This window comes from Balaenoptera acutorostrata, chromosome 15 (assembly GCF_949987535.1).
Source record: "Balaenoptera acutorostrata chromosome 15, mBalAcu1.1, whole genome shotgun sequence".
NCBI lineage: Eukaryota > Metazoa > Chordata > Mammalia > Artiodactyla > Balaenopteridae > Balaenoptera > Balaenoptera acutorostrata.
In genome coordinates, this window is record NC_080078.1 from 7,673,796 (window position 1) to 7,958,005 (window position 284,210).

Here is a 284,210-nt window from a genome sequence, read left to right on the forward strand (position 1 = left end):
AAACAAACTCACTTGTACAATAAGCTATAAACTCACCATATTTGCTTATCCTGAGCATTAAATCTTTTGACTAGTTTTACAAATGGTTGTTATGACAACAAAACATTGTTTTTCCCTGTATTACATGAAATAATATTTAAGAATTAAATTCCCCTGAGATAATAAAAAACGTTTTTAGGAGATGTATATGTATTCCATCTTCCAGTGTGATATGGTGTCCAGATATCAAGGACATCTAAATAAAAATAAAATCTTGGAGAGGTTAAATGCTAATATTTTTCAAAAATATCCTAGGCAAATTGTACAGATTAAGGAATGAAAATCACATTTAAACCAATCTATGTGGATTAAACTACTGTTGGTATCACTGGGCTATGACAGTTACAATTCCACAACTTTTATAGTATGACATAATGTGAAGGGGAAAAAAAACCACCTCAGTTTTCCAGCTCTCTGGAGAGATCTGGGGCAAAGGAATCAGAATTCAGTAACAGGAGTTTCTCAGCTGAACTGAGGACAGAGAATAGATGGTATGAGTCAACTCCCTGGTGGACTGTTACCTTTGGCCAAATAAGGAAAATGTCTTCTACAGCCAAAGGGAGATGAGAACCTTAGTAGGTGGATGGATTTCAGATCTGCACTGAAATTGACTTCATTTGGGATGCGGAAGCGTCTAGGTGAAGGCCGGTTAGGTGATAATTGACATCTCCTCCCGGTCTCTGCTCTCAGACACTGAGTTGATTATGCTTCTTAAATACTTTATGAACTCCATTCTGATCTCTTCTGGGTCATCCTCAAGATTTGAGTGCACCAGCTTCAGCTTGTTCAAGGGTGGCGCTTAAAAAGGAAAATAATGTAATTAGGCATGAACTTTTAGTGAGGGGCTATTTCTAGCTCCAAAGAACCTGAGTCTTTTATATTTTATTAAAAAAAAAATTTATTTATTTATTTGGCTGAGCCGGATCTTAGTTGTGGCACGCAGGATCTAGCTCCCTGACCAGGGATCGAATGCGGGCCCCCTGCATTGGGAGCGAGGAGTCTTAACCACTGGACCACCAGGGAAGTCCCAGGACCTGAGTCTTACAGGAGCCAATTTGTTTAACTTTCCCAAGTCCAAAAATAAAGTTGTGCCTTGCTTGACACAATTTAACAGAGAAAGGTTTCATCACACTGCCACCTGGCAACAGGATCACAGCTCTCCAAGCCACTTCCAGGCCTTCTTTGTTCTTACACCAGAAGAAGGCATTTCTGAATTTTGAGTTGTTTTTTATGATCACTTTGACACCTCTGTAATGGTGTGTGTCACATGCAAATTGGAGCTTAAAGGCAAGTCAGGAAAGAGTGTCCCTAATAGTACCGATGAGTGGCTAAAACCAGGTTTTTTTCCCCTCTTAGTGTCTGCCTACTTTTAAAGTGTCTGCATGCTGGCCTGGATGGTACAGCAGATCTTCCAACCCAGCAGTTCTGATTTACGTGGTAAGAAAAACAAATGTCTAGGACACAGCAGATGCTCTTTAACTGCACAGGGCTGCTGGTTTCCAAGACACAGGGCAATATACAAATGCTCAGAGCATTTCAGACTACAGCAGAAAGGAGAAGTCCAGGCTCCTTACCCAAAGCCAGGTTTCCTTTGTCACTTCCAGAGCCTGGTTTGTGGTGTGCAATTAACAGACATTGAGTATCCTGTAAAAACTGCTGCTGGACGAAGCAGGAATACCACATCTCAATTTCCTTCAGGTGGCTTGGGATGTCAGCATTGAAGACGATCACCACCCCGTGAGAGTCCTTCATCAGGGCTGGCCAGCAAGACTCGAACCTGCATGGCAGAAAAGGATGCAGCGTGAAGGGTAGGTGGCTCTGGTTTCTGCATTTGTTTTGTTTTTAATTTTTATTGGAGTATAGTTGATTTACACTGTTGTGTTAGTTTCCGCTATACAGCAAAGTGATTCAGTTATACATATACACATATCCACTCTCTTTTAGATTCTTTCCCCATAGAAGTCATTATAGACTATTGAGTCCCCTGTGCTAATATAGTAGGTCCTTATTAGTTATCTATTTTATACATAGTAGTGTGTATATGTCAATCCCAATCTCCCAATTTATCAGCTGCCCGCCACTTTCCCCCCTGGTAACCGTAAGTTTGTTTTTTACATCTGTGACTCTATTTCTGTTTTGTAAATAAGTTCACTCGTACCATTTTTTTTAGATTCCATGTATAAGCAATGGTTCTGGTTTCTAACTGTGGACTCTGAAAATAATGTCTAAGTATTAATCATGAATGGATGACCTCTCACTATATCATAACCCAGTCACTAAAGTTTCAAGAGCAATGCATGTCACCAGTAATTGATGGAGCCCCTAACACATGCTAGGAAGGGCGCTCGCTAGGCCCAAGTCCAAGGTGCCTGGCAGGCAGCTGATTTTTGAATCATTTGATGGAACAAATGCTGTAAAGGAAACGTACTTTGGATCGCCACCACAGTCCCAGAGCTCAAATTCACACCCCGTGCTTTTGTCGTTGCTGGTAACGTGTGGGTTCTCAAATTCCAGGATCCTAAACATAAAAACAAGAGCAGCACCTCTCCTTAGGAAACGTTATACTTTGCGGATGCCACCAGCACCAAAGTCAGGGGCGGGTGATGGTCAGGGACTCTGTGGGAGGTGGATTGGTCAGGGCTCACCTCACTCCTTGGGTTGGGTTGTATTCGGTGATGTCAGAAGATTCTGTCAGGAAGTTGGCCAAAACGGTTTTTCCACTCTGTGAAAATGAAGACAGTGAAAGATCGTTGCTGAAGAGCAGAAAAGTAAACCATAAGCAGGCCCTCCAATAGCCAGCTTGGACCCAGGTGGGATGCAGTAGAGGCCACGGCCACCCTGAGATCACCAGGGCAGAGGGCTCTCTCTGGTTGGGTGGGCACAGCCTGCTCTGGGTTGCAGGGAGCACAGATTTCAGTGCTGGCTCTGCCGCTGGGTGACTTTACCTGCTTCCAAGCAGAGGGAATAACTAGTTCAAAGGCACCAGGCAGGAATGGACGTGGCACATTTAAGGACTAGAAAGGCTGGTAAATTAGAAGAGTAGTAAGGGAGAGGGAGATGTGTATGTGCAGAAATCATTTTGTTGTCGAAGCTAGGTAATGGATACTAGGGTTCATTGTTCTCTCTCCCCTTGTACGTGTTTGAGAATTTCCATTTTAAAAAGATATCTATGTTTGTTTTGCTTTTCATAATTCTGAGCATATTGTTGTTACTTGCCTATTTAACAGTTTACGTCTTGGAGAGTTCTCTGTGTCAGTTTACATGGATTTGCCTTATTTTGTTTCACTGCTGCACAAACTAAGAATGTACCTTAGTTTGTTCAGACATTTGCTCATTGATGGGCACCGAGGGTGTTTCCATCTGTTCAATATTGTATAGGACTCATGGGGAATGTGGAGGAGTCTTTAGCTACAGTAGCTTTTGAGAAACGTAATTGCCACGCTAAAAGCTGTGCACGTTTAAAATTGCAATCCCAGAATACTCCTTTCCCTGAAAGCATTCTAACACTGCATGTTATCAATATTCTAAACTTTTCTCATCCAAACTGATGAGCAAATAAGTGCCATCTGTTTGTTCTGTGTTCTGTGACTGTGCGACTGAGCATCTTTTCATACTTATTGGTCAGTTGTATTTCTTGTACACAGACTTTGCTACATTATCTTGAGTTGCTTCTCTTTTCTTTATTGATTCTTAAACTTTCCTGTATGTTCTACCTATGAATCCTTTCTTTGTCATGCATTTTGCTAATACTTTTCCCTGGCTTTAACTTTGCTGTCATTTCTTTTAAGGCTTCTTCATTTTTGTGTTGTGTTGAAGACCTTCCCTGTCACAAGATTAAAAACATAGCTTTCCATATATTCATCTACTACAGTGGGTCCCAGCAAGTGGTCCCTGGACGACCAGCATCAGCAAAATGCAAATTCTCAGGTCCCTCCCAGACCAACTGAATCAAAACCCTGGGATAGGACCAGCGAGTTGTGCAACTGCCCACCAGGCAATTCTGATGGGTGTTTAAGTTGGAGAGTTATTCATTTACTACTTCCACAGTTGTTCTTTTACACATTTAGCTTTTTGGTCCATCTGAATTTTATTCTTGTGTACGGTGTGAAGTACACAGGTAGATTTAATCCCCCGCCACCACCACCCACATGAAAAGCTAATAGTTCCAAGACCAGGTAATAGTTCAGTCTTTCCTCCTGGTTTTCTTGTTCCACAGACATATCTCATTAGGGACAGCCACAGGCGCAAAGGAGAGTCATGAGATCTAGGCTCTGATTCCATAACGCCACTCACTACCTTGGGCCTTCGGGCCTTAGTACAGCCGGGTCGAGGTCTGGGAACACCGAGTTCACGGTGAAGCCAGCGGCGCACACCAGGATGGGCGCGGTGGGACTGGGCTCCCGGCTCCTGGGCCCCACCCCCGCCCGGGCCCCGCTTGCCGCCCCGCCGGCCCAGGCCTCACCTCGCAGGGCCCCACGAAGAGGATCTTGGCCTTCAGCATCGCGGCCCGCAGCCCGCAGACCCGCCGGAGCCCCAGGCGCTGCCAGAGTCCTCGCCGCCGTCAGGAGCGGAAGCCGCCGCGCCAGCCGCCGCGCCGGTTGGCTGCCTTCGTTCCCATGGAGACGGGAGCGGTCGCGGGGGCCGACGGGAGTGGGCGGGTTTCTGCCGGGGGTTGGGGACCGGCCGGGCTCCCGAGGGGCTCTGGGGTGGTCTGCCGGCTGCCTGGTGGGCGGCGTGGGTTTCGGGTTGGAGGTGGGCTGCAAGGCAAAGCAGGAGAGTAGGAGGGAAATAAAAAACCCGGATCCAGATTCGCTTGTGAGCGGGGGAGCCCGCAGAGCTCGCGGGGTCCCAAATCTCCTTTATTCCTCCCCGTAACCCCGAGAGCTCAAACGGGCCAAGTAGCTGGTGAGGTGGGGTTAGAACCAGGCAACTGACGCCTATATGACTCTGGCATGATACTGTCCACATTGAGAACGGATTTATCATATCCCTGGCCCAGTCTAGAAAAGGTCAGGGAGAAAATGAGTCTCTATGGTTCACCACTCACCGTCATTTGGATAATCTGGGAGAAACCAAAAGGATGGTAATGCCCCGGCCTTGTTCACGGGCGATGCAGGTGTCTGAACGCACTGCTGCTGAATTCAGTCACTAGGTCAGTTTTAAATTACGGAGGCGGAGCCGGTCCAGAAATTTGGGTGAGGCCATGAAATTGTATGCTGAAGGTGCCAATACAAAATTACGCTAGTCCCCCCAAAGTGCTAGTATAACAACTACAACAAGAACAACAACAAAACCAAAATAAATCCAATACCAAACTGCTTTTTTTGCAATACAAGGTGAACTGGGACTTCCCTGGTGGCTCAGTGGTTAAGAATCCGCCTGCCAGTGCAGGGGACACAGGTTCGTTCCCTGGCCTGGGAAGATCCCACATGCCGCGGAGCAACTAAGCCCGTGCGCCACAACTACTGAGCGTGCGCTGTAGAGCCCGCGAGACACAACTACTGAAGCCGGCTCGCCTAGAGCCCGTGCTCCGCAACAAGAGAAGCCACTGCAATGAGAATCCCGTGCAGCGCAACGAAGAGTAGCCCCCGCTCGCCGCAACTAGAGAAAGCCCGCGCACAGAAACGAAGACCCAACACAGGCAAAACAAAAAACAAAAAAAACCAAGGTGAACTGTAAGGAAGAGTCTGCCTTAAGTTCAAGATGTCCTTAACTGATTGATTGAATAAATATCTTTTGAATGCCTGCTGTGTGTTCGTCTAGGTACTGGGGATGTGCCCGTACCTCTTGAAGCTTTCATTCCAGTGGAGTAGATGGATATTAAGTAAACAAGTTAATAAAAAAAGTACTCTCAGGTAGAGACAATTTTAGATATTGGTAAACGCTATGAATAAAAATAAATCACTAAAGAGTTAAAGAGTGTGAAGGAGCCAATTTTGGATGGAGTAGTCAAGGCAACACCTTGGTGCAGAGGTGACATTAAAGCAGAAAACTGAGTAAAGAGAGGGCGCAAATAAAGCGTGTGAAAGATCTAGGGTACGAGCAATCCAGCAGAACAGCAAGGGCAAAGACACTGAGGTGGAAATAAACGTGGCATGTTCCAAAAATGGCCCAGAGGGCCTGTGACGCCGGTGCAGGAAGAGTAAGGAAGAGAGTGGTAGGAGATGCTTTTGGAGAGGTTGTATAAGACTTCGGGGATTCATTCTAAGGGTGATTAGAAGCCTGTGCCAGGACTGTATTTGGCTATGTGTCATAGAAACTCCACCACAGCAACTTAACCAAATAAGGGATTTATTATTTTCTCACCTAACAAGGAATCCAAGGATGGGCATACAAGGGCTGATGCAGCTGCCTTCTCCTTACTTTCCTGACGTCTTTTGGCTGCTCCACCTTTGTGTATTTGCTTTCTAGGCAGGAACAAAGGAGAAGAGCAAAGGTCAAAAGATATAGAGTACTACAGACTCCCTTTTCTCAGGAAAACAATGGCTTCCTTAGAATCCCTATCCAGTGATTTCTCCTTCTGTCTCATTGGTTAGAACTGTGTCACGTAGCCTCCATAACTGCAAAGGAATCTGGGAAATATAGATTGTAGCTTTGCACATTTCTTTTCCCAAGAAGTGGGGCCCAGAGTGGGAGTGGGGGTGGGGATGGGGAGTTGATATTGGCTAGGAAACTGGCCAGCCAAAAAAGTCATCATGGAAGATTCTGAGCAGTGGATTGACATGATCTGATTTATGTTTAAAAGTGGTCACTGGCTGCCATGTGGAACAAAGGGGACAAGCGTGGATGCATACATGGCAATTAGGAGGGTATTCAGGTAGCTTAAGAGAGGGATGATGGTGGTTTGGCTAGGGCAGCAGTGGAGGTTGGATCTGGGACACATTTTGAAGGTAGAGGTAGCAGGAGTTGCTGATGGATTAGATGTCAGGGAAAGAGGAGTTAAGGATGAGTCCCAGGACATTGACTTATGAATGTCATTATTCACTGACATGAATAATGTTTGCCATTTCCAGACTTGGGAAGACTGGGGCAGGGTTTGTGGTAGGAGATTAAGAGTTCTATTTTGGTTATGTTAGTTTTGAGATGCCTGCTAGTTGTTGAGGGAGAAATGGGATATAAGATTCTGTACCTGATGGGTGAGGTGAGGACTAGAGCTATAAATCTGGACGAGATATCAGTCAGCATGTGGAATGCCATTAAAGCCATGGACTAGATGAGAACACGTAGCGGGTAAGTGTTGGCAGAGAAGATAAGTGTAGACAGATAGTGCCCTGGGACACTCTGCTCTTTAGAGGAGAATCTAGCAAAGAAAGCTGAAAAGGAACGTCCAGAGAGGCAGGAAGGAAACTAGGAGAGTATGGCATCATGCAAGCCAAGTCAGGATGGTGTTGCAAGACAGGGAGTGATCCATTTTGTCAGATGCTTCCAAGAGATCCAGAGAAGTCAAGGAAGGTGAAGAATCAACCATCAGATGTGGTGGAGGTCATTGATCATTTTTTAAAAATACTTTTCACTTACTATCTTTAAACACGTGACCACACATACATATAGCTTTGTAAAAATGGCTAAATATGATCATGCGTTTAGTTTCTTTTGGTGCAATCTCCTTTTTCTTTTTTGTTTGGCTCCCTTACCTCACCCTTGACCTTTCCCTTTCCCTCTTTACCGCTTGAAGTTTTCATTCTAGTGAAGAGATAGACAGTGAGTAAACTCCCAATGGAGAGGCTATGATTACAACCTGGGGTGCATTGTTCAATATTTTTCTCCATCTTATAAATCCCCATTCTACAAGGCTCTAAATAAATAGAGATCTGTAACAGGTTGCTAAAAGGTGACTCTATCCAATTTTGGCTGAGGCTTTAAAGGCTGACAATAGGTGTTGAGTGTCTCCCAGAGTCTAGTCCCTTTCTGTAGAACTTAAGCACATCACCTGGAAGTTATCAAAGAGTCATGAAGTTGAAGAGGGAGAGAGGGAGAGTTTCTTTGAAGAGTGTGCTGTTTGCTCATCTCAGGTCAAGTGAGACATGAGTCTTCAGAGAACTTGTATCCCCTGGCATTTGGGTAGGCCCCCGTTTTCACAATGCACCTTTGAAGATTATGTGCTTGAATCCTTAGATTGGGGTTCTGGAGGAAGAGGAGTGATGCATTCTCAGTTGATGAAAAATGAAGATGGAGTGGAAATAATCTGGATGGAGGGGCTTTGTATTTTGGGTGTGAATTAATTTGACTGAAATAACAAAACTGTATTCCGGTGTGAAGATTGACAGTCTAGAGATGGTACGGCAACGCAAAAATGGCTTCATGCACCAGGTTCTTTACACCTTTTTTTCTCTGCTGTCCTAAGGTTTAGTCTTTGTCCTCATGCTTGTTACCTCATAGTCACAAGATGGCTGCTGTGCCTCCAGGCATCATGCTTGCAATTAAGGAAAGAAGAAGAGGGAAGAGCATATGCTTTTCTGGTTGAGTCTGTCCTTTTTAAAAAAATTAACATTATTTAGTTATAATTTACATATAATAGAGTATACCTATTTTAAGTCTTCTTTGAGTTTTGAAAAATGTGTAGACTCCTATACATTTACTATCTTACCATCTTGCTCAAGACATGGAGCTCGAGTCTAGATGGGGAGACCAACCTGTATTGTGCTTTTCACCTTGTGCTTTTCCAAATATAATCTCATTTTAATTCACGACTGGAGCTATTACTAAAAGGCACGTGATGAGTCCATACCCTAAATTGATGTCAGGGAGGAGGCAGGAACCATGAGGCTTTGCAGTGGTTCTCCTTTCTGTGTGAAAAGATGCTGTGTCTCCTCTGTGCACAGAAATGGCTTTGCCTCTCAGTCTGCACCAGCTGTGTCGGGTCCAGAGTCAGGGCTTCCTCAGCGCCTGTGTTTCCTGAGCCTCACTGGGAGATGCTACATCCCTTAACAACCCGTGACTTCTTTGAAGAGTCTTATTCATGTTTGGGTCCACTGGACCCAGTTCAAAGCCTGGTACACAGTAGGTGCTCAATAAATTTCAGTTCCATCTCCCTCTCTCCCCACACACGCATGCAGACACACATACACGTGCACATTCATTTATTCTATAAATATGTAAGTTAATGAAAGTTCCCTTATACTTGCCTTGGGGGCTTTAGTTTTTGTTTCCAGGTGAGAGAAATAAAAATTGTGAATTGCTTTACATTTCTTGGATATAGGTACTATATAAATTTGGGATTATTATTATAGTAGATTACTGAAATACTTTGCTTTATGACTTTCATTTTAATTAGAAGAGGTTGACTTCAGATGGCTTAATACCCAGCCTTTGGTCCTGAAGGGAGCAATATGACATTGGCAGGGACCAGACCTGGATGACCTAAGAGTAATTTTTCTCCTGATTCTGTGACTTGATGCAATAAAACCTCTCACTTGAAAAAACTTAAAGAAATACATTTGACATATTTCAAATCCTTTCTATAAATTGTTGAAAAGATTTAGTATAACCTCCCTGTCATAAAATCTTTAATTTGAGTTGACCTTCCATGGTCCCAATTCTTACACATGCAGTTTTTATTACTAAAGAGTAAATGATGGATTTCCTGTTATTCAAGGGAATAAAAATGCCCTTCAATCACCTCCTCCTACAACATAGAGATTTGAACATATTCGGATGAACTCTCAAAGATAGGAATGATCACAAAATGGATTGTAACCTGGAAGTATTTTGTCTTCTATTAATGCAGGCATCCCTTATTTTTATTATTGTCTTTTAAAAAGCTCTAGCCAAGGATAAGGTTCAGCAAGTTTGGTTTAGGGAAAAGTCAATAAGATAAAATTATTTTTCATCAATTCCCATTAGAAAGCCTGAGCTATGCTTTCAATATATATAAAAAAAAAATTCCCAGGGGGTTGAAGATAAAACTTTTGGCAAAAACAATGAAACAGGGATGTGGCATAACTAGGACCTTTTGTCTTCATTTGGCAGTGTCCTGCATGCAGGCTTTGGGGAGGCAGTTGTGTGGTGGAAAGAGCGCTGATTTCGGAGTAAGCCAGGATTTGAAAGTAGCTGAGTGATCCATAGAAGATTACTCATACTCTTGGGCTCAGTGGGAGCCAGCATTCAAGATGGCCCCATGACTCTCCCTTCTTGGTTTTCATGCTCTTGCGTAGTCCCTCTTGCACTGAATAGGGCTGAACTGTGTAACCAACAGGGTAGTGAGGGATATGTGACTTCTGAGGCTGGGTCATAAAAAGACACTGTAACTTCTGTCTTCCACTCTCTTTGATCAGTCGTTCTGGGACAGGCCAGCTGCCGTGTCTTAAGGACACAAGCTACCCTGTGGAGAGCCCCATGGGGTGAGAAACTGAAGCCTCCTGCCTACCAACTGGCATCGACCTGCTGGCCATGTGAGTGAGCCATCCTGGGTGGATCCTCCTGGTCCAGTCAAGCCTTCAGATGACTTGCAGCTCTGCCAACATCTTACCTACAACCTTGTGAGAGATTCTGAGCCTGAACCACCCAGCTAAGCTACTCCCAAACTCTTGACCCACAGAAACTGAGATAATAAATGTTTATTGTTGCTTTAAGGTGCTAAGTTTTGGGGTAATTTGTCATGTAGCAATAGATAACACAGAACCTTAGTGTCTCACCCAGTGAAATGGCGTTCCTAGACCAATCCTATAGGGTCTTTTGGAGGATTGAATGAGATAAGACGTACAAGCAATCTAGCCCAGTTCCTGGTACATTAGGTGGTTGATATCTGGCAATTACCATCACTTGTAACACTCTCAGATCTTTATAACACTTGTGATGTTTTTGATGCACTCTTTCCATGCCCTTGATCACAAGAGTTTTCCCACTATATTGATCGTACCTTTTGAGCACTAATCTACCTTTGCTGTACCCCTCCCCCCTCCTTTTAGAGGAGGGAGCATTTATATGTTTAACTTATTGCAAATAAGTTAATGCCTTGACTAACACATGATATATTCCTGTTGAAATTTCTTCATAGAGAGTTTTTTCACTCTTGCTGAACTTAGCTAATTTCCTGCTTTCTCGACTTAGTTTGCTCCAGATTCTGTTTGCTTGAAATGAAGGCTACTGTCCAGTCAACGGGTAGCTGCAAATTCCAGCCACATTCATTACCTAAAGAAGTCTTCATTAACTCACCTCTCACGCTGAGATTTTGTTTAGGAGCAAATTAGATCATGTAGGCATGTGAAACTGTAGCTGACAATGCCTGGGAAACACTGTGATACACCTGTGGATTGCTTAGAAGGTTTGTGTTATGGAGTGTGCAACATTTATGTATTCATGGAAAGATTTACTTTCCTAATGCAGTTTCAGATTTGATGCATTGTCTCTTCCGGGGCCAGACTTTAATCTGAAATATAACCAAGATGATTCTAGAGCCTTCTTCTCTGAAAGAATGCCACCCTCATATAAAGCTGTTTTGAAATGTCGTCTTTATTATTCAGGTCTGGTGAGGCCAACAGATCAGGAGATGGTTGCAATTGGAAAGATAGTTTGTTCTCACAGTTCCTAAGAGGAGGGTGCACAGGACCCCATGGGGGACCACATGGGGAAGCACCAGTGTCAGTGGAAGGACAGAGGGAGCAAGAGAAAATTGTGGGCAGGAGCCTTTATTGTGGTTTCTGTAGGAAGGAGAGGGTAAGGCAGGGTCAGCAGGATTAGGATTGGCTGGTTTGAATAATTTCAGGGGGCTCTGGGATGTAGGCGCTGTCCCTAGTTGCCTGGCACCTGGCCCTCAGGTGATTAGGGCAGGGGGATAGTGGTCCAGAGTTTGAGAGAAAGGAGGTGGTTGGGATGTGGGCTCCGGATTGGTTGGTTTGCATATGAAAAGCATGCTCAGAGGCAGGCCTGTGGTTTACAGTCTCTAGGAATTAGCTAGTCCGGGGAGGGGTAGTCTCTCCAGAGTCAGCAATGCCCTGGATGTTGAAGCATCAGAAGCACATGGTTCATTCAAAAGCCCATCACTTAATAGTAGTTAACATATTATAAAATGTACCTTTTGACTTTCAATAAAGGTCATTATTTTTATAGACTGTTTTTCCCGCTTGGTATGGATGGATTGAAGGATTTACTTGTTCCTTTAATACTGTATATTTAAACCTTTTTTTCTCTTTTATTTACATTTAATTTTTAAGCTAAAACAATGTATGAAAGGAATATCCATATGTGTTTTTTAAAATCTGTAATGAAAAATAGTGAGAATTCACCTCTCAGCGCGTTCCCCACACTGTCCCCCTACCCGTCACCCAGACAACCACTTCCACCCACTTCTTTTGGTAGTTATCTCTATAATACAAAATTTTTATGCTTACACTGCTTTTTTCCTCAATATATCAGTTTTAGACATAGTGTATTGATTGACTTTTCTGTTATGATAATATGTGAAGTATTAGCTTTCTTTTTTTTAATATATATATTTTTTATTTGGCCACACCATGTGACACGTGGGATCTCAGTTGCCTGACCGAGGATTGAACCCGTGGCCCCTGCAGTGGAAGCGCGGAGTCTTAACCACTGGACCGCCAGGGAAGTCCCAGTATTAGCTCTCTTGTTACCACCTCCACCTGTTGTCTCCGCATCCTCTCAATACAGTTGAATCACTATTTTTTATTTTATATCAGTAATCAGGTAAACCTTGTGTTAATAGGTTGTATTTGGAGATGTAATTATTGTGTGATAGAGTGCAGAAAAACTCTTTCAGTCCCTGTTTTAGAGGTGGGAGAGCTGGGGTCAGGAAGACCCTCGTTGGGGGGTACTGCGTGGCACCCTACACGGGGAAGAGGAGCCGGGAACAGCTGTTTCCTCGTGGCAGCACCTGCCCTCCAGGCCAGGCTGGAGAAGCATCCAAGGTGCCCTAGCAGGATAATGCCAGGTCATCATTTCCCAAGAGACAGGAGGAACATTTTTTCCTCCTATGAGACTAGATCACGTTGTCTCCTGAAACAATTGCTATTTGACTTGGAGAGATGTGCTTGCTTCTTAAATAATTAGGAAGGAAATTAGCTGCAATGCTGGTTGATAGAGAAACTGAAGTAGGAAACCCCCTGCCCACAATAGCCTTCCTCAGCCTGGGAACCAGCGCGCAGTCCTCCCCTTAGCCTTGGCAGTGCTTCAGTAGCCTGTGCACAAAGTCTGAGGCCCTGGAGATGCAAAACCCAGGAAGGGAGAGAAAAGCAAGGTCTCCTCTCCCTGTGGGGAGGGAATGGAGCGTTCTAAAGCAGGGGTGGATCCCTGAGCTGGAAGGCTGAATTCCGGAGGGGGATGGAGAAGAGAAACCTCAGGAGACCTTGGCTTAAATGGGACTCTCTACCATCTGCTCACCAACTTTCTCCCAGAAAACTTAAGGCTAAATTTTGTTTTATTTATGTTTATTTGTGTGTTTAAATAGGTAACAAATTCACATGGTTAAAAATAAAAATGTTAGGAAAAGAAAAATCCGGAGGAAGTCTCTCTCCCACCTGTTCCCATCCCCCCCACTCTGCAACCCCTTTCCCAAATATAGAACCACTTTTCTTGATTTCTCACACACCTTGCATTGTTTCCCCATATAAGCAAATATTAGTATATGGCCTTATTTCTCCCTTTATTGCGCAAAAGCCATCATGCTCTATATATCCTCCTCCACGCTTTTCTATTCTTCACTTAACAGTATAGCCTGGAGATCTTTCCATATCAGTGTAGTGAGAGCTTTTGTCTTCTTTTCTACAGCTGCACAGTGTTCTGCCATGTAGATGTACCATACTTTAATTAACCAGATCTGTTTTGATGTACACTTGGTGGTTTCCATCATGATACCATTGCAAACTGTGCTGCAATGAATAACAAACACTATGTGTATCTCATTTCTGACATGCGCTGGTATATATGTAGGATAAATTCCCAGAAGTGGGTCAAAGGGTATACGCACTGTTTTTTTTTTTTTTGCCACACCCCATGGCATGTGGGATCTTAGTTCCCCGACCGGGATCGAACCTGTGACCCCTGCAGTGGAAGCATAGAGTCTTAACCACTGGATTACCAGGGATATGTGCACTTTTTGATTTGAATAAATAGAGCTAATTTGACCTCTACCTAGATTGTGCCATTTCCACCAGCAAAGTATGACAGCCCCTGTTTTCCTTCAGTGTCGTCCACAGAGCATATTATAAAATCAGCTTTCAAAGTTCCCAAACTAACGATACCTATGGCTTGGGATAGGAAAGTTTATTTATTTATTTAAAAAATTTTTATTTATTTATTTATTTATGGCTGTTTTGGGTCTTCGTTTCTGTGCGAGGGCTTTTCTCTAGTTGCGGCAGGCGGGGGCCACTCTTCATCGCGCTGCGCGGGCCTCTCACTATCGTGGCCTCTCTTGTTGCGGAGCACAGGCTCCAGACCCGCAGGCTCAGTAATTGTAGCTCAAGGGCCTAGTTGCTCCGCGGCATGTGGGATCTTCCCAGACCAGGGCTCAAACCCGTGTCCCCTGCATTGGCAGGCAGATTCTCAACCACTGCGCCACCAGGGAAGCCCAGGAAAATTTATGTTGAAAACATTGGCTAACTTCTATGATGTGTTTCTTCTCTTACTTATCATCAGCTAGTAATTCATATACCACCTGCCCAGTGGGTAAGGTATTCAGATACAAGCTGTTGACTCCTTGGCTGGGAGAGGAGGAATAGACCATGGATGTGGTTGGACTAAGTGTCCTGAGATGCTCCTTCCATCCTGATTCTGTGGTTTGATACTGTGTCTCATCCACTGATCTCATCTTCTTCTTCCCTCCCAATAAAATTTACATATTGGAGTCATGTTCTAAAACATTTGGTAATTGTTTTCTCCAAAAGCACACTTTGATGTCTTAGTACGTGTCAACACTTCATGGACCAGCCCGTGGTGGAACTGACTGTGTGAGTTTCCTTTTCCTCGCGTGATGGCCAGGCTGAAGGAAGACTTGCCTGGGTGTGGAGCAGAGCCTGGTGACTTTGGCAGCCCTTCCAGGAGACATGTTTTGGGAAACAATTCCTTTCTCACACAAAGCAGCCCAACCACCAGAGCAGATCCATTCAATGGCCTTAAGCGCTGTCTGAAGTCCCTTGGGAATCAAGCCAAACACAAACACAGGGTGTTTCCTCCATCACCGCCCTTCAAAGCACTTTGCCTCTGGTATCTAATCAATCTTCATAGCAAGTTTTGGAAGGGAAGATGGTTTTCCTCATGTCATGGTGACTGCAAGTCAGGAAGCATGAGGAGAAGAAGACAGGTTTCCTGTAGCTGTCCTCCCATTGGTGCCTTGGGAGAGTCCTGCTGTTTCGCCTCCAGCTTTTCTCTTTGAATCTCTTGCTGGAAGTTTGGAGGTCAGGATCATGTGGTCTAGTCTATGAGCCGAAGGCCCTCTCCCATAGCCACTGGCAGCTCAGCTTTGTGCACTCTGTCTAAACACTAGTAATATGACTTTGGGTAAGCATAAGTCTTTGTCTGAGCCTCTGTAAGATAGGAATAGTAATCTGCATGTCATGGGATAATTGGGAAGATAAAATGAGATAATGTACATGAAGATGCTTGACACATCAGAGCCAGAATTAATTCAGTCAGGGAAAACAACCAACCAACCAACCAAACAAACAAACCAAACAGCATCATTACCATCATCAACAACAAAATGGTTTGATCCAATCAGTTCAGTAGCCATCAGAAAAACATCCCAACAAATCAGACAGGAACTTTATAGTCCCTGGCTGTCCCTGTTGGGTGAGTTGCTGTGCAAAGCAGTGCTGCAAGGAGTTTGGGCTCTGCAGCTGGACGGTCTGAGTTCAAAGCTGGGCTCCATAACTTCCCAGATGGGTGACCTTGGACCAGTTACTTAACTGCTTTGTGCCTCGGTATCCTTGCCTGTAAAAATGGCCATAATAATAGCACCTGCTTTGTAGGACTGTTTTGAGGACAAATGTGCTAACCCACCCCAGGCACTCAGCTCAGTTCCTGGTACTTGGGAAGGGCTCCATCACCATCAGATTTTTAGAACTGTGCAAACCTGGGCCAACTCCAGGGTAACGCTTTTTCGTGGAATGGTCTTTCTCCATAGGCATGAAAAATTGCTAAGAAAGGCACTTAAGAGTACTACAAATTAGAACGACAAGAGGAACCAGAAAGAGGCTTGATTGTGTTGTGTAATGCCGTCACGTGTAAACTGACTTAGTTACACACCTGCCCTGCAAAGAGCAAGTGTGCTCGGATGAGGATGGGTCAGCAAAGGATTCCTTTCAATGTCTTGCAGCTCACGGCACAGCTGTCTTGCAAAGGCTGGACAGGACGCTGGGCTGCAGGACAGCAGAGCAGATAAATCAAAGGCGTGCTCACTCCTACGCAGACGGCGGGAGAGCCTGGTGCCACAGGACACGAGGTCCCCTCTCCCCCAGGCAAATGAATCATCAAGGATCACCGTCACATCGCTTCTGTCATCAGCTAGTTATAAGGAAAGGCCAGAGAGTTTGGCAAATTCTTACTTGAAAAGAGATGTCTTTGACCCATCTGAAGACTCTCAAAATGGTGAAGGGCATTAATCAAATTGTTTCTGATTAGAAGCATGTGAAAACTAAAAGGCACAGTTCTAGCCAAACAACTTGAGGCAATTCTTAGCATTCATGTGGGATATGTTACCAAGTCCAGGAGAGGCTGGGGAGCGGGAGACAGGAACACGATGGTCACCGGGTTATAGTGGCTGGGGAACGTGTATTAATGGTAATGAAATCAGCTAACATGTGCTGAGTCCTTACTGGGCGCCACACCCAACTTGAAGCACTTTGCACCTATCCACTCCTTTAAAATTCTCAACAACCTCATAGGTAGGTACTATTATTACCTTCATTACTATTTTATAGAAGGTAGAACCAAGGTACAGGGACTGTTTGAGGCCATCCAGGATTTGAATGAAGGCTGTGTGAAGCCAGGACCCAACTCCCTGATGCTACCCTGTCCTGCTACCTTGCTGGTACCATCATTAGGGTAGGATGTGTGTCACTTGGTGGCTTGGCAATGAGTCTTTCTTTTTTTAAGAGCAGACTTAAAAACAAATATTTATTTGTTTATTTGGTTGCATCGGGTCTTAGTTGCGGCAGGCAGGCTCCTTAGTTGCGGCTTACCTGCTCCTTAGTTGTGGCATGCGAACTCTTAGTTGTGGCATGCATGTGGGATCTAATTCCCTGACCAGGGATTGAACTCGGGCCCCCTGCATTGGGAGTGGCAGTGAGTCTTGATCAGGGAAACAAAGCAAGCTGATGACCAGACTGTTCCATCTCAGAGGGACGCCTCTAAACCCATTAACAGACCTCCTCCTCCTCCTCCTCCTCCTCCTCCTCCTCCTCCTCCTCTTCCTTCCCCTCCCCCTCCACCCCCCTCCTCCCGGCTTCCTTCCTCTTCTTAACTTGTCAATATGGACAACTTAAATATATACACATCATTTGCTTTAACAAATATCAACCATATTCGCCCCCATTTTATCTACCATCACCACTTTTCTTTTCCGGAGTATTTTAGAGTAAATCCCAGACATCATGTCATTTCACCGGTACATACATGTGTTTAACAGATAGGGGCTTTTTAAAAAACATAACCACCATGTCATTATCACACCTAATAAAATGAACAACGACTCCTGAGAAATATCATCTAACATCCAGTCCATATTCAAATTTTCCCGATTGTCGTAAAGACGTTTTTACAATGGATTTGTTCAAACCAGGATCCAAACCAGGGCCATCCACTGTATTTGGCTCTTCTACTTTTAAAGCCCGTCTCTCTTTAAAAAAAAAAACCTTTTTATTTTGGAATAATTTTAGATTTATAAAGAAGTTACAAAGCTGGTACAAGAGTTCCTGTATACCTTTCACACAGTTTTCCTTAATGTTAATGCCTTAGGCAATCATGGTGCATTTGTCAAAAGTAAGAAATTAACATGAATACATTACTATTAACTAAATTTCAGAGTTAATTCAGATTTCATCAGGTTTTTTTCCCATTAATATCTTTTTTTTCTGTCCCAGGATCCAATCCAGGATACCATAGCATTTGGTTAAGTCTCTTTCATCTAAATTTTGATCTAATTTAATCACCTTATTTTTTTTTCCTTCATGCCCTTTGTGTTTGGGAGAAACCAGGTCAACTGGCCTGGTGAACATCCTGCATTTGGACTTGGCTGAGTGCTTCCCTCTGGTATTGTTTAACATGTTCCTCTGTCTCCCGTATTTCCAATAAATTCACGGTTATACGTAGAGGCTTCATGAGATTGAGGTTCCATGTCTTTCTGAGACAGGGATTCTCCGTGGATGATGCTGTTATCGCATCATCTTGTGAAGCACATAATGACTGGAGGTCCCACTTAAGGGCCTGGCATGTCCTAGGCACTCAATAAATATTTGTCAAATGAATCAGCAAATCGATGATCCTGTATACGTCGGAGGTGGGCCATTAGGGGGTGAGGGCGGAAGGAAGGGGCTCAGGACAGGCTGTGTGGAGAGTTATCCTGCTGTTTCTCTCGTCATGATCTGCGCAGTGATTTGTAGTTTCCATCCCCAGCATGGACTTACCCCCTGAGTTCCAGGCCTGTCCTTCCAGTGAAATATCCCTCTTGGATATCCTAGAGGCATATCCACATTCAACGCATCCCCAGATGAATTCCTTTTCTCTCTCACCCTGCCAGCCTGCCGCCCCGTTCCCAGCCTCCGTTCATGGGACTTCTAGAAGTGCAGTATCGGTTGTGACTAAGAGCCTGGACCCTGGAGTCAGACTGCCTGGCTCCACATCCCTGCTCTGCCTGTGACCTCTCTCTGTCTTAGTTTTCCCATCTGTAAAATGGAGATAACATTGGCATCTGCCTCATTAGATTGTTGGGAGGAATGAAAAGAGCACGTGGCTTAAGGTGCTTGGGACCATACCTGCATCCAGGAAGCGGGGGCTGCGTGTGGTACCCGCTATCACCCTAATCATCACTCAGTCTCCTGAGCAGACACCCAGAGTCATTGTAGGCACCCCCTCCCCCTCCATGGTCCCGCTAATCCAGCACCACCCAAAAGAAATAGAATGTAAGATTTAGACGTGATTTTGAGTTTTTAATAGCCACATTAAAAACATTTAAGAGAGAAAAGAGAAAAAAGAAAAAAAAACATTTAAGAGAAATACGAAGAGTTAATTTTAACACTTTTATTTAGCCCAGTATCTCAAAAATATAATCTCAACATAGAATCAATATAGAAGTTATTAGTGATATATTTTACATTCTTTTTTTAAAATTAATTTATTTTATTTATTTATTTTTGGCTGCATTGGGTCTTCGTTGCTGCACATGGTTTTTCCCACGGCGAGCGGGGGCTACTCTTCGTTGCAGTGTGTGGGCTTCTCATTGCGGTGGCTTCTCTTGGTGCAGAGCACGGGCTCTAGGTGTGTGGGCTTCAGTAGTTGTAGCACGTGGGCTCAGTAGTTGTGGCGCACAGGCTTAGTTGCTCCGCGGCATGTGGGATCTTCCTGAACCAGGGCTCGAACCCGTGTCCCCTGCATTGGCAGGTGGATTCTTAACCACTGCGCCACCAGGGAAGCCCCTATTTTACATTCTTTTTAAAATTTTGAACTAGGGACTTCCCTGGTGGTCCAGTGGTAAAGAATCCGCCTTCCAATGCAGGGGAGGTGGGTTCAATCCCTGGTCGGGGACTAAGATCCCACAGGCTGCGGGGCAACTAAGCCCGCGCGCCACAACTACTGAGCCTGCGTGCCTCAACTAGAGAGCCCGCGTGCTGCAAACTACAGAGCCTATGAGCTCTGGAGCCCACGTGCTCTGGAGCCCATGTGCCACAACTAGAGAGAGAAAACCTGCACGCCACAACTAGAGAGAAGCCCACGCGCCACAACGAACAGATCCCGTGTGCCGCAACGAAGATCCCGCGTGCCACAATGAAGAAGTGACGCAGGCAAAAAAAAATAAAAATAAATAAATAAATAAACAAAATAAATATTAAACACATTTTTTTTGAACTAACTCTTCAAAATCTGTTGTGTATGCCAGATGTGTAGGCCATCTCACTTTGGACCAGATGTATCACCAGAGCTCAACAGCCACAAGCGGCTGGTGGCTACTGCGTTGGGCAATGCAGCTCTAACTGGGCAGAAAGTTTGGGGTATTCTCTCTACTCTGCTCCCTCGTCACCATCTCCACTTCTAGTCAGGCTTCTGCAAGAGCCTCTGAACTGGTTTCCCAGCCTCTCACCTTCCCTGCGCCTGTTTGCTCTACATCCTGCAGCCAGAGAAATGTTCCTAAAATGCAAACCTGATTATTTCTTGTCCCTTGTTTCTTGAAACTCCTCCGGGGGGCTCCATCCTCTGCAATGGGACAGCTTTGGCCCACTAAGCCCCTAATGATGTGTCTGTGCCGGTCCAGCTGTACTGGCCTTATCTCTTGCCCTCGCCCACATCTTCTCTGCCCCTGCTCCTCCTTTCCCCTTCGGTACACTGTCCCCACTTTCTCTCGGGTGAACTCCTACGCATCCCTAGGTCTTAGCTCCTCTTCTGAGACACCTTTAACTGCCGCAGGCTGGTCCAGCAGCCAGCCCCTCTCCTGGGGCTCCCTACACACTCCATGCAGGTGTCACACTGCTTGTATCTGTGGGTTCACTTATCTGTCTCCCCAAGTCCTCTGGGTCCTGGGCACTGAGCCATGCACTGTTGCATCTTAGCTCATGCAATTTCCCAACCCTGTGTATATGGCTTGCTCTGGGATACGTGCTGGTAAAGAAGGAAGCAGTGAGAGATGATTCCAGAAGGGTAGTTTGAGGCCAGTTCATGAAGGGCTTCGAAAAATGAGAGTTCAGACTTTATTCTGTAGGCAGTCGGGAGCCATGGCAGGTGTTTGAGGGAGAGCAGGCAGGGCAAGTGGTGAGGCCAAGAGGGCCTTTTGGTCTGAGCATCAGGCTCAAAGTGAGGTCAAATCTAAATCCTTGGCACCCTCTGCAAAGTCCTGGAGGGCAATGATATGATCTGCATTCTAGAACCATCTTTTCTGAAGGTCACTTAGGGAAAGGTTGGAGAGAGGAAGTGAGGAAGAGAACCAATACACATGGAGCTTCCATAGGCCCGGTTCTTTTCAGATATTGTTGGTATGAATGTGTAGAGGTATGGATTTTCCTAGTGACCCTGGGTGAGAATATTCTTTCCACCTCACAGAGAGAGAAGGAAACTGAAGTTCAGGGAGGTTAAGAAAGTTGCCCAAAGCACCCTGTAGTAAGTGTCTGAGCTGGGGTTCTGTTGGGCCTGGATGCTTGCTGGAGGGCCAGGAGATGGCAGTGGGGACACCAGGGAGAGATTCGGGCGGGACCAGGCTGGTGCTGCACCCTGAGCCCCACCCTCACACCAGGTGGGTAGCAGCGTCTGGATAGCACCGAGAGGTGCACGCTGGACTTGGGGGCTGCTTCCCCCCGCCAAGACCCCATGGCGGGGTCCCTCTGGGCGGCTCTGTGAGGGTGTCCAGGCCAGCCTAAAAAATGCCTGTGAGTGGAATCAGACAGTTGTACAGGGCTTTGAAACAAAACGGATCACTTACTTTGTCCCCCTCCTCCCCATAAGATTTTGATTAAATTGACAGGGTCTTCTGGTCACAACCAACGCCTTAGCTTTAATAGTGCCTTAATTTTAAAATCCTTGAAGTAAGTTTTGGCTCTCCTTAGGCATGAAAAGATTTCCCCCAAAGCCTTTAATTCTGCAGTCATCTATTTTTCCAATCAAAGGCAATTCCATGGACTGTCATGGTCTTAATTAATGACTCTATAATCAGAGTTCCACTCTGGCTGCTTTCTCACCCCCCTCCCCTTTTTTCCTGGTTTCTCAATGAAGGGCTTATCTAGAACTTGTCTTGACTTCAAACAGATACTTCATGATAGTAAATTGAAGTGAGATCTTTAAAAAATAAATTTATTTATTTATTTATTTGTTTAGTTGCTTTTGGGTGTGTTGGGGCTTTGTTGCTGCGCACGGGCTTTCTCTAGTTGTGGCGAGCGGAGGCTACTCTTGGTTGTGGTGCACGGGCTTCTCATTGCGGTGTCTTCTCTTGTTGCAAAGCACGGGCTCTTGGTGCGCAGACTTCAGTAGCTGTGGCACGTGGGCTCAGTAGCTGTAGCGCAGGAGCTTAGTTGCTCTGTGGCATGTGGGATCTTCCTGGACCAGGGATCGAACCCGTGTCCCCTGCATTGGCAGGCGGATTCTTAACCACTGCACCACCAGGGAAGTCCCTGCAGTGAGGCTTTATCAAATGGAACAACATTTTCATTCTCTTTGTTTTGGGTCTTGGTATCAGTGCAAAACCACCCTTAGGGAACATGGTCTGCCTTCCTCTCTGCTTTTCAGCAAAAGATGCCTTCCGAGAAGCACTGGAAAGGTGTTTTAGATTATGTACAACAAAGACCAACATGGTAAATCCTTATAAGATGTTGGTAGGCTGATATTTACAGGGCTATCTGGAGACTTCTGGTTTGAAGATTGCACCTGACAATCCTTTCTTAAGTTAGGATAAACTCAATTTTGGATAGAGATGTGAGTGGGGTAGATACCAGTCTCTCTTGAAATGAATGGCAAGTTCCTTCTTTGGTCTGGTCATCTGTAGGACCCACCTGACATTTTCATTTGTGCTTCTCTCTTTTTCTTTGTCACATGCAAAGAAGGAAGAATACAGAGTAAACAATTGTGTTGCTCAGGTTCCCAACTTTAACGAATGTCCTCCAGTCGCCACCCCTCGGAGGGCACCTTTGCACACCGGCCCTCCTCTTCCTGGGAGCTTGGGAAAATGAACCAAGTGGTTCATTGATTTACTCAGATATCCAGCTGATATTTATTTAGCTTGGACTGAGTGTGTTGCTGTTAGGCCCAGGGAGACAGAGATGGGTGGGAAACTACCCTTGTTCTTAGAGTGTGTGGTGTGTGGTAGGGGAGACGGCAAACATGTTAAGAAGTAACCATGGCAAGTGGAAGTGGGTGTGGACTAAGAAGGTTGTGGAAAGACCTCTGGGAGCACAGGATGGGTATCAATCCTAGTTGGGGGGATTTGGTGAAGAGCTGCATCCTGAAGAATGCTCACCAGGAGGAGACTGAGTGAGGATGGAAGTGTCTTAGTTCATTCGGGCTGCTATAATACCATGAACTGGGGGGATGATAATTCTCATGGTTCTGGAGGTTGGCAAGTCCAAGATCAAGGTGCCAGCAGACGTGGTGTCTGGTGAGGGCCTGATTCCTGGTTTATAGAGGGTCATCTCCTTGCTGTGTCCTCACATGGCCAAAGAGGGGAGGGAGCTCTGTGGGGTCTTTTATGAGGGCACTAATCCCATTCATTAGGGCTCCACCCTCATGACCTAATCACCTCCCAAAGGCCCCATCACATTAAGGGTTAGGATTTCAACATATGAATTTGGAGGGGACACAAACATTCAGTTTATGCCGAAAACATGCCAGATAGAGAGAGCAATCTGTGCAAAGCCATGGCAGTGGGAAAGATGTTGGCCTGTTGAGGGAATGCAAGTGTTGCTCTGTGGCTGGAGCATGGGGGGGGGGCGGGGTAGGTGGAAGTGGAGGTGGTGTGGTGGCAGGACAGACAAGGAAGGCAGGACGGGAACAGGTGGGAGAGGATGTGAGTGCCCAGTCAAGGAAGTGAGGATTTTCCCTGTGATGATGGGGTGGCAGCAGATGTCTCTTTCAGCAAGAGCGAGGGGATCACAGAGTGTTTTGGAAAGAGCTTTCTGGCAGCCAGGCAGAAGAAAGGGCAGAGGGAGGGGAGACAGGAGGCCAGGGGACTTCTTAGGAAGTTATTCTAAAAGCTCATAGAGGACCTGACAAAGGCCAGGCAGAACAAGGGCAATGGTGGTGGCCGTGAGAGCTGGCAGAGGTGGGAGTGTGCAGGGAATGAATTTAAGAGTTATCTAGAATAGATGGGACTTGGAGACCCCATCAGCTATTGGGGCAGGGGGACGGGATTTCAGTTTGGGTGGTGGGTGGTGCAGTAACACTGTGATACGGATTCCAGGTGGAAGAGACACGGGGGGGCCGGCCCACAGGGCTGGTGAGTAGGTGTCCTGCTGCTTCTCCAAATGGACAAGTGGGAGCTGACATCCAGCCTGGGCTCTGAGGGCTGAGCCTGACAGGGGCTATGTCCACCCAGAAAACAGGGGGCACCTTTCCCTAATTCACACAAGCGTGGGCTGGCAGTGGCCCTAGCGAGGCGAGTTGAGTTTTAACGTGCTGAGTTTGGGGGCCTCCAGGAGATGAGGATGCAGTGGTCCAAGGGGCAGTAGGTGGCAGCAGCCTGTGGCGCTCAGAGGATTCGGGCATTCAGAGCAGTAGGACTGAGCAGCAGAAGCACCGCCCTGTCGGCGATTTCCAGGGTCCAGCTTTCGCACGCACCTTTGATTTTTGCTCTCGGATCTGCAATCCTCACCACATTCAGCCCTCTGACTCTAGACCTGCTTATAAGAAGACCTTGGTCCCCTATTGCCACCCTTAGCCTGGGGGCTCCCCAAAGTCCCACAAACGACTCCTTCTCATGGGTTTTCTCATGAGCCCTGGGCTTCCAGCGGGGAGCTGAGTTGAAGATGATTCCTAGATTCAGGGATGGGGAGAGAAAGGTGTTGGGGACCAGAGCCCTCGCTCACCTGGACAGCTGCCTTTGGGCAATGGCCTCTCTCCAGCTCTAGGAGGGGTCTGTGCCTGCACACACATGCGTGTACCTGGTGTGTGCACAGGTGTGTAGAGCTGAGCAGGGCCCTGCCCCTCCATCCCAGCCCCTCCACTCCTCAGCCCTTCCACCACAGCACATGATCCACCTTCACTCCTTTGCCAGGCTACCGCTCACAGCGCCATCCCTGCCTCTCAGCTTGGTCTAAATCCTTCCTCTTGTTTCAAGGCCTCTCTCGACTCTGCATGGATGTCCCTGAACCAGACCTTCAGCCCCAACTTGTTCCTCAGAGCTGCTAACTTTGGATCATACGGCATCGGGGCAATTCCTCTTTATTTACATCCTTCTTAAGGATCCTGTAAGTCCAACTAAGGGTGAAAGTGATGCCTAACCTGGCTGGCCACCACCAGGGCCAGCATCGACCCTCACCTATGAAGTTTGGTTGTCATGGATTAGGACTTAGTGAGAATAAAGGACACAGCTGGGAAAGTGCGACCTAGGTCCTGCAAAAGTGCAGATGGACAGGCATCAGAAGGTCCAACCTTGCCCTCATGCGGTCATTTTGTAACAGCTCCTGCAGGGCAAAAGGCCCCTTTGCACCAAGGCACCAAACCACACATACGTCCTCAGTGTATTAGTCAGGAAAGCCTGGGTGATGCTGTAACAACTTGACCCTAACATCCCAATGGCTGAACAAAACAAAGGATGTCCAGTGCTAGTTAGAGGCTTGGTGGTGGGGAGTGTCTTCTGCACTCAGGGATCCAGGCTGACAAAGGCCCAGCCTGGAGAACATCTGCTGTGGCAGGGACAGAGAGGGCTTGGAGAGAACTCATACTCTTTCTTTCCTCTTTGTCCTGGACGTGCCACAGCTCCTTTCTGCTCAGAGCTCACTGGCCAGAGCTAGTCACATGACCTTGCCTAACTGCAAGAGAGGCTGGTAAGGGAGGTCTTCTTTGTGCCCAGAGGGGACAGGAGATCCAGATGTTGGTGAGCACTGGTAACGTCTACCATACTTATTCATGCCTGTTCAGGGAAAATTCTTCAGTTAATTAAATCCCTTTCTTGCCTCTGAGGTTCAAGAATCATGGTCTCAGGGCCATAGGTAGTGCTTTCTGCTTAATTATAATGTTTCTACTAGGTGCTACCCCACTCTCTGGCTGGATCCCGCTAGTGATGGGGAACTCACCCCTCGACCCACCATGCAGCTAAATCCAACTGTGGACAACCTATTTCAAAGTTCTTCCTTATATTCAGCTGACATCTTCCATCCATTGGCCCCCAATTCATCCCTGTGGCTCAGAGAACAAGTTTAATTCTTTTTTCCTGCATGTTTTTTTTTTTCCCTTTCCTTTTCTAAGCCCAACGTCTCTCTTGTTACCTACCTGCCCTGATGGCTCTCCTTTTCACTCACAGTTGGTTTGTTTTACCGACAAGCTCTCATGTAGGAGCCCCAAGTGCTGAACTGCAGAACTGGGCAGTGGAGGGGGTATGGCGAACCAGGGTGGGGAGCTCTAAGCAGAGCCCCCACCACAGACCCCCAGCTAGGGGCAGCTAGGGAGGGCTATCATTGACATGGGTTCATTGTGTCTAAACCCCCTACATCTTCATGCCTGTGCGAGGATAAAGCTTGTTAAGCCAACACTCCCCAGGTGTTGCCTCTTCTTTATTTTATAGCTGTAATGGACTGAATGTTTGTGTTCCCCCCAGATGCATATGTTGAGATCCTAACCTCCAAGGTTTTGGTATTAGGAGGTGGGGTTATTGGGAGGTGATTAGGTCATGAGGGTGGAGCCCTCCTGAGTGAGATTAGTGCCCTTATAAAAGAGACCCCAGAGAGCTCCCTTGCGCCTTCCACCATGTGAGGACACAGTGAGAAAACAGCTCTCTGTGAATGAGGAAGCAAGTCCTCACCTGGCTACGAATCTGCTGGCGCCTTGATCTTGGACTTCCAGTCTCCTGAAGTGTGAGAAATAAATTTCTGTTGTTTTTAAGCCCCCTCATCTATGGGATTCTGTTATAGCAGCCAGCCAGACAAAGACATCCCCTTTCTTCATTTTTCCCAGTAATCTCATTAAGTTCTTAGGGAAGCATTTGTTTAGCTGTGGCTGCATTAGTCAGCAGTCAAACTTCTTATCACCACGTTTGAGTTGGGCTTTTGGCATTGGCAGTTGGGCAGACTCCATGTTTTTAGCGTTTTTTAGGTTTTGCTTTTAATACTTCATTTTCCCTTCCAAATTTGTGTTTGGCTATGTGTGTGTGTGATGGCTATGGTGGTAGCCATCTAATTTGCTGTCTACTTTTTTTGTGTGTGTCTATGTCATCATTTCTTTATTTTTTACAAGAGAAGACAGAGACAGTCGACTTGCTAAAGCCATACGTGAACGTTAATGCAAAAAAGACCCAGATGCATGAAGTATTTGTCTTAATTTGCTGTCTTCTGAACGTCTATTTCACTGCCAAAGTTTAGGGAAACAGGTATGCTGAGCAAGGAAGTGTTCCCTTTTATAGGGCTGGGTGGAATTTTGCGGGTGTCCAGGTAAAGAAGAAAATTCAGAGTCGGCATCTTCCATTATATCCACATTCTGCTCATATTTTGCCCCTGGCCAAGTACAGAAATCTTGGAGCAAAACAAAGAAGGCCCTTTGTTGCAACTGTCCTGCTATGTTGAGTCAATCCAGCCCATTCCTGTGCTGGCCTGGGATCTGGAACAGCTGGGAGGATGGGCTGTTAGAGAGATCAGTATGAAAACCAGGCTGTCCCTACTATTGCTTCCCTGAACTTCTGGGAGAATTGCAGGATCCATGTCCTATAAGGGTACTCACGGGGGAGGGGGAGATTTCTGTTTTAGATTAACAGGAGGGTTTATCATGCCAGAAGGTCAATATTTACCTTGGCTTCAGCTTGATGAGTATTTACTTCTCCGTTCAGTTGGTCTCTCTGCTGACTTCAGCAGAAGCGAAGATCTGCTTTTTGTCTGCCCAAGAGGATGCTGACTGATATTTTCTTATCAGAAAGGCCTGGAAACATAGTTGCGGAGGAGCCCACTTCTCTAGTGTGTGTGTGTTGGGGGGTTTGTCTACCTCCACCAAGAAATCTGATCCCTCTTTGTACAAACAACCCTGTTTCTAAGGCGCTTTTGAACTTACAGACGGGGGAGAGAGCACAAGATCGCAGACAGATCACTTCTCTCATCTCCTTATATGAAAAATGGGGAGATTCTGAGAACCCTGATTGTCTGTGTCAGACTTGTGGCGAGAGGTCGAGGAGCTAAGGGCTCAGTGGCGCCCTGCTGACCCTCATTTGTCCAGTTTCCATTTTATCGAGGTTTGGGGGTGGGGGCACGCTGTATGATGCCTGAAGATCACCAAGGAAGAGAGGAGGAGGGAGCCAGAACTATGACCCCGGTCCCAACTCCAAGGCTTCAGTGCTTGATTTCTTGGGCTCTTGGGAACAGTGGCTTCTGTCTCTCCTGGGGCTTTAGCATGTATGTGGTGAGTGCCGCGGGCACAGTATAGAAATACAGAGACCAGTACTCATGTGGAGTTTGGATCAGAGGCCAGCCGGGGTGGCTGACGTTTGAGGAGGCACTGGACCTTCTGAGGGCACCAGTATGCCCTTTAGTTCGGGGCTGTTCAAACTTTCCCGCTTTTGCCGCCACTCACAAGTATGTTTTATCTTGAAAACTAATGCAAATGGCGCATTCTATTCAATACTGTTCCCTTATTTGTTTTAAAATAAAGTTTCATTTTAAATTGTCGACCACAGAGAAAGATGTACCAGGTTTATCCCGGGGCTCCAGAGTCTCCTGAGAAAGCTCCAAGCACTCCTGGGTATGAGCCCGCTTGGGGCTTTGAAAAGGGAGCCATTCTTCAGTTTTATCCTTCACCAAAGCTCTGCAAATAATAATCATTAACATTTATGGAGCATTACAATGTGTCAGGCACATGATTCCAAGCACTTTGTGTGAATAATTCATTGAATTCTTTTAGCAAACCCATACATTAGGTACAGCTATTATTCTGATTTTATGGATGAAGAAGCTCAGAGAGGTTAGGTAACTTGTCCAAGGTCACACAGCTGGTACCGGTTGGAGTTGGACTCTACTACCTGATGTCCTCTGGGGGCGAGGGAGGGGTTAGAATGTGATACCACAGAATCCTTCTGCATTCTTCTCGGCTCCCATGGCCCCCCTTACGAGGCTGCTGCCGCTGGAAATCTTGCCTACAAGAGTGATGGCTTGCTAGGGTTGGGTTTATCCACAGCTGCCTTGGTGATAGAAGTGGAGGATGAAGGGAAAGTGAATTATAGAAGGCCAGAACTGGAAAGGTCTTCAGAGACAAGCCAGTCCACTCTTCATTTTACAAATGAAGATGTTGGGGAGGAGCGGAGAGGGAAGGGGTTTACTCCAGGTCGCCCAGCAAGTCAACAGGGGCACCAGGAGCAGACCTGGGGCTTCTGCGTCTGGGTGGTTTGTGTGATATCACATTTCTTGATTTTCTGCATCTTTGTCTTTTTAATCCCTTGCCCTCTAAATGGAACCTCCTCTTGTTTGCAGAGTGTTTCTCCAGACTGCCTGCTGGCTTTTAAAAATTTTTATTTATTTTTGGCTGCTTCGGGTCTTGGTTATGGCATGCAGGATCTTTCGTTGCGGCACGCAGGCTTCTCTCTAGTTGTGGCAGGGGCTCCAGAGCACAAGGGCTCAGTAGTTGCGGCGCGTGGGCTCTCTAGTTGTGGCGTTCAGGCTTAGTTGCCCTGCAGCATGTGGGATCTTAGTTCCCCGGCCAGGGATTGAACCCGCGTCCCCTGCACTGGAAGGCGGATTCTTAACCGCTGGATCACCAGGGAAGTCCCCCTGCTGGCTTTTGAAGGAAAAAAAAAAAGCCCATTTTAACGCTTCCTAAAGAATAGTGTAAGCATCCTGAGGGTGAGAACCATGTTATTTGCTTCTCTAAGAGCGTTCACTGCACCAGGACAGTGCTGGACACGCAGAAGTTTCTCAATACATGTTCACAGGGCCAGAATGAACTTTTTGTCCTAGAAGTGAAACAGAGGACCAGACTAGACCTGCCTTAGTCCTGAAGTTTCTGGGATGTATTAATTCTTTTCCTAAAGCTTTTCATCCTAAAAGAATCCTGCAGTTACGGAATAGTGGTATCCTTTCCTGTCCTTGGTCCCTCTAGCTTGGGTGCAGCCCATGGCACTGGAAAAATGAATTTAAGATAAAAACTAAATTCTTGTTCCCTTATTGCAATGTCTACAGCATAAAGCCGATTTACAGCAACATGGAATTCCTCTGGTCTTTAAGATCTCACTATGCAAGTAAAGGAGGGAAAGGAGGAAGACAGATGCTTACAAATTCCTGGCGGGGGGCGGGGGGGGGGAGGATGACCTCATCATTTATTGGGTGTTGGAAAACAGCCCAAGGAACACAGTTCAGATTCCTTTTGGGGGAGGCACTGAAAATCCCCTGATAACCCAAATTCTCCAAATCGTTTAGGCCTTGAGAAAAGGATGGAGGGCAAGATGAAGGAAGTGGTCCTAGGTGCAAGTGACGTTTCCCATTAGGGGGCTGTCCACTCTGAGATGGGCTCTGTTCATCCCGATTCCTAGATGGAAATTCTGGACTTGGGAAGTGTGGAAGTTCCATTTAAAAGGCCCAGGCAGGGGACCGCAGTCCAGTGGTTAAGACTCCACCCTTCCACTGCAGGGGGCGGGGGTTCAATCCCTGGTGGGGGAACTAAGATCCCACTAAGATTCTGCATGCCTAGTGGCCAAAAAAAAAAAAAAAAAAAAGAAAGAAAAGGCCCAGGTAGGATTTGAGGGAATTGAATGGCTGGTTTGGGGAGAGGATAAAGGGGGTTGGAGATGATATCTTGGTATTTATACTCAAGAGGGTACATAGGGGAAATGTACATATGGATACATATTGGGATATGTAAACAAGAGGACAAAAGCCCTGGGAGCGGCCCTTTCCCTCCACATTTTCAACAGCATCTTCCGGTTCTTCCTTTAACAACAATCCCACAGTTCTTTTACAAAATGGGTTGCAGTCGATGGAGCACTTCCATACTTGATGGCTTCTCTCCAGTCCTACTGGCATTTTACGGACTAGGAGCTCCCCACTGTTAGCAGGGACAGAGCTGGCCTCAGGACCTCTGCCAACCCTTGGTTGCTCTGGGGAGAATTAGAAAAAGACTTTCTCCCTGGGGGAGTGGGTCACAGGGTGGATTTCAGGTTCCCCCTGCTTTGTGCTGGGTACAAGCCCTATGGGGATCCTGCGGTCCAGAAAAGACCAACTTGGGGCCAGGCTGGCCTTGGGCTCAGTGTGCGATCTGAGACCCAGCCTTCCCATCTGTAAAAGGTGGGATTGTATTACATCTTCCCCCAGGTCCTTCCCAGATACGATGCCTCATGAATCTGTGAGTCTAGGGACAACTTCTCACCCCACATCAAATGCTTCCTTCCTTCCCAGCTGCTTCTCAGCTTAGAGAGACAGCTGGCAAGGTAGAGGCTGGAGGTGAAAGGGGGATAGGATTCTGGGGAAGTCTGGGTGGGCAATGGTTTGGTCAAAAGAGCCTTGGACAAGGAGTGTGTATTTTTTCTGCTTAACTTTTTTGAGCCTCAGTTTGTACCTCTGAAAAATGGGAACGGCACCACCTTATATAGAGAGCAGTGCTGTAGGGATTAAACAACATTGCCCAGGTGAACTTGCCAGGCAGAGTGGGTGCTCCGTACGCACTTGCGACCCGAAGAGGGTTTGGTTGGGAAGGTTCTAAAGAGTGTGTGTGTTTGGGGACCCAGGCACAAGATCTGGCTTTCGGGGCGCGCGGCTCCCCGGACCCCCAGCGGAGGAGGAACCCCAGCTCTGCAGCCACTGCCGCCTCCTCGGCCCCGGACCGCCGAGGGTTAATGAGAAAGCCCCACGCCCCCTTTGACGGCGCAGAGCCCACCTCGCCGAATTTGAAAAGGCGGCCCTGAGAGGCGTGGGCGCCCCCCAGACATTTCCAGCTCGGACCTGGGCTCCGCTCGCTCACCGGCGCGCTCGCTCGGCTCCCGGCGGGGGCCGCGGGTTCGGTCCGGCCGTCGGTGCGCTCCCGACTGTCCTCCCGCCCGGGACTCCGGGTCCCCGCGGGCGGCCGCGCAAGATGAAGCTGGCTCTGCTGCTGCCCTGGGCGTGCTGCTGCCTCTGCGGGTCGGCGCTGGCCGCCGGCTTCCTCTACCCCTTCCCGGCCGCAGCCCTGCAGCGGCACGGCTACCCTGAGCAGGGCTCCGGCTCTCCCGGCAGCGGCTACGGCAGCCGCCGGTGAGTAGCTGGGGGCGGCAGGACCTGGGGGCGCGCGGCAGCCCGGGGCTGGGGGCGCGGGGAGGTGGGGTTTGGGGCTTGGGATCTTGGGATTGGGGGTTGGGGGCGCGGGCTGCCGGGTCTCGGGGCGGTCTGGGGCTGGGGGCGCGGGGGCGGGGTTTGGGGCTTGGGAAGGTGGGATTGGGGGCTGGGGGCGTGGGGCGGTCGAGGACTGGGGGGCTGGGGTCGCGGGGTGATCGGGGCACAGACAGTGGGGGCAGGGGGCTCGGGGCGGAGAGACTGAAGGTGCGGGGCTGGGACTGCGGTGGTCTCTGGCCGCGCCCACCCCCCCTTCCTTTCCTTGCTCTCCCAACCTTCGCCCCTTCGGCTCCCGAATCCGGGTGGAGGTGGCTCAGACCTGCGGCGGGGGCGCGCGAAGGGGTGACCGTGGCTGGCTGGGGCTCGGTGGCTCAGTTCCTGGACGTTTACCGGCTCACGTGGCTCCGCCGAGCTCACCTGCGCGGCCGAGGCTTTGTGTTGGGGAGCAGGTTCCTGCGATGCCAAGGCCTTGCATCCGGGCCCCCTAGTCTCACGCCGGCCACCAGGGACACCGGAGGGGCGATTCCGTCCGGTCTTCGGGGCTGGGCCCGCGGAGGAGCCTCGGCTGCGTCTCCCCAGCCACCTGGGAACTTGGAGCCGGCCCGATCGCATGAGTCCGTGGTGGGGTCGCAGAGGGAGCAGGGTCACGGAGCCCGCGGTGCCCGGACCCACCCGCGGCCTCCTCCTCCGCCGGCAGGTGGCGCCCTGGCCACCCCAGGACGGTTAGGGCAGCAACTTCTCAATCCGTGGTTGAATTCCCCCAGAAAACGCGTTAAGTACTCAAGTAAAAGTTGCCAAATCCCTCGTCTGCGTAACTCATTCGAATTTAGCTTTTCCCATTTAATAGTAACTACGACTCACACGGCTGTAATAGCCTTCTAGAACACACAACCTGCATTGGTAGCATCCACCTCTTTTGATCCTAAAACCACCCCAGGGTTAGCTATTATCTTTCCTTTAACGGAGGAAACTGAGGCTCAGAGAGAGGTCCCCAAATTCGGTGGCAACTCAGGACTCACCTCTTGTCTTCTTTCTCCAAATCCTGTGCTTTCCGTGGCACCGCGCTGCTTATCGTTTATGGAGCAAGGCAAGAGACAGGTCCCGGTTCTTCTGTCCTCCACGGTGTTTACCAAGCCAGGGAGGGCTACCAAGATGAATTCTGGCAGCGTCTTGCATCAAGGAGACAGGGGTGTTTTGTGTTGAGAAGAGCGGTACACTTAATGGCTGGATAAGGCGGTTCTCAGAAGAGCATTTAAAGCGCTTCAGGAAAATTTTGCATGCAATTTTATTTCCTTCATTTTGTTTGGAAGTACTTCTCCAAGGCTCCTATTAGTATTACTCTCCAAACACCCACAGTAGTGTGGACTCTGCACACTTCCATAGGAACATATTTTAAAAACTAAGCTTCTCAAATCGCAGAATGATATGTCTAGCATGATCTCACTTATGAAAAAAATTGATCTATGTCTATATATATATATATATATATATATATATATATATATATATCTCTCTTCAGAAAAAAAGTTGGTGGGAAACCACTTTTGGCAGTTACCTATAGGGAGAGACCTGGGGCTGGACTAGGGGAGAGAGTGAAAGAGGTCTCCCAGTTTTTCCCTGTCTACTTGTGTCTTTTTTTTTTCTTATAAATTTATTTATTTATTTTTTGGCTGCGTTGGGTCTTCGTTGCTGTGCACGAGCTTTCTCTAGTTGCATTGAGCGGGGGCTACTCTTTGTTGCGGTGCGCTGGCTTCTCATTGCAGTGGCTTGTCTTGTGGAGCACAGGCTCTAGGTGTGTGGGCTTCAGTAGTTGTGGCATGTGGGCTCAGTAGTTGTGGCTCGCAGGCTCTAGAACGCAGGCTCAGTAGTTGTGGCACACGGGCTTAGTTGCTCCGCGGCATGTGGGATCTTCCCGGACCAGGGCTCGAACCCGTGTCCCCTGCATTGGCAGGCGGATTCTTAACCACTGCGCCACCAGGGAAGTCCCTCTGCTTGTGTCTTGTTTGCATGTTTTACAAGTAGGGTACATTCATATATTACTTTTGTAATTCAAAAGTGTGTATGTGTTGGGGGCTGGGAGTGGGGGTGGGGTGGGGGTGGGGAGACTCCGGCAGCCTGGACTCTGCATGCAGAGAGGGGCCAGAGGGGAAGTCCGTGAAGGGAGCCAGTGAATGGGGATGCGGGTTCTGGCATTTGGTGGGCTGGAACTTGGGGACCTCCAGAGACACTTGGAAAGGACAGTTTTAGCACAAATAAAAAGATGCCCAAACAAATGTAATCTTCCAGAACTCTTTCTACCAGGATGGGAGCAGGGAGAAGGTATAATTAGGTTCAGGGAGGATCTGGATGAATTTGTGGAAAATGGATTTCTGAATAGGATATTGGGGGGTGTTAAGACCTTGGGGTGGGTTCCAGATGCTTGAGATGGGTGTTCCGGACCGTAACTGAGCCCTTCCATGCAAAGCCCTGCGTGGGCACTGCAGGCACCTGATTCGGGTCTGGGCGAGTTATGGGCTGGAGCTGGCCTGGTGTCACATGTTCCTGTGTCTTATTCGCTCCAGAAGCAGAAGCCTTGGGGACGGCGTTTGGCACAGGGCTCTTCACAGCTTTGGCCTCTGCTTGGCTCCATGCATGTGTTTACAGTGGCTTGGTTTCAGCTGGTGGGCAGGGCTACAGGGCTGTTTCTCGACAAATAGTCTTATTTCATGGTTGTTGCTCCTGTTGGCAGTTTGTGTTCTCCTTTCTGTGTGTGTGTGTGTGTGTGTGTGTGTATGTGTGTGTACCTGTACCTACCTTCCTGGGCTGGGTGTCTGTGTCTAACACGTGCTGGGGGCATCTTGCTTTGCCCAGGGATGCTCTGCTCTGGTCACCTCCATCACAAGCCCAGGGTGGGCCCCTCTGATGAAGCTATTTTGGCAAAAAGAAGAGGACCCCAATTCCTTAGAGGCCTGTTTCCAGTAGAATCTTGCAGCCCTGTGTTTGGGCCACTCATGACTTTTGTCATCCACAGTGCTGTTCGGATGCCAAATAAAAGCTAAAGGGAAATGTAACATTAATTGACCGGCAGGGTTGCACAAGGATGGGGCCTCTCAGCTGCCCAGCCCTGTTCTTCCCAGAAGAACTTGCCAGTATAAGGATAACACATTGGTGAAACTCTTTAATGGATGTATATCTCACTCTTCTCCCCGCCTCCCTCCCCTGATCATTCCCTCCCTCCCTTTCACAGGTGGTGACTAGAAGTCTTGTCTGTTGTCTGCTCCTCATCTCTGTATCCAACTCTAAAGGGTCCAACATAGCAGCGAGTCATCCGGGCACAAGGAGTGAGAACCAGAAAGGGGGCCCCGCACCCCATCTGGGGTGCACATCTCCCAGCTGTTGATGGAGAGGTTTTAATTTGGATAAAAGTTAATATTAATTCTTGGAGTGGGAATGTTCTTCTAAGAGAAACCAGAAGAGTGGTGGGACCTGCCTGGATTTTAAGCAGGGGAAGGAATGAATACACCCAGAGGGCGTGTTCGTGGGGCAGGGGATGAGGGACAGAGTTGCTTTTTGCTTCTCCCCTGAAGAGTGGCATGCATTCCATAAACCTATTCCTTCTGTACAGGACCTGAGGCATGAGAACAAAGAGAGACCACATACTATAGGGCTGAATATCTATCTACAGGTTATGAATCAAGCTAACGGATGGTTAAATAAGTAGGTCCTATCCTCTAACCTTGATGAGTAATACCTTCACAGTGACCTGGAAAGCCAAGTTCAAATGAGGAATTCTTAGACGCTTTAGAATTCTCTGCTCTGGCAAGTGGTGGCAGGGGGAAGGCTTCCCACGGCCCAGCCATCTTCACTGCTTTTTGACCTTCAACTTCCTGTGTCTCTTTAGTCTTTTTCATTGTGTCTCTTGTTGTGTCTCTTTAGTCTTTTTCATTGTGGGAGAATCCTCTCCTTTAAAAGAAAGCATTTCCAGGGACCTCCCTGGTAGTCCAGTGGTTAAGACTCTGCACTCCCAATGCAGGGGGCCTGGGTTCGATCCCTGGTCAGGGAACTAGATATCACATGCTGCAACTAAAGATCCCGTGTGCCGCAACTAAGACCCGGCGCAGCCAAACAAATACTTTTAAAAAACTAATAAAAGAAGGTTTTTCCCCCTGCCATTGACTTGGTGAAGAAGGCCAGTTGTCCTGTAGAATCCCAGGTTCTAGATTTGGCTGACTGCTTCCCAGTGGTGTAAATAATTAGATTCTCTATGCCCTGTATCTCTTCTATGTTAGAGATTAGGTGTAAATGTTTGATTAGATTTAGGATCTTTTTTTTTTTTTGATGGTGGTGGGGGAGGACAAGAACGCTTTATAGTTGGTCCAGTGGATCGTGTTATATCATATCAGGAGGTGTTATGGATTGAATGCTTATGTTCCCTCCATTCCGCAATTCATATGTTGAAGCCCTGACTCTCAATGTGATGGTATTTAGAGGTGGGGCCTTTGGGAGGTAATTATGAAGATGAAGGTTTAGATGAAATCATGAAGGTGGGGTCCCCATGATGGGATTTGTGTCCTTATAAGAAGAGGAAGAGAGACCAGAGTGCCTTCTCTCTCTTTCTCTCTCTCTCCTTCCCATGTGAATACACAGAGAGAACTCTGCTGTGTGCAAGCCAAAAAGATGGTCCTCACCAGGAACTAAATCAGCCTTGATCTTGGACTTCCCAACCTCCAGATCTGAGAAGTAAATGTCTGGTGCCTAAGTCACCCAGTCTCTGGCGTTTTGTTATGAAAGCCTGAGCTGACTAATATGGGAGGGCATGACTTTTTTTTCCTGGAGAGCTGGGTGTCAAACCTTCACCAGAATACCACTGCCTATAGGTTCCCTCCTTCTTTGCTCTCTTTACTTTGCAATTTATTTCGAAGAAACTAGGCTTTGATAGCGTTTTCCTTGTTCAGGATTTGTTTGATTATATCCTCCTGGTGCCTGTTAACGTGTTCCCCTGTCCTCAGTGTGTCCAGAAAATTGGAATTGGATAGGGAGGCTCGATTAGATTTTGGTTCCTTCTCCTTCTCCTTATTATTATTATTTGTTTGGGCAAAATTACCTCTATGGTTGTGTAGCATTCTTCCATTAAGAATCATATCAGGAATCACACAACATCTTGTCATCTCTCCTCTTGTGATGTTAACAGGTGTTGATGATCACTGCCTAGGTCATTATTTCATTAAGGGTTACAAATGGTCCTATTCTAATTCTGACATTTCTTTTTCATTTAATTACTGGAATACTTGCATAAATAATTTCCTGCTTATCTGATATTTGTAGGGAATCATGTTTTGAATTCATTTTTAATTTATCTTTCCATTGCTTCATTTTGCAAATGTAAGTGGGTGTGTCTTCCTTCTTTTTTAAAAAAAATTTATTGAAGTTTAGTTGATTTACAATGTGTTAATTTCTGCTGTACAGCAAAGTGATTCATATATATGTATACATATACATAATTCTTTTTTATAATCTTTTCCATGGTGGTTTATCACAGGATACTGAATATAGTTCCTTCTGCTATACAGTAGAACCTTGTTGTTTATCCCTTCCTTTTTTTCTTATGCAGAGGTGGTGTACTAGTTACCCTGTTCTGCACTTGGCTTTTTTTGTTTCACATTGTACTGTGGAGATTGCTCTAGATCAGGGCATAGATAGCTTCTGCATTCATTTTGTTTTTCACTATTTAAAAATTTGTGGTTAAAATACACATAAAGCTTACCATCTTAACCATCTTTAAGTGTACAGTTTGGTGGTATTAAATACATTCAGAGGGTTGTCCAGCCATCACCAGAATGTTCATCTCCTGCATTCATTTTTTTTTTTTTCTTGGCCACGCCCTGCGGCTTGCGAGATCTTAGTTCCCCGACCAGGGATCTAACCCAGGCCCCTGAAGGGAAAGAGCTGAGTCCTAACAACTGGACCTCCAGGGAATTCCCTCCTGTATTCATTTTTGTAGCTATGTAGTTCTCGGTGGTGCCAATGACTGTAGTTTTTTCAGCAAGTCCGCTACTGATAGACATCGTGTTGTTCTAACCTTTTGTGTCACGTGTAATGCCATATTAAATAGCCTTGTGAGTTATTCATTTCATATTTTTGCAAATGAATCTTTAGGATGCATTTTTTTTAAAGCGGATTTTCTGAGTGAAAAGGTAAATGCATGCGTAATTCTGCTAGATAGTGTCAAATTTCCCGCCATAGAAGTTACACCATTTTGTATTCCCATCAGCAGGTTTTTCTTGGGATACATTTGAAGATGACACTTCAATGATGCTGGGTCAAAATAGCCTTGTGGGGATGAGAGTGGCCTTCCCTGGCCTATACCACCTGCCAGCCCGACCCACTCCTCACATTTGAGGGGTCTGGGGCAAGGGTACAGAGGGAAGCCCACACATTGTATGTCTAAATATTTAAAAGATATAATTCAAGCTTACGGACTGTTAAATAAAATAAATTCTGTCATTGACCTTGACAAACACACCCTCCTCATGACCTGGGGGTGGGGGTCGGGGCTCAGGTTTAGAAGTCTTGCCTCCATGAATTTTGTGTGGGAGTTTGGCGGTGCAGGAAGAGCCACCTTCTCCTTCCCTCCTTGTCCCGCAAGATACCCCGCCGTGGTCAGGCCTCACCCACACCCCGTGGACACTCTAGTCCAGCCCAGAAGCCCCTCTCCTTACCCTGACAACTGCCACTTGGCCATACCTCCTGCTTGAGTGTGCCCAGCTGTTTGGGAGGGAGTTCCAGGCCCCTGGGTACCCACCTTTGCTCCACGAGGGGGGCTGTGGTCTCTGGAGGGTCACGTCCCCTCGGCCCCATGGTCTCCTCGCCCTGTGGGGTGGGGTGTGGCTGGAGAGGGGCCAGATTGGGGTCCTTGAAACCTCAGCGCCCAGGATGGGGCTCCTCTCGCCCAGGTTTAAGGCAGTTCTGGGGGGATGTGGAGTGAGTCTTGGGGATGGAGCAAGGACACGTGTACCCTGAATCCTCAAAAGTTGGACAGCCTTTCCCCAGATGTCCACGGTCAAAAAAGGCTGCATCGTGGTGACAGAGCTACACTGTGCCCAGATGTTCCCTTCCCGTGTCCTCCCTGCCATGTCCCCCGTGAGACAGTGAGCGCCAGGTGGGACATCGCCCGCCTGTTTGCGACCCAGCCCAGGGCCCAGAATGGAGTCGGGCTCTGCCGGTGGTGTGGAGTGAACCGGATCGCATCCACCAAGGACCCACCAAAGCCCTGAATCCAGAGCGGATGTGGGTCCTACGGCGGGTCACTTTGCAGCCCCAGTGGCACGGGTCACATACTCTCCGTGGATGTGAAGACCCCTTTCGGAGATGATGGGGAGCTTTGGGAAAGGAGGCTTCAGGGTGGCTCCCAGGGACTTGCTCCTGTTCTTTTAGAAACACAGCTGTATTCTGGCCTGACGTTAGGGTATTTACCCATTTTCAGACTATTCTAAGAAATGGTGGGATGGGTTTCAGAACGTGCGACTGCTTATGGTTTTCCGTTGAGAAATTCTCTGGGAGTCAGTTTTGGAAAGGGTCTGACCCCTGCTATCATGACAGTGCTGGACCGCACTATTTCCTCCCCGTTCTTCCTGGTCCAGCCTCCCCATCCCCACCCCCGGCTTCCCAGGCAGGGCCATTTGACCAGTGCAGAGGCCAGGGCGCAATGCTCAGCAGGGTCCATGCTTGGAGTTTAATGCTTTGCGCTCACCATCTCCAAATTCTCGATACTCTTATTCTTAAATGTGTCCTTTGTAAGTGAAGTCTGATGGGACCATGGGGCACCAGGAACTTGATCCTCAGCTTTGACCATGACCCACCTCTCACCACCTCCTACCATCTCCCTGGGGTGAGTTCTCCGCTACTCACTCCCCACCCCTCTGGCACCCCAGGTCCACCTGGCCTCCCCCCTCTCCACCCCTGCCCAGTGCCCGCTGCCACCCTCTGCCTCTGGCTGGAGCCTGGGTGTGGGCTCAGAGAGGGTTGGGATTGGGTGCCCGCACCCTGTGCCACCCTGGAGTGGGACGTGGCGGCTGCAGTCCCCGCCCTGGGCTGGCAGTGCTACCGTGTGCTCAAAGGGTGACTCAGCAGGGGAGAGCCTCTGGCCACACCGATCCTAGTGTGTCCTGGGGAGAGATTGCAATACCCTGAAGCGTTGCCCATCCGTCGTGTGATGGTGGGCCCCTGGGAAGGGGATACGCCTGGCTTGACTTCCCTGCTCCGGACCGGGGCGCTGTGCTTCAGCCCGCTGGCTGGTGGGAAGGGTGGCACGCGCACTTACACACCATGGAGTTGCAGGGAGAGGTCTGCACTTGCCCCCCAAGGATCCCTGTGCACGAGGGAGCACACATGAAACACTAAACAAATGACAGATCAAGAGAGACAGAGAGACAGAGACCACAGAAGAGAGGAAAACACTTTGTATTTTACTATCTTTAATGACCCAGCTTTTTGAATGAGGGGTCCCTTAACTTCAGTTTGCCATGAGTCCCACAGATTATTTAGCTGGTCTTAGATACAGCAGGTTGCTGATTGGCTCATCACGATGAACTGGGGAGATTAAAGAATTGGGTATCCAGACCCACACATGACTCAGGAAGTCTAGGTCCTGGAGAGCTGTATTTAATGGCCTCCCCAAGTGGGTTTTTTTTTTTTTTTGGATGCCACCAGGTTTAGGAAGCACTGCGTGGAGAACAGAATTTTTTAAGATTCTTTCATCATGACCCGTAGTAGGAAATACCTTTTATATGGTGCCTGAGTCCATGCGCGCACAATTCATACACACACACACCCCCAAATGCACACGCACATACCCCTGAAATAAGTTTCGCAAAATCATGCTTACTATTACCATATGTGATACTTTCTTTTTTATGGTACTCTATCTAGTTCATAAAAAAGTGCTTGCCAAGACTCAGAAAATTGATTCCACAGCCCCTCTGGCTTAAGACCAGCAGTGGGAGACTCCGTGCCTTGGGGGAATTCAGGGGTCTTCTGGCCCCATCACCCCAGTTCCCCTGCCTGGTTCTCTAGACTCTGACTCCGAAACCTCTTTCTTGTCCTTTCTGCTGAGCTGAGGTGCTTGGCCTGTGCCCTCCCCACCCCATACCTCGGCTCCACCCTCTTCTGGGGGCAGTCACACACCCCCTCCTTCAGGAAGTCTTCCTGGACTGCTCTGCTCCCCTCTCTGTGGGCGGCTCCCTGCGCCTCCTGTATCTGTGATTGCTTGTGGTTTTTGTACCGAGAACTCACTTCCTGCTCTCCTTCCCCACAGATGGAATCATTTCTCCTACCTGTTTCCTCCCTAGCATGGCCCTCACGGGCCCACCTGGGACATGAGTGCATGAGCTGGGCCTGTGCCCTGAGCCTGGGCTGCCTGCCATCCACCCCTTCCTCTTGGACATGGGAGCTTATCCAGGCTGGGCATTTAACCACCCAACCTTTTCTGATCCCACAGTCGGTCGGTTGGAGGCTGAAGCTGGGGGCTGAACCATGGGGGAAGGGGTGTTCTGCCCTGAGCCCTGAATGGGAGGGGTTCTCTGTAAACTCCAGGGGGGTGAATGATCCCCTTTCCACCTCCCCCCCGCCCTCCACCTGTGGACCTTTTCCCTGCCACTGGATCCAGGTTCCCTGGAGCCTTACATTCAGGAAGTTACTACAAGCACCTACTGCATGCTTGGTGCTGGGGGTAGTGAGATGATTGCTGATTCAGACTCAGCCTCTGCCCTTGATGAGCTCAGAGGCTGGTTGGGGAAGACCCAGGAGCAAGTGTGGAATTTGCTGTGACACAAATGTGTGCAAAGTGGGCCAGGTAGGCAAGGGGCGTATGAACAAATACTTGTTTAGGGGAGTTAGGTGTGTGGGAGTTTGGAGTGTCTTTGTGCCTCAGTTTTCTCCTCTGTAAAATGGGGATGATCTACTTCATAAGGTTATTCTAGGCTTAGATGAGTTAAAATTAATAAATTGCTTTGAGAAATATGTACTAAACATTCTGTTCGTGCTTGTGGTGTATAGTGTGCTAACCTTGCAAAGATTGCCAAGAAGGGGGGGTTTTGCAAACATATGAGGCTGTGGAATCCTTTTGTTGGGATGGCGTTCCAGACTCCATACCTTGGGAAACGCTGGCCTGGTGGACCAAGGCTACATGCCAAGGCCTTTCTAGAGGAATCATGTTTGAAGTGGGTCTTGTAGGGTGAGGGGGGCTGTTCTCTGCAGTGACTGGGGGGGTGCATTTCAGGCGGACAGGACAGCTGTGTAAGGGCTGGGAGGCGTGACGGTGCCTGACATGTATGGTTTGTGCAGTTGGGTTCAGAGTGGCTGGACCAAGGGCTGCGAGTGTGGGGCAGGTGGGGCCTTCGGAGCCTGAGGGTGAAGCCCCCTTTCTGCCAGCCCGAAGGAGCTTGGGCTTTGGGTCGAGGCTTGGTCACAGTGGGTCCTGTGTCAGCGTTACTGGTGTGGAGGAGATGGGGCCGGAGGAGGGCGGCAGCTAACAGGCAGTGTCAGGAACCCTGAAACAGGGCTGGGGCAGTGGGGATGGAGCTGCCGAGTGACGAGAGCTCAGAGTCTGTGCAGTTGGCAGCGGCCGGCCACTTGCTGGACCGCGGACAGGCAGAACAGGTTGCAGCCTGGGGCTCCTGGACTTTCCCGGTGCCCGTGGGATGCCAGAAGCTGGCTGTTTTGCTTCCTGGAACCTTGCAAAGACTCCCCAGTGTTTTCTCAGCTTTGAAAAGGCAACAAAGCGTGGTGTTCACGCACCTTGTGTTTTTGTAAAATACTTGTATTTTTAACATCTAGCGCAGGCTAGCGCGTATCAGGTGTTCCGTGGTTGCGTTTTGAGCAAGTGAATGAACAAGTGCCTTGACCTCTGTCCTCTGGGAAGCCGAGGGGGTGGCCTCTGCCCCCGTGCAGTTCTGTCGTTCTAAGAGGTCCTGGAGTGAGGTCCTTCTCTGTGCTCTACCCCCCACCAGGCCAGCTCTGGAAGCCACATTTAGGGGAGCCACCGAGGCCACCCGCTTTAGGGGGTCCTGCTTCTTCCTTTGAAGTAGGATTGGGTGGAAAATCACATGGAATGACCTCGATGTAAATATCTGGTGAGGCCTTTTCTTAAGGCCCCAGGGTTTTCTGAATCTCCTCGCCCTTCCTCTGGCTGTCCTCTCCCCCCTCAGCTTCTCTGTTATTTTAAAATCCATTCCCAGAGAAACAATTCCTATGGCAATAAGAACACGGCTGCAGGCTTCTCTTGGCTTGAACTGGTCCGACACTTCACTGCCGCTTTGGGAGTGTGCAAGCTGGACCCAGACCAGCTCTGCCTGGAGCAGGGGAATAGAGTAACAATAACTAACTGTTAGAGGATTTTCAGGAATCCTGAAGCAGATCCTATGGAAGGAGACACACGGCACGCTGTTCTCCTCTCTGAAGAGTCAGGGGTTCCCCGCTTCCTTGCCTGGGCTTCCTTTCCCTGCCTCCCTGAAACCAGGGTCTAGATGTTTCTTTGGTGGCCTGGACAAGACCACCTTGAGAGAAGCTGGACCCAGTGCAGGTTAATTCTGTAACACTTGGGCAAGAGGCGGGGGCTCCCACCTTCTGGGCCTCTGTCTGCCCCACCCCCAGTCGCCTCCGGAGTGATGGGCGGGAAGGTCAGAGCTGGCCAGCTGACTGCTGACCTTTGCCAGCTCCCCTGCTGCCCGTAACGATGTTGCCAAGCTTGTTCCGTCAGGTGTTAATGGAAGTTACGAGAAGCAGCCTGGGAAATGCTGGTGAACCAAGCTCAAGAGTTTCCTTAAGAAAGAGGGAGGGTGTGAAGAACAGCCTGCGGAGCCAGGCAGCCTGGGTCTGCATCCCCGCTCTGGGTGGCCCTGACCGAATCATCTGACCTCTCTGTGCCTCAGTCTCCTCATATGTAAAGTGGGCATGGGTTTACTTCCTCAGGTTGTTCTGGGGCTTCAATGAGTTAATATTCATAAAGGGCTTAGAACAGTATCTAGTAGACACTCTGTGCAGCCCCGTGAAATGATAAAGGCTTTCCCAGAGTGGGCGGTGTGATGATGGACCTTGCAAAGCTTGGGGAAAAGAGGAGTTTCGCAGACATCTGGGACCACTGGATCCTTTTCTGGGAAGCGTGTTGTTTGGTTGGTGTTCCAGACGCGGTGCTCTGGGAAACGCTGGCCTAGTGGGTCAAGGTTAAATGCCTCAGCAGTTATGGTGCCCTCTGCCTTTTGCAGAGGACCTCTGGCTGGGGTCATTTGCAACCTCGCCCTGCAGTTGCCCACCCTCGTGCTGTGGAGGAGCCAGAGAAACACAGAAGGGACGGTCCTGTCAGGGTTTCGGAATCCCTGAGAGCCCGCTCAGGTTTTCAAGGCCAAGAGTGAGGGATGGGTCCGGTCCTCTCTCCCAGCAGAGCTTCCACCACTGGGTGGGGTGGGGCGGTGGATGAGCACAGAGGGTCGCCCTCAAAATATGACTGGGGAGCAGGTTGGAGGGTCTGGGGTCCTGAGATGCCCGTGGCGAGTCAGAGGCTGAGGCGTTCTGAGGAGCTTTGTGTCCCGGGAGTGTGACAGCTGAGGGGACCCTGTGTGGCCCCAGGATGGGGGAGAAGGGACCGGAGGACCCACAGTCAGGCCAGCGCTTCCCTTCATTGACTCAGCGCCTCACAAGTAACCTGAAACTAATAGGATTGGGCTGAGATCAAATGAGGAAATGTGTTTATTAAATATGCAGGCTCATTATTAGCGCAGTCTGCTCACTGGCCGAGGGCCCCACCTTTGCAGCTCCCTCCAGCCCGACACTTGCAGGAAGATGGACGTTTGCTCTGTGTGTGTGTGTGTGTGTGTGTGTGTGTGTGTGTGCCCATGCCTGGCTGCAGTTTGCAGCCGAAACATTTTATGTCTTTGAAAGGGTCTGGTCCCCTCCCCCTTCCACATTCTGGAAGGTCAGGGACTGTGTGACATTTGCTGAGAGGTCCCCCAGTTCCTGGCACTCAGGAGGCCCGGCAGAGGGGCTTCTCTGCTTGGAGCCATTGTGAAAGGCTCAGGCTTCCCTCTTCCCCAGAGAGTACCTTCTGGAATCTGGCCCTGCTGCAGGTTGCCCGCTGACCCTGCCGGCCCTGCTGGCCCCCGGAGGCGCCAGGGCCTTTGGGGAGAAGGTGGCAGTTTCCTTCTGATTTGGCTCCAGCTGTCTGCACCCCCGCCAGTTGCCTCTGGCATCTGACATTTTTGTCATTCCTGCAAGGGCTTATCTGGGGAATCAGCACTTACCTCTTCCTGCCCCTCCCTGATTGACTTGGCCAGACGGCTGATTCTCCCTTCTGAGAGGTCTCAACCTGCCCGGACACCCTCTATTTCTGGGGTCATGGGATCCTGGGCCTCTACAGGGTTTGCCAGGCTCTTTCTCTCTTTTGTCCCCTGGCTGACGATGACAATTAGCTCAGATCCTGAAAGTCTTCATGCAAGAGCTCTGAATACGTACCTTCCTGGAGAGGCAGCTGAACTGATGGGAGAGACCCCTATATCAGCCCAGTCCAACCCCGTCTAGCCTGCTTCTTGTCTCTCTGGGTGCTCTGCTCATCACTGGCTACCTTTTAATCTCAAGCTGCTTCCTGCCTCAGGGCCTCTGCACTGCCTTGATCAGTTTTTGCTTTTTCTTGGCCTAGCTAGTTCCTGCTCAAAGCTTAGAGATCCGCTTAAACATCACATCTTCAGGGAACCTTTTGCTGGCCCCCCCTCCACAAGGTAAGGTAAGGCCCTTTTGTTAAATGCCCTCAGAGCTTACTCTCCTACTTAGAAGTTCATGATAACTGTAAGTCAATCCTATAATTAATTGATTGATAATTAGTTAATAGTTGTCTGTGCTAAGACTGTAAATTCTCCGAGGGCAGGGATCTGGTTTGGTGCTGTATCTCTTGGTTCTTGCAGAGTGCCCGGATCACAGAGAGTATCCAGGAAAGGACTAACCACTTTGCAAGCTGTATTAGTTTCCTACTGCTGCTGTAACAAATGGCCATAAACTCTGTGGCTTAAAACAGCACAAATTTATTATCTTACAGTTCTCAAGGTTAGAGGTCTGAAGTGGGTCTCACTGGGATAAAAGGTATTCGCAGGATTGGTCCTTCCCTGGAGTGTCCAGGGAAGAATCCATTTCCTTCCTTTTTCCAGCTTCTAGAGGCTGCTGGCACTCCTTGACTTATAGCTCCTTCCTCCATCTTCAAAGGGCCTCCTCCAACCTCCCTCTCTGACTCTGATCCTCCTGCCTCCATTTTATAAGACCCTTGTGATTAGGTTGGGCCCACTGGATAATCCAGGATCAGCTCGCCACCTCAAGATCCTTAGTTTAATCACACCTGCAAAGTCCTTTTTACCATGTGAGATAACGTATTCACAGGTTCCTGGGATTAGGATGAGTACATCTTTTGGGATGGGCATTATTTAGCCTACAGCACAAATGGAAATGAAAAGGGAAAGATTTGGGTCCTTGAAGAGTTGGATTGATGTTAGATTTCAAACAGTATTAAGACTGAAAGTGGCTTTGAGCCTCAAAAACCTGTTAAGACTCAACCTTGTGTAAAGAGTCATGATGAGGGCATGGCCTTCCCACTGAAGTTTTTACAGAGGCTGTGAGGTAGGGATTTAACTTCTGTTTTTTTCCCCACAAACCTCCCCTCACGCTTCTACTGAATAATCCATCTATTCCCAATAATTTGAAATGCCACTTTTATCACATACTAAACTTCCCTATGTACACAGCCCTTTTTCTGAACTCTTAATCTGATCTGGAGCCAAAACTACACTATTTTAATTACTATATTCTTATTCTATGTTTTGTTAGTAGATAGAGCAATGCCTCTTTGCTGTTCATCTTTATCAAAATATTCTTAGCATTTGTACACTTTTTCTTTTGGATGAATTTTATTTTTTAAATTTTATTTATTTATTTATTTTAATAGTTTGATGTATTTTAGTAGCAAACTTACAAGAAGAGCACAGAAGACAGACAACATTAAAAACATGTACTTGCATATAGGACAACTCAGAAAAGTATAGTGAATGGATGGAATCTACTGTATGATAAAAGTGCTACAAACACCATTTAGTTGCAGTCAATAAGAAATTTACTTGTTTTAAAAAAATCCAAAAAAATCCAAATGCTGGCATAGTCCAGAAAACTTTAACAGGTTTATTTATAATTGTTATAAAGTTGAACTGCTGAAACTTGTTCACTGAAACATTTTGACCTGCATTAATGCTTTATGTCCCCGCATTTATATTAAAAATTTACACACAAATGAAAATGGAAAAACTGCCAATACCTGATTTCTGTTCCCTATTTTTCCACCTGCAATCATATACTTAGGTACCTTTTGACCCCATGGGGGAAAAAAAAAATCTAACGTTCAGAACTACCAATAACAGGAAGAGAAATTTTTTTTTCTTTTTCTTTTTTTTAAATAATTAAATGTTTCCTATCATAGTCGATTCTTAAGCACCTTCTCCACATACATGGCGCGCTATAGCTGGATGTCTTTTGGCATAATTGTTACACGTTTGGCATGGATAGCACATAGGCTGGGGTCTTCAAAAAGGCCAACCAGATAGGCCTCACTTGCCTCCTGCAAAGCACCAATAGCTGCACTCTGGAAGCGCAGATCTGTTTTGAAGTCCTGAGCAATTTCCCGCACCAGACGCTGGAAGGGAAGTTTGCAAATCAGAAGTTCAATGGACTTCTGATAACGTCTAATTTCACGGAGCGCCACGGTACCAGGCCTGTAACGATGAGGTTTCTTCACCCCTCCAGTAGAGGGCGCACTCTTGCGAGCGGCTTTTGCAGCCAGTTTCTTCCTCGGTGCTTTACCACCGGTCGCTTTGCGGGCAGTCTGCTTTGTACGAGCCATGGTAAAGAGACCTCCTGACTTACCCCCCTTCTTCCGCTGGAGCTCCGAGAGCTAGAGGCAGCGCTGGCATTGGAGAGTGACAGTGGCGCGGCGGCAGCAGCGAACACAATTGAAAGATCTTGGGTGAATTTTAGAATCATCTTTTCTTGTTCTATAAAACATGCTGTTGGGATTTTGATCTAGGGTTTGTTGACTTAATGGATTAATAGAATTCAATGTTTATAATACTGTGTGTTTTTCAGTCTTTCTGCTCCATTTATCCAGAGCTTGTTAGATTTATTCTTAGGCATTTTGTAGTTTTTATTGCTATCGTGAATGAGTTCTTTTTGTTCCCTGACACTTTTAAATGTTGATGTCTGGCAAATAGGAAAGCTGTTGATTTGGGGTACGTTGATCTTATGTCCTGCTACCATAAGGCATTAAAAAAAATATTTTAATGGTTTTTCAGGTGGTTCTCTAGGGCTTTTGAGGTAGAGAATCCTATAGTCTTCCAATGCGTCTGTGTGTGTGTGTGCGTGTGTATGTGTGTGTATATGCGTGTGTGTGTTGGTCACTGTGTAAGTCAACATCTTGGTTGAGTTGGAAGAATGAGGCTTCATCTTTCTTACAAAGGATGGTGAGGTAGAGGGCTCTGAGGAGAGAGAAAGGAAAGTGGGTTGTGGTTTGGTCTCCCCCAGAGTCATCTTCTCTGCTCCCTCTTTTCCTCCTTGTTTACTCTGAAGAGAGGCAGACAATGTGTGGGTCCTGGACGTGGTTAAAAGACGATGGTATATTTGCCTCACTTCTTGGTTTATAGATAGGATATTTTTGGAGTCCGAGGACCCAGTATTCACCCACCTTTCCCTCCCTTTCATCCCCCCTTTATTAAACAAATAGCCTAATAATAGACTGCGGTTTCTAGACTCCTTGTAGGGCCAGTCATTCTGATGAGGCTAAATTATTTCTGCCATTATCACGCATCTGCCCTCTCCTTCCCCATCAGTGACAACTTATTCTTCCTGAAAACAGCCCTGGTCCTAGACCATGAGCTGTCAGCTTCTGTTTGGTCTATCTCTTTTTCTCTAACAAAACCAGCATCTGTTTGAAGCGGGTGGGGAGGCAGATGCTGAGCTGGGAGTGGGGAGCATGTGAATTCCTCCCTCCCCCCACCCAGCTTGTCCTATGCCGGGAAATGCAGTTAAAATGAAAACCAAGGGCCATCTTGTTTAGCAGAGCCAAGAACATGAACCTATGTCCTTCCACACTGGTGCTCAGGTAGATGGTGTTCCCTGAAAACCACAGGTGGCCCAAAGCATTCCCAAGGCGAGAGAGCAGTGTTTCGGACTGGCATGACACTCTTTTATAGGCTGATGCCAGCTGTATTTTAGTCCATGCGTTGGCTGTCCAGTTGCTGCGTATGGACCGGGGCTGGCCGTGTGGGCCGACTCTGGTCCTCTGCACCCGTTGGTGGGGGAATCACAGGGACAGCTAAGACTGAGTCACAGCTGTGTCCCAGAGAATACAGAGGGCCGAAGTCATCAGTGCCTGGGATCTTGGCACATCCTAGCAGGGAAGCTTCGGGGCGCCTGGGATTGTCTGCCTTGGTTATCGCCATGTCCCTGGAATCTGCCCATATGGAGCCAGAAATAGGTGATAAAGCCAAGTAGGTTCATGCTGGGTGGGCATCTGCCATCTGTGAGTAGGTAGGCAGGTCAGTTTATAAAGGTTCAGCCAAGTTGGGCTGCGGTGGGTGGTCCCAAAAGCACAGACCTAATACTCAGAACTTTGGAATCAGGCAAATTGACATCAGAACCTTGGCCCCTTGTCTAGCTGTGGGCAAGTTCCTGTTACCTTGCATCAGTTTACACATCTGTGAGATGGGACTAATCCTAGCCAGTTCCTGTGGGAGCATTCAATGAGCTGTTTGAATCAGGGCTGTGTGTTCTACTTGGAATCTAGAGTGAACAGTGGCCCCTGGGGTGGGTTGTTCTGCCTTCTGGATGGCGGAGCACCTGGCCATGTGGCTGCCACGGGCAGCTTTCCCCAGGTCCTGTCCTGGCTTGCTTTATTCTTGTTTCATGTGCTTGTTCTGCAGCTGGGCTTTGAGCCCCTCGGGGTCAGGAGTCCCATCCTAGATGGCTTTGTCTGCCCCAGCAGGTAACCCGGGGCTGAGCATGGAGCGTGGGCTCAAACAATCCCTTATTGATTCAACCGCAGCCCAACTGGGACACCACAGTTGCTTTCTAGGCCAAGAAGTCCAAGTCACTCAGGATCCTGGAGTTGCATTCTAACCTGGAATGAACCAGGGAGTGAACAGGGGCCCGCTGGGCCATGACGCAGTGTGAGAGTCCAGGCATTGCACGAGCAAGGGGTTTGGAAGGAAAGTTCAATTCCCTGGCTGGCCGTTGGCAGGGAGGCGGGAGGGCTGGAAGTTGTCTGCCTGCTGGCCCGGGGCAGCTGCATGTGGGGACAGCTGTCTCAGCTTCGGACATAGGATCTGCCCCAAGATTAATAACAGAGCCTGGCCATGCCCGTGGGGAGCAGAGAGGGGCTTGGGTTACCGCGCACCAGGAAATTCGCCTGCCCCACTGACAGTGGGTGGGTAGCCGGCAGGATGGATGGGCTCTGGGGGCTGGGGGGGTGTCTGGGCAAGACAGCTCAGTGTGGGCCCAGCCAAATGCACCCCGACGGGATGCAAGCTGACCCTCCCAAGGGCCGCTTTCTTTCCGCTGGACCCGAAACCGGCAGGAGCTGATCTCCAAGAATTATGTGAAGCGTTGGGAATGGAAACCAAATGTTGGTGTCAGGTAGAGAAAGCTGATGGAAGCTCTCGGCCCAGCAGGCTGGGAGCAGCAGGGGTTGGGGCTCCGGTGGCCAGCACAGATGTTTAGGTGAAAGAGGCCTGACATCTTCTTTCAAAAAAGGTTTATTTTCCCCCTGATTATATTTATCATAGATCATTCGGAAAATATGAAAAAGTGGAAAGAAAGAAATCATTTATAATTCCATTTTTGTAGGTTTAAAATTTTTAATTCTTTTTATTGTGATAGAATACACACAACTTAAAATTTACCACCTTAATCACTTTTACATGAGCAGTTCACTAGCATCAAGTATATTCACATTGCTGTGCAACCATCACCACTATCATCTCCAGACCCTTTTTATCTTGCAAAACAGAAACTGTGCAACCATTAGACACTAACCCCCCATTTCCTCCTCCCTGCCAGCCCCTGGCAACTGCCATTCTACTTTCTCTCTCTATGGTTTTGACTACTCTAGGTACCTTGTATAAGTAGAATCATACAGTATTGGTCCTTTTGTAACTAGCGTATTTCACTTAGCATAATGTCCTCAAGGCTCATCCATGCTCTAGCATGTGTCAAAATTTCCTCCATTTTTAAGGCTGAATAATATTCCATCGTATGGGTGGACCACATTTTGTTTATCCATTCATCTGTTGATGGACACTTGGGTTTCTTCCACCTTCTGGCTATTGTAAATAATGCTGATAAGGATATGGGTGTACACATTTCTCTGAGTCTCTGCTTTCAGTTCTTTTGGCTAGATACCTAGAAGTGGAATTGCTGGGTCATATGGTAGTTCTATTTTTAACTTTTCTGAGGAACCATCATACTGTTTCCCATGGTGGCTGCACAATTTTATGTTCCCACTAACAGTGCAAATGGGTTCCGATTTCTCCACATCCTTACCAACACTTGTTATTTTGTAAATTTTTTTGGATAGTAGTCATCCTAATGTGTGTGAAGTGGTGGTTTTGATTTGTATTTCTCCAATGACTAGTGATGTTTAGCATCTTTTCATGTGCTTATTAGCCATTTGTTCATCATCTGTAGAGAAATGTCTATTTAAGTCCTTTGCCCAATTTTGAATCAGGTTTTTTTTGTTGTTGTTATTGTTGTTGAATTGTCAGTGTTCTTTATATATTCTGGATATTAACCCCTCATCAGATATGTGATTTGCAAATATTTTCTCCCATTGTGTGGGTTGCCTTTTCACTCTGTTGACTGTGTTCTTTGATGCATAAAAGTTTTAAATGTTGATGTAGTCCAATTTATCTATATTTTCTTTTGTTGCCTGTGCTTTTCATGTCATATCCAAGAAATCATTGCCAAATCCAGTGTCAAGAAGCTTTGGCCCTACATTTTCTTTTCTATTTTGCCCTAGGAGTTTTATTCTTTTAGGACTTACATTTAAGTCTTTGATCCATTTTGAGTAAATTTTTGTAAAAGGTGTGAGGTAAGGGTTCAATGTCATTCTATTACAACGTCATTCTATTACAACGTCATTCTATTACATGTGTACAATTTTCCCAACACATTTTGTTGAAAAGACTGTCCTTTCCCAATAATTCCATTTTTGAGAGGCATATTTCCTTTGGTCTTTGCTGTGTGCTTGCATATATATATATATATAATATATTATATATATATATATAATATATTATATATATATATGTATAGTTTTGCACAGTTGAGATCACACAGGATTTGTTAAGGAGGAAAGTCAATATATTTAGTCTTGGGTCCTGCCTTTTTTTTTTTTTTTTTTTTTTTTAATTGGGTTTTGCAGAATTTTTTTTTAAATTTTATTTATTTATTTATTTATTTACTTATTTATTTATTTATTTATTTTTGGCTGTGTTGGGTCTTCGTTTCTGTACGAGGGCTTTCTCTAGTTGCGGCGAGTGGGGGCCACTCTTCATCGCGGTGCGCGGGCCTCTCACTGTTGCGGCCTCTCTTGTTGCGGAACACAGGCTCCAAACGCGCAGGCTCAGTACTTGTGGCTCACGGGCCTAGTTGCTCCGCGGCATGTGGGACCTTCCCAGACCAGGGCTCGAACCCGTGTCCCCCGCGTTGGCAGGCAGATTCTCAACCACTGCGCCACCAGGGAAGCCCCGGGTCCTGCCTTTTAACACATTTGCCTGGAAGCCTCAATGAAGCGGTCTTCAGTCATTATGTAGATATTCCAGATGCCCAGGGTTTAGCAGGGACTGTTAAACGGTTGCTGAGTGTGCAGAAATGGTTCAGAGAAGGTCACTGTCTTCAAAGTCCAATAGAGGAGACTAAATGAACAATTAATACAGGAGGTCTGGATTCACAAAAGTCTGGACAAAGGGATACAAGGAAACAGAGGCAGGAGCAATGTGGTACCCAGGACATCTGGGGAGGCTTCCCAAAGGGGGTGACATTTGAGGTGGCTCTGGAGGAAGAAGAGGCAGAGATGGGGAAGACTGAGAACAAGGAGTGAGCAAAGGCCCAGCAAGAGGGTGGGAGGGGGCCTGGCATGGTGTGGCCCTGGGTTCTGAGAACGAGAGACAGAAGCAAGGATTGAGGTGAGCATGGTTCATCCTGGGGGCCATGAGGAGACTCTGGAGGTCTGGAAGGGTTGGAGTGGAGTGATATGGGCCACCAGGTATGACGCCCATCAGAGCCTTGCAGCCATATAAAGTCAGGGGCTCATGCTATGTCACCAGTTATTTATTTATTTTTTTAAAAAATTCATTTATTTATTTATTTTTGGCTGTGTTGGGTCTTCGTTTCTGCACAAGGGCTTTCTCCAGTTGTGGCAAGCGGGGGCCACTCTTCATCGCGGTACGCGGGCCTCCCACTATCGCGGCCTCTCCTGTTGAGGAGCACAGGCTCCAGTCGCGCAGGCTCAGCAATTGTGGCTCACGGGCCCAGTTGCTCCGCGGCATGTGGGATCCTCCCAGACCAGGGCTCGAACCCGCGTCGCCCGCATTAGCAGGCAGACTCCCAACCACTGCGCCACCAGGGAAGCCTTGTAAATTTTTATGAAAGTTGCATATGTACATAGTTTCAAGAACCAAATAGTTCTACAAGGCTTAAAATGAAAAACAACAGCCCTCCATCATCCACTTCCTTTCTCATGTTCTCCGGAGATAACCACTCCAACTCTTTTAACTTTTCAAATTTTTAGTATTTGCACCCACATCTCTAAGATACGTAGTTACATTGCTACAACTTGATTTTTCTGTTTCGGGCATTAGGTATCAATTTTCCACTATGAAAGATGAGAGTGGAGCATCTTCCACACGCTGCCCTCCCCTTCACACACATTTCCTGTGCCCCCATTTTCCCAAGACACTTTATGTCACAATTCTAGTTAGCACAATACTCAGGTCTTACATTCTATGCCAAGTGATAGCTGAGCCATGTAGTGTACTATGATGGCTTTTCCTGAACACATTTTTGACCCTTCTTGTTTTTGTTCACTTAGTTTTTCTGTGTTTTTATTAATTCATCTCCAAACTCTCTCCCAGTTGTGCAGATTTCCTCCTGACACTGCATGAGATATTCCATTACTTTCATCTTCTTCCAGCAGTTGCTCCTTGAACCTCTGATCTGCTGCGATCTGGGCAGGTGGAAACCTACAATATTGGGATTGCTTTTCACCAACAACATGGGGATTTCCTTTGCCCCAAGCTTCCTCCCTGTATTGGGCAGCCTCTTTCCTACAGTTCATACCCACTCCTTTTGGTTTGCTCCCTCATTGTGATGGAACACATCCTCCAGTAGCTTTCTGAGAAAAGGTGGCATGTTTACGAGGCTTAAGGTTAGGTGTTCTACCCAAGAGCCAAGGCTGAGGCATTTATATATTTCTCCTGCCTGCCTTGTCCACGGGGCTTTGCACCAGGGTCTCCCACTGACTTCCCATCATCCTCAGGCTAGACTGCCAGGGATCCATACACCCGGCAATGCGAGCTTATCCCTCTGAATTCATACCTTTTATTAGTTTCTGGCCTCTTACAAATTCCTTTCCTTTCCCTCCAACTTAGCCATGCACTCAATAATATGTATTTTTGATATTTTAACCAGCATCATTAGTTGTGCTGAACCAGGAAGGATTTTGTGCACAAGATAAGGGCCTTGGGTGGGGGAGGGGAAGAGGGACCATCTGGAGAAGATAAGAACAAGAGCCTTTCTCCAAAGGCCACAGAGAAAATAGCCTGTAGGGAATTCACACTCAAACACTCCAGGTGGGCCTATGAGTGCCAGGAACTATGCTGACTGAGGCAAAGTCAACTTTGCATGGTCCAGGGGCTCATATGGGTCAGACACCCACTGGGAGCAAAGACTCAAACCTCACCCCAGTCACAGGTACAAACAACCGGGGACAAAAGCAAGGGACAAATAAGTGAACACACAAGTGAACGCCTGACCCGCCATCTTCCGGGAAACTGAGGCACTGGCCTCACCTCTCCTCCGGGGCAGGTCTATAATTCCGAGGGGTCCTGGAGCAAAGTCCTCTTCTGTGCTTTGTTCCCACCAGACCCCCTTTCCAGAAGCCACTTTAAAGAAGCCACAGAGGCCACCAGCTTTAGGGGTCTTGCTTTTTTCCTTTGAAGTGGGAGTGGGCGGAGAAGGAGTTTTCCAGAAAATTCCTTGAGGCAGCCTCAATGTAAATATCTGGTGAGGTCTTAGGAATTGGGAACTCCTTCTCTGGGGCTGGGAAGCTGAGGGCCCGCTGCAGAGGGCTTGGGCGGAGGGGTGGGAAAGGGCCTGGCCAGCTGGGGCCTCCCACACACCCCCAGAGCTCCGCTCCCCTCTCTCCTCCCCCGTGGCTCCAGGATTCCCTCCGAAGAGCATCCCCCCCTCTGTAGGTCTCCTCTTTGGCCTGTGCCCTTTGCCCCCACCCTGCCTCCCCAGCCTGACCTGCTAACCAAAGCCTTCTGTGCGAGGTCAGCGCTGCCTGGCGGATGCCTGGGGGATGGGGAAGCGGAAGGAAAGGGGGATGGGGAGGGCCCCAGCCTTCAGAGCCGGAGCAGATGGCGAAGAAAAGAGGCTTGTTTGCCTCGCCGGGGGTCGGGTTCCAGTACAAGAGGGGAGTTTCTCCAGTCTCGGGAGTTTGCTTGCACACAAGCACACGTGGGAATGTGTGTGTGTATGTGGGGTCACCCCCTTTTTGCTGGAAGTGCTGGGGCCTGCTGTGGATTCTGGTTGTTGTTTACCTTCCTGAAGGCCTGACTTTGTCTGGGCTGTGAATTCATCCCGGGCAGGGGCCGTGACCCACCCCCCAGTTCCTGTGTACCCTGGGTGTGTGTCGGCACAGATCTGGTTGAGTGACAGCTGGACCCAGGAGACCTCAAGAGGAAAAGAGAGTCTTCGTCTTTGCCAAGGCTCTCTGGGGGAGGGAGCGATCTCTGCATTTGGACCCAGTTCTAGAGGCCTTGGAGCTTAGAGACAGGGTCTGTCCTGCTCACTGAAGTCCCTGGAACATCCTCGATGCCTAATTACAATGGCAAACACTTCATTCGTGCTTATTCTGTGCTAGGCGGTCTTCTTCCTGTGTTACGTATATTGACTCATTCCTCACAATGACCCCACAGGTTAGGTGCTGGTATTATCCCCATTTTCTAGGTAGGGAAACTGAGGCCCAGGGAGGGAGAAGTCACTCTGGGCTTCACAGCAGAGCTGGGATGTGGGAGGTGGGTGCCAAGGCGGGAGGGTTCTCCAGATTGGTGGAAACAGCAGGAGCAGAGGCGCCCCGAGGGCAGCGGGTTTGGCCTTTTGAGCCATCCGCACCCAGCCCCTGCGTCCTGTCTGTAGGCACCTTCCAACAATTCCTTTCTTTTCGTATCCGTTGTTTTGTACTGCACGCCTTCAGTATTAACTAGGGACCAAGTTTCCCAAAACCAGGCTTATGGTCACATCTGGGAACCCCGAAAATGTGGCAAAGGTCTGTGACCCAGTTCCCACTGGTCTGAACTGCACCTCCCTCCACAGGCCTGGTGTGGCCACCGCTCAGCTGTGTGGCCTGGGGCCAACCCTGTGTAGGAGGTGGAATAAAAGCCCCCAAAGATGTCCACATTCTACTCCCCAGAGCCTGTGAATATGTTACCTTACGTGATACAAGCGACTTTGCAGATGTGACTAAATGAACGCTGTTGAGGTGGAAGATGTTCCTAGATTCCAGGTGAGCACAAGCTAATCAGCGCCCTTCTAAGAGGGAGGCAGGAGGGCAGATGTGACGACGGAATTAAGAGGTCAGAGTGATGTGAGGAAGGGGCCTTGAGCCAAGAACTGCCGGCAGCCTCCAGAAGCTGGAAAAGACTCGGGACAGATTCTCCCCTAGAGCCTCCAGAGGGAACCAGCCCCACGGATGTCAGCCCTGCCGACACCTTGACTCTAGCTCAGTGAGACTGATTTTGGACTTCTGGCCTCCAGAGCTGTAAGATAATAAATATATATCATTTTACATTGCTAAGTTGATGGTAATTTGTCACAGCAGCCCTAGCACACCAACACACCATGTCCCCACTCTGAACCACAGTCTTTTCATCTGGAGAATGGTCACAGCACCCACGTCCTGACTCCAAGGCTCTGGGGATCAGAAAGCAGGAGACCTTCCGCTCTTCTGGGCTGTTGCTGGAACTTTCTGTCACCTAAAGCAGGTTTCTGCCCATCAACGGATGAATGGATAAAGAACATGTGGTATTGATGTGCAGTGGAATATTATTCAGCCTTTAAAAAGAAGAAAATCCTGCCATTTGTGACAACATGGATGGAACTGGAAGACAGAATACTAAATGGAATAGGCCAGATGCCGATGGACAAATACTGCATGAGACCACTTATAGGAGGGACCTAAAATATTATAGAAGCAAATTTATAGAAGCAGAGAGTGGAATGGTGGGAGGAGGGGCAATGGGGAGGTACTAGTCAAAGGCTACAAAGATGAGTAAGTTCTAGAAATGCTGTGTAGTTAACAATGCTGTAGTGTGTGTTTAAAAATTTGCCAAGAGGGTAGATCTTGTGTTAAGTGTTCTTACCACAAAATAATAGTAATAATAATAATGATAATAAATAGGGCAAGAGGGAACTTTTGGAGGTAATGGATATGTTTGTGGCATAGATTGTAGTGATCATTTCCCTAGCGTATACTTACCTCTGAATTCATCAAGTTGTATCCATTAAATATGTACAGCTTTTTGTACGTCAATCATACCTCAATAAAATGGTTTAGAAAACTAAAAAAAGCAGGTTTCCAGGCCTCACTGTTGTGAGGTCTCTTCTGGAGGGGAGAAACCCTTATCCAGAGGAATTCTAACCAAAAGTTCGGCAATCCCACCACAGGCCTGATTAAAAGAAACCTTTCTAGCAGGAAAACTGCAAGTCATTAGTTTTCAGCTTTTTCTTGTGTGAACGACCGTTGGGAGGCCTGGTTCGCAGCATCCTGCAGCTTGTGATGGATTTAATTTTCTGTCTTGATCCCATGGCAAAACCCACAAATAGGAGCGCATTAGCCGGTCTGGTCCTGGCGGCTGCGCTCCTGGGATGGATGAGGTGCAGATGGAAGGGCCCTCCTGAGTTGCTCTGTGGGAATCACCTGTCCGCGGGCGTTCCTGGGAGGAAAGCCCTTTCATCAGCGGGACTGGAGAGACAATGGCACTGCAGAAACAAACCAAGAACTTGAAAGTGCGTCTCTCTGCCGGATGCCAGGGGAGAGGGGCAATTCTTCTCCGGTGATTTTGTGTCTTTCTTGTGGCCGGCCCTGTGGTGCCTGGAGGACTTGGGCAAAGCCGCCAGATGAGAGGGGAAAGGTGAGGGGAAGGTGGGCTGCCCGACCAGGGGGACATCTGCCTTCAATCACAGCGGAGAACAAGGTGGGGCTGAGGAATTACACTGGACGAGGCTTCTCTGGAGGCTGCAGCCTTCGGGTGGGGTCTCAGCCCTGGGGTCGTGCACACAGGGGCTCAGGAGAAAACCTTCTGGAACTTAGCTGTGTTCACGTCCTGCCCTTGCTTACAAACTGTTCTGAGGCCTCCCCCGGCCTCAGGCCAAGGCTGGAACCTTCTCTGGCAATTCTAGCACTTTCAAGCTTTTGCAAATGACCGTCCTCCTCATGAACGTTCCTCAGCCCCGGCTCGGAGTCAGGCTGATGCTGGTGCTGGGGGTCCTTCCCCTCCGCCCGGGATTGTGTGCATCCTGGGAGGGGCCTGGGAGGCCTGGACCAGTGGCAGCAGGAGCGAGAGGGTGATGCAGCAGCCCAGTGGGTGCTGAGGAGACGGCATAAAGCCCTGGTGCAGGCGAGGGGGCCGAGATGCTGGGGAATGGCGCTGTTTGCTGGACGAAGGGCCGGGGTGTGGGGAAGGGAAGTCGGTTTGGTGTGATGCTGGGTTTGCATCTGAGCCCGGGGAGGATGCAGTGCCCGGACGTCCTGGAGAAGATGACCGGGGGCCTTCCCGGTAGAGGTCTGAAGTGGACGAGCTCCCTCCAGGCGGGCACAGAGGGAGACGGGGGAGGGTTCATGGGATCTGCTGTACCCCGACATCTAGATGAGGCTCAGAGAGGGAGGAGGAAGGGGAGGAGCTGACAGGGTTCAGAGAGCCAGGAGCGGAGATTTGGGAGACGGGGACTGAGACGTGGGCGTGTGGACTCCTCTTTTGAGAACCGCGACCCCGAAGAAGAGGAGGAGAGAGAAGGACGAACTCTGGGCGTGGGGACCAGGATCTGGTGCGAGAGCCTGGAACATGCAGGTCACTGGAGTAAGATCCAGTGGAGAATGGACGTGAAAGCAGGGAATATATAGGGGTTGGGAGGCGGGGGGACACCTGGCATGGCCTCCTGATCCCAGGTGAGCTGAGAGGCAGAGAGGCCACCTGCTTCCAGGTGAGTGGGAGGGGGAGGACTCAGCCCTGGTAAGCCTGGAGGAGGCTGGGGAAGAAGCCAAGGGAGTGTGCGCCTGAGGGCTCAGCGTTCTCAGTGGATTGGGAGATGGGCGGCCTGCAGGTGGGGCGAAAGGAGAGGAGGGGAGGGGAGGACAGCAGAGCATCTTGGTGGGGGACCAGGGAAGACTGAGCTGCCACCGGCATGGAGGGCCCTGCCCAGGCAGGACGTGGCTCTGGGGGATCAGAGTCCCTGGGCAGTGGGGCAGGGCCGGAGTGGTTTGACCTTACCATCCCTCCCCGGCAGAGCCAGGCATCTCCTCCTCAGGGCTCCCCCAGCATCCCAGGTCCTGGCCTGTTCTCATCACCTGCCTCCTATTTCTGTGGTCCTTCGCATCGTCTGTGTCCTTCCCCCAGATCGCAGGTCTCCTTCCTGCTCTGTCAGCCAATGACCATGTCAGGGGCTGGTGCCTAGAGAGGGCTTAATAAAAGTTAATGGACGGGGACTTCCCTGGTGGCGCAGTGGTTAAGAATCTGCCCGCCAATGCAGGGGACACGGTTTGAGCCCTGGTCCTGGAAGATCCCACATGCCGCGGAGCAACTAAGCCCGTGCGCCACAACTACTGAGCCTGCGTGCTAGAGCCCGCGAGCCACAACTACTGAGCGTGAGTGCCACAACTACTGAAGCCTGCACGCCTAGGGCCCGTGCTCCGCAACAAGAGAAGCCACCGCAATGAGAAGCCTGTGCACCGCAACAAAAGAGTAGCCCCCGCTCACCGCAACCAGAGAAAACCCATGCGTGGCAATGGAGACCCAATGCAGCCAAAAATAAATAAATAAATTTATATATTAAAAAAAAAAGTTAATGGACCGAATGGCTTAGAACCACCATGAGGAGCTCGAGTGTCTTTGCTGTGGAAGCCGCAGTTAGACGGGGGAGGTGGACAACCGCTCACATCTGTGCCTGACGAGCCCCACACGGGTGGCTCTGCTTTGCTGGAAATTCTCTCCGAGCCCCTGGCTGGGGGATGATTTTGGAGACCCAGGTGTTTGCAGAACTACCTGCCTGGAAAGGATGTAGGGCTAAGGCTTTCCCTGACACCGCCAGTCCTGTGGGTGGTAGAAGCCTGGCCCTGGCCGGCTGGAGGACGTGGTACCTTGCTCGGCCAGTCCGGTTCCCCAACTGTTCTGGCTTCTGGGCGAGAGGCAGTGTTGCTCGGGCCCTTCTGCCGAGGTGGGGGTGATGGCCTCTGTAATAGTCCCCCAGCTCTGATGCTGCCTTGTGGGTTCCATCTGCTGCCTGAGGAGGAGGCAGAGGCCCAGAGAGGGATGGGGCCTGTACAAAGTCACACAGCAATTCCTGCAGCTGGACCCCCCCCCCCCCAATCCACAGCTCTGGAAGCTTTTGTGAGGAAGACCCCTGGAACCCACTGGCTGATCTCAGATGGAAAGGGCAGGATCCACTGGTGTTTACCCATGTTTGCCGGCTACCTGCTGGAGGGGTTAATGAGCCATCAATGATTAGTGCTGATAGCAAGATACCTCTAAGAGGTAAGAAGCAAAGGCAGATTCGAGAAGTGGTGAACCCAAAGAAAAGGCAGACTTCACAAACAGCAGGGTGTAATTCGGAACACTGCAGTCATTCTCCTGGATTTTGCCCTTTGCAGGGGAATTGAGGCATTCCTTAGAGACTCCGACAGCTGTGGGTTTCTTGGGTGTCATGGGCCACCCAGCTGGGCCTGGTGTTTAGAGCCGGAACCCCTTTCCTTTGGAAACGGATGCAGGTCCAGAAGGTGTTCTGCTCACAGGAGACTCGCTTGGTCGTAATTGTGTGTGATCCTCGGCGGGTATCAAATGCCAAATTCCACAGTCAGTCCCTTTCAGCCGTCACATTCCTCAGATTCTTATCAGTTTTTTTTTCCTCAAGTGAACACTGGGAACCACTCTCCCCGCTGATTGCAGAAGGAGGGGAGAAAATTAAAAACAGGAGTCCTGGCTTTCGTCCCCGACTCTGCCACCAGCTTGCCATCCACCTTGGGTCCTTCCCTTCTTTTCTCACCTGTAAAGAGAGGGGGTTGGGACAAGATGATCTTTGCAAAACCTCTTGTGGTACAAAGCTTTTGTAATCCTCCATCCAAGTCCATAGTGAGATGCTGTCTGGAAAATACACCTAAACAACATTCCGACTGCTTCATCAAGCAAGAGAATTTTCTAGCACATCTGCAGTGGTGGGAGCTTAGGAGTGGTGACCTTTCCATGTGTCCCCTCCCTCACGGGGCACCGTTCCTTTCCCTGAATGTTGCAGCAGAGATTCTCAGAGATGGGCATTCTGAGTTCCAAGGGGCTGGGCCCTCAGGGAAATGTTCCAGTAGTTTGCATCTCCCTGCCCAGCAGTCTGCTGTATGGCCTTTGGCCGTAACTGTTGGCAGCAGTAACCATGGCGGTCACTACCACTGATGTTCCTTTACAAGTGACAAACTGCTTACACATTCATTTATTTTTGTGGATCCCAGGCTGCATGTTATTATTCCCATTTTATAGAGGAGGCCACAGAGGCTCAGGTGCCATGAAGCCCGTTCAGCTAGGCAGAGCAGAGCCAGGACTGGAGCCCGGCTCTCCTGAGCTACCCACATCCTGGGCACTTTCCACATCCCATAGTGTGTGGGGTCACGCAGCTAGTCAGCGGCCTTGCATGAGGCAGGGGCTCCATGGACATTTGTGCAAATCGGCGAGTGATGCCCCCTTGGCCCCGCCATGCAGAGCCAGCGCCTTGGTTGGCAGTCAACAGTAGGAGTCTTGGGGCACATGCTATGCTGATGTTTATGGAAGTGAAACATTTACATCCCAAGGATCCTAAAACGCCAAACCAAGGAGCTGGTCAAGCCAGAGCAGTCTGACCCTCACAGACCCAGATATAGTCTCTGAAACTGTCCATCATCTAGTGGAGAAAAAGAATGCAGATACCATTGGGTAAAGAGCAAAGTCTTCCTTTGTCCCAGAAAAGGTAGAGCTAGTTCAGGATCATGATTATATTTCCATTATGAAGTACAATCAACGTAAGCGCTCAGTAAACTTTACTCATCCCCACAATGAGTCAGCAAGGTGCTGTGCCTTTGTTCTGGACCTGCCAACGGTCCTCGGTGTCCACTGGGGCACCAGGATGCATTTGGTCAGTGAGTGACCTCTGTGGAAAGCAGAGCTTTCTTGTGTCCAAGATCAGGACAGGATCTAGCAGTGTCTTTCTCAAAGACACGGTCCTTCATGGTCTTTCTCAAGTGCACCATCTCTCAAAACCACCTAATGACTCAGATTCTGTGAGGATGGGCCCCAGGAATATGCATGTGTAACAGGTTTCCGGGTGATGCTGAGTAAGGAAGGTGACCCTATCCACTTGAAGGAAGTTGGAAGCTAAAGCAGGAATAAGAGTAACGTTTACTGAGCACTTACGCTGTGCCAGGTTCAGGGGTTCTCGTGAAAAGTGCTGGTCATGGGGTCTGCTTAGCCAGAGAGCATCTCAGCACGTGGTCCCCCTAAACGTGGGCAGGAACGCTGACCCCGTGCAATGCATTTGGCCCCATCTTCTCACAACTTGTGGCAGAATGCTCAAAACCACATGGTCTGTTCGGCCAAATCATATACTCCCTTAGCTGCCCTCCTCTGAATGGGAAATCCAACCCCTAAGTAGCTGATGTTCTGTGCTGGGTTCTTTCCAGCCTCCTCTCAGGTGGGGGAGGCCTCAGGAATTCTCCGCTGTGGAAGGTGCTAGAGGATGAATGCAGACAATAATGAAGTGGGAGGAAGCCCAGAGGCTGCCTATAGCACAGCCGTGCTCCCCGGGGCCTGCCGGCTCTCCAGCCCCCCAGACACGCGAATCTGCATTCGCCCTCCAAGCCTCCGTGCGTGCGGGACCCTGGGGTCTGTGCCATCGCCCTCCTTTTTTACAGAAACGTTTGGTCAGTTGCCGCGGGGCTTTCGGATCAACATCCTGTACCTCTAATACTCAGTGACCTTAAATGTGCTTAAATTCCTCCCCAGTGTTGCCTTGAAACGTACCGTTCCAGTCAAAACGACTGTCAGGAGATACAGGCAAATTGATCTGCTTATCCAAACACTCCTACTGGTTTTTGTGCCCTGAAAACCCATCAGGCCTTAGTGTAACATACACCCAGTTATCCTTACATAAACAAAACCCTAACTCCGGACAGTGGTTTAGGTGGATGAGAGATGAGAGATGGAGAGCAACGTCAGCCGTAGAGACGCTTACTTTGTTGGGAGACACCGCGTAGCGGTCCATGCGTTGGCCCCGTTTGGATCCAGGTGGTAAAGACCATTTCAGGGGGCTTCCGCAGGGACTCGGCTGGTCCCTTCATGGTCTGTGCCCGTTTATCCCAAATGGGCTCAGCCTCTGCCCTCCCCCCTGCCATCAGAGGGTCCTCCTGGAACCCCACTGACTGGGTTCCCCTCTCATTTAAAAATCTTCCGAGTCTTGGGAATTCCCTAGCGGTCCGGTGGTTAGGACTCGGCGCTTTCACTGCGGCGGCCTGGGTTTGATCCCTAGTCGGGGAACTAAGATCCCGCAAGCCGCACAGCGCAGCCAAAAGAACCCAAAAATCTTCCATGTCTTACCTCCTCTTTTCCAATAGGGTGAGTCTCCATGCTCTTTGAGGGTCAACTGTGTATCTTCACCCTCCATCCAGCGAGTGGGTGTCCTGCCTCTGCTCCCCATTCCCTTCCCAGGACGGGGCGCCCACTACAAACGTGCGGGCAGCTCATTGCACCCACGGCCCACCCTCCGGAAGCAGGTACTTCCCCAGCCTGAGTGGAAGTCTGCCTTCTGGTGGATGTCGTGTTCTGACCCGACTCCGGGCCCTCTGTGGCCCCACAAGCAAGTGTTGTCTAGCTCCCCTGCACTTATCTTGGCGGGGGAGAGAGCTGGCCTCCCAGAGCTGCCTCCCGCCACCATGGCCCTCAGCTTATTTCTACTCAGTATATCTGAATGCTGCATTGTCTACAGGCCTCCGCTGCTGGAGAGGGCAGATGTGGACCTGAGGGGCATGGGGCCTTCCCCTCCACGTCACCAAATCTTGGGCTTCTGACCTGTCCTCCTCCCATGGACACTCACTGCTCTGCAAGCCAACCTTCCCCTCCTCCCAGCCCTGGTGTCTCCTGCTCAGAGGACAGCGGTCGCAGCCCTCTCCTCCCAGCGCGCTGGCTCTCAGTTTGTTCCTTTTCCTGTTGGGGCTCATGGCAGACACCAGGTGGAGTCTCCAGGAAGCAGATTCCGAGATGCGGTCCAAGAGGGAGGACGTGTATGGGGGGCGCCTCTTAAGATTGATGCCCGTGGAAGGGAGGGGCAGAAGCAGGAGTTAAAAGGAGAAGTTGAGCTTTGATGTGGACCCAGTGACAACTACCATTGACCTCCCGGGGGCCCTGCACCTACAATGGCCCTTCGAGTTGTCCTGAGGTCCATATGACTGAGCCTTTCATCTTGTGCAGGGACCGGACACTGGACGGGGCCCCAGGAAGAGCCGAGCCTTGGGCGAGGTGGTTCTGGGCAGCTGAGGTCTAAAGACCCTTCATTGAGGGGGATCTGGGTGGCACAGCCCAGGGTCCACCATCTGTGGGCCAGTGCAGAGGCGAGCAGGGATGTTCTCGACGTTATTCTGCTATTAAGACGGCCTGAGATTGCCTTTGCTTTCTGGAGGCTGCACACACCTCTGAGTCACAGTGAACTTATTGTTGGCGAGAACCACTGCGCCCCATCTGGGGCTTGTCCGCTGGGTTTTGGGGCTGCAGTGCAGGACTCCACATTTGCCTGGTCATGTTTCATCTTGTTAGATTTGGCTCCTTGCTCTGGGCTGGGGAGATCTAGCTTGGATCCTGACCCCCTCCCAAGACCCAGGCCCTGCATCTGCCAGCTCCTGGTCTTCCGCAGTTTCTCTCAGCAGCCCCGCTGCCTTCATCATGGTCTGTGGCACGGCCCTCTCCTGGCAGCACGGCCCCAGGTGGACAGACCGCCGTATACCAAGACCCACGCACTCAGGGTGAGCTCTAAGTCAATTCGGCAGGGTAGCCAGGTGGCTAAGGGCTCGGCTCGAATCTGGGTTGTCTGTTGACTTGGGTGGCCTTGGACGTGCCTCGGTTTCCTTACCTGGAAAACTGGCATAACAGCCGTTCTGACCACCCAGGATTGTGTGAGGCTGAATGGAGGTCTGACTTAGGTAACCGCAGGGAGGAGGGGGCAGGGGACAGGACCGGCTCGGAGCCCACCCTGTGAGCCCTGCTGTGGCCTGAACTGCCCTCAACAGTTGTCCCAGTGGTTTCACGCATGAGGTGGGGACTGTCCCCTCTGCTTGCTGTTTTGCATGTGAGGTGGTCCCCTGAGGGACACGGCTCGTAAGTGCCTGCCAGGGGATGCTGTATTTGCTGTCTAACTCTCTGCTGTCCTCACTGGCAAGGTGGATACAGCCTGGGGTTTGGAATTAGAAGGCTGATCTTCAAGACCTAAGATAAAAGGTATAAACTTCCAGGTACAAGATAAACGAATCTCAGGGATAAAATGTACAGTATGGGGAATATAGTCAATGATATCGTAAAAACTTTGTATGGTGACAGATGGTAACTAGACTTATCGTGGTGATCATTTTGTGATGTATAGAAATATTGAACCACTATGTTGTACACCTGGAACTAACATAGTGTTGTAGGTCAGTTATACTTAAATTCAAAAAAAAAAAAAGAAAAGAACCTAAACTGATCACTTATCACTGTGTGACCTCGAGTCTCCCCTGCAGTCTGGGGTTCCTTCTTTGTAGAATTCCTACCTGAGACTTTTTGAGAAGATTAAACAAGGTCACGTATGTGTGTGAGTTGACTAGGGCAGCCATAACAAAGTACCACACAGGGGGCAGCTGAAACAAGAGAAGTTAATTTCCTTAAAGTTCTGGAGGCTGGAAGTCCAAGATCAAGGTGCTGACAGGGGTGCTTTCTCCTGAGGCCTCTCAGATGGCCACCTTCTCCCTGTGTTCACATTCGAATCCAAACTTCCTCTTCTTATGACACCAGTCCTATTGGATTAGAACCCACCCTAAGGGCCTCACTTTAATGTAATTATCTCTTTAAAGACCCTATCTCCAAATACAGTCAGATTTTTAGGTAATTGGGGTTAGGGCTTCAACGTATGAATTTGTGTGTGAGGGGGACACAATTCAGCCTATAACAGTATGTGAAACTGCTTTGCCAACCATAAAACGGGTCTTGGGGTACCGGGCCTGACTCTGCCCACAGAAGAGGGTCTCTGTATGGTAAGGGTCCTGGCAGGCTGATTCTATTTGCGCCAGAGCTGTTCTTCCCGTCCCTGGAAGGGGCTGGGGGCTGGCTCCTCTGCCTGCATCTCTCAGGGAACCAGCCCAGGCCCTGTGGGCTCTTTGTCATGGGTGTGGCCTCAGCGTCATCCGAATTGCCTATCCACTTGGCCATGGCCTTTAGGTTGCAAACCTCAGTTCTCACAGAGTTTCTTGAGCCAAGCTGGCAGGCAACCCCCCTGGAATTGGCCTCTGTAGGGGTCAGGCAGGTGTGGTCAGGTAATAGAACAGTGAGGGCCAGGTGGAGAGGGGCCTGACACAGGACACCCCCAACCTTGAGGTGGGTGGCTGCAGCCACAGGAGCAAACCCCATGGTGCTGAGCCCGAGAAGCAGTTTTTGGTAAGAGAGTGAGTGAATGTGGACGGGAAAAGGTCCCTCTGGGATGTGGGGCTTGGGATCAGATGAGCACACCTTTATGGGGCCTGCCCTGAGCCTGCTGTCCTCTGGAGCTTGTGGTCTTCGGGTGTGATGAGGGTTAAGATAGAGGCATACAGGGAGGGCAGGGGGTCAGGGAGGGCTTCCAGGAGGGGACAGAGCCTGAATGGAGACGGGTAGGGTAAGAGTTGGCTGAGTGAAAGAAGGGGGTATGGCATGCCAGGGAGGACAAAGTGACAGGGTAAATGGCAAGATGGAGCGTGGTGGGAGGTGTCAACAGAGAGGTGGGTGGGAACCCTGGAGGATGGGGAGCTAGGAAAGGGTTTCCAGAGGCCAGGTGACAGGGCTAGGTTTGTGGTTTAGGGAGCGCCCTCTGGTGGCACCTCGAGGAGACTGCAGGGAAACAGGGCAGATGCTGGCCGACCAGCAGGGGCCTGGCTGTGGGAATCAGGACTACGGGACCAGGGCTGGGATGCAGGCAGGACTTGCCTGACGTGGGGGCTGATCAGCTGTGGAGAGTAAGGGAGGGAAAATGTGGGTTCTGTGGCGATTTGCCCCTGGGGGTTCTGGGTCAGGGGACCGGGAACTTAGTGGTGCTGGTCACCAAGATGGAACGAGAAGGGGTTGGATAGCGATGGTCTCCGTAGTGGATGGATTGAAATGGTGTGTCCTGAGGTGTTCCATGGGCTATGAGGATGTGTGTCCATGCAAGTGGGGCACATATGTTGGGGTTCAAGAGGAAGCTTTGAGGTGATGCCACATTGGGGTGGAGCAGAGCATGGGACAGTGACATGGGGGCAGACTGGGTGGTCCTCGTGGGGAGGGAGATCACTGTCAAAGCCCTCAGGCTTGGTTCAGGCTCAGGGTCCTGGGGGTGGAGGGGAAGGTGAGATCAGGTCCCAAAGCAAAGCTCAGATAGAACTGGGGCTCATGGGCCGGTGCGGGAGGGGGTCCCAGGGTTAAGGGGAGAAGGGCTGATGTGGTGGCATCCCCCGGCTGAAACAGATGGGTTGCTTAGTTATGTTCAGAGGTGGGCATGGGCTGGCGGTGTCCTGAAGACCCCTCCATTCCATCATGACGTGATTTCCTGAAAGCACTTAGCACTTGTTTTCCCAAAGGACTCTAAATTAAGGATTTCACGGCTTGGCCAAGCCACAGAGCCAGACACGTAGCATGGCAAAAGCTGCTGTAGGAGCAGCCCCCAGGCCTGGTGGAGCAGGGCCAAGTCAGTTGCTCTTCCCCATCAGGGAGCGGGCCTCTCCTCATAAGGAAACGGACCTGGAGGGGAGCAGATCCATCCCCAAGGCTGGGAGTGAGTTTCCCATCCTGGACCCTCCACGAGAGCTCAGCTGAGGAGGGCGGGGGGGAGATGATGAAGGGATGTCGCTGAGATGATGCCCCCAAATAAAGCCAGTCCTGCCCCGTCCTGATGAAGGCTGCTGAGGCCACCCTTACTTCTTAGGCAGTTTGAAGACCAGCCCTGCCACTCCCAAAATCTCTGCCCCTGGGCCAGTCCTTCCAGCAGGGTCATGGAAGGGATGTACTTCTCCTGCCAAGCCTGTCTCTGGGCGGAGTCATCCTGTAGCCCTTACAGCCTTGTTCACCCATCACTGTGCACCACCATGGTCAGGGGTGGGGGTGGTGTGATGCCACCCACAAAACAGGAGACATAGATATGATACTCAGGAGATGGGGATCCTAAGGGGGACCCCATATGGGAGCAGAGTGCCTGACACCGAGATTCCCTGGAACTGCGGGTGCCTGGAGATGAATGGGGTTTAGAATTCCATCTGAAAAGGCCCGGAGCCCTCTTTCCTTGTCTCTGCCTGCCTTCTTCGTTGTTTTTGGCCAGGTTTTAATTTTGGGAAACCATTTACAGCCCATTAAAAGATCAAATGTCTGGAGATGATGAATCAAGGCATTTAAAAATGTTTTCCAATTCATAGCTCATTTCCCTATAGAAAGCTGTGACCCAGAAGTGGCTGGACTCTGTCTGTTCCAGATCGCCAGGGGCAGATCTCAGGGTGGAGCATTGACCTTGGATTCGACAGCAGTTCATCCCGAAGAGACTCATGCTGAATGCCCGAGGTGGTGCTGAAGCTCCCTGGTAGAGATGGAGGAGGGGTCCAGGCCCAGTTTCCCTGAGTAACTAGCAGAGGCAGTGGTTTGCGTTGTACAGGTGGGACCCTACTGGCCGCCTGGGCAGGAAGGCTGGATTCCCTTCCCAGCTCGGCCTCTGATTTGAGCCACGGTCAGTGAGGTTTCATCTCTCAGTACTTCTTTTCCCATCTGCAAATAGGAAGGACAGTCCTTACACTTGTATGAACATGGTGGGGTTTCAGTAGCCAGCTAATCAATCATGACACCTTGGGGCAGGTAGTGCCACGTGGATCTGCTCATTTAGTCCTCACAATAACCTTGAGAGGTAGAATTTTTTTATTTAACTGAGGCTCAGAGAGGGAACATCACTTTGCTCAAGTCACACAGCAGACTGGTGGCAGAACCAGGTCTCCTGATGCCTTTGGGGAGAGGGATCAACTTTTGATTACTTTTTCATGCTCTTTCATGGTATTTTTGACTGTGCCAATATATGTTCCTAGAAAATTGTCCAATTGTCAAGATTTTGAAAAATGTTGATGTAAGATCAGACATAACATTTATTTACAATTTCTAATCTCTATATGGATTTTTTTTCTTGTTCTTAATGTCTTCTTATGTCTTTTGTTTCTCATTAAAAATTCTCTAGGTTTTGTCTATTTGACTTTTTTAAACCTGTGTTTGATTTTGTTGATTCACTTTTGAAAGTAATCTATTTCATTAATTTCTTTTTTCTTTAAATTTTATTTATTTTTGGCTGCGTTGTGTCTTCATTGCTGCGCGCGGGCTTTCTCTAGTTGTGGCGAGTGCGGGCTACTCTTGGTTGCGGTGCGCGGGCTTCTCATTGCGGTGGCTTCTCTTGTTGCGGAGCACGGGCTCTAGGTGCGTGGGCTTCAGTAGTTGCAGCACGTGGGCTCAGTAGTTGTGGCTTGAGGGCTCTAGAGCACAGGCTCAGAAGTTGTGGTGCACGGGCTTAGTTGCTCCACGGCATGTGGGATCTTCCCCGACCAGGGAGTGAACCCGTGTCCCCTGCGTTGGGGGGTGGATTCTTAACCACTGCACCACCAGGGAAGCCCTATTTCATTAATTTCTGCTTCCATCTTTGTTAATTCCTTTCTTCTCCTTTCTAATTCCATTGTCTTCTAATTATTGTGTTTTCTGTTGCTACTTTCTTGCTTTTCTAGCATTCTGTTGGGTTAATCCAATTTTCTTTGTTTTACTTCTTTCTTTCATGGTTTGTCAGTTTTATGTCCTCTTCCTATGCTTCCTAGTATTTATCTTAAAATTTAAAAATTTTTAAAAATTTAATTGCATATTTATCTACTGCACTTAAAGTTGCACAGTTTCTATAGCCTTTCCTTAAACAAGACAAAAATCTCAGCAAATATTAGTTCCTTCTGCCCCCTCTTTGCCATTGTCCATATTGAGATCACCTTGGATTTTAGATCTAGGCTGTTTTTAAATCTTATTATTGTTTCTTTGTTTGTAACTGCTCCTCATATTTAATATATTCCTCCTACGCTCTCCTATGTCCGTTAGTTTGTTGGAATACATCCTCTAGTAATTCTTTCAGAAAAGGTGACTGGTAAACTTTCTGAGTTCTTGTGCATCTGAAAATGTCTTTATTTTGCCTTCACCTTTGAAGAAGAGTTTGTTCAGGTATAGAATTCTGGGTTCTAAATATTTCCCCTCAAAACTTTAAAGCAGTTGTGTCACTATATTCTTGATTCTGATATAGCTCATAAGAAATCTTATTTCAGTTTATTGTAGGTGATTTGTTTTTTCTTTTCTTTCTTCAGTGTTTAGTAGTTTCTCTTCATTCTGAGTGTTCTGAAGTTTCACCGAAATATGTCTGTCTTTGTTCATCTTGCTTAGCACTCAGTGGGCCCTTTTGAATTAAGAATTCATGTCTTTTACAAATATCATAGGATATCACTTATGTGTGGAATTGAAAAACATGATATAAATGAACTTATTTACAAAACAGAAATAGACTGACAGATGTAGAAGACAAACTTATGGTTGCCAAAGGGGAAAGGTGGGGGGAGGGATAAATTAGGAATCTGGGATTAATAGATACACACTACAATATATAAAATAGATAAACAACAAGGACCTACTGTATAGCACAGGGAACTATACTCAGTATCTTGTAATAACCTATAATGGAAGAGAATCTGAAAAAGAATATGTATATATAACTGAATCACTTTGCTATACACCTGAAACATTGTAAATCAACTATATCTCAATTAAAAACTAAAAAAAAAAAAAAAAAAAAAACTAAAAAATAAACATTATTCACACACACACAAAAGAATTCATGTCTTTCTTCAGCTCTGGGAAATATTCTTTATTATTGCTTCAAGTCTATACTTCCCTGTGCTCTCTCTGATCTCCCCTTCCAGGGCTACAAATTCCATGTATGCTGGAATTTGGTCTGTCCTCCAGGTACCTCACCTTTTCTCACATTTTCCATCTCTATGTCCCTTTGCAGTATATCCTTGGAAAGTTCACGGCTCAGATTTCCAGCTCATCAGCTCGTTCCTTAGCTTTGTCTGTTCTGTGTTTTCAGCCCATCTGTTGAGCCTTTTTATTTTCACAGTCATACATTTCATTTCTAACATATCTAATTTTTTGATTTCATAATATTTCTTATGAGTGAAAAATTCTATCTCTTTAAGGACTTTAATTGTGCTTGAAAAAACTGTCTCCATTATTTGCTTCATTAATTGTTTTTTCTTGAAGTGTGATTTATTATCTGTTGAGCCAGTGCCTTTCTTTCAGGGTATTGGCCTTTTTTCTTAAATAATTTGAAATTCTTGGCATTTGGGGTTTTCCATTAGCTTGTCTCTGTTTCTCTGTTCACTGCTGCTTTGCCTCTTGGAGGGTTGCCTCTTGGTGGTATAGGATAAAGAATGTGCAAGAATTCAGTTGTCTGACCTTGAGAGGGTCCCTGTTTCTTCTGGAGGTCATCAGCCTTTGAGGCACCCATTCTGACCACACCTGCCACAAAACAAGTGAGTTCAATGCCTGATTCTTGACATCAGCAGGGATAGGGATCCTGGTCTTACCTGTCTGGCTCCTTCTACCATGGTCCTTTGACAGTCACCTCTGCTGCTCCTATGTTGCACCCACCTTGAGCCCCAGTCTTCCCTGCGTGTTTTGGACTGTGCTTCCTCCTTCGATTTATTCCCACGTGCTTTTAGTCTCTCAAGGATTCCTCAAAATATCTGGCCCACTGCTTTTTGTTTTCCAATGCTGTTAGGGACTTATTTTTATTTATTTGTATTTTCTGCTTTATTGAGCTCCGATTGACAAATTTAAAAAGTGTTTATTCAGGTTGTACAACTTGATTTTTTTGGTTTAAAACATGATGATTTAATTGCATATACATCGTGAAATGATTACCATGGATTATTAACACATCTATCATCTCACATAGCTACCTTTTTTATGTGTGTGGTAAGAACACTTAAGATCTATTCTCTTAGCAAATTTCAAGTATACAATATGGTATTATGAACTATAATCACTATGTACAGATCTAATCTGTACATTAGATCCCCAGAACTTATTCATCTTATAACTGGAAGTTTGTATCCTTTGACCAACATCTCCCCATCTCTCCCATTCCCCCTCCCCTGGCAACCACTATTCTACTCTCTGGTTCTATGAGTTTGACATTTTCAGACTCTACTTATAAGTGAGATCATACAGATTTGTCTTTCTCTGTCTGACTTACTCACTGAGCATAATGTCCTCTAGGTTCATCCATGTTGTCACAAATGGTAGGGTTACCTTCTTTTTTATGGTTGAATAATTGTATTCCATTGTATATATACATTACATTTTCTTTATCCATTTATCTGTAGATGGACACTTAGTTTGTTTCCATCTTGGCTGTTGTGAATAATGCTGCAATGAACGTGGAGGTGCAGATATCTCTTCGGGATACTGAGTTTGTTTCCTTTGGATAGATACCCAGAAGTGAGATTCCTGGATCATATGCTGGTTCTATTTTTAATTTTTTGAGGAACCTACCATAATGACTGCACCAATTTACATTCCTACCAACACTGTACCAGGGTTCCCTTTTCTCCACACCTTCAGCAACTCTTGTTGTCTCATGTCTTTTTGATAATAGCCATCCTAACAAGTGTGAGGTGATATCTTATTTTGATTTGCATTTCCCTGATGATTAGTGATGTTGAGCACCTTTTCATATACCTGTCGGCCATCTAGATGTATTCTTTGGAAAAATGTCTATTCAGATTTTTTGGCCATTTTTATTGGATTATTATTATTATTTTTTTGCTATTGAGTTTTATGAGTTCCTTATATATTTTGGATATCAATCCTTATCAGATAAATAGTTTGCAAAAATACCAAAGCTCCCACAAAGGCATTTTTGTTCGAGAATGGCTGCCAAATTATTGCTACTGAAGGGTACTGAGTAAGGGACCTCCTCTCCCACCATCTTGCCGATGTCACAGTGGGGACTTATTTTTAGATTTTCAATATCTAGGATCTGGAGATGGGAGGGGGAGGTGTCTGCCATCTTGATCCAATCACCATATTGTTTGCACATGTCCCCTCTTCCCCGCTGCAGGCCCCAGCTCAGGCCTCCTCAGCTCTTACACACTGCACCAGAGGGGCTTTTCTAAAATCAGACCCATCTGAGTCATTCCCCACCGCGCCCACCCCCCAGTCCTTCAGTGGCTCCCCACCAATGTCATAAGACCCACCTCTGGCAGGTTCCCCGCCTCTTCCTTTCTCCTGGCTACTCCCCTTCCTCCAGCCTTCAGGCCGCGCCTAGTTGCACGCTGGTCCCTGGGCGGCTGCAGTCCGTCTCACCAACGTGCCCTTGCTCACCCTGCTCTCTCCTCTGTGAACTGTCCCCCCCTCATTGCCCCCACACTTTGGGTCTGCTGACTCTGACCTTTCAGTTCTCAGCTGATTGGCCTTTCTTAGGACCTGGGTTGGGGGCCCTGCTGGGTCCCCATAGCTCCCTGTGCTCATCCTGTGCTTGTTCCTGTGACCCAGTGTTCCCGTGTGTTCTCCTCATCTCGCCGAGCGTCTTCCCCTCCAGAGTGGGATTTCCTGGCAGGGGGACAGCCTTTATCACTGATTTCGCACGGAGTGTTTGAAGACTGAAATGATGCTGGGGCTTGATGGCTAGGGGATGTGGGTACTCTCCCTTCCCCTTAGACCGGTACGCAGGGTCTCAGTGGGCCCCTTACCCAGGAGCACCGTCCCTCAGGCTTGTGGAGGGGCCCCTCCTCAGCCCGCACGGCCTTTTGATCCACAGTCGGCACCTCAGGAACAGGCAGGACTGACCTGACTGTTGCTCTCCCCACAGGCACTGGTGCCGTCACACGGTGACACGGACGGTGTCCTGCCAGGTGCAGAACGGCTCAGAGACAGTGGTCCAGCGCGTGTACCAGAGCTGCCGGTGGCCCGGGCCCTGCGCCAACCTCGTGAGGTAAAGGCCGCGGGGCTGACCAGCTCTGCCTTGCCTTTCTGTTCCCTTGGATGAATCCAACCCTCGCACAGCTGCTGGGATAGGGGGGTTGACTCTCGGAAACAGAGTCGGACACGCATTTATGGAGCACCTTTTGTGTACGGGGCATGGGGGGTGTGCGTGCGCAAAGATGAAAGGGACATGCTCCCCACTCGGAAGAGTCCTCACAATCCAGTGGGTATTTGATGAGCAGAAGGGCCAGGTGAGGCCCCCTCACACACCACCCACAAGCCCCGCCTCTCAAGCCCCGCCCCCTCATAGGCCCGCCCCCACAGCCCCGCCCACCTCAAGCCCGGCCCCTTTCACAGTCTTGCTCCTCTCGCCAGTGCCTTCCTCTCCCAGCCCTCACCAGCTCCTGGACGTTCACAGGGAGAGCTCTGAATGAATGACCAGACCTTCTGGGTCTCTGAGACCCCACCTTGCAGTGCCTCGTTGTCCTCTCCCCCTCCAGGCCCTGCTCCAGCTCCAGGGACTGGCTTCCCTTACGCCCTCACCCCCAAACCTCTCCAGCCCTGCGTTTCTGCCTCAAAGACCCTTCCTAATCTCTGCCTGGGACCACCCTCCTCAAACTCCAAATCCCTTTCCCTTCTGTGTTAAGAGAGCACTTTGTGCCCTCCGCTGAAAGGACTTACTGCATGAGGTCTGTATTAGGCAAGGTTCTCCAGAGAAACAGAACCAATAGAATAAGTGTGTGTGTGTGTGTGTGTGTGTGTGCGTGTTGGATATATATATATATAGGAGATGGAGAGATTTTTAAGGAATTGGCTCATGTGGTGGTAGAGGTTGGCGCATCCAAAAGCTGCAGGATAGGCTAATGGGCCGGAGACCCAGAGAAGAACTGATGTTGCAGAAGGAATCAGAAGGCAATCAGCTGACAGAATATACTCTTCCTCAGGGAAAGTCAGTCTTTTTCTGAAAGCCTTCACCTGATTGGATGAGGCCCACCACATTATGGAGGGTAATCTGCTTTACTCAAAGTTTACCACCTCGATATTAATCTCATCTAAAGAAATACTTTCATGGCAACATCCATTTGCATTTGACCAAATATCTGGGTACTGTCGCTCAACCAAGTTGACACATAAAATTAACCATCAGAGGGTCATCATGAGTTGGATATGTTTTCATCACCAGAGATGGAGAATGAGCCCATGAGTCAGGGCCTGTGCCCACACAGTGCTGCCCCCTATAGGGCTCACCGTGGAGCTGACACCAGAATCAGCCTGCAGCATGAATTAGTGGGACCCACAAATGTGGCAGAGAGTCTGGTCCTGGGCCAGAATTATTATTGTTTTTTTTTATTATGAAGATAGTGATATATACTCACTGCAGAAAAAGTTCAAACATTCAGTAATAACTGAATAAGGTAAAAAATGAGCATTCTTCCTCTCCCAATGCCACCTCCATAATCCCATTATTAATATGTCATTCCAGACTTTTTTCTCCACTTATATGTATATATGTAAATATATTTTCTTTTTCTTTTTTTAATTTATGTTTTATTGAAGTATAGTTGAATTACAATGTTGTGTTAATTACTGCTGTACAGCAAAGTGACTCAGTTATACATATGTATACATTCTTTTCATATTCTTTTCCATTATGGTTTATCACAAGATATTGAATATAGTTCCCTGTGCTATACAGTAGGACCTTGTTGTTTATCCATGCTATATATACCAGTTTGCATCTGCTAATCCCAAGCTCCCAATCCCCTCCCCACCACCCTTGGCAACCACCAGTCTCTTCTCTATGTCCCTGATTATAAATGTATCTTAAACAAATATTAAATGATGTTATTTTGTTCTACAACTTGCTTTTCCCCCAGAAAAATATTTTGAAATATATTCCCATAGAGTCACCTCATTTTTAACAGCTGTGTAGTATTCCACTGTAGAAAAGTATCATCATTTATTTTGCATGTCCTCAATTGATGGATATTTAAGTGGTTTCCTAGTTTAGCCATTCCAGACCATGCTTCAATTGCATCATTATATACATTTTAATACTTTTACAAGTGTTTTTTAAAAAATATTTATTTATTTATTTGGTTGCACTGGTTCTTAGTTGCGGCAGACAGGCTCCTTAGTTGCAGCTTGTGGGCTCCTCAGTTGTGGCATGCATGTGGGATCTAGTTCCCTGACCAGGGATTGAACCCAGACCCCCTGCATTGGGAGCACAGAGTCTTAACCACTGGACCACCAAGGAAGTCCCTACAAGCGTTTTTTTTTTTTTTTTTTCAAACTTTTTTTGGGGAACAATTTTAGATTTACGTAAGTGTTGCAAAAAATAGTAAACAGAGTTTCTGCATAACTTTTCCGTTCACCCAGCTTCCCTGTCTTAGTCCGTTTGGGCTGCTATATCAAACCACCATAGACTGGGTGGCTTAAACAGCAAACATTTATTTCTCACAGTTCTGGAGGCTGAGAAGTCCAAGATCAGGTGCTGGCAGATTCAGTGTCTGGAGAGAGCTCTTTTCTTGGTTCACAGACAGCCGTCTTCTCAATGTATCTTCACATGGCAGAGGAGATGAGGGAGTTCCCTGGGGTCTCTTTTATAAGGGCACTAATCCCATTCATGAGAGCTCCACCCTCATGACTTAATCACCTCCCAAAGTCCCCACCTCCAAATATCATTACACTGGGGATTAGGTTTTACCATATGAATTTAGTGGGGTGACACAAATATTGAGTCTATAGCATACCCCTAAGATTAATATCTTCTGGGACTTCCCTGGCAGTCCAGTGGTTGGGACTTTGCCTTCCAATGCAGGTGGTGCAGGTTCGATCCCCAGTTGGGGAGCTAAGATCCCACATGCCTTGCGGCCAAAAAACCAAAACATAAAACAGAAGCAATATTGTAACAAATTCAATAAAGACTTTAAAAATGGTCCACATCAAAAAAAATCTTAAAAAAAGATTAATATCTTCTATAACCATAGTACAATTATCCAAGCCAAGAAATTAACAATGCAATACTATAAACTAAGACCTTATTCAAATTTTACCAACTGTCCCACTAATATCATTTTTCTGTTTTTTTTCCCCCATTTTTCATTTAAGTTGTCATATCTCCTTAGTCTCCTCTAATCTGGGGCCATTTCTTAGTCTTACTTTGTCTTTCACGACCTTAACACTTGTGAAAGTACTGGCCAGTTATTTGATGGAGATTATGCATTTTTGGCAAGGAGACTGTAAAAGGCATGTTGTACCTTTCTCAGGGCATCGTATTAGGAGGTACATCAATCAATACTGGTGATGTTAACTTTGATCACTTGATTAAGGTGGTGTCTGCCAGGTTGTTGTGTAATTATTTCTCCCTTTGTCATTTATAAGTATCTTGCGGGGAGATATCTGAGTCTAGGCAAATGTCCTGTTCCTCATCCTACTTTCACCCAGTAATTTTAGCATCCATTGGTGATTCTTGCTTGCCATAATTATTATTATGGTGTTAGCCAAATAGTGATTTTCTATTTTCATCATTTTTTAGTAGTAGAGGTTCTTAAGTTGGGGTCCACATGGTACACAAGTGTTTTTATATACTCATTCTGCAGGAGGAATGGCTAAGTAAATGGATACATCCATTAAAAATTGAAGGCAAAGGACTGCTTTTTTTTAACTTTATTTTATTTTAAATTTATTTATTTATTTATATTTTATTTTTGGCTGCGTTCGGTCTGTGTTGCTACGTGCGGGCTTTCTCTAGTTGTGGCGAGTGGGGGCTACTCTTCCTTGCAGTGTGCAGGCCTCTCATTGCCGTGGCTTCTCTTGTTGCGGAGCATGGGCTCTAGGCGCGCGGGCTCAGTAGTTGTGGCGCACAGAGTTAGTTGCTCCACGGCATGTGGGATCTTCCCGGACCAGGGATCGAACCTGTGTCCCCTGCACTGGCAGGCAGATTGTTAATCACTGTGCCATCAGGGAAGTCCCTAAAGGACTGCTTTTAAATGCTGTGCTAGAGGGATGGCCAATGGATCCATAATGAAGAAAAGATGCTGACCCCCTTTCCTTTTCAGCAGAGGGCACAGAGACCCGCCCCCCGCCTTTCCCTCCCTCCCTCATCTCCCAGGAGCCGAATTCCAAGAACCTCCTGCCTTTCTCATCATCAGGGAGCGTCAGATGCCGAGGTCACCACCCCCTGATCCTGGGAGCATCTTCTGAGAAGAGGGGTCTTTGGAGTCTGGTCTATAAGTGGACCTGGCAGTGTGGTTCCTGCTCAGTGTTGGAGTGGCCGCCCTGCCCTTCAGACAGCGAAGCTGCTGGTTGGTCCCAGAATTCAGGCCACCGAGAAGCAAGGCTATGCCTGTCTCACAATTCCGACCCCACCAGTCTCGCTTTTTGCAAGTGGGGAGCCAAGCTTGGAAGTGGCTCTTTACAAGACATGGGATTTGACTTCAGCAAACTCATATTGTCTTTGGAGTTGAGGTACACGAAGAGTTTATGCCTCGACTTTAGCCACAGTCCCATGTGTTGGGTGCACCCCACAGTCAGCTCCCAAGGTGGAAGCAAAAAAGAGCACGTACGCATGTGCGCGCACACGCACGTGCCATTGTATCGTATTTGGGTTTAGAGAATGAACTGTCAGGATTCCCTTTACTGAAAAACCTTGGAAGGCAGGGAACAGTGGGCTGGCTTTCTTAATGTCAAAATTACAGCTTGAGGTTTTTATATTTTCTAAATACAGTAAGGCACCTTTAAGAAAAGCCAAATGAGCTAAGTACTGAATTACTGACCTCAACTGAAAAAATGTTAAATGATCATTAATTTTCACAACTGCCCTTTACTTTATGGCTTAAGAAATTACAGGAATAATGTTTCAGAAGCATCAGGGTCTTGTCTTCGGGGTGGGTGTTTACAGGCCTTTCAGGGAGGCCTCTCTGTCTCCTTGGCATCAGGAGCTGAGAACAGAATGTTCAATCAGAGCAGACGTGCATTTGTCACGAGCCTTCCCTCTGCCTTCAAAACTTAGCCAGCAGGAACTTTGTTAAGGAAAACTTAATTCCCATTCTTTCAAGGAATTCTGTATTTCTGATGTAATTGTCATTTCTACTTCTGTTACTGTTATTTGTTAAGGAAGGAGGGGTTACCCCACTTTTCTTCCTCACCAGTAACTCATATCTGACTTAGAACTGGGGTGTACCCCCTTTGTGGTCTCCAGCTGCTGGCTGGGCAGGAGGGTGGCGGGTTGCTCCCTGGTGACCTGGGGTATCACGTGCATGCTGCTTTCAGGTCCCAGTTCTGCTGGTTTCACATCTGATGCATTGTTTTTGTAGCAGCCACCTCACTTGTGTCCCCACGTCCCTCCTGTCCCCCTCCAGTTCCTTCTGGCAGATCATGGCACGACCCCACTCCAAATCTTCCAGAAGCTTCCATCTCACCTAAAAGTCCACACCTCTCTCTGCGGCCAACCAAGGTCTCATGTGACATGGACCCTGTTCTCTTCCGGACCCCATGGCCTTTCATGGGCTGCCTCGCTCCCTGGGCTCCGGTCACACGGACCTTGATGGCCTGGAGGCTGCATCCCTCCTCGGAGCTTCACATGTGCTTGTCCTTTTGCCTCGACTGCTTTCACCCCGAGCAGCTGAAAAAGCTGGATCTCCTTACGTGATTCAGTTCTCTGCTCCAGTGTCTGTCTTACCTCAGCCCCCATAATTCTCTAGCCTTTACCCCACTTAATCTTTTTTTTAAAAATTTATTTATTTTATTTATTTTTAGCTGCGTTGAGTCTTTGTTGCTGCACATGGGCTTCCCCTAGTTGCGGCGAGTGGGGGCCACTCCTCGTTGCGGTGCGCGGGCCTCTCATTGCGGGAGCTTCTCCCGTGGCAGAGCCCGGGCTCCAGGCACACGGGCCTAGTAGTTGTGGCACGTGGGCTCAGCAGTTGTGGCACGCGGGCTCAGTAGTTGTGGCATGCGGGCTCTAGAGCACAGGCTCCATGGCATGTGGGATCTTCCAGGACCAGGGCTCGAACCCGTGTCCCCTGCATTGGCAGGCGGATTCTCAACCACCGCACCACCAGGGAAGCCCTATCCCACTTAATCTTATTCTTAGCATTTCTCACTCTCTGACCCACAGTGTTCGTCCTGTGGTCAGCCTGGTCATCGTCTGCCTGGCCCTCTAGCCTGGGGGCTGGGGGAGGGTGGGGGCTGTCTTACTCCCTTCTGTACCCCCAGTGCCTAGCGTTCAGGGGCTCAAGAAACCTTGAAGAAGCCTTACTGAATTGATGGTTCTATGTCCGGAGGATGAAATGAGATCAAAGTTGTCAGAACACTTTGAAATCGTGCACAGCGAGTGCGTGATGGTGAGCTGTGAGCACAGATCTTTACGGAGCAAAGTTCTTGTCTTCTAAACCGGTCTGCAAACTTGCGATGAGGAGATGGAGGCTCAGAGAGGCAAAATGACTTGCTCAAGGTCACAAGGAGAGTCACAGGGACCGGGTTGGGTTTGATGCTGGCCCATCAAGCAGGCCCCATTGGGGTGCTCCTGAGGTTTCAAGGCCCAGCTCCCTTTTCCCCCAAATGAACATTTGTAGACCTCCTCCTGTATACAGGCCCCGAGGCTCCCAGGAGAGTGCGGGTGAGAACACGGACCAGTTCCTGACTTGGAGAGATGACCATGGGGCTGGGGAGGGGAACACTAGTCAGAGCACCACAGTAACAAGTGCACAGTTATGTCTGTTTCCGGTGCTGTGTGGAGACCGAGTGGGGCCCAGACCCGCGGGGAGAGCTTTCCTGAGCTGGAGCAGCCTGTGAGGGGACTTTTCCGAGGTAAGAAAGAGCTCCAGGGACTGCCCTGGTGGTCCAGTGGTTAAGACTCCACACTTCCAACGCAGGGGCAGGGGGCATGGGTTTGATCCCTGGTCGGGGAACTAAGATCCCACATGCCGCGTGGTGCGGCCAAAAAATAAAGACAAAGCTCCAGACTGTATAGCCCTGTCTCAGTGAGATTATTGTTTCTTAGCCTAATATTTTAAAGCATACTTTTACAGTTTTCTTAAGAGTCTGCATGCTGCAAAAGTCTGTGTGCTGGGCTGATTACCCAGAGCAGAGCCTCAGGGTGGGAGGAGCTTGGGAGGTCCCTGGGAGCCCTTTGAGGCAGAGACTGTGTCTTATGCATGTTTTCCTGTGTCTCACAATACCTTGGGCTGAAAACAATAGCTGACATTGCTGAAAGAGGCTTCGATAACAGGAGCCTATTAATCTCACAACAATCTGGAAGAGGTGCTTCCGTTTGGGCCGATGATATGCTCAAGATCTCGGCCTCCTTTATCTTCCTCTCTGCCAGCCCCTGTGTGTCTGCCACATGGTTCCTCAAGATTACAGAAGGGCGGCAGCAGCTCCAGGCATCACGTCTCATATAACAGTGTCCCAAAAAAGGAGGAAAGGGGATTTGGCACCGTTTTTTTCTGTCAGAGAGGATTGTCTTTTCCAGAGCCTTCAGCTAATTCCCCTGATGTTTCATTGGCCCGGATTTGTCCTCTCAGCCTGGGTTTCCCCACCTCTAAAATGGGAGTGATAGAGCGCTCCTTAAGAGCTTGTTGGAGGATGGTTTGAAGTTCAGTGGGGGAAGTCCTGCACAGACCCTGGCTTGTAAGAAGTGCTCTGGGAATGCAACCTGAGGCCGGGCCATGGCTCAGCTAAGAACAAAAACAGACTCACAGATACAGAGAACAGACTTGTGGTTGCCAACGGGGAAGGGGAGTAGGGGAGGGCAGGAATGGGAGTTTGGGACTAGCAGAGGCAAACTATTATATATAGGATGGATAAACAACAAGGTCCTACTGTATAGCACAGGGAACTATATTCAATATCCTGTGACAAACCATAATGGAGAAGAATATGAAAAAGAATATATATATATATGTATAACTGATTCATTTTGCTATCCAGCAGAAATTAACACAACATTGTAAATCAACTATACTTCAATAAAATTTAAAAAATAAATAAAGAAGCAGATCCCAGGAAAAGCACCCCAAGGCAGCTCCCAGCAGGTAGTTCGGGCCTGGGCGTGCTCTGAGCTTGCATTTCTCACTCTGAGGTTAGGGTGGCAAACCCCAGCTGAACCCGCATAGCCACCTTGTGCTGTATTCTCTTGTTTATAATCCTGGCTACTCAGCTGTGTCTTGCCATATTTCAATCCATTGTTCCCTTCATTTCTGGAAACATTTTGGATGCTTTTATTTGTGTTCACACAGAATTTTGCACAGAAAACAAGATGGCGCATGACTGTGGCGTGATCGGTGGCAGATTGCCTCTCCCAATTCTCCATTTCATCCTTCATCTTACCATCCCTTTGATCTCTAGGACATGAACAAATCCTAGATTTCTTACCTTTTTTCTTTTTTAAAATTTTGAGACATAATTGACACACAACATTGTGTAAGTTTGAGTTGTACAAGTTGATACATTTATATATTACAATCTAATTGCTGCAGTAGCCTTAGCTAACACCTTATCACGTCACATCAGTATCTAGATTTCTGGTCATGACGACACAAGAAAGAGAAAGAGGGAGGGTGACTCATTCTCACGAGAGCTGGTGCAAATTTGTCAAGATCCCCGTGAATGTTTTGGTTGGGGCTGATATAGTTTAGCTTGTGTCATCCAAATGTGTCATCTAAGATGATGTGATCGTGTTTGAACAGATATTTGTCCACATTTCACTGGAAAAGGAAGAGGCTGTTCTCACCATCGCATACTAAAGACACCCAGGCTCCCCCCACTGCTTTTCTCCTCCCTTATTTCCTTCTTCATTTCTGACTCTTGGAGGAGTTTTCCTTTTGGTCCTGGGAATAATTCACCTGCACTCTCTTTCTCTCTGTGGCATTTTGTTTACTTTGTTCTATGCATCTCACGCCTCCTTGCCATCCTTATAGCCTGTTATGGGGGTTGGGGGGTATACAGTAAGGTGGGCTTCAGAGTCAGAAAGACCAGCTGTGTGACTTTGAGCAAGTTACTTGCCCTCTCTGAGCCTTATTTCTAAAACGGAGACAATGCCTGTCTTGTAGGGCGGTTGTTGGGATTCCAGGAGAGAAAGTGCTAGTTCGTGCTGTGTGCGTGATGTGTTTTGGGACATGCTAATGACAGTTATTTGTTAACTGTTGTTTTCCCTTGGCCAGTGAATTCTTTCTTTGCCTTGGAGGTCCAGCTGCACCCTCCCAGCAGAAGTGATAAGTCCTTCAGTTATATTCCCCCAGGATCTTATTTGTCCTCTCCTAGAGCCCAGCTGGACTTGTTTTAGTTAATTGTCTGCCTGGCCATCTCTCCTCTTGCTGGGGTCTGTCCCTTGAGGGCAGGCGGTGTCTGCTGTTCACTCCGAGATCCTCTGGGGGTTTTGTGTCTGCCTGGAGAAGGTTATCACGAACTTGGTAAAGTTTTGCCTACATCCCCCTCCTTTCTGCTACCTGCCCCCCACTCCCCCACTGGCTGGGGTGCTCCCACCCTATAAGGAAGGGTTTCCCTCAGCTGGATCCCTTCACCAGAGGTGTGACACACCTCAGGGGAATTCATCTTTAACTGAAGACTCCTGGACCAGGCTTCACCAGGTCCTGTGTAGAATTGTGGGCAGTCGGACCAGAAAAGAATAAACATGACAAGGAAGCTTGTAGAACCCTAAACGTCCTGTCTTCTTCTGGCCGTGTTTGGAAACGGGGCTCCATCCCAGTTCCCTCGTGTGGCTGTGACAGTGTGACCAGAAGGGAGGACATGGGGCCCCAGCCTAGTTGTCAGGAGAGCGTGCCTGAGCCCCTGTGGAGAAGGGTTGGAATGTCCGGGTTTAACCTGGCTGTTGTCTCGGGCAGTGAGCCTGCTGGTGGGAAGGGCTGGTCGGTGGGCGGGGCCAGGAAGTGCTCTGGGTGGCATGTGATTGGGCGCCGCCTGGGGAGGGGAGGGGCTGCTCTCTGACCCGTGTATCTGGAGCCTGTTGTCCAGTCAGGAGCACTGTCTTCATCGCTGGTTGTTTGCTGGCCTTCTCCTCCCTTCTCCCCAATTTGGGTGCGGAGTCTGGGTCCGTCCCTCTCCCCCGACTCCATTCACTCACCGTGAGCTCGATCTGGAGTCGAACTTAATAAATGGATGCTGGTGGGCCTGCCCAATCACCTGGACACGGCTGTCCACGGGCGTCCCCTCCTTGGAGTCCAGGAGATATTGGGACCTTCTCCTGGGGCACACAGGCTGTGCCGTGTTCCCACCCCTAGGATCAGCAATGGCCTCGTCACTCTCCTAGAGGTGCGCTTAGCTTTGCCTAGAAATAGGTAACATGATTTGGGCTGCTCGGAAAACCCCTGTCCCTGGATATCCCTTCCCAGGAGGCCTGGAATGTCTTGTTTGTTCACTCATTCATTCATTCATTCACTCATTCATTCATGTTTGCCTGGAGGCCGGCTGCATGCCAGGCCCTGGCCAAAAGAGAGCGCATGGCTATCTGTCTCTCTTCAAAGAGATGACTCTCCAGGAGCGAGGAAGGATGGTTTGAATGGTGGCTGGGGTCCAAGGTAAGCCAGGCACTTCATCCTGACTGGGGGCTTGGGAAGGCTCCTGGGACGAGGTGACATCTGAGCTGAGGCAGGGCCTCGCAGCAAAGAAACAGAACAGCTGGTGGCCACGATGAGAGGGACTCAAGGGCTCCAGACCCCTGCATGGGGCTGGGTGATGACAGATGAGGGGGGCACATGAAGCAGGGGTGGGGGGACCACAGGCCCAATGCACTCAGCTGAGGAGTTGGGCTTAGCTGGTCCTTCCCTTCGATTCTGCAGCATCTAGTCCAGGAGCTTTCAGTTAAATAGAATTATCTCCCCACCCCTCCTGCCAAGACAACTGGCTGAGGGACTGCTTTCTCCTTTGATGGGAGCACCTTGGGCAGCGAGAGCCCAAAGCAGGAGGGAGGAGGCAGAAAGGAGCGTGAGCTGGGTGAGGAGCCCTCTACCCATCACATCTGTGCCTGGGGAGTGTCCTGCTGGCTCAGAGCTCTGGGTTTTCTCGGAGGAGCAGACTGGCCACGCTCTACCACCTGAGGAGCTGTAGGAGATGGAGCCGGACCAGGCATGATGGGGGCCTACCTGCACCCCCTCCCCTACCCCGCAGAACAGAGTGCCTGGGTCCTAGGGCCCTTCTACCCAGGCAGAGGGGACCCTTTAGGGAGGCCACTCTGGCCCTCCTTCAGCCATGCCCATCCTCATGGGGCAAGGAGTCCATGAGGCCAGGGGGATGTGTCCATCTGCAGCCTATGCCCCGCTTCTAGACCATTCTCTGGGTACCTGGCTAAACAGCCCTGAGTGGCTTCCAGGCCTGCTCTGGCCTCTTCCTTGAATCTGGGGGACGATGCCTGTGGTGGGTGCACCCCAAGCCTTAAGAGGAGGGTGAGGGGTGGCTATTTGTGGGAGTGAGGAGCATGGATGGAGCTGGGACGTGCAGGCTGGGTCCACACACCAAGTGTGGGATGGAGCTGAGGGTAGGAAGAGAAAAGGGTGGTGATCGGGGTCTCACTTGTTTCATTTGTAAAAATGATGTGTTGTATGAAGTTATTGGGGGGATTCAGTACTGGGGCGATGGTATGTGTAGGCCAATGTCTTGCTGGTGATATGCTCTTGGTACGTTGGCTACGACTCCCAGAGAAGAGGTATAAATATCAAGTGACTCATGAGGGGACACAGAGCTGGTTTGCTGCCGAGTGGTTGGGGCACCTGCACCAGCGTCCTCCTGCTGCCCATCCTGCTCAGTGTGAAGTCTGGGCTGGGGCCACCACAGGGAGAAGGGGTTTCTGCAATTCTGCAGAATTAGATTTGGGGATCAGCGGGGCCATAATCCTTGGTGGCGCCTCTCTTTGCTGAGCGCTATGAAGTCAGCACATTATCTCATTACACCCCGATGACATTTTTATGACAAAACTGTGCAAGTGGGGGAAGGGAGGGTGTGGTTGTCAAAACATGAGTGTAACAGAATCTGGGCACACTGAAGCCGATTTGGAATGCACTAGAGGACTGGCATGTGTCCCCAGTCCCTCCCTGTGCTCCCACCCACTCCCCCGGGAGCTCCACGTAGGCCTCTTTGTGTTTGTTCATCCACTCAAGCGTCTCAACAAATATTTATTAAGGGCCTACTTTGTGCCCGGGGGGGGAATATGATGGTGAGTAAGACCAAATCCTCTCTCTGATGGAGTTTCTATTCACGTAAATATGAAAACAAGAAAAAAATATTCCCTCCTAACGAGTTCAGGAAATTAAAATAGGGTAATGACTGAGTATAAATCCGGGCTACTTTAGAGGACATGGGAGAGAGATTCTTTGAAGAGATGACGTTGATGCTCAGTCATGAATGGTGAGAAAGAGCCTCCGTGTGAAGATGGGGTGGAGATAGTTGGTGCAAAGGCCCTGAGGCAGCGAGGTCCCAGATGAAGGAACAGAGAGAAAGGTCCGTGTCCAGAAGCAGAGCAGGTGAGGAGGATACAGAGGCGGAGACTGATCTCAACAAGCCTCAGTTTGGAATTTATTGTAAGAGTAATGGGACGTCACTGAAGGTTTCAAGTACTGATGATAAATGTCTTGATTTAGGTTTTAAAAAAAAATTAAACTTTTTATTTCAAGGTCATTGTAAATTCATAAGCAGTTGTAAGACATAGTTTAATTGTGTTAAAATACACATAAATCAAAATTTGCTGCCTTAACCATTTTTTTTTCTTTCGGCCACGCTACATGGCATGCGGGATCTTAGTTCCCCAATCAGGGGTCGAACCCGCGCCCCCTGCAGTGGAAGCGTGGAGTCTTAACCCCTGGACTTCCAGGGAAGTCCCGCCATCTTAACCATTTTTAAGTGTACAGTTCAGCAGTATTAAGTACGTCTATACTGTTGTGCAGCCATCACCACCATCCATCTCCATAATTCTTTGCATCTTGTAAAACTGAAACTCTATACCCATTAAGCAATAACTCCCCATTCTCCCTTCCCTCCAGCCCCTGGAAACCACCATTACCACTAATCTGTTCTCCATTTCTATAATTTTGTCATTTCAAGAATGGAATCATACAGTATATAACTTTTCAGGAATGGGTCTTTTTATTCATAATTCTCTGGAAATTCATCCAGGCTGTTGGGTGTGTCAAGAATTCCTTCCTTTTCATAGCTGAGTAGTATTCTGTAGTCTGGGTGTGCCACAGTTAGTTTAACAATGTGTCTGTTAAAAGACATTTAAAAACAACTGGGTCGTTTCCAGTTTGGGGCTATATTGAATAAAGCTGCTATAAACATTCGTGTACATTCAAGTTTTTGTGTGAACATCAGTTTTTATTTCTTTGGGTAAATGCCCAGTAGTGTAATTGTTGGGTCATATGGTATTTGCATGTTTAGTTTTTAAAGAAACTGCCAAACTGTTTCCAGAGTGGCTGTACCATTTTACATTCCCACCAGCAAAGTCTGAGTGATCCAGTTTCATGCATCCCTGCCAGCATTTGGTGTTGTCACAATATTTTATTTTAGCCATTCTGTGTAGTCTGTTTAATTGTGGTTTTAATTTGCATTTCCCTAGGGGCTAATAATGTTGAACATCTTTTCATGTGCTTATTTGTCATCCAGATATCTTCTTTTGTGAAATGTCTCTTCATGTCTCTTGCCCATTTTCTAATTGGATTTTTTTTTTTTTTTTTACTGTGGAGGTTTGAGATGTCTTTATATATTCTAGATACTAGCCCATTGTCAGATACATGGTTTGCAAATATTTTCTCCCACTCTGTGGCTTGCCTTTTCATCTTCTTAACACTCTTTTGCAGAGTAAAAGTTTTTAATTTCAACGAAGTCCAGTGGATCAGTTTTTCATTTTATGGATCATGCTTTTGGTGTCAAGTCTAAGACCATTTTCTCCTATTTTTTTTTTCTAAAAGTTTAAAGTTTTATATTTGACACATAAGTCCGTGATCCACGTTGGGTTGGTTTTTGCATGAGGTGTGTGATTTAGGGAGAGGTTCATTTGATTGGTCTATGGATGTCCCAGCTACACCAGTACCATTTGTTGAAAACATCCTTCCTTCATTGAATTGCTTTTGCATGTTTGTCAAAAATCATTTGGGCACAATTGTGTTGGTCTCTTTCTAAGTTCTCTTTTCTGTTCCATTGATATGTGTGTCTATAGTTCTGCCAGTATCACATGGTCTCGATTGCTGTAGCTATGCAAGTCTTGGAATCGGGTAGACTGATTTTTCCCACTTTATTCATCTCTTTCAAAATTGTTTTAGCTACTAGAGTTCCTATGTCTTTTCATATAAACTTTAGACTAATTTTGTCTATATCTACCAAAAATCTTCATGAGATTTTAACAGGAATTGCATTAAACCTGTATATCCACTTGGGGAAAATTGATATCTTTATTACGTTGACTCTTCCAATCCAGAACTATGGATTTCATTTATTTAGATTTTTTTTTCATTTATTTAGATATTTTTTGATTTCTTTCATCTTTCTTCATTGATTTCTTGGATTTCTTATAGTTTTTGGCATACAAGTTCTATTCTTTTTTTTTTTTTGGAGTGATTGTAAATAGGTTTTTTTGGTACAGTTGGTAAAATTGTATTTTTCATTTTGATGTCCATGAGTTCATTGCTATTATATAGAAACACAGTTGATTTTTGTATGTTTATCTTGGATCCTATGACCTTGCTGAATCCATGTATTAGTTCTGGGAGTTTTGGGGTATATTCCTTGAGATTTTCTCCAAAGACAATCAAGTCATCTGTAAATAGAGAGAGTCTTGATTCCTCCTTTCCAACCTGTATGTCTGTTATTTCCTTTTCTCAACCTTTCACTGACTAGAACTTCCAGAACTTATAAATGAGTGGAGAGAATGCTTTGTTCCCAGTTATAGGGGGAAAGCATTTCACCATCAACTATAATGTTAACTGTAAAGTTTTTGTACATGTTCTTTATCAAGTTGAGTAAATTCTATTATTATTTTTCTCAGAGTTTTTATCATGGGCACTGAATTTGGTCCAAAATTTTTTTTTGCATTGATTAACATGGTCATGTGATTTCTTTAGCTTATAAATATGGTGATTACACTGACTAACTTTGCAATATTGAACCAACATTGCATCCCTGGAATAAACTCCACTTGGCCATGGTATATAATTTTTTTAATGTAATACTGAATTCTGTTTGCTAATATTTTGTTAAGGATTTTTGTGTCTATATTCATGACGGATATTGGTCTGTAGTTTTCTGGTTTTGTACTGTCTTTGTCTGACGTTGGTATCAAGGTCTCATAAAATAAGTTAGGAAGTGCTCCCTCCTCTTTTATATTCTGGAAGAGATTATATAGAATTGGTATTAATTCTTCCTAAACATTTGTTAGAATTCTCCAGTGAACATCTGGGTCTGGAGATTTCTTTAGGGGGAGTTTTTCAGCTACAAATTCAATTTCCTTAGTAGTTATAGGGCTATTCAAATGATCTATTTCATATTGAGTGAGTTGGGGTAATTTGTGTTTTTTGATGAATTGGTCCCTTTCCTCTAAGTTGTTAAATTTATGTGTATCATGATCTTCCCAATGTCATTCCTGATATTGATAATTTGTGTCTTCTCTCCTTTTTTCTTTGCCAGTCTTGCTAGAGGTTTATCATTTAAAAAAAAAAATCTTTTCAGGGAACCAGCTTTTGGTTTCATTGATTTTTCTCTATTGTTTTTCTCTTTTCAATTTCATTGACTCCTGCTCTTATGTATACTATGTCCTTCCTTGTGCTTGCTTTGGTTTTATTTTTTCTCTGCTTTTTGAAGGTTCCTGAGATGGGCTGATTTAGGTTTCAAAAAGATCACTGGCTGCCGAGGGAAAAATGGACACAGGCTCAAGATGATGGCGGGTGATAGCTGGGGAAGTGGAGAGAAGTGAGTGGATTCAGGAGGTGTTCTGGAAACTGAGATGACAGGAGTGTCTGATTACTTATGGGTGGGAGCAATTTGGGATAACCTTAAATTGTTGGTGTGAGTGGCTGGTTGGCTGGGCATGCCATTCATTGAGTTGGGGACACTGACAGGAGGTCACCCCTAGGAGGCAGAAAACAACAGCTCTGCTTTGGCCAAGTGAAGTGTGAGATGCCTAGGGGGCATCCACGGGGAGAGGGGTATCAAGCAAGAGGTTGATTTAAAAAGTTTGGAGTTCCAGGAAGACCCTGGGGCCATACTGAATTTCATGGATTCTCAGATGCCATTGGTTTGGAAGAAGTGCATTATCTTATGATCACTAAGAATGTTGCTAATTAAGCTATAGTGCACCATCAACTGTTACATGAATCCCAATGTCAGAGATGTTAAAGTGTAACAGTATGTGCATGTTAGAATTGGGGAAACTTGATGATTGAGAATCATAAGCATTTTGATGGTATTTAAAGCTATGGAACTGGAGGTGAACTTGGGGATGAATAGATGGAGAAGGGGTGCTGATCCCGGAACAGTCTGGGCCCCAGCCTCTGAGATAGGGCTAAGGAGATGAGAAGAAGCAGCCAGGTCAGAAGGAGCATCAAGAAAACCCAGTGTTCTGGGATGAGACTTTTGGGAGGGAGAGTGTGAGTCTTTCAATGCTTCTGGGTGGCCGACGGGATGAGGGCTGAGGAGTGACCATTGGATTTGGCAATGTGGAGTCACTGGGGACCTGGCAACTGCAGTTTTGGGGAGTGGTGAGGATGGAGGCTGAGATGGCGTGGGTGGAGGAGAAAAACGAGAGGTGAGGAAATGAAGATCCGAAGGATAGAAAACTCTTTCAAGAAGTTTTGCTGTGAAGGAAGCAAGAAATGGGGCTTGGGGGACTTCCCTGGTGGTCCAGTGGCTAGGACTCCGTGCTCCCAATGCAGGGGTCCTGGGTTCGATCCCTGGTCAGGGAACTGGAACCCATATGCCGCAACTGAAGACCCCACATGCCACAACTAAAAGATTCCTCATGCTGCAACTAAAAAAAAAAAAAAAAGATCCCGCATGCCGCAAGGAAGAGCCCACACGCGGCACCGAAGATCCTGTGTGCCACAAGTAAGATGCAGCGCAGCCAAATAAATAAATATTAAAAAAAGAAGAAATGGGAAAGAGGGGATATAGGTATACATATTGCTGATTCACTTTGCTATAGAGTAGAAACTAACACAGTATTGTAAAGCAACTATACTCCAATAAAAATTTTTTTTAAAATGGGGCTTGGTAGCTGGAGGGGAGTAAGAGGTCCAGGGAGGTGTTTTTTTTGTGTGCTTTTAAGGTAGGAGATACAGGAGCATGTTTGTAAACTGCCAGCAATGACCTGGGAGAGAGGGGAGGCGGCTGGTGAAGGCGAGCAGAGGATGGCTATAGGAGCAAAGCTGCCCGGGGGGTGGGGGTGGGTGGCGGTGGGGGGAGGTGGGGGAGTGAGGGGTTGGGGGGAGTTAAGGGGTGTGAGAGGAGTGGGGGGTGGACCCGGAAGGGAGGGGGAGGGCCTTGTCAGGGCAGCACTAGGAGAGAACGCCGGGGTGGGGGGCACCCATCACCCATGCGGGTCCAACCATGTGACACCCAGACGGTCTGATTTCGGGGCTGATTCTTTCCACCCATCCATGAACACCTCAAAGGCAGGACCACAGTGTCCTCATCCCAGAGCCTGGGCACATTAAGCTGCTTAACAAATGTTCATTAAAGAAACGTATCCATCCTCTTGTTGAATGAAAAAAAAAAATTGTAATACAACTGTGTCCCGTTTGGATTTTCCCATTCCATGATTTTTTTATATTGGGTTTTTGGTGTGTGTGTGTGTGTGTGTGTGTGTGTGTGTGTGTGTCTGTCTGTCTGTCTGTCTGTCTGTCTGTGTGTATGTAGGTGAGGGTGGCACCCAAACCTACTGTTCACATACAAACATGAGCCCCAGAGGATGGTGCCCGGCGCCCAGTCAGTCCAAGCTGGTGTGGAGCGGGGTCCTGCCGGGCCGGGTCTGGTCTCAGGACCTGCAGCTCTGACTCGAGTTTCTCAGATCATGCGTTTGGTCTGTTTAGCTGTTTGTTTGGTACTGAATGAGCACTTAAGCGCCAGGCACTAGTGTGCAAAAAGATCACGGCCCCTCCCTCTCAGAGTTGGGGGTGGCGAGTGGAGGGAGGGACATGTCAATCAAAGACTCACAGCTATGCGGGGGCGGAGGGTGTCCTGCTATAAGACCTGGTTCTGGGGTTTCCCTGGGGGGCATTTGAGCTGCGATCTGGGGGATTTCGCTAGGGGAGGGGGTGCAGGTCAGGTAAAGGGAACAGCCGGGGCAGGGGAGCGGGGTGGGGGGGGAGTCCCTTCCCTGCTGGCTTCTCCTCCTGGCTTGTAGTGAGGGGCTGGACCGGGACACTTCCCTGTGAGGGGCCTTCAGAACCAGTGGAGAGGACTAGGGGTGCTGCCCCTCCCTGTGCCTCAGTTTCCCTTTCTGGGAAATGGGGATAAACGCCCCCGTCTTGCTCTGGGGTGGAAATCACAGCCCTGGCTGTGCCTGGTTCACTGCAGCAGGATGTCGCACGTTTCGTCGCTGCCCTTCTGCCCTCTCGAGCCCCCGCTCAGCTGCTGGAGGGGGTGGGCCCCAGGGCCAGACAGATTTGGAAGGAGGAGCCCCAGGGCCTCGGGGGTTAAGTTTTCCTCGGCCTGGCTCTCCTGCCCTCGGCTCTCTCCCTGGCCCCTCCGAGCTCTTTGATGGCATTAGAGCCAACCTTTTCCAGATGTGCTGAGCCGAGGGGTTTGCCGGAACTTCATCTGCCTCCGCCAGACGGCCCCCTGCCAGGCCGCCTCCCCCCCTCTGGTTGGGTTGCCTGCCGCCCTCAAGGCCACATGAAGTCCTGGACTTAGTGCTTTCTTAAAACGTGGCCTGCTTTCCTGCCCCTCCTCGGCCAGCCTGTGTGGTTCGAGAAGCCCACGATGTGTCCACCTCCCCCCCGACTGGACCGTGGTCTTGGGCTTGAGTGGGAGCGGCGGCCTGGGCGGGGGACACTGCCCTCTGGGCCTTCTGTCCCTTCCGTCCGCACTTGGGAAGGACTAGCTTGGACTGTGGGGCGGCCAGAGCCTGGAGGACCCTGCCGGCTGCCGCAGAACTGCGGTGGGACAGCCCATCCCCCTCCCCGCCGGCCCGCTGCTATTAATCAAGAGATTAATAATCTCCTGCCTCCCTTTCTGAAACCCCCACTCCCGTTTCCTGTTGAGTCTCCAGTCTGTCTCGGTACCTCCCAGTCTGGTCCTCCTCGTGGTGGTCCCTGCTGAGGAAGTGGGGCCGGGGCAGGAGCCGGGCCCTGCAAGCTGCGGTGCCCAGTGAGGGAGGGAGGCCCCCCGCCTCCACCCGATGAGGTCTCTGCCCTGGCAGAGTCGTTCCCAGCAGGCAATGCCCAGACGATGGCCCTGTCCTGGCACCCACTGAAGGACCTCATGATGCTGTGGGGACATGGCCTTTGGATGCCAGAGAGCCATGGCCTGGGCTTACACACCTCCAGTGACGGGCATCTCACCCCTCCTGGAGCTCTTTCTTCATATTCCCTCTCACATGACCTTGTGCACCCAGGGCCACCTTTGAGGACACACAGGACTCATCTGCGCCCTATCTAGGGCAGTCACTGAGTGGCTGGAGGACTGCGGCCAGGACTCTCAGAGCACCTCATGACCGCTGTGCTCACTGGGAGGGTCCCGGGGGCGCTGCAGAGGGCAAGGCCCTCCTCTGACTCCTGGGAGGGGTCGGGGGGCAGCTTCGATGTGTTGTTGAGCGGGAGAGAACATGGGGCTCCCATCAGGAGGTCTGGTTCAGTCAAACCTCTGCTGCTTTATCACCTGGAATCTGACCCCCTCTTTGGCCTCAGTTTCCCCTCCATCAAGTGCGGCCATTCATCCCTGCTGGCCCCTCTTCCTCAGCCAGCAGCCTCCTGACTCACTTCCTCACCTCCCATCTCTCCTGTCCAATCCGGCTGCCATGCCAACACAGGTGGGCTCTTTCTTGAAAGCAGATCTGATCATGATGTTCCTCTGAGCCACGGTGCCTGGGTGGCTTCCCCATGGCCAGGAAAAGGGTGGTCTCCCCGTGGGTACACAAGGCTGTCTGTCGAGGGGTGGAAAGACTATATCAAGTCTTCTGTTTATTTTTTAATCTACAAAATAAAAGAGAAATTAAGCTCTACTGTTTTTTATACATGCAAAGATGGTAAATAATATGCGTATATATACATGTATAAATTAATAGACTCTCTTGCAGGCTCAGAAATATGTTACTGATCAGGAGCACCCCTGGATGCCTGGAGAGCATGGCCAGTCTCCACGGACGCAGTGCAGACTCCTTGCCTGCACTACAGGCTTTCACAGCCGCCCTGAATGCCCTGTCTGCCTGTCCAAGCACTCTGCCCCCCAGATGCACCAAACTTCACCCAAATTTCCTGGCTCTCCTGGTGCTGGTTGCCTCCTCACCTTTTTAGCTCAGCAGAGCTCCCTCAAGTGTCGCCTCGTGTGGGAAGTCTTTGCTGGGTCCTCCTGGTGGATGGAAGTGGCCATGCCCTGCTCCCTCTCCCTGCATCCATCAGTTTCCATGGATGTCATCCTGAGCTCCTCCAGAGAGCCACCCTGTCTTGGTTAGCATTACAGTTCCTGGCCTGGGACTCCATCTGGTACAAATTACTCAGCGATTGTTTTATTCATTCCACCAGTCTTTACTGAGCATGTATGACGTGCCAAACCCTGAACTAGGCCTGGGGTTAGTGGAGGAGACGGACATCAGACAAATGATCGCACAGGTGCGATCACCCTTATATACTTGGAAGGGTGATAAGTGTTTAGAAGTCAGGGTTCTATGACAGTGTAAATCGAAGGGACTCAGCCTGCAGTGGGGTGGGTGGAACTGAAGGGTGGGCTGATCAAGGAGGGCTTCTCAGAGGAGGCGACACTGGAGGCTGCATTGGAGTTAGTGGACATCTTGGGCAGAGGGAACAGTGGATGACAAGCCCTGATATAGGAAGGAGCTCTGGGGGTTCAGAAACTCAAAAGCCGATTGCTGCTGGAGTTCTGAGTAGCCTGGAGGGGGGGCGGCAAGCAGCGGGGCAGCCAAGGTGGACAGTAGTTAGAAGTCTACGTGGTCATACTAAGGATTTGGTTTTTGTCCTAAGATTGAAGAGAAGCCAGGAAGGGTGCATGGAGGAGATTTGTGCTTTGAAAACATCACTGGAGCCAGCTTCTGTGTATAGGCTGGAAGCTTGGGCACCAGTCAGGGGCCATTGCTGCTGTCTGGCAGGGTGATGAGGGAGGCTGGACTAGGGCGGGGTGGGGGAGAGCAGTGGGCAGGTAGGATCTACTTGGTGAGTGATCTCCCTGGACTCGTCGATGTGAGGCGCCAGAGAGGGGTAGGGTCAAGGTTTCCATGGATGTTTGTTGAGTGAATAACAACCCCCTGGAGAATATATGTCCCTGAATTTGCCGAGTGATAGTGAGGGAAGTCCCAGGATCTGCCCTACAGAGGGAACAAATACACAGAGATCAGAAGTCCCTAGAATTGGTCTGTCTTGGAAAAAAAAAAAAAAACAACCAGGGCTAGTGAGACACCAGACAGGAGACTCCACATTGTATCTGGAGAATTTCAGGGTAGCAAGGGATCTGTATGTTTTTGCATCTCAGCTCAGACTTCACAGGAGACTCAGAGAGGTAAGGACAGACTTTACAGGGGGTTCAGAGAGGCAGGACTTGCTCAACGGCTCACAGATGGGCAGAGATGTATTGGGATCAAGTGTTGGTGAGGATGTTTTAAACCATCCAGTCTACGATATTTTGATATGGCAGCCTGAGCAGACGAATACAAATACCCGGGGGTAAATTGAACAAAAGATAGCACACTGCTGAGAAAAAATTAAAGAAGACTTAAATAAATGGAAAATTATGCCATATGTATGGATAAGAAGACTCAAATTATTACGATGTCAATTCTCTACAAATTGATCTATAGATTCCATATCACCTTATCAAAATTATAGTGGGCTTTATTTTTGTAGAAATTGATAAGCCAATTAAAAAAGTCAATGGGAATGCAAAGGAACTAGGTGTCCAAGACAACCTTAAAGGAGAACAAGATTGGAGGACTTACATTACTGTATTTCAAGACTTACTATTAAGCTATATTAATTAAGACAGTATGGTTTTGGTGCAAGGATGGACAAACAGATCAATGGAACAGAACAGAGAGTCAAGAAATAGACTCATATTTAAACAATCATTTGATTTTCAACAAGGCACTAAATAATTTAATTTTAGTGGGAAAATTTAGGCCAAAAGAAGGTCTTTTCACTAAATTGTGCTGTAGCAAGTGGATATCCAAATGGAAAACAATGAACCTTGACTCCTACCCAGCAGATAGTAAAATTGTAAAAATGATAAATTGAACTTGATCAAAATTTACAACCTGATCATTAAAAATACACCTTTAAGGGACTTCCCTGGTGGCGCAGTGGATAAGACTCCACACTCCCAATTCAGGGGGCCCGGGTTCAATCCCTGGTCAGGGAACTAGATCCCACATGCATGCTGCAACTAAGAGTTTGCATGCCACAACTAAGAAACCCGCCTGCCACAACTAAGACCTGGTGAAAATAAATAAATATATACATACATACATAAATAAATTTTTTTTTAAAAACTGGTATCAAAAATACTTCCAAGTTAATAAAAAAAAATACACCTTTAAGAAAATGAAAAGGCAAGCCACATATTGGGAGAAAATATTCACAATACATATATCTGACAAAGGTCTCTCATGTATCTTACAAATCAATAAGAAAGACCCAAAACCCAATTTAAAAGTGGGCAAAAGACTTGAACAGGCACTTCACAAAAGGAGATATCTAACTGGCAAGCATGAAAAGGGGTTCAGCTTTAGTCAATAGGAATTGCAAGTTAAAACCATAATGAAAGAGTACTGCATACACCCTAGAATGACTAAAATGAAAATGATTGACAATATCAAATGTTGGCGAGGTTATAGAGCAACTGGAACTCATACACTGCTGCTGGGCGTGTGAACTTGGTTCATCCGGATAGGTTTGGGACAAGTGTTTGTAGCATCTGCTAAAGTTAAACATATAACCATCCTATGGCCCATCAATTTTATTTCTAGGTATATACCCTAGAGAAGTGAAAAAGTGTCCATGAAGACTTGTACGAAAACACTCATAGCGTCTTTATTCATCAAAGCTCAAAACTGGAAATAACCCAAATGTCCATGAACAGGAGAATAGACACATTGTGGTATATTTACATAATGGAATATTATTTAGCAATAAAAAGAAACAAAGGAGTGCTACACTTAACAGCATAGATGAATCTCACAGACATGATGGGTGAGTGAAAGAAGGCAGACACAAATGAGTGCATGCTGTAAGATTCCATTTATATAAAATTCTAGAATAGGCAAAGCTAGTATCTGGCGAGAAAAGTCAGAAGAATGGTTATGTCTGGGGGCTGGGTGATCAGTTTGGAAGGGGCACAAAAGGACTTTGGAGCAATGGGAATGTTGGTGTAAACATATTGAATAGATAAGAGTTCACTGAGCTAAACACTAGATTTATCTACAGATCTTCCTCGACTTAACGATGGGGTTACATTCGTGATAAACCCATTGCAAGTCGAAAATGCATTAAATACACCTACTGAACATTGTAGCTTAGCCTAGCCTGCCTTAAAGATGCTGAGAACACTTCCATTAACCTACAGTTGGGCAAACTCATCTAATACAAACCCTGTTTAATAGTAAAGTGTTGGCCATCTCATGTAATTTATTGAATACTGTACTAAAAGCGAAGAACAGAATGGAAGCGTACCCACTGTTATCGTACACAGCTGAAGGCACGTTGGGCCTGAAGAATGTTTGAAGCATTGAACTAAAATTAATTGCTGGATGATGGGGATGGTACAGCGACAAGATCATCAATTTCTCTCTCTTCAGATAAGGCTGGAGAATAGCTGGCAGAAGGCACTGCGGCATCGGCACTTGTTGATGGTTTAGCAGGCATAGTGTTCTTCGGGGAGATATCAAGTTTGGACTGTCCGGTTTGTTTCTTCTTTCCATTTTATATTTCTCTAGAGCAAGCAAGAACATCCTGTATCTGCCTGTCAGCTCTTGCGAATGTCTCATAATTGACGTCCATTTCTTCTAACATCCTTACACCACTGCTGATAGCAGCAAATGTCTCTGCCAGTTTCTTTGCTGTGAACTTTCCTGGTGCCTCAGGCATAACTTCTTCCTCTTTCCTTCCTTCTTTCTTCCTCCAGTTCGATCAGCTCCTCAGTGGAAAGTTCTTCAGCTTCAATACCAACAATCTCACGAGCATCCTCTTCGTCAATGTCCAATTCTAGCTGTTTCCCAAGCACTAATATCTTGGGACTATTTCATCCACAGCAGAATCTTAGTTAAAGCCTTTGAACGTGTTCACACATGTCTTTAAAACTTTCTTCTAAACGCTGTTCATGCATTGCCACGTGACTCCTTCCCATGAGGCGGCGATGGTCTGGGTAGCATTTAGAATGTTAAAAGCTTTCCAGAACTCTCAGAGTGTTCGGCCAGATCCCGTCTCTTCAACAGCCTGCACAGACCGTTGGTGTAAAGAGTGTGCTTTGAACGTAGCTGTGGCGCCTTGGTCCATGGGTTGAATGAGTGCAGTTGTGTTCGGTGGCAACTACACAACCTTGACATCAGGATGCGTGTCGCTGGTATGCTCTGGATGCCCTGGAGTGTTGTCCAAGGTCAGCAGACTCTTGAATGGGATGTTGTTTTGCCTTCAATATTCTCCTCTCTGAGGGATAAAACACTTCAAAAGCCAGGCTTCAAACAATGCTTACGTCATCCAGGCTTTCTTGTGATGGTGATAACAAACGGGAAGCGAATGCTTGCTCACATATCTGAATGCTCTAGGGCTCTCCGAGTGGTAGATTAGGAAAAACTTTAATTCGAACCCTGCAACATTTCTACCCCAAGGCAGCCTTACACGGTGTTCGAATGCCTTGAATCCTGGCATCGTCTTGGACTCTTGATGAATGTATGTACGCTCTGGCATATGCTTCCAGAACAAGCTCATTTCATCGACATTTAATATTTGTTCTGGCAAATATTTCTCATCCACAATTATCCTCTGAAGCTCTTCCTTAAAAACTTTGGCACCTTCAGTATTGGCACTTGCTGCCTCACCGCTGACTTTCACATTATGAAAATTATGCTGCCTTTTGAAGCATTGGAACCGGCCATAACTTGGGATAAACATTTGCATTATTTGTAGAATCATCAACACACTTTTTTAGTGTATGGAAAGACTTCTTGCCTTAGCCTGGATGGTCAGTAGGCTAAGTGGTATGAACTTCTGTACCTGGTCTTCCATCCACATGACAAGTTTTTTTTTTTTCTTTTTCTTTTCTTCTTATTTATTTATTTATTTGGCTGCACGGTGTGGCTTGCGGGATCTTAGTCCCCCCACAAGGGACTGAACCCGCACCCTCAGCAGTGAAAGCGCGGAGTCCTAACCACTGGACAACCAGGGAATTCCCAGACAACTTTTTTTTTTTTTCATGTCATCCGTCAGCCCAGCCCTTTTCTTCATGACGACAGTGAATTTAACCAATGCTGATGATTTCACTGCATCACTCATTTGCTTCTTATCCTTTAAGATGGTCAAGATCGTCAATTGCCAAAGTCCTAACTCACCTGCGACGGCTGCTACTGGCTTACCGCCTTCATGCTGGGCGGTTATCTTGAGTTTCATCTCAAGAGTAATTGCCCTCCTCTTCTTCTTCTCACCAGAAGCAGGAGACACAGATGGGCATTTTGTAGACACAGTGGGATGGGAAAACGCAAAACACAGTATCAAAAAAAATGCTGGCAACACAGTACCCTGTTGAGTATTGGTTGTTTACCCTTGTGATCGCAGGGCTGACTGGGAGCTTCCCATCATCACCAGAGAGTACCGTACCCCATATGGCTAGCCTGGGGAAAAGATCAAAATTCAAAATTCCAAGTATGGTCTGTATTGAATGCGTATCACTTTCGCACCATCGTGAAATCCAAAAAATTGTAAGTCAAACCATCATAAGTTGGGGACAATCTGTGTTTTACTGCATGTAAATTATATTTTAATTTAAAAAGAGAAAACAAATCCATTACAATGTGAGGAGTGAACTCAGCGCTTTCCTCCCTGGCACTGACCACCGCGCATGGCCACATTTTCACGAGTGTGATACAAGATTAGTGCCACCAGCTCTGGCAGAGTGGAGCTCGTGCTGCCTCCTTCATTCTTGTATCCCCAGTGCCCGGCACATGGCAGGCACCCCACACGTAAAACCAAGCTGTGTACAGGGTGTTGGGGGTACTGAGGAGGGAGCCTGTCAGCTCTGGCTGGGGGTGGGGGTGCTTCACAGAGAAGGGGATGTGGAGTCACACCCTGAAGCCTCTTGGGGATTTTTCTCAGCAGAGTAAAGAAGGAGAGGTGAGTAGGCAGAGGAGCCTGCATGTATGTGCAAAGGCCCAGAGGCAGGAAGAGCTGCTTGTTTGTACTGTGGTGGGAGGAGTGGCGGGGAGAAAGGTAGGCAGGGCCTTATTTGCTGACCTAAAGAGTGTGGTCTTAAGTCTATGGGAGCCATGGAAGGTTTTGAGAGAGGGCAGTCACAAAAGCAGATCTGCATTTTAGAAAGATCAGTGGGTTTGCAGACTGGAGCCCAGGGGAAGGGCTGGGAGTTCTTCATGGAGGGTGAAACGATGGGGACAGCCCATGAACACTTGCACCTGCCCTGGGCATTCAGGAGAGATCTGAGGGTCTGAGCCCTGGCCTGCTGGGCTGGGGAAGCAGCGCCACCTACTGGCTTGCCCTGCTCCTGGACTTCGCAGGCCACCAGGATGCTTCTGGTCCCGCAGTGGGACAGGCCAGCCCGTGGCCCTCAGAAGGAGGGGGCAGAAAGAGACCTTCTCTGGGGGATGAGCTCTCCCTCTGGTTCAGGGGCCTGAGATCAGTACCTTGTGCAGATGCAGGGAGGAACAATGTTCCCCTATACTGAACGAACACAAATTAGTATTACTAGGTTCTGCTAATTCTGCCTGGGTTTGGAACCAAGTTCTACCACCTTCTAGCAGTGTGACCTTGATAAAGTTACTGAAGCTCTCAGTGCCTCAGTTTCCTCATCTGTAAATTAGGAATAGTAATAGCATCCACCTGTCAGGGTTGTTATGAGTCAGCAAATGTAAAGCACTCAGAACGGTGCCTGATACGTGGTAAGTATGCAAAGCTCTTACTATAGCTATTATTATTTTATCACCATCATCACTCAGGGCACGAAGTGAGGAGTGCCTGGCGCCTCTGGAGGGCTCATGGGCTGCAGGCCGAGGGGCAGCCTATGGCACAGGGGGCCTGAGGGCAGCTGTGGCAGCTGGAGAAGGGCTGGCCCCCGTGGCTAAACAGCTCAGACTCTCTCCTGACCACAGTGGGGACAGGCGAAAGGTGCTGGCCAGGAAGAAAGGGGTCAGATCTGTGTTCCGCAAGTGCAGCAGCTACACGTCCCTTTCTGCGTCACACGTGCTCTCCCAGGGAGCCCCAGACCCAGCATCGCAGTCCTCAGCGGGCAGACCCGGAAACGGGCTCAGGGAGGTTAAGGAACGTGTGCAATTCACATCGTGAATCAGGGGCAGGGCCCTAAACTCTCAGCTTATGCCCCCACAGCCCGGGGCTCCATCTCCTCCATGGTGCAGTGGTTATGGGAGGGATTCCATAGCTTTTCTGGTCCCTCTCAGCCAGAGCAACAATCTTCTTTCAAGAATTAATTTTAAAACTGACTTTTTAAATTGAAATTAAAGCGTCTTCCCTTTCCCAGCTGGGCCAGTTCCTGGCTGGGAAATTTGCAGCAGGAAGAGGGTGTGAGCGTGTGTGCATGTGTGTGTGTGTGTGTGTGTGTGAGAGCATGTGTGTGAGCATGTGAGTGTACATGTGAGTGAGAAATCGTGTGTGTGTTTATCATACAGACAGTCTATTTGGACTCCTTGGACCCAGGCTCGCCTGCCCACTTATGTCCCCCCAGGCTCCTTCTATAAGGAGTGGTGACAATGACTGGTCCTCTGCCACCCCCCCACCCCCTCCCCAGTGGCCTATGCCAGCTGCTTCCTGCCGTGGATCTGAGAGTCCAAAGGCCTGCATTTGCTCTTGGGCACTTCTCCGTGCAGACTTCTGGCTCCTCACTCGAAAGTTCCAGCCCCTGGCTGCGCACTGCCAGCCCCTGCCCCCACCACCGCCCCCCCCCCGACCCCCCGCCGCTTCCCACTTAGAGCTCCAGAGGGAAGCTGGTTTGCCGGAATGTTTACGAAACATGAGTGAGAGGATTTTTTTTTTGAAAGAAAAATTAGTGTAGCAGGATTCTTCAGATTTAGTGCAGTATTTCTGAAATTCAAAACCTGACTTATGTATTTTCCTGTCAACAGTGCATCTCAAAACGTCACGCCTGCTGCCACCAATTAATTCATAATTTTCCCATTCACGATTAAGTTGCTTGGTGCCAGCAGATGCAAATTCTGTGAAGTCATGCAGTTTTGCTTTCAAAAGGAAGTTGTGCAGACTTTATCAAGCAGCCAAGTTATAATGATGCATGTAAATCGAATAATAAAGCCGAATTTTTGCCCCTCGTGAAAATCAGTCATATGTTTTTGTGTTTGTGTGTGTGTGTTCATTGAGGTATAAGTGATAGATAACATTGAATTAGTTTCAGGTGTGCAACATAGTGATTCGATATTTGTGTATGTTGTGAAATGATCACCACAAATAAGTCTAGTTAACATCTATCACCACAGGTAGTTACAAAAATTTTTTTTCTTGTAATGAGAACTTTCAAGATCTACTCTCAGCGATTTTCAAATATGCAATACAGTATTATTAACTATAGTTGCTGTGCTGTACGTTACATCCCATGACTTATTATAACTGGAAGTTTGTGCCTTTTGACCACCTTCACCCATTTTGCACTGCTCCGTATCCACCGTCCCCCCGCTTCTGGCAACCACCAGTCTGTTCTCTGTATCTATGAGCTTGGTTTGTTTTTAGATTCCACCTATAATGGAGATCATACAATATTTGTCCAAGGTCTTTCCATGTTGTCAAAAATGGCAAGATTTCATTCTTTTTTATGCTGAATAATATCCTAGTGTGTGTGTGTGCCACATTTTCTTTATCCACTCACCCATTGATGGATACTTTGGTTGCTTCCATATCTTGGCTATTGCAAATAATGCTGCAGTGCACATGGGGGTTCAGATATCTTTTTGAGTTAGTGTTTTCATTTCCTTTGGATAAACACCCAGAAGTGGATCTTATGGTAGTTTTATTTCTAACATTTTTTAGCAACTACCGTACTGTTTTCCGTGGTTTCCAATTTACATTCCCATCAACAGTGCATGAAGGTTCCCTTTTCTCCATATCCTCACCAACACTTATTTCTTGTCTTTTTGATAATAGCCATTCTAACAGGTGTGAGGTGATATCTGTTTGTGAGGTGTGGTTAGGTCATATATTTTATATTCACTATTCTTGGAGTTTCACAAAATAGTATCAAACTTATTTTCAAGAAAAATTTCAAAATTGTGTGAAAATTTACCATGGAATCCCACAGCAGTTTGCAGGAGCATTTTGTTGCTGCAAGGGCCCCACTACTGAATTGCAAGTTTTCACTGAAGTGTCTCTCTCTCATCTATCAGGCTGGGATTTTCTCAAGGATGGGACTCCGTTTTATTAATCTGTGACCACAGTATTGCATGTAGTTGATGCTCAATAAATATTCATGGGGGACTTCCCTGGCAGTCCAGTGGTTAAGACTCCATGCTTCTACCGCAGGGGGCATGGGTTCAGTCCCTGGTTGGGGAACTAAGATCCCACATGCCACGGGGCGCAGCCAAAAAAAATACGTATATATATTCATTGGATGAATCAACCAAAAGAAATAATGATTGGGAAAAAGGTTCGAGTTAAGTGACTTGTGGGTGGTTGGAAGTTGTACAGGTTCTAATGATATTTTTCTTTTCCTTATTCATTATCTTGGGCTGCCTTAACAAAATATCATGGACCAGATGGCTGCAATACAGAAATTTATTTTCTCAGCCAGCCACCTCTCTGTGTCCTCACATGGCCTTTGTTCAGTGTGTGCATGTACGCAGAGAGAGATCTCTGTCTGTCCTCCTCTTCTTAAAAGGCCACCAATCTTATTGGATTAGGGCCCCACCCCTCTGACCTCATTTAACCTAATTACCTCTTCAGAGCCTATGCTTAAGTACAGTCACATTGTGGGTGTTAGGGCTTCAACATATGATTTCTGGGAGACACAATTCAGTCTGTAGCAGTCATTTCCCCACCCTAGGGGGCCACCCTTGGAGACTTGTGGGAAGGCAGAGCTGGAAGGGACTTTACAATGCACCCGACACAGAGAGGGGTGGTCACTTGCCCAGGGCCGCATAGCCTGTGGGAACAGAGCTAGGATGATGGGCTCTACTGCCTGGGGGGCTCCCAGAGCCCTAGGCTGGGTGGTTTCAGCAGGAGTGGGATCTGGGGTGGGCGGGTAGGTGCTCACACTGTCCTGACTCTGCCCTTGTGTTAGTTACAGGACTCTGATCAGACCCACGTACAGAGTGTCCTACCGCACGGTGACGGCGCTGGAGTGGAGGTGCTGCCCTGGCTTTACCGGGAGCAACTGTGACGAGGGTGAGTCTGCCGGGGGCAGGGGGCAAGAGGAGGGGGTACTGGCCGGGCCGAGCTTCAGAGTCTACGGATGCTCCTCCCTCCCCTGCCCTCCTTCTGCGAGCAGCTCTCCTTTCTTCCACATTCCTTCCTTCTTTTTCCTAAGCATCTCTGAACCAAATGCTCGGGACTGGCCAAACGGGGGTGAGCCCGGCACCCTGCCTGTAGGCACAGAGGTGGGGTCCCGTGTGCACTGCTTGGGCCAGGCATGAAGGAGAATCGTAAGCCCTGGCCTGGGGAGGAGATTCAATGTACAGCCTATTTCTTCTGCTCTGGCTCTGACTTACCCCAGAGCTGGGGCAGGCAGAGCTGGATATCTGGGCTATGAGCAAATGCAGATGAGGAGCCAGGAGCCTTGAAGCCACGCTGGTTGTAGAATAAGGCAGATGGACCTGGTGGGCGGCAGCAGCAGGAAGGCCTCACCCTGCTGCCCTGGCCCTGTTGCTGGGCAGGTGCCCAGAGGGAGGAGGGGAGGTCGGGACCCAGAGCCGCAGCCTTCCTTCTGAGCCCCGGAGCCAGGCTCAGTCTGGCACTGGAGCTTGATGGGCCCAGAGAGCAGCGCTCAGGTGGGATTCAGAGACAGCGACAGAACCCATCCCCGCAGCACTCACATCCAGGGACAGTGGGTCCTGCCTGACAAACAGGTTTGCAGCCCACCTGGTTTTCCAGAAGAGCTGGGCAGTCCCAAGGCTCAGGGGTCAGTTTTGAATTTGGAAACAGTAGTTCTCCTCAACCTCGACTTTCTGACAAAATGATCCTCTCTTATCTTTTTTTATTACCTAACTTACTGATTTTAGTTATATGTATATTTAAAATATAAGTACTCTATATGTGTATGCTTTTATTGTAAACTGCCTAAAAGTCTTTGGATTACAAATAATAGCCTAAGAACAGGAAGAGCAGTAATAATAATGATGCTGATGGTTCAGTGAGCCTGTGGCCCAAAGCTGGGCTGAAGGAAGGGGTTGGGATGTGGAAGAGTCCAGTGGTACCTCCTTTACTGGTTTGTGAGCCTGATTCTGGGAAGGGAGGTGGACAGCCTCAGGGGCTGGCCCATACTTGGGGGGCACAGGACTGCCTGGGCCTTTCTTTGGGGAGAAACAGAAGGGACGACAGGTGTGAGGGGCTGAGGGGAGGCCTGGCTCCCCCAGGTGAAGGCGTGGGTGGCAGGACTTTGTGCTTTATGTGTTGAATGACCACTGCTCACACTGGGTCCGTTGTCGAGGCCAGAGGCCCTCAGAACCAGGATTTGGACCATGGTTGTGGGAGAGACCTCTGGTCCCTCCAACAGAGTAGAGCAGACCTGTCCTCTGGATTCTGCGAGGGGCTGGGGAGACAGGGCATTCAAGGGCAGTGACTGATTTACCCTGAAGTAACTGACTCAGCGGTTTTCAGTGACCAATAAAATGAATACCGTTGGCTCTACCCGATGAAGTACTGGCTTGCCATCAAGACCTCAACTTTAGAAGCCCTCCCTAAGCCTTAGGAAGGCTCCTGGGTCCTTCTTTCAGCTCCGGAGCCTCCGAGGGCCCCCCCACCCCCCGCCACCTCGTCATCGCCTCAGCCAACTGTAATCATGTGTCTTCACGTTGGCCTCCCCCCGCCCCTCGCCACCCCGCAGGGCTGTCCAGTTCCTCTAGGGGTAACTAAGCCGCACCCGAATGGGGCCCCTTCCTTCCTCTCTTGGAAACACTGCAGTGCTGGAGCGTATATGTTTTTCATCTCTCTTCATATTCTCTTCATTAGAGAAATGAATGAACCACAAGATGAAGTGTAAGTCTCAAAATGTGTGAGTCATAATTCTCACACAAGTGGCTTGTGAGCGTGCGTTGTATTGAACTCATGGATTGTGGAACCAGCAACATGGCAAAGCTGATTCAAAAGAGATTAGAGAAACTGATAAATATGCAGATTGGGGTCCCCAAGACCACGCTTAGGTTGCTGCCCTGAACCAGAGCTCTTAGTGGGACTCAGCTGTGTATACACGGTGGCTTCCTGCATGGCTGAGATGTTTCTAGCCCCTCTGGTGGTTGAGCTGGCACAAGGGATGCCCCCAGAAATCACAGTGTTGGCATAAACTATCTGGCCCAAGGCTCCCAGACCCTCTTACCAGATAGGACATTTCAAGAGCTTAGAGATACCTCCCAGGGGCCAAGTGCAAAGGCCAGACCTCTCTTTGGGTTAGGTTAATCCTTTACTGATATGTGTGTGTGTGTGTGTGTGTGTGTGTGTGTGTGTGTGTGTGTGTGGATACACATATATATGAATATACACATATATAATGCATATATTTCATACATATGAAAATATAGGAACTATGATATATTTTAAATATATATGAAATAAGAACCTGAAATAAAATCACTACGTTAGAGCCTACAGGACAATAAAAACAAAACCTTTGGGGTTATCCTCTCTACTGAGCAGAAATTGTTTACATATCCCCAGTTTTGTACAAGTTAACATCCAACTTTGCAGAACCTGGGTTGTAATCCACAGTGAATGGAAAGTAAACAAGGTGAGCTTCCCCCAGGATGTCCCATGGCCCTTGGGTGGGCTCCTTAGAGAATGCTGTAGCGTGACATTAAAAGGTTAGGCCATCACCTTTTTGCCCACGTCCATGTTTTGGGTAATTCTTGCAGACCGAATGGACGAAGCACAGCATTTGGCGAGCAGCAGACCTGGCATGTGTGGGGGGCAATCCTTGTCCTCAGGGAGGTTCTGCCCATCAGGACAGGAGTAGGTTCAAGCAGGGCTGGGGGCCCATCCTTCCTGGGAGAGGAGATGTAACTGTGAGCTGGTCAAATGCCCCCAAAGGTGCCCGCCCTTGAGAGCTTAGCACCTCACCTCCAGAAGAAAGCTCTGACCTGGTAGACCACAGGGATATGGATTATCAATGCACTCACCCGAAACGTCTGGGCGTCCTGAGCTAATTATTAAGGGGTGTCGGCACCACTCCAGACACTGTCAGCCTCAGAGTCTCTGCCAGCCCCTCCCTGGTGGAGGAACCTTCCAGATTCGCCCACTTCGATGAGGGATGCGTGTTCATCTTAGGGCATGGGATGAGGCTTGCCTCTTTCAGGGAGTGTCAGGGTTGAGCAGCCCCTTCCCAGCTCTGAGCACGAGGGTCCTGGGAACCCTGCGGGGTTGAGGAATTCCTGGGAGCGTGAGGCCCTGGGCTGAGGTCGGGACTGGCTCCTGTAAGCCCCGGTAAAGACTTTGCATTCCCAAACATGAAACAGTAATGACAGAAGACAAAATCAAGGCGGTGTCCGTGACTTCAGACACATTCCTGAGATGGTTGTGGAGGGGTCTGGACCATGAACTCCCACTCGGTTCCCAGTCCAGCCTCTCTGGAAAGCCAGCAGGTCAGAGGTGCCCTCCTCTGTGGTTTTGCTTTGGTTCAGATGAGATTCCCCAGGAGAAGCATCTTTCTCTGCTGTGTCTGGCTTTCCTTCCAAGCTGTCAGGTCTCTGGTCTTAGGACTTGGGGCTGGGACTGCCTGGAGGTAGGTGGCCCCTGCCTCCCAGGTGGCCTGTCTCTGGGCCTGCTTCCCCCCTGCTGGGTCTCCCCATCCCTTTCCTCCCTGGACACCCCAGGAGTGCTGGCCCGAGGCTTGGGGATACTTTCCTCCATAGATAAGTCTATATACAGTTGATCCTAATTATTTGAGGATTCTGTATTTGTGAATTTGGCCTACTTGCTAAAATTTATTTGTTACCCCCCCCCCCAAATCAATGACCACTTTTGTGGTCATTCACAGCTATGTGCAGAGTGACAGAAAATTTGAGTCGCCTAACACGTGTGTTACCAGCTGAGGTTGAACAAGGTGACCCTCTGCTTCCTCGTTCCAGTTCTCACGCAAACAAGTGTCCTTTTCATGGTCTGTTTAGTGCCGTGTTTTTCGCATTTTTGTGCCCCCCCCCTTTTTTTGTGACAATTCCCTTGTCTAAAATGTCCCCAAGCATAGTGCTGTCCAGTGTTCTTAAGTGCAAAAAGACTATGATGTGCCTTCCTGAGAAAATACGTGCGTTAAGTAAGCTTTGTTCGGCATGAGTTATAGTGCTGTTGGCTGTGAGTTCAATGTTAGTGAATCTACTATATATATTCAATAAGATGTCTTTAGATAAAAGCCCACATAGAACAAGGTTATGTATTGATTAGCTGACGAAAATGTTGTGACCCAGACGCTCACAGGAACCAAATCCTGTATTTCCCCCATGAGTGATGGTTGAGTATTCACTAATTCAGAGTTCTGGGGACTTTATGAAATGTAACTACCATGAATAAGGAGAATTAACTGTATCTGGGGATCTATAACATCTACCTAGAAATATTTTTTTTCTTATTACAAAAGCAAGTACGTGTTCTGTGTAGAAAAAGTGAAAACATCCAGAATTATACCTCTTAAGGTAACCTCCAGTCTCACTTTGGTGAAAAGCCTCCAGACCTTTTTCTGTGCTTACATGTCCGTTGTACTCTACATGCTGTTTGATAACTTTCTTTTTCACATAAGTTGTCATGAACATCTCTCCTTGTCAATTGGTTGCTTTCTCTCGTATCAATTTCAGTGGTGTGGAGTTTGGGTATACACTTTATTAACTATCCCCCACTAAAAGATATTTAAGTTGTTTCCATTTTAAAAATTGCTGTAAACATCTTTTTTTTTTTAACTGAGGTAAAATTCACATATACAGAGTACACCAATTTTAAGTGTACAATTTGATGAGTTTTGATAAACGCATACATGTTTCCATCACCTCCCAGAAAGTTCCCCCCACTTAGCAACCTCTGTTCTGATTTCTGTCATCAGAGATCAGTTTTACCTATTCTTGAACCTCATGTAAATGGAACCATACAATATATACTCTTGTGTATAGTTTCTTTCACTTAGCATAATGCTTTTGAGATTTATTCATGTTGTTACATGTGTATCAGTAGTTTATTTTTGTTACTAAGTATTGTTCCATTGCATAAATAACCACAATTTTATTCACCCATTCTCCTGTGGATAGATGTTTGAGATATTTCTAGTTTTAGCCTTTAAGAATAAAGCTTCTGTGAACATTCTTGTATATGTCTTTCTATCAATATGTATGTTTTTACTTCCCTTGGGTAAATCCCTAGGAGTGGAATTGCTTGGTTGTGGTGTATGTTTAACTTTATAAGAAAGAGCCAAGCTGTTTTCTAAAGTGGTTTTACCATGTTACACTCCTATTAGCAAAGTATATTCTAATTGCTCCATATCCTTGTCAACATTTGGTGTTGTCAGCCTTTAATTTTAGTCATTCTAGTGGGTATGAAATGCTTTCTCATTGTGATTTTAATTTGCTCTTCCCTGTTGACTTATGATGTTGAGCATCTTTTTGTATGCCTAACTGATGTGCTTACTAGCCATTTGTATATCTTCTTTTGTGAAGAGTCTTTTCAAGACTTTTGCCTATTTTTAACTGAGTTGTTTAATTTTAATAAGAAACAGCCAAATTGTTTTCCAAAGAGATGTTAACGTTCTATACTCTCACAAGCAAAGTGTTCCAATTGTTCCACATTCTTGCTAAGATTTGATGTTATTAGTCTTTTTAAATTTAGCTGTTCCAGTAAGAATGGAATGGTATGTAATTGTAATTTCTTCTTTTTTAAGACTGTTTTGACCACTCTAGTTCTTTTGCATTTCCATAAAAATTTTACAGTCCTTTTATCAATGTCTACCAAAAAAAAGTCTATTGGAATTGGGATTAGGATTGTGATGAATTTGCAGACCAGTTTGGGGAGAATGGAGGTCTTAATAGTGAATCTTCTGATTCATGATCATGGTATAGCTCTCCATTCATATAAAGCTTTAATTTTTCTCAGCAATATTTTGTAGTTTTCACAGTGGAGGGCTTGCTTGTCTTTTATTAAATGTATTTCTAAGTATTTCATATTTTTAGTGCCTCTAAAAAATGGGATTGCTTTAAAATTTTTCATATTATAATCATTTTGCTGTTACTATATAGAAATATATTTGATTTTTGAATAGTGACCTTGTGTCTGAAAACCATGCTAAATCCATTTATTAGTTCTAGCAGCTTATTTATTGATTTGTTTGGATTTTCTAAATAAACTATCATGTCTTCTGTGAATAAAAACATTTTTGCTTTTTCCTTTCAAATATTTTGCCTTTTATTTCTTTTTCTTGCCTTATTGGACTGGCTAGAACTTCTAGTAAAATGTTTAATAGAAGTGGTGAGAACAGATATACTTGCTTTGTTCCTTATCATAGGGGAGAAGTTCTCAATATTTCACAATTAATTATTAAGTATGTGATTAGCAGCAGATTTTTTATATATGCCATTTATCAGATGAGGACAGTCACTTCTAAGTTTGTTGAGAGTATTTATCAGGAATAGGTGTGAATCTTATCAAATGCTTTTTCTGTATCTATATTGAGATGATTATATTTTTATCCTTTATTATGTTAATGTGGCACATTGCATTGATTTGGAATACTAAACTAACTTTTTATTCCTGGGAATAACCTTATTATTACTGGGATAAACTTCTTTTGGATACATTATTCTTTTTTATATTTCCATGTTTGTTATTTATCTGTAATTTTCTTTCCTTCTAATGTCTATCAGTTTTTAATTATGAGGACTTAGCTGTTCTCATCAAAAGACTTGGGCATTTTTCCTCCTCTATTTTCTGAAATTTTTTTTGTTTTTAAAGATCATATTGCTTTTTCCTTAAGAGTTTAATTGAACTTTGAGTTCACAGTGAAACCATCTGGACCTGTAGTTTTCTTTGTGGGGAAGTTTTTGATAACAAATTCATTCTCTTTCATCTATATAGGGCCACACATGTTTTCTATTTCTTATTTTAATAATTATTTACACATTTTAAATCAACTTTATTGAAGTGTAATTTGCATACAACTCATTACATGTATTTAATTTACACACACCAGAAGTATACAGTTCAATAAGTTTTGACCCCATGAATGAATAATTTTCTACATAATTCTCTTTTCTCTGGTATTCCTCTCACCAAATTTGCCTCAGCCTCCCTGTACTCTGATTTCTCTCTCTCCATTTCAAAGAGATTGCCATGTTCTACCTAGTGTCACCCTCATGTGCTCCAGTGCAGAAAGTGCTTCCAGGAATTACCTTGTTTGTTTTCCTTCTCTCAGGAATCAGTGCTCATATTGTTCAATGTCTGTGTCAATGTTGTGGCATGTGAGCTCAGTAGTTGTGTCTCGCAGGCTCTAGAGCGCAGGCTCAGTAGTTGTGACTCATGGGTTTAGTTGCTCCGCGCCATGTGGGATCTTCCCAGACCAGGGCTCGAACCCGTGTCCCCTGCATTGGCAGACAGATTCTTAACCACCATGCCACCAGGGAAGTCCCTCATATGCTTTAAATATGAATATGTTATAAACTTTACAATTCAATATTATACTTTTTTACATTAAACAGTCAGATTACTATTTAAGAAGTGAAAAGAAGGAAAAATAGTCTTCTCTGTACTCCATAGTTATCATTTCCAGTGATCTTTATTTCTTCCTGGAACTCTGAGCCTTCATCCAGAATCCTTTTTCCTCAACCCCAAGAAGTTCTTTCAGCATTGCTTGTAGTACAGATCTGCTTGTAGTGAATTCTCTCGACTTAAAAAAAATTTTTAGTATCTATTTTGCCTTAATATTTATCTATCTATCATCTATCTATATTATATATATATCATAAAATACACATAACATAAAATTTACCATTTCAGCCATTTTAAAGTGTATAATTCAGTGGCATTAAATACATTCACAATGTTTTGCAACCATCATGCTATCTAGTTCCAGAATTTTTTATCATCCCAAAGGGAAACCCTACACCCATTAAGCAGTTATTTCTCATTCTCTCCTTCCCTTAGCCCTTGGCAACCACAAATCTGCTTTCTGTCTCTATTGATTTGCCTATTCTGGATATTTCATGTAAATGGAGTCATACAATATGTGACCTTTGTGTCTGGCTTCTTTTACTTAACATAATGTGGGGGTTTTTTGTTTTTACTTTTGGCTGTGTTGGGTCTTTGTTGTGGTGTGCAGGCTTCTTATAGTCATGGCTTCTCTTGTTGTGGAGCATGGGCTCTAGGCGCATGGGCTTCAGTAGTTGTGGCATGCAGGCTCAGTAGTTGTGGCATGCGGGCTCAGTAGTTGTGGCTCACAGGCTCTAGAGTGCAGGCTCAGTAGTTGTGGTGCATGGGCTTAGTTGCTCTGCGGCATGTGGGATCTTCCTGGGCCAGGGATCAACCCATGTCCCCTGCATTGGCAGGCAGATCCTTAACCACTGTGCCACCAGGGAAGCCCTTAACATAATGTTTTGAAGCTTCATCCAAGTTGTGGCATATATCTGAATAATGAATAGTATTCCATTATATGGATGCACTACTTTCGTTTATTCATTCATCAGTTGATGGACATTTAGGTTGTTTCCACCTTTTGGCTATTGTGATTAGTGCTGCTATGCACATTCATGTACAGGTTTTTGTTTGAACACCTGTTTTTGATTCTTTTTAGTATATACTTAGGATTGGGTTTTCTGAGTCATGTGGTAATTTTCTGTTTAACTTGCTGAGAGACTGCAAAACTGTTTTCATAGTGGCTGTACCATTTCACATTTCCGCCAGCAAAGTACAAGGGCTCCAGTTTCTACACATTATCTACAATACTTCATTTTCCATTAATTTTAAAATATTTTTATTGAGTTTATAATTGTGGATTGATTTTTTTTTTTCTTTCAGTTATTTTAAAGTTTGGTCATTCTATTGTCTTTTTGCATCCATTATTTCATGTGAGAATCTGCTGTCATATTGTTTCCACACTAAGATTGTTTCCTTTTCTCCTCTGGTTGTTTTAAGTTTTTTTTATCCTTGCCTTTCAGCAGTTTGGCTATGATGTTACCAAGTGGGATTTAAAAAATCCTGCTTGGGGTTGTTTGAGCATCTTGGATCTATAAGTCAATGTTTTTGACCAAATTCTGAAAATTTTGTCCATTTTTTCTTCAAATATATTTTTCTGCCCTATTCTCTCTGCTCCTCTTGAGATTCCATTTGCATACATGTTAGATTGCTTGATACTGTCATTGAGGATCTTTTTTCCCCTCTGTTCTTCAGATTGGATAATTTCTGTTGATCTGTCTTCAAGTTCATTGACTATTTCTTCTGACTTTTACAATCTTCTGTTAAGCCATCCAGTGAAATTTTCATTTCAGATATTATTCTTTTCAGTTCTAGAATGTCCTTGTGTGTGTATATGTGTGGTTTTTTGTTTTGTTTATATTTCCCTGATAAGATTTCTGCATATAATTTATTTTTTATCCAAGAATGTATATGTAATAGCTGCTTTTAGGTCCTTGTCTTCTATTTCCAACATCTGGGTCATCTTACGGTTTGTTTGTATTGACACTTTTCTCTCGACTTGGGTAGCATTTCCCCCTTTTTTCTTCTCGTCCTTCCTTCCTTCCTCTTTCTCTCTTTCCCTCTTTCTTCCTTTCTTCCTTCCTACCTACCTTCCATGTTAACAACTTTTGCTTGTAAACTGGACCCTTTGAATGATATTTTGTAGAGATTCTGGTTTCTTGGGAGAGTGCTGATTTTTGTTGTAGCAAGCAGTTAAATCACTATACATTTGTGAAGGCTTGGTTTTTATACTTTATTGAGGTGGATATGTAAATCTCTTAGATCTGGGATATAGCTTTTTCACCTAAGGCATAGCCTTTCTCTGGTTTCAAAGGCAAGCTTAGTAAGGTGTTAACTAAGCCCCTTAACTTGGAGAGACTCAAGCTCTAAATCACCTTCCTTTTATTGGGTAGCAGCTGATATATCAGCTCAGCTTTTGTAGCCTTCCCACTGTTGTTTTCTGCTGAGCTCACTGGAATCTCCGCTACACATGCACAGTTCAGGGATCAGCCAAGGATTTCAGGGTAGTTTGTACACAGAGTTTGAGGCTCTCTGCTCTATGTTGTTCCTCCCTAATTAGATTTCTTCCCCCAGTTTCCAGGTCCTCTGGCAGCCTTAAGACTAAACAACTGTAGTTTTTGATTTGAGTTTTGGCCACCCTGCACTGCTTGAATTGGGGTGTGCCCTTGGGGGAAAAGCCATGTAATGTAGAATTCACTCGGTGCTATTCCCTTTTTTGCAAGGGTTGAATTCCCACCAGTTTCTACTGGCTTTTTGTTGCTCTCTAGTGCCTTCAAATAGTTGTTTAAAATTTCTTATCTAGAGTTTGTTATTTTTATCTAAAGTGGAATTAGTCTGACACAAGCTACTCTTTCCTTACTGGCACTGGAACTCTGCGACCATCTTTTTAGTTAAATCTTTGTCCACACCTTTAATGATTTCCTTAGGATAAATTCCTAAGCAGAATTATTGGGTCAAGGAGCATACACACCATGTCAAGGTTTTTGAATCATACTGCTAAATTAGTCCCTAGAAAGGTTGCTGATTACACTGCTGTGGACAGATTGAGAAATTCTAGAGGATAATTTCCCATTGTGGTACCTGACACAGTGCCTGGCACTTAGGGTCTGTAAAGGCTGTTGACTGACTCTGAATCTGGAACATGATTTTTGCCAGTCCTGATCAAAGGAGTCAGCATTAAGCATGGGATACAGTACCATTACTTCATCACTAAAACTAATTTTAAAAGTGTTCCTTAAGTCACATTCCACCTGTAGATGTCCCTCCAGTGAGTTCAACTGGCTGGCAGCAGAAGTGACACCAACACCTTTACCAACATCATATAATCACGTCAGTATTCCTCACCTCTGAGATGGTATTTTATACTTTCAAAAGGGCCTTCAGTCACGTTATTCTGTATTTCCACAGTATAGATGCCGCTATATACTGTCTGTTTCCACCCCCCCAAATTCATATGTTGAAACCTATTCCTCAAAATATAGGTATATTAGGGACCTGTGGGAGGTAATTAGGTCATGAGGGTGGAGCCCTTATGAATGTGGTTAGTGACCTTGTAAAAGAGACCCAAGAGGGCTCCCTCACCCCTTCTGCCATGTGAGGACACTTGAAGAAGACAGACACCTGTGAACCAGGAACTTGGCCAAGTTCATCCAGCTGAGAAGTGGCTGATGCAGAATTGGAACCTGGGTCTCTTGCTCCTGATTAAATGATCCTTACTCTTAGTTACCTGCGACCTTTAAGGTCTTGGGGAATCCCACTCAAATTTGCCCCAGCACAAAGGACAGGTCAGCTGGCTCCTTCATGCAGTACCTGCTGTGGCCTGGTCCCTGGTGTTTTAAAGGCCAGATCTCATGTTGCTTTGGTGTCGTGGAGGAGCTTTGCCTCAAACTCATCAGGAGATGATAAGTTTCATTCAACTAGGGGATGTTTCCTCTGTGTGTGTGTGTGTGTGTGTGTGTGTGTGTGTGTGTGTGTGAGCTGGAGTCCTGGCCAGGACAGGAAATGAATCCTCTGGGCCTCCATATGGGCAAGGGCAGGCCTGGGGCGAGGTGGCTCAGCCAGTGCATCCAAGCACTGAACTGATTGATTTGAGTCCAAGACGATGCTGACATTTCACCCCTGGCTCGAGCTCTGTATATGAGTGTGTTTGTGTTTTGAATGGCTGAGGGTTCAAAGCCAGAAGGAGTTCTCTTGGGAGGAGGCTGTAGCCTCCTGGCCAATCTGCAGAGCTCAGCATTTTAGGGAAATGATGTTCAGTGAATCTGATGATGTTTCTGAGACTTGCTACCATGGCTGCCACTAAAGGGTGGGACAAGCCAGTAGAACCATATATTCAAATTAGCCTGGAGGTTCCAGGCACTGTGCAAGATGCTTGGGTCACATTGATGAAAAGGAGACCTCAGGAGCTCCCAGATGGGGGTCGTGTATGTGTTGCCGGGTGCTGAGGATAGAGGGTGAGCAGATAATCTGGTCAAAAAAAAGGCTTTGCTAAAGACTTGTTAGAGGTGTTCTGGGACCCACCCGAGGTCGGAATTGGGGCGGGGGCCATCTTCCTCCAGCTCAAGACCTTACCCTCTGGGTCCAACTCAGCTCACTTTCTCAGGTCTGCACTCCCCTGGGCATCCCTTAGTTCCTGTAGGTTCCATCTTTCTCACTCACTGGTTTCTTCCCGTCAGCACATAAAGCATCTCCCATCTTTACGAAAACGATCTTATTGAATCTGCATCACCCTTTACCCACCATCCCATCTCGGGCTTCCTTTCTTGGCCAAGCTTCTTGGAAGAATTGGCTTCCCTGCCTTCCCCGACTTGGCTTTCTTGCTTCCAGGGTCTTCTGCAACCTGCAAGGTAAAACCTCTGCTCCACTTACCACTCAGAGAGTCTTTTCACTGAGTGACCGGTCACTGGCCGGGAGCTGGAATGCAATACATTTCTTGAATGAATGAATGATTACAAAGGCCGTTTTCATGGGTGTGAGATATGAGGTTCAGATGGTGGATGGATGATTCTCCCCATTGTAGAGACGAGTAACTGAGGCTTAGAGAAATGTTGATATTATTTATGTGAGGCCCTTCTGGAGCCCATGGGGGAGCTGGAGACTGAGTGATGGGAAGAAGAAAGTACCATCACCACTGACCGCTCTCTGGCTGGCTGAGCTGGGAGGACCACTAGGGCGCTGACCATTCAACCGCTTATAACACCTGCCTCTTTTCTGGCATCTTTGGTAGACTTCCGGCCCTGACCTGATGTGGAGAATGGGCTGAGGGTCTGCTCCATTCAGCATCTGCTCTTGCTCTCCGCTTCAACAGACAGTGTGGCCTCACTGATGAGATTCCGGGCGCTTTGATACTCCATCCCAGCCTGGAGTGGTTCCAGACATCGAGATGGGTTTTGTTGTCAGGCAAGCATCTTTCGGCACCTCCCGTCATGCTGTGTGGGGCTGTAAATATCCACAGATGTCACCTGCCTTTTCTTTTTCTGGAAAGCGCTTGCATGGGGGCTAGCCCAGGTCGCTGGCGCATTGCTCAACTGCTGGGCTGTCTGCACATCCAGAGGGCTCTCAGCCCTCCCCGAGGCTGCTGCTTCTGCATCCACGGGCATTTCACAGGGCATGGCAGGGGCCACAGTGATGCCAAGGGAGATGATTGCTAAGCTCGTGAATTTTCTGAGACTCTCCTGGCCAGGGTTACACGACCTCCAGGGAAACCTAGACATTTCCTGTTGGCCACAGGGATCTGGCGTCTCTCCGGGGCAGAGGCTCCAGGTGTAAGACAAGGCTCTCCTGTCACTCCCTCTGATGTGCTGAACACAGGGAGGGAGATGGGGGCCTCTGCTGAGGTGGGCAGAGCCTGGGACAGTCAGGCTCTCTTGCTCTAGTCAACCACCTCTTTGAGAGGTGAGTATCGGCCAGTCCGGAGACTGGGGTCTGGACCACATAGACCCGGTGTGGGGTGAGATGCCAGGGAGCTGTGCATGGGCGAGAAGGGGGGGCCAGGCAGAGGGCAGCAGATGTGTGTTCTGCCCTCTGAGTGGCTGGGCCAAGGCAGCCTTTGTGGGGGAAACTGGGTCCCTCAATTAACATCTGAGGCTCCAGGGAGAACGTGTTCGTCCCCTAAGTGACGTGCTAGATGCCAGCGGGCTTCTTTCCAGAACACTCAGGAAGGGAGTGGAGGACTCTCTAGAACACAGCCTGCATGTTGGCAGGGAGAAGTTGGGGTGGGGTGGCGTGGTATTAGGAAAATAGGGGAAAACATAAAGAGAGGAGTAGTTACACTAATTCAGCAGATCAAGGAGCTGCATTTCTTCCTCCTCCTCCTGCTTCTCATTAGGATCCTCTCTGGGGCCAAGTCCACATGCTGGGGCTCAAGGTCACACACTTTGGCTTTGGGTGACTGCAGTAGTTGCCAGGGCCAATGCACTGGAGAGGACTGGGTTGGCCTGCTGCAGGGAAGCATTTCCAGAACCTTCCAAATGGGGCTGGGGTCCCAGGCAGTGAGCACATCACAGCCACGCTGTGGCCGGGAGAGGGGAAGGACCTTGGCCAATGGGCATCAGCCATAAGCTTATATGTGCGATGCTGCCCAGGCTGGGCAGAGCCAGTGGCTGGCAGAGGCTGTTGCTCCACCCCAGCCCCACCCTCAGGGTCTAGGGGTGACTGTTTGGGGCCTGCCTGTGCTTGGGCAGAAGCCTTGGCCTGTTATGGTGGATGGCGCTGTCTGGGCCCCACCCAGGGAGCACCTTCGACCTGGCAACTCCATCGTCTAAGTATCTATGCTCCTCCTCCTGGGACCTCCAGGACTGCGGTGTCATCAGCAGCTCCCCATACTCTTATTGGGGACCTCCGTGTCTCGACCCCAGGTGACACATGGGAGGGTGAGGGGAGGTCTGGACCCATCATGACAGTCCTAGAACTGGGGTATACTGAAGATTGGAGAACAGTGGTGTCCACAGGATGCGACTGAGCAAAGCAAACCATGAGCCCCATGCCTGAGCTGAGGAAGGGCTTACAGGGAGGATGTCCCACCGTGACCCATGATCTTAAAGAGTGACGCGGCTGTGAACCACCCTCTCCTTCCCCAGAAGAGTGGTCCAGACCTCTTAGATGGCAAGGACAGGCCATGATGGACAAACAGATGTGGGATCATTGGACTAGGCTTCCTCTGCCGAAGCCTGCTGCCAATCCTGACCCTCAGCTCAGTCTTTTCTAGAAAGAGGATGGAGGTGGGTGGCAGTCCAGCCCTTCTGAAGGCTGGACAGGACATTTTCTTACAGTTGATCCTAGTGTTGGGCAGAGAGGGCCCAGCTCTCAGGATGGGAAGTTGAGAGCATGGCGGGGCCTTCCTGGTGAGGAGGGGCTGGTGGGAGCTGAGTCTCCTGGAACCACAGAATCAGCTGTGTGTGCAAAGCACGTGCCAGAGCTGCGCAAGCCTGCGCTCTTGGTGCCTGACCGTAACCCTCACCAGCCATGTGGGAGTCATGGCAGGAGGTGGTGGGGATGCTGGAGTCCTGGCTGATGTCGCCAAGCTCACCCTTCCAACCTCCGCAGGCTGCGTCCAGGGTCCCTGGAGGGAGCACAAAGCAGCCCCATCAGGCACTGTTCTGTGAGGGTGGCTGGGCTGTCCTCCCCCAAGGAAGGATAGCGAGCCACCCTCTGGGCTGCCCAAGTGCCCCTTGGGGAATCTTGACCCACTTTACCTGTATGAGGTGACAGCACAGTTTGTATTCTCATGAACTCAATGACAGGCTCTTTGGATCTGCTTGTCTTAGCTCGGGCTGTTGTAACAGAATACCATAGACTGGGGTGCTTAAACCACAGACATTTGTTTTGCATAGTTCTGGAAGCTATGCAGTCCGAGATCAAGATACTGGCAGATTCGGTTCTCAGTGAAAGCTCTCTTCCTGGCCACCTTCTCGCTATGTCCCCACATGGTGGGGACGCAGGGAGAGGGAGAGAGCTCTCTGGTGTCTCTTCTTGTAAAGGCACTAATCCCATCATGGGGGCCCACCCCCAATATTTGCTTGGTGACATATCTATCCATCCCTCTATCCCTCTCTCCATCTTACTTTTTGGTACCTGGGTCCTCACGTCCTAGGTGGATGGGCTCAGAGAGGCAGCTTCTTTAACATCTCATCTGAATCCCACCCCGAGCCCGTGTCTACGTGTGAGCCCTGCTTCATATTTACAGTTTCCCATCATACAGTATCTGTCCCTCTCTCTTGCTGAGCAGACTCAGTTTCCCCAATCCTTTTCCAGATCACACAGGCCACCGTGGCCTCCATCCTTGCTGCCCTGTCTGGTTCTCCTGCCCCTGGGGACCATGGTGGATGAACTATACCAGGACCAGTGGGTGGAGCTTCAGTCTGATTTGCTTTATGGGCTCCATTTAAATATTTTTCTTCCAATGCCACGTGACCGACCAAGGCCTGATTGGGGTCCACTGGGAGCCCAGGAAGTTTCCCTCTGCACCATTTTAACAGAATTGCAGCCCCTGGGCCCCGGGCTGGGGGAGGGGAGGGGAGAACTCCAGCCCACGCAGACATCAGGAAGCACCTTGTGGTGATATAAGGCATCAGGCCCCTTCCCATGTAACCGGAAACCCATGGGCAGAGTGTGGTCATTTTACAAACAGGACAAGCAGAGTGGAGAACAAAGTCTCACCTCCCTGAGGAACCACACATGATCCCCTGGAGTGTGGAGTGAGCCAGGCCAGCTGGCCCAGAGTAAGGGCACCCTGGGCACCATGGGGCAACGGCTTTCCACCCATCTGGGAGGAAAGGAAGGGTTGGTCACCCTCCCCCTTCCTATGGTCCTGCTTTGCCCATGGTGGCTGTTTCCCAGTTAGAGCTCCCAGACAGGGGATCTAGGCTTGGCTCCCAGCACAATTCACATGCCCAGCACCGTGGAGCAATCAGTCTATCCCTGCAGAAAGATTCTGTATCCCTCATTCGCTTGGACGGTGGAAAGGCCACAGGCTTCAACCCAGACCAAGGGCTGAAATCCTGGCTCCACACAATCGCTCTGTAGGCAAGTCACTTCCTCTCTCTGAACCTCAGTTTCCTCATCTGTAAAGTGGGCACAATGATACTTGTCTTGCAGAATTATTAGTTCTATTGCACATCAAATGAGATGAATAAAAAGTACCTGATGGGCACAGGAGGCCCTTAATAAGTGGTTCTTGTTACTATTATTGTTCTCCCAACTTGCCCAGTGCTAGACATGATGCCAGAAATATGCATTGACTGATTATGGTGTCTTTCCCTTCCAAATACGGGTGCTTAGGGCTGAAATGGACCTTAAAATCTCTGTTCTTGTGCACACACGTGCGCGCACTTGCGTGTGTGTGTGGGGGGGGAGAGAGAGAGAGAGAGAAAGATTTGATTCAGTCTCTGCTGTTTTTGAACAGGACTGGGGGCTGAGTGCAGCATGAGAATTAGGCCCACAGTTTCCCAGGCACTAGGGGCCACAGAAGTGGGGTTCATTCAGCTGCCAGTGACTCTGAGCAGCCCCAACAGGGAGAGGGCATCAGGGGTCCCTGGTCCTGCTGGCGGTGCTGGGTGTCCTAGGCTGAAGGCCAGGTGAGTGATCTCACCTGCCGAGGTGCTGTTCTCCTTTGGGGAGTGGAAATTTACAGCCAGGGGCTGGGGTCCAACCAAATTCCCCTTCAAGGCAGCTGATCAACACCAAGGATGCTGGGAATGGAACCTGGGAGGTGGCAGGTGGTGTGGACAGAGCTTGGGGTGCAAGGCCAGAAGTTGTGACTATTCCTGGCCAGGCGACCTTTGTAAGTCACCTGCGCATCGGTTTCTCCCCTGGAAATGGTTGTTCTGCTGGGGAGGGGTGTAGCTTTGAGGTCTGCAAGCCTGCAGTTCTGGGCTCCCCTCAGCAGGAGCAAGGCTGTTGTAACAATGATGCCGAGCTCTGGTTATTGTAAACTTCCCACAGAACGAGGCATACCTTACCATGATGTCATGTCTAGACACCCAGGTCAGGTATAAATTATGGAGACAAAGTAGCATGTTCAGTGGTTAGACTGTAAAACTTTAACGAGAGATTTCTGTGACTCCAACATATGCTGGGAAACACTGTTCTTGGAGGAGGAGGAGGAGGAAAGGCGCTTTCTTCCCTTTTCACTTCCTCTCTGGCATCTGTGGGTGGCAGGCACCGCCTTTGGGGCAAGGCCCTTGGGACTCATGGAGACTCTGGTCCCAGGTGGCGGCTTCCTCCAGAGCAGGAAGTGACCGGCACTGGTTTCCGGAGACCTGGTAGCTGGAGCTCTGCCCTGCTGAGCTGGGTGGACCTTGGGCAAGTCCCAACTTCTCAGGGCCTCAGTTTCCTTATCTGTAAAATGGGAGCGGAAGAGAGAAGCTTCCTGCACGAACGTTTCCCCCTACCAGTCCTCTAGGGCCTGGCAAAGCAAAGCAGTAGACACGCATGTGGAGCAGAAGGAATGCCTTTTTGCATTTAAGACTTACCTCCTATGGCTTTGGTGATGAGAAATGTAGCAAGACAGAGGAACAGCTTGGGAGGCTGAAAAGTGCTGATGTGAGGGGGCCTGGCCCGGAAATCCTGGGGTCTCCTGTGAAAAAGCCTGAAAGTTATGCTGGTAGCAATTTAGGGGATATCTTTGTGGCATAGATGGACGCTGATGTGTTTTTGTTTTTCTTTCTGACACCAAATACATTGTTCCAACACCAATTCTCCAACTCCCTGACCACGACTGGGGGTTCAGCACTCCAATTCAGTTCTGATACCAACTACCTGGAGTTAGTGGATACCCCACAAGTTAAGGGCTCAGTCTCACAAGACTGCCCCCCCACTTCAGACGCCAGCTGCAGATGAGGTCCCCAGGCTATCTGCACTTCTGCCACCCTGCTGACTACAAATCTGTGGGTTCCCACGACACCCCCTCAAGTGTGATAATTCACTAGAATGACTCAGAGAACTCAGGAAAGCACTAGACTTACCATTACAGTTTTATCATAAAGGATACAACTCTGGAACAGCCAAATGGAACAGATGCACAGGGCGAGGGGTGGGGGGAAGGGTGCTGAGCTTCCATGGCCTCTCTGGGTCTACCACCCTCCCAGCACCTCTGTGTGTTCATCCATCCAGCTCTCCAAACCCCACCATCTAAGATCTTTATGGAAGTTCCATTACATAGGCACGATTGATTTAATCATTGGCAATTGGTGATTGAATTCAATCTCCAGCCCCTCCAGCCCAAATTTCCAACCTCCTAATCACGTGGTTGGCTCCCTTGGCTACCAGCCCCCAACCTGAAGTTATCTAGGGACCCAACAGGAGTCACCTCATTAGTATGAACTCAGGTGTGATTGAAAGGGGCTCCTTATGGATATCAAAAGATGCTCCCTTCACTCTGGAAATTCCAAGGGTTTTAGGAGCTTGGTGCCAGGAACTGGGGCCAGAGATCGAATATATACATTTTATAATACCGCAGACACGAGGGCCTTTGCAGCTGGGATTGACAATACTGAGGACGCCGAGGACGCCCACCTTGGGCCCTAGGTTTGAGACAGGGGAGGCCCTGGCGTCTGGCAATGACATTCCATGGTGCCAGAAGCCATGGGGCACAATACAGGGGTCTGTTCCCAGATGTTGTGTACCTGACAGCTTGAGGGCTCCGCTGCAGTCATGCATGTGGCAGAGGGATGGCCAAGCTTTGAACAGGGTGGCTAGCTTTGCGGGGCACTTGTGCCTTTGCTGTGTAGGTGGACCCATTCAATCATGGAAGGCATCGATGCCAGACAGTGGTACACTGCATGCGCTAAGGATACGGACTCTGCGATCCCTGTACATTTAGACCAGGGTCATGTTCATCACATGAAAATGTGATTGAACAGGGAAAATGTCCCCCAGGGGACCACAGAGCAGCTGGGATGAGGACAGCCTGTCCCTCAGCCAGCTGTTTCACCATCAAATCGCATTTATGAAGTGCCCACATATCTGAGGAGCCCATAAACACTGGAATCTATGGTGCAAACCCTCACTCCTTCCAGCTGAAGTGTTGCAGGGGGCGGAGGGGCCTCCCTGGGACCCTCAGGCTCTGCGGAGGGGGTGCATTTGGCCCTGGGTCCCCTGTTCCCATAAGAACCTCCTAAATGTTCTTTGTGGCCAAGCATTGCCTGGGCTGCCCCTCAGGAGAGGCTGCATTTCCTGACTTGGGGTTGGAATGTTCCAGAATCCCTGTGCCTCACTCTGCTTTGAACAGTTATTTATTGCCTGGGCCTCTCATTCAGCGCTTCTCTCCCAGTCTTGGGGTTTTCTCCTCCTGCCCCTCCCCCTTTCCTTCTTCCCCTCCTCCTCCTGTTTCTCTCAATTGCCTACATGTCCATCTTCCCAACTACTCTATGAGCTGCCTGGGGGTTGGGTCTTTCTCTGCTGCTTTTTGGTCTGCAAGGACACTACCCAAAGGAGGAAAAATGAGGTTTGGAGCCTCTCAGTCTACAGTCAAATCTGGCCCCAGTATTTCTTAGGTATGAAATTTTGGACAAGCAAATGATTGCCTAGAGCCTCACTTTCCCCAGCAATGAAATGGGAAAGTTAAGGCTTACTCTGCAGGAGTCTTAGGAGGTTCTAGAGGCTTCTGGAAGTGCCCAGCTCACTGCCCAGCTCCTGGGAGCACTCAACCGGTCCAGTGCCTGGCCCGAAAGAAGCAGGTGCTGCCTTGCACCTGGCCCTAGGGCACGATTTCCTTTTACCTTCCCCGTAACCCCATGGAACAGGCAGGCGTTGCCATGTTCTCATTTTACAGATGAGAAAGATGAGGCTAAGTGGTTAAGTGGGTAGATGAAGGCCACATGGTTAGTAAGTGATTGATCCTGGACCAGAAACCTGGTCTTGCCTTTGAACTGCTCCACACTCACTAAGGAGGAAATGAATGGATGAATGAATGATTACATACACGGTCACGCTATGGCTGCAGCTGGCTCTGCTTCCCCGGGCTGGGGGAGAAGGCCTGGGCAGGACGAAGAGAAGCAGGTGGCTGGCTGGTTGTTCTGGCATCAGGATAGGTCTCCAGAGGCCTCATTCAGAGACCAAGGGCCAGGTTGGATGTCCAGGCCACTGGATCACAAGGTGGACTCATGGACCAGGGCTGTTTGCATATATCATGTGCATCTGTGTCCTGTTTATAATGTGTGCGTGCGCCTAGTGTGTATGGGATGTGTACGGTGGCTATGCATATTGTCCGCGTATGCGTAACACTGGTGCAAGTGCATGCGTGTGTGAGGGGTGGTGTGCTGTCTATGCATGGTGGGTGCTTGTGATACGTGTGAGCATGTGAGGGGTGTGTATTTTGGCGAGCAGATTGTAAGGTATTTGTGTCTATGTGGTATGTGTGTGTAGTGAATTATGATGTGTGTAATGTCTGTGCACATGTGTGCATTAGTGTGTGAGGTTTATCTGTGTGTGGTGTGTGCAGATGTGTGGTGGGTGTGTAGTAAACCCTCCGTGATGTTCTCGTGGACTGGTTAGATTCCCCTGAGATAATATGTCTAATCTTGAACTTGGAGGGTGTCCGTCTGGCCACTTGCATACTGGGAGCTGAGGTGGGGAGGAGGGCTGGGGGGGAGGTTCTGACCCTCAGCCTGTAAACTTGCACTTAACCCGCAGGCTTTCTGTATGACTCCCTCACCCTCCATCACACCTGGGATTCTTCCATCACAAGATTCTGTTTTTTTCTCTCCAGAGAATAAGTCTCCAGTTTTATGCCTGAGTGGGTGTGAGGACCTAGAAACTTCTTCCTCCTTGAGACTTTGCACCTGTCCTATTTTTAGCACCTCCATATAGCTTCACTTTTCTGAGTACCTGATCCGCTGCCCTCTGGGGGAGGGAAACAAGCTTTTCTCAGCCTGTCCAACTGCTGACTCAGGACTCAACACCCTTGAGTCAGCAAGGGCAGCTCCCATTTGTCTATTTGTTTTGCAGTTTTCACATTTGCTGCAGTTGACTCCTCTCCTATTTTCTTTTCTTTTCTTTTTTTTTAAAATAAATTTTATTTATTTATTTTTAATTTTGGCTGTGTTGGGTCTTCATTGTTGTGCACAGGTTTTCTCTAGTTGTGGCGAGCGGGGGCTACTCTTCACTGTGGTGCGCGGGCCTCCCATTGCTGTGGCCTCTCTTGTTGCAGGGCATGGGCTCTAGGCACACGGGCTTTAGTAGTTGCAGCACATGGGCTCAGTAGTTGTGGCTCGCGGGCTCCAGAATGCAGGCTGAGTAGTTGTGGCACATGGGCTTAGTTGCTCCGCGGCATGTGGAATCTTCCCGGACCAGGGCTTGAACCCGTGTCCCCTGCATTGGCAGGCGGACTCTTAACTACTGTGCCACCAGGGAAGCCCCTCCTATTTTCTTTATCCTTGTCAATTTATATCTTTAAAAAACCCAAACCCCCAAAACTCTTTCTGTCACTTTAGTGGGGTTTCAGGAGAGTGTTGATAAACGTGTATCTGACATCTCTGCTGAAAACAGGTGAGCCAAGGAAATGGCATGTCCCTTTGTGGACGCATGTCACGACACAGGGCAACTTAGCTCAGTAACCCTTAGTACCTCTTACCATACGAATGGTCAAGTTAAACTCTTAATTTAAAAAATGTACATAAGAACTATTTCAAACTAACTAAAAAGTACATAAAACATCCCATAAGATACTTAGGTACCCACCACTGAGATTAAACAGTGGTCGTCAGCATCATCTCATATTTGCTTCAGAACATTTTTTTCTTTTTCTTTTTAAACTTTGAAATAATTCAGAACAGTGTCTTAAAGACATAAAATGTTAACAGGTATGGCTAAAGCCAGGTACAGCTGAAGCCCCACCCTCCATGCCTTTTCTATTTTTCCTTCCCAGACAAAACACTAACCTCAAGTTGGTGTGTGCCCTTCTCAGGCAAATTTCTATACTATTATTATATATATTTATATCTATAAAAATATATATGACTGTGTTTTAAAATTTGCATACGTGATGTTCTGCTGAATGCATCCTTTTGCAGTTTGCTTTTTCACTTAAGATATTTGCGAGCTCTATTCATAATGACTTTGTTACCCTTAGTTCATCAATTTTGATTTCTAGTATTCCACTGCATGAGTATACTATACTACTCCACTGCATGAATTTATTTATCATTCTCCCACTAAAAGACGTATTGCTTCCATTTTTTCACAAATACAAGCAGGACTACAGAGAATGCCCTCAGGTCCTTCTGCACATGAGCAAAGGCTTGCCCAGACTGAGAATGCTGATCTTTAACTCTTTTAGATAGTGTCAAATTGCTCTCCAATCTCGTCGTTCCAATTTCCACTCCACCAGCAGTGTACAAAAGTTCCCCATTGCTCTATGTCCTTGCCAATATTTGGTGTTGCCAGATGTGATTTTTTTGTACTCTGTTAGATGAAAAAATGTATATCAATTTAAAGATCTGCATTCCCCTAGTACCTCTGAGTTTCAGCTTCTTTCTGGTTTTGTTTGTTCAAAAATGTTTGTATGTAGCCCTGACTCTTGAATGATAGTTTAGTTGGGTATAAAATTCTATGTTGACAGTTACTTCCCACCCTGCACTTTGGAGATACTGTACCATTATCTTCTGGCCTCTGTTGTTGCTGTTGAGTGGTCTACTGAAGACGTCTTTGGAGATAGTTCATCTTTTTTTTTTTTTTAGTTGATTGTAAGTTTTTGTCTGCCTTTGGTGTTCTGCAGATTCACTGTGACTTGTCTAGGTCTGGATCGGTTTACTTACCTATTTGGGACTCATTGCAGTCTTTGAATCTTTGATATATGAGGATCCATATATTTTAAAATCAATTCCAGAAAAGTCCAAGCCATTATCTCTCCAGATTTTTGCCTCTTTACCATTTTCTCTATTCGGTGCTTCTGAAATTCCTTTTAGGCAGATAGGATCCCCATTTTGTCTTCCATGTCTCTTAACCACTCATTCTTTCTGTTTCTTTATGTTTCACTTTTGCACTTTGGGCAAAATTTCCTCAGATATAACTTTTATTTTATCAGTCTTCTCCTCAGCAGTGTCCAACGTGCCTTTTAACTTATTTCATTTTCATTTTTAATGATTATATTTTTAATTTTTATAGGTTATATTTAGTTCATTTTTATTTCTATCCAATTTCCAACTTCTTTCTTTTAGCACTCTAATATTTTAAAACATCCTTACTTTATATGTATTTCATATTTTCTTTCTTATTGGAATTTTATTTTCTCCTGTTGTTGGGGTTTACTCTTCCTGGTTGTCTTCTTTGCTCTCTCACTTATGGTAGCTGTTTTCCTTGTTTCTTCTGTAATTTTATTTTATGGTGAGCTCTTCTTTGTCACTGCTTGTTTTTTTTGTAAGGATGCCTTGTAGCCTGGATTGTGGAACCATTCTCCCACAAAGTTTTATAAGGTACTTCAGAGTATCACTGACTAGGAATAGATTTTTATGTTAATTTCTTGGTTTGTGGGTTTCTAGGTAAATTCTTCTGGGTTTATAATATTAATTCAAACCTAAGATCCACACAAGGCACAGGCCTGAGGTTGGCTGCATCAGGGGAGATTTTCTGTTTAAATCTAGGCAAAAGAGAGGAGCTTCATTATTCCCTCCCTGTGCTGACTGGCAGATAGTCTTCTAGAAAATCTTTCATGGGGGGTGCTCCCCTTCCCCCCTTCACAGACACTCAAAGCACCTGGGTGTGGAAACCCCACACTGAAGCAGCCAGGTTACCCTGGTGATAACCTTCTCACTCCTTCCCCAAGGTCAGTTAGACAATCTGCTCATATAGTAGCTACTCTGTTTTCAGTTTCCTCTTTATCCTTGTAAATACCTCCTTTCTTTCTTGGGAAGTCAGCTATGCATTCAAAATAATCTTTGTTGTATTTTGTCCAGCATTTCTTTTTTTTTTAATCCAACATTTCTAAGTGTTTGTAGAAAGGCGTTTTTCTGATTTTCCCATATACCATCTTGTTAGAACCCGAGGTCTCTAATCTCCTTCCATCTCAATTTCTCCACTTAGAAGGTAGGAATAATGTTGCCTTCTACAAAGAGTTATCAGGATCAAGTAAGGATTTACATAATCGATCTAGCCACAGGGTAAGTACTCAATAAATGCTAGCAATAATGATTACTGTTACATTGATATCATATGTGTTTTTTCTTTTTATTGATATTTGTGGGTAGACTAGCTGGAGACCTTTGAAAATAAAATAGCTAATTTTCTCCCAATGCAGGTTGTGATCTTTAATTGTACCATATTTATTCTCAGAGGGAGGTGGGGGAAAAGCGATAAAACTAAAAGTTAGGGTTCACATGGTATGCTAATTACAATAATATATATTGTTTCATATCATCCATATAATAACCCCATGACATAGGATGTTGTAACAGTCAGGATGGTAACAAAGAGCCCCATGATTTTAGGGGAAGTTGATCCAACAAAAGTTACTTTCTTGCTCAAGCTGCATGTCCAGTGCAGGGCAGCAGAGGACCCAGCATGTCAGAGCTCCTTAGGGCTCCAGGTTGACAGAAGTTCCACCATCTTGCACCTGCACCCTGTACAACAGGTGGGGAACTGGAAAGCTGTGCATGGACTTTTCACTGTCTCAATCTCTCATAACTTACTATCCCAAACTAGTCATGTGGCACTGGTCAACTCTAAGGAGTCGAGGAAATATAATGAAGATAATGGAGTCTGGGGTGATTACATCTGTCTCTGCCACAGGCAGGATGGAAAGATAGGAACTTTTCTCAGACACCTTCTAAGTGTCCAGCACTGTACTAGGCATGTGTCCTACTTTCTCAACTCTCAACAGTGCTTCAAGGTAGCTTTGCATATGAAGAAACAGGAGCTGGAGAGGTTAAGGAACTCATGTGAGATGCCACTTCTAATTAGTGGTAGAGCCAAAATTTGGATTCTACCTTCTGACTCCATGGTATCTACTTCTGCCAGGGGACAAAAAGGGCCAGAGACATGCTGGGAGGTGAGAGGAGCCCAGAGGTCAGCACTGGACATGTTGGCATTGAGAGGTGACGCTGCCTCTCCCTGAAGCCCCAGCAGCAGGGAGGGGAGCCTGATCAGCCTTCCAATTCACCTGTGTGAGGGGTTCATCCCTTGGCTTCAGGGGCTAGTCATGCCGTGCCAGACACGTGCGTAGTTGTGGACACATTCCAAAGTCAGGCGTGAATGCTGTGTGATAAGTGTGAGTTTGGATCCTTTGTGCCATAGGCTGCTGTGCTTGCAGGGGCCACCCAGGCTCCCCTGGGACATACACTTGGGAGCTCATGGACCAGAAAGGTCCTCATGATCTCAGCCTCTGTCCCCTGACCTGTGACTCCTTTGTTTGCATGTCTGCTTTGGTCAGGAAGCTGGGGTCTTCATCTAATTTATCTCAGTGTCCAGGACAGGGCCTGACCCTGAAGAGGCCTCAGGAAAGGCTCTTTGGTGGGACAGAAATGACTGTTCTGACATCCTTGAGAGCAGGTTGTTACAAACCTGTGTTGCCTGGGCTGTCGGGGAGTGGACAGGGGAGGCTTGGGGTGGGTCCAGGCCTGGCCGCTGCATTCGTGTGACTCTGGGATGGCTACTTCTCTCTCTCAGCCTCCGACTCCCATCCTGGATGGTGGTGTTGGGGGGCAAAGTGATCCCAGCGGGTCTGAGATTCTCTGGGATTCTGGGATCTGTCTTCACCTTCTGGCATGCCTGAACCTTGGGAAAGGTTTGGTCAGGGATCAAACCCCGCAGAGGACCCAGCTGAATTCTTGATTCCGAAGCTCCTCCAGAGCCCAAGTCTGCCTGTGCCTACCTTACAGCAGTCTTGGGGTTCACCCTGGGTCTTGGGGTTCACAGACCAGGCTCAGCAGAGACCTTGAGAAGAGAGCGGGCTGGGGATCTGAGCCTGAGATGGGGGTCCCCGAGACAGCTCTGCGGGGAAGGGCTGGAGCCAGACCCGCGCTCCTCCAGCTAGCCCCCGCCTCTGTCCCCAGCAGCTGCGAGGAAGAGGACCCTGTCTGCAAAGGCCACGCAGTTGTTTTAGATTAGCATACAAATCGACATTAGTGTAGTACATCTGTTGTTAATCCACATCCCGGGGAAGGGGGATGCCAACACGTCGTTTATTAGGCACCTCGATCCCATAATGTCCTTTTTTTTTGCTGCCTTTGTCTTCTATCGGCCTCCATAATGGGTTCCAGGATGTCTTTTATTTTGCTACAGACCACGTTTCCTCCTGCCTAACAGATCAGAACGTAATGGATTCCAGGATGTAATTTATGCTATTTTGGAATCAGACTCTGTACTATTAATTCTAAAGCCTTTGGGCAATCTCCAGGGAGGCCGGAGTTCTCTGTTTGCCCCCCTGGTCATCAGACAGGCACCAGGAACCCAAGCACAGTCCAGGGGCTGGAGAGGGAGGAAGCCCAGGCCGACAGCTCCCAATTAAGGGAATTCCAGGCAGGCGTGGGAGAGGAGGCCAGAGGGTGCTGGTGGAGACAAAGGGAGCTGAGAGGATGCAGAGCCAGGAGGGGGAGGCACAAGATGTTTGAAAAACCCAGAGATGAGCAGAACCCCTGGGGGGCTGGTCACAGACACTGGACCACGGTTTTTGAGCCCTTGGGGAAGAGAACTTGGACCCTGGGCATCCAGGAGGGACGAAGCCCCAGGGAGGTGTCTCCCGGAGGAGGGCAAGGCCACGTGAGCAAGAACACTGCCCTGGGAGCCACCAGACCTGGAACCGAGGCTGAGCTTGGCGACCTGAGCGCTCTTGCTCACGGTTGACCCTAGCACGGTCACTGCCCCTCGCTGAGGCTGGCATTCTTTGCCCAGAGCCATCACTGAGCCCGAGAGACACATCAGAAGTGTTGTGGACATGTGCAGGTTCCGGAGAAGCCTGCAGACTTTGGTCCTGAGTGCAGAGTGTGTCCAATGCACCGCCCAGCCTGCCCCCAGCTCTGCCAGGTCCCTTCCCCGCGCAGGGTACCTTCGTTTGAATTAGAGAAAGAGCCTCTAGGAGCATGGGTTCCAGGGAACTCTCTCCCTTCAGGCCCCGAGGGTGGGGGAGACAGAGGGGTCTCTTCTGTGCCCTGTGCCTCGGGACCACACACACTCCAGGGGTGCACAGCCCAAGCAGATCTCTGGGGCCTTCCTGCCCCCAGGGCAGTTGATATGAGGGAGGCTGAGGAGGAAGCAGCTCTCTCCCCCCTGGTGGGCAGCTCCTTCCTCACTGGACAGCCTGGGCTGTAGTCTGAGTCCCGCCACCCCGTGTAGGGCTCCCCAGTCATGCCTGCCCCCTCTGCCTGCTGCCAGGCCCTGGGAGCTAGGGGCTGACATGGCCCCAGGGGGTGGGGTGGGAGGGTCTCCTCCATGTGACCTCAACCTCTCCCCTTACGACCAGGTAGGTGTTCAGTGTTCTCTCCTGCCGTCCTGGACACCTTCTCGAGAAGGGGAGGGGCTCAGGACCAGCCGCCCTGCCTGGGGGTGTGTTTTGGGGGCTTCGAGGTGGATGGAGTTCAAGGCTCCCGTCCCTCCTCTGGGACGGTCATGTTCACCTGCAGCCCTTTAGTTTTCCACCCCCTGTGAGGGACGCCTCCCCCCTGAAGCTGGGTATGGAGAGGTTCTGAGCAGAAAAGAGCCCCTGGGGCAGGTCAAAGCCCTTCGCAACACTGGTCTCCGAGGCCACGAAGCAAACCCTCCGTGTCACTGGTGGGGCTACTGCCGTATCTTTCACGTGGAAGCCTTTTAAAAAAAATTGTGGTAAAATATACATAAGATCAAATTGACCGTTTTAACTAGTGTTAAGCGCACAGTGCAGTGGTATTAAGTACATTCACATTGTTGTACAGTCATCACCCGGCATCCATCTCCAGAACTTTTTCATCATCCCAATTAAATTGCAGACTTTTAAAGGGGAAAAAAAGTTGACTGTGTCTCCTGACCAATGTATTCTTCTGGGTTATCTCCACCTCTCGTTGTCTCTGAGGTATTTTACAGCTCTGTAAAGCTGTACCAAACTAGGAATAACGCGAACGATGCTTGTCCGTATTAAAATAAATTAATTGAGTCCAGTGAAATGCAGTTGGTTATTGCCCTAGGGATGGGTCGGTTTGCATTTATTTGTAAATTCATCCCAGCATTCCTTATTTGCCTACATGGTCTTGTGGTTCTCAGAGTTTTCCTTTGAACTGCTTGTAGCATCTTACTGGTTTGTTCCCTCTTTAATTAATGCGTTAAATAAAATCTTTGACATATGTTCATTTTATGTTTGTTAGAGAACTATGGCTTTTTTTCCCTTTTGTTAGAATTGGTCCTTTTTTTAAAAATTAATTAATTAATTAATGGCTGTGTTGGGTCTTCGTTGCGGTGCGCGGGCTTCTCATTGCGGTGTCTCCTCTTGTTGCAGAGCACGGGCTCTAGGCACGCAGGCTTCAGTCGTTGTGGCACGCAGGCTCAGTAGCTGTGCTCGTGGGCTCTAGAGCGCAGGCTCAGTAGCTGTGGCGTGCGGGCTTAGTTGCTCCGCGGCATGGGGGATCTTCCCGGACCAGGGCTCAAGCCCGTGTCCCCTGCGTTGGCAGGCGAATTCTTAAGCACTGCGCCACCAGGGAAGCCCTAGAATTGGTCCTTTAACAAGATTATAGTCTGCGGAGCTGGGGGCGAAGTGGTTTACCCCTGAAATTCCTCAGCCAAAGTCACATTCCCACATGGGGTTGGAATACGTGGACACTCAGCAGGGCTGGGGATTCCTTGTACCTTAGCCTCACTGGGAACCTGTGAGGAGCTCAGATCTGACAGGTGAGAAAGTCACAAGGGAGAGGAGGGGGGTGGGGAGAAGGGCTGGGGGTGGGCCTTTACCCAGCTGTAGGAAGGGCAAGGCCTAGGGTCTTCTCAGCTGTCAGAGCTGGGGAAAGAGATGTCAGATATATTCCATCCTGTCACCCTGGGAGAAAACGACAGCAATGACACAGTCAGCCAGCCAGAGCTGGATGGGGTCCTGCGACCACGTCGCCCGCCAACTCGCTTGTGTTACTGCCAAGGCCCCGGAGCCAGTTTGGATCCGGCCAGGTTCTGAGTGCTTCCTGTGTGCCAGCGCCTACTCTGGGCCCATCACGTCTGCTCTTGTTGACCCTTGGGACATCCCTGGGAGGTGTGGAGATGAACTTCCCGAGCCTCAGGAGGGTCAGGTGACCAGCCCAAGGTCCCACTGTGGCCAGATGGACAGCGGCTAAGGGTCCCAGGCCTCCAGCCCTGTCCACCCACTGACATTGGAGGGTCAAGAGGCAGAGGGACCCAAGTGGTCCCCAGGGGAGCAAACCACATTCCAGGGTGCCTGAAACCGCTCAGACAATGGGCTTTTGTTTGGTTCAGAAGAAAGGGAGTCGTTAAAGAAAAAACCAAAACAATAAAAAGCGTTTGCAGGGGAAATGTAAATACCGCCTGCTGGGTGGCTGTTCATTTGGTTAAAAAAATGCATCTGTCACTGGGGGAAATTGCAGGCTTGGTCCCTTCCGCAGCTGTCTGAGCCAGCAGGTCACCTTGAGTCCAGGGCTGCACCAGCGGCGGTGTGGGGCGGGTGCGGGGTGGGTGCGAGGCTGGGCCCCTCCCAGGGGTCTGTGGGTAGTGGAGCTCCCCTTGCAGCTGGCTCCCGGCAATCATAACATCCCCCACAGCCTCTCTTTGTCCATCTGTCCTTCTGCCAGCTCTCCAGGGTTGTTCTGAAAATAATGCACTTTTATGGGAGGCCTCGTGGTACAGCAGAGAGACATAAATTCAGAGTCTCCAAGGAAGCTCTTTGAGCCTCAGTTTCCTCATCTGTAAAATGGGGACGATCGTGCTTTTCCCTGCAAGGTCTGGTCAGCTGTGCACTGGAGCTGCCTCCTACTTGCTCACAAGAGCCGATGTTGCATATCACCATCCACCTTTGTGTTCAGTGATGTCCTTTTGGTAGCTTGAAATCGGCCACGGGGGGGAGTATTTCCACCACGGAAACCAGCAAACACTACAAATAAAAGATCGCCCCTGCGGAGAACCGGTTGTTAACCACTTGCCAGCACGCCACTGGAGGTTGTGCGAATGCATGGCAGGTGTTTGGTGCCCTGTACTTGGGACACTTGTCCCCTCTGGGGTGAGAGCACTTTGGTGTAAAAGGATGCAAGATCACTGGGTTTGGATGGGCTGACAAGGGGGCGGTCCTGGCCTGGAGGCTGAGACTCTGGATGCCTGAGGGAGAGTCCAGTGGCTCAGAATCCAGGTCAGCACAGGTGCTGAATTTAAGAGAAGAGGGTAAGAATTGAACTTTGCTGGAAGTGACATTTCCTACTCTCTCTTCTTGACCAGACAGTGGGACCTTCTGGGAAAAGCCTTCTTTGCTTTTTCTTAAGAACAAAAACAGTAGATTGAAGTAGTGGTTCAAATAATATGGATAATGATGACAACGATTTGTCACTATTTCTTGGGCCGCTGCCAGGTGCCAGGTATGGTTGGCAAACTATGGCCCCTTGTTGCATTTAACACCCAAACAAGCCAGGCGTTGTCATACCCCTTCCACGGGGGAGCAAAATCAAATTCAGAGAGGCGCAGTCACTTTGAGGGGCATCCAGTGGGTAAATGGCCAGAGCTGGGGTCCAACCTGGAGCCGTCTGAGCCTCGCTCACTGCACTAGGGAGAGAGAAGCTGGGACAGACCAGCCTGGCCCTCACTGCACCCTGGTTGCCCCCGCAGCACCTGCGCCCCCTCCCCACCCCTCCTCACCCCTCCCCACCCCTCCTCACCCCTCCCCTCCAAACTGGCCACGCTTCTTCCTCCATCCAAGCTTAGGCAAGGACTCCCACCCCAGCCCCTCCCTGTTTGCCCAGCAGGCTCTGCTCTTCTGCAAAGACCCAGCTCAGAAATCACCTCCTCCGTGAAGCGCCCCAGATTCCCCGGGGGTCCTGCAATGGCAGCTCTGCTCCATCTTCGGAGTCCTGGCCACACTATGTGAACACTGCTGGGCATCTCGGCCGCCCCTTTTCACTTTTGGTGCCGCAAACCCCTTTGGCTGTCTGCAGAAGCCTGCAGGTCTTTTCTCAGGATAATGTTTTTAAATGCATAAAAGAAACGATCAGGATTACAAATTGCTGCAAGCTACAGTTATCAAAAAATCTTCTTAGGGAATTCCCTGGCGGACCAGTGGTTAGGACCCTGCGCTTTCACTGCCAAGGGCCCAGGTTCGATCCCTAGTCAGAGAACTAAGATCCCACAAGCCTCCTGGCAAACCAAAAATAACCCGAAAAAACCCCAACTTTTAAAAAATACAAATTATAGGTAGAATAACCCATGTGTTTCTATACTAACACACAAATAGGAAGATCTAATAGCGAGCCTAATGGCTCCCAGAACGTCAAAGTAGTGCTGAGCGTAAATAATATTTCTAGATAGCTGTAACAACGGTAACGTGAATTCTCTGAGTTCTGGAGGGAACAAAGATACAGGTACTTCTACTTCTGCATCGTTCACATTGTCATTAGTACGGTCACCATGGAAAGAAGTGCCAAATTTCAGTTAGAAGTTGGTGAAAATAAAGATGTAATTCTAGGGAACTTCCCTGGTGGTGCAGGCGTTAAGAATCCACCTGCCAATGCAGGGGACATGGGTTTGAGCCCTGGTCCGGGAAGATCCCACATACCATGTAGCAACTAAGCCCATGCACCACAACTACTGAGCCTATGCTCTAGAGCCTGCGAGCCACAACTACTGAGCCAACACGCCGCAACTACTGAAGCCCACGTGCCTAGAGCCCGTGCTCCACAACAAGGGAAGCCACTGCAATGAGAAGCCTGCGCACCGCAACAAAGGGTAGCCCCTGCTCGCTGCAACTAGAGAAAGCCCGCACGCAGCAACGAAGAACCAATGCAGCCAAAAATAAATAAATAAATTTTATTTTTTAAAAAATATATATAATTCTATTTCCCATCACAGTTCATACACTCCTGATTTCTATCCTTGGACCCTGGCTAAGAACCTGTGCTCCAGAGTCAGGGTTCCTTGAGGGCTGGGATTGTCTGCATTTCCAGGACATTGAGTCGTGCCTGATTTGGACCATGCACACAAGCTGAATCTAGCAAACAGCAGGTTTGTTGAATGAGTGAGTGAGTGAGTGAGTGAGTGAATTAAGTGAAGGAAAGCATGGCAGGGGCCAGGCGTCACTCTTCCGCAGGCTCTGGTCCTCCACCTCTACTGGTTTAGTGGTGTGAACGTGACTTGGCTTAGCCCGGCTCTGTGATGTGAGCATACGCTGGCTGTCCGGACCACCACAGGTTGCAAGTGAGACCCCCTCTCGGAATCAGTGCTTGTCATTTGCTGCCCCAAACTGGCTGTGATTCATCTTTTCTCTGGGGGAGGGGAGCTGTAATCATCACGCCCCAGCTTCCCCCCTGCTTCTAAACCTTCCTCCTGGCAAGCGCAGCCTGAAGGAGCTGCCACGGTTGGAGAAATTAATTGACCTGATACTATTCTGGCCCAGAGAAAAAAGACTTCGAGGGTTATCTTAAAGAGGCATTACACTATCCGCTGAGAATGTCAGGCTATCAGGGAGCTGCCTGGGAAGAGGAGCCATCACCCCCAGCTGTCACTGGCACGCAGCACAGGGTTGTAACGTTATCCAAGCTCTGGCAGTTCGGGGCTTTGCAAAGCACGTGGCCTCAATTTCCCTTTCTTCCCAAGAGAAGCTGTCCAGCTCTCCAAGTTTCCAGGGGACTTCTGGCGATGGGATTTGGAGCAAGGGCACAGCCAGGCACTGTGGACAGCCCGGGGTGCTGTGCACCCCATCCAGACGCTCTGGGCCCGGAGCCTTCAAAGTCCCTCTGCAGAAACCAGAAAGTGGCTCAGCGTTCCTCCATGTGACCTGGCCTCTAGCAGCCCCATGTCTGCGGGCAAAATTGACATTACATTTGCCAAGATCATTTGCTACCGTCTGGAGTGGAGCAGGGTCTCGGTGCAGCTGACTCCTGGACCAGGGGGCTGTGGCCAGGGCCATGGGGCTGATGGTAGGCCACGTCCAGCAGGAGCCATCAGATCTTAGGAGCAAAGAGTGGCTTCAGCCATTGGCCTCCATCGGGGGGAGGAACGTGCACCTGCCGGGCGCCAAAGGTAGCATGGCCTCATCAGAGCAAGATGTCCCCAAGGGGTGGATGCCTGTGGCTCACAGCATGCTCTGTCTGGCAGGCTGGAAAACATGCATCATCCTTAGCCTTTATTTTTTTTTTACTTCCTCTGGATCTAGTTTGTTACCAAAATGGGTCTGCAGCATTTAGGAAGCAAAGTAGGACCTTGCCTGTATGGCTGCTGGCGGGCAAGGTGGGCGATTGCTCTGCATTCCCAGTGTTTGGAGCTGAGACCTGCGGCTAGGGCGGCAGGAAATTCATCCTATTTTGTGTTCATCTCATTTTGTCTGTCCTGTGCTGAGCGCCTTGCATGCCAGGAACTGGGCTCAGCCCTTTAAAGATATTTAATCTTCACTGAATCCCTGCAGCTACCATGAGAGGCTGGCATCATTTTGTAGCCAAGGAAACTCATCTCTCAAGGCTGAAAGAAGTTGAATAGTTTGCCTGAACTCACTCAGCACATAAGTGCCAGGGTCGGGACTTGAACTTATAACCTGTAATGATCTATGGCCCCAAGCACTAAGGCAATAAGTGGAAAATTAGGGAAATAAGACCCAGTCTTTGTCCCAGAGGAGCTCATGCCAGTCAGCAAGGGGACAGACATAGAGACAGATAAACTGGACACAACCTCATATGTAGCATAACAGAGGCGGACACAGGCTGTGGGCACTCAGGGGCGGGGCGGCCAGCTCCCCCGGGGGCAGGGCTTCCTCGAGGAGGTGGACCTGGAAAGATGAGGAGGAATTGGCCAGGTGAGATGTGTTGGGAAAGCCCTCTTGGTGGGGGGACAGCAAATGCAAAAACATGGAGGCAGATTCAGCGAGAAATGAGTGGTTCTTTGTAAGCTCTGGAGCACGGGTGCGTGGGGGGCGTGGCTGCACGCGGTGATGCCGCCTGGCCAGGCGGACTTGAACTTGGTCCTGTCGGCAACGGGGAGCCATTCAAGGCTGGTGAGCGGGGAAGCAAGGAGAACTCAGACCCACGTTACCAGAAAGAAGTCTGTGGAGTTGCAGGAGGAGGATTCCAGATCAGGGAGGGAATTCAGGGACAGTGGTGGTCACTGCTCTGCTGTCCCTCACTCACCACGTCCGTTTGAGAAGAGCTGCGTGAACTGGTGGAAGGAGGCTTCTGGTCCAGGAATTGCCCCAAACTAAAGCCCTTAGTTCGCCTTATAGGAAAACTAAACCCAAGGCTGCCTCCTGTGCTAGGTTGCTTGGTGCTTCCCTGGGCATCCTGCCCCGGGGGCCAACAAAGTCACATCAGAGTGATTGAGAGAGGAAATCCAGGTGTGAGAACCGGGCACGGGGTTGGGAGCTCCGGGTTCTCATGTTGGCTCTGAGCGCCCTGGTGGGCCTTGGGCAGCACCCCACGCCGCTAAGCCTCGTTTCTCTATCTGCAACATGCGTGGTGTCCTCAAGATGCTACCCACCCACGAGTTACTTCATGACGCTGGTTTGAGGTCAGGAAGGGCTCTTGGAGACTAGCGAACAGTAGTGTGTTTTCCTTGACATGTTTGTCACCAGCTTTCGTGAAATCCCAGCGGACGTGTTCCCAAGGCGAAGGCTATTGTCTTTTGGAGACACAGACCGGAGGCGGATTCTTTGGGGTTTGCAAACTCGAGGGAGACAGAGAGGCCGTGCAGTGACTCCCCGCACGCGGCACCCCCGAGAATCTGGTCTCCATTGAAGGCGCGCAGGCACGGGTGTAAGCTGATCCGCGCACAGCAACAGCGCCTTAATGAAAGTTTTGACAGAGAGATTTCATTTTGGAACGCACATTCCCTGAAGGGTTTGTAATAATTGCGCTTGAAATGGAGCCATGGGTCTCAATGCTTTCCAGATTGGGGGAGCAGAGGTATGCTTCTTTCTGGGAAGGTCGGGCTGGGGAGGGGGAGGTCCTCAGCCCCTCTCTCCGCGTGGGTGCAGGGCCACTGGCTGACCCCAAGACCTTGCGTCTCCAGCTGTCGTCTCCGTGTCCTCCCATCCTGCAAGGTGGGTGTTAGGACTCAGTTTACAGCTGAGCAATGGTGGTGATGGAGCTTGCTGGGGTCCGAGTCATAGACTGGGTGGGGACAGACTGGGGTCTCCTGCCTCCCCCCAGGCCCCTTGCTTCTTGCCCCAGAAATGCTTCGGGAAATGTCCACCTCCCAGAGTCCCACCCTTGTGTGATCTGTTCTCAGGTGTCTGGGACCCTTCTCCAACTTGGCCTCTGCCCACCCTGGGGGGCAGCCACGGAACAGGGCAACTTCTGGCATCTGCCTCCCGCCTCCCCACCTCTCAGGCCCCCTTGCCTCCTCCATCTCAGCCCCACTGACCCTCTGGTTGTACCTCAACACCAGAAGCCCACGTCCACCCCAGGGCCTTTGCACTTACGATTTTTTCCAGCTGGGACACTCTCCTATCAAGCTATCTAAGCAGAGTGGCCCCTGCCCCACTTTACCTATTCCTTTACTCTGCTTTATTTCTCCCCATGACATGTATCACCCACAACCTATGAGTGCCACATAATTGACTACTGTTAATTAATTAATTAATTAATTAATAATTATCATGCTAATTATCTTTCTCCACTGGAATGTTGGTCATCCCTCTAAGGATGCTGGAAAACAAACAAAGGACATGCCCTTCCATGGGGCAGATGCCTTTATCCCAAAAGGTGTGTGAGAAGCAGGACTTGTGAATGTGGTCAGGAAGCACCTTTATTATTGTCTCCCATACTCCCTTTAAAATGTTTTCAAGGTGGGAGTTCTGCCCCGGCTCTTGGGCTACTCAGAGTGGAGTGGGCATTCTCACCTTCTCTGCCTCATCGCTATGCCCCCATCTCTCTCAGCACTGTTTCTGGCCTCTCCAGGGTTGAAGCAGGGGTATGGGGTGGAGGCGAGGCCAGAAGGGCAGGAGAGCGGCTACTTGTGTAATGCTCATAAATGGTTTCTCTGCGTGGGGCTTCCATGCTTAGAGCTGCCTTCTTTTTGGAGGGGCACCCCTCACTTCCCCGTCCCAATCACCTGGGCAAATGCACTCTCTTCTGGCAGTTGCTTCTGCCCTTTTCAACGGCCGGGAATCCAGAGGCCACCTCTGACTTCTGGTGAGGTCTGTTCATCCGCGATGGACAGGAGTTAAGATGATGCCCAGGCAGGCTGATCCTACAATTCTTGTTGGTGCCGCCAAAGCAGCCAGCCGGCCAGCCTCTCACCCTCTAGATTTCCAGGGCCAGGGCCACCTGACAGCCTCAGTGTCCTGTAACTACAAGAACTCCCCTTAAGCTCTCCAAGTGGCTGGACCAGCCGTCCCATTGAAGCCCGCTCACCAGACTCGAGGTGAGAGGCCAGCACTTCGGGGTTCCTCAGCACGCCCCATCCTGTCCGAATGAAACTTCAAAAATCCTCTCAACTCTTGGATAGCTCTGATGGGAGCGAGCTAAGAGGTTCTCCATCACCTGCTTTGAACTTCCTGCATGATGGTTTGTTTCTAAATTCACTTTGGTATTTGACAGCTTAGTGCTTTAGTGGAAACTTCCAGTGGGAACGTCCTGATTCATCGTGGAAACAATACCACAGTTAGTGAACGCTTTCTCGCTGCCAGCGTTCTCTCACTGAATCCTCCCAACAACGCCATGAAGCAGGCTATATTGTATTGTATTATATTATATTATATTATTTTATTTTATTTTATTTCATATCATCACATTAATATATGTGTAATTATATAACATAACAATATATATTATCATATATTATTACGATTGTTATCCCCATTTACAGATGACAAAACTGAGGCTCAGAGAGATCGAGTAACCTGTCGAAGGCTACACAGCCAGCAAGTGGCTGGTCACTGCCAGGCCTTTGTTTACCCACTGGGCTTTTCTGCCTTGATCCAGGCGTAAGGGCCAGAATGAGATCTGCCTTTTTCCAAAGTTCACGTGCAGGAAATGTCCCTGCCCATGGGGGCAAAGGCAGCCTTGAGACGCTAACACAGGCTGAACTGCTGATGTGCACCTTGCTGGAAGGAGCAGGGTTGTTCTTGCAAACCACTCCCTTTCCTCCTGAATCTCCGAGGATCTCAGGCCTCTGCTGGGAGTTGGTGTGTTTAGGAGGGTGTGTAAAAATGCCCAGCTGTGGGCTCTCTTTCCATTGGCTGACATGCCCAGGGCTTGGGTACCAGAGGCCCCAGGAATCACATAGAAAGGTGGCCCAGTGGGCATGGAACCGGGCCTGGTGGGCTGGTGGCATCTCTTCCAGATCATGGTGAGGCCCAAGGAGCATGCTGCACCTGGCCTTATGCAGAGACCCCTGATCTGGGGAGGAAGGGGGTCTTTTGACAGCAAATCCTATATCACAGACTTCCAGGGTGATCCTCTGTAAGTCACACTCATCTTTAATGTCCTTTGTGTAAGCCAACCATCTCCTCACGTCGGTCCAGCAGCATCGGCTCCAGGATGAAGCCAGGCCTCTGGGGCGGGGCCGTCGTCCGCTTCATTAGAACCAGATTCCCACTGCAGGGCTCAGGAGTTGGGCCTCATATCCGGAGGTGTTTTATTTTTATTCTTATTAAAAAGAAAATTGCCCTGATCATTTAAACAAGGCCGTTAAATATCATGTAGGGAGCTGCCAACTGAAATAAGCCTGCAGGATTAGGGAGGAAATGGGATGGTGGCCGTGAGAGCTGTTGGCCAGCAGACCTGCACACATCCTCACTGCTGGCCCTGCTCCAGCTCCCACTGCCACCCCGTTGGGTCTGGTGGTGGTGGGGTGAGGCCAGGAGGGGCTGTGAGCTCAGAGGTGACACCCCCTTTGAGACGGCCTATCTCTTCACACCCCAAAACCTTCTACTCTTTCTTCCAGATTCACTGGGCACCTCCTCCAGGATGCCTACCTGGGTCTCTCCAGGTGGAAGCCAGGCTCTCTCTAGGAGTTGCCCTCTTTTCAGCTCTTGTCACTCTCTGCCTGTTGTTTCTGCCCCAGGTCTCGATCCCCTGCTCGGCCACACACTCCATTTTGGCAACATGGTCGTTGGGTTTGTCCCCACAGTGCCCAGCACACACCCTGGTCTACACTGGTGCTCGGATTCTAGGTGTGTGTGCCTAAGCCTGGTGTGTACGTGCACCTCGTGTGCAAGCCTGGGCTGTGTGCATAGTATGTGTGTGCTTGGGACGTGTGTGAACGTAGGATGTGTGTGTATAGGACTCTGTGTGTGCATAAATGCTTGTGTGTGAGCTGTGTGTCCATGGCTCTGCAATCTTAGTTCAAACAGCTCTCCAGAAAAATACACGTGCGATGCATTAGCCCTGAAAAGCCTTAGAGGTCATTTGGTCCAACCCCCTTCTTGTTCAAATGGAGAAACCGAGGTTCAGAGGGGGTATTGGGCATTCCATACCTACTGGCCTCAATTCTGAAACTCCTTCAAAGCTGGAGGTGGAGACTTCTGAAGGACTGGTGGCTGCCAGGAAGGAGACGGGGCTTGGGTGGGAGCTGGGCTGGAGCCCCACCGTCCTCAGGGACCCGTGAACAGGGCCTGGCAGCTGCAACCTGGGAGGGTGGCTTGGCCAGGAACCCCCTTCCCTGGCCTCGTGTGAGTGGGCGGCTCAGCCCATGGGCGCCTCAGCCCATGCGTTCTTGGGGGATCAATCCTCCCCTCGGCATGCCCACCAAATGGCTGTCCGCCCTCTTCCTGGCTACTTAGGGGTGGGCGCTCCCTCCCTCCCTCCCGCCCTCTGCAGGGAGCACCTCCTCTGAGGGGACTGGGACCCTGTGTGGTGTCTGCACACTCACTCTGGTTGTCCCCAGCGCTCATCTGCTGGCCCGGGCCACCTCCTCCTCCCCAGGGTGAACTGGCCCAGTACCTTCTGTGGCTCCCCAGGACCCCGCCTGCCTGCTCCCCCAGAACCGCCCCAGTTTGCCCATTACCTGCAAAGAATCAAGCCTGGGCTACATGTACTGAGTCCCTGTCACACACCTTTTTCATTATTTCTTCTCTCATCAGCGATGGGACTTCATGGCAGGACCCAGGTCTAGCGTCCTAGGTGCAGAGACTCTGCGGGGCTCCCCTTCTCCTTTGTTCCTGCAGTGCTTTCCTTCCTGTGGCCCTGAGGATGCAGGGCACTGGTGGTGGCACAGCTGTCACTGCCCTGTCTCCCTGTTCCTGGTTCTTTGTGTCTCAGAAACCGTGGCTGGAAAATAAGGCGTGAACCAGCGCTTCTCAAACTATCTCATTGCTCACGAATCACCTGGGGTCTCGGTAAAATGCAGATTTGGGCTGGGCAGGTCTGGGGCCTCACCTGAGAGCCTGCGTTTCTAACAAGCTCCCGGGAGATGCGATGCTGCTGGTCTGTGGACCCCACTTGGAGCAGCAAAGGTGCTGATGAAACACAGAGCCCAGAGAAGAAGCCTCAAGGCCAGACGTGGGGACTCTTCATCTTTCAGCCTGAAATCGTGGGCACTGGGCAGGTTGGAGAGCAAAGGGGCGTGTGTGGCAGGTGTTGCTGTGGTCCATACAGAGTCCTTTGCTTCAGCCTTCTTTTGGGTTATTGAATACAGCTCCGGAGCTGTCGTAGAAACATGTTTGGGCTACTGTGGGCCTGCCCCTTCCTGTTTTACAGTTGTTCAGCCTTTACAGTGACTTCTGGGAAGAGGGTGTGTGTAAGGCACCAGCTGACCCTTTCCCTCAGCAGCGGGCTCAGGACAAGGGAGGCGGCCTTGACCTGAACCCTCATGTCCATCTGGCTCCTATGGACCCCAACTTCTCAGCCCCCCTGGGTTTACTGCCCCGCGTGAGCCAGTGCCCCTTCCTTGCTTCAAGGTGGCCCCTCCTCACGCTTCGGGATTTAGGGATCCAGGCTGTGTCCCCCCATATGCAATTCCCAATTCAGAGGGTTTCCACCAAGCTCCTCTTCATGCCCAAGGCTCCAGCATTTCTGTCTGTCCGGGCGACACCAAAGCTGAGCACTGATATGTGTGCTGGAATCTGTGATTCATAAAACATCTCCCTCTGCTGCCTCATAGGTCCTCTTCCCCAGGCCCCGGGAGGCCATCAGGGTGGAGAGGGTTTTTATGATGCTTTTTTTATTACACACACGAGGCCCCCGAGCTCAGAGGAACTCAGTGACTTGCCCAGAGTCCCTGGCCACCAAGTGTCACAGCCTAGGCTCTTGATTATTGTTCAGATTCTCTGACTCCAGCGAGGACTCGGGCCACTGTCAGCCCCGCCCACAGTGTGTGTGTGCGCACGCGCGCATGTGTGCGCTTGTGTATCTAGTCACGTGTGTGGATGGGCCTGAGTGGGCCTGGATGTGGCCATGCGTGTGAGCCCCGTGTGTGTGCATGAGTGCATGTGTGTGTGCATGCGTGTGCATGTTTGTACACAGCACATGTGTGGCATTGTCCCTCCCCTGCCGTTCAGAAATAGCCTGGGGACTGGGATGACCATGGGAAACCACAAACTGCAATATTTGCTTTTCATTTTGACGTCCATGGCAAGTCCAGCTCCCTTGGAACCAGGCCCCCGGAGGTTCTGCTAAGTTGGGACACAGCATCCGTAGAACAAAAGGAAGATGCACAGAGAGGAAGGGCAGGATCTGTGACTGGGGCTCACACTCCCGGTCTGAGCCTCCCAGGTGGGGTGTGACAGCCCGGGGAGCAAGGGCTCTGTGCCTCCGATCCTTGGAAGTGTTCTAGAATCCGTAGAGATCTGTCATTTCACAAAGAAGCAAATGCAACCTTCGTGGCCCCCACCCCGCCCCTGAAAGGAGTGTTTTCTGAGGCTGCTGCTGGTCCCCCAGTGTTCTGTAGAGTCCGATGGAGCCGGGGTCACCGCCGGGTGCCTCAGCGCTGCACTGTGACACTCCCTGTGTGACACTGTACCAGGTGCTTTACGTAAACTAGATCCCACTACAGCCCAAGGAAGCGGGTCCTATTATTATCTCTGTTTTGCTCAGGAGGAAACTGAGGCTCAGAGAAGTTAAGCGACCTGCCGGGAGTCACACAGCTAAATAGAGGTGAGGCCAATCTTTAGACTCAGGTCCTAACCACTGGGCTCCACTGCCTCCTGATACTTCTGAGTGCTACACACGAATCAGGCGACTTTGTGCAGTAACAAGACTGTAAAACAGGGGTCCCCACGAGGAGTGAATGACAACGTGAGGGAAGCATGCCTGGTACATCGTACGTGCTCCAGAGGTGCCCTGCCCTCCTCTGCCTGTTCCCTCTGGACGCACCCATGGAGGGGGTGGTGCAGTGGGCTGTTAGCAGGATGGGCTCTTGTTCGCCTGAGCCTGCCCCAGATGGACACCAGACCTGCAGGTGGAGGCTGCAGAGTGGGACGTTGGGCCAAGGGTTCAGAGGAGGCTTGTGCCTGCTCCCCGGACATCTGAAGTGCTGTCATGGGTGGGGAAGGAGGACCAGCAAGCACACCTGGGACCAAGGGACAGAGAGGGAGGGATGACCCCCTGGCAGGTTCCCAGAGAGGCAGTGGACTTCTTGTTGGTGGGGGGACATTGAGGCGAAGAGTCACATGGCACACTGGGGTGGGCTTGATCGCGTTTAAGTCACCTTCTGACTCTACTTAATTGCAAGGACCCCACAAGATCCAGCTGGGACTGGGGCCACTCCACCAGGCCTGCTCCACTGTCCCGCCTCCCCGCCTCCCCCCCTCCCCCAGCCGAGAGAAACCAGAGAATGTCAGAGATGGAAGTCACCTTTTGACATCTAGGTCAAACACCTTCTCTTATAGATGGGGAAACTGAGACCTAGCAGCCCAGAGCCGAACAGATATTTGCCCAGGATAACACAGCGTTGTTACAGGCTAGACCTTCGGTCTTCTCATTGCCTGCCGGAGTGCTCTGCCCTCCCCACCTTGTTCCACTTCTGAGGACCCTAAGACAGGAGAAGCCAGACCCGGGACTGTCCTCCCACCCCCAAGCCACAGCCCTTGATTTCTCCCACTCTGTCTTCCCCCCTCCCCTCCACCAGACTTGAGAAAGCCTTGGTTTTATAAAGGGAAAGGACACAGTAAAAGCCAACCCATTCAGAGCCTTGAGGACAAATGTCTGAGAGTCACCAATTACCTGATCCTCAAAGACATGCCTTTGACTTGCTTCCTGCTCGTCTTGATTACGCGGCCCGGCGGCCTCCCGGGATCCCGGCTGTGACAGCCATATTGCACACACATGTTCTCTAATAAGCTGATGCCGAAAACCACATTAAAATGAGCCGAGGAGAGGGAGTCACTTTGTAACATGCTTTATTTTATTTTATTTTTGACTTGGAAAGAAGCATGTCTTGGCTGCTAATCAAAGAGCTGGTGGGGGCCTCTTAGCAGAAACCAAACCCATCCCAGGCCAGACCTGCCCACCCAGCCCCCATGGACAGCGACAGCGGCTCCAGCTCAAGGGAGCTGGGAAGGGGACCCCAGACCTTGGGTGGGCCGTGCGGCTGGTCCAGACGTTGGAGGTGGGTCCTCGGTGCCAGCCTGTGTCTGCTGCATCCAGGCTGTGGGACGCGGGATCTCTTTGTTCTTTTTTGGTTCAGCTGCAGTGTTCTGGGGTGTCAGGGCTCCGTTTGTTCCCAGCAACACGGACTCCTTCTTATTAGTAAGTGGGCTCTGCAGCCCCCATGGAGAGAGTATGTTTAAGGATCTTCTTGGCACGGCAGGGCGACAGTGACTCAGGGTCCCACTCAGGTGGGATAGAAGTATATTCTGGCTTCACCTCGACTTGCTCTGAGACCACAGAAAGATCCCACTCCCTCCCAGGTTTCCCATGATAGCTCTGCAGGATGGTTTGGATCAGATGGGATTCCCAGCCAGAGTGCTAGCATCTCGAATTGATGGGTCGTGCGCTGAGATTCATTCCTTTACGTCCAGCCACCCTCTGGATGTCCTTCTTAGATTCCAAAGGTCCCCTCACCCCCTACACGTCCAAAAGCCAACTCCTCACCACTCCCTAGAACCACTTCGGGTTCTCCTTGCTTAGGGATGCGTGTTGCTCTAGCGGCTGTTGAGTCCCAACGCTTTCCTTTCCTTTGCAACCCCAGTTCCAGGGATCCCTAAGTCCTGTGGATTCACAGCCTTTGAACCCATCCTCTCTTCTCTGGCCCCTGGTTAGACCCCGCCCACCTAACACCTGGACCGCCCCGGCAGCCTCCGGTCCAAGATGCAAATTAAACACTCCCTTTCCCTCTTTGAGACCCTTCTGGATATAAGCCAAGCAGCATCACCACTAGTGCATACAGTGTCTTTGTGCAGATTAGGAAAAGGTGCTTCTTCCTCAAGGCACTTGACTGCCATCTGCTGGAAAATGGTTGTAATAAGTATACGGATCTCTGATGGCCGGGCAGTGATGGCGTCCCCTAGGGTTGTGCATGCGCAGTGGCCCGAATCCAGACATCTCCTGAGGGCCCTCATATCTCCAGCCCCTTTTACCTGCTCACATCTTACCCTCCAAGGGTATTGAGCTGTCTATGCTCCAAACGCATGGTGGTTAAGGATGTTTCGGGAGACAGAATCCCAGCTCTGCCACATGCCGGCTGTCAAGTTCCTTACCTTCTGGGTCCAATCAGTTTCCTCATCTGTAGAATAGGGATGAGAATAAGACCCTCCTCACTGGGTTTTTGTGTGGATTAAATGAGTTAATATTTGTAAAATGTTTAAAATAAGGTTTGGTGGGGAATTCCCTGGTGGTCCAGTGGTTAGGGCTCTGTGCTTCCACTGCAGGGGGCACAGGTTCGATCCCTGGTCTGCGAGCTAAGATCCCGCATGCTGCGTGGCGCAGACCCCCAAAATAATAAATAAAATAAAATAAAATAGAGCTTGGCGCATTGAAATGCTATATTAGTATCTTTTATTATATTATTATTATCATCATCATCATCTCACATCTTGGTCCTTTGCATATATTCCTTCTGCTGAGAATGTCCTCTCTCCCACCCCGCTCTGCCCTTCTTTGTTTGGTCAGCTACTCATACTTCAGGACTTAGAAAGCCTTTCCTGACCAAGGCCAGGCAGGTCCCCTCCCTTCCTCCTCCAGGCTCCCCCAGCCCCTGGGTGACCCTCAGGCATAGCCCTTGTCCCTTAGATGTCCCTGGGCTGTGAGCTCCTTGCCAGCAGGAAAGAGGTTTTATTAAGGTGTGAATGTTCAGGCCCCAGCCCAATGCTGGCCTCAGAATAGGAACTTCCCAAAGCTTGTCCTGAAATCACCTCAATTCATTTCGAGCATTTTGCTGTTTCATACTGGTTTTAAGTGAAGTAGCCATCATGTAGGATCTCAGTTCAAAATGGTAAAATAAATATTCCTTCGTCGATATTGTTTATGGAGTAACTAAGCCCTTTTACAAAAGGAGCTGAAGGGGAAAATGAATAATAACAATGCACATTAATTGCCCACTATGGTGAGCACCTCGTGTGTCCTTCCTCATGAATTTTTACAAGAACAAAAACAACCCTACCCATAGTCCTGTTGCAGGAAAGAAAAGTGGGGCCAGAGAGGATGGTCATGCCCCAGGTCTCAGGCGAGTCCAGTGATATTATCTAAAGGCTATCAGAGGGCTTCCCTGGTGGCGCAGTGGTTGAGAATCTGCCTGCCAATGCAGGGGACACGGGTTTGAGCCCTGGTCTGGGAAGATCCCACATGCCACAGAGCAACTAGGCCCGTGAGCCACAACTACTGAGCCTGCGCGTCTGGAGCCTGTGCTCCTGGAGCCTGTGCACCACAACAAGAGAGGCCGCGATAGTGAGAGGCCCACGCACCACGATGAAGAGTGGCCCCCGCTTGCCGCAACTAGAGAAAGACCTCGCACAGAAATGAAGACCCGACACAGCCAAAAAATTAATAAATAATAAATAATTAATTAAAAAATAAAAATATAAATAAAGGCTATCAGAAACTTATATTTGTTAAAAAGTTCCTTTTTAATCAGTCTTCTTGAAAATCTTCATTTTGTAAAAGCATCAGGACAGAACTTAAAATAGCATGGTTAAAGACTTGAGTACAATGCAATTAGCAGGAAACTTGGATATAACATTTTAGAATAACTAGTATTATGATTGATAACATATCAGGACATATCAGATGTTAGGGATTCCATATGAATTTTGGAATATCTATATAAATGACATTTATCCATACACTATAACCTAAGGTTCATCTCCAATCACTTGACAATGTTTTTGAAGTAATTTAACATACCAAATAAACTTAGTTTGACATTTTTCTCTGAGATGTCTCAAAGATGTTCTTTCGAAGTATCCCAGAGTCAGCTGGAGGCTAAATAGCTTTAGTCAGATTTTGATATTTGGGAAGTTTGTTAAAAATATCAAAAAGGTTTTAAAACACAACAGGATCGTAGGTCACTGTGAAACAGTACTTATTCATTTAACCAAAGTCACAAAACGATTAAAAGAATACAAATACGGATCATCTGTTATCAAAAGGAGCACTTCTAACAGAGAGAGATCAAATTCCAGTCTTGTATTAGCTTACTTAACAAAATCCATTTACTTAGTTAACTTCAATGTAAATTTAGTTAATCCTGACCATGTATAAAACTTTCTCAGTAAAATGTAATTCCATTACTACCTTCTTAACTGAAAACACATTCTACCATACTGAAATGTCTTATCATTTTCAGTAGCTTTAATTATATATATAAATTAGAATCCCCGATTCTTAAAAACCTTAATTTCCAGTGACAACCAAGAGGCAAGTAATAGTTACCAAAATCTGGAGAAACTATTTTCGATGATTTTTAGAACATAATTATTCTTTTTTTTTTTAATTTTATTTATTTTATTTAGTTAGTTTTGGCTGTGTTGGGTCTTTGTTGCTGTGCACGGGCTTTCCCTAATTGCGGCGAGCGGGGGCTACTCTTCATTGTGGTGTGCGGGCTTCTCATTGTGGTGGCTTCTCTTGTTGCGGAGCAGGGGCTCTAGGCACACGGGCTTCAGTAGCTGTGGCACGTGGGCTTCCGTAGTTGTGGCTCGCGGGCTTAGTTGCTCTGTGACATGTGGGACCTTCCCGGACCAGGGCTCGAACCTGTGTCCCCTGCATTGGCAGGTAGATTCTTAACCACTGCACCACCAGGAAAGCCCCATAATTATTCTTATAGCTTACCTAAAAGCTCTTATCTCATTTATATTTAAAGTTTCATCATATCAAGTTATTTTTCTTGCTGACAAATTTGCAACAGATATAACAAGATTTATTTAACTTTTATTAAACCTAGGTGCAGTGAAAGTACTATACTTAATGTTGATGGCTCTAAAGACATGTCTATATTAATTAGATCAACAAACTTAAACATTAATACCAGGTATTAATTTAATACTATATATTTCCCAGTTCACGTGAACCTGAAACTCATTTAGCTTAATTTCTCTTTTTTTTAAAAAAATTAATTAATTTATTTATTTTTGGCTGCGTTGGGTCTTCTTTGCTGCGTGCAGGCTTTTTCTCTAGTTGCAGCGAGCGGGGGCTACTCTTTGTTGCGGTGCCCGAGCTTCTCATTGCGGTAGCTTCTCTTGTTGCAGAGCACGGGCTCTAGGCATGCGGGCTTCAGTAGTTGTAGCATGCGGGCTCGGTAGTTGTGGCTCGCGGGCTCTAGAGCGCAGGCTAAGTAGTTGTGGCGAACGGGCTTAGGTGCTCCGCGGCATGTGGGATCTTCCCGGACCAGGGCTTGAACCCGTGTCCCCTGTATTGGCAGGCGGATTCTTAACCACTGAGCCACCAGGGAAGCCCTAATTTCTCTTGTATGTAGAATTGTTTGGTTTGTAAGCGCTTACTTTTCTTTAAGCCAATTAAATAGAGCTCATTTACAGATTAACCTCAGCAATGTTATCCAAAGACACAAACACATACAAACACACAAACAGAGAGACATCATAGTTCTCATTTCAAAATTTCAGCCCTGAGTCAGGTACAGCAATGTAAAACCCATCAGTTTACAAAAGAGGTTGGATTAAAGTTGGTTTTCTGGCAGATGGAACAAATCAAGCTCACTTGTCTAGATGGCTAAACCCTTTCTACTAATATTTATGGAAAGGAAAACAAGTCAAGTTCTAAATTACTGTACCCGCTTTTTCAAAATTTGCATTTTAAAAAGACGGCAGAGATAAGGGTTTTTGAGAAGACCAGATTGGACATTTGTATCTCAAAGATACAGTCAAGTTTCTCCTAGGATGACTTTGTTTCCCCTTTGTTTAGTATTTACAAGCCTCTTAAGATCACCCGTATTTATTAGAAAATCAATCAACTTGTTCCCCACTGTCAATGTTACCCAGGCCCCTGTGGGGAAATCAGAATCGGACGCCTCAAGTGCAAGGGAGTCCCCTGGCCTCTTACGAGATATTGGGGCAAGGGAAATTGCCCTGCTGCAGAAGTGGCTCCCGGTCCAAATTGGGTCAGGTCTTAGATGGTGGTACTAAACCAGGTCCCTGTGCCCTGGGGGTTATCATAGAAACTTCTATTTGATCCCCTTGGGTAGGGGAAACAGGAGGCAGTGAATATGTTGGCGGCATGGGAGGGGGGCAGTTGGAACAACTGCTGGTGCAGCCAGCTCAGCCACTGGGGGAGCTGGATAGGCTGGAAGGGGGGTTAAGTTTTGAAATAACATGTCCCCACTCTCATTTTTTCCTATTCCCTTGTAGATCAGGTTTCCCCTTGGGTTTCCTTTCAGACCGCTGCACCATAAAGGGGCAGCCCTCTGACTCCTTTTCCTCCTGATGCAATAGCATAAATGCTCCTACATATGGAATCTCATCTCTTTTCCCTGCTCTTTTTTTTTTTTAAGTAAATTTATTTATTTCCTTGTTTATATATTTATTTTTGGCTGCGTTGGGTCTTTGTTGCTGCGCGCGGGCTTTCTCTAGTTGTGGCGAGCAGGGGCTACTCTTCGTTGCGGTGCGCAGGCTTCTCATTGCGGTGGCTTCTTTTGTTGCGGACCATGGGCTCTAGGCGTGCGGCCTTCAGTAGTTGTGGCACGTGGACTCGGTAGTTGTGGCTCGCGGGCTCTAGAGCGCAGGCTCAGTAGTTGTGGCGCACGGGCTTAGTGGCTCCGTGGCATGTGGGATCCTCCCGGACCAGGGCTCGAACCTGTGTCCCCTGCATCGGCAGGCAGATTCTTAACCACTGCGCCACCAGGGAAGTCCCTGTTCTTTTCATTTTGAGGAAGAAAACTCACATCTGTATACAGCTCCTGCCTACTCTGGGCCTGGCTCGATGTGGGGTGGGGATTCATACCAGCTGGCGCCTGTAATTCTCACCATAGCCATGTGAGGGCAGTAGAATGGCCCACAGGACAGGTAAGGGGACTGCCTTGCCCAGGTTTGCTTTTAGAGGCCTTGGGAGGTCCTGGGAGAGGCTCCTTATGTGCCGAGATGGCTTTCTGCTGTGGAGGCATTGGGGACATCACCTTTCCACTTACCCTCCTTTTTGGGAGGCCCCTGAAGGAGCTCCTCAGACCTTTGCCAGAAGTGCAAGTTCCGTTTTCTCCAGCAGCTGGTGGTTTCTGTTCTAGGGATGTGATTCTCTGTCTTACCTTTTAAAAAGCCTAGAGCCCCGTACTATCAAACGGTTGACAGTTGTGGTGGTTTTCCCAGTTCCATTTTTCATCCCCTCACTTACCCCTGGCTCCATTTTCTGCCCTGATATTTCCTCCGCTCCATCTTTCTACCTGTTTTTGACCTGCATGTCTGTGTGTCAGCATCTCCAACCAATCCTCCCTCCTTCCTCATCTGTAAGAGGAGGGATTGAACTGGACAATCAAGGCAGTGGTCTTAACATTTAGGGGGGTCATGGATCCCCAACTCTGAGAATTGGACAAAACTTCAGACAGTTTCTTCTAAAACATGCGCAGGACAGATCATCTTGCTTACAGTTTCCAAGGGTTCCAAGACTGAAAACCTTCGAGGGTTCCCTGATCTCTCATTAAGAACCCTGCATCCAAGGTCCTTCAGCCTCAGTGGAAAAACAAGAAGAGACGCCCCTAATCCTTGCCGGGTCCTATTTCACATGGGATAAGGGTCACTTTTCAAATTCTCAGGCACTTGGGACTTCCCTGGTGGCTCAGTGGTTAAGAATCCGCCTGCCAAGGCAGAGGACACGGGTTTGAGCCCTGGTCCAGGAAGATCCCACATGCCGCAGAGCAAACTAAACCCGTGTGCCACAACTACTGAAGCCTGTGCACCTAGAGCCTGTGCTCCGCAACGAAGAGGGCCCCTGCTCGCCACAACTAGAGGAAGCCCGCGCGCAGCAACAAAGACTCAACGCAGCCAAAGATAAATAAATAAAATAAATGGATTTATAGAAAAACAAGCAAAAAAAGCCACAAAACCCCCACAAATTCTCAGGCACTTGCCCACCCACTAGAGTGGCCCAGACCTTTCTCGGCTGATCCTTGGGGGTAAACACACTAAGTTCTGATGGAGCAGCAGAACTTTTGGGACCCCCCCCGCCATCGCTCATAACTGGGGAAGAAACCCCAAGGAAACTCTGTCCTTGGCGGGCAGAGCAGTGTATGGAGGAGTTGGGCTCAAGATGGAGCCCAGCCAGTTTCCAACTGACCCTGGACAGAGCCTGGCATCTCTCGGGTCCACTGGTGAAATGGGGCTAAACCAGGAAGCCCCTAGTGGGAGTGTGCTAGCTCAGAGAGCTTGGGTCTCCCTTTATAGTGAATGGATAAAAGATTCCTCTACCTCTTCCCACAAGTGGTGCTCATGTCTGTTTTCCCTAGCTGGGACTGAGTCACAAAAATTCTTTTATGATCCATTTTCTGGCCCCCACCCCTGTTTCTTTTGGAAATCTGAAGCAGCATCCTAAATTTCCTCGGCCTAATTTTAGTCTCTGGGAACTGCAGCCAGATGATGTCAGACTGAATATTAGATGCCATTGGTCTTCCCAGGCCAAGCTCTGTCACCAGCTCCCTGCAGCTGCCCCGTCCCATGGGGTCAGGTGTGGGCCTGGGAGGTGTCACGGTCGCCGGCCACAGGGGGGCTGAGCAAGTGATGGGAATCTTGCTTGTCTATAGGAAATGCCCTCAGGATTTGGAACCCACCTAAGTGCAGGGCTGGGAAAAGTTTTCCCAAAGGGAAGGGGGCAGTTCTCACTCCATCAGCAAGCGTTCCTGGAATACCCTACTGTGTGTCCAGAAAAAGTGGGCAAGACCCTCTTCTAAGAAAGTGGACCCCGTCCACCTCCCACACTCAGCCCGGCAGCACCTTCCAACCGCAATTTTTAAAAATTAATTAATTTATTTATTTTTGGCCATGCTGCGTGGCTTGCTGGATCTTAGTTCCCCGACCAGGGATGGAACCCGTGCCCCCCCGCAGTGGAAGCGTCCTAACCACTGGACCGCAAGGGAATTCCCCAGCAATTGTCTTTTTTAAAGACTTAATTTTTTTCAGAGCGGCTTTAGGGTCACAGCAAAATTGGGCTGAAGCACAGAATTCCCTTGTACCCCCTGCTACCACCCATTCACAGCCTCCCCCATCATTGACATCCCCCACTAGACGGGTGGATTTGTCACAGTGGATGAACCTACACGGACACACCCTAATCACCCAAGGTCCATCGTTCACGCTCGGGCTCACCCCTGGTGTCGTACATCTTATGCTGGGAGCACCTTCTAACAACCAGATCTGATCTCATCGTCCAGGGGCAGATCCAGGTTCACGGGCTCTGAAGCTTATCCAATTTGAGGGGCTTTTAAATAAAAAGAATACATAGAAAACTCTTACTTTGGTGAATTTTACAAAAACCTGTGAGCGTGTGAACCCATTGCCTAGAGTTTCTCTCTTGAAGGACCCCTTGCAATGAAGGTTCCAGAAGCCTAAGCTTCATGGTGAAGCCTCTGCTGCTTCTTATTCCCTCTTTTAAATTGTTCCTCTGCTTCTACCACTCTGGGGATAAATCCCAGGCACCTTAGCAGGCGTGCAGGGCCCGGCATGATGAGACCGGGGCCCGTGTTCTAGCTACCCTGACCCGGGACGTGCTGGGCTCTCTGTGCTCTGGGGCCCCTGCCCGAGCTGGCCTTTCCCCTAACCAGCGTCCCTGCCATCTTCACTTGCTTGCTCCCGCTCTGGGGGCCTCTGCTGACAAATCATGTCTCCATGTTCTCAAATGGTCCATCACTACTACTGTGACAGCACATGGGACATCACAGGAGACGTCTGGTGACCCCATGTCTCCTCCATGAGACTCAGGGTCAAGGAGCATGTTGGACCCACTCGCTACTATGTGCCGTAGCCCCTGACCCGCGGCAGGACACAGTAGAGCATCTGCCGCATAAACGGACGATGGAACGTTGAACGTGTGAACGGTGGAGGGAGAAGCACCCTGGGCTTCCATCCTGCCTGGAGCCCTCGACTGGCCTTAACACAGCTGCTGAGCCCTGCTGAGCCGAGCATCCTGCGCTCTGCCGAGTGTGGCTGGGTGATACATTTAGGGGAATAACCCGCTGCCTTTCCAATAGACGTATTTTCCTGAGGGCTCCTCTGTTCCTGGCTTCAGTGTGCGGTCCTTTTCCTCTCCCTAAGCCCCAAGAGCTTCAGTGACCCAGAGTCCTCGGCCGCCTGCTGGAGGATGGGGCATGGGATGTGGACTCCCCTGACCAGCCATTCCCTCCTCCGCACCAGCCCCAGTGCCTCCAGGTTCATGGCCTTGGCGATGTGATGCCGGCCTGCTGCCCGGTCTCCTGCGCTTCCCAGAACGGAGCAAACTGATGCTCCCTCACTTCGCGGGCCCACAAGGGCTCCAGCCGCTGAGCTTCTGCATCACTTGCAGCTGCCCAGAGCCCCAGCTGGGCTCTGCTGCTGGGCCTCCAAGAACTCACAGAGCTGGAGGCAGCCCTTCCTGGCCAGATGTGGAGACGGAAGCCTCTCCCATGGAGATGCTTCTCGAGACATCTTCTTATCATCAGGTCATGAAGCTTGGAGGTGCTGTCCCCTCGCAGGCTTGCGGGGGTTCTGCGACCTGCAGATGGCTGGTCCAGCGGTGCTGACTCTCCATCTGAGGAGCCCAGCTCCAGCCGCCCTGGCCTGGGGTGGGGTGGGCAGTGTGGATGGAGGAAGGAGCATTGTCCTGGGAGGTAGGCAGGTGGGGTTCAAGCCCTGGCTTCTTTTGAGTGATCTTGTCTAACTCCCATTTCTTCTTTGAGTCTCTGAGTCTATTTCATTTTTAAAAATTTATTTTATTGAAATATAGTTGATTTACAATGTTATGTTAATTTCTGCTGTACAGCAAAGTGATTCAGTCATATATATATATATATATATTCACACACACATTCTTTTTCATATTCTTTTCCATTATGGTTTATCACAGGACATTATAGTTCCCTGTGCTATACAGTAGGACCTTGTTGTTTATCCATCCTATATATATAATAGTTTGCATCTGCTGAGTCTATTTCTTTATCTTTATTCAAGGTAAAATTTTTCCCCCTCCTTTTTCAAAAAGTGAAGGATGCTTTGGTGCCTCCTTGTATTTGCACTTGGTCTGGGTTCTGTAGCCTTTGATCAAAACCATAGTCTCCATATCTTGTCCTAGGGTGGGGCTGCAGTCGGCTCATAAACAGTGGTGCTAAATATGGGCACAGCCCAACCCTGCCCAAAGCATCAGGAGCAATGGTTTCCTCAAAGTCCCCCGAGACCACCAACCTCCCAACATGGGGCCCCAGTCCTTCCAGGTCCGTTGCTCGGCCATGATTGAGGCGTCCGTCAGTGGGGTCAAGGAGGGCCCTGTCACAGAGATGATGTGCGAAGTTCAGGAGCCAGTGAAGGGCAAGGTCTGTTCTGGGAGCTGCAGGCCATGCGATGTGATGCAGAGGGAGGATGTGGGGAAGGGGACAGGTGGGGGATTCGGGCTGGGGGTGTCCAGAGCCACTCTGTGAGGGTGTTGAAGGGCAAGCTGAGGGGTTTGCACTTGACACCACAGGTGATGGGGAGCCCGTTGTCCAGAGAATTTGAGACTTTCCTTAAGGGAGCTGGTAACAGCCTGGGGAACCCCGACGGGGCTGAGGACAACTGCAGGATGGAGAACTTGCAGAGGCCTGAGCCCTTCTGGAGCTGGCGTGTGGGCCCCAGGCTCTGGTCCAGCTATGCTCTTGACTGGCTGGGCTTTCTTGGGTAGGTTCCTACCCTCTCTGGGCCATTGTCCCCATCTAGATAAGATGGAGTTTAGCCTCAATGTTCGTTGAGGGACCAACTATGGTTACAGCCATCATGGACTCCTGGGAATGCAGATCAGCCCCACTTGTTGGGAAGGAGGTTCTATGGTCGGTGAGAGATCCTGCTGCTTTGGACCAATAGGCACCTGGTGGAGCCCTGGGCACGCCTGAGCTGGAGTCTTGGATTCCCGGCATCAGTCTGGGGAATTATGAACCAAGTTAGATTTAGAAACTACCTAAGTACCACTTTCCCTTCCCAGTAATTCCGACTTACTCTTTATATTCTGGCCGCCACCCTCAGGAAGCCCTCCTTGACTACCCTGCCCCACCCCCTTGGCTTCCTTGGCTCGCTGTTACAATGGTCCCGTAGGTTGCCTCTCCCAGGGCAATGGAACTTTCAAGGGCTGGGTCTGTGTTCTCACTCCCTGAATCTTGAATGCCAGGGACAGTGCCAGTGCCAGGGTCCTGGGCAGTTTTTGCCAAATGAATATCTGTGAGGTCATTTACTATCTATTTCTCTCAATGTTGGGCAGTTGTGAGTGCCCAGTTCTGTGTTCCAGAATTTTCCAGGGTCATTGCCATCTGGGGAATGCTCTGGGAGCCGATCGGTGCTGAAACCTGGCCTCCGCCTTCACATACAGCCTCAGGCCTGCCTCCCAGAGCTGGCTGCTGTTTCTGCCTGGCTCCCCCAGACCCTCACACGCCACAGGCCTCGGGGCTGGATGGAGGGGTGTCCCAACTCTTGGCTTTTGAGTCAAGTCTCAACCTGGAATGTCCTATATGGAAGGCTTCAGGGACTTCCCTGGCGGTCCAGTGGTTAGGACTCAGTGCTTTCACTGCCAGGGACCTGAGTTCAATCCCTGGTCTGGGAACTAAGATTCCACGAGCCACAAGTCTCAGCCAAAAAAAAAAAGAAAAAGGAAGACTTCAGAGAGTGTCACGATGTATAGTGGTATGTGTGTGGGCATCTGCACATGTGTTGTGAGTATATGTGCATGTGTGTGCCTGTGTGTGTATGTGCGTGCATGTTCGTGTGTGTGTGTGATCCCAGCATCAGACTCTTCATGCTCATTCAGAGCTTGGACATCAGTCCTTGGGGATATATATATGTGTGTATATATGTGTGTGAATATATGCACATATATATATAAATATTATATATGTGTATGCTACATAAAGAACTTTGGGCCCAAGGGAATTGGCTCTGGCCAGGAGCAGGAGCCCTTGTTCATAAAGGTGTGAACCCAGGGCAGAGCTCACACACAGAGGATCTCTCCATAATCCAGGCCCAGGTGACCTCTTGACATTAGACTACTGTGAATTCTACCAGCACTTAAATACTGTGTATTATTACCCTGTGCTTGGATCGGCTGGTTGGCTAAGAGGAAGACTGTATCCTTTTGCCTCATTCATCAGCATTTTCAAGAAGCATTTCTTTTACGTTTTACATAGAACTTCAGCTCGAAAAAAAGCAGGGAAGAGGTTGCCGGTGCTTCTGTGCCTCCGCTCCAGGGCAGAGACCAAGTGGGGGCCTGCAGCATCCATCCAGGCTCTGTGGCCCCCTCAAGCTCTGGTGCCCAGTAAGCTAAGGAAGCAGAGGGTCTGACGCTGTTGCTGTGACTGCCCGTGGTAGGCGGGGAAGTGGGTCCTGGGAATCTGGGACCAAGTTTTATACCTGAGCCAAAACAGGGGGAAAGGGTGGGCTCCTGTGTTACGGGGTGCGATAGCTGAGACGTAGTGAAAGAAGAGACAGGAAAAGTCCACCCCTGGCTCGCGGTAACGAGGAAGCTTGTCTGTCTGGACTTTGGAAGGGGAAAAATAAGCCTGAGAAACCAAAGCCTTGGGCTTCAACCTCCCACAGGTTCAGGACTGAAAGTTACCCTAGTTCTGGGACCACCAAGTTGGTTCTGGGTTGGAGCTATAGATGAGTCAAGTGAAAAATCCGAAATAAAATATTAGCTATTTAAATCTGGCCATGCACAAAAAGTAATAGATTGTGACCAAGGAGAATTTAGAAAGTCTATTCATGTGATTCAGCTCACGAACAGTTTAAGAGATACAATTCAACACCTATTCATGATGGAAACTCCTGGCAGACAAGGTAGAGGAAGGAACTTCTGGCCATGTAGAACTCAGCTACCGAGTCAGTCAATATCACGCTAGTATGATTGAGTCATTAGAATTGCCCCTTTAAAGTTGTGAACGGGCTAGGGAGGTACTATCACGACTCCACCTGATACCTTTAAAGGAATTAAAAGCAAATAGTTTGGGGGACTTCCCTGGTGGTCCAGTGGTTAAGGCTCCAAGCTCCCAATGCAGGGGGCACGGGTTCAATCCCTGGTAAGGGGAACTACCATCCCGCATGCCTCATGGTGTGGCAAAAAAAAAAAAAAGTAGTTTGGGAAACTTCTCTCTGACAAAAGGCAGCCTTACCAAAGGCAAAAACACAAGCCACAGGCTGGGAGGAGATACTTGCAATGCGTAAAATTGACAACGGGTTGGTATCAGAAATACAGAAAGAACTCACATGAATCAATATGGAAAAGACAGAAAAATCCAATAGATAAATGGGTCAAGAACACGGACAGGCCTTTCACGGCTGGAGGGGAGGCGCTGGGGAGAAATGGCTCCAAAACCTATGAAAAGACGTTCAGCCTCATTAGCAGTGTGGAAAATGCAAATTCTGACCACAATGAGATAGCATTTCACACCCACCAGATGGGCAGACTTTTGTAGTCTTGGACGGCTGCCTCTTGGGGCTCCTGGATACGGGGCTGAGGGGGCAGTGTTGGAGGAAGAGGAGACCGGGTGCCCCGCAATCCCAGTAGGGAGGCACATTCCAGACTCCTTTCGTCCTTGGACTTGGCCCTGGCTGGGACGGTGAGTGGTCCCAAAGCGGTGCTGTTTGGGTCTTACCCCAGCCCCTCCCCGCTCCACTCTTTGCCCCTCCACCCCAGGCCCTTGGGTTCTGCGAGACCGCTTCCTTGGAATCTGCCGGAATCCCCGGCCCGCCTGCCCCCCTCCCCGCCCCCCATATCCCTAAAGCTCAGAGAGGCTGAAGGGAAGAGGGTGGGGCTCTCCCTCCCCACATACTGCAGCCCAGCTGTGAGCAGGGAGCAGGCATCAGACACCGAGGCCAGCCTCTGGCGGTCCCCTCACCTCCCCTGCAACGGCTCTGCTTCTGGCCCAAGCCTTCTCCCATCTGCCACTTGGTGAGTCCAGCGGGGCTCCCAGGAGCCTGGGGTAGGACCAGTGTGGACATGAGCCCTGTTCATGGAAAAGAAACTTCTCCCACTGCTCCGGACCAGGATCTGGATGCGGGAAAACGTGGCCAATAAGAACCCCGACCCAGTAACCGCACTCCGTGCCTGAGCAGTGGGTTTCTCGTCCGCCTCCTCTAATCTGCACGCAGATGGAGCCGCTGAGCCAGGAGGATTGGCATTTCCAGATCCTGGGCCACATTTTACCTTTCTGGGCTGGACCATCTTGCTCCTCCTTAATTATGGGGATTATATTATCTTCCTCTTAGGCTCTTCTGGCAGGAGAGAGGGACGGCAGAGTGCTTTGTAAGGTGTTGTGCTCCCAGTGGTACAGTATGGACTCATTCTTACTATGGTGTAAATGACTAAGGGGGAGGAATGAGGTGCCTGCCCTGGGAAGGTGAAAAGGTGCATACCCAGAACTGGGTTTTAGCCCTGGGTGGGCCGCCACCTCAAATGTGTGACTGTGGCCATGAACCACTTACCACCCCAGATCTGTTTTCTCATCTGTTAAAAGAAAGGGCCCGGTGAGATAGCCCTAAGCCCCTTCTGGGCTTTACAATTGTATGGGAGATTTGCTTTCTAATATGAGTACAGATAATAGCTGCCTTTTCTCTGCACGTACTCTGTGCTGATCCTGCATTCTCTCTAACTGGTTCAGGGCCCTAGGAGGTGGCCTTGATTATCCTCATCTTTTGGGCCAAAGCAGCTGAAGTTCATAACTTCCCCAAGGTAACACAGCTTGTCGAGGGGCAGGGCCCAGAGAGATGACTAAGCCTTGAGCTATTAGGCAAACACTGTAAATCCTGCACAAATGCCTTTCTGTTGTTCGAATGTGTTTTAAGCTATTGGGACAGTCGGCGGAGGGAAAGTGTCTCTAAGAAAGAGTCAGATTGTGTCTGACTTGTGATCTAGAAAGTCAGATCAGGGGCTGGAAACTACAGGCAATTAGCAGAAAAATCCATCCTCAGTGAAGGTCTGTGCCTGATGAGGGGACTGGCCCCATCTCAAGTGGTCCTTTAGTTGCCATGACAACCTCCTCCTGTTGGGAAGGATGCAGTCCAGGTTTGACCCTGGGAGTCAGGAGTCTTGTCACCTGCCCACTCCGCCTCCCTCCGTGTCTCGACAGGAGGCCACGTGGGCCTGGGCTCCTGGCTAGGAGGGTGGAGGGGCAGCTGACCAGTGCATGGTGGCCCCTGAGGGAGGGGGCAGGCCAGGCCCGGACGAATGTAAGTCCCAGACACTGCCTGGGGGAGCTGAGTCCAGACGGCCCCCTGTCACGAAGCAGGAAGCTTCTGTATGGGCGCTACGTCCCCCACTGGACGTGGGACGGGCCTCATCACATGCTGTTCCCTTGGGTGTCTGCGAACCGGGGGTGGGGACACCGAGACCCATCTACCTCTTGCCCACCTTGAACCCAGGGGGCAGATGGTGGCTGATTTGGGGGCTCTGGGCTCCCACCCCCTGCAGTCGGAGCAGCCTCTCTTTGATTTGTTACCTGTTGGGGGTCCCAGAAGCCATTGTGTGTAGGAAAAAGACTTCTTCCTTTTAAAAAGGCACTTGATGGGACTTCCCTGGTGGTCCAGTGGTTAAGACTCTGTGCTTCCATTGCAGGGGGCACGGGTTTGATCCCTGGTCAGGGAACTGAGATCCTGCATGCCGTGGGGCACAGCCAAAAAAAAAAAAAAAAAAAAGAACATTTGATAACTGCTGCTCTGGGCCCTCTCCAACCTGAGGTCAGGCCCAGGGTCCTCCAGACTGAGATTCGACCTCTTACAGAGAACTCCGGAGACCTGGTGTCAGAGGAAGCATCCCACGCTCACGTCCCGGCTCCCCTAAACAACCATCAAGAGGCAGATGGCGCCGTGAAGAGACCAAGGCCTTTCCTGGAGCCCAGAGGACCCCTGAATAAAAGCTGAAGCCACCTGGGGCCTTCCCCTTGCCTTTGGAGGGATAGAGACCCCCAAAGGGGAAGGGGCCTGCCCAGGTGCATGCAGGGAAAGGTCAGAGCTGATTCCCAGGCCTCTTTGCCTGGGCTTCCTCTGATGCACTGCCCCGTCCAGACCTCCCGCCTGGGGACTTTGAATTCTGCCACCATTTTCCTCTGAAAGCCCCAAGACCAAAGTGACTATAGCCCCTTATTGCTGTCCTTGGGGCACCTCATCTGTTTCCCCAAGAGAGCTCATCACCTCTCCTGAGCCTGGACCAGCGCTGCAGGAGGGGGAGGCCCCAGCCCGGGGCCCGAGGCTGTGGGTGCTCTACCCAGCAGAGTCAGGCAGCCCCTCCCATATTCTGGAGGCTCTCGGTCAGCCAGCTTTGCTTTATGGCCCCTGAACCTTGACCTTGGGCTTGGAGCCTTGTTAAAAGGGATTCTTTCCCACTGACACAGAGTGATGGTGGCAGTACTGACGCCACATGTCCAAGAGGGTCGGGAAATCAGAGCTCGTCTCCCTGGGCTGTGCCTGGTGTCAGCTTTCAGATCCAGGCAAGGCCGCCTGCCAGCTTTGTGGGACCCTGGAGATATTTATGATTTCTTTCTGGATGAGGAAAAAAGAGGAAGAGCACTTCAAACAATAACTTCAGATTAAGAACACGAACCTCAGAAATCCAACCAAAAGAAGCAGCTTGATCAGTGAACCTTGAAAGATAAAACATATGCGGGGATGACCTTCCCCCCAGTTTCTCGATCCCCCAAATGGCTGCAGAGACTGGATCTCTTATTTCTGTTGTGATAAAGCCCCCTTTAAGTCCTGAGGGATGTTCCTGGAAGGCTGGAAATCGCTCCGCTGAGCAAATGGTCCCACAGTCGCCTTCATCCAAGCACCCCCCAGCTGTGGGGACCCCACTCCAGCCCCAACCAAGGACCAAGAAGTCCTTTATCCTGTGGGATTCTGGCTGTTCCGTTCTCAGGCCGTGGATTTCTGGGGATGGGCTTCTCCCAGCCATGCCAGTCTGAAGGAAAGCCACTCCACAGCCCACTGGGAGCAGTGCTGATGAGAGAGTCATTCATTGTGTCAAGCAAACCTGCCATCACCTGCTGTAACTCACCTGTCCAGAGACAGCCATGACAGGGGTGGAGCAGCCTCGGGGGGCCCCAGGGTCCAGGCACTAAAGCGCACGCACTTTTCTTGGGTGCACTCACCGACGCTACAGTTCTAACTCCCTCGCTTAGGAGGTTTCCAACGTGGCCAGAGCAATCAGAAGCCAGGAATCGTTAAGGAAAGAGCACTGGCTTTGGAGCATCTCTGATCTGGTTCCTGCCCCTGCCTGTGGGGCCTGGGGCGACTTCATAACCTCTCAGAGTCTCCGTTTTCATCATCTGTAACAGAGGAACCAAAACACCTATGGGGAGGATGCGTAATGCACATGGTGACGCCCGAAGAGCGTTAGAGATGCCCAGGAAGTATGGCTTTCATTACTACGTCATCATCAACACAGAAAGGACTCAGGGAGAGCATGAATCCAGACCCAGAATCCAGGGTTCAGGAATCCCGGTGGTTAGTGAGGGCGGAAGGAGGGGTGCAGTGGAGACATTCATTTCAGGGGTGAGCGCCCTCCACACTTGGGTGCCCTGTGAGTGGTCAAGCACAGGTGTGCTGTATACCTCCACTCCGGGGGCTGGGCAGTCAGGTACTTCTTAGATGAGTTCCTCTCCAAAATGGTCCAAATACCAAAGGCTTTGCTGGCCAGAAGGCTGGATCCAGCTGCCTGGAGGGTCCCGAGGACGCTGTGCTCTCTCCGGCTGTGCTGTCCTCCTGACGGCTTCTGGATGTCCAAGCAACTGCCCCGCCCACCATGGACCCAGGAGAGTTTGTCCCTTCCTGCATATCCTTCCTGCGCAAGCGCGAGTACCGAAGCCCATGGCAAAGCTCTGGGTTGGGCCTCATGAATACACAGGGCAGGGACTATTGTCCCATTTTATTGTGGAGGAAAGCTGAGGGCCCAGTGATGGGGAGCAGGTGAGCCAAGATGGAACCAGGGCCTCTGCTCCTCACCTGGGCTGTGGATTGCCTGGACCCACCAGGTGGCCTCTCCAGCCCAACAGGATGCTTCCCAGGGGATCACATTTCACCACAGAAGCCAGGGAATGGGCCACCGTGATATGATCCATTTGCTTGCAGGAAGCAAAGCCTGGCTCCTTTTCCCACAGGAGAGAGAAGGGGGAAGGTGGATGCCCAGCTGATGTGCCTTCTGGCTCCGGTTACAGTTACTGACTCAGAGAACAAAAGGCTGAAAGGGAACATCCAGTCCATCCCTGCATCTGACTGATGGGAAGCTGAGGCCCAGAGAGGGCTGCACTCTGCCTGAGGACACACAGCACAGTTCCTAATGCTGACCCCATTCCTGGTCCATCAGAAGGCGTGTGCTCCCAGAGCAGGGGACCAGCCCCCTGGATTTAACAGCTCCTCCTCCTGCAGCCTCTTGTGGCTTATTTGGGTCCCCATGGTGGGTGTAGGTGGGGTGGGAGGGTTCCTGGCCTTCCCCAGAACACATTGGGGTTTTTGCTGCAGTTCTGTGTGACCTGGGGAGGTCCTCTCCCACTCTGAGCTGCCCTTAACACAGGTATAAATTGGGACCATGGATTGTGGGGCCTCACTGGCCACAAAGGTACCAAGAGGTGTCAAAGATGCGAAAAGGGCTTTGTAAACCCCGGGGCCCGTGGAAATTGAGAATGTTTCTGAGCTTCCACCCACATGTCAGAAATAGGACCGGACACGGACTTCCCTGGCAGTCCAGTGGTTAAGACTCTGCGCTTCCGCTGCAGGGGGCACGGGTTCGATCCCTGGTCGGGGAACTAAGGTCCCGCATGCCGTGTGGTGAGGCCAAAAAAAAGAAAGAAAGAAATAGTACCAGACAGAGACACACACACAATGTGCACACAAATGTCCACGCGCAGAGACACTCCCATGTAGACCCCCTGCCTTAGACCTGAGTGTATCCACACTCATGCTCACTCCCACATGCACCCTTGAATGTCTGCATTCTGGTACAGGGACGTGGCCTGTGGGTTGGTCTCTCTCTATGCCCCCTCCCACACCCCCTCCCCAGCAGCAGGGCCCTGACCCTCTTGGAGCCACTGATGCTGCTCTGATGCCCCTCCCTGCATGCCAGCCCCTCTGGCCCCGCAGTCCGCACCCCATGCCACTGCCAGATTGGGTTTCTTCTCAATAGGGCCCAGCTGCCTTCTGGGGAAGGGGGGCAAAGGGACCATGTCATCCCTACATAGCAGCGAGACTCTACTCACTTTTGGGAAGGGCCTCATTTCTTAAAGAATTGCATTTATTTAATTCCTGTCTTTTCCCCGCAGAAGTCGAGGGCCCTAATGTTTTAGAAAGGAAATGCCGTGGTGCCCTCAGCTGGGGTGAGGGGCCAGGATGGCATCTGGGGAAAGGCTGTGGAGCCCCACCCCACAACCCTGGGGGTAGGACTTCCAGAGGACAGCAGGGTGGGGGCCACCGAGGGCAGGGCTCCAAGGAGACCCCTGGGACTTCCGGCGTTTTCAGCAGGCCAGTTCCTGAGGCTGCCAGGATGATGGCTAAGAGCCAATGGCAGCCCTGGGTTTGAATCCAGCCTCTGGCACCTACTAGCTGTGTGAATTTGGGCAAGTTACCCAACCTCTCTGTGCCTGGGTTGCCTCATCTGTAAAACAGAGATAATAATGGTTGTTCCCTCATTGGGTTGTTGCAGGAATTAGACAAATTTACATGAAAAGCGGTGCATCAATGTCTCGCCCTTCCATTAGCGTCTGGCGGATTGAGTGCTCCGTGAACTCCAGTTGCTTTTTCTTCTTTTGATCATTATTATGACCTGCATGGCTCCACATGGGCCAGACCCTCTGCTCTTGTGAAATCGGAAGAGAACGTTTCCTCCCTTCCTCCCCTCCCACCATGACACAAGCCAGAATATAATGAACTTCAGCATCAAAACATCTTCCTTATCTCTACTTTAAACCCCTTCCGCTTTTCCTGACTTTGGTGGAAATGGAAAACAGCTGCTCAGGGGCTGCAGCGCCTGCCGTGTACAGTGAGGAAGCTCCCGGCACAGGACTGCCAGGGTGCACCTGGGGCAGACGGCCCCCTGCGGGAGGAGAGCAGTCCCTTCCCTCCCCCGGGGCCCCCTGAGGTCCTCCAAGGCAGGCTACCTGCACAATGAGCTGGGAGTCCCCTTCCAGATCTGCTCACCCCCTCCCCAAGGGTGGCACTGCTGCTTCCCAAGAGGTCACATGAGCATCTTTGCAGCCCCATATGATGGAGGAATATTCTGCCCCCATTTTTCAGAATATGAGAATGGGTGAGACATGGCCCCACAGGGAAGAGGGGTACACAAGAGGCTGCCCGTCCACGCCGCCGAGTGCTGTCAGCAAGGTGTACACAGGATGCATGGCAATTGGTGGGAAGGTGGGTGCCTGAATCTGCCTAGAGTGGTCAAGGAAGGCTTCTTGGAGGAGGTGGTGCTTCACTAGGAATTCGCTGATCAATGGGGTGGTTGCAAGCCATTTCTAGATGCGATGACAAGACAGACAAATGCTAAAGGCCTAGAAGAGTTAGAGGTGCTCAGAGCATGGCAGGTAGCCCATCCCAGAGGTGGGGGTTGTCCTCAGGGCATCGGGGAGCATTGGAGGGTGACGTGTCAGATTGGTGGTTTAGGATGATCAGGACAGCAGCTTGACATGTTTTACATACACTGACCACACCTGTGTACCAGCGTCCAGCTCAAGAAAGAGAATATTTTCATCATCTTAGAAGCCCTTCTCCTGCCTCTTCTGGTAACTGCCCTCCCCCAAGGTAACCGCTAACCCGCAGGCCACTGCCTTTGACCTGTCCTGCCTGTGCTGGAACTTTCGATAAATGGACTCACACAGTGTGTGCTCTTTTGGGGGGCGTCTGTCATCTTTGTGAAGTTCATCCATGAGGCTGCACGTGGTTTGCGTGCGCTTCTTACTGTGTCAATAGTCCATTTTGTGAATATTCAATTTACCCAGTTGGCCACCAATGGGAATTTGGATTATTTATAATTTTTGGTTATTATGAGCAACGCTGCTCATTCTTGCACGTGTCTTTTGGTAAAAGTATTTATTCATTTTTGTATCTAGAGATGGAATTGCTCCTACTCAGCCCTATTAGAAACTGCCACATTTTAAAAATGTGGTTATTCCATGGACGTTCCATTGATACTCTCTTAGAGTTCCAGTGGCTCATACTCTCTCTGATACTTGCATTGTTAGTCTTTAATTTTAGCCATTCTTGTGGGTGTGGTTTAATTTGCATTTCCTGATATGGCTAATGAGTTGACCCCTCCGCCTATGACTGTGGGCCATTTGGCATCTTTTTTTTTTTTTTTTTTTTTTTTAATTTATTTTTGGCTGCGTTGGGTATTTGTTGCTGCGTGCGGGCTTTCTCTAGTTGCAGCGAGGGGGGGCTACTCTTCTTTGCAGTGCGCGGGCTTCTCATTGTGGTGGCTTCTCTCGTTGCGGAGCACAAGCTCTAGGCGCGCGGGCTTCAGTAGTTGTGGCTCGCAGGCTCTAGAGCACAGGCTCAGTAGTTCTGGCGCATGGGCTTAGTTGCTCCGCGGCATGTGGGATCTTCCTGGACCAGGGCTCGAACCCGTGTCCCCTGCGTTGGCAGGAGGGTTCTTAACCACTGCGCCACCAGGGAAGCCCTTTTTTTTTTTTAAATTTCTTCACCATCCCTAAGATGTTTTTATTCTTTTAATTTATTTTTAAAATAAATAAATTTATTTATTTATTTATTTATTTATTTTTGGCTGCGGTGGGTCTTTGTTGCTGCACGCGGGCTTTCTCTAGTTGTGGCGAGCGGGTGCTACTCTTCATTGTGGTGCACGGGCTTCTCATTGCGGCGGCTTCTCTTGTTGCGGAGCACGGTCTCTAGGCGCGCGAGCTTCAGTAGTTGTGGCTCGCGGGCTCTAGAGCACAGGGTCAGTAGTTGTGGCGAATGGGCTTAGTTGCTCCATGGCATGTGGGATCTTCCCAGACCAGGGCTCGAACCCATGTCCCCTGCATTGGCAGGTGGATCATTTGGCATCTTATTTTGTGGTTTTATGTATTCCAAGGACCTCTTCTACTCAGTGATAGGCCTCTTCATTCTCTTAATGATATATTCTGATGAAAAGAAATTCTTAAATTTAATGTGATCCATTTTATCAAAGTTTTCTTTAATGTTAGTGCTTTTTGTGTCCTAAGAAACCTTTGTCTATTCTGAGGTTATGAAGGTAAGTTACCTATTTTTTCTAAGACCGGTATTGTTGGAAATTCCCTGGCGATCCAGTGGTTAGGACTTGGAGCTTTCACCGCTGGGGCATGGGTTTGATCCCTGGTCTGGGGAACTAAGATCCTGAAAGCCATACTGCGCTGCAAAAAAAAAGCTGTATTGTTTTTCTTTTAACATTTAGATCTACAATCCATCTGGAATCGACTTTCATGTGTAGTGTGGGTTAGGGGTCAGATTCTTTTATTTCACTTTTCAATTTGGATGTCCAATTGACCCACCACCATTTATTGAAAAGTCCATCCTTTCTCTCCTGTACTCATATGTGCCTTTTTAATAAACCAGGTGAATATGTAAGTGTGGGTCTCTTTGTCTATCTTTGCACCAATAATACAATGTCTTAATTACTGTAGTTTTATAATAGATCTCATTTCTGGTCCTAAAAGTCTTCCACTTTTGTTCTATTTGTTCTAGATCGCCTTGGCTATTCTTCGACCTTTGCATTTTCATATATATTTTAGAATCAACTTGCGAATTTACACGCACACACACACAACATACACAAAGTCTTCTGAGATTTAAATGGGACTGCATTGAATTTATAGATCAAGTGGGAGAGAGTTAACATCTATAATATAAGGCCTTCCAATCCATGAACATTATCTTTCCATTTATTTAGATCTTCTTTAATTTCTCTCAATGATGTTTTATAGTTTTCAGTAGATTTATTCCTAGATAATTTGATGCTTTTGTGAATGATGTTATTGTCAGTTTATAGAAATATGGTTGATTTTCTTTTTAATTGAAGGCAAGCCTTTTATTTTATTTATTTATTTATTTATTTATTTATTTGGCTGTGCTGGGTCTTAGTTGCTTTAGGCAGGATCTTTTTAGTTGTGGCATGGGGTATCTTTAGTTGTGGCGTGCAGCATGCGGGATCTTTAGTTGCATTGTGCACGACCTCGTTCCCTGACCAGGAATCGAACCCAGGCCCCCTGCATTGGGAACGCAGTCTTAACTGCCGGACCACCAGGGAAGTCCCGGAATATGGTTGATTTTTATAAACTGTCTTTGCATTCCATCAACCTTGCTAAATTAACTTAATAATTCCAATAATTCCTCTTTAGATTTCATTGGGGCAAAGATGCTTTGGGGTGTGATCCAGCCATGGTACAAGACCCAACAATCTTGAACTCTGGGCTGGATGTGGAGGTAGAGAGGGAGGAAGACAGACTTGGCCAGTTAGGTCAGCAGAGTCTTTAGGGCCATGGTGGGGTGAAGAAATCACAAACTTCACCCATGTCCAGCCATGGTCCAGGCACTGTTTTCACATCACATTGAGAGTTGCTGCCCCAGCCAGGGCACCTAGCCCAGCCCACCATGGCCTTATGGGAATGGAAGGCCTGGGTTCTGATTCTGGCCTTTAATCGACAAGCTGTGTGACCTTGAGTGCATTGCTGAACCTCTCTGAATCTCATCATCCTCACTCATAAAGGGAGGGACACATGCCAGGGTATTTCTGCCTCTCACCCTGCAGGTGACTGATTAACATTAGTGAATTGCTTTCACTCACCAGTGTTGTCCCTTTTCCCCACGGGGGGTTTCTGAACATCGCTGGAAAGCTCTGCAGTCCAGGGGCCGCTGGTGTCGGGGGTGGAGGCGGCCAGCTACCACTGTGCTCTGAGCAGCTTCAGCGCAGCTGGGCCTTTGGGGATTTGTGTTTCTACCGCGATGACACCCTTGCAAGGCTGCCCCTCTCCAAAAAGAAACTCAAATTACTTTTCAATAAAAACTCTTGGCAGAAGTTCTTGAAAAAATATCTGGCCTTCTCTGTGATCCGTGATATAGAAAAAGATGGAATTTAATTATTCTGTCCTGTCCATTAGCCCCGCGGCTGGGCCTGGCAAACAGCCACAGCTCCATCCAACCAGCGGGCTCCCGGCCCCCGATGGGCTTCGTTGCTCTGGCACGTGTGGAGGAGCACAGCGGGGCCTAGGGTAGGGCCCCCGCCTTTGGCCTGGCCTTGTCCTTTCCACGCTTCCTTCTGGGGTATGTGTCTTAGAAAAATCCGATCTGTCTGCGAGTACCTGGACAAGCGGCTCTCTACAAGTTCACTGGAAAGGTGGCTTCCCAGGCCCAGGGAAGTATTTTTATTTATTTATTTATTTTTGGCTGAGTTGGGTCTTTGTTGCTGGGCACGGGCTTTCTCTAGTTGCAGCGAGCAGGGGCTACTCTTCGTTGTGGTGCACGGGCTTCTCATTGCGGTGGCTTCTCTTGTGGAGCGCGGGCTCTAGGCACGCAGGCTTCAGTAGTTGTGGCTCGCAGGCTCAGTAGTTGTGGCGCACGGGCTTAGTTGCTCCGCGGCATGTGGGATCTTCCCGGACCAGGGCTCAAACCCGTGTCCCCTGCATTGGCAGGCGGATTCTTAACCACTGTGCCACCAGGGGAACCCTGCAGGGAAGGTATTTTACAAAATTCCTACCAGGTCCTTGCTGCTACCCACGGAGCTAGGCTCAGAGCACCAGAGGGCACTTAAGAGCTGCAGGCTGAACTGGAAACACCAGGACTGGAAAAATCTGGAATGATCATGTCTTGGTGGCACCAACTCTGGAACTCCAGCCTGCAGCTGGCTTGTTTCCTGCCAGCTCATGAATAGATACAATATCGTATATTTTCCACACAGCATCATAAGCACGTTTCATGTTTTCACCCAGTTAAAAATTTAAATTATGTTATGTATATTAAATATATACATTGTTTTAAAAAGGCCAGTAGCTCTTCAAGGCTTACCGTGAGAAAGGAGAGTCCCCTGTACCCCCTCTTTACCCCCAATTTTCATTCCCTAGAGTCAGGCTTTTGGTGGGGGGGGAGCTTACCTCCATAGCTCTTGTCACGTTAGGGAAACAGATCACTCAGGACCTCCCTGTTCCTGTGGTGCCCTGTGTGCACCCGTGGCCAGTCTAGCTGGCCTGCCCTACCCCTTTCCCCGCAGTATCTTACCCTATTGACCTCCTTGGAAGTTTCTTCCCCTAGGAGTCTTGACTAGGGTCAAAGGTCTCCCGGGGGGTTTTAGGGGTCTCTTCCAGCTGGGCCCCGTTGGGTTGGCTGCAGGTGACATCCACCCTGTGTATGCCCTGTACCTGCAGACCATCTCAGAGACCTCTCAGAGGGAGCTGGGCCTCTGGGGACAGAACCATCCAAGTGCCCTGGCTGCGCCTGTCAGGGTCTCGTGGCCCAAGCAGGAAAGGGATGGGTGAGGTAGGCAGAAGCTGGAGGCACCAAGGTGGGGTGCCCTGGGAGAGGAACAGAAAGAGAGAGGCAGAGAGGGCAGCCGGCCGGCGAGGGCAGGAGCAAAGAGTCCAGGAGCCCGAGGCCCCTGGAGCTGAGCAATGTGAACCCCTTTTACAGATGGGGAAACTGAGGTGCAGAGAGAAAGAGGGCCTCGCAAGCCACACAGTGAGTTAGTGGCCTCTATAGTGCTCTCTCTACTGACCATGCCAAGCAGTCAGTTTCTCTCTCTCTTACACACACACATATACACACACCAGTGTGCTAGGAAACTAAGAAACCCTCGTGGGCCTGTGTGTGCCGGGAACGTGGGAATCCTGAGAATCCCAGAGAGTTAGAGTCTGCGTCTCAGGGAGGGGGAACCGGCCCAGAGCCAGGCGGCAGGGCCTCGGCCAGTCACACAGCCAGGATTGTCCCCACCAGGCCCATCTCCATATTTCCACCGCTCCGAGGAATAGTTAGAGAAAGTCAAATGCATAATTTAATTGCTGTCGATGACAGAATGCCAGGGGAACCATAAAACCCACCCAGTCTCAGAGCGCCTGCCCGGGCAGGTGGCACAGGAAGACTGAGCTGGCAGCCTCGCCCCTGCCCGCTGGCTGCGCCTCTCCGCGGCTGGGGAGCTGGAACCCCTGTGCCTGCTGACAGCCAAGCCGCTCCCCACAGGCCAAGCAGGGTGCCCAGTGCCAGAGCAAACTAGGTCCGGGCCCAGCACACTTTCCAGAAATAGGTTTCTGGGAGAGCCCAAGACTCACCCCTTCCTCTGCTGGCCTTCCCCCCTGCAGCGAGTCCTATTTGTTGCCTCACACCCTGGAAATGTGTTCATGGCCCCTAAATGCCTCAGGAATGTTCACTAGGCGGGGCTGGGGCTCTGATTGACACCTCACTCATGGCCATCCTGCCCCCCCACCCCGCTTCCTGCTGGGCCCCGGGGTGGGGTGGTACCCTCCTGTGTGTGGAGGGGACAGCTGAGGCTCAAACAGGAAAGTTCTCCAGGCCAGCCCTCCTCCAGAGTCAGCGCCTGTTCCCCCATGAGATGCTCTTGGGCCTTTGCTGCGAGGGCAGGCACCCCATTCATGCTGCCCTGCCACCCGCCCATCAGGATCAGCACGGGGTCACCAAGGGGCTCATGGGCAGCCACGGTGCCTCCAGGTGGAGGAAGGGATGGTTGGGGATGGGTAGCGTCGGGGGGTGAAGGGAGGGGTGGGGGATGGATGAATGGGAAGGTGGGTGGGTGGAAAGTAAGGTGGAGGGTGGAGGTAGGATGGGTGGGTGGGTGGATGGGTGGAGGGTAGAGTGGGTGGAATGACAAATGGGACCCTGTTTGTTTTGATGTCTGTCTTTCCCATGAAGGGCCTCTTTCAGAGGCACAGGAATCCTGGACCATCTGTATTTAGGAGGGAGGCACTAAAAGCCCTGTGGGGCTCTTTCCGTATGTTTTGGCTTTGTTGACTGGAGGCCGTTGTACAGGGGGTGCGGGGGGAAGGGGGCCTCCCCAGGTATCAGCGCCTGTGGGCCTTTCCCCTTGGCTGGGTCGCTGAGCCCAGAGAGGACCGTCACCTTTCCCTGATCTCCAAGCCCTCCTGTGTCTGCAAGCCTGGGACTCGGCCCCTGGCTGCCTTTCACTGAGAAGTCTCCTCTGCCCATCTCCCCGCTTTGTGGTTTGTACCTTTTTCTTCCTTTACCATCCCTTTCCTGGGAGGAACTAGAGGGAAACATGTGTGTTCAATCCCCCATGTTTAACCAGAAAACCGCCTCCTTTCTCGCTGATCCTTTGTGAAGTCCTGCCCCGTCCCCGAGTCAGACAACTGTATACATTCTTCTGGTTGTTTTAAAGTTTCAGTGTTTACGCCTCAGTCTTTAATCTCTTTTATGTATCGGGGTTACTGGCAAGGTTTTATTGGGGGAGAAAGAGTTCTGTTCCTAAAAAAGGCTTATAAACCACTGACTGGGCCCAGCCCAGGGTAGATGCGGAGGGAGATGAGGATGAGGGGACCCCTGCCAGCCCACATAAACCCAGGTAGGGCTGGTGCCTTGTAAAAGTGGGGACTGTCAGCACCCCTGGCCTCAAGGCTGGGCGCCCCTGGGGAGGACACAGCCTGAATCACCTACTCCCACGGTCCTAAGATCCTGGTGGTCTCCTCACATCTCTCACAGAGCAATCATTATTTTAAAATAGGGACATTTACAAGGTGGTTTGCATTCAGCGACAAAGATGGGGGACAGACAAGGCTGATGATTGGGGGCCGGGGACCCCGCTGGTGAGCATGGGGGCCTCGCTGTGGCCAAGGGGCCTCTGAACACCAAGTGGGACCTGCCGAGTTACCCTAATACCTCTCATGTGTCTGTTTAACCAGAATGGGGTTCCTGTAGGGTCAGGCTTTGAACTGAGGGAGGAATCTAAGCATCTCTTGACTTCTAGAGCAATAAAAGCTCTTTAGAACAGCTTTGAACCATCTATTTCCTCATTAAAGAGCTCTGGGTCTCCGGGGGAGACAGACATAAATAGATGATTACAGCCCAGGGAGATGTATGCCTGGGAGGTTAACAGTTACTGGTCTCCTAATTGGCCTTCCGGCCCCCAGGCCCTCCCACTCCCACCCATGGGACACTTCCGCTGCCAGAGTGAGCTTTTAAAAATGCAAATCTGACCTTGGCTTTCACCCCCTCCAACAGCAGCCCATTGGCCTCAGGATACTGCCAACTCTTCCCCCCTCCTGTGTCAGGGCCCAGCCCACTGCTCCAGCCTTGGTGGCCCGCAGGTGTGCTCGGATAGGCCAGGCTGCTGGCAGACGCTCCCCTGTTCTGTTCTCCTAGGGGCCTCAGCCCTTATTCCTCCTTCTGCTGAACCTGACCAGTCATTGTGCATCCCTCAGGCCTCACCTTAGGTGCCACTGCCTCCAGGAAGCCCTCCTGGACCACTGCCCACCCCAGATGGGCTTTGACATCCCCCATGATGCTCTTTTGCATGTTCTGTTCTTATAGCCCTTACCAGCCTGTGTCTATTTGCCTGTATCCTTCCCCAGACTGTAGTTCTCAAAGTCAGGGAGCGTGTCTCATTTACTATCCATTCATCAACTATCAGATATTTTTTGAGCCTCTATTTTGTGCCAGGCACTGAAATTCATGAACAAACAAAATAGACAAAGACCCCGCCCATACGGCACCCACAGACTGGCGAGGCATCACAGGTGCTGGCTCAGACAATTCACCGAGTAAACAGACAGTACTCTGTGCTGCGGATGCCCAGAAAGGAGGGTCAGAGGTCAGGCAGACTGCATGGAGGAGGGGGCACTAAGGATAAGGCTCTGAAGGATGGGTAGGAGTTTTGCTGGCAACAGCTCAGAGATTTCCCTGCCTGCCTGACCAGAGGCTATACTTGTGGCTGGGCTGCTCTCTCCCCAGGATCTACTCCACTCTCACCTCTTCTCTTTCAGAATGCATGAACTGTACCCGGCTCAGTGACATGAGTGACCGGCTGACCACGCTGGAGGCCAAGGTCAGATGGTCTGGGGATACTGGGCCTGGGGAGCTGGTTGGGGAGGGGCTTGCATCAGCCCCAGGGAGCCCAGCAGGGCTGAGCAGCCTGGTCCTGGGGGATAGGTGCTGTTTGGGGCTTCAGTGGCCCTGGGTAACCTTCTCCGGGCCGGGCCAGTCTCCTGGGGTTGGGGAAGGGAGTGGGGTGAGCAAGAAACCTGAGGGTCCCAGGGGTGAGGGATGCTGGGGAAGATGCTGGGATGAACTTCTGGTACCCGAGACTTTAGAAAAGGTGGGGTCCCCAGACTGGCTGGCCTGATGGACATTTTCCAGGCACCTGAAACCTCTGCATGGTTTGGCAGAGCATTGGCTGACAGCCTGCCCTGGCCCAGGCCCAGTACCCTGGGGTGTTAAAAGTCACAGCTCTGTGGGAGGACTGGCACCGTGCCAGCTGTCCCCCGCCCACTTAGCCCTCGCCCATGCCCTCCCGCCATGAGCAATTCCTCCCCTGGTCCTCCCACCCTGACACCTCCCTCTGCCTAGAGAGGCTGCACCACGACCATGGCCAAGGCCACGGCAGCGGGCTGGGGGTGGGGCTTACTCTCTGGCCCTGAGGGTGAGGGTCATGACCACTCTGTAGACCTCAGGGGACTACAGGGGGTGGGGGGGTCGGGCTGTCCCAGTAATTGCTCTGCCTTGGCAGGTCCCTTCCTAGCTCTGGGCCTCAGTCTGCTGCCCTGTAAAATGGAAATTGAAGGAGACATTTCCCGGCCCCTCACTGGGTCGTTCTGAGGCTGGCTGACGGGCATGAGCTCAGGCGGCTCCTGGGTGGGGAGCAGGAGAGGGAGCTCGAGACGGGTGTGCAGAGACGTGGCTGCCACTGCGTTTCTTCTGGATCCCCAGGTAGGGGGCGGGAGACTCCTGTCTCAACTCCTGCGTCTTATCTGTATCACCTTCCAGCTGCCCACCTGCCTGCTTTATGCCCAAGTGTCCCCTGGAGAAACTGGGCCCCTGGGAGCTTCGTCAGCCCGGTCAGAGGGCCCTGAGAGGCGGCAGCCTGCAGAGGGAGGGGGCCACAAGCCAGGCTAGCAGCCAGGACAGCCCCGCAGCCTCAGGGGCTGTGCTGAGGTCAGGCGAGCCCGCAGGGGTCAGAGAGAACATGGAGCTGGGGTCAGGGGCTGGGGTCAGGTGGGTGAAGGCAGAACCGGGCAGGCAGACCCCAGATGGGGAGTCAGAACCCAGGCAGCTGGCATAAGAGAGCAGTAACTCTGAGGCCTGGAAACTGCAACTGCTGCTTCTTCAGACAAGAAACCTGTTTTGGCATATCAGAAGGGATGTGTTCAGTGGCAAGTAACAGAAACCCAGCCACTGGCAGCTTATTCCTTACCATTTATTGTTAGTTCAATAGGAAGTCCACAAGTTAGTGGTCTCGGGATTAATTTGGTGGCTCAAGAACCCAGACTCTTCACAGCCTTCCTCTCCACCTCCTTAGTGAATTGGCTGTTGGTCTCATGGTCAGTGCCTCATGGTTACAAAGTAGCTGCTGCAGCTCAAGGCCTCATATCCTTATACCTTGTTCAAAGGCAGGAAGTAGGGGGGGAAGTAAAGCACCCCAACAGATTCATTATGTGTCATTGGCCAGCACTGGGCTATATGCCCACCTCCTAGTTGCAAGGGAGCTGGGAAAATGAGTAATTGGCCAGTCATGATTCCTCCTCTGGGGCACACCCACAGGCACACAGCAGGGGATTGTGGAGCCAGGGAAGAGGAGGAGGTTGGAGGCCAGGCGACCACAAGGGATTGTTCCATTTACACGCCGCACAGTGCCTGAGTTGCCAAAGGACCCAGACCTAGGAGCTCATCTAGATTCCTGCCACCCTCTTTCCCTGGGACAGGCTGGAATGGCTGCTGGGCGATGGTGGGGTGGAAGGCCAGCAGAAAAAGTTTCCTGCCTTCCTTCCTCTCCTGCCCCTCAGTTTACACTCTGACTCCAAGGACCAGACTGAGTGGGAGGCAGCCCGAGGGCATTTCCCTGAGTGAGGGTCACAGGAGCCTTGGAACTCCGGCTGCTCTCCGGTGCAGGAGGGCGGCGTCCTGGCCAATCAGCCGGGCCGCCATGACGTCATCAGAGCCACTGCCCTCCGAGGCTGGCCGAGGTCTGGTTTTCTTGGGCTAAGTCCCCACGCTCACTGCTGCCCGCCCTGGTGTGCTCATGCCCGGCAGGAATGGGGTCAGTTTCTCTGGGAGGTTGGCCATGGCCAGGCCAGGAGGACTTGGACTCTGGTGGGGGCTGATTCTAACTTGACCATGGCCAGGGCTGCTCTGCCCGGGTCCGTGGGCTCTGTGGGCCTTGGTGTCTGCGTGGGAAGTGCCCCAGGAAGAAGTGAGCCGGGTATCTGGTGCAGGGGCAAGGCTGCAGGTGGCGGGTCCCTTTGGGAGTCCTGGGAGCTCTGCCACAAAAGGAGAGCTGGGCCTGACCCCAGGAGCCCAGGCCGGGTGCCCCATCCTTGATATTTCCAAGCTGCTCCAAACCCCCTACTGCTTCTGGCTACTCCCTGTTAAATATATCCACCTGGAGGTTCCCCCAAGACACTGCATCTCAACTCACCCCCCGGACTGATCACCTTCACCCCCAAACCTGCCCTCTCCTGTGCCCCTGTTTGACTGGTGGCAATCCCACCATCCCCGGAGCCAGGCCAGAAACAAGGGAGCTACTCCTGCCTTCGCCCATCCTCCTGCCCCCAAGCCCTGGGGCACCAGGTACTGACAATTCTCCTCACCTCCATCCTTACACCCACGGCTCTGGGTCCCACATCAGGGCACCGACAGACAAGTCTCCTTGCCCTGCCACCCAGCTCCTCCACTTGGCCGTGGCCAGTCAGCTTCCCAGTGGACAGTCAGTAGTTGGGGCAGGAATTGTAACCCTCCCATCCTAGAGGGGGTTCCGGGGCTCAGGAGGGGGGGCTCCACCCCCGAGCTGCTGTGTGATCTGAGCCAGCTGCTCCCCTTCTCTGTGCCTCCGTGAAGCTCCACTGAGGCCAAGGTTGTGGCCCGGCTGTGGGGAGGTGGGTGAGGCGCCACATGTGGCCCTGGCCCCACCACCTACTTGCTGGGTGACCTTGGGCAAGTCACTTGCAGTCTCTGAGCCTCTATTTCCACCTCACCTGTGATGGGGCTGCAGCGGCCCTTCCTGCCTCATGAGCCCTTGTGAGGACCAGAAGGGAGAGGGGCTGAGAGACAGGGGCCCTGGGGGTCACCGGAGCCTCAAGGGTCAGGAACCCACCCACCCAACACAGATGGGGACCTGAGATCTGATGCAGGGGTGCCACTTTGTTCCCAAGAGTCCTCAGAGACTCTGTCACCCAGGCCCCGGGACACTGCAGAACTGGTGGGAGGGGGCGCACAGAGGGACCCTTTCGGCACAGCCACAAAACCTCAGCCCAGCCAGGCCTGGGCGCTGGGAAGGCAGCCGTTTGTTCCCGTGACCCCTCCCCCCACCATCCCAGCATCAGCAGGACTAACCAGGGTGCCCATGTATTGAGCGCTCCCGATCTCCCGTGGCCCTGCAGGGTCAGTGTTATCACCCCCATTTTGCTGATGGGAAAACTGAGGCCCACAGAGGTCACGATGCTTGCACAAGGTCACACAGTGGTCACCTAGTAGGAGAGCAGGGATTCACACCAGGCTGGCTGGTAGCAGGGTCTGAGCTTCCCCCATCACATGGCACTTAACCTGTGCTGGGCTCTGGGGACCGAGAGCAAGGAGGGCGCCCCCTCCCCAGGTGGTCCCGACTCCTGAGGGCGGGGCTGGTGGCATTGCTCCCACCGCCGCCCTGGCTGTGGGCACAAAGTGATTGTACAGGAGCTGAGGGGACACACAGGAGAGGAGGGCCCCCTTCTGCCCAGAGGGTCAGCCAGACACAGGGAGGAGGGGACAGCTCACTGGATCTCAGAATCTGCCGGGTGATGGGGGATCGGGGTTGGGGGCAGGGCTGGTGGAGGGCCCTGCAGGAGCTCGGCCTTGGAGGGGGGGCGGTCTTGGGCTTGAGGGGCACTGGGAGAGTTCAGGGCAGCTGGAGCAGAGGGGGGTGGAAGAGACGCAGGTGAGGCCAGGGCGGGCGCCTGTGTACGACGTGTGTGGAGATACTGGCGGTTTTTAGGGGGGTTGCTTTGCAGGAGGTCCTCACCCGCTGCTGTTGATTGTGGGGACCGGGGGCTGCAGGAGAGGGAGGGGGCAGGTGGAGGTGGGGGAGGCAGAGGGCTGTCGCAGAGCCTGAGGCCACAGGCATGGGGAGGGGGGACACGACGGGCCGAGCGAGGGCCACAGGCAGGCGGAGGGGCACTGGAAGAGGCCTGGGGGCCCATTAGGCCCTCCGGGAAGTACGGACTCCTGTGTTGGGGTGGGCGTAGGGTGGGGTATAGGCCAGGGGGCTGGAGTTTGGATGCCTTCAGGCAGCAGCACCTGCGGAATTAGACGCCAGCGATTCTGATGGGGGGTGGGGGCGGCCCGGGGTGGGGCCCAGCCAGGCCCACCCTCAGCCCCGTCCTCAGAACACTTTCATCTCACACACTGAGTCGGAGACTCTAGCAGGACGCGGGATTTGGGTTTCTAAGAGCTGGAGGGGACGTGAGACACTGGACTTCTTCCTTCCCGTCTGGCAGATCGGGACAGGAAGCCGGGCTCCATCCGATATGGCCCGGGAACCCCAGGGCCCCCCTCTGCTGGGGGGGTCTACTGTGTGCTAGCATCTGCCTGCCTGCCCTGTGCGGACCCCGGGCACGCAGCGCCCCCTGCTAGCCTCTTTGGGGACAGCAGGGCCTCTCTGAGGCCTCCTGGCTCCCAGTTCACGTGAATTAGGGAGAGTCTCCCACCGAGGCCCTGGGTCCTTTCGGTTTTTGACCCCTGCTTTCCTCCAGGGGAGAGGACAGGCTGCTTTCCAGGCTGGCCCTGAGTGACCATGGCCACCTTTGTTTCTCTGGAGCTCCTGCTAAATATCATGCATCAAGCTGGGCCCATTTATTTATTCTTTCTCCTTCTTTTCTTTTCTTTCTTCTTCTTTTTTTCTTTCCTTTCCTTTCCCCTTCCCTTTCTTTCCCTCTGCCCCTCCTCCCTCTCTTCCTTCCTCCCTCCCTCCCTCCTTCCATCCATCCATTCATCCACAAACATTCCCTGACTGCGTTGTCTGTGCCTTGAGCCAGGCTTGTGGGGGAGAGGCGGGCCTAGTCCCTCCCTTGGGAGGAGCCGGTGAAGTGGAGGTGACCGTGGTCGTTATTCCAACAGCCACTGTCTAATCCCAGCCACAGCCGCTCTAGGAGAAAAGTACGGTGACTCTGAACGTGTCCAAAGGGGACCTGCCTGAGCCCGAGGGTCAGGAGGGCTTCCTGAAATGGGAAGGGGAGGGGGGCAGGGGTGGGAGAACATTCCAGCGAGGGGACTGGTGGTCCCAAGAGCAGGGAGCAGCTGCTGGTCTCCCGGGGCACACGTTCCCATTCACATGTGTCCCCGGCCTGGCCTGGGCCTGACCCTCTGCCCTTCTCTGGCCCAGGTTCTCCTTCTGGAAGCAGCAGAGCGGCCCTCGGGCCCGGACAATGACCTGCCGACCCCCCAGAGCACCCCACCACCCTGGAACGAGGATTTCCTCCCTGACGCCCTCCCTCTCGCCCACCCTGGGTCCCAAAGGAGAAGGCCCACGGGCCCGGCCGGTGAGTGAGGCCTACAGGGGAGGCATGGCCTCCCAGGGCCTGCACAAGGAGGTCATACATGCCCACGTGGCATTTTGGAAAACTGAGCTAATGTTTAAAACCTGGGGGGATTTCACATAAAAACCAGGATTTCTCGCTTCTCTTAGAAAAATGGAAGATCTGGCCATTGGGGTTGGCTGTCTCTTAATAGAAACAATTGGCTGGGACTTCCCTGGTGGTCCAGTGGTTAAGACTCCGCACTTCCAATGCAAGGGGCACAGGTTTGATCCCTGGTCAGGGAACCAAGATCCCACATGCCGTGTGGTGTGGCCAAAAATATATATATATAAAAAAATTAAAAATAGAGAAACAATTGGCTGCAGCTAAGTCACAGCTGCCCCTGCAGATCCTGTTCAAGCTCTGCAGTTTGCCACAGTCCTCACCATTCCTTATTGCCTCACAGTCCAGCTACTGTCCTCACTGACTGCCCCGCTGCCCCTTAGCATCTGCACTTAGGCCCCCAGCCCAGCTCCATCCTTGATTGGCTCAATTTTACAGCAGGCCCTGCCTGCATACCACCAGGGCAGCTTACTGACTGCCCCCCTTCTGGGGGATCCTCTCTGAACTCTCTGACCCAAGTTGGAAGACATCCACTCACCTGTTGTTTTCACCCTTCCCACCACACTTTGAAGTCAGAGGTAAACGTTTTCTCTCTGCAGCTTCTATCCATTGGTTTAGGCTCTGCTCCCTGGGACTGCAGAACAGTAATAATAACTGTAATACTAGTAGTCAGCATTGTTGAATGCTGCCACGTGCCAGGAGAAGCGCTGGGGCTTTACCCTGGGCGGTGAGCTGGCACTGTCTGTGTGGCTGAACTCAAGGGTTTAAGGCTGAGATCTCGTCTGACTGGTCAGTATCCGTGCTGTGCCAGTTATTAAACATTTTTATATCACCCTAGTCTGTACAGATATCATTGCTAATCATTCCAGTAAGCTCGTAAAGCTCAGGTTACAGAGGAGAGAACTGAGGCTCAGAAAAGTGACCCCTGGGGTCACCCAGCGATCCCGGGCCATTTTGACTCAGTGATTCTCGGCCCCACTGGAGCCCTTTGCAGGTGACGCCTTCCCTCCCCCTGTCCCCAGGTTGAGCCCCCAGCTTCTTAGCACTCCTGCCCAGACTCAGCTCTGAGCACACGCTCCATCCCCTCCCCTGCCTGTAGACCCCCAGCAGTGGGAGAGTTGCCTCCAGTGGCCAGTCCCGGGGCCAGGGAAGCATCAGGTATTCTGCAGTCTCTGGAGGCTGGGAGGGTGTAGGGGTGAACTTAGGCCTGCTATGAGAGGAGGGGGCGTCTCACTTTGGGCCCCCCCCAGCCCCCCACACCTCTCTAGCCACTCTCCCCAAAGTCTCATTTCCAGAGGGCTGCCCCGTGCTCATCTTCAGATCCTTCTTCTGGGACTGAGGAGGGGGCGGGGGCTGGGGGGAAGGGGGGGCTTCTCATCCCCTGGAGGACCCAGGCCCCAACACCCCCTGGAGGGGAGGGAGGAAGCTGGGAGGGGCTCTGGGTCTCCTGGGGCACCTTTCTTCTTACCGGGACGTGCAGTTCCCAAGAATGGCCACCAGGTGGAGCACAAACCCTATAAATGCTGACACCTGGGTGAGCCCTGGAATCCTGGCGAGCAGCTGGGAATCTCTCTGGAAACGGGCAGCTCCAGGGCCTCCATCAGTTCAGTAGGCATTTTTGAGCATCCTCCCCAGGCCCAGGGCTTCCAGAGGGAGAGAAGGGGCTGTCCCCAGGCCACACAGGGGGACTCTGGCCTCTCCATCTACTCCTGCCCACCCTTGGGGCCTGGAGACCCTGAAGCTGGGCAGGCATATCCTTCAGGGCTTCCTGGGGTCTCTAAGGAGGCCTCATTGGGAAGCTCTTTGCCAGAAGCCTAGTTCCTGAGCCTGAGCAGGGAGACAGTAGGACGCGGAGAGAGGATTCTGACTTATTTACAGCCTGGCTCTGCTACCTTGAGCAAAGGGCCACGACTTTCTGAGCCTCAGTTTCCCCATCTGTCAAGTGGGGACACAAGTAGCTCTTGAGATCATAGAAGTTAATAGGAACAAAAATGGTTTGCAAGCTGTAATGACTGATGTGAGCTAATGATGGTCCCTTTGCCCATTGTGGGGGGCCCCAGGTGGGCTGGATTCCTGGAGGCAGGTCTGACCGGACAGCCCAGGTGGTCAAGCCTGGAGCCATGGGGGGCAGCTCAGCCCACAGTGTTCTCAGGCCTCATTTCATTCTATCCCCAGGGCCCCCGGGACAGACAGGACCACCAGGGCCTGCAGGTCCCCCAGGCTCCAAAGGTGACCGGGGCCAGGCAGGAGAGAAGGGCCCAGCGGGTCCTCCTGGTAAGGACACCCCCCCACACGCCCCGACCTGACTCTGTCCACGGGGGGAAGGGGGTTGGGGTTTCTCCCCTGTCTGAGCAGGCAAGGCATCCCAGACACCCCCTTTCTTGCTGGAGCTAATGACTGCCATCTTGGGGGGCTCCAGGCTCACTTCTTCCCACTGCCACCCCTACGGCAGCCTCACCCCAAGCACCTTAGGGCTCCGTCTCGCCCTGGGCTGTGGGAAGAGAAGGCTTCTGGAGTTGTGGGCGCAGGTGTCCGGGGGGGCTCCTGGGGGCTGGGGGTTGTGCTCAGCCATGTAAACAACACCTCCAGAGACCACCCAGCTCCTCCTGGGCCCTGTCAGGGCAGGTACAGGGCTGGCCCAGGCTGGCTGCCACCCTCGGCGCCCCTTCCCCAGAGCTGAGGTCCCTGGAGCGGGCAGAGGGCATCTGGCCGGAGCCCCCACTGGGTCTGTGGTCCGTGCCTCCCTCACCTCCCATCCAGCTGCCCCGGGTCCCCTGTGCATTGGGCTGGGAAGGGGAAGTCATGTTATTAGCTCCCGGAAGAGCCCTCCAGGGTGTCCCTGGGCCTGGAGGCCACCATCGGCCCTCGCCAGCCCCGTCCCCTTCAGGGTCTGCTTCTCGTCTCTGTTACATCAGCCACGAGGCCCGGCTCTCCTGTGACTCCTCTCCTCCCCACTGCAGGCCTCTTGGGGCCGCCAGGGCCCCGTGGGCTTCCGGGAGAGATGGGGCGCCCCGGCCCCCCCGGCCCCCCCGGCCCAGCAGGCAGCCCAGGCCTCCCTCCAAACGGCCCCCAAGGCGTCCTCTACTCCCTGCAGCCGCCGACAGACAAGGACAGTGAGTGTCATGCCTGCGGGGTGGGGCGGGAGGGCGGGCCTGAGCCTGTCTTCAGGGGGACCAGCCCTCCCCAGAGGACCCCATGAAGCGAGCGGACTGTCAGCGAGGGGAGCCTTGGCTCTGCCAAGTGGGGGGCGGGGTCGCCTGGGGGCACTGATGCGGGGTGGGGCGGCAACCCACGCTCAGCTCCTGCCCCAGGGTCTGACCCCCACGGGTCACTCCGCTCTCTGGTCTGGCCTCGGGTCATCCGTTACCCCATGTCCTCTCCACAAATCCCCTCACTGTAGGCCACTGGACATGTGTTGATGGATCACCTACGACGTGTGGACTCTGTTTTTACCCGCCCGCCACGTACAGCCCTGAGCAAAACAGCCTCCTGCCTGCAGAGGCTACAGTCTAGCGCGAGAGGGCGCCTCTGAGCACACAAGCAGCCGCCCCAGCGCGCGGGGAGGGCGGGTCCAGGCAGGCCCCGCGGACGGGGGTGGGGGTGGGGCCGGCAGCCCACGCGGGCATCGTTTTAGTTAAGGGCCCTGGGGAGTGGGAAGGGTTTTAAGAAGCAGGACTGACTTGAAATTCTGAATGGGTGACATCCCAGGGACCGCTTTGTCAGCTGTAGGAGAAACCCAAGCCCCCTCCTGCAGGTGCTTCTGCCCCCTCCGCCCCGCGGCAGCATAGCCCTCCCTCGAGCGTTAAGACCTGCGCCTGAATCACAGTGTCCCTCTCTGAGCCTCAGTTTCCCCATCCGTAGAGGAGGGGTGATAATACATCCTGATGGAGTTGCTCTGGGGGTGAAAAAACACAGCCCCCAGCCATGAAGGTGGGGCTCATTCCCAAGGGGACTGAGGGGCCTGCGCTGCCCTCAGTGGGTACAGGGGCAGGAGAAAGTGTTAACTCCCTGGCGACCCAACCTCCTCACCCTCATGGTGGGCTCAGTGGTGCCCCCTAGTGGGGAGAATGGATGATGCGTGTAAAGTGACTCGGGCGTCTAAGGGCTCAGCAGCCAGCATCCCTGGGCCAGGAGAGCTGCAGCCTGCCCTGGCCTGGGCGCGATGCCCTGCATCTGGCACTGCCCGCCTGCCGCGTCTAGTGCTGGGAGCCCTCCTCAGACAGGACCCTCCTTCCCCAGCCCTGGGGTCCCCGAGGGAGGGCAGCTTTCCTGGAAGACTCAGGTGTGAATGTTTGGGGACAGTGGGGGTGCCCCAGTGGGGGCACCTGGCTGGCCAGGACTGAGCACCTGTAGGAGGCCACCCGCCGTGAGGCCTATGGAAGGCTCTCCAGGCTTCCATGAGTGGAGGGAGAGACAGAGACAGCCACCCCCATCCAGACGTTTCCAAGCCTGGCTGTCTGGTCCTGGCTCTGAGAATAGGGCAGGGTGAAGTCACATGGGGCTCCCCCTGGAGAGACCCAGGCCATTAGACAGACTCCACCCAGCTCTGGGGCCCTGATGGAGGCAGCCCAGGGCCCTGCAGCTCAGAGGGGTGGGCAGGGAGGGCTTCCTGGAGGAGGCCCCACAGGAGTGAGCTAGTCAGGTACGTCAGGATGGGTGTGTGGGGTGGACCCTGGAAGGACGTCCAGCCTGGGTGGTAAGCAAGGTGGGGCCAGAGTCAAGGGCCTGGAGTGTTCAGGAAGGAGTTTGTGCTTTAAATGGAGCGCACGGGGCTTCCCCTGCCCTCTGACTTGGCCTCTGTGTGCTCCTCTGAGTCGTGGGAGCAATGGCAACTGCTCACCAGGGCTGCAGTGAGGCCCAATGGGGCCGGGCATGCCCGTCCCGGCTCCGGGGGATCTCAGCTCTAGCCCCCCAGCCCCGCCGGCCCTGCCCCCCACGTCACGGGCCGCTCTGCCCTTCCCGCAGATGCAGACGCGCAGCTGGCCTCTGCCGCCGTGGACACGGTGCTGGCGGGCGTCCCAGGGCCCCGGGGCCCCCCCGGCCCTCCAGGTGAGCACAGAGGGCCACAGCACAGGCTGGTCTCCACTGGTAACCCCTCCTGGGCTTGGCCTGGACCAAGGGGCCTTGAGGGGGCCAGTTGGGGGTCACGGCCTTGGCAGGGCACTGGGTCTGCTCCAGCCAGCAGTGGCTTGAGATGGGGCCTCTTGTTCCCGGGCGGCAGCTCCCCTGGGACTGGCCACAGTGTTTCTGCCAGAACAAGCCCTGACACCCACATGATGCAGCCCCAGGCTGCCCTCGTGTGAGCCAGAGCAGGGATTCTCTGGGTATGGGGAGGCAGGGTCCGCACCGGCGGTGTGAGGGCCACGCGGGAGACCCAGGGAGCTGGCGGGGCAGGTGCCCAGAAGCTACGGGAGGCCCTGGGCCTGCAGGCAGAGAGCAGGGCCCTGGGGGAGGGCATGGGATGGGACCCTCGCTGGGGGAGGAGGGGAGTGTGGGGAGGGGATGGGATGGGGCCCTCGCTGGGGGAGGAGGGGAGTGTGGGGAGGGGACGGGATGGGGCCCTCGCTGGGGGAGGAGGGGAGTGTGGGGAGGGGACGGGATGGGACCCTCACTGGGGGAGGAGGGGAGTGTGTGGAGAGGATGGGATGGGACCCTCGCTGGGGGAGGAGGGGAGTGTGGGGCGGGGCTGGCACCCAGGTGTGTGGAAGTCTCCTCTGACAGGTTCTACCTGTGAATGAACGAGCAACGGAGGCCCTGGGGGCCGGCGGGTGGGGCACCTCTTGATTAGGGCTCCAGACCCGGGCACTCATTCTCTGTCATTCATTCACTCTCTCATGAATTCAGGAAATACTCACCAAGCACTGTTCAGCTGGGCAGTGTTCTAAGCTCCTGGGATACTTAAATAAACAAAACAAAGATTCCCGTCCTCATGGTACTTACGTTCTAGTGGAGAAGGCAAACAGTACCCAAATACTATCAGTGAATCCCCTAGGGTCTGAGAAAGCAGGGCTGGGCAAGCAGCTGGGCCAGGGTGGCCCCATTTAAAAGGTGGTATTTGGGAGCGAGCTGGGAGGGTGTTTGTCTTTTAGCTAGACTGAGTCCAGATCGTCACCCCACCAGGGGTACACTTTCCTGCGGGTCCTCCCTAAGCATGCCGGGGGCACACTGGTACAGCCTAGCAGCCCAAGAGGCACAGACCTGTGCCGGCCACTGGGGACGGAGGCCTCCCTCTTCCAAGCATTCGGGAAGTTCAGTCAGGAACACCACTCCCTGCGCTGTACCCATCAGGCCTGGCCTGACCCTCTGGGCACTCCCTGGCCCATGGGGGGGCAGGCATGCAAACCGACAGTGGCCAGAGGTAGCGGCTGGTCTGTGTCAGGGCTTTGCCTAGAAAAGAGGCGGGGTAGTTTCCTGGAAGACTTCCTGGAGGAGGTGATGCTTAGCCTGAGACTAGTAGCAAAGAGTTTGCTGGGGTGTGGAGGGGTTGGAGAAGCTCCAGGAGGAAGCAACAGCATGGGCAAAGGCACGGATGCAGAGGAACTTTCCAGAAGGGGGTATCTGACTGATGAAGGTGGAGGAGGCTGGGCTGAGAGGGACCTATTTGAAAGGTCACTCTGGGAGGCTGCGTGGAGGGCAGATGGTCAGGCAGCAGTTGTCGTAACCCAGGCAAGAAGGATGGCCTCAGAGGGGTCAAGTCTGAGGTCCCGAGGAGGGAGAGACTCGAGATTTGCCGGGGGACTAGCCGGCTGGGGAGGAGCTGCGGGGTGGCCCCATGGATGGGGCTCTGGTTGTGGTGTCAGGGCTGCAGGGAGAGTGGGTGGAGGTGGGCTCTCCACTCTGGCGGTTGGCAGGGGAGACCAAGGGAGCAGGTGCCCCCCTCCCCCACCATTCGTTCACCGCACCTTCCTTTGCTGCCCATGGAGACAGACCCAGGGCAGGGGCTGGGGTGGGAGGGTGGGAAGGTCCTCTCCGGAGCTGATGGGGGCAGCGGGCTTCTCTGGCCCCAGGTGACCATCTGTGACTCTGCCGGCAGGTCCCCCTGGACCACACGGTCCCCCTGGACCCCCAGGTGCACCAGGATCCCAGGTAAGGTCTTTCCCATTTCTGGCAAGGGAGGGGGCATTGTCTCCCCAGGGAAGGAGGAGCCAGGCGTCTTACCAGCACAGTTGCTCAGGAAGGAGCCAGCCCACCTGGCCGGTCCCCACCTGGGTCCAGGCGGGCCCCAGGGGAAGGCAGGTGTGGGGTCCTGGTTTTGTTAGCAGCAGCGACCCTTTGCTGCCCACTCTGCCTATGCCAAGGAGGTGCTAACATGGTTCCCGGTTCATAAGTGAGCTGAGACTCAGGTGCCACCCGAGGTCGTCCGGAGGGTGTGGTGGAGCTGGGCCAGGATCACAGAAGGTCCACCCCAGCCCGTGGCCCCTCCTCAAGGAGAATTGCCTGTGAGGGGGGCACTCTGATGCCTGACTGTGCGGCCCGGAACCCCAGCTTGCTCTGCCTCCCAGCTGTGTGACCTTCGGCAGAAAGGCAGCCTCTCTGGGCTCTGGCTTCCTCAGCTGCTAAGACGGGGTGTACAGGGCCTCCCTGGTGGATTGTCACAGGGAGTGAAAGAGAAATAAATTGCCAGGGGGACGTGCCTTGTGCTGCAGGGGCCCGGGGGGAGGTCACATGGAGGAGGGGGGCGTCCGGCACGTAGAGGCAGCAAGGGTGGCGTCTGGGGATGTCTGCATGGAGCTTCCTGCAGCCCCTCCCCTGGGCCTCGTCCAGACCGAGGGCTCTGAGGTCCCTGGAACTCAGGCCCGGGTCTGGTGGAGTGGCTGAGAGGTGCCCCCCCTCCCACTGCAAGGGAGGTGGATCCGGGCCTTGGCCCTGTGGGTGCTGGGACCTCAGGAGTCCCACACATTCATTCATCCCTTTAGTCATTTGACAAATATTCCCCAGACACAGGGAGGGCACCAGCCACGCCAGCCGAGGACACAACCGGAGCCCGGGGCCACAGGCCAGCCCCCTAGAGCACATGTTCTAGACGTCAAAGAACCAGTGCCCCACGGCTCCTGATCTCTCTCTGTCGTCCCCCGTGTGTTTTCACACCAGGAGGATGTGGCGTGGAGGAGAAGGGCCAGTGGGGTGCACGGCGTAGGGCAGAGCCAGGGCGGATGTGGTACAGACCAGGCCGGCGGGCGGGGCCTGGGGGTGGGGGGTGGCTGCAGGGGGGGCAGGAGGCCCTCAGACCTGATCTGCTCCTGAGTCAGGTGGGGTGGCCAAGTTAGCCAGGGGTCGGGGCCCCCCAGAGCACCCTCCTGGCCCCTCAGGCTCCCAGCCACAGGCCCCAGAGAGAAGGGGTGGGGGCGGGCGAGAGAGAATGACAGTGACAGTGACGGGACTGCGGTGAGGGTCGGAGAGGCCCCGGGAACTGTAGGAGGTTGGCAGGGGGCGTCTGGCCGAGCTCCACACGCCAGGAGCCCTGTGCCAGCAACGCGGTCTCTCCTGGTTCTCCGGTGCTGGGGGCTCCCTCCTCCCTTCAGGCTGGGCCTGCTCAGCCCCGACAAAAGGGCAGGAAGAGGGGGAGGAGGGCGTGTGAAAGGCCGACAGATGCTCTCACGGAAAGGGCTGGGGGCAGTGGGGCTCCTCCAGTGGCCCAAGCGCACAGCGACAGGGCAGGTCAGCGGTGCGAAGGGATCCCATCATTCTATCCCAGCAGCGATGGGGCAGTGGAGGCTCAGAGAGACTCTGTCACCTGCCAGAGTCACACAGCAGGACAGCAGAGTGCCAAGAATGCAGTGGGTGCTTTGGGGTGGTTGATCCTGCCGGCTGGTTGATTTTTAGGGTCTTCCAGGCCCTTGCGGGCGGGGCTGCCTTGGGTGGCTGTGGAGACCGTGCCCACAGCAGCCTTGTGGGGACCCAGGACCTGCAAGATTCCAAGGAGGTTCAAGGGGACCAAGTCAGAGCTGCTCGTCCAGCCCCGCTCGAGACGGTGTGAGTGGGCATCAGCATGGGGCGTCTTCAGGCTGGTAGCATCTTGGCCCCTTTCCTCTTTGCAGTGGTCCTTCCTTAAACCTGAGGGTCTGTAGCCAGGGCTGGGATGCCAGGGGCACCAGGCAGTGCCTGGCCTGTCCCTGGCTCCCCAGGGCCCCACTGAACAGGTGTTAAAGAGCCCCTTTCCAGGACCCACTGCCAGGGCCCACCCAGCCCCCTACACTGCAGGGATGGAGCTGGGTTCCAATTCTCCATTGTCCCAGTATTGACAATGTCAGAATGGCCGCCAGATGGGCTGGACCGTGGCTTCATTGTGGATGGTGGGGCCAGTCTGATGACCCAGTCTCCGTCTCCATCCTTGCCAAGGAGTCGAAGCCTCTGAGAATTGGCGGTTTGTGGGGAGGGATGTCTCCTAGACAGGGGTCAAAGAAGAGCGAGAAGGGACAATAACAGGGGACCACGTGGTCCCGACTTTCTCCTGAGTGGGACGGACAGCCCTGGGTTTGAAGCCTGGTTCTGCCAATTTCCAGCTGGGTGACCCTGAACAAGTCCCTGAACCCCTGGGTCTCAGTTTCTCCAACTGTGAAATGAGGATAAAAATCCCTTCTGGGTAGGTTCATTGTGAGAAATAATGGGGAAAACAGGTGGAGAATACCAGGCTCTTCAGAGACCCTTAATGAATGCTATTCATTAACTACGTATGTCCTGAGGCCTCAATTGCATCAGACACTGTACTGGGCACAAGAACAAGGAAGTGGGGATCCCTGCCCTCCGGTAGCCGATAGTCTAGTGCAGGAGGCAGACGTGATAGAGAGTAACTGGGAAAGGACCTATGGTGACAGGAGGGGGTGACAGATAGGAGGAGGGGACATTCTGACTGAGACCCAAGGAACGGGAAGGAGCAGTCCTGCAGAGATGCCAGGAGCGTTCCAGGTAGAGGGGAGAGCAGGTGCAGAGGTCTTGAAGCAGGGAAACGCGGGGCGCATACTGAGCGGAGGAGAGTGTGGGGTGAGATGAGGGGGGGAATTGGGCAGGGCCTTACCTGCAGGGCTGATGTGTGGATTTGGGTCACAGTGGAAAGGGGACTCATCGAGGTTCAGGGAGGGAGAGTCCGTGACCTGATTTACAGCTTTCCAAGGCCCCTCTGGCTATTGCGGGAGGGATGGAAGGCGGGGGAGGCGGCGGGGGAGCAGGGAGACCAGGGAGGAGGCCACAGCAGCACAGAGGAAATGGCAAAGTGAACAGACATACTTAGAAAGTGAACCTGACAGGTCTGGCTGATGGAATAAATTTGGTGAGGGAGGGAAAGGGAAGGTTAACTCCAAGGTGTGTGTGGGAGCAGCCGCGGGACTGCGGAGCCGTTTCTGAGAGGAGAGACTGCAGGGTGGGGGCGGGTCTGGGGGGGAACCAGGAGTTCCACATTGGAGAAGTCGAGGGGGAGCGCCTCCTGGCTGGCCGGGTGAAGGTGCTGGAGGACGGCTGGATGCACAGGTCTGGGCCCCGGGGAGCCTTCCGGCTGGGCATCAGCTCTGACGGGGTGTCCACACAGACACCCTCACGATCACCATTGCTGTCACTCGTTCTCTGAGGGCCCCTCTCTCACGTGCTGGGGGGATGTGTGCTTTGCCAGCCGGTCCCCTTCTCTGAGTGATAACCGTACTTGGCATTGCCCCATTTCACAGGTGAGGAGATGGAGGGCTCAGCTGAGGCCCAGGGTCATACACAGGCCAATAGCGGGGGCGTCAGGACCGGGGAGGCCCCCAGCTGTGGACTTTGTGTTTCCTCTACGCCATCCTCTTCCCCCCATCCATTTTTCAGATTTCCAGAGCCCAGTGCAGGGGGAGGGCCAGCGGAGGACTGAGAGGCTGTCAAGGACAGGCAAAGCCTAATCTGCTTTGTTTGATTTTCTGCAGGGCCTGGCTGGAGAGCGGGGCATGACAGGGCCGCCTGTAAGTGTGGGACCGTGTGGATGGGCCACCCCCAGGACGATGGGCTCTGGTGCAGGCCCAGGGTACCAGGTGGGCGGGCATCTGCCCCAGGCGGCCTGGCTGAGATCAGCCCCCCAGCCTCCCCAGGCATGGCCAGATCCAGCCCAGCCAGGATGGGGCGGGGGGAGAGAAACGGGCAACCTGGGTGCAGTGCCAGCTGCCCAAGTTGAGAAGGGGTGACTTTGGGAGGTGGGAGCCCCCTCACTGAGCGTATGAAGTAAGGACTGAAATAGCCTCCTGTTGCGAGGCTTGGATGAGAGTCCTGAGGTCCCTTCCAGGGAACCCAGGCCCCTGGGTTAATGTGCTGTGTGACCTGCAGAGTCCCTTGCCTTCTCTGAACCTTCTAGGAATAGAGACGTAGACAGCTGACCTCTAATTCCCCTCTTGGAAATAAGAATTCATGAGTCTCAGCCCCTATCTCCAGGGCCAAGGAGGTGGGTACCTCCTTCGTGCCCAAGTCTTATGTCAGGGGCATGGGGCTGGGGGGGAAAGGGGTGGATCTTTGCTGAGCATCTTCTATGTGGAAACCCTCTTCATCCACAGAGTGTTTAAGCTGCACAGTGACCCCATGAGACAGTGCTTTATTTTCCCTATTTGCCAGAACTGGCAGCTAAGGCTCAGAGAGGTTAAGCAACTTGCCCAAGGTCACACAGCTAGGCAACGGTAGAGCCAAGATTTAAACCCAGGAGTGTTAGCCTCCAAAGCCATGCCTTCTCCAAGCTTATTATTGAGATTGATTTGTTTAATCCTCCTAATAGCTCTATGAGGCTATTATTAGCTCCATTTTGGAGATGGGAAAATCGAGGCACAGAGAGGTAAAGTAACTTGCTCAAGGTCACACAGGAGTAAGTGACCACCTAGGTGTTATTGTGAGGCTGATGTTACTGGCCCCATTTTAGAGTCAGGGAAGCAGAGGCCTGAGATGCAGGGGACTTGATCCCTGGAAGGGCCAACACCTGAGCTCGTGGGGTTCCAAACCTGACTCCTCCCTCCCTAGAAACAGAATTAAGCCCCTAAAATCAACCCTGTGCCAGGCTGTGCAGGGATGCCCAGGGAGAGAAGCTGGAGAGGGTGGAGAAGCGCCCCACCCCGCACCCATCATTGACTGCATGACTTTCTTCCCAGGGCGAGCCTGGCGGGAAGGGGGAAGAGGAGGAGAAAGCTACCGCCGAGGTAACTGTGCCCCTGGGCCCGTGCTTCCCTCCTGCCCCTTGGCTGTGTCTCAGCAGGAGAGCGGGTACCCAACAGAGCTGGACTGCCACCATCGGCCCTGAGCCGGGCATCAGTCACGGGGTGAATGGGGTCCCAGCCCAGCGGGGGAGACAGCTGAGTGAATAGCGACTGCAGCACAGGGTGAAGTTGGCTGCAATGGGGTAGCACAGATGGGGTGACCGGCCTGGGGCCTGAGTTGGGGGGAGACCCTGCCGGAGAGGGCCGGAGGAACCACGGACCTGCAGAAAAGACCTTTCTTTTAAGGAGGCTTCAAGCCGTGGGGTCCCTCTCCAGGGACAGGACTCTCCCATGACAGCACCTGGCACACGGGTGTGCCCAAGGTCGCGGTGGTGGACTGAAGGATACGTGGGCATGTGGATGTGGGAGAGGACGATGAAAGAGTGAGGTTGGGAGCACACAGGGGCCAGGGCAAGATGGGACGGGGAGGGGGCACAGATGGAGTGCCAGCATGGCTGTGGTGAGCCACGCCTTCCGGGACCAGGAGAGGAGGCTGGGGACCAGGGTGATGGATAAAGGGGGCGGAGGCAGTAGGGCCAGCAGGGGAGGTCTTGCAAGCTGAGAATGAGTCCCGTGGGAGTGTCAGGGCTCAGCGGGCTGGCCAGCTCGGTGGGCACACAGTGTCCCTTAACTGAGAGAGCTGAGGGAGGCTCTCAGCCAGGGGTGGGGGTATCTGCAGAGATGGGAGGCGGGCTGGGCTGGAGGGGTGAAGCTGGGGCCAGGGGACCTTCCAGAGGTCCTTGCGGGACTGGAGAAGGGGGAAGAGGCTGGAATCAGGGCAGCAGTGCTGGGCACAGGAGGCAGTGGGAGGAAGATGTGGATGCGGGGGTCACTTGTGATGGGAGACAGGATACCCACGACTTCCCCCGCCCCATCTCATCGGTGTGCATCCTGTGGCCTAGGGACCGAGGCTTAGCCGGGTCCTGACAGAGGGGGCCTGGACCCCCTGCTCCTTGCTGGGACACCCCCATCCCAGACACCACCCACAGCCCGGCTTCTCACGGCCTATGGTGGGAAGGCCTCTCTCTTGTAACTCAGTAGCATGCTTTTGGTTTTCTTTTGTTTTAAGCTCAATTAATCTGAATGTCATGACAGAGCTGTCATGTTCTACCAGCCAAAGATGCCTGTTTGCTGCTGACTCCAGGGCGGGGCCTTGTCTCTCCACCATCACTTTTTATTTCAAAGTGGCCTTGTCACCTGTCTTCTCAATTAATCAGCTCATTCACGTGTCTCGACACACGAGGTCCTTCTCCTGAGTGTAGGCTGGGTCCCAGAAATGCAGACATGCCATCATCGCGTCCTCCTGCTGGCATTCCAGAAGCCGTGGCTCTGCCCTTTTTCTCGCCCGGGTGACCACTGTGGAAATCTCTCGGGTGGGCAGTGCCAGGAAGGAAAGAAGCAAAGCACCCCCAACCTGTGGGCCCGTACTAGGTGCTCTGCCCACAGCAGAGTATTTTCTGGAAAGAAGGGCACACAGAGGAAGCAGCAGGCAGCCATGGGAGCAGGACAAGCCCAGGCTGGAGGCAGACAGGTCTGGGTGTGAAGCCCCGGTCGGCCATTTCCAGGCTGTGTGGCCACAGGACTCTGGTTACCCTCTCTGTGCGTCAAGTTCCGTGTCTGTGAATAGTAATTCGAACCCCAGCCCTGGCACCAGGATGTCCACCTTATGATGGCTGCTGTACTGATGTTGGTGACAGGAGGGAAGTGGCGGGCGTGGGGAGGGCTGGGACAGTACACCGAAGCAGGACGGCCCTGACCTTGGCTGCTTCCTCCCCGCCAGGGCGAGGGGGTGCAGCAGCTGCGGGAGGCGCTGAAGATCCTGGCTGAGAGGGTCCTCATCCTGGAGCACATGATTGGGATCCACGGTGCGTAGCGACCAGGACCTGGGGAGAGGCAGGCCCACAGGTGGCCGCCGAGTCCGAATCGCCCTCTGCTCCGCCTCCCTGCTGCCCTCATGCTGCTGCCTCTGGTGCCTGCTCTCCCTGCCCCAGCGGCCCCTCACCTGGCTGCCAGTCTGGCCCTGTCCCACCCCTGCTCAAGGACCCTCAGGGGCTCCCTGCTGCCCGTGACCGACATCCAGGTCCCAAGTCCCTCCCCAGCATAGCCTGGTGTCCAGTGACACAGAGCCATCATCCGGTTACCCCAGGCCCTTTCCCGCCTCCACACCTTTGCTCAGGCTGGTCCCTCGGCCTCCTGAGCACCAGCTCCCGCTTCAGGACCTGCGCCAGGATCTCTTCCTCCCTGAAGCTGCCTTCCTGTCTCCCCACCGTGCTCTGCTGAGCCGTCAGTTCCCTTGTGGGGTGGGGTTTCCATGTCTCTCCCTGGCACTTCTGCAGGGCCTGGAGCCCGGCCCTGGTTAGCAGTTGTTGAAGAATGGATGAACGAGTGAATTGGTGAATGAATAGATGAGCAATTGGGAGAATGAATGAAATGAGCGTGTGGATGAGTGGATGAATGAATGAATGAATGAGTAAGTGAATGGATGCGTGACGAGTAGAAGCCAGCTGCTGCTTTGTCGTGTCCTCACTGGGCACAGAGCTTCCGTTGCTGGCGGGGCTGGAAGTGAAGGTGCTTTGCTTGCTCCTAAGGCCCTGCACAAGCCCACCCTCCTGCTCTCCTTCCAGATCCCCTGGCCTCCCCTGATGGGGGCTCCGGCCAGGACGCCACTCTGAGAGCCAACCTCAAGATGAAGCGTGGTGGCCCCCCCCCCGATGGCTCCCTGGCTGCCCTGCTTGGCCCCGACCCTGGGCAGAGGAGCGCTGGCCGGGCCAGCGGCGGGAAGTGAGAGGCCAGCGCTCCAGGACAAGCCCCGACTCCGCCAGAGACCCAGTCCCGGGGCCTGTGCTGCCACTGGCACCTGAGGACACCCCGAGTGGGACCGGGCTCCAGGCCTGGACGATCGTCAGGGACACTGGCTCCTGGGGGCTGGGGGCCTTGGGGACAGATGGCAGCTCCAGGGGCAGGGGCCAGAGGCCAGAGCCCTGCCCTGGTCCCTTCCCTCCTCACCCGCACTCCCTGCTGGAGACGGGGTCTGGTGGGCCGCGTGGGCTGTGAGAATAGTCATAATACTCATCTTTTACTGGGTCGCTGCATCGTTTGGGCCTGTCCGAGGAGCTTCCCTACATTGTCTCATTTAACCCTTAGGAGGTAGGCTTGTTACCCCGACTTTACATGGGGGACGGAGGCTTGCAGAGGGTAACTCACCTGCCCAAGGCCCCCGGACCATGGGTGGCTGGTGCAGGGTTTGACCCCATGTTCTCTCTACCCTGCCGGCTTCCCCTCTTCACAGGGAAACTCGGGGCGGGTGTCGGGCCGGGTGGCTCCTGAGGCTCCAGCTGGGAAGGAGGGCAGGGCCCTGCCCAGCACGAGACAGCAGGGGCCCTGGGCCTCCTTCCTCGACTCCTCTCCCTGGGCTCGGGGTCTGGTCCACGGGTTGGGGAGCAGCTTGGCCTGTAGCTGCTCTCGGAGGCCAGGGAGACCTTGACTAAACCCATAATAGTCACGTGGACTTGGAGACTGTGAGAGAGGAGCGTTGGGGTGCAAGGACCCTCAGACCGAATTGGCATTGCCCACCGCTGCATCCCAATCTCTCTGACCCCACCCACCCTGCCAGGGCCTCCCACCGCTGAGCTGGGAGGAGGGAGGATTTAATGCAAATGTGCACCCTCCAGGGGCCATCCCTGCAGCCCTGCCCTCTCCCAGGCTCTCTGGGAAGCTGCAGGGTTGGCCACTTCTGCGTTACAACGGCAAGTCCTATGTCCCAAGGAGGAGGAGGGCTTGCTGCCTGATTCCCAGGCCCTGCTGGGGAGAGATGCTCCCGCCCTCGGCGCTGTGGTCCCAGCCAGGCTCCGCAGCAGGGTCCCCGGTGCCCCGGAGCAGCTCTCAAGGCCACAGCGCTCGAGGCCTCTCCGGTGGCGGGTCCCCTGGGCCCTGGACTGGCCCTGGTGCTCCTCTCTCGCTGTCTCAGCGACGGCCGCAAACTCAGACATTCACAGGTGCTGGCACCGCCCCAGGTGCGTCTCCCCTCGTGGCAGGAGCGACTCGTCCCCACCGCCCTTGGTGCGCCTGGGAGGCTGTGGCCTGGTTCCTCTGGGCCCTGGTAACCTCTCCCTGCCCTTGAGGCCTCGCCTGCCCCCCTTGAGGCAGGGCTGGCCGTGTGGGAGCCAAGACGTGGCTTCCCGCAGGCCTGTCTTCACGGAGGGGCGGTCGGAGGCGGCGGGAAGCCTGTAACCCTCTGACAATAAAGGTGCTCTCCCCGCTGTGCTCTGGTGTCCTGTGGCGGCGGCTGCTGGGGAGGCTGGCTGTGCCGGGTCAGCTTCGGCCGGGCCCAGCCCCAGGGGTGTCCGACGGGAGCCCCCGGGAGCCAAGGCGACCACAAGGCCCTGAGGCAGGGGGGCCTGGCTCTGCCCGCCGGGAGCCCCCATGGGGGGGCTGGGAGAGCGAGGGGAGCCCCCGAGAGGCTCCCCACCCTCTACCCAGCAGCGCTGCATCTGGGCTGGGCCTGGGCCCAGCTCTGCTAGACGGAGCGTGAAGTGGGGAGGGCTCAGGGCTCTGGGCAGAGGGACCCCTACCCACCATGCTCCTGCCCCACGCCTGGGGTCCTGGACATTTTCGTCCACTTGGGGGCCCAGCGTCTCGGACCTTCCCCTGAGCCCTCAGCCGAGGTGGGGGACTGGCTGAATGCCACCCAGGGCTTCCTGCAGGCCGTGTCCTGCCGGAGCTCACCCTTGCTGGGGCCACCCCACCACACATGAGGGGACCCAGGGGAGCTCTGCTCTGATGGCAGCCCCCTTCCCATTGCAAGACCCTGTGTTCCCGGCTGGAAGCTTCGGGCTTGGTGCCCCCTGCCCCCGGCCCCACATTGTCTCCCTAGAATATCCTCGTCCCGAGCTGGCACTCCGCAAGCTCCCTCACAGCAGGGCTGGGTCTGGCTGACTTCCGTCTTCCCAGCTCACCTTCTTCCCCGCCGCCCCCGCCGAGGGCCTGGGCCAGGTGGGACGTCAGTTTGTTAATAAAGGAATGCCTTCCCCCAGATGGGGACACCCACCCCATTACCCAACAAGAGCACCTAGTGACGGCTGCTGAGAGCTGCTGCCGAGCCCGGCCGCGGTGACCCACCGGTGCTGCAGGCGCCCGTCCCCGGAAGGCCCACATCTAGTGACAGTGGTGAATCCTGGCCAATGTGACATGCCACGTGGCCACATGGAAACAATGGAGGGGGCAGCTGATCTGCCGGGGCCTGAGGCGGAGCCTTGGAGGAGAAAGGGGTCTTCAGGGATCAGCGGGAGTCGCTAAACCGGAAAGGGCAGGGGGAACAGCATCGCCAAAGGCTTGGAGGGAAGGGGGCAGCTCATGGGTTAACCCCTTGGGCAGGGATGCAGGAGGGAGAGGGTGGGACGGGCAAAGGTGTGAGTGCACCCCCTGGAGGGTTGAGCCCCCTTTTCTTTCTCCAGCTCACTGGCGCCCCCACTGCCCAGAGCGCCCCCTCTTTGCGGGGTAAAGCCTCATTCATGGAGCAATGCACCTCCTGGGGCTATGCGAGGACCAACGCCACCTGACAAGCTAAGCCCCCACCCCTTAGTGAAGCAGGACACGAGGCATCTCGTTCTCCCTGAGCCAGCGGCAGACAGGGGGCCCTGAGATTGTCCTGCCTTACCCAGGACCCCAAATCTGCTGCCCCAGTGGCCCCCAGCCCATGGTCTGCATGGGCCTCTTTCCCTGAATGTCTGAAGGACAGACCCCACAAACATCAGCATTCTTAGATCAGGAGCTGCTGTTTGGAGGTGCGGGGGTATAGACTGAGCACAGGCAGGCAGGGTGGGTGTCCACATGCACACACAAAGCCCCTCAGGGCCAACAGAAGCAAGTGGGCGGCATGGGATGGTTCAAAGGGCAAGGGCCTGGCTCTGCCCGGGCCATCACGGTCCAGTGCAGAGCTCTGCAAGGTCACAACCTGAAATCAACCTGGCCTTCCTGGTCCTTCTAAAGGATATTTGTCAAAGTAGGAGTGTAGAGCATCTCTTATTTAACAGTTGATTAGCTGAACATTTAAGTTTTAAATATTTAGACGTACAATACCTCCCTTTGTACCCTGGCCCTGGACACTGCACTTTCCGGGCCAGGCCTGGGTTGGGGGCTGGCAGAGTCTGGAGTGACCCTCCCTCCAGGACTGGATGTCCAGATGCTCCCAGGCCCACCTCCGAGCCACTGGGAGCAAAAGGGGTGCAGGAGGGAACCAACGTCCAACGGGGGTTCGTGCCAGCAGGGTGGACAGGCCAAGCCTGCGGGGTGTCGGACGGGGCCAGGGCACCAGGATTCGTGGACCTGGAGAAGTCAGGGGAGCTGTGCTCTCGGCTCCTGCCCTGCACAGCCTCCCAGTGAGTGGTTCTAGAAGGAAGAGTGGAGTTCACATCCACCAAGAGACCGAGGGACAGCACTGCCGGGATGGGCAAGTGTGAGCAAAGGTCGGAGGCAGTTGACGAGCAGACAGAATTCCCACTGCCCTGCCTGCAGGGTCCGCCCAGGGCGTTAAGGAGGAATTGGCTCAGGCTGACCCGCTGGCCTCAGAAGTCCCACTGAGACTGAAGTAGATGCCAGGGGCCATGTCTTGGAGGACCCTAAACGCTGGAGGGGGAGAAGCTGACCCGGAGCGGATGGGCTGCTGTGGCCGGTTTTCACTGTCAGTCTGGCCTCTCCCCTCCGTCCGGATGGTAGATCGATCTTTCTGAAATGCAAGCCTGGCAGCATCCCCCCTTAATCATGAATCTGCGGTGGCGCCCTTGTTTCTGGTGCCCAGCCTGGGCTCTGCAACCTTGCGCCATCATCCGGGCCTCCACCCTCCTGGCTGCCGGCTGCACGAGAGAGGCACCGCCTGGTCTCGTCTCTGTGCAGCCTGTGGGTGCTGGTGCCCCGCAAGGCCAGCGCTTGGCGCTTGCGGGACGTGGGAGAGAGCAGGGGCTGCCTGGGGCGTCTGGCACTTACGGCCCCATCGGGAGCACAGCTCTTGGCTTTGGGCAAAGGCCTCAGATGCATCACCTCCTCTGACCCCTGCAGCCTGACAGCTGGGCTGTGTCCCTCTGGTCCTTGGTTCTGTCGTGACCATGAGCGTCTTTGTGCTGATGTGTGGAAACCCTAACCTGCTCAGCCTGCAGGTCCCAAGATGGATTCAGATGGTGGGGTGCATTGCCCGGAGCGCCCCTAGGATCCATGACTGGGCTTCCAGGGCCAGGCACCCTCCTCTGCCTGAAACTGCCCCTCTCCCTGCAGCTCCTGGGGACGGGGTTCATGAGGGTCAGCCCAGTGCAAGGGATGGGCATCTCTGAGCTCCTAACCCCAGCCCTGCCTGCAGGGTCCGCCCAGGGCGTTAAGGAGGAATTGGCTCAGGCTGACCCGCTGGCCTCACCTCCCCTCACTCCACCCCGCACCCCCTTCCCTGTCTCCTCCCCCGAGTCTGCTCTGTTCTACATCCTCCAGCCACCCTCAGGGCACACCCAGCCTCCCTCCAGGCAATGCCTCCTGCACACACTTCTCTCCTGTGCCCCAGTGTCCAGATCAAACCAGGACAGGGACCGGCAGCTCTTTACTAACACCTTCTCTTCCAGACCCCCCTCCCCCAGGATCGTGAGCAGCCCTAGTCTGCAGGACCCTCTTCTCCTCACCCTCCTGCCTAGCTGAGCCCAGGGAAGCAAGGCTCTGAAGGGCACAGGCTCAGGCAGGGCCCCCCTTTCCGTGGGCGGGTCCCCAGGGTCTCCTGGACAGGGCAGGTGTGGGACCTGGATGCAGCTCCTCAACTCATAGCCAGGGACCCCCGCCAGCCCCCCTTAGTCAGCCACCAGCCAAAGCAGAAATTCAGGATCCCCCTTGGTCAGATGGTGACTTCTGGCAAGTGCCCGGATGTGGTGGCCACAGTGAGCGTGGAGGGGACTCGGGCTGGGCTGACCTTCAGTAGCTCCCACTGGGGCAGCGAAACCTGTAGTTAAAATATCAAAACACCCCTGTGCTGATGGACCCCAGCTGCTCACATGCCCCCCACCATCCCGACCCCTCCTGTAGCCTCCCCAGAATCTAGGACCCCGCTCCAGTGCTAGGAAGAGGACCTGTTCTGATGGGTGGGTTCCTGTGCCACACGGATCATAAAATATTTTTAACATCTCTCCCGACGCGGGCAATGAGCAGCTGATGGCAAGAGCCGGGGCTGAGGGGGTGCGCTTTGCCGCTGCTCGGAGCACATCCTGACCTCAGGCAGAAATTCACAGCTGATGTGCTGCCTTGGGATGGGGAGCCGGATGGAGGGGCTGGATGGTAACGGTCAAAAACTCAGACGTGGGCCAGAAGCCCTGGTGAGCCCAGGCTGGGGTTCCTTTTGGGCATTCCAATAGGGCCCCACGTTTCCTGCTGCACCGCCTTGGGATTGGAACTCAAGAGAACGTGGTGACCTGTTTCCTGGGACCAGGAGGGAATCAGGGTGAGGCTGGAAATTAATCAGACACTCGCCTGACCCCCAGGGGTTCAGAGGTCACCTGTGAGTATCTCTTTTCCCAGAATGCACTGGGTGAGGTTGGCCCCCTCCAGGCTGGGGGGAAGGGCACTTGGGGACACATTCTTCTCGTCCTGCACTTGGCGTGTCCCAAAGACACACAGGGGGCTATTCTCCTGCTGGATGGGCAGGAACTGCCCAACTCTGGCCCTGGGCCCCAGCCAGAGGTGGTCCAGGTGCCACTGGGGTCCCCCAGCCCAAGCCCGCACCTCCCTGGATCAACAAGGCACCCTCACAGCTCCACCCCCGACCCCACGTCACTCGGCTGTGATCTTCTTGTGGGCAGGGTCACACGTGCATCCCCAGCGCCCAGCTCTGATTGCTGCCGTGAGTCACAGGACATTCACGAAGGAGAGGGACTCCTTCCCAGACTCCAGAGGCAGTGACTGAGGTGGTGGGTAGGGGGCCAGGTGGGCATCCAAGACGGTCCTAGGTCAGAACAGAAGCCTCCTGCCCACTGGCAATCCCACACCTGCAATCCCAACTACCTCGAGGTTTCTGGAACACCTCTCTGCCAGACCTGTTTTATGGATTATAAAAAAAAGAGAATTTCATGAGATTTGCAATTACTTGAATTCCAGGGAGATTTATGTCCAATGTTATTAATAAATTCTAATGCCACCTATAACTTTCAATTGCCAGTTAATTAACATGCAGTTGGTGTATTGTAAAAGGCAAATTAAATACTTTCTCAGGCGGGGGCTGGTAAATCTAATGAGCCAATGTGTCCCGAAGGAGACAGCTGGGCTCACACGTCCCAGTCTCCCACTCCCCCATATTGATGGGTGTGTGACATATTGATGGGCAAGTGATAACCGGGCCTCAGTGTCCCCATCTTGAAAGGGGATCACAGAACCCGCCTCCAGAACTCTCATAGTATCTGGGGTTGAAGCTGGTTTTTATTCACATAAATACAACTTGAAGGGGATTCAAGTGATAATTAGAATCAAGAGTCTGGCTCTTTGCTTCCACGGGCTGAGTGACCGGACCAGTTTCCCGAGGCTGCGTTAACAAATTTCCGGAAACTTATCCTCCACGGTTCTGGAGGCTGGAATCTGAAATCAACGTGTCCGCAGGGTTGTGCGCCCTCTGATGTCTCCAGGGGAGAATCCATGTTTGCTTTTACCAGCTTCTAGTGGCCCCAGGCATCCCTTTGGCTCCTGACTACATCAATCCAACCTCTGTCCCTGTCTTCACAGCCTTCTCTCCTATGTCTGTCTTGTCCTCTATGTGTCTCTCATAAGGACACTTGTCACTGGGTAATCCAGGATGATCTCTTCAGCTCAAGATCCTTGACTTAATCCCATCCACAGAGACCCTCTTTCCAAATAATGTCATGCTCAGAGGTTCCGTGATTGGGACTTGGACATATATTTGGGGGCCGTTCTTCAGTCTATGACAGTGACCTTGGGCAAGTCACTTAACCTCTCGGGGCTTCCGTTTTCCTTGTCCAACAAAGGGCTGCTTCACTGAACTAGTAAGAGCAGCTGCTGCCATGGGTCAGGCATTATGCCGAGCCCGTCATGTGCATTGATTCATTCAATCCCCACACCAGCCCCAGGATTTGTCATCTTCATTTGTTGCAGGTGATCAAATCCAGGCACCAGGAGGTTAAGTGACTTGCCCCAGGTTGCCCAGGTACCAAGTCGTGGGGCGAGGATTTGAATCCAGGCCACCTCACCCTGTAACCTACACCCCCCTTTTTGTAATTGAGCTTTTTAAAATCAAGCAATAATTCACATGCCATTCAACTCCCCCATTTCAAGCACACAATTCAGGGGTTTTTAGTATATTCAGAGTTGTGCAACCATCACCACAGTTGATTTCAGAACATTTGCATCCGCCTAAAGAAATCCCACATCATTTAGTAAAACCCCCCAATCCTCCTGTTCCCCCCACCCCTAGGCAACCACCGATCTGCTTTCTGTCTCTATGGATTTACCTATTCTGGACATTTCATAGAAATGGAATCAGACACTTTTGTGTCTGGCTTCTTTCACTTAGTATGATGATTTCAAGGCTCATCCATGTTGTGGCTGTATCAGGCTTCATTTCTCTTTGTGGCAAAACAAGAACCTATATGCTTAACCACTACAATGACCTGTAAGGTCCCTGGCCGCTCTGAAAGACCCCTGTTAGGACTGACACATTCCAGAAATCTCAGTCAAACCCTGAGGTTTGATCTGCGAAGATTCTGTAGGACCTGGGGAACAGAATCCCTCACCCTCTCTGCCCGCGGCACTGTCCTCTCTCTTTACCAGATTCCTGGCGCGGCAAGAACCCTGGCGAGGCCGGGCACCAGCAGGTGAGCTAGAAGAGCAGCCGTCAGGCCCGGTCACTCCTGAAGTGCAGCTGCTCTGCCCTCACCTGGGGCAGAGCTTCCTGATCTTTCTCACGACACGGCTCACAGAGAACAGGATATTATTTGCACAGCACTCGGGGTAAACAGCCAGAACTGCACCCAGCAGTGTGCCCAGCCCGGGGTCTCTGGCTGTCCCAGCACCACCCTGGTAACCTCCAAGGGCCGCCACCTGAGACTGCCTGGAGCCCCCCCGCAGCACAGGGCGGGGAAGCTCTGATCTCGGGGGTCACCCAAAGGATACTCATGCTGGGTGTGAGGCGGGAGGAGGAGCTGGGTCTTCAGGGGCCCAGCCTTCAGGCTGTCCTCTGTCGCTGGTTGAGGAGGGGAAGGGAGGGCACGAGATGAAGGATGCCTGGACCGGGGCTCTACGGGCCTTAGTACCCGGGTCCCCAGGGAGAAGAGGAAGGGGGTGGGTGGTTAATTAAGCCTGGAGACCCAGGGCCACCAGCACCGCCTACAGCTGTGCCAAGTGGAAGGCCAAGGGCACCAGGCTGGGGCCCCTCACACTGACTGCGATCGGGGCTGCTTTGGTTATAAGCAAGATGAACCCATTCCAAGTGCCTCCGAGAGTAACAGGGCTTATTGTAAGGCTCCAGGGACCGCAGGGGACCCAAAGGATAGGGGCGGGAGCAGGGGCAGGCCCCAAGGGAATAGCGCCGGCTCTGAGTCAGCCCTGGGTACCTCTGCAGCGGGAGCAGGTTGGTGATTCTCATGGCTCTGCCGCGTGTCCATCCCTCCTCTCACCACGATTCGCTGTCTGTCTCCGGCCTCATGGCTTCTGCCTGCTCGTGGCTTCTGCGTGTTCCCACCACGGCTTCTGCGTCTTCCCACCACGGCTTCTGCGTCTTCCCACCAAGGCTTCTGCATGTTCCCACCAGGGCTTCTGCGTGTTCCCTCCACGGCTTCTGAATGTTCCCACCACGGCTTCTGCGTGTTCCCACCAAGGCTTTTGCGTCTTCCCACCACGGCTTCTGCGTCTTCCCACCACGGCTTCTGCGTCTTCCCACCACGGCTTCTGCGTCTTCCCACCAAGGCTTCTGCGTCTTCCCACCATAGCTTGCCATGGCCTCTTGCTCACTCTCCTCTCACAGTAGGTGGCTTTGCGGTCACCCAGCATTCAGGGTGGTTATCAAGCATCTTCACGGTCTCCCCTGCTGGGCTCAGGCTCCCTGGCGCCTCCCCAGAGGAGGACTCCTTCTCCTGCTCTTGGCAAACGAGCTCAGGTCCAGGTCTCATCCCCTCCAGCCTGGACACAGATACCTGATAGGGAAGGAGAACTCTGGGAACCTAAGGCCAGAACCCCAGAGAACGGGCAGTGTGGGCTTTGCTGCCTGTTGGTGGCAGAAGCTGCCTTCCCAGGAGGGGAGGGAATGCTTAGGGCCCCAAACTGGGCTCCTCTGGGCCAAGAGCGGAAGTCTCTGCTTTGTTTTACATCAGAGCTGTATTCTCAAACATAACCGTTCCACCCCCGCCCTTCAGCTATTCAAGGACCTTGATGACATCCATCCAGGTCCTCAGGATGTATCAGGAGTACATCACTCTCCACTTTCTCACCCCACCATTCATGTCCCCCCCACCATGCTCCAACCACTCTGGCAGGCCCAGCTCATAACAGATCAGACGTGAAAGGACCTTGGCCTTAATTTTCTTTTGGCATCATGGCTATAAAAGGAGAATTTTTTTTTGTAAAAAGACAAAACCAAAAAGTGCATCTTAATTAGGGAAGATGTGCAGTGAGGCCAGACTGAGCCCTGCTGGGCACCAGCCCTCCACTTGGTGAGAACAAATGCTTTTAACACAGCCCCGTTGCCAAGGTGATCACCGCATCTCAACTTACTGAGGTGGCATTGCAAATCTGTGGGGAAAGAACAGATTATTCAATAAATTATGCCGGGACATTTGCTTAGCTATTTGGAAAGAAATAAAATTAGCTCTTTCCTTCACACCATACTTCAGTATAAATTCCAGACGATTTAAAGAATTCGATGTAAAAAGGGAAATTATTTAAAAAACTAGAAGAAATTATAGACAAATATTTGATCTTGGGGTGACTAAAGACTTCTCAACATAAAAGCAGTGGAAAAAATAAAAAGAATAAGATAGGTCGAATTTAATACATATAACTAAATCTCTTTGTATTTTAAAGAACATTTTAATTAAATTTATTGGGGAACTACAAATAAGGCTAAGATAGTTGCAGCAAATATGACAAAGGGTCATATATAAAAAGCAATTACAGGACTTGCCTGGTGGCGCAGTGGTTGAGAATCTGCCTGCCGATTCAGGGGACACGGGTTCGAGCCCTGGTCTGGGAAGATCCCACATGCCGCAGAGCAACTAGGCCCGTGAGCCACAACTACTGAGCCTGCGCGTCTGGAGCCTGTGCTCCACAACAAGAGAGGCCCGCGCACTGCGATGAAGAGTGGCCCCCGCTTGCTGCAACTGGAGAAAGCCCTCGCACAGAAAAACGAAGACCCAACACAGCCAAAAATAAATAAATAAATAAATAAATAATTAAAAAAAAAAAAAAAAGAACAAGGACCAAGGGATCTCAAGGGTCCAGGTAGCATGAATTTAAAAAAAAAAAAAAAAAAAAAAAAAAGAATCTGCTTGCCAATGCAGGAGACACAGGTTTGAGCCCTGGTCCGGGAATATCCCACATGCTGCGGAGCAACTAAGCCCGTGCGCCTCAACTACTGAGCCCGCGCGCCTAGAGCCTGTGTTCCGCAACAAGAGAAGCCACCACAGTGAGAAGCCCGCGCACCGCATCGAAGAGTAGCCCCCGCTCGCCGCAACTAGAGAAAGCCCACACACAGCAACAAAGACCCAATGCAGCCAAAAATAAATAATAAAGAAATAAATAAATGTTTAAAAAAGCAATTACAAATAAATAAAAATGAATGTTCTAATAGAAAAATGGCCAAAAAGAAATGCACAAAAGAAGAAATTAAAAAAGGCAATAAACATATTTTAAAATATTCACCTTCGCTGGTAATCAAAGAAATGCCCAGTAAAACACCAATGAGATTTTCCTCTCTCACCACTTATATTAAACATTGTACTGGAGATTCTACCCAGAGTAATTAGACTAGAAAAATACAGTCACCCAGATTGGTGATTGCTGGAAATTTGTTCATTTCATCTAGGTTATATAATTTCTGGCATACTCTTATTCCTGGTATTCTCTTATAATCCTTTTTATTTCTGTAAAGTCAGTAATAATATCCCCACTTTCATTTCTGATTTTAGTAATTTGACTCTTCTCTCTTTTTTTCTTGGTCAGTCTACCGAAAGGTTGTCAAATTTTCTGATCTTTTCAAAGAACCAAACTTTGTGTTTTGTTTTTTCTCTATTGTATTCCTATAAGGTAAAAATTTAGGTTATTGGTTTGAAATCTTTATTCTGTTTAAATATAGGCAATTAGAACTATAACACTCCCTCTCAGCATTGCTTTAGCTGCATCTCACAAGTTTGGGTATATTGTGTTTTCATTTTTATTCATCCCAAAGTATTTTCTAATTTCCTTGTGATTTCTTCTTTGACCCATTAGTTATTTAAGAGTGTGTTAGTTAATTTCCACATATTTGCAAATATACTTCTGCTATGGATTTCTAATTTCATTCTGTTGAGACAGGAGAACACATGCTGTATGATTTCATTCCTTTTAAATTTATTTAGCCTTGTTTTATGGCCTAACATATGATTCCAACATATGATTCCATGTGCACTTGAGAAGAATATGTGTTCTGATGTTGGTTGGAATGCTCTGTAGGTGTCTATTTAGGTTCAGTTGGTTACTAGTGTTGTTCCTTTAATTCTTTAGACCTGGTTTCCTTTAGTTCTTTGCACATATTTATAACAGTGTATTTAAAGACTTTGTCTAGGGCTTCCCTGGTGGTGCAGTGGTTAAGAATCTACCTGCCAATTCAGGGGACACGGGTTTGAGCCCTGGTTTGGGAAGATCCCACATGCCGTGGAGCAACTAAGCCCATGTGCCACAACTACTGAGCCTGTGCTCTAGAGCCTGCAAGCCACAACTACTGAAGCCCGCGTGCCTAGAGCCCCTGCTCCGCAACAAGAGAAGCCACCGCAATGAGAAGTCTGTGCACTGGAACAAAGAGTAGCCCCCCCTCATCGCAACTAGAGAAAGCCGTGCACAGCAACAAAGAACCAAAGCAGCCAAAAATAAATAAAAATAAGTAAATAAATAATAAATAAATAAATAAATAAAAGAAATGCAACAGAAATATTAAAAAATTTAAAAAATAAAAAATAAATAAAGTCTTTGTCTAGTAAGTCCAGTGTTTAGGCTTCCTCAGGAACAGTTTCCTGTGCATGGGCCATACTTTCCTGTGTCTTTGCATGTCTCATAAATTTTTGTTGAAAACTGGACATTTAAAATAATATAATGAGGCGAATCTGGAAATCAGATCTCCCCCCTCCCATGCAACACCATTTGCCAAGGATTTGTTGTTATTGTTGCTGCTACTGTTTATTTCTTTAGTGACTTTCCTGAACTAATTCTGCAAAATCTGTGTTCTTTGTTGTGTTTGGCCACTGAAGTTTCTGCTCAGTTAGCTTAGTGGTCAGCTAATGATTAGATAGAGATTTCCTTAAATCCTTTAAACCATTAAGTCTTCCAGCCTTTGTTGAGGGGCTTTGTATATGTGATGGGGCATACCTTCAATGCTCTAGCCTTAGCTTTCACTTCCTGATTGTGCAGAGCCTCAAGGTCAGCCAGAGGTGAGAAATTAGGTCCGTCACAGGTCTTTCCTGGGCGTGTGCAGAGCTATGCACATGCATATGGCCTTCAAGCAACCCAAGAATATGTTGGAGCTTTTCAAAGCCCCCTATGGACATCTCATTTGCCAGCTTTTCCTTTTAATATTTTCTTTAGCCCCAACTAGTATCGCCACTTCAGGCAGCTACAAAATTAAACAATTGCAGCTGATTGTTTTTGACAAATGCCCTGGAGCTAGGGCACACAGAGCAAAGACTGAGGCCAAATAAAGACAATCCCTGAGAATGCAGCTTTTCAGGGAGCTGCCAGACAGGTCAAACAGTGACAATTCTCTGGCCATGGGGTTTTTGGGGAAGCTCCAAACCTTTTCTTTCCCTTCTAGTAGCTGCTGGGCTACTGGTTTTCACAACCACCATAGTTGTGAGGCTATTGCTTTTCAAAACCTACAGTGGAGCTGTGAAAAGGGAAATGGGAATAAGGCAAGTTAAAACTTCACAAAGCTTGCTGTTCTGACTGTGATTTGGCCATATAATTTAAAAAACAAAACAAAACAAAACACTCCTCAAGTGTTTAACGCCTTTGGTTAATTTCTAGAGCCATGAAAAAGTTGATTTTGACAATTTTTGCCAGCATTTTCATTGCTTTTATGAAGTAGCATATTTTTGGAAGTCCTTACTCTGTCGTTCCGGAAGTGCTTCCTTCCCACCTGTTTGTGTACAGAAAATATTATAGGAACACAGCCATGCCCATTCATTTATATATTATCTATAGCTGCTTTCACACTACAATGAAGATCTGAGTAGTTGCAGCAGAAACCATATGGCCGGCAAAGCCTAAAATATGTACTATCTGGCCCTTACAGAAAAAGTTTGCCAACCCCTTTGGTAAGGCAAGAAAATGATATAAAGATTGGAGGAAACAAATTGCTGCTATTCACAGATGAAGAGATTTTTGCATTAAAAACTGTTTTTTTAAATTTGTGAACAACTTGTTAGCATTAGTAAGTGAGTTTAACAAGGTCACTGAATGTGTTATACCAATCCCAGTTATAGGACTTCCTGGATCCAGCTAAGAGAGTGTAGGCACATTCCACCTTACCTCTCCCACTGATGAGAATTTAAAAGCTTGAACAGAATACATAAAGCAGCTATCTGAGGACTCTGGAAAGTCAATCCTAAGAAGTGGACTGGGGAGGGAAATCCAAATGCAAAGAATGACTGAAATAGCTGTGAGTTTTCTGGTTTGTTTGTTTGTTTGTTTTTCTCCACATCTCCTGGGTTAAACTTTAGCATAACCCAAATCCTGGAAGTGAAGTGAAGTGAACGAAAACAGAATAAGCTCTAAGAAAAACCCTGTCTTCTGGCAGGAGAACCAGGAATGGGGCATCTTCCAAGACTGAGAACCTGGTGGGTGGGGGTGTGGTGATCCCAGTTTTTTTCTTTCACTTTTAACTGTCTCTGTCCTGAGACAAGCCCCTGTTAGGAATCTGCATTCCTGGGGTTCCAGTAGACCCACATGCACCTAAAACTCTGAAAGAAAAAAAATTCCCTCTGATCAGAGAACCCAGGCACTTTGCAGGCAGTATCTTGTATGCCTCCTAATTTACTGTCTGGGGTAGCCATCATTGTTACTCCCATTTTCTTGGTGAAGAAACTGAGGCTCAGAGAGGTTAAGTAGCTTGCCCAGGGTCACCCAGCAGTGAAGTGGCAGAGTTAGTATTCTCACCCTCCCTGCCTCCTCAGTGTAACCGTGAGCTCTAGCACCTGGCTCAGTGCCTGGCACAGTGCCAGGCAGATAGCGAGCGCCCTGTGAGATGGGTCCATCTCCACACGCTGGCTCCAATGCAAGGCCTGGCTCAGAGCGTCCATTGACCCGTGTCCGCTTCTCGAACCTGTGCACACACAAAGGAGACCAGCCCCCAGCCTCCCTGGCCGATGAGGAGAGGCCTTGAACTCCACTCTGGATCAGCCTTTCTCAATGCAGATGAACTGCTGTTGATGTTCTTTGCACATAATTTTCAGCGAGACAGAATCATTTGGAAAGCCATAAATACACATTCAGATGCACATGATGGATAATAAACTCGGCTCCAACGAGTCACTTGAGCCCCCATAAATCTTGGCTGCATTTTCTTCCCTGGTGCCCGTAAATCAGGCCCTATCTCTGCCTTGTCTCTGTCATCCTGCCGGCCCCTACCTGCCGTGCATCATGCCGCAGGTGGAGCGTCTGGCAGCTGGCCTCACACGCTGCCCTCATGCCCCACATGCATCCTGCTTCTCCCCTGAGGCACCCAGGCGTCCGGCCCATTTTAGGCGTCCTTTGTGCTTTTCTGAACAGCAGTCACCCTGCACATCGTGGTTTACACAAGCCTCATGGGGTTTTCACAACATGCAGTTTTTTCAAAGCAGGCTGTAGCTGTTCTCTGACTCTCCCTCTCCTGGGCTTGTGCCTCTGTGGGCTACTGTTAATAAGCTGACAATGCAAGGGGCCGGGAACACCTCACAGGGTCTGGAGTTGGGCACAGTGGGCTGACAGTGGTTCTAGAGATTTCAGCCAAGTCCCTTTTCTGGCCCTCAGTGTGCTCATTTGCGAGATGGAAACAATAATCCCTATTTCCCAGGATTGTGTTATTCAGGGTAATAATGCACAGGTAACCAGCGTTAGAGAAAGCCTCAAACCTCAGTTTGTGCATAACCCAACACAAAAGTTTAATTTTTGCTGCAAAGTCCGATGTGGAGGCCTTCTTCCATCTCATAGCTTCATTATCTGGAACGAGAGGCCCTCCGAGATTGCCACAGCGGGAGAAGAGAGACATGGAGACACATTGGCTCATAACAGCTTCAGCCCAGAAGGGATGCGAGTCACCTCCGCTCACATCCTATTGGCCAGAACCAGTCACATGGCCCCAGGCTAATCGCAAAGGATGCTGGGAAATAGAGAAGCACATGGCTGATTGGTGAGCATTTACATTCCTGCCAGAGTGGTTGAAAATGTTTAATTAAATGCAATTCACAAGAGACAGCAAGGAAGGGCTCTAGTAGAAGCTCAAGATGTCAGAGATGAATCTAGATCAGTATTGGCTGATGGGGGATTTACACCCAGCCCTCTTCCAAAATGGTGTATGTTGGTCCCTGCTCATGGATAAAGCATTTGCCATCATGCCTTCTTTGGGGCCTGGTTGTGAAGGACCCAGAGCCAGGTTCCTAATAGGTGCTCAGGAAGTGGGACTCACCCAAGGTCATGCAGTTTTCTGTGATACACTGCATGCTCCCTGCGAGCCAAGCTCTCTCCCCTCACGCTCCCACCACCCACTCCTCCTACCAGCACTTAGCAGTTCCTATTCTTTCCCAACCCCTGGTTCCTCCCAGCCTCCATTGTGGCTTCAGGCTCCCATTACTCAAGAGGATGGCTCCCACCCACAGCTGGGCCCCACCTACAGGAAGCCCTCTGTGATTTCCCTGGCTCTAGTGTTTGGGGAGAGGGTAGGTGGTTCTCTGAACTGTGGCTGGATAGGGAGGAGGTGATCTGGCATATGAGGGTCTTCCTTGTCTCAGAGCCCGCCCGCCCACTGAACAGCCTCCCACAGCTGGGCCATGTGATTTCACAGCTGGAACTCCTCATGCCTTCTGCCCCCCTTCCATGCATAGAAGCAGCAGGTCATGGTAAGGCTTGGAAGCAGGAAGTCCAGGAGGCCAGGGCCTGGTGCAGCTGGAGGAAACAGACTGATTTGGTGCCCTCTGCTATCAGGGTGGGAGGTTGGAGACCCCGAGGGCCGCTCTCCCATGGCTGGAGACAGCTGGGCTAGAAAGAATCAGCCTAAGCGGTAGGGGCAGATGCCCCATGTTCCAATCCTTGCCCGGCTACTAACTGAGCATGTGGCCTAAGCTGATGCTTTCATTCCTGGGCCTCAGCTTGCTCATCTGTAAAATGGAGATCTGTATTCATTCTATCCAGCTTACAAGATCAGCTACAAAACACTTGAGAACAGGGTTCAGGGTGGGGGTGGGCATGGGGGTGGAAGGTGGGGAGCCAGGGGACCTCTGCTGGGGTCTAAAATCCTGCCTGGGACCAGCTCTGGGCCAGGGCAGTAACTCAGTTCCTCTGGACCCAGGTGGAGCCCAATGGTGAGCACTGGACCAGAGGGACTGTTTCTCCTCTCTCCTTCCTCCCAGCCCAATGATGAAATCTGCTGCTTATTCCTAGTGGAATTCTCTCTTTCCATCTCCCATCCTCAAAATCACCCCATAAAACACCAAAAATAAACACTGTGCCTGGCTTTCATTTGGGGAGGGTTTGTCTGTCCCCTTTAATTACTTCTTACCATGACATACCAGCCTTTCATCTTTGCGTGCCCGGGTTGGTGACCCTAAGAGGCAGGCCAAAGGCGGTGCGACTGGACCTCTTTGGTCAAATGAGGACTCAATACTTAGAATGCTGGGGTAAGCACGGGGGGCTGCCTGGGCTAGGCAGCCAACGCCGAACAGATGAGGAGACATTGAACCTGGATTTAGAAGGATCAGTAGAAGTTTGTCAGGTGGAAAAAGTTGAGGGAGAGCATTCCCAGCAGAGGGAACAGTATGTGCAAAGAGATAGAGGGAGGAACGGAATGGAATGTTTTAGGAGCAAGTAGAAGTTCCATGAGGCTGGATATTAGGGTGCCCGAGGGAGAAGAGGGGGCCCAGAGTTGCCGGGAGAGCTGGGTTGCATAGCCCTTGAATGCCAGGCTAAGGAGCCAGGACTTTATCCTAAGGGCCATGAGAAGCCGAGGAGGACTGTAAGTGAGGACTGTCTACCCCTGGCCACCTGGCCACCAGGGTCAGCCTTTGTGACACAGCTGCTTCTTGTGTCGATGGAAGGTTGGAGGGTGGCAGGGTGACCCGTCTCCTCCCCAAACTCAACTTCCCTGGCGGAGGAAGTCTTGAAAGAATCTAAGAGGAGCCTCCACATAAAATGACTCTCTTAAAAAGTCAACATTTCTGTGAGTTTGTAGAAATTAATCAGGAACACATGTGTTCTATTTTTCATAAATCGCGAGGGATCAAAAGGGAAGGAAAAATCTCTTAGGGTAAAAGATGACATGAGATGCACCACCCGCTGAAAGACTCCTCACCACTGCCTTGCAGCCTGGGGCTTTCCTTCCACCTGGCATCCCCCGTGCACACCGGTGGACGTGGGCCCCAGGCTGGTGTGGGACACAGAGGGAGCTCAGATGCAGCCCAGACACTGAGGTGCTCCCAGGAGGGAGGGAGCACCAGCCAGTGAGGGGCCAGGGCAGTCGCTGTGTGTGACGGGTGCTGGGAGAGGAAGCCTGGCGCTGGGGGAACCCAGGGGAAGCCTCCAGCCCAGCTGATGGAGGGACCAGGAGAAGGGGCACTTAGAGAACAGATGAGAGAGGTGGGAACAGACGAGGACTGCCTTGAAGGCACTGCTAAAGAATCTGGATTGTACCCTGCATTTTTCCCCACTGCTGTCTGAGGACCGGGGTGTGATGGGAAGGGCCCTGGGCTTGGGGACAGAAGCTCCATTCAGCCTCCCTCTTACAGTGGGACCTATCCCAGACCTGGAACCTCAGTGTTCACCTCTGTCAAATGGGTGTAATAATGAGGCGTACCTCCCCCAGGGGAGCCGTGCAGAGCCGTGGACAGGCAGGCGCTCACTCAGGCCTCTGTCACCCTGGTCTCACCCGTGCTGGCCTCACCTGTCCTCTGTGGGGGCCACGGTCAAGGGCAGAAGAGGTGAGGAAGTAGTTTCTCAGGCCTCCACCCCGCCGATGCCCTGTGTCCAAAGCCCAGTGGTTTCACAGCAAAGAAGAGGGGCCCAGGCCTCCCGGGGTCCCAACATCCCTGCGTGCATCCCGGGTGGGGCCAGACCAAGGGGCCTGCCCGAGACACAGAGCCCCGTAGGCCCCTCGTTCTTCAGCCCCCAGATCAGGGGCTTCCTCCCTCCCCACCTCCCTCTCCACCCCGGGACCCCCCCAACCCTGAGCTGAGCAGCACCCAGCCCGCCCCCGCTGTGGGTGCCGTGCCAGCCCTGTGGACGGGCGCTGAGATAATCCGGCTAGACAGGCTGCCACCTTGGCACGTCCCGGGGCGCCCGGGGCCGCGGGGAGCCTCAAAAGGAAAATTAATGTCTCTTACCAGCAATTAGAGGAAATTATTTCAATAGAAATCTTGTTTTATATCTCCCCATCCTTGTTTTTCAATCCCCAGCCTTTGATTTCTTTCTTCTTCGGGGATTCTCAGAAAGGCACTGAGAGCCTGGGCCACACACCCGGGCCTAGGGAGCGCCGGGGCCTCCCCTGTGGAGACCCTGGGGTGTCCCAGCACGGCTGGCAGCCCATCGGTAGCTGGGGCTGTACGCCCAGGTGGGCAGTCGTGGGTGGGCCTCTGGCTGGCTGGCTTTTCTGCTGCCCAACGCGGGTGGCTCTGGGGCCCAGGCCTGGCCAAGGTCATGGTGTCAGGGGGTGGCATGGTGCTGAGGGAGAGCCCAGGATAGGAGGGGCCCAGAGGCCTTCTGGGTGAAGGCCAGCACCTTCCTCTCTCCTTGGGGAGACTCCCTCACATCTGCACCCTTCATGTCTCCCCAGTGCCTCAGACAAGGTCCCAGCTCTGCAGCCTGGAGCTCAAAGCCCTGCAGATTCATGCCTGCCAGCTCCCCTGGCCTCGTCCACCCCTCCACCCCCCATCCCCCTCTGCAGCTGCCCAGGATGCCTGGCTTGACCCACAGGGGGGCCGAGCAGCTGTGGCCTGGGGTCCCTTGCACAGCCCGGGCCTGGAATCAACAGCCTTTTCTTTTCTTTTTTTTTTATAACTGTATTTATTTTTTTTATTTTTGGCTGCATTGGGTCTTCGTTGTTGTGCGTGGGCTTTCTCTAGTTGTGGCGAGCGGGGGCTACTCTTGGTTGCCGTGCAAGGACTTCTCATTGCGGTGGCTTCTCTTGTTGCGGAGCACAGGCTCTAAGCGTACGGGCTTCAGTAGTTGTGGCCCATGGGCTTAGTTGCTCCGCGGCATGTGGGATCTTCCCGGACCAGGGCTCAAACCTGTGTCCCCTGCGTTAGCAGGCAGGTTCTTAACCACTGTGCCGCCAGGGAAGCCCAACAGCCTTTTCTTTCTCTACCTGGCCAGCTCCAGCACCTTCTTCCAGGTTCAGCCTTGCCTCACCTCCTCCGAAATCCTGACTCGGAGTCCACCTCCCAGAATGTTCGGTGCCCCCAGCCCTTAGCACAGGCCTCTGCCCTGATCCTGTCAAACTATTCATGGGCCGGCTGCCCTAGGAGCTCCTGGAATCCAGGGAGCAGGTTTGCTTTAGCCCTAAGTCCCTAAATGGGCTTCAGCCAGCTTCTGCTTGAGTGGATGGGTTATGCTTAACCCCTAGAATGCCCTGGAAGGGGCACTGTGCTAGTTCCAGTCACGGCCTTTAAGGAGACTGGCCGCTTCTGCTTCTTCCCTCTTAGAAAACCCCCTCTTGGAATCTAGCCGTCATGGTCAAGCATGTGGAGAAGCCACATTCAGGCACTCTGGTTGACAGCGCCAGCTAAAGTCCCAGCCAACTTCCAACATCAGCTGCCTGTGACGTGAATGAGCCACTGGGATATTCCAGCCCAGTCAGGCCCCTGGGTGGCTGCAGCCCAAACGAACATCACTTGCAGAAGAACCTCCAAGCTGAGCACAGTCAACTCACAGGATCACGAGATTTAGCAAGATTGTTTCTGTTTTAAACGACCAAATTTTGGGGCACTCTGTTGCAGCAACAAGTAACTAAAACATATAGTATATGCATTTACCAGATGTGTATGCATTTCTAAGTATTTAACTACTATTTCTCAAAAGATTAACCATTCTACACTATAGAACAGGAGTCCCAAAACTACAGAAAACAGCCAGCTGCCTGTTTTTGTGCAACCCACAAGGAAAGAATGGTTTTTACTTTTTAAAAAAAATTTATTTATTTGTTTATTTTTGGCTGTGTTGGGTCTTTGTTGCTGTGCGTGGGCTTTCTCTAGTCAAGGTGAGTGAGGGCTACTCTTCAATGCAGTGCGTGGGCTTCTCACTGCAGTGGCTTCTCTTTGTTGCGCTCTAGATGCGTGCGCTCAGTAGTTGCGGCATGTGGGCTCAGTAGTTGTGGCTCACGGGCTCTAGAGCGCAGGCTCAGTAGTTGTGGCACACGGGCTTAGTTGCTCCATGGCATGTGGGATCTTCCCAGACCGGGGCTCAAACCCGTGTCCCCTGAATTGGCAGGCGGATTCTTAACCACTGCGCCACCAGGGAAGTCCTGGTTTTCACATTTTTAAGTGGCTGGAAAATAAAAAGAATATGATTCGGTGACTGGTGCATGAAAATTATATGAAATTGAAATTTCGGCACGTAAAGTGTGATTGGAGCACAGCTATGCGTCATTTGTGTGCGTATGATCCATGGCTGTTTTTGCACAATGGCCAACTTCTGTGGTCGTGGCAGAGACCAAACGGCTGCAGAGCCTAAAAGATCTACTGTCTGGTCCTTTACAGGAAGTTTACCAACCCCTGCTGGAGGACATTAAATGTGCCTCATCATTTTGAACTTCAAACACGGCATCAAAAGATTTGTATGTGTTTCTAAGCATTTATTTCCTTGGTCCACTAAGTATTAAAAAAAAAAAATTGTGGACTTTTTGGCTTATTTATTTGTTTATTTGAAAGTTTGAAAGTTCGAAGAAGTACAAAAATGGCCAAAGAGTGTACAAAAATTTAACAAATTATGGGAGGAATGCTGAGAAAGCATTTGAGGAGAGGTCAAAATGAAACTTTCTGATGATGGGGAGGAATGGAGGATTTTGAAGAAAGGGATTAAAAAGTGAAAAGAGGGCCCAGCTGGACAGGGTCACCCACTAAGCATCCAGGCAGATGCCTCCTCCTTCCCCTGCCCCCCACCATCCTGCCCTGGCCAGTGCTCCAGGCCTCATGCCTCTCTCTGGGAGGGGTCACAGCAGTTGTCCCCCTCCTCGTGCCCTGCCTGCCTTCCTGCCCTCCACCGGTGCCCCTGCAGGCCTTTGAGTCAGCCGTCAACCCCACCCCTACCATAGCTCCCCCTCCACAAAGCCTTCCCCCACCCCCAGGCCAGCATTCACCCCCTCCTCTGTGCTCATCCTTCTAAGATCCCACCTGCCGTATCATACCATTGAGACCCACTTATTGTCCCTCTGCTTCTTGGGCTGGAAGCCCCTCCAGGGCAGATGGCTGGGTCCCAGGGGAGGTATCAGAGCCCAGTTGCTGAATGAAGGGGCTCCACAGCCCCTACTGAGCGGTGACGATCACAAGCCCCAAGGATGCTGAGTGGGCCAAACAGTGTAGGTTTCCGTGATGCGGCACCCCCTCCCCACGCCCAGCCTGTTGGGACCAGGGATGCGGAGAGATCAGGGCCTCCCGACTGGGTGGGCACATTCACGGTCACGCCTGACCTGCCCCACCCTTGCCCGGCCTCTGGCAGGGCCTCGGGCCGGGCAGGAGCGGCTGACAGAGCCACCTCCCTTTCACAAGCCAGAAGCTGACAGCCGGGTTCTGGAGAACAAGAAGCCCATTCAGGGCGCAGGGCCAGGCGGGCCTGCTTTCAGGTGCATGATCTCACCTTTTGGAAACGCAGAGGGCCTGCCAGCGGGCCTCGTAAAGCCTTTGATGACCCATGTGCAGGACACAAATCACAGGCCCCCGGGCCTCCGGGGCCTGGCCGACACTTCACTCCACGGACTCACATTCCAGCCCAGAAAGGGGCACGGATGGGTGGGGCCGCGGGCTGCACAGGCAGGCAGCAGGGTGTCCACACTGACGGCAAGCCCAGGCCCGACTGGGGCCCAGGACCCGCCGAGCACCCGGACCAGAGGTGGCCCAGGCCCCTAGGCCCTGCTCCCTGGGACCCGGCAGCCCGTCCGCTCCGGTTGGTCGACTTTGACAAAGCTGACTGGTGACACCAGGCAGACACACACCACCACAAACCAGCGGCCATAACACACCGGGCCCAGCTGGGGGCTGGAGCTAGAGGGACTTTGGGTCCGGGCTTCGTCCCCTGATGGCCACCAGCTCTCTGCAGGGGAGGGACCAGCCAGGGGGAGCAGCTGACTCCCTCTTGGATGGAGAATTCCCTGGCCGGCAGCTCAAGGGAGGCCCGACTTTTCTGTGAGCTCACAGGGCATGGCCCGGGAGCCAAAACTGACCCAGAAGCAATGGAACTCAGATGGCCAAAGAAGCCACTGCCCTCTGTCCTCCTGGCACAATTACTTGGCTCCCCCTGCAAAGACGGGACAGTGGCCTCCGGCTTCTCCGAGTGCCCGCAGGACAGGAGACCAGGCCGGGGCACGCACACCTCTCCCTGCGCCCAGCCTCACGTCCAGCAGTGGCTTCTGTCACCACTTCTGTGGATGGCAACACTGGCCTGCCATCCATTCCCTGGAGGGAAGGCCAGGCCACATTGCCCATGTGGGCCCCCAAGCCCTGGAGGGCAGCTCCCAGTGCCCTCAGGATAAACCTCCAGCTCTGGCTGGAGGCCCAAGGCCCTGCCATCTGACCCTGAGGGCTTCTCTCAGTCTTAGGGCCTGCCTCCTGATCACCCGTGAACTTGGCCATCTGCTGGCCCCCCAGAAGCTCCTCCTGTTCTGGCAATTCAGGCTCATCGGTGCCCAGGTTTCTCCCTCTGGCCCTGGCAGCAAGGGTTCCCTCCTCCAGGCCCCCCAGGACTCTGTGCAGCCCATATGTGGGCGGTTTATGGATACAGCTGCTCTGGAACAGAGACCAGGGGTGAGCCGGCCCTGACTCCCAGCCCCCAGCATGGACCTGGCCAAAGGAGGTGCCCACTGGTGGTTTGCAAAGTGACTGAGGCATTCAGGAAGTCTCTGGTCAGCAAAAAGCAGTCTGGCCACACCCTTACGAGTAGAAAGATGGCGGGCTTGGAGGGCAGGAGGCCCTGGGCATCCTTGGCCATTGGACGGGGGTCTTAGCTTCTCTGAGCCTCAGCTTCCTCATCGGCAGGATGGGAATACTATACGCACCATCTTTTTCATTTTAGCCATTCTGGTGGGTGTGTACCTCACTGACGTTTTAATTTGCGTTTTCCTTATGAGGAATGACGTTGAACACCTCGTCTTTATTTGCCATCTGGATTTTTTTTTTGTCACCTACCTGGGTTTTTATAGATTTGGGGTTGTTGTTCCATGATTGATCTGTAGGATTTTTAAAAAGTGTATTTAGGAGATGAGGTCTTTGTCAGGATCTATTTTCAGTTACCACAGGGCTAAAGAGAGGTTTCAGAGGGATCACACATGAAGCCCCAGGCACAGGGCCTGGCACCCAGGTGTTCAAAAATTGTCAGTTTCTCTCCAGCCTCAGGCACTGCCCATCACCCGCCTCTGAGTCCACCTCTTTGCTTCATCCCTGGGCCATCTAAAACGCCCCCTCGTCCTAGACCTTCACCATTTCCCTGGTGTCTGCCTCGGGGTCCATGACCTGCCGCATCCCTGAGCACTCTTTGGGCACCCATGTCCTCTGTGCCCACCCCCAGGAAACAGCCCAGAGCCAGGGACTAGACCCCTAGGGCAGGCAATGGGGAGAGCACTGGGCCCAGAGTCCTCAGCCTCAGCCTCTGGAGTTTATTCTGCCACTTCCTGCCTGCATGTCCAAAGGCAAGTCGCTTTTCCTCTCTGGGCCTCAGCCTTCTCATCTGTAAAATGGGCTCTCCTGCCTGCCTGGCCCACCTCCCAGATGGTGGCAGCCCTGAACCTCAGAGTGGGGGTCCAAATGTTGTGGAGACTGTCAAGGGCTAAGTACCAGGTGGCTCAGGCCGACCCCCCCCAGCACTCGGTGACAGGGAGCTCACCCCCTCACTGGCAGGTTGCATAGAGACAGGCTCCATCCAGGAAGGCGTCTCTGGATGGCGGCCCAGAGAGTGTCCACGGCCCCTGGTCAGCGCTCCTCTGGGCCAGCTTGATCTATGGTCTTGTCTCCAAGTCTCCCAAACTGGACAGCGGGTTTCTGGGGCCCCCACTTTCCTTTCCATTTTATTTGGCGATGCTCAAGCTGGCCCAGGCCTCCTGCTTCTACAGCAGACTCCTATCTCTGGCAAACACTTCAAGCTTGGAGGTGGGGCAGGAAGGAGAAAAAACAGTAATTACAGAGCTGAGGGGGGCACTTCCAGGAAGGGGCATTCCACTCAACAGAGGCCCATGTGGAAAGAGGGAGGCTGGACCGGGACGGCCATCCCAGCAGCCTGAGCCTTGTGGCCCCATCCTTGGCCCTTCCATCCCCCACCGTGGTGGCCAGGAAGCTTGCTCCCCAGTGGAGGTGTTTGGAGGCCTAGGACCATGTCCTTGGCTAATCCAACACCTCGATGGGCCCACTGTGGGAGGAAGGGAAAGGTGGGAGCTTTCGAGCTAGAAGTGGCTAGAGCTATAATGTAACCCCCTTTGCGGACCAGAAAACAAGGGGTCTCAGAGCAGATCACAAACAGATGGTGGCAGGCATTTCCTCCCACCCCCATCATTGTCCTGGGAGACCCCGGATTCCCAAGTGGGTGGTAGGGTTAGGCTATGCAGGGGACCCCTGGAGGCCTACAAGAAGAGGAAAACTTCTCCCACCAAACTTGGATCAAGGTGTGAGGCGGGCTCGACAGATGAGGTCCCTCCACGGCTGCTTCTTCCTCCACTCAAGGCCCCAGGGCTCAGGCAGCCTCAGCCCTCTCTCCCGGATGCGGGAACCGGGATGAAGTTCCCTTCCCTCTGAACGCCCAGCTCCCCCCCAGTTGCCAGCCTTCTGGTGCCCCAGGGATGCAGGACTGTGGCAGTGTGAGGATGGCTTTGTGGACCAACCATCTCCGGGTACACGTGGACCAGCAGGGCCCCACCTGCTCAGAGCAAGGACGTCCCTGGTACCTGAGAACAATGAGGAGCTCACGGTTGCCAGGAGCTGGGTGTCCCTTCCATGCGTCATCTCTGACCCTTGCGCTGAGCCATCCATGAGGACACTGAGGCACCCAGGCCCCACAGCTAGCGAGTGAATAGTGGAGCCAGGACGAGAACCCAGGGCAACCGCAACTCCTGTGCTGGAGTCACTGTGACACACCACTTGAACCAAGGGTTTCAGCCCAACTACCAAGAGTAACTCTTACCCGCAACCTTGCAAGGCAGCTATGCTATGTGTCTTAGCCTGTGGTGACAAGTAGGGGATGAGGACCTAGACTGCCTGGGTTCAAATCCCAGCTCTGCCACTTACTGTGCAGCCTAGGGCCAGTGTCTTACCCTCTCTGGTCTCAGTTTCCCCATCTGTAAAAGGGGATAGTAGTAGGCTCTACTTCCCATGGTTGTTGAGGAGTTCTACGTGTGAATGCATGTGAAGCACAGCGCCTGGTACACAGAGGGTGCTCTTAAGTGCTGCTGCTGCCTTTTGCAGGAATCTGGAGGTAAACGAGCTTGCCTTGTCTTCCAGCCAGAAATGGAACTGAGGCAGCCGGGACTCACATGCCAACTTGTCTGCCCTCAAATTGCACTTTTAACCTTGCACCCATGACTGCTTCGAAGATGCAGGCCTCTAAAGGCCTTGGGGAAGCCGGAGCCGGGCCAGGCTCCTCAGCCGTCAATAGATGGCGCTGTGGGGCCATAAGGGCCACCCTCGCAGCCAGAGTGAGAGCTTACACACCAGGCCTTGCAGACTGAGGCCACCACCCAGGGCCAGGCCCTACACCGGGTGCTGCCCTCAGAGGGCTGTACCACTCGCCCTGTTTCTCTAATGAGAAATACGAGGGCCCAGAGTGGTTAAGCCATTGGCCTGAGGTCACACAGCCATAAGGCGCTGAGGCTCTCCAACCCCAGGATGCTCCAATTGAGATCTTCAGCCCTGTCCTCCTGCCACCCACTCCACCCTCCAAGGGCCCTCTGGAGCTTGATGGGAACCAGGCACCCCCTCTCCACCCCCACCATGGCTGGACAATTCCAATGAAGCTGAGGCCGCCAGCTGTGAAGTCGGAGCTAAGCCCCCGATTAGGGTGGCTCCAGGCCGGCCTGTCCCTCCCGGCCCCACCGCCAGGCCCGCGCCATGGGCTTCCCCAGCCCAGTCCAGCATCCTCGTGGTACCGAGAAGTCTGGGGCCCAGAGACGGAGGGACCTGCTCAGCAAGACACAGCCCGTCTCCTGGATGCCCTCTTCTTGGTCACTAAGGAGCCCCAGGTCCCCCATGATCCGCCACAGGCCCCAAATCACATCTGACAGTCCCCCATCATCACCCAAGAGGCTGCATGCTAACATGCCCCCCGCTCTGTCCCACTGACACACACGCATTAGAGCCCATCACCCCAATAACAGGTCTTGGACAGGAATGTGATCCTGACCATGTTCAGGGGTGTGAACGGAAAGAGGGAAGGAATGTGGTAGGTCTGGAGCTGGGAAGGGGGAGCTCCCTCTGGGCCTTGGCTTCCTCATCTGTTCACCAAGGGTTCTTCTGGCTCAGCCTGCCCTGGGCTCTGTGATTCCGGTTGGACCACAGTGAAGCCACGTGGGTGTGGGGGGAGGGATACCCCACTGTGCACCAGGCAACAAGCTAGGTGTTTTAGGCACCCCTATCTTTCTGCCCTGAGGAGCAATTCAGGTTCTAAAAGCCAGCCAGTCCCATCCCTGCCGCGTGTTCACCATCTCCGGCTTTCATACCTCCAGTCACGGGTAGTTCACTCCCTACTAAGGAGCCTGTCCCCAGGATGGCTCAGAAAGCCAGACAGGTCCAAAGGCTGGGTCCCTGTTCCTCCAGACACCTGCCCGGCTCTGCCTTGTGGGACACCTGAGCCAGCTCCATGCTCTGCCCCAGGACAGGGATTTGAAAATAGGTTTTCCCGGACTTCCCTGGTGGTGCAGTGGTTAAGAATCCGCCTGCCAATGCAGGGGACACGGGTTCGAGCCCTGGTCCAGGAAGATCCCACATGCCGCGAAGCAACTAAGCCCTTGCGCCACAACTACTGAGCCTGTGCTCTAGAGCCCACGAGCCACAACTACTGAAGCCCTCGCACCTAGAGCCCGTGCTCTGCAACAAGAGAAGCCACCGCAATGAGAAGCCCACACACTGCAACGAAGAGTAGCCCCCGCTCGCCGCAACTAGAGAAAACCCGTGCACAGCAACGAAGACCAAACACAGCCAAAAATTAATAAATACATAAATTTTAAAGAAAATAGGTTTTCCCCACCCTGCGTGCACAGACTCACAGGACACTCCCCCACCTCCCTCATCCCTGATCCTGGCCTCCCCGCCTTCAGCTTCCCTTCACCTTTGTCAAGTGAGACTTGAGGGCTGCATGTGTGAGACAGACAGGAAGAGACGAATAGACACAGATACTTAGGGGTCCCGGGAGGCCCAGATGAGCCCTCAGCCAGACTGAAATCTTAGCCCAGCCCAGGGCTCAGCTCACAGAGGGAATGGAGTAGTTTTCCCACCAAACAGGCTCTATGGCTACTGAGGCGTCCCCCCGGAACCTCACTGCTTGCCTTCCCCACCCCCAGGCCTGAAATTCCACCGGGGTGTTTCATTACTGCTCTGAGGTCTAGCGTCCCCGTTCCTGGCTCAGGACACCATTGGCTCCCCCCAGCCCCCCACCCCTGCCACTTCCTGGCTGTGAAGAGGTGCAGAGTCTCCCCCGGGGTTGCCACGGAGACAGAGTGACGGTGGCGCTGCATCAGGCAGGGTCTCTCCAGCAGCCACGAGGTCCTGGAGGGGCCCCACCCGTCCGCCGTTAGCAGAGCCTCCCGGGGAGATTCCCCGCCCAGCCGGCTCTAAGCCCCAGGGTCCACCCTGGAAAGACCTTCAAAGGACTTGGCCATTCTTGAGTGAGCGCCAGGAGGGAATCTGCTCTCAGGATCAATTTAGCCAGCCACACGGGTGGAAGGAATTTGCCATTTCTCTTAACAGTGACCCCCTCGTGATTTATACGGGGGCCACTGTCCGAAGGCCCCAGTTAACGGATCACAGTGGAAAATGAAAGGCCCAGACCCAGGCGTCTCACTGGGCTAATTACCCTCAATAAGACCCAGCTGGCTGGGGGAGCTGGCGGGACCAGGGCAGGGCAGGATCCCTGCACGCAGCTCCCTGGGGACACGGAGACCTGCCATGGCCTCGCCTGGGCTTGCTGCCCATCACCTTCCAGGGCATGCTGGGGCCACCAAGCATTCCAGGAGAGCCAGCCTGGCCAGCTTACGAGACAGGTCACCTTCGGGGATGGCCACGGCCTCAGGGTTTGCTGCTGCCGAGGAGCTGGAAATCCCTGGGACCCAGACAACCACAGGGTCCCATTCTGCCTATGCGGAGACTAAGGCCCAGACAGACAGGCAGGTCCCATGGAGCCTCGGGCATGGCTTTGGCCTGGGTGCAGGCCCTGACCTCAGCCTCTGGCCCGTGGTGTCTTCCTGGAGGCCCAGACCTCAGTGCTGGCCACAGAAGCCCCCTCCAGTGGCCTCATGCACCTCAAGATCAGCTTTCTGGGCCTCCTGGAGTTGGTTAAATGTTTCCCAAGAGTCTGTTTTGTGCCAGGTCCAGTGAGGGTTGCTAGGGGTAGAGTGATGGGCAAAATCCAACCTGATCCCAGGCTTACAGCTCTCTGGGGAAGACCAACGTCACGTACATCTCCCCAGCAAAAGTACTTGGTGCCTTGAAAGTACACAGAAGGGGATTTGACCTATTCCAGGCCTCAGGGACAGGGCATGTGACGTGGAGCTGAGAGCAGAAAGCTGAGTAGGGGTAACTGGGCACTTATCCAATGGGAGAGTGGGAGAGTGGGTGGGAGAGTGTCCTAGGCAGCAGGAGCAGCATATGCAAAGGCCCTGTGGCAGGAGGGAATGTAGGGCACTCAAGGAGCTGAATGAGGCTGTGCAGGGAAGCACGGAGCCATAAAGATGGTGGTAAAGGGGCAGGTGGGCAGGTGGGGGAGGCCACAAGTAGTTCTTGTACCTTTAAAAAGGTGATTCCAGATATGATGACTCAGGAGGGAGGAGTCAATTTCTCTCTGGCTTTCAGGAGCCTCAGCCCCCACCCCTGGAAGGGGCAGCTCTGTGGACCACCCCAGCTGCCTGGACCAGAGGAGGACCCAGAGGAACCCATCTAGGGGTCGTGGAGTGCCAACCCTGGTGTCCCTCGGGAACTAGACAGAGAGTCATGGAGACTGAAGGCAGCTGGTGGTAGGCCCAGGTCAGGGGCAGCCAAGACCACCAATGAGCCCCAGCTGGAAGGGGAGGGGCCCTGAGCAAGCAATGCTGTGAAAAACGCCAAGAGAAGCAGAGGCCAGGGCCTTGGAGCCACCAATAGCCTCACGACTGGTCCCCCACTCCCCTCCTGCCTTCTTTGCCCTAGGCCACTGGAGCCTCCTGTCCCTGTGGGTCCCCCACCCAGAGCCCAGGTGGGTGTTATAGGTGCTACTGATTGCGTCTGGGCCCTGGAACAGAGTGGGTGTAAGTGGACAGCTGTCTGAAGGGCGGAGGAATGAATGAGCAAAGGAAGGGCTCCCAGTCTCCCCTCCTGAGCTGCACGGAGCCCCTCCGGCCTCCCCACTGGCCACCCCGTGTCCTCGTGGAGCCGGGCCGATGCAGGGCCAGCAGGCCTGGTGTCTCGGAGCAGGGCAGCCCGGAGCTGCCCGACGGGGGAGCAGGTAGCCGTGGTTCCCGCTCCCTCCAGAAGCTGGGCTCTGGCCTGGTTCCTGGGGACACAAACAGGTCTGACGAGTTCCTCGGCGGCTGAGTCCTTGATTTCCAGGAAAGCTAAACTCTTCGAGAGCAGAGAGCAAGGCCTGGGAGGAGGGAGGGATCTTTTGGAATATTCCTCTTCCTCTGCCTCGGGCCTTCCCCAGCCCTGCTCCGCAGATCTTACCCCTTGTGTCCTGAGCCTGGGAGCCCCAGGCAGATGGGGACGCCTCTCTCCCCACCTCCCCCAGAGGGAACATGGAGTGCAGGAGGGCAAGGGACAAGGAAAGGGACCTCCTCACTGTGACCCCCCAATTCAGTCCCCGCCCCCATGTCCCAGTGCAGGGTGTAGCAGTATGGGCTAGAGCTTGTGGGCACAGGCTCGGAGCCATGCTGCCTGGGTTCCACCCCCAGCTCTGCCACTGACCTCGTCACCTACCTGGCTTTCGTTTGCTGTTTTGGTTATCTTTCCCTTATTGATGTATAGGATTTTTTTTTTAAACCCTTGCTTCCATGGACCTTACATCCTTTTTTTTTTTTTAATTTATTTATTATTTATTTTTGCTTCGTTGCTGCACACAGGCTTTCTCTAGTTGTGGCGAGCCGGGGCTACTCTTTGTTGTGGTGCACAGGTTTCTCATTGTGGTGGCTTCTCTTGTTGCAGAGCACGGGGTCTAGGCGCGCGGGCTTCAGTAGTTGTGGCACACGGGCTCAGTAGTTGTGACTTGCAGGCTCTAGCGCGCAGGCTCAGTAGTGGAGGCGGACGGGCTTAGTTGCTCCGCGGCATGTGGGATCTTCCCGGACCAGGGCTCGAACCCGTGTCCCCTGCACTGGCAGGCGGATTCTTAACCACTGCGCCACCAGGGAAGTCCTGATGTGTAGGATTTTTTTTAAAGTATATTCGGGATTTAAGATCTTTGTCAATATCTATTGTTGCCAATATCTTCTCCAGCCTGGGCTTGCCTTTTCACGCCCTTCAGGGTGTCTTTTGCTGAGTGGAGGTTTTCAATTTGAAGTCCAGTTTCTGCCCTTTTATTATATGGTTGGTGCTATGCGTGCCCTGTTCAAGAAATCTTTGCCTCTTCCTTAAACATCCCTTGAATCCACCCCCCCGCCCCCTCCCCCCACCGCCTTTTTTGCCTCTGTCTGGCTTCTAGCTGCCAGGTCTCTCCTGGCCCGCTCCCACCTCCTCCCCACTGTGTCCCCACCCCAGTTCTTGTCTCCCTCACTGCATGATCTTTCGGCCCGGGGACAGGGCTGGCTCATCTCCACGTCCCTGGGACTGGCACCAGGGCTGGCACGCACTAGGTGCTCAATAAAAGCTTCATAAATGAAGGCAGTGTCCCGTGCCCCAGCTGGGGATCATTAAAACTGTCAATTAGTTCTAAACACCAGCTCATCAGGAACATTTGAGCAAAGCCAGGAAGTAAAAACTTTGGAAAAACCAACAACATAGGAATGTTTAGCTTTCTCCCCAACCGGAGCATTAATCACAAAACCTCAGACCTTGTTACATTATTTATTCTTACTTTGCCCCTGACCCACAGGCCAGGGAGCCTTTTCCTTGCACACACACATGTTGGCTGCAGGGGCTCCTCAACGGCCGCCCCTCTCCCCCACCCCCGGCCCCGTGTTTGCTGCCTCTGAATGTGTGTATGGGGTGGGGGTGGGCGTCGGTGGTCCCCTTTTAGTCCTTCTCTTCGCCATGCGTGATGATGTAACACAGGTTCCTATAGTCCAGATTGCCACACACATCTGGCGGGAAAGCAGCAAACATCTGCTTGATCTGGGGAAAGAGCCGGGAGTCAGCCTCAACCAGGGCCGAGGTGGGGGCCAGAGCCAGGGGTCACCCAAGGGCATTAGGCAGAATGTCGCTCCCCTCTTTGGAGAGGGAGGCATCAGGGTGGAGGCCACAGAGGCCAGGCCAGCAGGCCAGGATCCCACCCATCCTTGTTCCCATCCTAGGAGTCAAGGGGGACATCATCTCAGCGGATCACTAAAGAAGGAGCACTTCCCAGGAAGATGCTTGTCAGCGCTGGGCCAGGCCCTGAAAAGCCGGCACTCACCTCCTCCTCACTGAAGCGATCTGCCTGTGTCATGAGCTTCTCTTTGATGCTGTTCAAGGGAGAGAAAGGGTCACATTCAGGGTAAGGGCCACTCTATGTGGACACGTGGATCCTGGGGCTGATGGCCCAGAAGGACACCAACCAGGGCTGGCCCTACAGCCCCCAGATGGCTGTGTGGCCTCGGGCGGCCACTTCAGCTCTCAGCCTCCATTGTAATGTGGACTCCCCTCTTCACATCAGATGGGGACCCAATGAAATGAGCTTGGGACCCCGACATGACTGTGGGGGCCACTCTGATGTCCCATCGTGCACTAATAATCAACCTCTAGGTCGCTGAGGGGAGCCTCTTTGCCCTGGTTCTAGACGCACTGCTTCTTCAGCTTATGATTTTTGCTGACATCTGTAAGGTGCTTTGGAGCATGCAAGGTGCTTGCACTCAGCCAAGGGGCAGGAAGGCTGCCCAGGTCCGTGTCCTCCTGCGCCTGCCCAGGTCTCCTTTGCTCCTCACAGCCCTGGGAAGTGAGTACTATTATCCCCCTTTTACAGAGAGGGAAACTGAGGCTCGGGAGGGGTACTGATGTGCAGCGGCAGGGTGGGGCCTGTCCCCCTGGGTGGTCCAGAAGAGCAGCTCCCCACAGGGGCCAGAGCTGCCCGGGGCCTGGAGGAATGGCCAGAGGTGGGGCATTTGAGGCTGTGGGGGAGGGATTGGTGCCCCCAGGAGCTCAGAGGGCTCCACAGAGCTCTCAGGGGGTGCAGAGGGCAGGGGTGGGACCAGAGGGCTGAGCAGAGCCCCGAGCACCCATGTGCCCGGTGGCGCTGGCAGCCGCCGCCCTGCTCCAGACCGACGCACATTTTCCACTATTTATGTTACTACCGGACAGTCACAGTTTCCATCTCTCCACGCTGGGGACTTTTCACAGACTCTCTTTCAACCAGAGCTTCCTCTGTGGCCTGCCTGGCAGGCAGCCATGTCTTTCAGATCCCATAGCCTGGGGATGGTGCCTGCGGTTCCCAAACTGGGTCTCCAAAGGGTTCCTCCCAGCCCTGACTTTGCTCTAGTGGGAGGGAAGGTGGGTGGCAGTAGAGGGGTGGGTTCGGGCCACCCTGGGGGGTTCCCCCAGTGCCTCCCTAGGTCTCCAAGCTGGGGGTGGGAACCCGGACTCTGAGGGAGGGGTGAAGGAGAGGGCTGCAGCCTGAAGAAACCCTCGGGAACCTCGGGAACCCCTCCCCGACCCCTGAGGAGAGTGTGACTCAAAACTCTGGGGGGGGTGAGGGGCTGTAAGAACGTCTGAGAGACAAGATAGACCCTCCTCTCTTCCTCCCTGCCCCCCTGCCCGCTCCCACCCCACCTCCATCACGTGCTGTGCTAATATTGAATAGAAAGCAAAATCAGCCTCCAGCCGAGGCCTCAAGCCTCACAGTAATTGGTCGTGAAGCCTGTGACTAAGGAAGAAATCTTGCCTGCCCAGGGTCACCCACAGGCCCAGGGAGGCCTTGGAGGCCCTGAAGGGACAGCTCAGAGGTCGGCTCAGAAGTCGGCTCAGTGTCTCAGCCCCTGGACAGGCTGCCTCGGCCCGGCCCGCCCCGGCCCGCGAGTCTTGGCTGTCTGCCCTGTGCTCTCCCCGGGCTGAGGCTCCCAGGCATAGCAGGCATTAGCACTCCCTCCGTCAGTGATGCCAGCCCAGTGGTGGCCGGACAGCTGCCCACGGCCACCTCACTCTCTCTGCAGCCCCAGCTGAGCTGGTTCCTTCCCATGGCTCCGCCTCCATGCCCACATCCACTCGGGCCCTGGCTAACATCTGGCCCAGTCCTCTTCCCAACACCCTGGATCCCATTGGTGCTGGCCTCTTGTATTTCACTCACCCATCCACTCGCCTCCATCCCGACGGCCAAGACCCTTGTGGCGGCTGCAACCCTCTCTTCTCCTCCTCCAGGCTGGCCTCCATGTTGCCCCTGCCTAACTGCTTCTTAGGCTTTCCCATGCCCCCAGGGCAGACTCAAGGTCCAGGGCTACCCCACACAGGCCCTGCTTTCCTCTCTGTGCTGCCCGCACCGCCCCCCCCGCCCACCCCACCCCACCCCACCCCAGCCTCCCCTCCCACCCCCAGCCACAGCCTGTTCCTCCTCACCAACCCCAAACATGCCCTCTCTGCTCCAGCCAGAGCGATCCTTAGTCTTCCTTCAGGGCCCACCTCTACCCCCACCCGTCCCTCCCTCGCTACTGGGAAGCCCTCGCCTGCGGACCCCATGTTCCCCATACACATCCACACAGATGGGGACACCGAGGCCCAGAGAGGGGAAGGGACATCTAGTAATGGCTGAACTGGGCAGGGTAGCGGCCTCCTGCCTCCTGTCTGGAAGCTGCCTGAGATGCCTGAGTTCCAGGCAGGACAGGAGACCGGGCTGCGACCCACCCTGACCCGACCCCAGTCCATCTATCACCTGAGACTCTGGGGAGAGAAGGCAGAGGAGACTTACAAATCAGCCTTGACGAAACCTTTCCCTTCAGTGTCGAAAACCTTGAAGGCGTGGAGAATGGTCTCCTCCGGGTCCGTACCTAGAAGCAGCACACACAGGCAGGGGGAGCGTCAGGATGAAGAGGCCAGGCAGCGGCTGGGGGTGGGGCAGGTCCCGTGGCCCCTACAGAGGCCAAGGGCTCAGGGAGCTTCCTCCCCAGCTTTAGTCCACAGTGAGGCCAGAGAAGGGATGTTTCAGAGAAACAAGGAACAGTAATAATAGCCAAGGGCTCTGCGTATAGTAACAATCAGCCTGCACAGATGCACCTGGAAAGGCCTACTAGGCGTTTACTATGTGCTTAACCCTCCTGCCCATTGGTCCCATTTTACAGATGAAGAAACTGAGGCTCGGAGAAGTTAAGTGACTTGTCCAAGTTCTCACAACTGATGCTATGTGATTCGGCTATGGATGGAGGAGAAAGAGCTTTTACTTGGGGGCTGGAGGTGGGGGCTCTGGCATTGGAGGAGTCTGAGAGGTTGTCCAGGCCAGAGGCGGGGCAGGTGGGTCCACAGGTTTGTGGGAGTGAGGGTGGGGGGACGGGAGAGGCAGAGTGCATCCAGAGCAGTTCTGGTTTTATCACTTTTATAGTGTGGGCTTTGGCGAAAGATGTCATTAGAAGAAATGGTTCTACTAACACAATGGGATTAAATACCCAGCCCCCTGCTGGTACAGATGGGGAAACTGAGGGCCAGAGAGAGGAAGGGTCTCACCCAAGGTCTCAGGGACTGTGTGAATGATAGCAGGTGGCCTGGTGACCCTTACCTGGTGCTCTTCCCCCCATCACACTGCCCTCCCTTCTCACTGTGGAACCAGGGGATGTCCCCTTCCTTCTTAAGGCTCAGCTGCATCATTGGTAAAATGGAGACAAGGGCGGGGTTTGCTGCCCGCCTCCCAGGATCAGTTAAGATAAAGGGTCATTAATGGTAAAGGTCTTGACCAACATTATCACGGCCACAGACACATCTGAGTGCTCTGTGCCAAGTCCATCCTGCAGCTTCGGCATTGTGCCCCGTGGGACTCCAGCACACCCCTTGTGGTAGGTCCTGATGCACCAGTTTGTCAAAGAGGAAACTCAGGCTCAGAGAGGCTCTGTTACTTGCCTGAGGTCTCCAGCTATAAGGGGAGGAAGGGTTTGAAGCCAACTCCTTGAACCTCCAGAGCCCCCTTCTTGTTCTGCCACGCTGTGCTCCTGTTTCTCAGACTGGGTCAGGGCCAGCTGTGTCCCCACCATCAGGATCATCCAGGACAGGATGAAGTCTGAGTCGCTCAACATTTCTGAGACTGGCCCTGAGTGACTGGGCCGGGCTCAGTGCTGGCCTTGCCAGCCTGGGAGCTCCTAGAGGCAGAGCCGTGGGCTTCCTCTAGGTAGGGTGGCAGGGAGCCAGTGTGCCCAGGCCGGAGGCTCAGTCCAGGGTCCGTCACAGCCTGGCCTTGCAGGAGGAGAAGGGGTGGCCACAGGATTATGGTTGGGGCGCGGCTGTGCAGTCTCTGCCTCCCAGGGTCTCCGGAGAGACCTCCGTGCCGGGGCAGCCTGGTTCCAGCCTGCCTTCCTCAGGACAGGCTGCACGTGGACCAGCTGCCCTGGGTTCAGGCCCCGTGGCTGGACATTTACCGCACCCGGTCCTCCCCTCTCTCCTCCCAGAATGGGCCTCTGCTCTGCAGACGGCAAACCTCATCAAATGGGCTGCAGAGAGACTGCTTCCCCTCATTGTTGGGAACCTCATGATAGTGTCCTTGTCCCAATTAGAGGGACGAGGTGGTGCCTGCCCAGCCCCCCGGCCCCTGTCCCCATCCCAGGCTCAGCCAAGTTTGCATGACAGGCTCAGCTGGAGCTCCAGCCCCGGAACCCCTGCGAAAATGAGAAAAAGCTGCAGCCCTGGGTCAGAGCTCTTAGCTCAGCTGCGGACAGACACGAGCTCCAGGACTTGCTTTAAAGTCGTGGCTGGAGTCACGCATGTCTTTGCCTGGGAGTGTACCCCTGCCCTGCCCCCTGGACTTCTGCGCTCTTCAAGGAGGTGGCCATGGTCCCAGGAATAACCCCGAACAGCTGCCCAGAGGTGGGCCTGAGGGCACTTCTCTGTCAGCTGGAAAACACCAGGCTGTTGTGGGTTTAGTGGTAGCCCCCAAAAGATATACCCAGGTCCTCATCCCCAGGACCTGGAAATGTCACTTGGCAAAAGGGCCTCCGTAGATGGAAGGCAAGGCTCTTGAGATGGAGTGATCATCCTGGCTTATCCGGGTGGGCCCTAAATCCAATAACAAGTGTCCTTACAAAAGTGAGGCAGAGGGAGACAGAAGAGGAGGGGGCAGTATGACCACAGAGGCAGAGATGGGAGCAAAGCAGCCACCAGAAGCCGGAAAAGGTCAAGAACGGGTTCCCCCCTGGAGCCTCTCAGGGAGCCTGGCCTGACAGATTTCGGATTTCTGGATTCCAGAACTGAGAGTATACAATGCTGGTTTTTTTGAGCCGTCAAGTTCGTGGTCATCTGTTACAGCAGCCTCGGGAAACTGACACAACCCCCATTTTACAGGCAAAAAAACTGAGGTGCAAAGAACAGATAAGCCTTGCCCAAGGTCACCCTGGGGGTCAGTGGGATACCAGGTCTTAAGCCCAGCTGTAGCCGAGGCGCCAGGGGAGGGTATCAGGCAGGGGCCGCCTGAGCATGGGATGACGATGAGACCCACCCCGCAAGGGCAGCCGCAGCCCAGGCTGGCCCTTCCTTCTGACCACGGAACCCCAGCCCGGCCTGATGCTGCGTCTCAGGGGAGTGCAGTGGTTAGAGCCAGCGTCGGGGTTACAGTTCCATCCCTGCCACTTCGATGCTGGGACACCTGGAGCAGGTGTGGTGACCCGTCTGAGCCTGGGTCTCCTCACTCACGAATGAGGCCCCTGATCCTCTCCCTGGAGGAGAAGCCCATCCTGTACTGGGGTTGGCCACAGAAGTTTCCAGAACCCCCCTCCCCCATACCACCTTCTCCTGTCAGCAGCGGGTGGTAAGGCAGAACAGGCAAGATGAGCCCAGGGCTAGGAAGGTGGGGCTGTGGCTGGGGCATCATCCTGATGGTGCGCAAAGGGCTTTCTCGCAAACTGTCCCGCTGGGCGCCTCACAGCCCTGCAAACTGGGGGTCATTACATTCACCCCACTCTGTGATATAGAGGTGGAAGCTGAGGCAGGGTCTGGTGTGTGTGCCCCGGGGGCTGGTGTCTGGGGCTGCACCATGCTCCTAGCTGTGGCGTGCATCGGTGGGGGGTACATCAGCACACAGGGCCCTGCCTACCCACACCCCCTCGCCCATCCCCTCCCCAGGGCCCCCTGGGGCCTCAATCACCTTTCAGCTTCTCCCCAAACATGGTCAGGAAGACGGTGAAGTTGATGGGCGCAGGGGCCTCCTTCACCATGGCCTCCAGCTCCTCGTTCTTTACATTGATGCGGCCTGGGGGAGACACCCAGGAGTACGAGGAGGGTCAGAGGGGACCCTGCCTGCAGGCAGCCCAAGAGCTCGGGACCAGGGAGCATCCTGCAGAATCCCCCAGCCCTACCATCTCACCCGCCCCCCACTCAGCCCTAAGACCCTGCCCACCTGCTGGGGGACCTCAGGACAGAGGCACATTCAGCCATGGCCAGCACTGGGCTGCCCCCAGCCTCACCAGCCCCCTGCCACCACCTCAGCCTCCCTGGAAAGGAGAGCAAGTTGGTGGCTATCCCCATTTTACAGATGAGGAAACTGAGACCCAAAGAAGCTGAAGCTGAGGCACACAGGGGTGGAAGACCTGGGCCTCAGGGCTCAGGTGCCCCGGGAGGGATGCGCTGGCTGCCTGGAGACGGGGACTCGGGTTCCTCACGGTCCCAGTGGACAACCAGATCTCTGGGAGCTTAAGGCTCAGTCCGGAAGTGAGTTGGTTACGCACCTGTCCCCCAACCCCAGCGTCCCCATCCAGGCTTAAGACCCATCCCTGGGCCCTCAGAGAAGACAAAAGCCTCCCTGGCAGCTGAAGACCGCCTGGTAACCCGAGTCCCGCCCCTGGATATCTCCAGCCTCTTCCCCACCCCCTGCGTCTCCCCTGCTCTGCTGACCCCTCCCCCTCCCACTCCCGGCCTTTGCATGGGCCACTACTGCCCCTGAAATGCCCCCCTCCCTCCCCTGGCCAGTCCTCCTCTAACACCCGGGAGTCTCCCCTGACCTGCCAGGCGGTAGCCGCCCCTCCTCGGCACCCCCAGAGAACACCAGCCCCTCACACCCCCTGCACCAACCGCCCTGGCCTGCCCCCAGCCGCCCACTCTTTCTGGATGGCCAGGGCTCGGCTCGCCCCCAGTCCCCAAGCCTCCGGCTGCTGGTCACCCACCCAGGGCAGCAAAGGTGTCCCTCAGGTCCTCCTTGTCGATGAAGCCGTCCCGGTTCTGGTCCATGATGGTGAAAGCCTGGCAGAGACACAGGCACTGAGCAGCCGCCCGCCCACCTGCCCAAGCCCAGGCCCCCTCCCCAGAGAGATCCCCCGTCCCTGCAAGGGGCTGTCCTCCCAACCACTGTTGCCTGGGCAACCTCAATACAGGCCCTCTGGCCACCCGGTCACCCAGCTCAGCATGACACCAGCATGAGCGTGATGGTTAACCTGCCCTGGGCTCCTACTGTGCGCCAGCACGTGCTGGGGCTTCTTGCCCATCCCTCATATCATGCTCCCAGCAACCGCATTTTACAGAGAGTGAAACTGAGGTTCGGAGAGAGGAAGGGCTTGCCCTAGGTCACACAGCAAGCAAAGGCTCAGGGAGAGAGGGGTAGGGGCTGCCCGAGGACAGCTCGTCACATCTCCAGAGTCTAAGCTATAGCATGGCAGCCTCTAAGGATAGTGATGTCACCACCCCCCAGGGACTGAGGCCTGACCCCACGCCTTGCCGGCTCCCTAAGGGCTTTCCGTGCATTCCTGTAACCCTCCCAACGGCCCTGGGGGAGGCTGACCAACCTCTTTAAACTCCTGGATCTGGGACTGATCGAACATGGAGAAGACGTTGGAGCTGGCTCCACCCTCTGCTCTTTTCCGGGCTCTTCTGGGCGCCTGTGAGGTTCCAGGGGCGGCCTTACAGAAGCCCCTTCCTGGGGAGGCCCCCCATTCGCCCCACCCACCCTGTGAGGTTCCAGGGGCGGCCTTACAGAAGCCCCTTCCTGGGGAGGCCCCCCATTCGCCCCACCCACCCCTCAGGGCTCATCTCCTGAACCACACTGCCCGCCCCCACGGACCCCAGCAGACAGACCAGGCTCCTCATGAAGCCTGGCAGAGAAGCAGGGCGTTTCCCTGCTTCTTCTTCCCGGCAAGAAGCCAACAGAGCGCCTACCCCGCAGGGCTACCTGCTGCTTCCCCGACAGGCCCCTGACTCCAGAATGCAGGAGGTCAGTGCCCAGGATGCGGAGCGGAGAGGGGCGTCTTTTCTAGCACCAGCCGCCACGTGGGGGACCTCCTCTCCTGCCACCCTCCCCGGTGTTCAGGGTAACACCCAGATCCCTTAGCCCTGCGAGGTCTGTCCCTTGTCCCTCTCCCAGAGCATCCGCCTCCCCCCGCCCCGCGACCTGGGTCCCCCCCCACTTGCTTTGAGCTTCCTTCTCTCCCAACGTTTGCTCCTGCCATTCCCACTACCTGGGACACCCTCCCTGCCTTCCATCGGGATGAATCCTCATCCTTCAGGCTCAACTCCTCCGCCTCCTCCTCTGAGAAGCCTTCCCTGACTAACCCTGACCCAAGGCCAACTTAGAGCTCCCCCATCCCCTCTGCCCCTCCCCACCAGTCTTGGGTTTCCACACCCTGTAGCACGTAGCACACTGTCCTGCCGTATCTCCCTGTGTCTGTCCCACCTCTGGGCTCCCCTCCCCCACCCAGGGCCTGGCTCCGATCAGGGATTGGTTTGGAAATAGCTGCCCAGAGCTCAGGGCATATCTCAGGGCAGCAGGCAGAGCAGGTGACCACCCACGTGGAGGGTCTCTGGCCAGACTTCCTGCCTCCGTGTGTTTCTTTCCGGATGTCATGGTGCCTGAGAGTCGTCCAGTACTGGGCATTTGCTGAAAGCTCTCCGTTCCCAAACCCCTCCATGGGACCTTTCTCTCAGCAGCCATCACTAAGGTCCCCATGTGCAAGGAGCCCCAGACTTGGCTTGTGATGGGGGGAAAGGACAGCCGGGACTTCACAAAGGAGGAGGTGGAAGAGGACCCCCCACAGACGTGGGCGTCCCCACACCCAGCTCGGGCCTCCATCTCAGCCCCTTCCACCCTCTGTGCCCAGCCCCTGTCTACCCCACCCCAGAACCCAGGCTTCCCCGGCACCCCCGTGCCCGCCCCCAGCGCCTCTGTGGTCTCCCCTCCCCCGGGGCTCACTCCTGTCCGCTCGCCCAATGTCCCCACCCCCGCACTTGCCCCCAACTCCCCTGGGTCCCTGGGCTCACTTCAGGAGCCACAGTGCCCGGCTGACTTATAATTAGCTTTTACTGGGTCCTTTGTCTCCACTAATCCTTTGAAAGGGGGCTGGCAGGGCGGCCAGGACGTTATGATGCTGTAAAACCCCTGTAATATTTATAAATCCCTTCAGACATCATAAAGAAAAGAACCTCCCTGTGGAATACATCTCACATAATTACATATACATTTCCTTCTGGTTAATAAAAAGCAATCACTTCCGTCTGTGGGATATGCTGCCCTTTCTCTCCTCAGACCTGCCCTCGGCCACGGCATCCCCCATCCTTGTCTCGCCCCAGCCTTTCAAGTCCATCTGGGGGAAACGTCACCCTACTGTGTGACAGACCCTGTTCTAGAACCTTGCAAGGAGGGAAGGGGTTGTTTTCTCCTACTGCACAGGCAAACCTGAGGCCCAGGGCCCTGACCGGGCTTCTGATCTCCTAGCCAGGACCCTTTCCAGTCCAGCTGTCTTGGAAGTTCCCTTTTATAATGTGCCTCTAAAAAATAAAAATCCGCTGAAGGGAACATCTCAGGGCAGAAGGGCGTCACCCAGACCTGAGTTCTAATCGTGGCTTTGCTATCACAGCCGCTGTGATGTTAGGAAAATCAGTTTTCTGCCCTGAGCCTCATTTATAAAACCGAGATAACGTCTCCCTCAAAGCATCCTGACATGTATTAGGTACCTGCTGACCTCCAGCCAGGCCCTGTGCCCAATCCCAGGGACCTAGAGCTGAATCAGCCCTGGTCCTTGTCCCCAAGGAGCCCACAGTCCGGCTGGGAGACAGACAATCAGTAGAGGGTGATGGAGGGAGTGAAGATGTTGAGAACACAGAGGAGCCTCTGTACCGCTGGGGTACTCAGGGCAGACCTCCTGGAGGAGGTGGCTTCTGAGCTGAGGCTTGACAGAGTTCTCAGGCCAGGAGGGACTGATGAGGGTGAGTGAGACAGGGGCATGAAAGAACAGCACCATTGAGAGCCTGCAGGGAGACCCGAGGGGCTGGAGCACAGGGGCAAGGGGAAGGTGGCAGGGCAGGCCCCACATGGCCTGAAGGACCCCGCAGCAAGGCCAGCAGCCCCCATGCCAGGCTCCATAGGACCCAGGCTGTCCTGGAATAGCGACCCCGACCCCCACAGGAAACATGTTCTCTTAGTGAGATCAGAGCCCCACTTTTCCCTGAAACCTCCGAGCCTGGCCCACTCTGTCCCCCTCCACCCTCCTCTTCCTCGCCCCCCGCCCCAGCTTTCACCTCGGCAGCCCCCACCGAGTCCAGGAAGGCAGAGACCCAAATCAAGACCCACAAGGATGGACTGGCCGGGTGCAGGGATGACATCAAGGGTGAAGAAAAGGTCAGGACAGGCACAACATCAGGTCAAGGTCAAGGATGTCAGTGAGAGAGACAAGGTCAAGGTCAGGGTGAGTTCAGGCAATGAGGTAAAGGTCAGTATCACAAATGAAGTCAAGGTCACAGGATGAGGTCAAGGTCAGGAGGCGGGGCAGCACCAGCCTACCATGGTCTGGATGGCTCCCTCGAGCTGCAGCAGGGCTGGGGGAGCTCGGCGACAGCTCTTTAAATAGTGCTCCAGGTCCGGACAACAGTTTGGAAGGTGACAAAGGACAGGAAGGGGGCCTCCCTGCCAGGCACCTGTCAGGGGCCATTGAGAGTGGGTGGAGTTGTGGGATCCAGAGATCGTCCAAACCACAAGGATCTCCACCAGTGCGGGGCCAACAGGATCTCTGCAGCCAAGGGACAAAGGCCCAGGAAGGGGCTCCTGGCTGAGGACACACGGTAAGTTGAGGCCTGGAGCCAGCTGGGAAGACTTGGCCTTGGGCCATGCAAGTTCAGGAGAGCCCCCAAGGCAGGGCCACCCACGCCAGCTGGGGAAACTCAGGGCTGCACCGTGGCCTGACCCCTCGAGCTGTGTGACTCTCGGTGGGACACCATCCTCCAGAAGGCTCGGTCCTCTCATATGAAAAGCGGGGAGCACGTGACTCTGTCTGGTCAGCCCATGGGGAGGGTTTCTGCATCAGCCTGGCCCGCAGGGACCCCCTCAACCAGTAGGACTACTGCCACCATTACCCACCCCAGCCTGGGCCCCCTCAGGGCATTGAAAATAGTCCAGGGAGTTGAAAGAGCAAAGAGACAAACAAGAAAAAGGGAGGTGACTCTGATGAAGGAGAATTGAGAAATCACATGCCCATCCACTCTGGCCACACACGTATTGGGACGTAGCCCGTCCCCACCAGGCCTGGGCCAGCCCAAGAATTCTCCAGTTCATGTGACAAGCCGAGCCTGCACCTGCCCCTGGCAGGGGCCCCGTGTGTCCAAAGCAGCCTGGCTGCCCAGTATGTCCAGCCAAGTCGGCCCCCACCTGGGGCCACCACGTCTGATGGGCTGCCAGGGCCGGCAGTGCTGGGCTCAGGCTGTGGGCCCACCTGGCCCCAGGCACAGGACAGCTTAACTGTCCCTGGAGCTGGCCTTAGGCCTCCAGGCCCCGGTACGGCTGATCCCCTGTCTTGGGGGAGGGAATGTGATGATAACGAAAACAATTAGAGTAGCTGACGTTTACGAAACACAGCAAGTCAGGATACGTCCTAAAACTTGTGTCTTCACATGGACTCCTTTACCCCATTTTCCAGGTGAGGAAACTGGGGCACACACGGGTTAAGTCACTCACCCAGGCTGATAAGTAGTGGTGCCAGGACGAGGGCTCCTTTCTAGTGGTTCCAGAAGGTTGTGCCCATTGCGATGTTCCCCTCCCCGAGCCATCCTGGACCAGCTGACTCTGACCAGCCCCTCTGACCTCCCCGAGGACTGTGATGGAATCTCCCGCCCTGAGCTGGGGCCAGGCCCTGCCATGCTGCCCCCTGGCAGAGGGACCAACCACACGGGCTACAGGTGTTCAGCAGGTCAGGGTGAAGGGAAACTGGCTCTGGCCACAGGAGCCAGGATTCCAGTCCCAGCCCCATCTCCGCTCACTGTGGGAGACGAGCAGTGTGGGCACGGCAGGCGCCTGCCCCTTTCTGGGCCTGAGTGGAGGGGCAGGTGGCCACTGTCCACGCCAGCGCTGGCAGCAGCCTTTCCTGGCCCGGTCCATGAGCCTGGCCCTGGGGCCTCCTGGCTCTGGGCTTGCTGAGCGGGCAGAGGTGATGCTATCCGGGGCTACCACCCCTGCTTCCTGCTGGCCGGAGGTGTCCATATGCAAGGCCTGGATGCCCCTGAGCGCCTGCTCCTGGGAATCACTGCTCAGGACAATGCAGGGGCTCCTGAGGGCCCAGGACAGTCCGGAGCACTCAGAGAGCCGCCCAGCCTGCCAGGAGGAGGGAAATGCAAGAGGGAATCGCAATGGAACTCGGAGTGAGTCACAACAGAGCTCACAAGTGCTGAGTAAATGAGTCCCCATGGTTTCCTTCCCCGGCCGCCTCCTCCTTCATATTATGAAAGCAGGAAGAGCTAGTCAGAAATCTGGTGGAGACCGTGGAAACCCCCAAGGAGAGATGGTCGGGAAACACTTGTCCCTGGGGTGGAGGGGAGTAGGGGGAGATGTGGGGAGCATGCAGCGGTCCTGGGAAAAAGAAGCTCTGAGTTCCACCGTCACTGTGGGACTCTCTCTCAGCAACACACAGACCCTCAGTTTTCCCCATCTGAGAAATGGTGCCAGCAAGCTGGCTGCTTGGAAGCGGCCATCAGGCAGCCCAGTGCCCTGGGAAGGAGTCACTGGCCCGGTTTGGACGGCAGAGCCCCCACATGGATGGAATTCTTTTTTTTTTTTTTTTATAAATTTATTTTTATTTTTGGCTGCGTTGGGTCTTCGTTGCTGCGCGCGGGCTTTCTCTAGTTGCGGCGAGCAGGGGCTACTCTTTGTTGCAGTGCGCGGGCATCTCATTGCGGTGGCTTCTCTTGTTGCGGAGCGCGGGCTCAGTAGTTGTGGTGCGCGGGCTCTAGAGCGCAGGCTCAGTAGTTGTGGCGCACGGGCTTAGCTGTTCCGCGGTATGTGGGATCTTCCCAGACCAGGGCTCAAACCCGTGTCCCCTGCTTTGGCAGGCGGATTCTTAACCACTGTGCCACCAGGGAAGCCCCTGGATGGAATTCTTGATGAAACTTACCACCGCAGTCCCCCATCAGCCTGAGGGGGCTACGGCGAGTCTGTTGCCATCACCAGGTCACATTGTTCGGCTCGGCTGACCACTGGGAGACGGCCAGCTGTTGGGGTCAGAGAGACCCCCGAGGGGTTTGTGCTCCCAGCCAGCTGCCTCCAGGAGCGATTAGTCTCGGAACTGGAATTTCAGGTGGGCCCCAGGGAGTCAGAGGACTTAGACGCTTGTGAAGAGCACCCCACTTTCCAGAGGGCAACTGTAAGTCTCAGGGGTGACCAAGCCAGGATGGGAACTTGAAAGAGACCAATTGCCTTAGGACAAGGCCAGCCCCCTGCAGGGTGACAGCTGTCACCCAGACCACATGAGAGCAAGCTGGGGCAGGTGACTTTACCCCTAACCTCTCACCACTAACTCCTTGTGATAGCAGGCTGTCCCCTGCCCTCCCAGGCCCACTGCCCTTGGATACTGTCCCCACCGCCCCAGCCAGCCACCACCTTGACCTCCAGTGCTTTCCAAATCCTTCCTTCATTTTCCTTCCTCCAAGCCTTTGCCCAAGTCACATGCCCCCTCCCCTCCCCGACTGGAGTCACTGTCTATCTCCAACCTCTACTCCACAGAGCAAGGACCACCTGCTTTTCCCTCACCACCATTGCCCCACCTAGAGGCTTCCACTCACCTGGCCTATGGGAGCATGGAGGGAACCATCAGCCCTCTGAGTCCGGCCCTCCTAGATGCTGAGTGTCTTTTGCAACCTCCCCATCAAGTGGCTGTTGCTTGCATACCACCTGTGATGGGGAGCTCACCACTTCCCAAGCAAAGGCAACTCAAATTGGCAAATGCTCATTGATTGTCTACTGTGGCCCTCCACTGGGTGTTCTGGGGGACTAAGAACTCATCCTTGACAATTCCTGGGCTTGGGTCATTGTAGTAACCCAGTCAGACAATGTACGCTGAGTTTCTTCATTCACTCATCAATTATTTATTGGGTGCTGGGCACAGCACTGAACGAAATAGGTGTGGCTCTGAGAGTGAGGGAACCAGACAAAAAGTGCCAACACTCACCCGTTCAGAGGGGACATTATGGGCTGGGACCCAATGAACTGGGCCTTGAAGGATGAGGGGGACGCAGTGGGAGAGGTCACTGCTCTGGGAGGAGGGCAGATAAGGTGTGGGTGTCCTGGGGCACCCACGGAGTTGCTCAGATATGAAGGGCCAAGTGGGAGGGGCCGGGGTCCAGAGGGAGAGGGGAGCAGAGGGGGCAGGGCTGTTCAGAGGTGGCATCCCGACCATCGAGAGGTGACCTCGAGGGCCCAAGCAGGACCCAGCACAGAGTTCCCAGACTGGGCCTGGGGCTCCCTCTTCTCTTGGTTTAGGGTCACTCGGCACACTGAGCAGAGGAATCCTGTCCTTTCTCCTCCTGCAGCCTTCAAACCCGCAGCTATTTTTATAGCAGGATGCTGTGACCACAGGCCCCTTGAACGGGTGCCTCTCCCGTGCTTCTGCAGATCGAGCACACTGGCCGGCCCTCTTGGCCGCTGCTATAAAACAGGCAGGAGGCATCCTGGGAGACATTCTTCTTAGCTTTAAAGGCTTCCTTGTCTTGTCTAAGTGGCTCCAAATTAGAGGAAGCCTCCAGACAGGGGCGGGCCTGGGGAGGAGGGGACAGCGGGGAGTTTGGGAAAAGACAGACCTCCCCCTAATTATCCTTAAGATCTCGGTCATCCCATCTGCTACTTAGAAAGTTGATGTACGCGCAAGGCAATTTCCTTTGGGTTAAGAAGGAGCAAAGGGTAAATCGGCTCTAAGTCTGGGTTCTGCTTGAAATGTTAACTGCAGAGTGCTGGCCTGAGTCTGGCCCCCGGTCACTTGGGAGGGGGCGGATGCCTCAACCATGAGCACAGAGACTACTGTACCAGCAGCACGTGTTGGATGTTCCTCGGCCAACGCCGGATCTATTGGTCTGGATTCTGAGTGGGGAAAGTGGTCCTCAGGAAGCTTGCACCTCCCTGGTATTAGGGCCCTGCCTCCCAGGGATTATTTGGTGAGCCTCCTTGGGGGAGGGAGGGGACCGACCCCTTTGTCCAGTCTCTTATCTCATGACTGGGGATGTGATGGCGAGGTGGGGGATGGTGAAAAGCAGGTATCAGAACCCAGACCTTCTGACCCCTGGCTTGACCACCCCCCAGCCCCCCCAGGGGAGATCCTTCTCACACGTTCACATTGCCTTCCTCAGAGTTAAGTGGCTACAGAGTTTGACAGGACGGTTTGGCGACCAGGTCACAGCCAGGAGGATCCAGGGGTCCACGGGTAGAAGTGGGGGCTCTCACTGCAGCATCACTGCAGAGGGTGAGTGACAGTGACTTGTCTTCCCAGCCTCAGTAGCCACGAGGCAGGTCAGACCTGGCAGCAACTTTTGCTGAGGAGTTGCACAGGAGCAACCTAGGGATTGCAGCTCACAGTCAGCTCAGCTCAGACATGCGGTTGTAGAAGTGCAGGTATTCTTGGGTTGCATTAATAGAGGTCTAGGTCCTCAATCCAGGGAGGTGACAGTGCTACCTTCTGTTGACCTACACAAACAATAGAAAACTTAGGCTTGAACCTAGTACTGTGCTTTGCAGGGGAGGGCTTTTTGGAGGACAGCCACATGAATTGCGGCTGAGGGGTTGGGGACTCTCAGCTGGAGAGTAACAGCCTTGGTGGGAAGCATAATTGTGGCAGTTTATCGGCTGGGCCATGCATGGCCTGTACCCACTCAGCTGGGACCACTCCTCAGCTCTCCAGCCTCCATTGTCCTTCCTCCGGGTATTTGCCGTCAGGCTCATAGGCTTTCTCCAAGCTCTGTGCCTTGGGAAGAACTTTCCCTCTGTTATCCCATTTTAATTCTACTGTTTGGGTTATTAGCTATTGCTACGTAAAGAATCACCCAAATCACAGTGGCGTGTTCACGGTTTCGATGGGTCAGAAATTCAGAAAATGCATAGCAAGGAAGGCTTGTCTCTACTTTGTAATGTCTGGGACTAAGGCCAGGGATGGCTGGACAGCTAGCGTTGGAAACGTCTGAAGTCTTGACCACGCATGCGTTTGGGGTCTGGGCTGGGAAGGGGGGAGGGGGACAAGCGGTGAACGGTGGGGACCAGCCCCCTGGTTCACAAAGCGCAGACCTCATCCCACCGGACCGCTGAGAAAACTGAGGCCTGAGGCAGGGAAGGGCTGGCTCGAGGTGCCACTGGAAGACTTTTACCACATCCTGGAAGAGACACATGGGAGCCGAGTCAGCGGGGACGTCCAGATGGGCTTCCCCCTGTTCGAGATGCGGGACATCCTGGCGGCAGACGGTGGCACAGGCGATGCTTGAACTTGGGGCCCTCCCAGGGGCCTGGAGGCTGGCAAACAGGCCAATTTGCTGTACTAATGTGTGCTTTCTGCTGCCCGGGGCCTCCTCACACCCTCTCCTGTAAGCCGGGCCAGAGGCAACAGGACAAACTATAATTATGTCAAACCACGCCCTGCTGCCCTGGCTTAGCAATTAGCCAAGTTGCCCAGCATCCAGCAGCTTCCACCCCCGCCTGGCTCAGGGTGGGGTGAATCAGAAGCCAGGACAGGGGGTGGGCCACTTTTTAATGCCCCCTCCCACCCCTACCCCCCAGGAAAAGAGCCTGCAGATGGAGCTTCCTTCCCCTGCGAAGGAGATCATGGAGCCGGGCCCCCTCCCCCTCCACAGGCTGCAGCACCCACAGTGGAGGGACGGTGGAGAGGCGAGCCCTCCCTGGAAGGCATCCCTCCCCAGTGCCCGGGCCTGAGCTGTAAGGGGACCAGCAGTACAGCTGCAATCTTCTCCCCAGGGTCTGGGGGCTGTGGATAGACTAGAGCTTGAATTTGGAATTAGACCTGGGTTCGGGTCCTGCTGGACCTGACTTCTCTGTGACCTCGTGCACATCACTTAATTGCCTCAGGGTCTCTGTTTCTTTACCTGTAACCCGAAATTGTTTGTATTTTTAAAAAAATTTTATTGAAGTATAGTTGATTTACAATGTTGTGTTAATTTCTGCTGTGCAGCAAAGTGACTCAGTTATACATATATATATTCTTTTCCGTATTCTTTTCCATTATGGTTTATCACAGGATATTGAATATAGCTCCCTGTACTATACAGTAGGACCTTGTTGTTTATCCATCCTACATAGAATCGTTTGCCTCTGCTAACGAAATTGGTTGTATTTACTCAGCAAGTTTGTTATGAGGGTTAAAGCATCACGCCTGGAACATGATCGGTGATTATCAATTGGGGCTACAAACCCTGTCTGGTCATTGGCAGAAGACATGGCTGTCAGTGACAAGATCCCCCAGCTGCAAGGCCACGCGGCCCAATCGTCCTTGCGCCCAGCGTATAAGCCGGCTGTTATGTCACTGCACTTCCAGATGCTCACTTGCAGGGGAATGCTGGCTGCGTCTGTGTCACGCACAGATAGGCCTGCACCCCAGTCCGAAGCGGAGGACCCAAAACACAGTGGGCACTTATCATCAACAGCTGTGGATCGTGCTTTGCATTGATTCCTTCTGCGAACGCTGGCTCGACCACAGACCGGGCTTGCATCCTCCACTGTTCAAGAATCAGATTAGCTTCAAACTCGTCCCAGTTGTTTAATAACCGTTCGTTGAGACCTTCTGGAAAGATCAAGGAAGTGTCAGCATCTTAGGTGGAACGGAGGACAGATATATTGGGAGGATGGTAGGTTGGGAAATGCGGAGGGCGTGTGTGTGTGTGTGTGTGTGTGTGTGTGTGTGTGTGTAGATAAATGCTCGCCTCCTATAGTAGGAAGTCCTTAGATAAACTTGACACTGAGAGGCCGGCTGGTAGCAACACAAGCTTGTTATTTAGTGCTACGGAGGGAACTCTGGAAGAATCAGCTAGAATTGAGAGCAATGGCCTCTGCGGCAGGGGAGAAATGGGGCAGGAGGAGGGGTAGGCCTGTGTAACTGGGTAACTACACAACTCTTATTACAGCCTCTAACTGAGGGGCCTGCTTACATTTGACAAATTAAAATTAAAAAGAAGAAATATGTACTGTTGAGTCGACCTCTGTCTCCCTAGTCTTGGGGGCCCTGAGGGGAATAGGGTGGGGAGCAGGGCTGCCTCGGGCCTGGTATAGCCCACGCAGGGCTGGGCACATGGTGGTCCTCAGGGAAGCCACCCGAGGTCACGCTCTCGCTGTCACCAGACCCTGGGGCCCAGTGGTGCCGCAGACGCCCGGTGCTGACCTCGGGGTGCTCACTCTGTGGGGAGCCTGCAAGGCGCCCCAGTGGCCCAGGGGCACTTTTGAAGTCCCAGTACCCTCTAAGGATTCCGTTTAACAAGCTGGGTGCTGCAGGCACCTGGTTGAAAGATGCTGTATGAACACATGAGATAATTACCAATTAAAGCCATTTTCTTAGAAACAGGAAGGTCCCGTTTGCCAAGAGTAAACAGTGGGGGCGGGCCCAGCCTGGGAAAGTCGTTCTGGGGGGCCTCAGAAGCCAGTGTGAGTCAGAGTTCAGGGTCAAGTGAGGACAGAGCTCCCTCCCCCGAACCCCGAGGGTGAGAAGTCAGCAGAGATGCAGTGGCAGGGCCCCCCCATCCCCAGGGTGGCAGGAGAGGCCCCACCCACGGCTCTCCTCCCTGCCTGGCAGGAATGGAGGAATTACTAGACCGGCCCAGATGGAGGGGCACCTCCACTGAACTCAGGGACATCCCCACATCCTCTGCAGGATGTAACCTCGATGAAGGGACAAACAAGGGGAAGCGAGCCCTGGGGTTCCCCTTTCATTAATCTCACAAACCCCTGTTGAGGACCTCCTGCGTGATGCTGGGTGCCTGGAGTGAAGCAGTGGACAAGACAAGCATCCTGCCTTCCTAGGGCGTAACTCTTAGTAGCCAAGCCTCATTGGTGCTTGTGACGGACCAGACAACTCTGTGGAGTGCTTTAAGGGCTGGCTCTTTTTACCTTCACCCTGACCCTAGCAAGTGGTCTGTTAGGATCCCCATTTACAGAGGAGGCTAAGTGACTTCCTGAGGTCACCCAGCTAGTAAGTGAGAAGCTCGAGGCTCTGAGCGAGTAACCACTGCACTGCCCATCCCCCAATCTCCTCGGCATCTGCCCTGCCTGCAACTGCGAGGTTGGTAATCCAGCTGGCGTCCATCCCTTGATGGGCAGCCTCACTTTGCAGACTCCCAGCCTCCAGGAGGACTCAGACCCCTCTCCAGCCCTGCCTCTTTCCTGGAAGCCCCTCAAAGCCAGATCAGGGAGTCAGGCACTTCCTCCACACACGCATGCTGACTGCATCCCCATCACTGAGAACCATCCATTCAAACTTCCAAGCCAGTGAGCTGGGACCAGTTCCAACTCCTCCTGCTCCCTGCTCTCCAAATTTCATCAGCTCACAGAGAACAGAGGCTGCACGTCTCTGATGGGCCAAGTGGAACCTGGGGCCAGGACCCAGCAGCCCAGAGCAGATCCACAAAGAGACTCGGCTCCTTTTACTGCGTGCCCTGGTTACCTGGTTACCGCTGGCCGATGGCTAATTCCTGCTCCCCTGCGCAGTGGGAAGGTTCCTTGTAAACTATAAAGTGCCTAATAATGGAAGCAAGTCTTACAATACTCAGGTCAAATGTACAGGCATAGATAGCTCAGTTTCCCAAAATCACATGGTTCTTGGAGATGATTGTATTCAGCATTTCACAAAGTGACCTATTGTGTTCTGGCATCTACTACGTGCTGAGTGGATCTCAGATCTTAGCTACCCCAGGGTATCTCCGATAACCTGTCCTTACAAATAAGGGGCTTGATCCTCAAGGAGTGTAAGTTCTGCCAGAGGTGAGGGACAGCTACACCAGAGATCAGTTCTTTCCCTGATGCCTCCTGAATTCGTTTTCTGTTGCTACATAAAAACATAACCAGAGATTTAGTGACCTAAGACAACACACACATTTGTTATCTGACAGTTTCCTTGGGACAGGAGTCTGGGCACAGCTGGCTGAGTCACCTGCTCAGCATCTTACAGTCAAGCTGTCAGCCGGGCTGTGTTCTCATCTGGAGGCTTGACTGGGGAAGAATCCGCTCCCACACTTATTCTGGCTTTTTCAGAATTCATTCCATTTCTTGGTATCTGTATGGCTGAGGACTTTTTGCTGGCAGTCCACTGCAGGTGGCCTCAGGTCCTAGAGGCTCTGTGCCTTTCCCTGCCACATGGCCTTCTCCAACATAACTACTTCGGGAAGCCAGTAATGAGAGTCTCTCTCCAGTCTGCTAAAACGGAGTCTTATATAATGTAACATAATCATGGGAGTGACATCTCATCACTTTTGCCACTTTTTTTTTGGTTAAAAGCAAGTTACAGGTCCACACACACTCAAGTGACCCCGGTGGGGTTGTCACCGGTCAGGCACCCAGGCATCACTGGCAGCCGGAAGGGCGTGCACACACATGCACGTGCGCGTGTGCACACACCAAGCACCCTCCTGCTGGGAGTTTCACATCAAAGACCTCATAACAAGCTCTCACTTTCTTGGATCCTCATCTCAGGAAATCCTCACCTGGTCCCCTAAGCAGGAAGCAGGGCAGGGCTTACTGTCCCTTCATGAGCACGAGAAACCGAGGCTCCCAGTTAGTCTGTGACCAGGCTGTCCCCTGGCCTCCCGCCCAGCGTGTAGCCCTCACCCCCGTGCCTAGGCTGTGTCACCTCTTCTGTCCTGCAGCGTCAGCGCAGCCTCAAGCCACAGCCCTCTCTAAGCCCTGAAGGAGTCGGCGCACCGCTTCCCGGCAAGAGTGTTTCTGCAGCCTTGTTTACAGTTGTTGAACTATTTTCGTCAAATTAATTAAATACATGCTAAATCCTCTCCAATTTGTTGTGCGATAAATTAAAGATGCTAAGATTGTGAAATGCATAACAAAACCTGTTTATTCTGATAAAAGCCCGCATGACAGCCCTGAGACAAGCGTCTGATGGTCCAGAATCTGCTTCCACTGCCAGCTTTATCAGAGCGGGGCTTCCGGCCAACAAGCCCCTCGGTGGCTGGGGTCCCAGTGAGCCCACATGGCTACCCAAAATGGGGACTTGAGGCTCAGAGGGAGACCTCAGAGGAAGGCTCAGAGGGAGGCTGAGAGAGCTGCATGGAGGCCAGGACTGCAGAATGCATTGTCCTTCCCCAGAACCTCCTGCTGGCTTCCTGTTGCACCAGGTCAGCAGCTTGTAGGAATGATAACAGCTAATATGGGTCTGGTGTCGTAGTATATAAACTCAAGTAATCCTCATGCAACTCTCAGAGGGCAGTGTTGCTATTACCCCATTGTACAGAGGAGTAAGTAAAGGCATTGCAAGTAACCAGCAGAGTGCACACAGCCTAGGACATGGAGGAGCCGGCATGGGGCCAGCAGTCCAACTACAGAGTCCGTGCCACTCACTCTATGTACACAGGATCCTCCTCCAGCTTTGGCCACCCATCCCCAGGCCAGGCTATAGTCCCAGAATCCCTCTGGGTCCAGGACACACACCACTACCACCACCACTCCATCCCACAGCTAGTGTCTGTCTCGCTCTGTTCCTTCTCTGTGCAAAGTGTGCCCCGTTGGCCACATGAGCATGACAGGTCACCTGTGAGAATCCCCTTCACCCACACAGGGGCATCCTGCAGCTCCTGAGAAAAAGAGGGCAAGGGCATTCCAGCCATCCAATCTGAGACACAGAGAGCCTTGCAACCATCAGCCTGTGGCCCAAACCCTCCTTCCCGGAGCAAGTGGATGTATGGATTCAAAGCGACTCCACAGCCACTACCCATGTGGGTCGCTTGGCCAACCCCGGAGCTGTACTTTGTTATTCCCATTTTGTGGATGAGGAAACTGAGGCCCAGGAAAGAAAAGGGACTTGCCCGACTCCCATAGAGAGACTGTGGGATAACTAAGTGTAGACCCAGAAAAGGCTGAGCTGCAGGTACCCAAAGCCCATCTCCTGACTTCAGCACAGCCTGGCCGTCACTGTCACTCAGCCTCCCTCGGCCTAACCAGGTGTCCTGGGCATCTTGGGACCCAGAGCACACTTAACAGAGGTCCCGATGCAGGCCTGACTCCACTCCAATCCCAGCTTCCACCCCCACGAGTGGGCATTTGCAGTACCCCGCTTGCTGGGCCCTTGAGAACCTCAGAGCAAGTGTGGATTGTTACACCTTGTAAACTCTGAATCCCAAAAGCGATGGTAATTGTTAGCAGTACTTCTGCTGATGATGAGGAAGAAGAAGAGGATGAGGACAGATTGGGTGAGTTCCAAGCTGGTCCCTCCTTCCAAGGCAGGCACCCCTTATTCCTATATGTCCACTCAGGTGGGCCCACACTGCCCAGGGCCAGGCTTCCCAGGAGGGGAGGCAGGACACACACCCTCAGTGGTCTCTCCCAGAACTCTCTTGCCCCTTCGGCGTCCCCAAGTGGTGTGGCCCTGGCTCCCTCGCAAGTTCTTTGATGACAGTTGGACCACGTGGCTCCCGCCCCGTGATGTCCCCTTGCTCCTCAGCGCATCGGCTCCCATCACCCTGGCACGTGGGGGGTCTGCTGACTGGTCACTCATAGGCAGAGGGAGACAGAGAGCAAAAGGCCACTGTCATCCAGTGGGACAGGGCGAGGACACTGGAAGCCCAAGGAACCGCAGGAGAACCAGAGGGAGTGATCCGTTCTAATGGGGGCCAGTGGGGAGAGTGTGGCCCAGGGAACAAGTAAGCGGAGGTGAACACTGAGGTTGAAGTTCTGAAGGATGAATAGGAGTTTTCCAGACAGACACGGGAGCGGTGGACAAAGTGGGGAGTGGGAGTCAGACAGCCTGTCTGCAGGACACTACCTTTCTCTCTCGTTTTTCCCAGGACAATCACTAGCGACACTGATTCAGCAGGGGTGGAGGGGGCGGTTTGGAGTGGCTGACACAGGGCACAGGATGAGGAGATGGTGGGGACTTGCCTGTGAAGGTGGTGAGTGTGGGCCTGGCAGGGTCCCTGAACCCCAGGTAAAAGTCTTGGTCCTTGTGCATGGCTGGGAGCCGCAGAGTGATTTGGGGCAGAGAGAAATATGAAGCCACAGACACAGAGCTGGACCAGAGCTAGAAAACCAGAAAAGACTGATAAAATAGTGCAGGCAAGAAGTGACAGAGGCCTGGATAGAGGCACACATGGGGGGAGTGTCCCTCAATTAGAGGGACAATAAGGGCGTACAGCCAACAGGACATGGGGAGCAATTTACTATGAGCTGAGGAGGAAGGGGGTATCCAGGCTGCCCTCACTTGCTCTGATGTGGGTAAGGGGTGGGCATCATTCGGGCTCAGTGAGGGAAGCAGAACCCCGGTGAGGGTTATAGTATAGGAATTAGCACCCACACCACTGGGGAGGGTCTGGGAAGGAAAGGTCCAAAGTAGGGAGCTTTATGGGGAGCAGGGGATGTCACCAGCCAGCCCTCTCTAAGCAGGGGTGCAGGTGGAGCTTGCAGAAAAATCTGGAAGCCAAGTGGGTCTGGCTGCTGGAGTGGGAAGGCAGAGCCAGTGTAGACGTCAATGGAAGTGCCTTCACAGCTTCTGCTCTGTGAGACCACAGCCAAGCATCTTGTGGAAGGCCCAGGTCACTGTGAGCCAACAGGGCCAGCAGTCCTCAAAAGGAGGACAGAGGAAAGGGCAAGGACAAACCAGAAACTGCTGGCATCTCTGTGTCTGTCTCTCCCACCTCTAGATTTGACGGCCTCAGAGCACAAATTTCTCTTCGGGCCAACTAGAGGGGAGAGGATTCTAGGGAACAAGGTTCCAGCCAACTTGATCGGCATGAGCCACCACAGGGGAATGACAGAGCCATTTGCTGAGACCCGGCACCCAGGAGGGGGCAGGTGTAGGGCCACCTGGTACAGTTGTGCATGTCGTTCACTGCTCAAGGGCACTTGGCTAAGGGATCCACAAAGGCTGAACCCCTGATCCTGGCATGAAGCTGCATCTACCTGGATTCAGGGGTATCTTTTTCTAATTTATATAAGATATTCTTTGAGCCTGGGCAGGGTGCAGGGAAAGAGGATGTGTTCCAGGTGTGATGGGGGGTATCTGGGTATCTGTGGGGGATGGGCTTCCCCATCTGTGGCCAACACCAAGGAAGGGATCATTTCCCTTTAAGGGCCGGGCACACAGGTTTCTTGTTAATGGTTGGACTAATCAATAACAGGTGTGGGGCATAAGGTGCTAGTCCTAAAATCCCCAGAGGGCAGAGCTAGGCCCAAGGAAGAAGCACAAAAGTGGGCAGAAGCCAGCTTACTCTGAGGGAGAATTCTGCCCTAGGCAAAGCTATTTCAGATACAACAAGCTGACTTTACAGGTGACGAGTCCCCCGTCACTGGAGATATGCAAGCAGGGCCCGATGGATGCTTAGAGGGTTTGGTGCAGGGGATGTTATGAAGCATCAGTGGCCATTCAGCTACCTGCCCCTCCTGGGCTGTGAGTCAAACAGGAGAGAGATCTCTGAGTATGGGAGGGTGGGGCTCCCCCCAAGCCCACCCCCACACTTTCTCTCTGCTCACTTCTTTTTGGAACTGCCTTGGGTATTTAGAAGATTAATTTCATGTTTGTGCAAAGCAGGGGATTATGAGGGGAGGAGACTGAAGTTCTCTGTAGGTTGTTAAGAAAACATCATCTAAAAAAAGACCTGCCCTGTAACTGTATCGTTGAGGATACAGGTTACAGTTGAATGCCCTGTTTACCACCGACAACCCAGGGCTTTTAGTTGTAGGTAATTTGCTCTCATGCTCTGCAGTCTCAGAACCTAAACCCTTGGGCTCTGGGATGTTAAAAGACAGAGCATGGCGGGGTGGCCTCCATCCCTCAGGGCAGGGAGAGTGGGGCATCTTACCACCACCCCTGTCCTGCTGGGGTCCGGGCTACAGACCTCAGGCAGAATTCTGCCTTGGAGACCACTGGCTCCTCTGTCCACTGCTGCTTCCTGCATCACTTCTCAGTGCTCCGGGGGGAATCAGGGGAGAGAATGAGGCTCAGAGAGGGCACAGGCTCACCCCAGCACACACAGCAAGTTGCTGACTCCTGGTCCAGAGCTCCTTCTCTGAGATGCCACTTGCTCTTTGAGATCAAGATGGTGGGAGCCGCCAGACCATAGCAGGCCTTTCCAGGAGGGCCTCGGGAGACAGAGCCCACACCATCCAGCATCCTATCCATTTTTTTTAACAGCGTTGTTGAGATATAATTCACATACCATACAATTCACCCATTTAAAGCATACAGTTCAAGGGCTTTTAGCATATTCACATTGTTGGGCAACCATCACTACAATTGATTTTAGACCATATCTATCACCCCAAAAAGAAACCCTGTACCTTTCAGCAGTTACCCTCCAACCCCTGCCAGTGGCTGCCAGAGCCTCCCCCCAGCCCCTGGCAACCACTAATCTATTTTCTGGCCCTATGGAGTTGCCAACTCTGGCCATTTCATACAAATGAAATCTTATAGTAACTTGGTCTCCGACTGGCTTCTTTCACTTAACGTAGTGTTTTTGAGATTCATGCATGTTGTAGCATCCATCAGTACTTCATTCCTTTTTATGGCTGAATAATATTCCATTGTATGGATACACCATATTTTGTTTATCCATTCACCCACTGATGGACATTTGGGTTGTTTCTACTTTGGGGCTATTATGAATAGCCCTGTTATGAACATGTGTATACAAGTTTTTTTGTTTTTTTTAAATTAATTAATTAATTAATTTTTGGCTGCATTGGGTCTTTGTTGCTGCATGCGGGCTTCCTCTAGTTGTGGCGAGCAGGGGCTGCTCTTCATTGCAGTGCACGGGCTCCTCTTTGCGGTGGCTTCTCTTGTTGCAGAGCATGGGTTCTAGGCACGTGGGCTTCAGTAGTTGTGGCACGAGGGCTCAGTAGTTGTGTCTCGTGGGCTCTAGAGTGCTGGCTCAGTAGTTATGACGCACAGGCTTAGTTGCTCCGCGGCATGTGGGAACTTCCTGGACCAGGTCTCGAACCCGTGTCCCCTGCATTGGCAGGCGAATTCTTAACCACTGCACCACTAAGGAAGCCCATGTTATACGTTTTTGTGTGGTCGTATATTTCTCCTCAGAGAACTGGAATTCTGGAGATAAATAATAATTATAAATGGGGAGTAACTATGTTGGAAGAAGTGGGGCTGGAGGGAGGTTAAATAAGTTAAATCTTCAGGTCTTGGCGGAAGAAGTCATCAGATATTTAAAATTGATAAATCAAGAAATACCAACATAGTAGACATATGTCATCCTTGTCAACCACTCTGAGTCTGGGCCCCTCTCCATTGTTTGGGGAATCTTCCTCCCATCCAAAAAAAAGGGAAAATTCCAAACCCTCTTTCCCAGACTCCCCCGCAGCCAGGGTCAAGTTCATGCCCCTGCTCAGCCAATCAAACGCACCCACTCGGACTCTGATACTAAAGCCACGAGGTGGAGAAGCAGACGTCACACAGGTTCCATTCTGGTGAGGTTAGAGTCTGCTTGGGGAGACAACACTCAGATTCTAGAAGTGGCAGGGACCACAGAGCAGTGCCCAGCATTGAGGGCTCTGGAACAAGAGGCTGCACCACACCGATGCTGGAACGCGAATTGGGGTGTCATTCCTATGCAAACCTCGACCCCCTAGATCTCCAGCCTCCCACTGATGTTGTAAATCTCTCGATATATATACTTCTAATAAATGCTTTTTCTACTTAAATTTCCCAGAGTTGGTTTCTATTGCCTACAACTCACATTGCTGACAAAACAAGCAATACCGGCTTGTTCTTAGAGATAAGAAGGTAATCTCCAGGGAGAAGTGAAAAAAAAAAATGCAGCTGTTCCTCGGTATCCTCAAGGGATTGGCTCCAGGACCTGCCACAGACACCGAAATCCGAGGATGCTTAAGTCCCACAGTTGACCCTCCAAATCCATGGATGATTCAACAAACCGCGGATTGTTGCTGTTGGGTGCATCTGCGGATGTGGAATCCAAGGATATGGAGGGAAGACTGTATACATATTTATTGGAAAAAAAATCAGTATAAGTGGACCTGAGCAGTGCAAACCCGTGTTGTTCAAGAGCTAACTGTAATTACAAGTGGTTGTCGCCGAAGAGGGGGACGTGGGCAGGGAGGGGCAGGGCTCCAGTGCTTTTCATTATATTATATAAGCCCCTCTGTATGATCTCTTTTTAACCCATGTGCATTTATTAATTTGATTAAAATTTAATATATATATTTTTAAATTCCAGGGGTCAAGCTCTAGTTGATGATAAGACTGAGATGTGACAGTGGGACGAAGTGGCTGAGTGACGTGGAGAGGAAGTTGCCGGCCAGGGTGTGGCATGTGTGACCCACAAGGCAGGAGGCCATCAGGGTGGTGTGAGAGAAAGCTGGGGGGTTGGGGGGCTAAGGTCTTCACTGAATGGGGGGGTGATGGGGGTGGGTGAACCGGGGGTCCACGGATCCTCAGAACAGTTTCTACTGCCAAGCCAGGCTGGCGCCCTGCAGCCCTGGGAGACAAGCTCTGTACTTGGCCCGTGGCCCCAAGCTCCCTCCAGGCCCCCAGGCTGATCCCCCTGCCCTCCCACAGGTTCCCCTCCCATTCCATGGCCAAGTCCACCCAAAACCCGAAAAAGCCTTAAGAAACATCCCCCAGGCCCTCATAAAGCCCCACACTGGTATGTGCACGGGAGGGCGTGGATCTGATTTTCAGACAGATCAGCAGTGATGTTTGGAATGAACTGAGAAACTAAAGAAGTTTTCCCAGAAGGAGAAGATGGGGGTGGGGCAGAAGGGAGGGCCAGGATGCCGTTGGCCCACATCTGCAGGATATCCAAGGAAGAGAGGTAGACCCTTCTGAGTGGTCCCCCATCTGGGACCTCAGATGGCTGAGCCATCAGCCATGGGTCGATGCTACAGGCAGTTAGAGTTGGGTTCAAATAAGGAAGCCCTTATTAAGGGCTTATTAAGGAACTGTAATTATAAGTGGTTGTCGCCAAAGAGGGGGACGTGGGCAGGGAGGGGCAGGGCTGGAGGAGTGAGTTCCCCATCAGGGGAGGTGTGTAAGCAGAGGTTGCACCTCCACCCAGCTGGGATGGTGTTGGCAGGATTCCTGCATGGGATGAGAATCCTCCAACCCTGAAATTTTAAGAAAAGGAGCAAAGGGAAGGAGAGCAAAACAGGGCCCAAGGCAAGAAAGGAGATGCCACAATAGCAGCTGCTGGAACAGCAGCTCAAGACGGAAACATGCTCTTATTTGTGGGGAATTTGTTTCAGCAAATGAGAGACAGTGATGATGCCCAGGCTGTCTCCTAAAATTAATACCATCTGGAAAAAAATACCAAATTCAACAGGACTCATTTTTTCCCCCCGCTTATGAACTAAGCCAAGTTTTGTGCCCATCCTGATTTATCTGTTTAGAAAGAAGCTCTTTATTTCCAGGAGCTGGACCATCCTTCTGGCCAGATGAGGGCTCATGACTGCAGAGAAGTTCCATGTCTGAGGCTTTTTGGTAAAACGATGTTTCTTGTGAAATATATCAGCTCTACGCAGAATGGAGTAAATGTATAGGTACACTTTATATGATAAACATGAACTTGACACCCAAGAACCCATTGCCCGGCTTAAGAACTAGAATATTACTAGAACCTTAGAAGCCCCCTGTGTGCCCCTGGGGGTAACCACTGTTCCAAATTTCAGGTTAATTACTCCCTTGCTTTTCTTTAAAACCACCTACATAGTAAGTGGTTTTAGTATCCTTAAATAGTATGTTTTTCACTTTGCTTCTCTGTGACCTTAAAATAAATGGACTCATACTGCATACATTTTTCTATGACTTTCTTCTTTCGATAAATATTGCTTTGAGATTTATTTACATTGATGTATGTAGTAGCTATATTTACTTTGTTTTTATTCTCCATAACATCCTACCCCATGAATATGGATATTTTTTGATTGACTTGTGAACTGAGACATTTTTTTAAAATTTCTAAATGTATACTGGTTTTCTGGTTATCTATTTATCATTGATTTGTAAATTAATTTACAAATTAATTCTAGTCTTATTCTAAGACTAGAATATAGTCTTTTGATACACATCCTTTGAAATCTGTTGAAGCTAGCTTTATGAAGTAACGTGTGGTCTTTTTCATAAATATTCATGTGCACTTGAAAAACATAAATATTCTCCTCTGGTTGGGTACAATGTTCTCTATGTATCCACTTGATCGAGTCTGTGATATATACTATTAAATACTTTCTGGTTTTTATGTACTTGATTTATTAACTATTATAAGCAATAATTTTAACTGTCCCATATCATTTTGGACTTCTGTATTTCCTTTCATGTCTGTCCATTCTTTTTTTTTTTAATTTTATTTATTTTATTTATTTATTTTTGGTTGTGCCAGGTCTTAGTTCCGGCCAGCGGGCTCCTTAGTTGTGGCAGGCGAACTCTTAGTTGCAGCATGCATGTGGGATCTAGTTCCCTGACCAGGGATCGAACCCGCATCCCCTGCATTGGGAGGTGAATTCTTAACCACTGCGCCACCAGGGAAGTCCCTGTCTGTCCATTCTTGCCTTAGATATTTTAGGCTATGTTATTAATGTATAAAAAAATAAGAATTTTTCTACCTCCCTGGTGAATTAACTCTTTTTAATTCTTCATTGATCTTCTTTATCTTTAGTAAAACTTTTAGCCTTAAAAGCAATTTTTTTTCTGACATGAATACAGCCTTTCCACTTTTCTTTTCTTTTTTCATGTGCCTACAACATATTTTCCCATCCTTTGCTTTTCAATCTTTCTGTGTCCTTATGTTTTGTGTGCATCCCTTGTAAATAGCATATGGTTGAATTTTATTGTAATGCTGTTTGACAGTCCTTGTCTTTTTTTTTTTTTTGGCTGCACCGCGCGGCAAAGCACTGAGTCCTAACCACAGGACTGCCAGGGAATTCCCGACAGTTTTTGTCTTTTAACTAGAGAATCTTAGTCCATTTATATTTTAGTGATTGGTGATCAATTTGGGTTTCTTTCTACCATCTCATTATATTTTCTAACTTGACCTGCATTTTCTGCTTCTTTCCTCCCACTCTTTTCCTGTCTTCTTTTGACCTGTGGATTAATTTGATAGGACTGCAGTAATATTGCAACAGACAACTCCAAAATCTCAGGGGCTCACAACGACAGAAAGGTATTTCTCACTCAGTCTGAGGTTGGCTGCAGCTCTGCCTGGTCTTCCTATTATTCCATATTGTGGGTCAGTTCCAAAAATATGCTCACTGGGGCTGGGCTGAAGCAGCAAAGGCTCTCTAGGGCGGGTGACAGTGGCACGAACACAAGAGACAAAGCCAAATCGTGCAAGGACATCTCAAACCCCTGTTTGTGCCACATCTACTCACATTCCATTGGCTAAACCAAGTCACGTGGTCAAGCTCAAGCTCGGTGTAGTGGGGCTATCTATTCCTCTCACGGAGTGGGACGTAGGCAGGGTGAATACTTGCTAAACGATAATATATCCCACCATGAGTGGGATATATTTAGAAGATTTATATGAAGATTTAGAAGATTTAGAAGATATATATGAAGATTTTAGAGGGGGTTTCCTCTCTCTTTTTTTTCCATTTTATTTTCCCACCTTGTCCCCATTTGTTTGAGTAGTATATTGCATGTCTGTTCTTTCAGCCATGATAGTTATTTTGACATTCATATGTAATAAATTCTACAGTTAACTTATTTCCCCCTCCTGACAAATATGAGAACCCTAGAACTCTTTAAGTGAAATCACTTCTCCTTCCAATTGCCATGCTTTTTTTGATCAGCATTTTAGTGCTCAACTGTTTCCCCGCACACACATTAGGCATTATTATGTTTTCTACAGGCGATGTTTATTTTTTGTCCCCACACTTACCACTATTTTTTGCTCCTCCTTCCTTTTTGCATCTGTCTTTTCACCAGAGATCCTTTGCATTCCTCAAGCACAACGAAATTTCATTTTATAAAAGTCTGGCTGAATATTTGTTTATCTGAAAATGTCTTTATCTCACACTCATGACAAATATAGAACTGATTCATTCAGCATATATTTATTGCGGGCCTACTCTGTGCCAGGACACATCCCAGACATTTGGGACACTTCAATGAACAAAACCCCCAAACTTCCTACCTTTGAGGATCTTACATTCCAGAAGACAAGGTAGGGATAATAAGCAAAATGGACAAACCAAGTGTCTTGTGTGTTACAAAGTGAAAACCCACATCAAAAAGAAAAGTAGGGCAGGATAAGGCAAGTCAGAAATGCCTGCAGAAGAGCCGGTGGTCAGGGTAGACCTCCGAGAAGATGACTTGTGAAAGAAGGGCATTCCAGATGGAGTGAAGGGCTGGTGCAAAAGCCCTAAGATGAGAGCGTGGTTGGCGCATTCAAGGAACAGTAAGGAACAGAGTGGATGGAACAGAGTGTGTGAGGGAAAGGGTGTGAGAGGCAGTCAGCGCTAACAGAGGGGATTGTAGCCACTGTAAAGGCTTTGAGCAAAGACAGCAGCTACAAAAAAAAAAAAAAAAAAGACAGCAGCTACTGGAGCATTTCAAGCAAAATGACATTTATCTGAGTTTTTGTAACGATCATTCTACTTTCTGTGTTGATAGATAAAAGTTATTTTATAACAAATTCTGGAGAGGGTGTGGAGAAAAGGGAACCCTCCTACACTGCTGGTGGGAAAGTAAGATGGTAGAGCCACTATGGAAAGCAGTATGGATCATCCTCAGAAAACTAAAAATAGAATTACTGTATGACCCAGCAATCCCACTCCTGGGCATATATCTGGACAAAACTATAATTCAAAAAGATACATGCACCACTATGTTCATAGCAGCACTATTCACAATAGCCAAGACATGGAAACAACCTAAATATTCCTTGACAGATGAATGGATAAACAAGATGTGGTACATATGTATACAATGGAATACTACTCAGCCATAAAAAAAGAACAAAATAATGCCATTTGCAGCAACATGGATGCAACTAGAGATCATCATACTAAGTGAAGTAAGTCAGAAAAAGAAAGACAAATACCATATGATGATCACTTATACGTGGAATCTAAAATATGACACAGATGAACCTATCTATGAAACAGAAACAGAACCACAAACAGAGAACAGACTGGTGGTTGCCAAGGGGGAGGAGGTTGGGGGAGGGATGGAGTGGGAGGTTGGTGATAGCAGACGTAAGCTTTTATATACAGGATGGATAAACAACAAGGTTCTACTGTATAGCACAGAGAACTATATTCAATATCCTATGATAAACCATAATGGAAAAGAATATATATAAAAAGAATGTATACATACGTATAACTGAATCACTTTGCTGTACAGCAGTAATTAACACAACATTGTAAATCATCTATACTTCAATTTTTTTAAAAAGTAATTTTATTTCAGCACATGGAAAATACTGTTTTCCACTGCCTTCTGACTTCCATTGCTGCTGTTGGAAAGTCAAGAGGCCCTGGGAGATTCTGGGGTGCTTATAGGACCCAAGTAGGAAGTACCACCTCCTCCCTATGGGCCTTGTAGCTGGGGGTCCCAGGGTTCTGCTGGGCTCCCCTTCTGGCCCCTCCTGCAAGCATCTGGGCCCATGATCTGGGCCCACTCAGGCCTTGCCAGCCCTGGGGCGGAGGGTGCCCCCTAAAAAATTCTGTTGATGACCATCATTCACTTCTCCTACCTGGAAATTAGCGGTAGGGCTGGGGGAAGGGGAGCAAGGTGGAAGTAGGGGGCTGGGCGGGCTTGGAGTGCACGCAGCCCCTCCCCTCTGGCCAGTCTGCCCCTGATGTCTCTGCAAAGGGACCTTATTAGCAACTGGGAAGCTGGCCCCACCGCCTCCCCAGGCCGCGCAGGAGCTGAGAGAGGTTGAAATGATGGCCCGACCGCCTTTCTGCAATCCATCGTTATCCCTTCCCTCGCCCGGTCCCACCACCTGGTAATTCCACTGTTAATTAAAATCCCGCAGCCTTTAATAACACAGCTCATAATTGCTGTTTTCACCAACCCCGGATTGGCTGTGCAGGCCTTGGGGGGACCTGGAGTTTTGTTTCCTGAGCCTGACTTTGGCAATGCTCTCCAGCTGTATATTCACCCACTTGTATTCAGCCAAGACTCCCCATGGCTTCAATAGTGGGACAAGGGGGGCCAGTGTCCCGCACCCTGGGGGCCACCCCAGAACACCCTTGGTATCTCCTAGGGGGGAGAGGTTAAAGAAGGAGGCAGGCTCTCCACCCCCCAGAGACAGGGCTCCAGGTATAACCCCCAGCAACACAGCCTGGGTACAGACCAGCTCCCACTCACACAGTGGGTCCGTGAAGGTGTCCGCTGACCTTGTCCACCTGTGGCCGTGCTCATTCTCATCTCCATCTCCTCTGAGGCTCCCCACTACCCCGAGTCCCCATGTGCAAGTGAGGAAGCTGCAGATTAGAGAGGGAGGAGGATTTCCCAAGGCCGCACAGCAGGCAGGCAGCAGAGCTGGGCTTCCTCCTGCCATACTCTCCACACTGACTTTCACGAACGTTTTCACTTTCTTGCCCTCCACCTCCACATCCTTCTCCTCCCTCCCAACTCCCTCCCACGCCCCACAGCCCTTGCTGAGAACTTCCTCGGTCATTCTGGGAGTGGACCTAGGGTCCTGCAAATGTGCAGAGGCGGGCCGGGATGGAGGAATGGGAGGGGGACCAGAGGACCATGGCTAGAGGTCACGAAGGTCCAAGGTTGGGGGGCCCCTGTGGCCACAGTGGAGCCAGGACAGCTGAGTTTGGCCCTGCCCTGATGATCCATGGGAGTGGATGCTCTACCGCCCACCCCAAGTCTCCTTAAGGTCTGAAGCATCATCCCCAATGGCTGGGAAGTTGATCCATTACTCTCTGCTGAAGAGACCCACCCCATCCGAGGCCAGGCCCTTTCCTGGGGCAGCCTGCGCCCAGGAGTGATGGGTACAGGGCTGCGAAGTTCCAGCCCCAGCGATGAGGTCCTGCAGGATTGGCCGAGGTCCGCCTGTCACTCCCGGCTCTCCCTCTGTGCTCCCCGCTGCTGCCCCTCCACCCGGGTGCTGATCCCTAAAGCATCCGCATTAAACTTCCCGCACACACCCTCGATCTAGAGTCCGCTTTCAGGGGACCTGACCTTTTAGAACCATCCTTCCAGGTGGGATTCCAGGTCCTGCTCCCTTCACTCTGCCCACCCCCACTACCCCCTCCTCCCAGGACCCCAGACCCCCAACACCCCTGCCCGTTACCCAAACCCAGCTCATTCTCCTGGCTCCTCTACTCTTGCAGAAGGAAGGACACGGCAATCAAGCTACAAATACCCCCGGCAGCCCAGCTGAGAGTCTCTGGAAGCCAAGGACCCCTTCAGGGCCCTTTATGCCTCCGAGGTCGGCTGTGTCATCCCCGTCTTACAGATGAAGGAACTGGGAAAGCTGTCGCCTGCCTCAGTCTGCACAGCTGGGAAGTGTCAGAGCTCGTACCACAGCTGGTTCTCACCCAGCACCCAGCTCACAGGTGCCTCGGCCGACCTCCTAAAACACCCCTTCCCTCGCTGCCAGCTTTGTGAGAAAATCAACCTCTTAACTCCCCTGCCTTCACTGATGCCTGGGATGGAGAATCATGTTTACAAAGAGCTGCTTTCATTCATTCACTCACCGACTCATTCATTCATTCACTCACTCATTCATTCATTCAGCAAATATGTTTTGAGCACCTATTTTTTACCCGGCACTGTGTTTGGTGCTGGGGACACCTTGGTGAAGAAGATGGACAAAGTCCTTGTCCTCACAGAGCTGATATTCTGTGGAGGGAGACATACAATAAACATGATAAATAAGTAAAATAAATATACACTAGGTCAGATGGTGCTAAGTGCCAAGGAGAAAAAGGGGACATGAAAGGCTTGGGGTGGGGCCTAAAGGGTGACAGTTAAGACAGCGTGGCCAGGGGAGGCCCCATGGGGAAGGGGACTTTGGGCTACAGGGTGCAAGGCCCATTTGTGAATGATAGGGCACCTGGAGCCCTTTTCCTGGGCTTTTGGTGGGGATGGGGACACTCCTCCCAGCAGGGTCTGTACCATCCCTGCTTGCCTCGTCTGGTGGTCCTGGTGGGGTAGCCGGCAGGGCTCGGACCACCCACCCAGGGGAGGCAGCTTGTGAGAAGGCAGAGGGTCCCCTTGTCCCTGCGGACAACTCTGAGCCCTGCCCAAGCCCAGTGCCCCACTCGGGAGGCCCTTCCCAACACCCAGGACCTCAGGTGCATCCTAGTGAAGAGATACCTGCGCGTTCCTTGCAAAGATGACTGGATGTTGGCAGAGCACCAGAGATCCCAGAGGAAGGGCATCGCTTGCCCAGAGGTATCATATGTTCCCCGGAGCAGAGTCCAGTGGGCCCTGCCTACTAGCTTCAACCAGGGCCCCCAGCTCCCATGGGAGGTGTACCTGGTAAGGTCCTCCTGGCCACGGTTCCTGGGAACACCCAAGCATCAGCACATTCCACAGATCTGATTAGCTGGCTTCCATGTCTTTCTCTGGCACCCAGCCAGTGACAAGGCTCAGTCCCAGGCTAGAGCTCTGTGACATACGGCGAGAGACCTTTGGTGAATCTGTGCTGGCCACCCTCTCTGATGGAAAAGGCTTCTTTCTGAGGAATCAGGGACAAACACCATGTTCTCCCCAGTATGTGACCAAAACATCTCTCTTTGGGTCTTATGTGTGGAGGAAAGGCTGAGGAAGGTACCAGATGGAGGGGTGAAAACATGGCAAATACAAGACAAACTGCTCAGGGTCCTTCGGAATGGAGCTGACCCTGGGAGGCGTCTGAATTCACAAGGTTCGTGGGAGTTAAAAAGAAGTACTCTGCTCAAGGCTGGAGGATGATTGGGAAGAGATTAGGTAGCAGTGGGCAACAGTTACAAATTCAAAGGCAAGGGAAATGCCGTGGATTGGGCGGACCCAGGACCCCGATATAAAGTACGCGTCATCACCTCCTTTTTATCGGTAAGGAAGCTGAGGCTCAGGGAAAGTAAGCACCTTTCCCAGGGGTACAGTGGGGAGTCAAACCAGGGTCGTCTTCGTTCCAAGAGACAGTCCACCCCCCAGGATCTGTACCTACCGCACCCCTCCCTGGGTGGGCCCTGGTCTCTGACACTGGACCTGCAGGGAACCTTCCTCATTTGGTGTTGGGGATGAGCTGCCTGAAGACCCAAGGAGGTATTTTGTTCAGAGCTCTGGCCAAGAGGGTCACTGATTCCTCTCCACTCCTTGGGTTTCTCTGCCCCATTCCCTCGGCCACCCAGTGCCCCAGAGCTCGCCCCTCTCCCACCACTCACTCCAAGGCCACCTTGAGTGCCAGCAGGAGGCAGTGTGGAGCAGAGGAAAAGAGCAGGGTCACTGGAACCAGACTGACCTGGGATTGGATCTCAATGCTATGCCATCTTGGGCAAGTTACTAAACCTCTCTGAACCCTGTTGTATTAGTTTCCCGTCGCTGCTGTAACAAGTTACCGCACAGTTAGTGGCTTAAAACAACACACATTGGGAATTCCCTGGTGGTCCAGTGGTTAAGACTCCACACGCCCAGCGCAGGGGGCGCAGGTTTGATCCCTGGTCAGGAAACTAGATCCTGCATGCAGCAACTAAGACCCAGTGCAGCCAAATAAATAAATAAAATCAATAAATAAATATTTCAAAAGATAAATAAAGGACCCTGTGATTACATTGGGCCCACCCAGATAATCTCTTATCTTAACATCAGCTGATTAGTGACCTTAATTCTCCCTTGCCACTTAAGGCAACATATTCACAGGTTCCCGGGAATAGTACACAGACATCTTTAGGGGAGAGGGCAGGGGAAGCAGCATTATTCTGCCCACCACACCCACTTTCCTTACTGAGTGGTTATGAAATAAAGATGAGTTTGGGGAATTCCCTGGCGGTCCAGTGGTTAGGACTTGGAGGTTTCACTGCCTAGGCCCGGGTTCAATCCCTTGTCGGGGAACTAAGATCCCACAAGCCCTGTGGTGTGGACAAAAAAAAAAAAAAGAAAGAAAGAAAAGATGAGTTTGTGTGATAAGAGCCCCAAGCACAGTGGCTATCAGAAGTAGATGTTTAATAAGTGGTCCCTCTGAGTATGTGTTTTTTTATACTAAGTTATTTAAGTAAGAAACCATTTCGAGGGAAATGCAGATGCATCGGGGAAACGCAAATCGAAACCACAAGGAGACAGCACCTCACACCTGCTAGCTGCCTATCGTCGCACAAGGAGATCAGCTCGGTGCTTTGTGACCAGCTAGAAGGGTGGGATAGGGAGGGTGGGAGGGAGGGAGATGCAAGAGGGAAGAGATATGGAGATATATGTATATGTATAACTGATTCATTTTGTTATAAAGCAGAAACACACCATCGTAAAGCAATTATACTCCAATAAAAACGTTTTTTTAAAAAGTTATTAAACATCTAAAAAAACAAAAAGACGAGAAAACAAGTGCTGACGGGATGTGGAGAAAAGGGAGCCCCTGTGCACTGTTGGTGGAAATGCAAATTGGTGCAGCTCCTATGGAGAACAGTATGGAGGTTCCTCAAAGAATTAAAAATAGAACTGCCAGATGATCCAGCGATCCTACTTTGGGGTATTTATTCAAAGGAGATGAAAGCAGGATAAAGAGAGACCTGTATTCCCTTGTTCATTGCAGCATTATTCATAATAGCCAAGATTTGGAAACAACCTAAGTGTCCATCAGTGGATGAACGGGTAAAGAGGAAGTGGTATATACATAATATGGAATATTATTCAGCCACGAGAAAGGAGGAAATCCTGCCATTTGTGACAACATGGATGGACCTTGAGGGCATTGCGCTAAGTGAGATAAGCCAGAAAGAGAAACACAAGGTATCACTTATATGTGGAATCTTAAAAACAAAAAACATATTTTAAAAAGTCCAATTCATAGAAACAGAATAGAAAAGTGGTGCTGAGGGCTGGGGGCTGGGGGAAATAGGGAGAGGTTGGTAAAAGGGCACAAACTTTCAGCTATAAGATGAATAGGGTCTGAGGAGCTAATGTATAACACAGTGACCAGAGTTGATAACACTGTATTATATAATTGAAATTTGCTGAGAGTCAAACTTGTGTTGTCACATACACACACGTGAAAAGGGATAAATGTGTGAGGTGACATATGTGTTAATTAACTAGACGGGGAGAATCATTCCACAATGTATATGTACATCCAATCACCATGATGCTTCTTATAATTTTATTGGTCAATAATACCTCAATAAAGCTGAAAAATTTTTTTAAAAAAAGGATAGAATGTGATTTCCTCACTAAAGGGGTCACTTCAAGGATCCATGGGCAGGTCCTCCCTGCATCCCCAAGCCCACCCCTGGTCAGCTACAGGCCTGACAGTGAGGGGGTCCCTAGGGGAAGTTCTCCCCCCAGCTGGAGGCTCTCACTCCACCGTTAGGATGTCTTCCTGGGAGGTGAGCTGGTCTGAGTTGTATGCCAGGATTTAATTAACCCTGGCACAACCAGAACTCCAAAGCCAAACTCTGGAGCTGCTGGGAATGACCCACCCCAGATCTGGCATTCACCAAAACAACCCCAGGTACAACGGGCTGGGGGGCCACCTCCCAGTCAGCCAAAACCAGCTGGCTCCTGGCCTCTGGAAGTGCTAGTACTGGCTGTGCACTGAGCTTTCTGACTCTTCTTCAGATATTTCAAAGAACCCCGGCCTAAGTGAATTTGCTATTTGACGTCTTGTGCATTTAAGTGAAATTCAAGCCATTGATTCCCAAGTCTCATGTCACTGGCTTGTGCATTTAAATGAAATCCAAGCCAATGATTCCAGAGTCTCATGTCACTGGCTTTTTACAAAAACATGCAAAGTCCTAGAATCCTTCAGCCGTTTTCCTTGAGAGACAGGAAGTCAGATTTCTCTTGTGAGGTAAGCCCTGAGTCTTCAAAAGTCTAGGGAGGAAGGCCAGGTTTAGGCTGCTCAAGTCCTTACTGCAGGGACAAGCTTCCACTCCTGGCTACTATGGACAGTTGTGCAGTCTGTGCACTGCACAAATGTACCCAGCTGGGGTGTGGGAAGAGTGAGCATGGGGGCTGAGATCCAGCCCACACTGTGCTCACCAATGGCATGTATGCCCTCCAGTTGGCTCCTCCCAGAGTGGGAGGCACAAAGGCACGGTACAGGCTCAAACTCAGCTTCTCAAACTAGATATCCATCAGGGATAGCAGGTGGTCCCTCTGCACATGATCAGGACACTGCTCAGGCCAAATGTGACACATTTCACGATTGTATTGTCACAAGCTGACAATAACCAACTGCACAATGTGTATTTCCTGTTTGAGGAGATAAGTCCATGGATCAAAATTGCGCTGTCTTTGCAATGTCGAATTTTCCATCCGAGACACTTAGGCTCAATTTTGGTGCTATTTTGTCTCAACCAGTTAACCATTCACACGGCACTGGGCCTGGAGGCAGCCCTGCCCCCACCCTTCAGGAATCCCCCCGGGACACTCTGGGACCTCCTGACCTCACTTTTTGGGAGAGGGTCAGAAAGCAAGGGCAGAGGCGAGGTCTGAGAGTCACCTGAGGTCTAGGAGTGCTGTCCAGAGGGGAAGGGCATTGAGGCCCCCTTTCCACTACACCTGCACACGCTCTCAGAGGCTTCTCAGCTGCTGTGGACAGGCCATCTCTGGGGAAACATGACTCTCTGGGCTCTGAGAGGCTGCCTGGCTTGTGTCCTGTTTGGGAGAAAGCTCCACGTCACCCCAGAATCCTAGGCCAGGTCCAGGTGACATGACCAGCACAAGGTATTCTGGTTATCTACTGCTACATAACTAGCCTCCCCCCCAAACCTAATGGCTTTTAAAATGTTATTGTTATCTTACTCATAGTTCTATAGAGCTGACCAGTTTCAGCTGGATGAATGGCACTGGCTTACTCGTGTAGTTGCAGTTAGGTGTCAGCAGGAATAAGAGTCACCTGAAGACTCAGCTGGGCTGGAAATCCAGGATGGTTTCTTTATTCACACGTCTGGGGCCTCAGCTGGGGCCTGCCCAGATCTCTCTCTCTCCCCCCTCCAGACTTCTCCATGTGGTTAGCTTGGGCTTCCTTACAACATGGCGGTCTCAGAGTAGTCAGACTTCTAGCATCGTAACTGACTTCCCCCAGGGCAAGCCTTGCCAGAGGTCCAAGTGGGAGCTGCACAGCCTTCTTTTGATGTGGTCTTAGAATGCACACGGTCAAGTTCACTGCATTCTATTGGTGCACACAAGGCCGGCCCATGTTTAAGGGGAGGGGGCTATACAAGGGCATGAATACCAGGAGGCATGGTTCATTGTGGGTGCCATCTTTGGAGACTATCTACCACAAGCGGGTCTTCCTACAGCACGGGGCAAGGTGGGGGCAGAAAAGGACAAAGGCAGCCAGGGAAGGACAGCCTGACTGTTCCCTCTGGCTCAGAATTGAGCGGGACTTTTTCAGAAACTTTGTCATTCATTGATTTCACAATTGTTCTCTGGCACCTGCCACCTGCCAGGACTCAGCACCAGTCCTGCCCTCAGGGTGCCCAGAGTCACCTACTCTCAGGAATACAAGTGTGTTTTTCCTACAGGAGATTGTCCTTCAAGGTGGAAAAACAGTGTGAGCTATTCTCACTGTTTTTGGATTGAATAGTCCTCACTATTCAATCCAAATCACTGATTAAATATCTATATTTTTAATTAACTACAGCCTACTCCATGATCCAGCTAGTTTAGAAATGCCCCAGAACATTTTTCCTCAAACGCAATCTCAAAATTGTTTAACTCACTAGCAGATTTATAGCCAGTCCAAGGAACTACACAGCTCTATATCTATCCACCCCTGTGATTCTGATCAAGCTCTTCCCTTTCCAAGTCTTGGTTTTCTTCTGTAAGAGAAGGGAGGGAGATGAGGTTGACCAGATGACTGGACTCCAAGAGACACCATCAAGACCAGTGGGCTCCAACTACTTCTGTGGCCTTGGGCAAGTCCCTACTCCTGTCAGGCTCTTAACTTCCCACCTGTAACATGGGAAGTCAGACAAGATGACTCTAGGGTCCTTTGAGGACCGTCATTCTTTAATTCAGACTCCCATCTGGACTCACTTCAGCACATGCAAGAATGCATCCATCGCCTTAGGACCGGGATTCAAGCCCAGCTGTTTGGTGCAGATTGTTATTCCCAGGTCCAAGTCCCCCTGCAGTCAAACCACTGTAGACAGGCAGACACTGCCATGGAAACTGATCTGGAATCCATTCACTGGCTCCCAGCTACAGCTGAGTGATGGGCCAGGCTGGGTGGCAGCTTTGTGTAGGAGAAAAGATTGAGATGAGGGGTCAGCCAAGGCTGGGTAAAAATCTCAGCTCCTACTTAGTTATGGCATGACCTTGAGAAATTCCTTAACCTTTCTGAGCCTCAGTTTCCCCATCTGTAAAATGAGCGTCCTCATGCACACCTCTCGGGAAATGCCTAAGGATTCAAGATCATATCTGAGAAGTCTTGATGTAGTGTCTGTTATTCTTCAAACTGCATGCTGGAAAGCAACGTCTGTTTTGAAGGCAGTGGCGCTGATTCTTGTCACTGGCTCAGAGCCTTCCCTGAGATAATTTAAGAGGTCTGGGTTTGGGAGTGCTCCCCGGGCAGACCTGCCATCTCCCCTGTCGGCCACGGGATGGATAGGCCCCTAGCCCAGCTGGAAGGGCTATCCATGCCTCTGCCTCCAAAGATGCTCTGGCCTGTCGCACTCTCCCGCATGCTGTGCTAAAAAATGACTCCAAAGAAAAGTAAGCAGACACTCCAGGCCGTAAATATTTCAGAGCGGAATGAACGTCCTTCCCACAGCACCGACTTGCCATATATATTATTTATAAAACCATAACTTGAGTTGAAAGGTAGTCGTCAAAAGAATAGGGAGTCTCACTCAGATCCACTTGGTGCTTGGAAAAACAATCTAGAAGGAGAGAAAATGGTGTCTGGGCTATGATGTCACAGGAGGTCATCTGGCCCCGCCCCCTGGCTCCAGCCCTGCCCAGAGGGAGAGGATGGTCCGGCAGGGGCAGGCACTGGACACCAGCAAACTGCTGGGTTTCCAGAGCCCCGGCCCTCACTGGATTTACAGGAAGTCTCCATTAAATTACAAACAGAAATCCACAAGTTAAAAAAAAATCTTCATCCACCTTTATAATAGGGAACGGAGCTCATCATGAGAGAAGAGGCTGGGAAGGGCTGCCAAAAGCTATTGGATGAGCAGAAAGAACCCTGGGCCAGGAATTGGGAGACCTGGGTTCTAATTCTGGTTCTGCTTTTTCATGGTGCGACATCCAGCAGGTCACTGTGCCTGCCTGGACTCGATTTTCCCATCTGTGAAATAGGGGGCTCAGTGGTCCTCAGTCCATCAGACCCAGCATCCCTGTCCTGCAGCAAATGCTTGGTAACATCTCTTATTCTCTCTAGAAATAAAGTTCGATAATATAACCTATCCACATACACAATTTTAAAAATCAACGTAGTAAAGCCTCAACCCAGTGATATGTACCTGTTCATATATTCACCATGAATATGGCATTTCCAAACACAGGCTGACACTGTGCACTTATATTGGCCACTCAAATACCACGAGCAGTCTTGCATTTGGGGATGTGATCGTCTAACCGTAAGCACTCTTGGTAAAATCCTGCGACAAAACAAAGGACCATCTTCCTCAATTTTCACTCTAGTAGCATGCCTGGGAGAGTCGGTGTAGGTTAAAACTGTGCAAAAAACAAACAAACAAACAAACAAAAAACCCACTGTGTGTCAGTTCTTGGCTCAGATCATTTTCAACAGGTTTCTCACCCATAGGAATGTCTGGCCGGACATTTGCAATTTGTGTGGGATGCAGTAAGCATTCTTCACGGAGCGGGGCCGTTGGGCACATTACAGAATCCTAGGCACCCCCCTCCCAGCATCGTGATGGCCATTTAAATGCCCCCACTCACGTCCAAAACACCGCCAGGATGGAGTGAGTCCACAGAGCCACCAGACAAGCTGTTCCCGCAGCCCTTCTGCACTGCTCTGGGCATCTGATGCCCCCCACGTGTGGCTCAATGACAAACACTAACCTTAAGGCCAGCCACAAGGTGACCACTCCAGTTCCTGCCCTGCTGTCACATTTTGGTGACAGCGGTGACTGGACTTTCCAGACACACCCACCGCTGCTTGAATGGAGGCTGGAACCAGGGTATGTGGAAGAGATGCCTGATCCTTCCCTGGTCCTTCCCCTCCCCGCCTCTGCCCATTTGGGAAGTCGGGTGTCTGATGGACACACCCCAAGCGGGGACTCCAAGCCATCCAAACAGCAGTGCCATGAGCGCCCTAGAGGAGGTAAGGGGGCCGAGCCGGGCTCCTGGGGCGGTGAACACCCTTCGTGGCGTCATTACTGTCAGCGTCCAGCCAGTGGGAAAGGAGCAGAAAGTGGACAGCTTCCACAAAGAGGTGACAAAGGGAGCGTGGATTTTGCCCCTGAGCGCTGACTATGGTGAGGGCTTGTTGCTTGATTGAATATATATATGAATCTTAACTCTTTCTTGTACCCCAACTGGGAAGCAGCGGGAGGGTTGGAAATTAGCTGTAATTAACTGTAAGAGTCAAGACGTCTTGAAGACAATAGTTGTGCTCCAGAAAGTCTAGGAAGCTCCTGGGTCCTTCCCGTGAATAAACATCTCCCCTACAACCCGTCAACCTCCACATCCCATCCGCAGCTGTCTGCAGCCCACCCTCCTCCGGACAAGACCAGATATGCAGAGCCTTAAGGGGGCCATCATTCAGGCGCAAGAGAGGGTTTCCATTACAACTGCCTCGGATGGCTGGTGAGCTGGTTTTGGTTTTCTTCTATTATGTGATCGCTATAGGAAATTTAGAAAACACAGAAAAGCATGAAGATAGAAATAAATGTCACTGGTAATTCCATGACCCAGAGGTAGCTCCAGTTAGCATTTGGGGGGTGTGTGTGTGCATGTGTTTCCATGTCTATGCATATATGTATACACATATATGAACAAACATGCACACACATATATATACATATACATATACATAGATATGCTATAGGATAGTAAGAATGAACTTTAATTAACTTAAACTTCCCTATTTTTTCTCCCACCTAAGGAGTGGGATTCCCAGCTCCCATTTGGAGAGTGACGGTCCCCCAGGGCAGCCCCGTGGAGACAATGAGCAGAAATGCGCGCCTCCTGGCGGAAGGAAGAGGGCTCAGGAGACCCAGAAGATACTCCTGGCATCAAGACCAAGTCCGCTGCTCCAGGGCTGCACAAAACTTGGGGGCTGATGAGGAAGGATTGGGATCCGATGGGGCTTCTTCCTGGGGGCGACCTGTTCAATGTGAATGTAGCACCATTCTCAGCTCCTCAGACAGAGAGGCTGCCCTGAATATCCTGCCCTCTGCTGGCAGTCAGCAAACATTCCGGGGCATGAATGTCCCATCAGAGAAGATCCGGGTCTTTGGGAGGCACTTCGTAGCTGCCTGGCCTGTGCTAGGAACCAAGAGGATCCCGAAGTTCTGAGGGTGGTGCCCGGTCCTGGACTCACAGCTTCTGCAAGGGGGCAAACTCACCCATGAAGCCACGGAGTGAGCGCACAGCCATGTGCCACCACAGGGCAGCCTGTGCAGGGCTTAAGGGCGGCCTTGCTGACACACTGCTCTGCCACGCACCAGTTGCCCTTTAAGCCTCAGTTTGTTCAGCTTTAAAATGGATATAAAGACTGTACCCACAATATCAGTTTATTGGGAGAACCCAATGAGATAATGCATGTAAACTGCTCCATAAATGGTCACCTTATAATTATTATATCCAGAATTTCCCCAGGCCTTGCCAGCCACTTTCTTATAATAAGCCCTGTTTCTCTGACTCTCACCCCCCTGCTAATGTAGGACCTCCCGCCCAAAACCTCACTCAGCAGCTGGAAGTGCCCTGGGTGTGTTGCATGTGAGCTCATGATTTTCTCCGCTACCCACGGGACCACCGTGATGCTTTTTCTCTCCTGGCCAAGACCACCTGCCTGCATAGGAGACCCTTCCTCTCTGCCTTCCAGGGCACCCCCATTTGCAGTCCCCATTCTGAGATGTCCCCCTCTGTCACCCAGGCTCTGGGCAGAGGGCCTGGTACCTCGGGATCCTACAGTTCCCCAGCCTCAGTGCCCCAGCTCTGGCCAGCAGCCGCCCCCTCTGCATAGACCAGACCCCAGGCCAGGGACCAGGCTGGGTTCCACTTCACCTTCACCGCCTGCTCAGACTGATGGCTCCAAGTGGATGACCCATCCCACCCTACATTCAGCATACTGGGACATTTTTCCATGCCCATAGTGGACACAAATCTGTCTTCCAAGATCAGCATATCATGGTGCAGAGCAATGGGATATGGGGGTGGTGGTGTGGTACATGGGCTGGGAACAGCCTGGAAGGCTTCTCAGAGAAAGCAGAAGCTGAGCTGGTGAGGCCTGAGCCATGATAGGGCCTGATGCCAAGAGAGGGGTGGACCTCCCAGGAGAGGAAGGATGTGCACCCAGGCCCCAACCAGAGACAGCTGTCACCCAGCCGGCTGGGAGCCCATAAGGTCACAGCATCCCCCAGGGAGACCCACCCCCAGGGACTGAAGCCGCCGGCACTCTCAGACTTTTTAAGATCCAATACCTTTTTTCTCTCCCAGCATTTGAGGGGGGAAAAGAGCACATGGCCCTACTGAGATGGGAGGGAACAATGTCTGGTGTCACTGTGTCGCTTCTCAGAGGGCAAAGACTCCTCCCCTGTGTTTGCAATACCTGCCTCAGGGGTAGATGTGAGAAGGAAAGGCAGAAGTGAGCATAAAAGCCCTAGAACTGCAGGCTGGGCCCGTGTGCATTGGGGCCATCATTCATGCACAGGCAGGCCTGATGGAATCTTCCAGACCAATGGCTTCTGTCAATGGGACAGCACATCCCAGGAGGCCTGCTCTGGCCCCAGGAACCTCCCCCACTTGCTCATACCAGGGCTACTATGTTCTTCTAGTTGGTGGGCATGGAAAATCATCCAGGAAACGTGCTATGTGCGCACGTACTTCCTCAAGTGTGTGTTTCCACCCCCAGGTCCTGGCAGGACCTGAAGCCACGTCAGGGACAGTGGCCCCTGTCCCCAGCTTCAGCCTGGACCCACCTTCCCTCGAAGTCTCTCCTCAGCAGCCCTCGGGGGCCTCTCAGAGAAGCGGCCTCAGCTCCGCCTCGGGCCCCCGCCAACCTCCCCCCCCATCTGGAACCACCCACCCCCCAAATTAAAGAAATAGAAATAAAAAACTGGACGAGTTAATTTGCTAGAATGAAATGGAGTGCAATAACTGATTACATTTTTCCCCAAAGGAAACTTGAGTTAATTTGGCTGGTGACTCATATGCCAGACTGCCAGTTCCAACACAACATCCCAGACACGACTCCTCGCTGGGCCCAGCTGGCAGCCGCCCTCCCCGCTCACTGCTACAGGCACCAGTTCCCGCCTGTGAGAGGCGGGGGCCGGGGCAGCAAAGTGCCCACCGGATAGAGAGCTGTTTGTGGCACTTCTGAAGCTGCGGGGCACACGCACACTCACACACATAAGTCCATACAGAAGCATGTGTGTCTACATCACACTTGGCAGGCAAGCATACACACATCCATATATGCACACGCACGCACACACACACGCGCTTGGGATGCCACAATAAACTGAGATGGGCCACTCAGTAAATCATCCAGCGATAACCTCTGCATACCAATACTGGGGGAAAATCCAATTAAAGTAACTCATTTCTCAGTCATTCCTATTTTCTCAACATCTTAAAGATCCTAGAGGGAGAAGAGGCTAGCCAGGGTACTAATGCGAACTCTGCTGAGCTTTGGGTGGAAATTCCTGGCCCAGCATCCCATGGGTAGAGGCCCCAGATGGGCTTTCCCGACTACTTAGAGTGAAGGGAATATTGAGACCCCACTACTACCACCCATACTCCTCACTTGGCCACATTTCTAATGAAAGCAGCTCCCAGCTCGGGCAGAAGCCCCCAAGGCAGGCCCTGGAGTTAGAAGGCCCCCAGGCCCAATCTTGTCATTTACATGCTGTGTGACTTTGAGCAAGGCACTTACCCTCTCTGAGCCTCAATTTTTTTTTTCTATAAAATATTTTCCTCATCTGGTTGTACAATAATATGAATGTACTTAATACCACTGAATGGTACACTTAAAATGATTTTATGTTGTATGTATTTTAACACAATTTTTTAAATTGGGGAAAAAAAGGCATAAGCTTTCCCTTCCTCTTCCCCCCTTGCCACTGGTTGGGATGTAGAAATGATGGCAGGAGCTGGGGCAGCCTTTTTGGATTCAAATATGGAAGTCACCTGTTGAGTGTAGCAGAACAGCAAGATAAAAGGACAGTGGTTCCTGTGACATTGTAGAGTTGCCGAATAAGTCCTGGATTGCTTGTGTTCAGACTGTTATATGTGAGAGAAGTAAACTATGTTTTTAAAAAAAATTCATGCTCAAACATGGAGAAAACTAAAACCATTCAAAGGAGTTCGTTCATTGGGACAAGGACAAGAGATCCTCCCTAAGATCCCTCACCCAGTCATCCCCAGTGAGGGCACATGACCCAGGATTCTGGGTTCTGGTCCAACTCACCCACCAACATCTGTGCAACCTCAGGTAAATCATTTTTTTTCCTAAGCCCCAGTTTCCCTATCTGTCTTCGGACACTAATACTGTCAGCCTCAATTTTCCAAATCTGGTTAATGAGAGGTCCAAGCAGCAAAATCACTTGGAGGAGTGGGGAGGAGCAGGACCGGTGTCCCAGTGGATCTGACAGCGGGCCAGAGCAGAAGGGCGGAGGGAGCCGGCAGCACCCAGCCCTGGGTCCTCTTGCTAAACCCATCTTACAGGAGAGGAAGCTGGGGAAGAGCAAAGAGGCCTGAGAGGCTGCCAGAGCCCAGGGAGAGCCACGCAGAGTGGGAGGACCAGGAGAGAAGCAGGCGGCCTCACCACTCAGGTACAGGTGGTCAGAGCTTTCCGGAGCCGACGCCCTCACTCCCGGATGAGAAAATGGGGGCAGAAGCCCTCCAAGCTCAGGGCTCTGTGTGGTCTCCCCGCCCCTATTGTGCCAGCTCACTCTGTGGGTCTCCCCGGGGCACCGTGGGGGTAGGGGGGCGGCCAGTATCCTAGAGGAAGACAGCAAGGACCCCAGCGGCCAGTCCCAGCACTTGGGGCAGGGATGCGGGAGGGAGTCAAGAGATAAGGAATTGGTGGGAAGGGAGAGAGGCGGAGAAAATGTTTGCTGGTCTCCCTGGAGGGCATCTTGCTTCCTTGGGAAACCCAGGAGTAGTTATCAGAATGAAGGACAGAGATGCCTGTCCCAGGAGAAACGCTAGGAAATCTCTCCCTGTGGGCTGACACCCCGCAGCAGTGCTCGGAGAGACAGTACCCCATCCCAGACTCCTGCCTAAACTCGGGGCCCAGGGCCCAAGCACAGAATAACCATCCACCCATGACCATGACATCACAGCCCGGGGAGCAATGGCCAGGTTTCTGGGCAGCTGGCACCAGCTGTGCCCACTCTGAGGCTCACCCAGGCCCAACCATGACCTTGATACTAGCCAGTACTCCTCTGTACAGCCTTGAGGTCAGTTGAGCCCTGCTGAAATCCTCCCTCTGTCACTTACAAATAGAGGGACCCTGGGCAAGGAGGTTTTCTAACCTCCCTGAGGCTCAGCCCCTGCCTCTGTAAGGAGGTACCCACACGGGGGGCTAAATGAGCTCATGTCCCTGGGCCAGTGCGAACCCCCTCCCCCTCCACCGTGGACATCTTGGCCCCATCGCTCCTGGAAGGGCATTATAAAATGACTAACAATGCTGGTCAAAGTTGTGGTCCAATTTCCACAACAATTGTCGTTTCAAGAAATAAAACATGCGCTGACATGTCCCTTCTTCTCCAGAAAACAGAGACTCCAAGCATGGCCAACAAATTGGCACAGTAACTGCCTGGGTCCGTGAGGCCCCACTGAGCATCTGGGTCTCCGTGCCTCCTCACTAGGGGTCCGAAGCAGCAGGTTCTGGACTTTTCCAAGCCCCAGACATAGCAGAAGAAACACGTGAGTCCTTGGGCACCTGGCTTTTTGAAGCACATACCAAATGGCTGCTTAATTTGTGACTATATGAGTGTCCTCATATTTTCCACCTGAATATCCTTATATGGGATTCCCAGACTGAAGTAAAGCTGGGTGGCCCCAAAGTCCAGCTTTACAGAGAAATTTCCCTGTGCGGTCATGGCCCAAGTGAGCGTCTGCTGAGAGTTGGGGGGGATGGGAGCTGAGGCCTGAGGGTGGGGTCAAGGAGACAAGGGGCCCCACTGCAAGGAGTTTGCAGGTCCCTCTGGGAACACAGGAGGGCACCCAGCTGCCCCAGGAAGGGATGCAAGGCCTGGAGGGTAGCTTGTCCCCAAATGCACAGCCAAAGGGGAAGCTCTGCCCAGGGCTGCACTCACACTGTCACACACGGCTATGCATTCAAAGCACACACAGAGACATCCATTCACGTACACACACAGAAGTGCATTTACACACTCTCACATACATACACACACACCAATACCACCACCACACTAATGCCCCCAACATCCCAAAGCAGGTGTGCAAGCCTGCCTTCCCTGAGGTTCCAGTAGCAATGGGCTCCCAGTCACTCCTAGGCCCTTGGACCATGGACACCTCCAGCTTCACAAGCAGGAATTACTTAGCGCCACGGGGCCTTGTGCTGGTGAGAAAATCGCGGCTCGTCCAAGACCACTGGCAAATTCAGAGCAGAGCCAGGACCACGTCCCCCTCGGCTTGGGAGCCAGAGCACACAGGAGCTCCCAGCCCACCCCACCAGCCTCTGGCCTCTGGCAGCCCCTGGCAGGTCCTTGACCCTCCCATCCCCGAATCTTCCGGCTCAGGCCCCCACCCCAAAGCCTGCCCCTCCCTCCTTATTTCAGCCCTACCCTGAGCCCCAGGCTTGTACCCAGACCTCCCCCACCCCTGCTGAACCCTCGGGACCTTTATTCCTCCCCACCCAGTCTCAAAGTTTCCTGCCTTCTCTTGCCTCCCCTTTCTGCCCAGAGGCTGGGCAGGGTTAAACTACAGGTACCGGGGGTCAAGGTCAAAGCTTAGTGTGCCTATCTGCTTCCCTCCAGCCCCTGCCTCCACCCATACAGACCCTTAGGCATCAGGTGTCACCTTCCGCTCCTCTGGGCGAGGTCCAGGGGCGGCCCCTTCCTCCTGGCCGCCCTGTCTCCGGTGGGGCAGAGGCCAGAGGAACTCAGGACCCAGACAGAGGGCCGGTCGCGCCGTCCCTTCCCCCCGACGCCGCTAGGTGGCGCCGCGCCAACGAGGATCGAGACGGACGGGAAGGTCTGCGCAGCGAGAGCTGAGCGCCGCGCCCACTCCTCCCACGAGGCTGCAACCATCAGGGTCCTCGTGCCTCGGGTCCCCATGCCCCCAACCCCGGCCCAAGCTCTCCTCAAGGCTCCAGGCTCGCCCTGGGGCTCAGGGCACGCACCCTGGGGCCCTCTTCACCACCTCTGCACTTGGTCCCTGGGTAGCTCACCTGGTCCCACTGGCTTGGCCAGCTTCCCCAAGGCCATACCTTCTCTGGAGGAGGTGACCTTGATTCTGGGGCACAGTGCAGAGGTGGATAGATAGGAAACTTGTGAGGAAGAAGAGCCTGAGTGTCTGGGTTGGGTCAGCCCCGCAGATGGGTCCTTTCCTCTCTCTGAATTTCTTTATCTATAAAGTGGGATTGATCCCAACCCACAGAGTAAATGAGGTCAGCATGGGTGACTCCTGGCACCAGGCATGGCACAGACTTGGTACTCAGTAAGCAACAGTGCCTCAGTTTCCCCTTACACCTCCCAGGGATCGTACCTTACTTCTGCCTTTGCCCTCCTGGTTCCAGGGTCCTCGTGCCTCACTGTAGTACAGACTGCAGCTCAGAAGCATCTAATGCACAGCTACCTGCATCTCACCCCGCCACGCCCAGAACAGGAAGGCCGTATTCTCCACCCCTTGGCAAAATTGGCCCAGTCCCCGCCCCCCTTTCAGCATCCAGAGAGACAAGAGAGGCCTCTAGGATGCTGCCATTCATCAGACTCCTCCTGGCCTCTGAGTCTGTCCTGAGGGTAGTCCCACCTCCATTGCCAGGCTGTGGACCCCCTGGGACAGAGATATCCCATCCGCTCAGTGTGGCCTGGCACAGGGAGGGGGGCGCAGTAAATGCCCAATAAATGCTTGTTAATTTGATTCATGTAAGAAGGAGGGCACTAACAACACACATTGACCCCACTCTGCATCAGGCACTGTGCCAGGGACTGCTTTAATATATTCATTCTTCCAACAACTCTGAGTGTTTTTCCCACAAGGAAGCTGGGGCTCAGAGAGGGAAGCTGGGGCTCAGAGCTGTCACACAGGGGGTCAGTGACAGCTGGAGTTGCCTTGCTCCAGGGTGCCCCAGACCCTCTATGCCATGAGCCCCTCCTTCCCTGCCTGAGACTAAACCCCGAGGCGTGGTGACCAGGCCACTCTCAGACTTTCTGACTCTGTGGTCCACTTCTGACCCTCTGAGGCTCCCACTGTCCTCAGTCACCTCCTAGCCTTTGCAGGGGCTGACCATCCTGCCAGGAAAGATGTCTTCCCAGCCTCATTCCATAGGGGCGACCCTAGTATCACCTCCTGCAGGAAGACTTCCATGACTACAGGGGTCCCCAGCCTCAGAGCCTCACTTGGTCCCTGGCTCAGACACACTGTGGACTCAAGCAGCTATTAGGGACCAGCTGAGAACACATCACCACCATGATGTGTTCCATGGGGGAGCCTACACCACATCCCAAACCCAGTTTACGAAGAAGCTTTTAGAAGGGCATTTAGGGTATCCCATGGACTGAAGTTTTGTGTCCCCCCAAATTCATATGCTGAAGCCCTAACCCCCAACGTGATGGTATTAGGAGGCTGGGTAGGCTTTTGAGAGGTAATTAGGTTTAGATGAGGTCATGAGGGTGAAGCCCACACCATGGGATTAGTGTCCATAGAGAAGAGGAAGAGAAACCAGAGCTCTCTCTCTCTCTCTGCCCTGCGGAAGACACAGCAAGAAGGCGGCTGTCTGCAGGGCAGGAAGAGGGCCCTCACCAAGAACCAAATCTGCCAGCACCATGATCTTGGACTTCCCAGCCTCCAAAACTGTGAGAAAAAAAATGTCTATTGTTTAAGCCCCCCAGCCTATGGTATTTTGTTACAGTAGCCCAAGGTGACCAAGACAGGGTAGATGATGAAACCACGGCTCAGAGGGGCCAAGTGACCAACACAGTCGCACAGCAAACCAGAGCAGAGACTAGACACAAACCAAGGTTAAAAAAAGAAAAGGGACTTCCCTGGTGGTCCAGTGGTTAAGAATCCGCCTTCCGATTCAAGGGATGCGGGTTGGATCCCTGGTCGGGGAACTAAGATCCCACGTGCCACGGGGCAACTAAGCCCACGCGTCTACTGAGCCCACGTGCCACAACAAAGAGCCTGCACGCTGCAACGAAAGATGCCTCAACAAAGATCCCGAGTGCCTCAGCTAAGACCCCACACAGCCAAATAAATAAATTAATTAATATTAATTTTTTTTAAAAAGGAAAAAATAGGCTCCCCTGGTGGTGCAGTGGTTAAGACTCTGCACTTCCACTGCAGGGGGAGTGGGTTCGATCCCTGGTCAGGGAAGTTCTGCATGCCATGAGGTGAGGCCAAAAAAAAAAAACCACACTCACTCAAGGGGCAGGGCGAAGCGAAGTTGTAGAATACAGCTGGGAGAGGGGGTAACTGTGCTGGGGGTGCCCTGCGCTGGGCTCCAGGCCTCTGTCCCCCCATCGCACATCATCACCCAGTTTGTGTAACCGAGAAAGCTCTGCCATCCAGTCACCAGGACCGATGCCCCTGACCGCCTACAGGTATGCTGGGCTGGTTCA

At 51.4% G+C, this 284,210-nt stretch overlaps 4 protein-coding genes and 1 non-coding gene across 10 annotated transcripts in view; 2 read left to right on the forward strand and 3 right to left on the reverse strand.

Annotated features, from left to right (window-relative positions):
- The window catches only part of IFT22 (intraflagellar transport 22), an 11,776-nt gene extending 7,139 nt beyond the window's left edge, over positions 1 to 4,637 (reverse strand). For 2 of the 3 annotated variants that reach the window (XR_451371.3, XR_451372.3), the window contains exons 1-5: positions 4,502 to 4,637; positions 2,685 to 2,761; positions 2,468 to 2,557; positions 1,614 to 1,816; positions 561 to 837 (exon numbers count right to left, since the gene is read on the reverse strand). Coding sequence is in view for 1 of the 3 variants with exons in the window: in XM_007186597.3 (XP_007186659.1) it covers positions 689 to 837; positions 1,614 to 1,816; positions 2,468 to 2,557; positions 2,685 to 2,761; positions 4,502 to 4,540 (558 nt within the window). In the remaining 2 variants the exon portion in view is untranslated. Of the gene's footprint in view, positions 838 to 1,613; positions 1,817 to 2,467; positions 2,558 to 2,684; positions 2,762 to 4,501 lie in introns of all 3 variants that reach the window. The other variant, XM_007186597.3, reaches the window with a different exon arrangement.
- Positions 4,638 to 31,831: 27,194 nt separating this feature from the next.
- Positions 31,832 to 199,895, forward strand: COL26A1 (collagen type XXVI alpha 1 chain). 2 transcript variants are annotated; one of them, XM_057529031.1, is made up of 13 exons: positions 31,832 to 32,033; positions 74,841 to 74,963; positions 105,572 to 105,675; positions 177,643 to 177,704; positions 183,228 to 183,384; positions 185,659 to 185,757; positions 186,444 to 186,596; positions 188,449 to 188,532; positions 190,517 to 190,569; positions 194,370 to 194,405; positions 195,570 to 195,617; positions 197,455 to 197,539; positions 198,299 to 199,895. In XM_057529031.1, the coding sequence occupies exons 1-13, from the start codon at positions 31,876 to 31,878 to the stop codon at positions 198,457 to 198,459; spliced, it is 1,323 nt and encodes a 440-aa protein (XP_057385014.1). In that variant the 5' UTR covers positions 31,832 to 31,875; the 3' UTR covers positions 198,460 to 199,895. The 2 variants fall into 2 exon arrangements, with proteins under 2 accessions (XP_057385014.1, XP_057385016.1); XM_057529033.1 differs by having other exon boundaries at positions 105,578 to 105,675.
- Positions 36,081 to 36,153, forward strand: TRNAG-CCC (transfer RNA glycine (anticodon CCC)). The gene has a single exon. It is a non-coding gene; the product is annotated as a tRNA-Gly (tRNA).
- LOC114238459 (histone H3.3A-like) lies at positions 47,629 to 48,032 on the reverse strand. Its single transcript, XM_028167668.2, has one exon. The coding sequence runs from the start codon at positions 48,010 to 48,012 to the stop codon at positions 47,629 to 47,631; it is 384 nt and encodes a 127-aa protein (XP_028023469.2). The 5' UTR covers positions 48,013 to 48,032.
- A 30,654-nt stretch (positions 199,896 to 230,549) lies between the features above and the next one.
- MYL10 (myosin light chain 10) lies at positions 230,550 to 241,590 on the reverse strand. Of its 3 annotated transcripts, none has more exons than XM_057529386.1 (7): positions 241,509 to 241,590; positions 238,522 to 238,614; positions 237,907 to 237,982; positions 236,892 to 236,996; positions 233,523 to 233,601; positions 231,045 to 231,093; positions 230,550 to 230,764 (listed from the first exon to the last, which is right to left on the reverse strand). In XM_057529386.1, the coding sequence occupies exons 1-7, from the start codon at positions 241,509 to 241,511 to the stop codon at positions 230,666 to 230,668; spliced, it is 504 nt and encodes a 167-aa protein (XP_057385369.1). In that variant the 5' UTR covers positions 241,512 to 241,590; the 3' UTR covers positions 230,550 to 230,665. The 3 variants fall into 3 exon arrangements, with proteins under 3 accessions (XP_057385369.1, XP_057385371.1, XP_057385370.1); XM_057529388.1 differs by lacking the exon at positions 241,509 to 241,590 and adding an exon at positions 238,905 to 238,951; XM_057529387.1 differs by lacking the exons at positions 238,522 to 238,614; positions 241,509 to 241,590 and adding an exon at positions 238,174 to 238,298.
- Between the last annotated feature and the right edge of the window lie 42,620 nt (positions 241,591 to 284,210).

Bases quoted from the DNA above. Each gene is read 5' to 3' on its own strand.
- COL26A1 (XM_057529031.1), top strand. From the start codon at position 31,876: ATGAAGCTGGCTCTGCTGCTGCCCTGGGCGTGCTGCTGCCTCTGCGGG. The intron at 177,705-183,227 runs GTCAGATGGTCT...TCTCTGGCCCAG, and splicing joins TGACCACGCTGGAGGCCAAG to GTTCTCCTTCTGGAAGCAGC. The intron at 188,533-190,516 runs GTGAGCACAGAG...CTCTGCCGGCAG, and splicing joins GGGCCCCCCCGGCCCTCCAG to GTCCCCCTGGACCACACGGT.
- LOC114238459 (XM_028167668.2), bottom strand. From the start codon at position 48,012: ATGGCTCGTACAAAGCAGACTGCCCGCAAAGCGACCGGTGGTAAAGCA.
- MYL10 (XM_057529386.1), bottom strand. The intron at 237,983-238,521 runs GTTGGTCAGCCT...TGTCTCTGCCAG, and splicing joins AGATCCAGGAGTTTAAAGAG to GCTTTCACCATCATGGACCA. The intron at 236,997-237,906 runs GTGGGTGACCAG...TGTCTCCCCCAG, and splicing joins GGACACCTTTGCTGCCCTGG to GCCGCATCAATGTAAAGAAC.